This window comes from Camelus dromedarius, chromosome 5 (assembly GCF_036321535.1).
Source record: "Camelus dromedarius isolate mCamDro1 chromosome 5, mCamDro1.pat, whole genome shotgun sequence".
In the NCBI taxonomy this organism is placed as follows: domain Eukaryota; kingdom Metazoa; phylum Chordata; class Mammalia; order Artiodactyla; family Camelidae; genus Camelus; species Camelus dromedarius.
In genome coordinates this window covers 92,452,071-92,708,516 of record NC_087440.1, presented here as the reverse complement: position 1 = coordinate 92,708,516, position 256,446 = coordinate 92,452,071, and the positions used below count along the sequence as shown (strand labels likewise).

General features: G+C 49.9%; 7 protein-coding genes across 35 annotated transcripts in view; 3 read left to right on the top strand and 4 right to left on the bottom strand.

The window, feature by feature from the left end:
* Nucleotides 1–36,574: 36,574 nt before the first annotated feature.
* PPP1R13B (protein phosphatase 1 regulatory subunit 13B) lies at nucleotides 36,575–124,014 on the top strand. Of its 4 annotated transcripts, none has more exons than XM_064486315.1 (18): nucleotides 36,575–36,722; nucleotides 79,524–79,671; nucleotides 85,663–85,782; nucleotides 90,278–90,354; nucleotides 105,439–105,540; nucleotides 107,793–107,967; nucleotides 108,633–108,829; nucleotides 110,651–110,791; nucleotides 113,519–113,699; nucleotides 114,986–115,090; nucleotides 116,815–116,984; nucleotides 117,331–117,832; nucleotides 118,783–119,549; nucleotides 120,003–120,140; nucleotides 120,213–120,346; nucleotides 120,927–121,093; nucleotides 121,980–122,179; nucleotides 122,777–124,014. In XM_064486315.1, exons 2-18 carry the CDS (start codon nucleotides 79,524–79,526, stop codon nucleotides 122,816–122,818), a joined length of 3,366 nt encoding a protein of 1,121 aa, XP_064342385.1. In that variant the 5' UTR covers nucleotides 36,575–36,722; the 3' UTR covers nucleotides 122,819–124,014. The 4 variants fall into 4 exon arrangements, with proteins under 4 accessions (XP_064342385.1, XP_031310261.2, XP_031310262.2 ...); XM_031454401.2 differs by lacking the exon at nucleotides 36,575–36,722 and adding an exon at nucleotides 43,018–43,299; XM_064486314.1 differs by lacking the exon at nucleotides 36,575–36,722 and adding an exon at nucleotides 64,333–64,541.
* Nucleotides 124,015–124,105: 91 nt separating this feature from the next.
* On the bottom strand, nucleotides 124,106–135,079 carry ZFYVE21 (zinc finger FYVE-type containing 21). 2 transcript variants are annotated; one of them, XM_031454432.2, is made up of 8 exons: nucleotides 134,899–135,078; nucleotides 128,318–128,368; nucleotides 127,989–128,157; nucleotides 127,336–127,411; nucleotides 127,159–127,250; nucleotides 126,521–126,574; nucleotides 124,845–124,987; nucleotides 124,106–124,724 (listed from the first exon to the last, which is right to left on the bottom strand). In XM_031454432.2, exons 1-8 carry the CDS (start codon nucleotides 135,034–135,036, stop codon nucleotides 124,689–124,691), a joined length of 759 nt encoding a protein of 252 aa, XP_031310292.2. In that variant the 5' UTR covers nucleotides 135,037–135,078; the 3' UTR covers nucleotides 124,106–124,688. The 2 variants fall into 2 exon arrangements, with proteins under 2 accessions (XP_031310292.2, XP_064342386.1); XM_064486316.1 differs by lacking the exon at nucleotides 126,521–126,574 and having other exon boundaries at nucleotides 134,899–135,079.
* A 297-nt stretch (nucleotides 135,080–135,376) lies between these two features.
* Nucleotides 135,377–148,545, top strand: XRCC3 (X-ray repair cross complementing 3). Of its 6 annotated transcripts, XM_031454425.2 has the most exons (7): nucleotides 135,696–137,641; nucleotides 138,785–138,922; nucleotides 139,212–139,424; nucleotides 143,309–143,463; nucleotides 145,524–145,736; nucleotides 145,831–145,877; nucleotides 145,968–146,318. In XM_031454425.2, the coding sequence occupies exons 1-7, from the start codon at nucleotides 137,587–137,589 to the stop codon at nucleotides 146,185–146,187; spliced, it is 1,041 nt and encodes a 346-aa protein (XP_031310285.1). In that variant the 5' UTR covers nucleotides 135,696–137,586; the 3' UTR covers nucleotides 146,188–146,318. The 6 variants fall into 6 exon arrangements, with proteins under 6 accessions (XP_064342377.1, XP_064342376.1, XP_031310285.1 ...); XM_064486307.1 differs by adding an exon at nucleotides 135,377–135,457 and having other exon boundaries at nucleotides 137,409–137,641; nucleotides 145,524–148,545; XM_064486306.1 differs by adding an exon at nucleotides 135,439–135,457 and having other exon boundaries at nucleotides 137,369–137,641; nucleotides 145,524–148,545.
* Nucleotides 144,228–196,484, bottom strand: KLC1 (kinesin light chain 1). 17 transcript variants are annotated; one of them, XM_031454405.2, is made up of 16 exons: nucleotides 196,230–196,484; nucleotides 178,777–179,038; nucleotides 176,728–176,958; nucleotides 173,558–173,636; nucleotides 172,852–173,077; nucleotides 169,652–169,739; nucleotides 168,926–169,027; nucleotides 167,090–167,263; nucleotides 166,851–166,950; nucleotides 166,403–166,452; nucleotides 166,250–166,317; nucleotides 164,910–165,018; nucleotides 161,734–161,895; nucleotides 155,101–155,231; nucleotides 151,497–151,605; nucleotides 147,628–150,503 (listed from the first exon to the last, which is right to left on the bottom strand). In XM_031454405.2, exons 2-16 carry the CDS (start codon nucleotides 179,035–179,037, stop codon nucleotides 150,438–150,440), a joined length of 1,956 nt encoding a protein of 651 aa, XP_031310265.1. In that variant the 5' UTR covers nucleotide 179,038; nucleotides 196,230–196,484; the 3' UTR covers nucleotides 147,628–150,437. The 17 variants fall into 17 exon arrangements, with proteins under 17 accessions (XP_064342363.1, XP_064342366.1, XP_064342367.1 ...); XM_064486288.1 differs by lacking the exon at nucleotides 196,230–196,484 and adding an exon at nucleotides 195,523–195,594; XM_064486293.1 differs by lacking the exons at nucleotides 147,628–150,503; nucleotides 151,497–151,605; nucleotides 196,230–196,484 and adding exons at nucleotides 144,228–144,617; nucleotides 144,945–145,017.
* Nucleotides 196,485–208,903: 12,419 nt separating this feature from the next.
* Nucleotides 208,904–238,932, bottom strand: LOC105105988 (cytochrome c oxidase assembly factor 8). 3 transcript variants are annotated; one of them, XM_064486311.1, is made up of 6 exons: nucleotides 238,758–238,898; nucleotides 238,017–238,251; nucleotides 225,758–225,955; nucleotides 224,891–224,954; nucleotides 216,779–216,869; nucleotides 210,819–213,815 (listed from the first exon to the last, which is right to left on the bottom strand). In XM_064486311.1, exons 2-6 carry the CDS (start codon nucleotides 238,062–238,064, stop codon nucleotides 213,710–213,712), a joined length of 507 nt encoding a protein of 168 aa, XP_064342381.1. In that variant the 5' UTR covers nucleotides 238,065–238,251; nucleotides 238,758–238,898; the 3' UTR covers nucleotides 210,819–213,709. The 3 variants fall into 3 exon arrangements, with proteins under 3 accessions (XP_064342382.1, XP_031310293.1, XP_064342381.1); XM_064486312.1 differs by lacking the exons at nucleotides 210,819–213,815; nucleotides 238,017–238,251 and adding an exon at nucleotides 208,904–209,177 and having other exon boundaries at nucleotides 238,758–238,932; XM_031454433.2 differs by lacking the exon at nucleotides 238,017–238,251 and having other exon boundaries at nucleotides 210,818–213,815; nucleotides 238,758–238,896.
* Nucleotides 238,933–239,019: 87 nt separating this feature from the next.
* On the top strand, nucleotides 239,020–242,546 carry BAG5 (BAG cochaperone 5). Its single transcript, XM_031454427.2, has 2 exons — nucleotides 239,020–239,259; nucleotides 240,972–242,546. The coding sequence occupies exon 2, from the start codon at nucleotides 241,000–241,002 to the stop codon at nucleotides 242,341–242,343; it is 1,344 nt and encodes a 447-aa protein (XP_031310287.1). The 5' UTR covers nucleotides 239,020–239,259; nucleotides 240,972–240,999; the 3' UTR covers nucleotides 242,344–242,546.
* Nucleotides 242,547–255,202: 12,656 nt separating this feature from the next.
* Nucleotides 255,203–256,446, bottom strand: part of TRMT61A (tRNA methyltransferase 61A) — a 13,005-nt gene continuing 11,761 nt past the window's right edge. For both annotated transcript variants that reach the window (XM_010999824.3, XM_010999825.3), the window contains exon 4: nucleotides 255,203–256,446. This exon is cut by the window's right edge and continues 6,048 nt beyond it. The gene's annotated coding sequence lies outside the window, so the exon portion shown is untranslated.

The window sequence follows — 256,446 nt, the reverse complement described above, 5'->3', positions numbered from 1 at the left end:
CTGGAAAATGGAGCTGATAATATGTAAGTTCTAACTTAGAGTTACTGTGAAGCTCAGTCAGAGAAGATTTGGAAAAGCGTTATTTAAACTGTAAAATGCTTTAGAAATAAGGAAGTATTAGACCCCACAGTGGGTGGAATTCTAAGCTCCAGGAGATCTTATGGAGAAGCCACATGCAAGGCAAAGTGCGTAATACAAATAAATTAGTTTTTTATTTCTAGTTTGGCTAATATTAAATGAATGCTACATAATGTTTTTCTCCATCTAAGGTAATTACCAGGGGGCAGGGTATAGCTCAAGTGGTAGTGTGCATGCTTAGCGTGCATAGGGCCCTGGGTTCCATCCCCAGTACCTCCTCTTAAATAAATAAACAAACAAGCAAACCTGACCCCGATCAAAAAAAAACCTACTAAGGCAATTACCCAAACCCCTACAATTGCATTTTAAAAAATAGATTTTAAGGCAGTAAGTGTAGGGGTAGACATGAGTCCAGTTTGAAATCTGGTGTTTTGCAGGTGAGTAGGGGTCTGCCTGTGGGATAAAAATGTTGACCCTGGTCCTGGTTTCTTCTTTTAAGGGCGGGGACCATCCATGTTTTCCATTTGTGTCTCCAGCTTTAGTGTCAGGTCTGGCCCGTGGGTGGTGCCTGACAGATGACTGCCATTTACTGTGGGGTCTCTGAGCCTCAGTTTCTTCTGGTGTGAAATGGGGATTAAGCCCACTTGTCTACCTCACAGTTGTTGGTTCAACTGGGATTTGGCGGGAAAGTGTTACATAGCCCCAGTGAAGTTGGTCCTGCAGCCGGGAGATGGGCCAGGTTCTGGTCCAATGCAGGAAACATGTCTTTTCCGTTAAGGTCTTGTTCTGTTCTCCCTTCAGAGGGTGAATCAGCACTGCAGTTCAGAGAGATCTAATCTTAGAAGTTACTTATCTGGGCCATCTGTTCTCAAACTTGAGCTTGTATCAGAATTACCTGGGGGGCTATTAGCAAAGACTGGTGGGGCCTGGTATTTCTGTTACCACTGGTCTTGGAAGGAACCTGAGAACTTGTATTTCTCACAGGTTCCCAGGATGCGCTGATGGCTGGGGACCACACTTTGAGAACCACGAGTCTGTACAGAGAACGGCCCCCACCAGAGCCCTTGTAGCCCTGTCAGCGTTCCCCGTGGTGCTGCGTGTCTAAGTACATTTGGGCCTAAGAACTCAGTGCAGTGGAGCTACAGACCCATTTTACAAAGGAGGAAGCTGAGGCCATGACAGTCAGTGATGTGCCAAAGTTCACCTGGCTGGTGCTGGGACCAGGGATCCAGGAGTCTGAGCTCTTATCCAGGGAGGGAGAAGCTGACAGGAGCCGGCCCCGGAGTCTGTAGAAGAGCTGGTGTGCCGGCCCTGTGAGCACATTGCCCTCCACTGCCTATGGGTTCCTTCAGCTATAATCGTCAGTAAATAAAAATTATCCTGTAAGAGATGCTTCTTACCCATCATGGACCTGGTGCCCCTCGCACGCCTGTGCAGAAGCAGAACGGGGTGAGGGGCAGCAGGGACTGATTCTGTGAAGGGAGCTCTTGAGATTGAGGGTATCCCATGCAAGGTGGAGCCGGCTGGTGGGCTGCCTGCCCGTAGGCGGTCTGGAGGAGGTCTGCAGAGACCCGCCCCTGCCCCCTTTCCCACCACCACCCCCGGAGATATTGACAGGCGTCCGTCAGCTGTGCTTTTAAGAGTGGAACAAAATAATTTTTTTTTTGAGTAAAGGTAGTTTTATTCAGAGAGATCTATACTCCATGGGCAGAGTTCAGGCTGTCTCAGAAGGCAAGAGAAAAGCCACGAGGTGTGGGGGTTGGGTGCTCAGGTTGAAGTAGAAGTAGACACAGTCCATAGACAGTGCGGGCGTCTTAGAAGTGAAAGCGGCTCCCTGCCGCACCAAGTGCTTTCCTGCCCTGATTTCTAAGTGGGGACAGGTGTTGGTCACATAAAGCACTAGGCTTTCCTTGCTGCCACTTACTGGTCCAAAGTCCTCAGCGTGGGGCGCCTGCCGGCCGTGTCCCAAGGTGGCCTGTAGGTGGCGCCGGCGCGCGCCGCCAGCCGGTCCTCACGGCTTCCCTGGGCGCCCGGCGCAAAGACCGGAACCGGGTCCAGAGCAGCCCCGCGGGGCGGTGCCCGCGAACAAGGGGCTGCGGAGGCAGAGGGCCGCAGACCCACCTAGCGCAGGAGCAGCCAGCTTCCAGAGGGAACTCCAAGGAGGCTCTGCTGAGATCCGTGCGCACGTGCCTCCCATCCTTGCCCAGCGCGCGGCTTGTCCGAGAGCCCGGAGCCCCTTGAGGCCGGAGAGCGCGCGCCTCTGAAGCGGAGCCTCCGGGAGGAGGCGCGTGTTTCTTGCTGGTCCCTGTGTATCCCAGGGGGCGTGTGCCCCCATCGAAGCTGCGAATAACTGCAAGATGATAGACCATAAATTGCAGGTTTACCTAAAGGCCATCTTTACGCCTGGTGTCTAACACAGGGCCGGGCGTTAGTAGTAGGCGCTCAACGGAAGCGGAAGCCTGTTCTTTGAGAAGATCAGTAAGATGGGCTAACCACCTAGCCAGACTGGTGAAGAAAAAAATTAAGGGAGAAGAAAAAGTAACACCAGGCATGAGGGAGGTGTCGTTCCTACAGGTTCTACAGATATCCGAGGGTAATCCGGGAAGGTCAGGAAGAGCTTTAGACCAGAAAGTTCTGCGGGGTGTGTGAAGTGCACAAATTCCCCATAAGACACAAACCACCACTCAAGAACAAACAGCCAGCCTGAGTAGCCCTGTTCTTCCATAATCTGTAGTTAAAACCTGTCTCACAAAACTCCTCAGGCTCAGATGGCTTCTCTGAGGAGTTACACCAAAGGTTGAAGAATGAAATAATACCAACTGTACACAAGTTTTCCTGAAGAGAACGGGGGAGACACTCCCCAGCTCGGTCTGTGAGATCAGCACTGTCCTGATTCAAAAGGGAAGGGACGTTAAAGGAAGACTGTAGACCAGTATTCCTCTGGAACACAGATGCCAACCTCTCTAACAAAATTTTAGCCAATTGAATTTGATCAAAAGCAAACGTAATAATAAATTATGACCAAGGAGGGGTTGCTTAACATTCAAAAATCAGTGGGACATGGATTTCAGTCAATGGCAACATTCAATCAAAGAGAACGGAGAGAAATTAAGGAGATGTTTAAGAAACCCTGAATGAGATCAGGCTTAAGGTTATGTTGACAGGTTCCCCAAGAGAAAAATATGGCAAATGGCAAAGTACCTACTGATTCTGAGAACAGAGACTAAGTCATGACGTAATCATCAGCTGACTGGCTGATGGTCTGTCTGCAACATTGTTTTCTCCAGAGAGCAGGGATTGCTGACACTTTTTAATACATGCACTGAGCTACGTTTTTGAATACATGTGTTAATGCCTAAACTAAAATAGTAGTTGTTTCTTAGGGCAGGATGTTGTTCATGTGTAGCAGAAATAAGGTGCTTAAGAACAGCAGCAGCAAGTAGTTGACCGTGTTAACACAGTAACAAGGAAGAACACGGTCATCTCAGTACTCACCATCAAAAAAGCATTAGGCAGAATTAGGCATCCATTCATGTGGATGCCTAATTCATGTGTTTCTCAGCACAGTAGGAGTAGAAAGTAACTTCCACAATCTGATGTGCATCTATAAAAGATTTCAGCTAATGTACTCAGTGGTGAATGACTGAATGCTTCCCCTGTGTTTGGGAACAAGGTAAAGTTATCCACACTCATCAGTCCTATTCACTGTTGTACTGGAATTTCAAACCATTGCAGCAGAGCAAGAAAAATAGATAAAAGACATAGGGGATGGAACAAAGTAAAAAATTTTATGTGCAGGTGACGTGGTCATCTCTAGAAAATCTCAAGGAATCTTCTATAAAGCAACCAGCCTTCTTAAGTGTGTTTAGCAAGTTTGCAGGATCAAATGTCAATATACAAAGTCAGTTGCATTTCTATATAATAGCAGCAAAGAAGTGGAAGTGAAGCTTTTAAAAATGCCGTATATAGTACTATCATTGTGGAACTGCCGCATGTATGGATAAGTTTGATAAAAGATGTGCAAGACCTGGAAACTATAAAACATCACTGAGAAACGAAGACAAATGGAGAGAGAGAACAGACTCCTGGGTAAGAAGATTCAGTCTTGTTAAGCTGTCAGGCGTCTTCAAGCTGGCCTATGTAGACTGAGGCCAATTCCAGGCAAATTCCTGGTAGGTTTTCTCAGAGACTGCCAGGCAGACCCTAGGATGTGGGTGCGCTTGACTGCTCATAGGCTCTTCCTTCATGGTCACCAAAACCCGGGGGGAGATCAAATGTCCATGAACAGGTGAATGGGTGAAGAAGCCGTGCCCTGTGCACACCATGGAGTCTTACTGAGCAACGAGAACTTTTATTGATACACACCACGTGGGTGAATCTCAGAACCACCATGCTGAGTGACAGTAACTAGACAGAAAAGAATACGTACCATATGATTCCACTTACGAAAATTCTGGAACATGCACGCTGATCTGTGGTGACATAAAGGAGGTCGTGGCTGCCTGGAGTGGGAGGAGTGGACTCCAAAGGCAGGAGGAAGCCTGGCGTTGGTGCCTCTGTTCGTTTTCTTGATTATAGTTATGGTTTGATGAGCATATACGTATGTGAAAACTCAAATTGTACATTTAAAGCTTGGAGTTTATTGTACTTCCATTATATTTCAATAAAGCTGTAAAAACAAGGGTTTAAAATTTTTAGTCAGAGCCCATCAAAAAATAAAGACCTGGTTATTCAACTGAATGAACTGAAGAGGCTGGAGCAATAAATCTCGTCAGTTCAGCCTCCATTAATTTGCCCTTATTTGAGCAAATCATTTCTGAGTAGATGGAGAAATTGAGTTTTTTTAATGCAGGCATAATATTAAAATATTTGAGGGGTCCTGAAATGTAAGTACCCACTTGCACTTAGATGTGCACATTCAGAATAGCTGAGTGAGGGGCAGTTCTTCATCCTTCCCCAGGACCGCAAGCTCGAGATGCAGCGGGAACCTGCAAGCAGCCAGAACTGACAACGCTGCCTCCTTCCTGAAGCTGAGTATTAAATGAGCTAGAATAAGCCTTAATTTAAAAACATTTTGTCACTCTGTTTTTTATAACTAAAACTTCCTGTCTCTTCAGTTCAATGAATGAGATTTCATTAAATTCTCAGGTTGAATTCAAAACGGAATTCACTGAAGGTTGATTTGGAAACATAATATACTTAGAATGCAACAGAAAAGTCTACAGCTGTCACATGCAAATGTCTGGGGATCTCCCACCATGTGTTTGGGGACGTTCTCATCACCATGACTCGCAGGGGTCCGCAGAAGCTGCGCTGCGAATTGCGCCCCCTGCCTCTAATGGAAACAGTGTGAGTGCACAGGATCCGGGCAAAGGCTCTGTCCTCCCAGAGGAAAACACAGGTTTAACACAGTGCCCCAAATGCACGTGACCTTGAGGTCCCTTCTTCCTGGAACACGCGCATCGCCAGCTGTCATTCCTGAACCTCCCCATGTGGCACTGGCTCAGCACTCTCCAGCTCTTCCCCAGCCCGGGGTCAGCCTAGGGAGCCGCGAGGCCAGCTCCCACGCTCCACGTGTTTTGCATGCGCCCTTTTGGTGTCGCTAAGCTCTTTTAATCGTCACGCGTCTTCCTTGTTAAACGACAAGAATGTCTTGAAAGAATTATAAGGACGTTTTCTTTCCCAGCTTGAAGGGTCTAGAGAGGACTCAGATGGGGTAGACACTGTCGCTGCTCGCCCAGACCCCTGGGGTCAGCTCAGCCCGAGTGACCTCCCGGCTTTGCTGGCTTCCCCCACGGCCATCCCCACCTCCTGGGGACTGGCCCAAGGAGGAGCCAGGAGTACTGGGAGTCCCTGCCCCTCACAGTGGCCTGTGACCGCCACCTGCGGGGGCACCACTCCCTCCACGGGACCCCTGGAATGGCTTCTTCCACTTTCAGGGCTACAGTAAAGCCTGCTCCTCCCCACCCTCCCCATCTCCCCTGGGCTCACTTCCCCAGTAAGCCACCTGTACCTGAACCCCACCGGGGAGTCAGCTTCTGACAATGCACCCTGAGCCTCCGGACACCTTCCAGATGGATATGACGGAGTCACAGGGTGTCGGGACCCGGCACGCACTCGGCACCTCAGCAGGGCTGCCACGCTCCTGCACCCTCCCAGTCACAGCCCCTTCCTGTGGCTTGGGAGCATCACAAGGGACCTAACAGTGTCCTGAAGTACCCAGGAGACTGGCCAGGGGGCCACCACCTGCCCTGCCCCACAAAGGGGCTCCTGCGAGGAGCTGCAGTCCCGAGGGCTCAGGTTCTGCCCGCTGTGAACAATGTGGGGCTCAGCGTGCATGCTGCCAGGGAAGAGTGGGCTTCCTGCCTTGTGACAATAGGCCGGGAGGAGCCTTGTGTTCACATCGCCTCTCTGGCCTCCAAACACAGTGGGTTTTTTGGTGAAACCAGCACCGTGGCCTCCCGTGGCCCGACCCGGGAAGCCTGAGTGGCCCCAAAGCCCACCCCACGTGCCGAGGCAGCACTGGGCACAGAACCTTCGCCAGCCATTGAGGGGGGTCCCCCAACCCTGGCTCCCCCATCCATGCTGAGACCCCCCTCTTCCACAGATCAGCTCTGCCCTGAGGCGCCAGCACTGCCCAGGGGTCGCCCCACCCCCGCTTCAGGACGGGGGCGAGGGGCTCGGCCCTCACACTGTTGATCCCACCCCTGGAGCCCACACACTATAAAGCCACTTGCTCCCGAGAGGTGGTTCACTTGTACTTGATGAGGCTGTGGCTCCCTTTGAAAGGCGCTGCAGATGCAGCCAATGTTTGCAAATAAATCCTCTCCGAAATGGCCTCCAGCCCTAGGGGCAGCAGCCCCAGGAAATGCGAATGCTCAGGCCCCGCCCCAGACCTGCCGCATCACACGCTCTCGGCTGGCAGTGACCTGTGCTCTAAGGAGCCCTCCAGGGAAATCTGGTCCCACTGAGGTCAAGACCCAGTGACCTTGGGAGTGCCTGCCTCTAAGGGAAGCCTGGAGCCAAGGTTTCTGTGGGACCATGAGCCACCCACAGTGCTGCCAGCTCAGTGAGTCAGACGTGGGCATGGCATCTCTTCATAACGCAGGGCCCATGATCCTTCCCAGAGAAGCCCCTCCAGCCCAGCATCCAGATGTCACCGGGAAACAGCTGTATACCTGAACACTTGCCTCCCTCCCTCCCTCCCGCTCCTGCCCAGGGCTGGAGCCCCGCCCACCAGTGCCTGGGGGCTACCTTTAGCCTTGCGGCCTTAAGCTCAATTTGAGAGAGAGCTTGCCCAGTGTCATCTCCCCTGCAGCCCCTCTGGGCTTGTCCCCTGACTCTCAGCCCTGATTGCACTGTAAAGCACCTTCCTCCCGGTGCTGCCCCCTCTCTGCAGGAGACGGGCCCTCCTCTAACCCCCAGTTCGTGGTCAGACGCATCAACCACAAAGACGGAGTTAGTGTCACTACTGACCAGAGTCTCCCTGGTGCCCCTCCCACCGAGTTGTCCCTGTGTTCGCCAGGCCTCTTTCGTAGCTGGGCCACTCTCTTTCACAGCCAGGCTTCTCGTCACCCCTCCCCACCTGGACCTAATACCAACAGCCCAGTCCCAGCATCCCAGCATCCCAGTATGTGAACCAATGCGAGCTGACCTGCATTTACCAGCAGGTGGCCCTTGAAGCCACACTGGGCCATCACAGAGCCACCCTCACCTTGTGCAGGTGACAGCCCCAACTCCACTCCTGCCCCTGCTCATTTCCCAGCTCTGCCTGTAAACCGAGGCAGGACAGAAGGAGAGCAGACTCCGGTGTCCACAGATGTCTATCCTGGGTGTCCTCACTCTCCTGTAACTCACATCAGCCCAGGCAGGACCGAGGATCCCCCGGGAACCCAAGGAAAGCACTGGGCCTCCCTTTATCCCTCCACGGCCTCTGGCCTCACCCCTGCTAGCATTTCTTCTCCCTGGTGCCCACTCCTCCTCTCCCTCCTGGTCTTGGCCTGACGACAAGGTCAGAATGCCATGTGGGGCCCTCGTGGCCTCCGCGTGACAGCTCCTGTGTTGCCCAGTCCCACCTGAGGGGGACACCGACTGCGCTGGGCACCAGGGAGCTGCCTTCAGGTCAGGTGTCCACCCGATCCACTTGGTGTGACCAGGGGAGCGTGTGGAAGCCAATTTTCCTTCATGACAGCTCTGACCACCTCTCACTCTATCATTGAAATCCCCATCTGGGCTTTCTAAGTTTTGATTTATAAGACCCCTATGTTTGTGAAGTCATATTTAATGTTGTATGTCAACCCCACGACCCTGCCCTGGAAGTCCAGGTTTGGTGGCAGTTGCTATGGGTGTTCACTGGGCCCTGGTGCCCAGGGCCGGCCGGGCCCTGCATGCCCCCTTCTCCATCCAGGAGCCCAAACCGACTCATGTTCTCAAAAAGTGGGAACTGAACAGACAGGTTTCTCACCTCCCAGAGGAAAAGGAGCCTCTGCTCAGCCTGTAGTTCCGCTGCTCAGACAGTCAAGGGCTCACTGGTCACCTGCACTGTCCTTCAGAGGAGGCTAAGGGGCCCCCCAAGGACTGGGGTTCTCAGGACGAACTTGGGGTCCAGGTGATAGCCACACCCAGCTTCTCCTCGCCCATGTGGGCAGTGGTTCATAAACCCCTGGGCCAGGGGCGGAGGTAGGGAATGCCTTTCTTCCAGGAAATTAGTTCAGGGAAGCTTGGTGGCCCGGATCAAGTCTCCTGTTAAAGAGTAACTGACACCCCATATTACATTCAAGTCTGGGGAGTAACTATCCAGGGGAAGTGTTTATTTTAATGGGAGAACAAAGCATCCTTTGTGGGCCAGCTCTGCCAGTGCCAGGATCTCCCTTGACAGGAACTGGCTGGGGGGCCCCTGGGATTGTGCCGTCTTGTGGTTGACCAGCTAACCGCTTTCCTGGGTGGCTTTATCTGCTCTGGTCTTTGCCTTCTTGGAAGCACTGGGTTGACAGGGCTGTCAGCACCCCTCCCAGGCGGCCATGAGGGAACTGGCACCTCTCGCCTGGACCCCCCCAGGTCAGTGCGGGGTGGGATCTGTCTCCCCTCATCTGGAGTGAAGGTTGGCCCTCAGAGTGGGCCTTCCAAACCTGGACTTCCAGGTCAGGCTCGTTGGATTGACACCCTACCTGTGCCTTCTCTCTGGGGTCTCACAGTGTCTCCCGGAGGCAGCATCACAGGTCTGCCAGCTCTGAGCTCTCCCCACCAGCTGCACCTCCACGTCTCCTAGATGGAAACTTGGCTAAAATACACTCTTCCTGGGCCCCAGACTGGATGACCCAATTAAATCCCTGAGGGTGACAGTCTGACACTTGTACTCAAAAAGCAAACAAACAAAACCTCCTTGGCTTGATTCAAAACAATACAGGAAGAAGGGAACTGGGAGAGTCTAAATAAACAGATGAGCGTGAGCTGGTTATAGACACAGGGTTAGGAAAGCTCACACTAAGTCCCGTCTCCTGCTGTGAGAAGTCTCACGTGGAAAACATGAACAGTGGTTGACATAACGAAAGTTTTCATAAACACTCCCGAAGAGATTCCACCTTGCCCCCAGGCTGAGAACTCCACAAGCGAGCCCCGTGGGAGCTGATGGAACTACGGTCGCACAGACGAGACGCAAGCCCGGGGAGCCGGGGGGCCACCCCGCACCAGTGCAACAGCATGCAGTGGGCGCCGCTGCATCCCCTCTGAACACAGGGCGCCGTCTGGCCCAGGTGGGAGCGCATGAGACAGATCTGAGCAACTCCATCGTGGCTCAGGAAGGCCACAGGGCCAGAGGTATCTGGTCCAAGCCATAGAGCCAGCTGAGGAGGAGGGCCTGGGCTGCGCAGGACCCGCAGACCAAGCCCCAGGCCCCGTGGGCTGGGACGTTCTCCTGGAACTCTTGCGAAGCCCTGAGAGGGAGGCAGAGCCTGCTGGCAGCAGCGCCCTGAGCCGGGGACACAAGTGACCCTGTGAATAGCCGGTGGCCTCCAAGGAGATAGGCACAAGGTGGTCAGGTGGGGCACAGCCCTGGGGAAACTAGGCCAAGGACGCCGTATGGGTGCTGGCGCCGTGGACACACCCCGGCCGCACCCAGATGTCTCCCTGTCCCCACCCAGCCCACCCCAACCCTGGCCTCTTTCAGCCAAATGCCTGGGGAGTAGGTCAGTGGAGGCAGGCCCATCTGGGGAGAACGGGGCAAGGTCCATGAACTGGCAGGTGCCCCGGCAGGTGCCCCTACATTTGGGGAGGTTTGGTGACTCCTGGCTGGCGGGAGTCAGGAGGAAACAAAGCACTGAGGAGGCTGGAGGTCACTTCCCCAGGTTCTTCTGCCCTAATTAGCACCTTGGCTGGCTGGCCAGGCCTTCGTGGGAAGAACTGAAGGTCACCCTCAGTTCGTCCAGGTGGCTTGGCCTTTCTGGCACGTGCCTCACCCTGACCTAAGTCCTGAGCTGAGTTACTGCCAGAACCACCGAGATTCCCAGCGGCACCGATTGGTTTCCTCCCTCTGGGCTCTGGGCTCTGGGCTCCAGGCTGGCGGCCCCCAGCCTGCTCCCTTCTTTGTGCTCCACACTCACCAGCCACACCTGCCTCTCTCAGTCCCTGCTAGACCCTGACCCTCACACAGGCAGGAAGAGACCCTGGGCACATTGCACAACCTCTGTGAGCCTCAACTTCCTCCTCTGCGAAATGGGTGTGACAATTCCCGTGGCGGCCCATCTGCTGCCATGCCGGTCCTCCCCAGCAGGTGCAGGTCAGAAGGAAGATCTGTCTCTACATACTGACAACATCTCCCAGATCAGTCTGCTCAGAGGGAAAAGCAATTTGCAGGACAGTCAAGCGGAGCGACACTGTTTGAGTTTAAAGACACACACGGGCACAAAACTCAAATTATGTGTGTATGTGGGCAGGTGCTTGTATACAAGTGGAAATTCTGGCAAACATGCACCAAAACAAAACAGCCAATACACTGGGAGTCAGGGCACAATTAAAGGGGATTGATCAAGATGAACTTGGACTTTATTGGTAACACTTTGATTTTTACAAGACTGTGTTCAAGAATCACTGTATGATTTCAAATAAATAAAATTTTAAATTGCATCCTTACTCCTAGGGCGTGGGGAGAATTACACCCTAAGAGCCTAATGCAGCCCTGCCCTCCTGACCTTCTTGGCACCTCCATTCCAGGTCGTTTATTCACTCAACAAGCATGTGCTGCCACCTCGTCTATGCTGGCCTCAGGCTGGATTCGGGGTCAGAGGCAGTTCCAAGGTGAGCCTGGCCAGGAGAGGCTCCCTGCCCCACGGGACCCCGCAGCCAGGCGGGAGGACTTTACACCCAGACCAGCTTCAACACGTGTCTCCCAAATGTCCGGAAGTGCCAGGAAACCCAGCAATAGTATCTTTTCATGCCAGACAGCCATGAACAAACGTGTTCTTCAAAAGAGGAAATTTGTCAGACCAAAATGAACTAGCCAAATGGTAAAATACACAGCAAAGCTAAAGGGGCCAGTGAACCTGCTCCTCAGCACCAACCAAGTAACAAAACGGGTGACTTGGAGGACTTTTCCAAGCACCTGCAGCACCCCTGTAAGGTGTCCCACACTTGGGACTCTCCTAGGGGTGCCCTTAGGCAGCAGTGGTGATGGCAGCGCCCAGCAGAGCTCCACACTGGTCCTCCGCCCCCTCAGCACCCTGCCCCTTCCTGATACCCTCTTCCCAATCCCTTCTGTCAGCCCAAAGCAGGTCCAGGCATCGCTAAGCCAAGTGTGCCCACGACCCACCTGTCCCCGGGCACAGCTGGCAAACACAGCAGACCTGCCCTGAGCCAGACCCTGGGGGCACAGCATCCAGCCATAAGCCCAGGTTCCCAGATCACCCCAGGAGTTCTGGGGGTTCCCCAGACCTGGCCACCTACACCCCAAAGGTTCACACCTAGCCCTGGGAAAAATGTGTGTGTCAGGCTCAGTGGAATGCAGTCCCAAGGAGGGCACCAGGAGAAACAAGTTCCAAGGTTAGCCTCCCAGGAGATCACAGCCCCTGCCTGGTCACTGCTGGGGCCTGGGAGCCCCTGCTCCCCGAAGACGGGCAGCAGCCTCATGTCCACAGGGTCCAGGGCCTAGTGAGGGCAGGGAGCTGGGAGATGGGGGCGGGGGCTTGGAATGGTGCAAGTTAAACTCAGCCACTTAGTAGCTCTGGATACGTGAACTTCACCCCCAAGGGTCAGTTTCCTTACCTGTGTAAGGTCCACGACAGCAGCTCATGGTAAGACCACACAAAATGATCTCAGGTGTCTGCGTTCCTCAGGGCGCGATGGTCTGGGGGCAGGGAGGGGCGTGTCCCCAAAATCAGGACCGCAGAAACAGTCCCAGCACAGAGTACCTCCACAGGACCCCTACCTCCAGTGCTCTCCCCAGAGGAGCCTCATGCACGCAGCCCAGGTCCCTTCACTTAGAGGAAGGGGGCCACCCCCTGCCCACCAGCTCTCAGTGGCCTCCCCTAACCCTGGGAATCACCAGGGTCTCAGAGCAGCCCAGCCCCACCCCCAACCCCAGATCCAGCAACAGGAGAAACCGTGTGGGCCACAGCCACCAGCAGCCTGGGACTGTGCCAGCACCTGCTCTTAGACCCCTCCCCTGCCCCGACGTCCCCAGGACTGTGCAGAAAATACCCTTGTTCTCGGTCAACTTCAGGTTGGGAGGACCGGGGTGTAGACTCTGTCTGTCAGCAGCCCTACCTGGCTGTGTCCCGAGGGACATGGACTAAATCCTCTTTGTCGTCCTGCTGCTGGTACTGATGAATTGCCATAGGGTGCATCACCTCCCCTCCGCATGACCCCAGCTGATGGCACACCCACTGGTGCTCACAGGTCTTTGTCATGAGTGTGTATCACTTTGGTAATCAGAAAATAACAACGGTGCACTTTAAAAACAAAGAAATAATCCCCAGCCAAGCCGGGGGCGGGCATCCGTGAGATCGTGTGGGGAGGGCCTTCCCGAGCTCCCCATCGGTGGGTGTCAGACCTCTTGACGTGGGCGTTGGCATTTGACCACGACCATGGTGGCCGGGGCCTCGAGGAAGCCGCAGGATTACTCACCTCCCACTGCCCCGCCCTTTAGTTGGCAGCTGGGGCCGGTGCCTCAGTCCACGGCCTGAGCGTTTCTGCCCCTTTGTCCTGGCCGAGGCTGTGCAGTCAGCCTCCTGCCAGGAAGGAAAGACAGACCCTGCTTCCAGCACTGCCCTTGGTGGGGCCCTAAGGCAGCCCTTATGGTGGCACCCTACCGAGCCACACTCCTGACCCCCATCCCAGACCCCAGGCTGTGGCGGTGGCCTCAGTCTCCCCAAGTACACAGAGCAGCTTGCAGGTCCAGGACCGGGCTGCGGAGAGTGAGGCCCCCAGGCACGACGCTGAAGAGGTGCCCACTCTCAAGGCCACTGGCGCTGCCCGAGGCCACCCCAGCCCCTCCGGTGATGCTCCTCTGCCCTGTCCTGTCCCACCCTGACAGCATTATTGCGGTCAGGCTCCGGGAGCCTGGACCTTTGAAGTGGTTTTCCCTAAGGGCCTCAGGGGCTTCCATTGTATGAGGATTTGGGTAAGATTGTCAAATGCCAACCCTGACTTGCAAACACTGTGGTGTAGTTTAAAGTCTATATTTCACGGTGCAATCTCTCACTCGCCTGAACCCCCAGGAGAAACCGCCCGCAAACAGGTGCTGTAGGCTGACAGTTGCGGCCTCTGTGAGGGTGGCTCCAGGCATGGCCCCATCTCCGCCCCCGGGCCCTGTGCACCCGCTCTGTGCCCGCGCTCCGCAGCAGCCTGGGCACGGCCCCGTCCTGTCTTCTCAGTGCAGGGCCTGGCGCAGGCTGGGGGCACAGAGCTGGTGCGGAGCGCAGACAGAGGGACAGTGGAGCTCGGGCAGGGGCCTCCTGCAAGCGAGGCCACTCCGGCAGCAATGTCACACTCCCGCCCTCTCAGCCTCCGAGAGACAGTCCTGGTAATAACCCGCTTCCTCCTCCCGCTCCTGTGATTCACCTGCACTCGGTCTCGTCACACCTGACTCACTTTCGGCATCTGCTGAGCGTGGCCGGAAGATGACTGACTCTATGGGGACCCGAGGGCCAGAGGGAAACGCGGGGTGGCGGGGCGGGAGAGGGGCAGCCCAGCAGGAGATGCAGCTGCTTCTCTGCTGCTGCCTCGGAGAGGAACCCTGCTTCCTGCTTCCTTTGTGCCCTCACAGCACTCTACAGTTTATACAGCTGTCTCCCCAAAGAGGGCAGGAGCGGGATTTCCTTCTGGTGATGGGGAAACAGAGGCTGCAGGGGACCTTGACCGCCCAGGGAGGGAAGCACGGGATGGAAGGCCAGCCTCCGGACGGCACCTGGTGCCTTCCCGCGGCATTCCACAGAACCCAGGGGTCAGTCCGTTCCGCCCCCGTGCCAGGCTTCAACCCCAAGCCCAGGACAAGGGGGAGAGCACTTGGGGTGGGGGTGGGGAGAAGAAGGGCCAGAAGCGGGCACAGCAGGTGCTGGTCCTTGGAAAGATTTTCAAGAGCACCACCCCCCATCTCCTCCCAGGCCTCCGGTTTAACCTGCCTGGGAAAGGTTGGAGGTCAGAAGTAGCTGCAGAGGGGCAGCCGGTCCGGGCGGTGGGCTGGGCAGAGGTGAAAAAGGCATCACATCTCCAGCTGGTTCAGGGGGAGACTGGCACACCCACTGGGTGCTGTGCGTGGGGCTCCCCCCAGCCTCACAACAGCCCTGAAAGGAAGCCATTGCCAACAGGCGGAGGCTCAGGTGGACAAAAAGCCACGCTGGCCAGCCACCCCATGAACCACACGCCCCCACCAGAGTGCCCAGCCCAGAAGGCCTTGCGGCCCCATGTGTGTGTCTCCTGGGGGCCCAGGAGATGCCCAGGGAGCATGGGTGGGCGGGAGGCCCAGCGGGTGACCCTCTGTGCTGGGCGTGCCTGAGCCCAGCCTCGGGAAGACGGAAGACATGAGGCCAGCCAACTCCGGGCCTGCCCCGACTGGCGGGAGCTTCTATTTTTACATCCACACTTCCCGCTTCTTTTCCTGTTCTAGGAAAAAGCTGACAGAGCTTCACAGAGCCTGGGATTTCTCCCTGGAGCTGGAGGCAGCCAGGCAGCACCTCTGCCCTGATCTTGCTATCTGGAAAAAGCTGTCCCCAAAGGAGCTCTCCTCCTGCAGTGTAGCCTCAGGGACACCGCTCCTTGCCAGAGCCTTGCAGGGTCAGGGGATCCAGGGACACTGTAGGAACTGGCCTTGTGCCCAGAGGCGGTGGCCCCTGAGAGGGGTCTGAAGCCACTGCCCGCTTGTCTGGTCTGTCCTGCCCACGCCCTCCTCTCACCCCCAGACTCCCTCTCCCAGCCTAAGAGCAAACATAGGAAGAACCGGGGAAGAAGGAAGGCGTGGGCAGAAGAAACTGGGGAGGAATCTGCTTACCTTTCTTTAAAAAGGACACCCCGCAGCGGGAAGGGCAGAGCTCAGGGGCATAACACATGCTCAGCATGCACGAGGCTCTGGGTTCAATTCCCAGTCCCTCCATTAAAAAAAAAAAAGAGCCTGCAAACTAGCTCACTGTGACTTAAACAATGAAAAGATATGAACACCTGAGAAACTGGAGAGATGGCAGTGGGACGTTGTGACTTCTGTCACTCACAGCTTTGTCCTGCCCTAGGTGCTGTTGCCAGCAGCCTGCTTGTTTGCTCAGAAGTCCAGCACCTTGTTTGGAGCCTGAGAATGATTTAAGGAGAAAGGTGTAAGCCATATTTCTGCTCGGCTCCAGTCTGAAGAAAGAACAAAGCACACATAATGGAATCTAACTCTCAGAGGACATCAAAAATGGAATTTTCAAAACAGCAAGGTCCTGCTGCACAGGGAGCTGTGTTCAGCGCCTGGTGATGGCCTGAACTGAAAAATAATATGAAAAGGAATTTATGTATGTATAACTGAATCACTATGCTGTACACCAGAAATTATCACAACATTGTAAACTGACTCTACTTCAACAAAAAGGTTAAAAATTTAAAATTTAATATAATTTAAAAAATGGAATTTTCAAGTAATTTCTTATACAACTTGGCTGTTCAAATTAGCATGCAATCATTTCAGCCTTTCTAAAGAAAAGTTGTACTTTTTTAAACCTTCAAAAAAAATAAGTAAAAAGAACAGCCTGAACGTGAATTCTCAGAAGTGACTCAGGGCCCGAAGGGAAGGCAGCCAACCTTACCCCCCTCAGTGTCCTCACCTGAGAAGTGGGATCGGGGCTGCGGCTGTGGGGAGTGACACTCAGCTTTGCTTGGGGCACGGCCATGGCAGGAAGGCCATTATTCCTTCTGTGAGAACTAAGAAACCAGTTCTGGGAAGTCAGGCCACAAGGAGACGGACAGGAAGGAGATGAGGTTAACATAGGAGCTAGACCAGCGGGCCTGCAGTGCTGAGCTCAGGGGCCTCTTCTGGGCTGGCCACATCTCCACCAGGCAAAGCCGGCTCAGTGCCCCCGGAAATGTTCCCATTTCTTCTCAAATCAGGAGAAAAAAAATGACCTTTTCTGTTGAAGAAAATGTTTCCAAATATAATATGTATATACTCATCTTTCTGCCAGCACAGTTGTAAAATGCCATTTTTAACATTCTTCTCTGGAGGAGGAAGGGGTGGTGCCACCAGGTGGAGCCGCCAGGTCTCCTCGTGGGCCAATCCAGAGTCAGATTTCCAGGTGGGGGATTCTGATTGGTCTGCTCAAGTTAGAGGTCCAGACCGGGACTAACAACTGAGGCCAGTGGGCGGGGTGATCAGGCCCAGCCTTGGCCACTGGGCACCCTGTATAAGGGCCTCCCTGAGAATGGGCGGTGGCTGGGAGCCCCCACCATGGGGGTCTAACCTGATCATTACGGTCCCCTGTAGGGGTGAAGTCCTACCCTAGCAGAGACCACTGTGGACATGACTATGTTCAGGGTGAGTGTTGCCAGTCATGACCTTGGCCACGGGACACCTCAGGGACATGCCTGAGCACCTGAATGAGGAATCATCAGAATGAGGAATCCACCACAATGAGGCCTCCACCAGGTTCCCCTGATGGCTGGGGTGAGGAGGGACTCTGGGCTACAGAATCTGGGGTACAGTATAGGGTGGGCCATCCTTACTGACCATGGTGGCCTTTTTCCATCCCCTCCACGTCTCATTGAAAAAACAGATTTAGATTTAAAGCCGACTTGGCCTTGAACCAACAGTGGAACTCTGTGAGCTCTCTCCTCTCTGAGCCTTGTTTTCCTTTTCTGTAAAGAAACCCAATGCAAGGAGAGGACCTCACAGCATTGCAGGGGCCACAGGAACAGGAGAAGGGTCAGGAGAAACTCCAGAGACAGGGCCGATTCTCAGCTAACACTTCAAACCTTTACTATATGCACTTGCTTGGTCCTTCCAGGCACCTTGGGGACTTAAAACGAAAATGTTAGCCCAGCCCCCCAGCTGGCCAGCCTGCACTGCACTGTCCAGAGGCTCTGCCAGAAAGCACAGGGCAGGGGGCGCCCAGGAGGAAAGTTCCAGTAGGCCGCCCCCCTTGGCCTTCAGCCAGCCCCCAGCTGGGCTGGCCCCTCCCTGCCAGCCTTTGCTCAGCCCCTCCTCCATGTGCCTGGGCGAGCACCCAGGCGTCGTCCTGAGCACTGGCCACGTGCCAGGTGCCTGGACTATGCCCTCTGACCAACTCGGGGAAGTGCTGGTTCTTATTCCCATTTTACAGATGAGGAGATCGAGGCTCGAGGAACTGAGGTGCTTGTAGGTCTGTCTGCATCATCTCTGCAAATGCACCAACCTTATCACAGTATTTCATAAAAAGCAGCTTCCCTACTGGTCTCTTAAAGGGTCTGGAGCTGGGGCGGGTCTGGTTCATGTCGGCCACGTCTAGGAAGTGTCAGGTATGCAGGGAAGGGCTGACCGGGGGCCCCTGCCAGGCCCCCTGCTAACCCAGGCTGCCAGGCTGCCTCCCCACCCAGCCTGTCCCACTTGGCACTGAACCAGTGTAGGCTGCAGCTGTCCACCGTCCCCCATCTCAGTGGGGAGCACCCAACACCAGGTCAGGCCCCCAGTGCTGGTCCTCACAGGCTCACAGTGGCTGTTACTGGGGCAAGGGACCCCACCCAGGCCTGCAGCCTCCTGTGTTCCCTGCTGCCCCAGGGCCCAAGCGTTGGCATGCACACAAAGCATCCAGCCGAGCTGGCCTGGGCAGGGCCCAGAATAGGAGGTGGTTCCCCCAAACATCTGGAAAACATCGGCTCCCTCTCCCAGGCGGCGCTGGAGATAACAGCCTGTTCGGGGGAGTGCACATCCCTGGCCCTGCCTGAGGCCGGCGAGGGGGTGGGGTGGCACCACTACCTTCTTACCGGAGCCTGGCGGGGGTGGAGGGCGGGGAGTGCGGGGGGTAGCCGGCGGAAGCGCCCCTCTCCTGGGCAGAACACCCCTCCTCGGGCGGCCTCAGGCCTACAATTTCCCTGTAAAGAATCCAGAGCAGCCACTGCTGACGTTCAGCACTTTCATCCCCCCAGAACGTATCTGTCCGGGCAGCTACTGAACAAGCAGCCAGCTTCCCGCACACCCTGCTGACAGAGCTGTGCAGCCACCTCTCTGTGGGTCAAGTTCTTTAAGATTTTAAGTTTGTTCCGAAAAGCAACAGAGACTAGTAAACAAGTCTAAGCCAGGGAGTCAGGCCACAGCAAGCACGAAGCGGGGCGGGCGGCCAGGCGGCCCCCGCTCTGGCCCAGGGAGCTCGGTGGCAGCAGGACGCAAAGGAGAGGTCGGGCTCAGAAGGGGCTTGGAGAGTCTGCCCCAGCGAGGCTCCAGCTGGCCTCGCCTGTGAGCACCCCAGCTCTCGGGCACAGGGCTCTGGCTCTCCTGGCAGGGCCAAGAACAGGGTCGCAGGTTCTGCAGCAAGACAGAGGTGGGGCTGCTGGGGCCCAGGAGACTCCTGCTTGAGTCCTTCTTAATTTCCTGGATTCCAGGAAGGCTCCCCGGGAGCGGTGGGCAAGCCCCAAGCAGGGTGTGTCCATCCGGCAGCTCCCAACAGCCCTTCCAGTGCCTCGGCTGGCTGGAGTCTCGGGGAGTGTCTGATCATCTGGAGCTGGGGGCTGGTGGGCATCAAGGCCCCAAAGCCTCACAGAACAGCAGGGAGTGAAGCCCAGAGACCAGGGTCACAGAGCAGAGCCACAGGGGGAGGCCCGGGGCTATTTGTGAAAAACAGGCAGTGGCGGTGGCTGCACCCAGGCTCTGGCCCCCACCACCGGGGCACCCTGGCCCCCAAGGCCCTTCCCAGTCTGAGAGATATTGACTGACTGGCCCCCTAAGCCCCCTCCAGCTGACAAGTTGGGAGCATCCAGGGTTGTGCCCAGCTGGGTGCTGACTGTGTGGTCACCCCTGAGCAAGACCATGTGACCTGTCCCTTGGGACACCAGCACTGCAGTGGGGACACAGACACAGCACACTGTTTGCAGGGACAGGTTATGGGCCAGTTGGAAGGGAACGGCAGGGAAGGTGAAAGCGGGCAGATGTGAGGTTTCAGTCTCACGTTCCTGGGCTGAGCTGGGGCAGGACTCAGGGGGCAGAAGTGCAGGAAAGTGGCGGTGGGGCATCCAGACAGTTCTGGGTGGGGTGGGTTCCCAGGAGGGGAGGCCAGTGGGGTCCCTCTGCGGTGCTGACCACTGGGTAGTCGGCATTTCAGGCTGGACAATAGGCTACATCTGAACAGACAGGTCATGTTGGGAGTGAGCTAAGGCGGGGCAGGGGGTCCTGTGAAGGTCACGACGAGAGCCACCACCGCCATCTCAAGCAGGCCTCTCTCAATCTGCCACCCCTTCCAGCCAGCTGCTCCCAAAATGCCACAGCAGCAGAAACACAGTGAGGCCCCGAGCCTCCCTGGGCTGTTCTCGGGAGAGGGTCAGAGAATGGGGTCTGGGTGGGAGTCAGGCCAGCAGGAGTCAGGGAAAGTAGGAGGGTGGGGAGGCCGGGCTCGGGCACCTCTCGGTGACCTCCAGCAAGCTGGCTCAGGTCGCGGAGAGCCCTGACCGGACACCGCGAGTTGGAGTGCACATGTGGTGGGGAGCTCACTCCCGCACCCTGCCATAGCTGCTCCTCCCGGGAGTGGTTGAGAGGTGGGCATCGCTGCCCAGGCCACCGCCTGGGCTGGGAGGACAGGGCACCCACTTCTCCCATCGGCTTCTCACTCCAGGAGCCTAGAACCAACAGGCCAATTGGATAGACACCAACTATTCCCCAGCAGCCTCCAGTGGTTCTGCCCAGAGCAGGCGCATCTCGGGGCACTCTGCCGACCTCAGAGCCACGCCTGGGCGGATGCCACCTCACAGGCCACATTTTAAAGCCAATTTTCTAGAGACTATTTCACAGTCGCGCACAGGCGAGTCCCTTGGTTCCGTCCCACGGAGGCGCAGATGCCGAGAGGCCAGCACTGGTTAATGGCCCTTTCTTTATTCTAGCTCTGTCAGCTAATGGCAGCTAAAAGTGATTTTACACAAAATAATGTGTCAGAGATAATTGCTGCTGGGCACAGCTCCCAAATTCCAACCTGAAACCAAAGGCCAAACGTGCCGGTTAATGATTAAACCCCTGCAGTCGGTGCTGAGGGGCAGTGCGGCAGGGAGGGGTTGCTGGCCGGGGCCCAGCGCTGGCCCTGCCCAGCAGGAACCGGTTCCTGCTCTGTGGAGGAGGGGAGTGGCTTCACCACCAAGGGAAAGCTAAATACTGTCTAATCCCTGCACCCGGGACAGCAAACAGGCCTCCCATTGTCTGTCAGGAAGCAGGTCGCAGTCATGGTCACGGCCCAGCCTGCACCCACCAGAGGTCAGGATGAAGGCCCGGGGAGACTGGAGCATCCTGGCCTGGGCAGGTAAGATGGGGTGGGTCGGGAGTAGGGCGGGGCCTGCCTCTACCACCTCTCTCTGCACCAAGGGACAGTCTGAAAGAGGCCTTGCGTTGCACAGAGAGCTTCAGCCATGCGAAATGGACAGGTATAAATGAGCACAGAAAGCAAACGTGGGCTGTTCTGGGCGGTCAAGAGTTCTGGATGGCTACTCTGAGAGGCCTGGGCTCCAATCCCAGCTCTGCCACCTTTCAGCTGCCGTGTGAAGTGAAGCCTCAGTTGCCTCCTCTGTAAAATGGGAACATAGAACCCAACCTCAGGTCAGCCTGAGGCTTCGTGAGGTAACACCTGTAGAACACGGAGCGCCGTCGCCTTGGGCACGTGGTAAGCGTTCAATCGGCAGCAGTTATGTTTCTCATCACAACAGGATTTGGTTCCCTTGCAAGACTGTCTCCCAACCTCAGCGCCCTACTATCTGTTGGTGGGCATCTGCAGCTTGATGTCGGACAGTATTTAGGTTCTGGGGCTGACTGTGGTGGCATGGGGGAGGGGAAGGGAGGACCCCAGTAATCTTGCCTCCCCAAGACGGGGTCAGAAGTTAGTGTGAATAAATATATATTTTTTCATATAACAGCTTTATTGATATATAGTTCACCTAGCATAAAACATGCCCTTTCAGCATGTACGAGTCCGTGGGTTTTAGTATATTCGCAAGGCTGAGCAGCCATCACTACTACCCAATGCCATCATTTTCATCACCCCAAACAGAAACCCTGAAAGGGGGGGAGGGTGCAGCTCAGCAGTAGGGTGTGTGCCTTGCGTGCACAAGGTCCTAGGATCAATCTCCAGTACCTCCATTAAAAAAACAAACTTAATTACCCCCACCATAAAAAGAAACCCTGTGCAGCAGTCCAATTCTCCCATGTCTCCCTCCCCACCACCGCCGGCATCCACAACCCTACTGTCTCTCCCAGTGGATTTGCCTATTCCGGACATTTCATGCAAACAGAGCCAGACAATGTATGTTGTGTGTGTGTGTGTCTGCTTCTTTCATTTAGCGCAACATGCTCAGTGGCACAGCATGACTTGATACCTCATTCCTGTTTGCACCTGAGTAATATTCCACTGTACAGACAAATCACATCTTGTTTCTCCATTCATCAGCTGATGGACATTTGAGTTGTTCGCACCTTTGGGCTATTGTGAGTGATGCTGCTGTCAGTATCTGTGTACAGGTTTTTGTGTGGACATTATGTTTCACGTCTCCTGGGTATATACCTAGCGTTGGAATTCCCAGGTTATACGCTAGAAAGAATGTTCTTTAAAATCACCAAAAAAAGCAGTATAAGAATAGAAGTAATTATGTAAGTATGAAAGGTAGGAGGGTACTGTACAATTGACCCTTGAATAAGATGGGTTTGAACTGCATGAGTTCACGTCTACGCAGATTTTTTTCACTCAATACGTACTATTGTACCACACGATCTGCTGTTGGTTGAATCTTCGGATGTGGAATTTCAGATAGGAGGACCAACTGTAAAGTTACACTCAGATTTTCAACTGTGTAGGGAGTCAGTTGGTGCCCCTAATTCTTGAGTTGTTCAAAGGTCAACTGTAATGTACTTAAACTTCCATCTTTTGTATTGAGGAGTCCATAGTGTCTGAAATTTGGCAAATCAGGGACGAGAGACAGAGATACGGAGTGGAGCTGCAGGACCACTGTGAGTGGCACCAAGCACTCTGAGACAGAAGACCGGCCCTGGGGAGGGTGTGGGGGGGGGCACCATGTGACTTTGCGTCATGCTCACCTCTGTGTTGCTGTAATGCTTACGATAAAAAAGACACTTTGTTAAGTATAATGTTGGGAGTCACAGACCATTCTGGAATTGAAAACGTAACAGCAGGAAGACGGTGTTCCCTGCACCAGTTGTCAGGAGCACAGCAGAGAGGAGGCGAGCTCCGGCAATTGGCTTTGCCTCAAGAGACCATCTGCCTCCCTCCCACTTCCACCGCTAGTCCTCGGTCCACAGGGTCAGGGCGAGGCGTCCTTGCCTCCTCCCAGGGGGAGCCCTCCAAAGCCTCAAAGCCCTTGTCCTCTGCAGACTAAACATCACCCACCTGCTCAGCTGTTTTACAGCCTGCATGACTCCTTCCTGGCCAGGAGCCCTGGGGCACTTGGGTGTACAGGGAGGCGGCGGGGCCTGCTGGTCTCTGTTGGGAACATGCCATCTGCCCGCTCATCCAGCCATTCACCCATCCATCCATCCACCCACCCACTAAACCATCCACCCACCTACCTGTCCATCCATCCTTCCACGCATCCACCCACTCACCACCCATCCACTCGCCCCCTCACCCGTCCATCTACCCACCCATTACCCATCTACCCACCTACCTGTCTGTCCATCCATCCTTCCACCCCCTCACTCATCCAACCACCCATCCATCCACTCACATATTGATCCATCTCTCCATCCACTCATCCTTCCAACCATCACTTGCTGATGTCTCCTCAGAGCCAGCCCCTTGGGACCTATCCTCAGGGAGTTACCCAGTGAGAAGACCAGACTGACCTATAAGCCAGCAGTGACCATGCTGGCTGAGAAGTGCAGGGGCAGAGATCAGCCCTTGAAGCATCAAAGCAGACTTTCTCCTTGGGGGAAACAGTGAGGAAGATGCTTAAATAAACAGCCTCGGAGTCAAGGCAGCAGCGAGCTGGAGAAAGGGGGGGTGGTCTGATCAATCCAGGGGTCAGGTCAGAACGGGCACACTGGAGTCACTAGTCGTAATGATCTTACAGCTGTCCCCAGCTTCCTTCAGTGGACATTATTTTCAGGGACTCTGGAGGACTCCCCGGCTCCAGCATAGCACATGCACTGGTCAGCTGGGGCTTTGGACCCCCTCCCAGCTGGCGGAGGCCAGCTTCTCCAGTGGGGCATCCAGCGTAGGGCCATGACCTGAACTTCCCGGGCCTCTCTTATCCACCTGCATAACAGGAAACAATTACACCATGGAACGTTCTTGGGGGTTCACTTGACAAGAGCTCATGGAGCACCTGGTCCGTGTAAGACACAGGGGTAGGCTCTGGGGACACAGCTGTGAGCTGAAGTACTGCCTCCGGGCACTAGAAGCAGAGAGAGTGCCTGGACGGCTAGCAGGACATGGCCGTGCCTTCCCGCACATCACTACAGAGCCAGAAGAAGTGCCCACGACACACAGGGCATCCCTCTGAGGGGCGCTGGGTCCCCTCCATCCTTCTGGTGTGGGCAGACCCAAAGCCATCTGCGAGGAGAATGTGCTGGCGGACTCTGCCTGGTGGAGACATTCTGCTGACCCTCTGTGTCCATTTACCCTTAAGAAAACTCAGGTCTTGCTGGGTGGAGGGGTGGAATAGGAGCCAGAGGCCCTTCCTCCCACAGGTCCCACGTTGCTCAGCTTCCTGGCCCCTCAGCACCAGAAGTCACAAGCCGTAGGAAGACTCCATCCTGGGTCTTGTGGGAAAAGATCCTTGTAGCTGTGTTGGGCCATGTTGCTGGTGGCCATTGTGGAAGTGATCTACCGATGGCCTGCCTTGGGGATTGCGATGACACTGCTGGGAGGTCACAGGTTGTCAGGGAGGGGTGATGAGTGTGACTCTCGGAGGTGAGAGTCCCTCCTGGGAGAGGGTACTTCGGGGAGGGACGGGGGTGGGGTGGGGGGGTGGGCAGGCTTAGAGGGCTGAGCCAGGGCGGTCAGAGTGGGAGGGTCTGGGTAGAGGCGGAAGCCTTGAGGTTCTGGCCTGGGGCGGGATGTCTGCTGACTGAGGACCCTCCCCAGGCTGGGGCCTGGGAAAGGCGGAGGGTGTCGCCAAAGCTCTCTTAATGGTCCTCATTGTCATTGTCACCAGGCCTAAGACACAGGATGGAAGGAGAGAGGGTGGCTGTGGGTGGGGTGGGCCTGGCGCCGGGGGAAAGAATAGCAGGACCCCGCGCGGCGAGACACAAGCCCCCATCCGGAAGGAAGCGTGGCGGGCCAGTTGGTGGGGGACCCCCGTCCCCGCAAGTCTCTGAAAACAGGCTCCGCCCCAGCCCGTTTAGGCCTCGCCCCCAGCCGGAGTTGGCACACCCGCGTGCCTCTGCAGACCCCAGGGCGCACCCTCCTCCCCTGCGCGCCCGCAGTACCCTTCGTGGCGTTCCGCCCCCATCCTTTGCTGCCCATCCACACACAGGATCTGCACAGGGTGGTGCGGGAATGCTGCTGCCCCACGTCACAGTTCTCCCTGCCTGGGAGAGTCACAGGCACCTGAGGTCTGGATCTTGTCTGAGCTTGGGGTCAGGGTGTGACCTCCATGACAAGAGAAGGTCCAGAGATGAAGAGGGTGGTGGACCTGCCTCCTGCCAGCCCCAGTGAAGCACTTTCTTCCTGGGAGGAGGCCCTGCCGGATAGGGTGCCCCATCAGGGCAGCAGGACACAACCTGGGCAGGTGGGCTTCTCAGGGCCCTTTGTCCAGACCCCCTCTTTGGAACAGGAAGCACTGACCCCAGACATGGGGCAAGAGCACCAGCCATAGATATTTCAGTGGCCACCTCAGGCAGCCTGCACACACCTGTGGATTACTGCTCAGCTTGCTGGTGATTCCACCTGTCCAGAGCCCGTGCCCGGGGAGGATGGTCCCAGGGCGCACCTAGCAGGCCATCAGAGCCAGCGACAGGCATGGGATGCTGTGCTTGGTCCAGCTGGCAGCAAGACAGCGGGGGGGGGGGGGGGGGGTTGCATAGCCCGAGGAGGGCACCCAGAACAAGGCTGTAGTCCTGAGGGGCCCACGCAAGGCCTGGTGGGGTGGGTGGTAAGAAGGTTCTGCCCTCGAGGTACAACGCAGGGACTTAGCTATTTAAGTCCCCCCTGCCTCCGTCTGGCTTGGCCCCTGGGGCTGGACTGGAGCTGGGGGACTGGGGGATGGGCAGGCGGCAGGCAAAGAAGAAAAAGCATGTGTCTCCAGCAGTCTTGAGGCAGGAAGTTCGGCCAGACCTGAGACTCCACCTTCAGGGCTCAGAGGCCCGGCTCTGTGCCCTATGGGCTGTTCTGACCAAGGCCACACTGTTTCTGCTGACATCCCCTGAGGCCCAGGCCTGGGGTGGGCAGGGGTGAGGGTGAGCTGGGAGGTGGAGCCTCAGGAACTCTGGTTGCTAAGAGACTGCCGGAGAGAAGCAGGTCACAGGATGTGGCCCCAGCAGCTTCTGGGAATATCCCCCAGTGGCCTAACATTATCACTGGACACACCATCTCACACTCACCCACATTCACACATGCCCTCACGCATGCCCACCCAGGGTTGGGAAAGCTGTGCTCGGCCCAGCCGCTCAGTGCAGGGCGGTGGTTCACCTACATCTGGACAAGGCTCAGCGCCACCACCTCCTGCCTGGGGACCCCCTTACTTCTCTTGTCTTAAGGGCAGTCCAGGCACAGGAGGCAGAGATGCAGGGCCTTGAACTCTGGGTACAGGAGCAGGCAATTGGGAGCCAGAAGTCAGGGTGGCCTGTCAGATCTGGGTTTCAGCCGACAGCTGTGTGAACACTTGGGAAGAGTGAGGTTGGGGACAGGAAGCCCGGTGAGTGGCACTGTCTGTGAAGAGGCAGTGGGGGCCTGGCTGGGTGGAAACTGACAGGTTGCAGTGGTGGGCCTGGGGGCTGGAGAAATTCAAGGCCCCTGGCATTTGCCCCAGGATGCCTAGGGATGGCTCCCACCCCCATGCGTCTTTGGGTCCCTTGTCCCCTTCCCTGGAGACCCAGCAGAGCTGGTGCTGCTCCGCTCCCATCCCAGCTGCCCAGGCTGCTGTGGACATGCAGACAACCAAGCTCCGGTCAGGACAGGTGCGGGACAACACCCAGCAGTGTCCCCAGGATGCTCGCTGGCCTGAGACTGACCTGTAACTGCAGATCTTGGAGCCTTCCGGAACCCAGATCCCAACCTGAGATCAAGCTGAAGACCTGGTTTAAGGTCCCTTGTTTGGCTTGCAGCCTCCCAGCACTGACCCACTTCACAGTGTGTCCTTGGGCCAGCCTCTCCCGGCCCCCACAACCTCCCTTGGCCTTGGCTTTCCCAACTGCAAAACGAGAGGGGGCCGGAGATATCTGAGGTCCTTCCTCACTCACCCACACTCCTACCCTGTGCACTTCTGGGTGCCAGGCCCTTGCAGAGTGGTGGGGTCACGAAGGGTTGCAGACAGAGTGGAGGAACAGACATGTACCAGGAAGGTGACTCTCATGACAGTGGAACTGTAGAAGGTGGGGGAGGAGTTCAGGTGGGGACATCATAGTGCCCTAGAAGGTTGGATTGAGGCAGAGCCCCACCCCTCCCTCCCCACCGCAGCTCCCAGCACCCAGCACCCAGCACCCAACACCAGCTCTTGCGCATAGGCCTGGTTGATGAGCTGATAAGTTATCATTAGTAGCAGCTACCAGTTAACTACTAATAAGTGTGAAGCCTATTGAGTTACAAAGGCCTGACTCACTACAGCTTCGTTTGCCTTCCAGCAGTGCACGCCTGGGCCTTAAGGGAAGTCTAAGCTCTAATTCAAAACTAAGGAGACTGCGGGTCAGAGTGGTGCACATCACTGACTGTCAGCGAGTGGCCCTGTGGGGCAGCCCTGAGCCTCGCTGGGGTAGGGGTGCATCCCTGGGGACTAGAGTGGGCCGGGTGCTTAGGACCCCTTCCTGCAGCCCTGGGAAGCCCATCTGGAGAGCCTTCGGAGTGAAGCCCAGGGCAACCACCCCAAGGATTTGGGAGCCTGGGGCCCAGCCCACACCCTTCCTTCCGGCCTGCCCTGAGTGTGGGAGCAGGAAGTGGGGGCAAGGCTGAGCCTCCCCGAGGCTGTGTCTGGTTGCTGTAGGGATTAGTTGAGATAAAGCCTGCTGAGTGCTTAGCCCAATGTCAGGAGATAGGTGAGAAGAGAAGATGGGTGGACCAGGGACAGCTCCGAGGAGGAGGGAGTATCTGGGCTGAAGCTTGAAGAACAGGTAGGATTCTCACCAGAGAAGATGGAACCAAGGACATCCTGGGGTGCAATGACAGCAGGAGTAAAGGCAGGGGTGAGAGGGGAGGCAGATGAGGGAGTGACAAGGGGGAGGCTGGGGGGCAGCCCCCAGGGGAGGTGGAATGGAGAACCCAAGAGCCAGGCCTCCTTCAGCAACTGGGACCCATAGGTCACCGGCAGATCACTGCTGTGTTGAGCGCTGAAGGGGCCACCAGGGTGAGCATTACCCCCTCCCAGAACACTCACTATTGTTGTTTGCCTTCGAGGCCAGCAGCCCAGAGCAGCACACTGTTGCCAGGCTAGGATGAAACTTGGTCAGTGGCCCCCAGCCTGGAAGGCATGGGAGCAAGGAAGGCAAGGGTTGAGGGACCAGAGAGCCCAACTGGCTGGTGGAGGAGATGAGAAATTTGGGTCTGACAGGTAACCAGATGGACTGTTTTCCGGGCTAACTGGCCCTGAGCTGGTGCCTGCAGGCCCGGGCATGACTGCCATCCTCCAGAACCCCTACCACCTGGCAGGGGTGTTTGATGGCAGAACTGGAGGGACGGTTACTGCCACCCAAAGGCCTGGGAGCTCCTGGAACAGAGCCTGAGGGTCCAGGCCCATAGGCAGGTGTGACCGTGGGTGGCAAGTTAGCCAGCCTCAGTTTCCTCATCCATCAAATGGGGATGTGGTGGCAGGACTCACTTCCCAGGGACCGTGGTGAGGATAGAAGACTGTGTGAAAGCGCACTCGGGGAGCCAGCATAAGGCAGACTCACTACAAAACCATGTCGGAGTTACCTGACAAGTCCGCTCAACCTCAGAGGAGGTCAGAGGCAGCAGGAGGTGCTGGGAAGGCTTCTAACCGGCAGGGTTCTGGAACCCAGGCCAGTGCTTGAGCCCCTCTTAGTGTCCTTCCAGCACCACAGCTCCTTATCTCCTCCCCAGGGACAGCTCCCAGTCCCTCGTGGTGGGAGTCCCGGCCCCTCCTCCAAACCCAGCAGTGATAATCTGGGCCTTTGGGACCTGAATGGCTGGAGCTGCCCGCTGCAGGTGTGGCCTGTCACCCGCAGGGGAGAAGGCCACCTGTACTGTCCCCATCCCGGAGCCTGGGCTGCTTGTTGAGGTGCCCAGTGAGTCCCCCTGCCGCCCCTCCCCAGCTGGGAAGCACTGGGACACGCCTCTGTCCTTTCTTCGGTGCTGCCCCGCCCCCCGGCTGCTCCCTGCCGAGCTGAGGGAGGTGGGTATTGATTGCCCTGCCAAGGCTCTGGAAGCCTTGGGAAAGAGCAGCAAGGTCTGGCTCCAGACCCCCAGGCACCTGGCCCGGAGCGCAGCCCCGCCCCAGAGCCTAACCGTGGGTAACGCAGGCTCCCGCGGAGGGCTCGCGCGGCGGCGCTCCCCGCCCGCCGTCCGGGATCCGGACAGCGAGGCAGCTGGAGGCCTGTGACCTGGTAGAGCCCGGAGGCTCTGCCGTAGTTGGAGGCCCAGGTTCAAGTCCCCGCCCAGACACTCAGCAGCTGCGCGCCTCCGGCAAGTTGCTCCACCTGCCTACCGAGTAGCCCCCGGGAAGCCGCGCCCTTAGGACTAGAACTCTGAATTCCAGGGAAGCAGGGCCGAGAAGGAGGAAGGGGTCTGAATTCCAGGGAAGCAGGGCTGAGAAGGAGGAAGGGGTCTGAATTCCAGGGAAGCAGGGCTGAGAAGGAGGAAGGGGTCTGAATTCCAGGGAGGCAGGGCTGAGAAGGAGGAAGGGGTCTGAATTCCAGGGAAGCAGGGCTGAGAAGGAGGAAGGGGTCTGAATTCCAGGGAAGCAGGGCTGAGAAGGAGGAAGGGGTCTGAATTCCAGGGAAGCAGGGCTGAGAAGGAGGAAGGGGCTGGCGAGGAAGGCCTGCCGGGCGTGGGTGCGCTCCAGGACTCCACACCTCTGAGGGGCTGACGACAAGTCCACGAGGGCAGCAACAGGACACAGACGCGGAGCCCGAGTCCAGTGCTGGTTTTGAAGGTGGAAAGCAGCGGGAGGTGAGTTGACAAGGCTGAGAAGGCTGCAGAAGGATGAGAGTCACTCATTCATTCATTCCTTTATCTGTTTTTTCAGTTTGTTAGCTGAGCATCTCTGATGTGCTGGGCGCTTTTCTAGGTGCTGGTAGATTTCTCCCCCATGGGGCATGTTTCAGGGGTCCGGGACAGACTTTATTTTTTAATTTATTATTAATTCTTTTAGAGGCAGATTTTAAAAAATACTCCTACTGCTATCTAGAGTGCCAGGAAAGGGTGTGCCAGGTGTGGTGGGAGGGGCAGGGGTGGCCTCCCTGATGAGACAGGGAGAAAAGCCGGCACAAGGTCTGCTTCTTGGACCAGCACAGTCACCCAGGGTCCCGCCCTGTTGGTCCCACCCTCAGGGCTTGTGCTCTGTGCCCTCTTCTGGAAAGTCTTGATAATTTTACCCTTGAATGTGTGCTGTGTAAGTGGAGTCCAGCGGGATAACGGAGCATGCCTAAGGGGTTATCTTCCTTTCCGCTGTTCCCCTGCCTTGTGGCTGCCCGCTCCTCTGCTGGCTGGTGCCCTGGACCCCATCAGAGCCACACACACAAGTCCACCAACTGCTGTTACCTTCCACCCTCAATGGGAAACTGAGATGGGCACAGGGATGGTCAGGACCGTCACATGCGCCCCAGGGCATCTCAGGACATGGAGGTGGCTGTCCCTGCCCCAGGCTGGCAGCCATCCAGCATATTCTGTAAGTGATTTGGTAGGGGCAAGGTACTGAGTACTTCCTGCACAGAGGTTATAACCCCTTGGGTGTCACCCATGGGAAGGGGAGATTATTTTCTCTTCCCTGCTAATAAGGATTACTCAGCAGCCAGTGATTTGTGTGTGTACCAAGTGTGGGACCCTGGGTACCAGTCAGGGTCTGCAAGCTCTTGGCAAACATCCTTTTGCCCCAGGGAGTGCAACAATAAGTAACAAATTAAAAAGATTGGGACAGATCAAGAGAGAGAGACTTTGTCTTGGAAGAAAGGAAAACATTTTCTAGTTTGGTACATTTAATATGATACATTTTTCCCCTGCTCTTTGAATGAGGAATCCCCCATTTTCACTCTGCCCTGGGCCCCACAAATGATGTAGCCAGCCCTAGTCATATAGAATCTGGGAAGACTCCCCAGGTGGAGGGAAGAGAAAGTAAAAAGACCCTGAGGCATGAGTGGGGTTGGTATAATTGAGCCAGGCAGCCAGGAGGCTGGATTAGAGCAAACAAGGGGGAAGTTGCTGGGGATGGTGTGAGAGTGGGGACAGGAGGTGGCACTTGTGTTGACTTTGTGGGCTGTGGAGGGACTTTGGCATGTGCTGGGTGACATGGAGAGCCAGAGAGAGTTGTTGTTGTTTTTCTTTTTGGGGGGTGGGGGGGAGGTAATTAGATTTTTATTTATTTACTGGAGGTGCTGGGGATTGAACCCATGACCTTGTGGATGCTAGGCGTGCACTCTACCACTGAACTATACCCTCCTCCCTAGGGAGAGTTTTGAGAGAGGAGTAAAATGATCTTATTTATGTTAAAAGGATCATGCTGGGTGCTAGGTTGAGCATGGACTCAAGGGTGGGTGGTAGGTGGTGAGTGGGCAGCAAAGGCAGAAGCAGGGGCCGTTTTGGATGCTTTGCTAGTGATCCAAGTAAGCCATGGTGCTGCCTTGTCCTGGATGGATGCAGTGGAGGTGGCGAGTTCTGGTGAGGTTCTGAAGATGTTTTGAAGGTAGAACTGAAAGCATTTCCTGGTAGACTGGATTGGGTATGAGACCAAGAGGACTTCAAGGACCACTCTGCTTCAACAAAGGAGACAGGAAGATACAGTGGAGAAGACAGTCTCTTCAGCAAGTGATGCTGGGAAAGCTGGACAGCTACCTGTAAATCAATGAAATCAGAACACTCCCCAACACCATATACAGAAATAAGCTCAAATTGGTTTAAAGATCTTAAATATAAGACATGACACCATAAAACTAGAAGAGAACAGAGGCAAAACATCCTCAGACAGAAATCGTAACAATATTTTCTTAGATCAGTTTTCCACGGTAAAGAAATAAAAGCAAAAATAAACAAGTGGGACCTAATCAAACTAATAAGCTTTTGCACAACAAAGGAAACCATCAACAAAATGAAAAGACAGCTTAGGGACTGGGGGAAAATACTTGCAAACAATGTGACCGATAAGGGCTTAATGTCCAAAATATACAAACAGCTCATACAACTCAGTAACAAAAAAAACCCCAAACAACCCAATCAAAAAATGGGCAGAAGACCTAAATAGGTATTTCTCCAAGAAAGCATACAGATGACCAATGGGCACATGAAAAGATGCTCAACGTTGCTAATTATTAGAGAAATGCAAATCAAAACTACAGTGAGGTATTACCTCACACTGCTCAGAATGGCTATCATCAGAAGGTCTACAAATAAAAAATGCTGGAGAGGGTGTGGAGAAAAGGGAACCTTCCCACACTGTTGGTGGGAATGTAAATTGGTGCAGCCACTGTGGAAAACAATATGGAGTTTCCTTAAACTAAAAATAGAGCTACTGTATGATCCAGCAACCCCACTCCTGGGCGTATATCTGGAGAAGACTCTAATTCAAAAAGATATAGCACCCCAGTGTTCATAGCAGCACTATTTGCAATAGCCAAGACATGGAAACAATCCAAGTGCCCATCAACAGATGACTGGTTTAACAAAATACACCTGGAATATTATTACTCAGCCTTAAAAAAAAGAATGAAATATTTCCATTTGCAGCAACATGGATGGAACTAGAGAATATCATACTAAGTCACTAAGTGAAGTAAGTCTGATAAAGACAAATATTATCTGATATCACTTATACGTGGACCTTAAAAAATAATACAAATTAATCTATATACAAAACAGAAACAGATTCACAGATATAGAAAACAAACTTATGGTTACCAAAGGGGAAAGGCGGGGAAGGGATAAATTAGGAGTATGGGATTAAAAGATACAAAGTACTATACAAAAAAACCCAGATAAACAATAAGGGTTTGCTTACCACAATAAAGGTGTTAATAAAAAAAAAAATCAGGATTTACTATATAGCACAGTAACTATATTCAATGTCTTGTAATAACCTACAATGTAAAATACTCTGAAATATAAATATGTATATATATATATCTGAATCACTTTGCTGTACACCTGAAACTAGCACAATATTGTAACTCAATTCTACTTCATTTTCTTTTACTTCAATTTAAAAAAAAAAGAAAATGTTAAACTGTTTTCCAAAGAGGCTGAACCATTTTGCATTCCTAGCAGCCATGCATGAGAGTTCCAGGTGCTCTACCTCCTTGTCAGCACTTGATATCATCTGAGTCATTTAGCCTTCATAGCAAGTGTGTGATGGTATCTCATTGATGATGACCTTTTCATGTGCTTATGTGTCATCTATATCTCGGTTGAAGTGTCTCTTCAAAATCTTTGGCTCATTTTTTTTTTATTGGGTTGTTTGTCTTATGATTGAGTTATAAGAGTTCTTTATATCTTCTCTACACATCCTTTTTTACACCTTGGAACTTTGTAACCAGAGCCCTGATAAATAGTACTAATAAAGATCCTAACACAGTGATTTCTCCTCGGGTATTAGCACTTTAAATCACAGCTGGTCCCTTCTTTGTGGTCTTAGACTTCAGGCTATTGGTTCCTCTCTGGAGATGTTGACTCCTGGAGACGTTCACCTCTAAAAGAGACGAGTTTCATCAGCAATACTATCTAGAGGTAGCTTTCTTTAACCATCAAAAACAAAATGTTTTAATACAGGGCATGTCTTTGCAGCCTCTTCATCTGCACGCTCAGCTTCCCCAGACAGACTGAACACGGAAGGGAGGGATGGGGTCTTACATGACACCATTCTTGCACTCAGGGAAGGCTTTCCTGTGGGATTTTTCAGCTTACCTAAGTTTTTCAGGTCTTCATAGATGGCTAAGGCCCCCTTTTAATTGTTGGAATACTTGTCCCTGTTGACTTCAGAACATTAATACACTGGGGAAAATTGCATATGAAGTACCCAACACCTGGGTTCTACTGACGTCGTCCCTCTGCCTACCAATCACCTGTGAGCTAACGTGCATGAATGAAACACGTGTCATAGCAAAAGTTTGTACGCAACTTGGCTTAGCAGTGAACAGTATTTACAAGGGTACAGTAAGGGAGTCCTGAACATTGTTTAAACCAGAAATAGGATATAGCCGTGTTGTGAAAAGGGAAAAGATGTTTTGAGAGAGAGCAAATAAGATTGCTAAATTCTCATCTGCCATTGCAGGGAGCCAGGTGATAATATCTAGAATGGAAAACAAGAAACAGCGTAGACGTGCGGTATTTATAACTATGAAGATCACAAGCATGTACAATAAAAGAATTGAAGTGAGGCAGAGATGGGCCTGCTGTGTTCATCAGAAGCATTTTCATGCTATTTGCCTGGTTCCAAATCAAGTCCGTGGATTACCTGGATAAGAATATGAATTAATTTTAAACATAACATTAGGCATTTTGTCCAGATGGAACTGTCTTTGCATGTTTGGGCTTTTGAATTGGAATTTGAATCAGATGTTCTGACTCTAATCACTGTTACAAGTAGAGAGGGTTAGAAGTGGACTGCAGAGGTGACAAGCGGGTGATGGGCTGTGACCTATACCTGTGTACGTGTGTGTGTTGTGTTGTGTAAATACCCCTTCAGGCCCAGTGGACACATCTGTGTCAAGACCATGTTCTCCAGCAAGGCTCCCACACAGCCTTGATGTGCTTGTCACTCTTCATTCAGCTGAGCCGCCCTCCTTGCTCAGCCAGGCAGCCTAAGGGGTCCCTAGAAGGCACATCCAGTGTCCTGCTCATTCACTTGGAGGAGTTTCTGGAACGTGTCGAGCATCATCTCAGGCCCCTCAGTACAAATGGTAGCAGTCAGTCATGTCATCTCCACATCCCAAGAGGGCCAACCCTGCCACCAGCTGCCTTCTGAGTTGGCAGAAAGGACAGATCACCCTGTTCTGGCTTGTGTTCACATCTGTGTGGAGGAGGCTGAGGTGGGTGACTGAGTGAAGACACTGCCATTCAGCTGGTGGAGGCGTTTCAAGTTTAGGCTGCACCCCTGGGCACCCAGATCAGCAGACGAGTGCAGTGGCTCTGAGACCAGGGACCCTAGTCTGGCAACAAGTGTCTCACCCAGTACAGGGTAACAGCAAATGCCTGTTTGGCATTCATGGTGTGCCACCCTCATCATTTTATGCAATCCAGACAAAATCGTTGAGGAAGGCACTATCACCCCCATTTTAAAGAGGAGCAAACTGAGGCACAGGAATGTTGCATGACTTGCCCAAAATTATACAACCAGACCTGAAGAGCGAGTGGTCTAGCTCCGCAGTCCAAGCTCACAGGTACCATGTGAAAGCTCATTTTTTTGACTTCCTGCTACAAAATATCCAGTTATTGCAAAGTGGATTCTAAGCTTATAAAACAATGCAAAGTGTGTATGAAGTGCAGGATTTAGAGTCATAAGAACTGTGAATCTTGTGCCCACCTCCATGGTTTGCATCCACAGGTTCCTGACCCAGCGAACCCAGTGGGTTGGCCCAGTGAAGTGCCCTAGTGGGAGGTCAGGGAATCCAGCCCGCTCTTCCGGTGGAGACCTTGGACAGGCAGTGTCACTTGATGGAATGTCATTGCTCTCAAGGTCAGTCATCCCCTCGGTGACTCTTTTATTGTTTGCTGGTGACCTCCCCTCCTGCTTCCCTCCAGCTCTAGGGGTGGTAACTGTCCCCCCACCCCGTGCTGGCCCTGGAGGCTTGGACTCTCTCTCTGGTTCCCTTAACCCACTCTCCCCTTCTGTAAGCAGTACCCCCTCCTTTGTAAATAACCGTCCTGGATTTTCCTTACTTTGCGGAAGCCATCTGTTTTCCCACGGGATCCTGACTGATGTGACAGCATTATGAATAACGGGGGAAACTGGAAACACCTGAAGTGTGGGAGGCATGGAGGGGGTGCTGATGAGGGGACCTTGCGCGGCGGCTGGACGAGAGGAAAGGATGTTCAGCAGAAGCCGTTACGACCGAGCAGGGGTAGGAAAGCCTAGGGTGGGATGGTTGGGCAGGAACAAAAGACCCGAGACTAAAATGCCTAAATTGTGTCTGTCACGACCTCCAGCAAGCTTCCTGTCGGCAGGTACTCTAACCTCCCAGCCTCAAGTCTAGCACGGAGGACACAGTCAAGGTCAGAAACGAATCAATCAGGAAGGGAGGAATGTGTGTCTGGGTCCGACACTGGCCTCGCTCCCTCCCACAGGGGCCCGGGGAGGATCCTAGGAGGAGAGAATGCGGTTTAGGCGTGTTTGTGTATGTGTGGTGTGTGTGTCAGGACGAGTGTGTGTGCGTGTGTGTTTCCGTCCGTCCAGCTTAGACAAGGGGCCCCTGCGGACCCTCCTCAGGCGGGAGCCCCCGCCCACTCGGGAGGCCCCGCCCTCCCGGGGCGGAGTCGGCTGCGCACCGACCCTCTAGGCTCCGCCCGGCTGGAAGGGTGCGCCTGGCGCCGCGGCCCCGGGGCGGCCACCTGCTCCGCCCAGGTTCGAGCCCCAGCCGCTGCAGTCCCCGCTCCGTAGCCCTGCGCAAGTGGCGAAACCAGGCTTCAGAGAACACCTGCCTCACAGGGTCCCCGCAGGGATGAGCTGAGGCTTCGGTGTGTCGCGCACCGGCCGTGTCCTGGGTATGTGGACCCCTTCCCCCCTTCCAGGGCGGTGACCGCGCACCGCCGCACCCGCGGCTGCACCCGAGGCCTGTGTGGGAAGGAAAGCAGCTGCCCAGCCCCCGAGCCCCCGCCCTGAGGTCCCCGACTCCTAGCGTGTGGGAAGCCTTGCGGGAGCGCGGCGTCCGCGGCCTGGGGCGGCAGCTGCGGGGTCTGCGGTGAGTGCCCTTGGGGAGACGGCCGCGGAGACCGCGTCCACCACGCTGTTGGGCGCCGACCCCGTGCTGGGCGCTGGGGACCCGGTGGCGGACACACCCCCGCAGGGCCGCGCCCAGCAGAACAAAACACGGAAATCGCACGCAGAGCGCTGGCTGCGTGCATACCAAGTTCTTTGCTAACATTGATGACACCAAATATTACTATTTGAATGCCCCAGAGGAGCGAATGAAACCGTGACTGGTTCGCAGCCAACATTTGTGGAAACAGGTTTCCCCGGGAACTGTGGGGGCGGACCACGAGCCTCGGCTCCCACTGTCCACACCCCTACACGAGGGGCGGGGAGATGGAGGCACACTGGGATCGTGGAGGTGGGAGGCGGCCTTTGGGCGGAGTGGGAGGGGAAGGAGTTGTCCTGGGGCGGTGGAGGTGAGGGGGCTGTCTAGCAGGGGGAGACGACGCTGGGGAGGGACGGCCCAGGTCCTCAGGGGTTTAACTACCCTCTTCCCCTGGAAGGGAGCCACTGAAGGGTCCCACTGGGGCAGTGGCCAGATATGATTTTCACATTAGAAACACCCCTTTGGCGATAAGGAAGCAAATGGCATACAAGAGGTGAGGGTGGCTCCAGTGGGGGTGGGGCAGGGGGAGAAAACGGACAGGGTGGGCAGCAGTTAGAGGCAGTGGGCAGAGAAGGGGAAAGGCCTAGGCCATGCCTGATGTCTGTCTGGAGTGCCAGATGAAGCGCTGGGTGGGGTGCAGGCCCAGCCTGGCCAGAGGAAGGTAGTTCTGAAACATGGCCCTTGCCAGGGACCACAGAGCGTCAGCACTGGACCTGTGGGCTCCTGCTTGCTAAGGATGCTCTGAACCCCAGCACCCAGCACTGGGTAGAAGCCTGGTCCTTCCCATGCACCACCCTTAAAAGCACATTCCAAATGGGACCCTGTTCCTGTGTCTGCCATCTCCATCTCAGTCCTCTACTGTTGCCATGTGTCAGCCAGCCTCCCCATGGTGGCCACTGGGCACTGGAAAACATAAATCTGGTCTCTCTACTCCCCAGACTGAAATCCAGACTCAGGGCCCACAAGCCCAAACCTGACCTCACCTCCCTCCATTCTCCCCTGCTCTGCCTTCCCAGCCCCCCCGGGCTGCCCCGAGCTGCCCTTTCTTCTTTCATTCCTGTCTCACCTGCTCTTCCTTCTCCTTCACACACCCCTGCCCAGGAGCCCCAGAAGGCTGCCTCCTTAGTATTCAGGTCTCAACTCCAATGTCACCTTCTTTGGCAAAAGCAGTTGTCTCTGTCACATTCATCTGACTTTATTCTTATTTTTGATTATGCTTTCCAGCATTTGAAGTTATTTTATTTGCTCGTGTTCCTGTTTATCATCTTCTCCCTGACCAGACGTAAGCTCCATGAGGAAAGGGTCCTTGTGTGCCTTACTCAAGTTTGTGCTGCCAGGGCCTGGACCACTGCTGGACACATAGGAGAAACATCAACACTTACTAACTGAATGAGTCTGCTGACTCCTGGGGGAGACAGGTGTGTTTCCAGCCCTGAAGTAGCAGGTTTTGACCAGTGACCCAGGACTAAGCAGTCTGGGAGAAGGTGGTGGAGATGAGTTCTCCTGGGGGAAGCTGGAAAAACCTAGAAGAAGAGAAATAATTTGAATTGTGACGAGAACCGGTAGCACTTCTTGGGGAAATTGGCAGAAGGGCTTCTGCTCGCATAGGGAGGTGGATGAACAAGGATCTGGGGGAGGGGAAGGCCAGGCCTCTGGATGGCGAGGGTATCAGAGCTAGGTGTGTGGTGCTGGGGGCATTGGAGGGCAACCTGAAAATGTAGGTTGGGTAGATCCTACGAAGGGTCTTGTTAGGGATGAATTGAATCCCTCCAAGTTTCACATGTTGAAGTTCTAGTCCCTAGGACACTTTGGAATGTGATGATATTTGGAGATAAGTCCTTTTAAAAAGATTAATTTATGTTTTGTGTTTTTTAAGGGGGGTAATTAGGCTTATTTATTTTTAGAGAAGGTACTGGGGATTGAACCCAGGGCCTCCTGCATGCTGTGCATGCTAATCATACACTCTACCACTGAGGTAACCAAGGGGGGAGGGTGTAGGTCAAGTGGTAGCGTGCATTCTTAGCATGCATGAGGTCCTGGGTTCAATCTCCAATACCTCCTCTAAAAATAAATTAAATAAATAAACCTAATTACCACCCCCCCCACACAAAGAGTTAATCAAGATTAGATGGAGGTGGGAGGAGGGTATAGCTCAGTGGTAGTGTGTGCTCAGCGTGCACGAGTCCCCAGTACTTCTATTAAAAAAAATTACATGGAGGTCACAAAGGTGGGCCCTAATCCAATACGGCTGACGTCCTTATAGAAAGAGGGAAAGACCCCACAGATACATGCACAGAGAGGAAGGACTGTATGACAAGCTGACGAGAGGGCAGCTGTCTGCAGGCCGAGAAGAGGCCTCGAAAGAACCCAGCCTTGCTGACACTTTAATCTGGGACTTCCAGCCTCCAGAGCTGTGAGAAAGTAAATTTCTGTTGTTTAAGCCCTCCATGCTGTGAGCTTGTATTATGGAAGCCCCTGCAAACTAGCACAGGTCTTACGATTTAAGCCTTTTAATTTTACATAGTCCTCTATTCCCCTGGTTTAAAAATCAAACATGAAAAGTAATAGTGACCAGGTGGTCAAGTCCCCATCAGCAGCGCAGTATCGTGTTGCTAGCATTGCCTTTGACGTGATAGCGTGAAAATGCGGCTTTACCTCTGCCATACTTCTTCTGAGAAAAGCCAGAACCTCAGTCTAATCACGAGGAAAACGTCAGCTAAATCTCAAGTGAGAAATACTCTACAAAACACCTAACTGGTATTCCTCAAAACTGTCAGAGTCTCGAAAAACAAGGTAGGTCTGGGAAACGGTCACAGCCAAGAGGAGCTGGAAGTGACGTGATGACTAAATGTGACGTGGTGTCCTGGGTGGGGTCCTGGAACAAAGGACACTGGGTACACTGAGGGAATCTTAATAAAAATGTGTCGATATTGGTGCATTAAAGACTGGACCGTAGTAATGTGAGATGTTAATAATAGGGGAAACTGGGTGAGGAATACAGGAACTCTGTTATCTTTGCAATTTTTCTGTAACTCGAAAACTGCTCTAAATAAAATTTATTTTTAAAAAGTAATAGTGAACATTCTCACTCCGATTTCTTTACCTGATCCACCCAGTTCCCGTTCCCACCTACAGTCATCTTTTTATTAGTGTTCTTGATCCTTCAAGAATTCCTTTTTGGGGGGAGTGGGGAGGTAATTAGGTTTAATTTTTCACTTATTTATTTAATGGAGGTACTGGGATTGAACCCAAGACCTCATGCATTCTGAGCACGTGCTTTACCCCTGAGCTATATACCCTCCCCCCTCAAGAATTCCTTTATGCAAATATGAACGTATACTGATTTTTCTCCCACAGTGGACTTTTTATTTGCTCTGAAGATTTACTCACTTTTAACATAAAACAGTTGAAATATACAAAATAGGAAGAAAAACAATGCACCCCATATGCCCATCACTCATTCAACAATTAGCAAGAACTGGCTGAGTAGCTTCAGTTCTCTCCCTGCCTTGCCCTCTCTATCTTTTGCTGAACTGTTTTGCTAGTGTGTGTCTCTGAGCAACCTGGACATCTTACACCGCCCAAAAAACCATATTCCACCACCATCAGTGATCAATGAAGGCCTCTTGTGAACTTTATAATCTGAGCGATGGGAGACACAGAGGGCTTTGCAGGGTGGGGGTGTGTAGGTACTAGCTAATTATGTCCATGTGTGGGATGGTTTGGGCGTGGAGGAGGCTAGAGCAGGGAGGCCAATTATGAAACGCCTTTGGTCTAGATACCAAGGGTGATGGGTGATGGGGCCCGACACTTAGAGGTTGCAGCAGGATGAAGAGGGAGAGGAGGACCAGCTCCTCTGTGGTGGGCTACTGACCAGCCTGGCTGCATTTGGATGCCTGCTGGGAGGACAGAGGGGACCTGGCTGTGAGGGCAGGGCTGCTGCCACTGTCTGTGTCCACAGGTCCTGCAGGCAGGAGTGGGCCCATTAGCCAAGGCTCCCCTTCTCACGAGAGTGAGCTCATTTTGAACATCTCATCCGAGGTGGCACTTTTCCATTGTGCCCTAGTAAAGCCTGTCCCTTGCCTGGCTTAGTGGGCCAGTATCTACTCCTTCACGACTCATGAACATGGCATGTTGGAACTGAAAGGGCCTCAGAGATGGCAGAATCTAACCCTTCTCTGGTTAGAGATGGGGAAACCGAGGCCCAGAGTAGAGAAGTAAGATGTTTAGGGCCACGCAGGGAGTCAGGAGTGCTGGCATTGTCACCTTGGTCTCTTTCTTCCACCCTAGGATCTTCCCTTACCTAGGGCTTCATCTTCTCTCCAAACCCTGCTCCCAAAAGAGATATGTCATTAGCCATTGGTGCCCAGCATGTATAAATTTTTAAATCCCTGGGTAATCCCTCTCCCAGAGGATTACCTGGGATACATTTGTATCCTAAGCCTTCTTGCTAATGATAGTGTAACAGAAAACCACTATTCATTGAGCAGCTTCCGTTGGCCATGAACTGTGCTAGGAGATTTTCACAGACCATGTCTGAGTCTTCCCAAATCCCATGAGGCAGGTGTTATTATTTCTGTAATCTCCCATCATAGAGATGGGCAAATTGAGATACAGAGAGATGTAGCTTGTCTAACACCATCCAGGGAGGGTGTGACAGAGGCAGTGTCTGTCTAACTGGAAAGTCTACACTCTCAACCACTAACCCCTTGGCCTCTGAAGAACAGGGTGGATCCCCACCAAAAGGACGATGGTTGCTCCCTGGTCTCCTCCCTCTTGGTCCTCAACCCCATCCAGCAGCCTCAAGCCCTTCAGAGGAGCACACAGGCTGGAGACAGAGTCTGGCCACCACCTGCTGCCATCTCTAAGGAGCTGGGCCATTCCCAAGGTGGTTGATGGCTTTTGGTGTTTGGGGCTGTAAACAGACTTCTATGTTCCAGATGCTCAAGGAAATTTCAGTGCTGCCTGTTACTGTCTCATCTCTGTCAGGATTCAAGTGAACAGAACAGTGTGAAGGACACAGAAAGGTTGCCTGCCCATTGCGAGGCCTTTACTGAGGGTCTGCTTAGCCGAGGCACCCTGCTCTGGACACATGTATGTCCCTGCCCTGGCCTCTGTTACTCAGGTGCTCGGACCAGGCGGGGAGGTGTCACAGGAGACAGGGCTGTACGGAGAGACTCGAACTCTGGAGATAAGGACAGGGTGCTGTCTTGGGACGTTTGAGCATGGAAGGATGCTGGCACAGGTGCGCACAGGTGTTCTAGGCGGAGGGTGCCGCCTGTGTGAAGGGCAAGGCTGAAGAGTGGATACGTGCCCCGAAGGTCGGCTGGCCGCGGAGAAAGGGCACCGGGAGTGGTAGAAGATGCGCGGAGGCGGTGGTGGTGGGGAACAGGTGTCCAGAGGCCGAGAGCCAGGCCGGTTCGTGGGTTCACTCTGAGCAATGCGGAGCCGGGTCACATGGATGGTGTGGGGCGCACCCATAGCTTTCCGATCTGGCCCCTGGCCGGCAGCCCTGTGGGGCTCAGGGAGCCGGGGTTCAGGACGCGGTCAGAGGCGGGCGCGCGCGCCGTCGCCGCGGGATGCGCCCCGCCCCCGCCGGCCTCCCGGAGCCTGGGGTTCGAGTCTTGGCTCTGCCGTGACTCGCTGCGGTGCCCGCGCCAGGTCCTTGTCTCCTTGGGCCTCCGTTTTCTCATGCCCGAGGTCTCCGAGAGTCCGGAATGTCGGCCCCGCGCGGCCCCGATTCCGCAGGCCGTCACGGGGGGCGGGGCAGCGGCCCGGCTTCCGCAGCGCGCCCGCCCCTCCCCCGCCCGCTCGCGGGAGCGCGGACGCGCTCGGGCGCGCTCGTACCTGGCCGCCGCCGGGAGCGAGGTTGGGCGGGCGGGGCCGGAGTGCCCCGCCCCCGGCCCTGCCCCCACTCCAGCCGGGCCAATCGGAGGGGGCGGATGGCCCCGTGTGGGCTACGCGCTGGGGGCGGGGCCTGCGGGGGATGAGGAGGGAGTCCGCGGGCTGGTGGCGGGAGGCGGTCGGGCGGAGGCGGTGGCGGCGACGGCCGGTCCCGGGACAGCGACGCAGCGCACCGGCGGCCGCGACAGGGCCGATCAGGCTCCGCAGCCCGCCGCAGCCGCCGCCTCGCCGCTGAGGGCCCGAGAACACGGCGGCGGGCGCGCGGCCTGTGAGGGCGGCCGGAGCGGCGGGCGCGGCGCGGCGCCGAGCGTCCTGTCAGGCTGCCGAGGGCGCCGCGGACCCGCGCCGCGATGATGCCGGTGAGTGCGGGCGGCGGCGGTTTCCTACGCGGGCGGCGGGCCAAGCCTCCTTCCTCCCGCGGCTCCCGGCCCCCAGGTCTCGAGCCGGGCGGGCGGGGAAGGAAGTGGCCTGGAGGGTGCGCCCGGCCCCGGCTCCCCCCCGGGCGGGCAGGTGGGGGCGGCGCCGCTGTCAGCTCGGGGCCCTGCCGGGCCGGGGTCCGGGGGTCGGATCGGGGGTCCGGGGTCGAGGTCGGGATCCACGCGGGGATCCCTCGGCCGCCGCGCGGCCCTTCCTGCCGAGCCTCCTGGCTGGGGGCTGTCGGGGAGGGGAAGCCGGAGGTGAAATTGGAGCCGGTTTCCCCTCCGCCCTGGCGTGTGGTCGGACAGGGAGACGGGGGTGTCGTTTGGCGCTCGCCCCATTTCAGGGTCTCTCGGCGCCTCTGACCCCCGCCTGAAATTTGCTGGTGTCGTATTTGGAGTCGGCAGTGTGGGCACCCCCGTGTGGTGTTCCCACGCCGAAACCCACATTTCTCCGTGGTCCTTTCCTGATTCTGAAATCCTGCTGCATTCAGGAATTTACTTAGGGAATGGATTTTGAGAGCCATCTTGGGAATTCCCTTTTACCGTGCCTCGGGATTTGTGCATTTGGCTTTAGCGGGCCTGTTGTCGGTGTGTTCTGAAGGTTGCGCTAGGTTCATTGGTGGTGGTGCCGCCTTTGTCTTGCCCTCAAGGATACGTTCTACTGGAAAGAAGACAGCGGTCATTAAATTTGCCATTCTCCTACCCGACCTCTTCCTTACCTATAATCTGAATAGCAATGGGGGCTGAATTACAATTTTTCTAATCTGGTTTTTGTGAGGTGAATGTCATGACTTGTGGAAAAAATGTAGGACTGGTGGTACCCAGTTGGATGTATTGGTTTTCTGAGTGCCTATATGTTAAGTAAAATTCTCAAACACATTTATAGTAAAGTAACAACAAAATTGTTCTTTTAAACCCACTATTTCTACATTGAAAATCACATCCAGAAGGGAAGTTTCCTCTGCATTTGCTTCTTGAGTACTATTATTCTGCTGTGCTTCATCCAAGGACATATAGATTAGAAATTTTTTTCCCTTGATCTTTCAATTCGTTTCCTGTCTCTTGATAATCTCTTCTCCCCTTTTGAACTGATTCCAACACATCATGTTCACAGAGTCTTAAGGTTTGACCTAGTTGATCCGTAGATCCTTCTTTGGCATCAGGGCTTCTTGGGTTTCTAAATGTTTGAGTTTAAGTGAATGATTATCTTGTAATGGAAGGAGAATTGGATGAGCATCAGAAGATCCAAAGTCAAGTACTGGTTCTGCTACTTTTTAGCAGTGTGACCTTGAACAAGTCAAGGTCTCCAAGCCTGGAATTACCTCTAAAGTAGGGATAAAAACATACCAATATCTGAGGACTGTCTTGGGGATCAAAAAGGTTGATGTATCCAAAACTGCTTGTCAAGTAGAATGCTTTGCACATATTTATTATGGTTATATATAGCTCTGAATTGTTAATTTCTAATTTTAACCTCTGCAAGATAAGGCATTTGGAAACAGTTCCTTCCCTAATTCTCACTGGCTAGATTTAGAAAAGGCATTATGATCTTTTGGAATTTGAAAGCAGTTTTAGTTAAATCCTGTAATAGTTGATTGCTGTATTATACTATAGTAATACTGAAGGATATCTATGGAATTTTGACTGGTTTCATCATTGTGTAATGTTTAATTATAAATACACTGTTAAGAAATTTGGCTTACATTTTCCATGTGGTACAGACATTTTACCTCTATACTCCACATGGTTAGAATTTCTAGTCTCTACCTTACCAGGTTTCCTTTTTAAGAAGTTCATTTAACTGGCAATTGGGACATTTCTTCATGATACTCAAAATAATCAAATACTGTTTTTTAAAAACAGGCCTATTAACCATTTAAAACACACTGCTTTTGTTTCAGAATGCTTTCTAGAAAAAGATGGTGTTTCTCTTAGTTCTCTTCTTGTGTCCTTTACGTTTGTATTTCCTTCTTGTTCCCTAAAAATGCTACTTGTAGGATTGAGTCCTCCCTCTGTAAACATAGTTGGGGTTGGTTGTAAATTTAATAGAAGTTTTAAGAACATGCCATTCTTACTTGATACTATCTTAAACTACGCATCCAAGATATAAATAAGATTTTTCTTACTTCATTATATATTTGGTGTTCATCATTATCATGAATCATCAAAGGGAGATGATCATATTTTGCATAGTGTGTATAGAGTAGCACTATCCCGGAAGAATGGTAATGAGCCACACAAATGCCATTTAAAATTTTCTAGTACCTTCATACAAAAGATGGTGTTACTGGGGGGGGGGGATGGGGAGGTGATTAAGTAAGACGGTGTTATTTTTAATGTATCTTTTATTAACTCAGTATACCAAAAAGGTTATCATTTTAACATGTAATCAATATGATAAATTAACTAAGATGGTATTTTACTTTTTTTTTTTGGTACTAAGTCATTGAAATCCATTGTGAATTCAGTGTAAATCCTGTGAAGTTTTACATATAGAGCACACCTCAGTTCAGACTAGGACATTTCAAGTGCTCAGTAGCCACGTGTAGTTAGTGGCTACTATATTGAACAACACAGGTTTGGAAGATATTTTACTTGTTTGAAAATTGGCAATTAGTTTGTAGTACCTGTAATAGCTTTTAAGTGATCAGATGGCTTGCTGCAGCACCCAGTCTCTCAGCTGTTGGAAATAAATGGAAGAGTATCTGGCTATGTTCTCATCTGACACAATAAAATCTTTGTAGACATCTTCAATTTGCCTGTTCCACAAAATTTCATGACTGTCTACTTTTAAACAGAGTCATATTTTGGAATTTTCCCATGTTAGAATATCATTGCATTCTAGTATCTATAGTCATTCATCTTTTTGTCTTTTTAAAAATGTTTTCCCAGGTTAAAAAAGGGCTGTTCTTTAAAGATTACTCGTTGACTGCTCTCTAAGATCTAGATTTGAAATCATTTAGGCCATGCCTAAACAACTTTGATAGAAATAAGTATTTTTTTAAAAATAGCCTGGTCAGAGCATGAAAACTGTCTTGATCATAAGCATCATTCTTTTTGAAAGAGAGTGAGCACTGCTGCTGTAAAACTTCTTGTGCACAGGTGAAATGCATCTGGGGAGTGGTGCTAAGGATACTTTTTTCTCTTCCGAAGGAGTGTTGATTTGAGTAAAAGAAGTTTTATGGCTCTGAAGTATGTTTTATTCATAAAAAAGGCACTCTGGTTGTAGTGTTTTGGTGTTAGTGGTGGGACTCCAGTAGACACCCCACAGTCAACTCCACTCATTTCTGTCCTAGGAGCCCTTTCAGCATATTAACTACGGGCTGTGGGTTACATTAGTTTGTGCTTAATATTTAGCTCTCATTAAACAAACACTTATTTCAGGTGTTCACTTTCTCTCCAATGTGGTAGAAAACACTTTGAGGTACAGGAATAGGTCTTTCTCTTTTTTAAACCATCAGCCGTCATGTAATTGATAACACAACGAACTGGAAGTAGGGAGGCTTAGGTTCTGTCCCCAGTTGTTAGTAACTGTGTGGCCTTTGGACTTAATCTCTTTGGGCCTCAGTTTCTCATGTGTAAAAGGAGTTGGTCCTGGATTTCTGAATGTTTGTGGTTGGTCTAGTACTTGATACATAGCAGATACTTTCAAGAAGGTCAGTAGTAGTCCCATTGGCTACATCAAAGGGTGAGGCAACCTGACGCTTGTTTTGGCCGACTTCAGTAAACTCATTCCCGGCCCAGGTATCTTTGTCAGATAGAGCAGATAGGAGGGGCTCAGTAGATGTTCACTATTACTGTTAATTAATAATTAAGTCATTTGGTAGGCTTGAATTTGCAGCCTAATTCAGTAAACAAAACACTGAGGACTGCAGATTTTTGTAAAGCTCTAGTTTCTTTAAGACAAAACTTACAAACAATATTACCATTTAAAATAATAAAACTCTTTTTAGCCTTTGGACTGCTGAAAAGTTCACAAAAGGAAAAGCAAAGCTCCGATCATACTAAGATACGTGTATAAAACAGTTTATTTTTAATACAGTTTTATTGAATTGAAAAATAGTTTATATGGATGACTCTTCTAAAGTCTGCAGTTTTAAGTACAGCAGTAAAAGTTGTGCAGCTGTTTTAACTTCCTACAATTCAGTTTAGTAATAGTGAGTCCTCAATGAATGGTATTTGTCATTATGTGCTAAAGCACTGTGTCGTACGTTTTGTGGTGGGGTCTCCGTTTTTATGGAGAACTGAGGCTGAAGAGGTAAAGAAGCTTGGCTAAGGTCCCCCAGCTAGAATGTGGTAAGACAAAGTTTGAAAATAAACTTTCTGACTCACTGGATAAAGAAGTTGTGGTATATTTATACAATGATATACTACTCAGCCATAAAAAATAAAATAATGCCATTTGCAGCAACATGGATGGACCTAGAGATCGTCATTCTAAGTAAGCTAAAAAGAGAAAGAAAAATACCATATGCTATCACTCACATGTGGAATCTGAAAAAAAGAAAACACTAATGAACTCAACTACAAAACAGAAAAAGACTCACAGTAGTAGTAAACAGTCGTGCTTATGGGGGCGGGGTGGGGGCGGAAATGAGGTGGGAATGGATAAATTTGGGAGTTTGAGATTTGTAAATGTTAGCCACTATATATAAAAGTAGATTTAAAAAATTTCTTCAGTATAGCACAGAGAAGTATATTCAATAACTTGTAATAACCTTTAATTAAAAAGAATATGAAAATGAATGTATGTATGTATTTATATGTGTGACTGGGACTTTGTGCTGTACCCCAGAAATTGACATACTGTAACTGACTGTTCTTCAATTAGAAAAAAACCTTTCCGATTCAAAAGCCTTTGTTCCTAGCCTCTGTGCCAGTCACTTAGGGAAGTTTGGTATAGTCAAGGTATTTTGCTAGAGGTGCTAGTACATTGAATTGAGCTAAATATTTTCCCTTGATGCTTAGCTCAAATGGAACTTAATATTTAAAAGGATCTCAAGGTGAATTTTTTTGATAAAAGTAATAGTTTTTGCCATCTTGAGTTTGGGGACAACTGTGTTTTAATGTAAATGTGTTGAATGTATCTTTCCTTTCTTAGCATTCTACTTTGAAGAGTATGTGCTAGTATATATGCCTAAGAGTCACTTAGAAGTTTTAGCATGATAGGAACTTAAAATATCACCAGGTTATTGTATTGCAGTTATATAACTGGTTGTCAGCACTTTTTTTATGTGTGTTTGCACAGATGGGCAGTAATTTCTCTGGAAAACTTCAGTAGGACTTTGATGCCTTGAAGTGCTGTTGCCATAGTTATTTCACAAACTGATTCTAGGGCTGAACAGAGGAATGGTGGTAATCAGGTTCTGTTGTGACAGTTTCTTGGCTTGATTGCTCTGTTTTATTTCGCTACAAAGATAGCTGTATGACTGTTGTTTGTACTAATTGGTAAGCAAAAGCTGCTGTTACTGGATTTTGTACAATGAAAATCTTGCATGATGACATCATACAGAACAATAAAACACTAAAGAATTAGGTAATTTTGATTAAAATTAATAAATGACATTTGAAATATTAGTGTACAATTCAGAATAGGATCTTGTTAGCTTTATTTTTAGCATATCTAGAGAAAATGTTAACTGAAGTTTTGATAGAATCGTTATTGATAACGTATGTTGTGATTGTAATCATCATTGCTCAAGCAAATGCAAAGGCCCTGTGGTAGGAGCATGCCCAGCATTGTGGAGAAACAAGGAGGCCTGTGTGGCTGGAGCAGAGTATGTGAGGGGAGAGTGGAGGAGATGAAGTCAGAAAGGTGATGGTGGTGAGTGGCTGGGTTAGGATCTTGCAGGGTCTTAGAGGTTATTGTAGAGACAGAATGTGGAGAGAAATTTCTACCGGAAGAAATGAAACACAGTGGTTTACTTCCTGTATCGTAGGTAGGTCTGAATAGCAGACACAGCAGGTAAACACTCTGTAGCAAGTGACAGTAAGGGGCTCGTGTCGTCTGGTTTAAGTGTGGATTCTGGCGTCACCATTTATTGGGTCTCTAAACTTGGGTGAAGTTACTTGATCCCTCAGTTCTTTGTCTTTAAACTGAGGATGATAATAATAATAAAAGTAACAATATAGGGTTGTTAGGAGGATCAGATAGACTATTACAGTGAAAGATGCCTGTTGTGTAGTAAACACTCAGTAAATGTTAGTTGTGTATAGTAAGTTTCATTTCCTCTGGAAAGCTTTCCTGTCTTTGCCTTGGCCAAATACAGCGATAGAGGCGTTCAATCTGTTGTGTCTTTTTTTTTTAAGGTATAATTGAATGCCATCAGATTCACCTTTTAATGTGTACAATTTAGCAATTTAAAGTGTATTTATGGGATTGTGCAACCATCACCATTGTCTAATTTCAGAACATTTTGCCTGGTCTGCCTTTACGGTACTTGTCCTAGTTGCAGTCTTAAACATTTGTTTGTGTGACTGATTACTATTTCTTGTCCTAGACTGTAATTTTCATGACGTCAGGAGCTATCTCTCTTTATTTGCTGTTTACCACCAGTGCCTGTCCCAGTGACCAGCCACATAGTTGGTGTTCAGGACAGTTTGTTGAATGAAAGAAGGCACGATGTGAAGAGTAGTGTTGGTCCCCATTGTGAAGAGGTGTGTGTGTGTTGTAATGGGGTTTGCACTTGATTCTGTGGGTGATCAGAAACCATCAAACATTTTAAAAAGTGGAGTGATGCAGTCAGATTTGTATGGCAGATGGAGAATTCTGGAGCCAGGGAAGATGGACCTTGGAGTAAGGGATATTCAAAAGAACAGAAAGGAGAGTTGGGAGACCAGTTGCTGCAGGCCAGACTTGACCTGAAGGTGAAGGGACAGATCCGGTCAATACGAGGTAAAATAGATTGGATGCTGTGAGAGAGAGTGTGTGTGCGTACACGTGTGTGTGTGTGCACTGACGTGTAAGTTTGTGTGATTAAGAGAAAGGAAGGAAGTGCAGTGGCTGGAGTTGAGGATAACGGGTTTATTGCTCAACAGCCGGGCTTGTCTTTCCTGTAACTAAGATAGAAAACACGTGAGAAGGAATGGGTTTAAAGGGCTGTAAGGGGATGAATGAGGTTTACTTTGACTGTGTTGAGCTTGAGATGCCTGCTATATCCAGAGAGATGTCACTCTTAACTCTTAATGAAATGAATATATTTAATCATTTACCCTGTATTAAGTGGTTTTTAATGTTGTGTTTTGGTGTTCTAGATTACTGCCTGGGCATGTGTGGCATGCTGCACATGTATGTCATCCTTTTCACTTGTCTTTTTGCCTGATTAGTCCCCTGAGCCCCACTAGACCAAGCTTCGTGGGGCCGTGGCTGGCCTAGGCCTCCTCCATCTTTGTGCTCTCAGCACCTGGCAGAGCTTATGTGCACATTTTTTATAGCAGTGTAGTCTGTGTCTCTGCACTGATAGTTTGTGTTCTTCTTTTTGCTCTATTGCATGTTTATATTTCTATCTAATGGCAGTCTTGAAAATAATATCAGTAAATAGTAATTAAACTTACAGATGCTCAAAATATAGACAGATCTTTGTGTTAGAACTAGAAGTGAGCAGTAAGATTTTTGTCAAAATGTGATGAGAGATGAAGTAAAATTTGACAATTTTAGGATTAACAAAAAAAACCCCAACAACAATAGGAACCAAGTGTTTTTTGGTAGGAAACACAAATGTCAGCCAGCAGGGCGTCGGCTCAGGCTCTGGAGCTGAGACTGTCCAGTTTCAAATTCTAGCTTTGCCGCTTAATAGTTCTGTGACCTGGGACAAATTATTTAGCTTCTCTGTGCCTTATTTTCCCCTTTAAGATGGGTTTAATAACAGTATATTTCAAAAGGGGGCTGTGAGGATTGTTGAGGTCTTGGCGCATTTGTTCACGTGGGGCGCAGGCACTCAGTCGTCTCTGCCCCTCTGAGGTTTTCTCCCGCAGCTGTAAGGCCTCACAGCAGAGGCTTCAATAGCAAAAGATTGGTCCACGCACTTGGCCCCACCGGGCGGATGCTTACGTTCTTTCCACTGAGAGACTGGGGCGGTAGGTGCAAATCTGTCAGGTTGATAGCCCAGAGAGGGAGTGGAGGCTCCGTGAACACAGGGCTTCGTTTCCTTTTCCCAGGGCAGCGTCCCAGTGCTTAGGACCCGGGCTGCCTCTGGTTGGGGTTCAGCAAGTGCTTGTTTACTGACTGGCCTCAGCAGGCATTTGGGGCACATCCCTTATGTGCTGGGGCTGTGCCAGGGCTGGGCGCACCCCCTGCTGTCAGTGAGTTCACGGTGGGGAGCAACCATGTAAACAAAAAGTCCATCCTGAAACCTAAACATTGTAAGAGTGGCAGTGTGCAAGCTCCAGTGGGCACAGCGGTGAGTGGAGTCTCCTCAGCCTTGGGTGTCAGGGGAATTTTCACGAGCAGGTGACGTCTGAGTGGAGTTGAGAAGGCTGGGAAGCAGGGGAGATGGTGATGGCGGAGGTGTTGTGGGCAGAGGCTTTAACGCTTGCAGGCACTGGGATCTGGACTGGTGTGGTGTGTTGAGGGAGATAAATTGCTTGGAGCTCAAGGCCAAGTGAAGCAAGAAGGAGGCTAGAAAGGGAGGGAGAGGTCAGTTACTGAGAGCCGTGGATGACCTGCTCTTAGTTTGAACTGGATTCCAAGAAAGATATGAAACTGTTGAACGGTGGTGTTTTTTTTTAATTGTGGTAAAATATACATAACAAAATAAACCATTTTAACCATTTTTAAATGTGCAGTTCTGTGGCATTAAGTGCATTCCTGTTGTTCAGCAGCCGTCCCTACTATCCATCTCAGGAATTTCTTCATCTTCTCAAACTGAAACTACTGTCGCAGGATTTTAAGCAGAGTTGTAAGGTGTTCCAATTTCAGTGAAAGTTGGCATGAAGTGTCTGGAGTCAATGAGAAGTGTCTGTTGGGGTGGTCAAGGCAGAAGAGGGTCTCTGAGCAGCCAAAATAGTTGTTAGAGAATCATGCATTGAAGCCAGCGTGCAGGAGGCCCTCTCACTTAACCTTTGTTCTTACATGTTGTGCAATTCTAATTTACCTGGCTTCTACATCTTTAGGCACTGTCTCTGAGGTTGCTGGAGGGGTATAGCTGTGAGCAGACAGATGGCTGGAAACCATAGAAAGACACAGCTTTACGTACAACCTGAGGTTGTGGTCTGAGGATGTGCATCCTGACCTCAGTCAACACCAAAGATATCACGATGACAGATTACAGACTACACACAGGGTGGTGGTTAAAGTTCCTCATGATGACTGAGTCATCAGGAAAAGAGTAAATAATATCAGTGACATAGACAGCAGCCGGACACATTTTACATGAGCTCTGTCCAGCAGAAACATGTGAGCCACTAATGCCATTTTAAAATTTCTAGTAGCCACATAAAAAAATGAAAAGAAACAAGTGAAATTAATTTTAATATATTTTATATAACTTACTATCTCCAAATATTGTTAAACATGTAGTTAATATTAAAACATTATGAGTGAGGTATTTTACATTCTTTTTTTTTCATACTATGCTTCTCAAATTACAGAACATTTTTTAATATGTACAGCACATTTGAATTTGGACTAGCCACATTTCAGGTTCTCAATAGCCATGTGTGGCTAGTGGCCCTATTGAGTGGACAGCACAGTTTCAGATTTTGGCTCAGCTATTCAGAGGACTCTCATTTATAAGAATTAATTCCTCAAGGATTGTAGATGGCTGGTGTTTTATTATAGTAGTTTTCGTTTACTAATTTTTCCTTTTACATTTGAAAAACTATTGAGAGTCCATACAATGCAATAATTAAAGAGCACAGGTTTGAGGGCAGAGTGGGTTTGAATCTCACCTCTTTAATTGCCCGCTTATGTGAGTTACTTAATCTTGCTGTGTCTCAGTGTCCTCATTTGTAAAATGGGGGTCATAGTAGTGCCTACCTCCTTGGGTTTTGTGAGGATTAAATGAGTTGTTATATGTAAAGAATTTATAACAGTGTTTGGTATATAGTAAGCACTATACATGTGTGCTTTTATCTAAATATTTATTATCCCCAATATGTTAAATGATTTTGATTCAGTACATTTTAAAGATGTTCTTGCTTTGGAGACTGCTTAATTTTAGATAGGTAGTTAACAAGTTTTCACAGGTGAAAAAATGTTAAATTGTTATTTTGTGAGGATACTTTCTAATTGATATCTTTGGGTAACTAATTTTCTTGTTTGCTGCAACATTGAGGGTGCTTAACAACCACAGAAATAGTGTGATTACTAATTAAAGGATTTAGGATTATAATTAAAATTAGGAAAAATTTGAAAGGATGATTTTGTCAACATTTAATTACTAGTACTGTTATAATTAAACTATTCAATCTCAGAAATACTTTATCAGCCCTACTATGTCTGGGGAGACTACCTAGTTCTATTTTTTTTCCATTGGTATATTCTAACACTGAATTATTTTGAGATTTCACCTTCTATTATTATCTGTTGTTAGTGTAGGAAAGAATAGTGAAAGTAAAACCAAATATAAAAAGATCCCTGTTTGGCATGTGGAAGACATTTAAGAGAAGTTCCCTTATCACCTTCTAGAGTGAAGCATGGCTGGAAACGTAACCACATTAGGGTATGGTTATTTAAATGTCAAATTTTGGGCACAGAAGAAAGCAGTGCTTAATGAGGGGTTATTTAATCACGGCTGTGTTCATCTGTCGTTGATTGGCGGGCAGTGGAACAGGTAAGCAGACTCTATTTAGAATGTAATCAGCCCACTGCCGGCTCCCACACGCCCTCTCTCCTCCCCTTCCTGGCTAACTCCTGTAGTCTCAGCCCACAGGTTGCTTCCTCTGGGACTTTTTTCATGACACTGGCACCTGGATCAGGCTGTCCTTCTGTGGATCTCATAGCACTCTGCTGTCCCCACTGTAGTTACCTGGTACCTTCTCTGTCTCAGCTCCAAATTCAGTGAAGGGCGATGGTGACCGTGTGTGCCCCGAGCCTGTTCTAAGGCCACGTGGGGTGCAGTAAAATTACCCTAAATGAATGAATGAGCAAGTCTGTAAATGTGTCTGGTTTGATACATACAGTGTAACACTGCTTCACACTATGGGTTTTGGCTCTCCTGCCTGTTCTGCTGCAATGTCTTGTCAGAAAATAAACCCGAGAGCCTAATTTTAATCTCCTTTCTGTGGTTATTTGCCTCTAGACTTGAACAGATCTTCAAATGCCATTGTTAACAGAGAATATCTCATGGTCTAGTTGGTTTCTGGTAGGAGTCCTTTTGGAGAGTTGCTGATAATTAGACAGTAAGGCTTACGTGGGATAACTAGGAGGAAAATGGGTGTTTTTATAATAGTGGTAGTAGCTGCTTACACTTTTGGTAATCAGGTCAAGGTAGCTAAGTTCCATGACTAAATTTAATGGAAAAATGATCTTTTGTGTTTGTTTTGCCGGCTTTTTTTGCTATGCAAAACTGTTACTGAAGTCTCTTGATCTGAAGCTTTGTGGTTAGCGATACAGTAGAAGACCCCACTTGCCGCAGTTGATGAGAGATTGGCTGACAGTCACAGAAGTCTGGTGCTGAAGATCACTAAGATCAAAATTCTGCGCTGCCGTTGAGTCAGGCAGGACAAGACTATAAACATAGGGTTGGTGGGTTTTTTTGGAGGCTCAAATAGACATTTAGATTTTTGCAAAATTTCACTGCCTTCGTATCTTGCCACCCCCAGAACAATCTGCATTTAAGTGATCTATACTTTTGTTTTGAAATTTTCCATTTCTTGTGGGTGGAAGCCTTATTAGTTTGTTGTAAAACCATGGTTTATGATCTCTGTTACTACAAAGTGAGGAAAGGTCCATGTAAATAACTGCTGAAATCCTTTCTAGTGCTAACTGCTAATGATGTTGTGTTAGCAGAAGAGAGTAGTCTCCGTGGGAAAGTCCTCTGTTAAGGAGGCTCTTGGAGGAGCAGCATCTGAGTTTGCGTTGCATGTGAATTCTGAGATGGAGAGAGGCCAAGTGACCCAGGCCAAGAACGGAAGGCGGTTTTATTCTGGGTGTTAGATCCATACTTTTAACAGATATGTCTGTGCCTCCGTTATATGCCAGGCGTTGGGAAAGATACGAATGGCATAGGAGGGAGATAGATGTAGTACAAAAAAAGTGACATTCAGCGGATGTTTACACAACAAATATTTACTACCTTTTATTATATGCCAACATGGTGCTAGGCATTGGAGACCTAAAGACACTAATTTGCTGTCTTCAGGGGGTTTGTAGTCTAGTTGACAAAAACATACAAAACAGGTACCTTGTTGGGCCGAGAACACAGATTTTGGAATCAGGTAGGGCTGGATCAAGCCCTGGTCCTGCTGCTTACTAAATGTGTGACCCTAAGCAAGTTACATGACATGTTGGAACTTATCTCCTCATCCTAAAGTAACAGTGCCTCTCTCTCTAAATTATAGGGCGGCCATAGGGAGAAATAATATATAGCCTAAAAGAAAAGTGGTAGAATGGTGTGTATTCTCGTGGGAAAATGCCCCAAATGTAATGTTGGCCAAAAAGCTCATATTCTATTTATTGTAGTCTCACTGTAATAAAGAAGGAAAGGGCTTTGTGGTGGAGAAAAAAGTCTGAAAAGATATATACCAGCTGTTTAAAGTGTGGGTCATTAGGGGGGCGCTCTATTTTTTATTACATGTATTATTAGATTCTAAAAAAAATTGTACATATGTTACTTTGCTACCTAAAAGGTAATAAAGAAAAACAAAAAACCTCTTCGCAGGATTTCTGGCAGGATTGAACGATATTATGCATGGAGAATGCCCTGCATGAGGTCTAGCACATCGCGAGTGTCAGTCAGTAAATGGGTGCCCGAACTGTTACTGTTGGACTTGGCAGCTGAGGAGGAAGGCTGCTGGACTGCAGAACTCTTGAAGACTGAAGTTGGGTTCTGTGGTTTGAATTTCCAAGGTCAGTTATTTCTTCGGGCATAGGATAAAAACACATCTGCCTCATCTTGAAGGGAGGGTGAGGGGTAGCCTGCCAAGCTGTGATGCCTGTCCTAAAAGAGACTTGGGACCCTCATGCACCATGTGGCTTTTGGAGTCACTCTTGGGTTTAGATTCGGACCTTGAGCAAGGTATTAAGCCTCTCTTGACCCTGCTTCTTCATCTGTAAAATGGGGTGATGCTCCTGTCTCTTTGATTTGCATATCGTAAATGGTTCTGTTCCTTGTTTCTGTTGGATGAAGGGTAGAAAAGAGTCTTTTGGAGGTAGGATGAAGGGCTGTCTTTTAAGTGCAGTAAGTGCGAGTGAAGTAGGTAGTTGAAATGACTCTTAATGAAAACAAGATCTATTCTATGGTTTTTGTTTTCTCTGTGGTCTTGATTTTTAAAATATTTGTTGCTTTGTGGTACTCTTCTCTGGAGAGTGTTTTGTTGCAAATGAAACAGTGTAGTTTTTCATAGGCATGATTTATACTGGGTGCCTATCCATCCAGGTGTGCAAGAGAAGGTCTTGGTTTTTACCTGTTGTCCTGGTAGTCTATCTTTTCTTAGCTTTCTTTTCTTTTCTTTTCTTTTCTTTTCTTTTCTTTTCTTTTCTTTTCTTTTCTTTTCTTTTCTTTTCCTTTCCTTTCCTTTCCTTTCCTTTCCTTTCCTTTCCTTTCCTTTTCCTTTTCCTTTCCTTTTCCTTTCTTTTCTTTTCTCTTTTCTTTTCTTTTCTTTTCTTTTTTTCTTTTCTTCTCTTCTCTTCTTTTCACAAAAGAGACCATGTTGGGTTCTTAGTTATATGGTCACCTCAGTTATATCCCAGATGAATGCCTTGGACTTATTTTTAACAAATGCTGTCACTTAGCTTACCTTTTTCAGGGTCACACTGATAGTTAGGGAGCCCTCTTATAATATTTTAAAATATGGATGTGTCTTATGATCAGCTACCCTTTATAATTTGTACTTGATAAAGTGTTTCTGTGTCAATTTTGTTTCCTGGTTCTCTTTTGTGATTTAATCTCAGTTCGTTTCTATAATTTTTAAAGTTCTGGGGTCTTTCTAACTTTTGCCAGTGTCCAAAATTGTTGCCAGGTTTTTAAATAAATAAGAAAGGGAGGAAATTAGATTTGAGTGAATACTGTATGTCAGGCTTCTTGCTAGACATTTTACAGACCTTCTCATTTAGTATTGAGTAAACAGTGTAACTAAATAAACTGCTGAGAGGGAGGCATCCTGCTGGGCTGAGAATCAAGAAACCTGATTTCAGTCTTGGTTTTGTTACTAAGATTTATTAACCTTGACAAATTATTTCCTTCTCTGGGCTTCTGCTTCCTCATCTGTAAAATGGGGAAGGACTGGTGGTGAGATAAGGTTCCTTTCTGGCTCTAAGATTTGATGGCTGATCTTTATGATAGCTTAAATTTGAAACTCTCAGTTTATCCCTTTTAATTGCACTGAATGCTTTTTTGAAAGGATTAAGAAGCAAGTGGTCACTTATTCTAAAATAACTCAAATTACCAAAACAATTTTTTTAATCTTTTCTTTTTCCCCAAACAGCTTTAGTGACTGTTGAAAAAAAATTGAGGCACCTATGTACTGTCCTTGCAAATTTGCAGCTTAAAATGTTTGCTTTTAATAGGAACGGTATGAATGTTACCTTAGGGAGCACACTATTTTATTTGTGTGTTAAAATATGGATCCTTGTGAGAATATCCTGAGTGCTGAGCCAACGATAATAACACGTTGACTACTTTTGAGACCAGAGAGGAAAGAAAACTATTTTGTGGCAGTGTAGGGACGTGATAAGACTAAAGGAAAGATGATCTGCCAACCTGCGCCCCATTTCCTCCCCTCTTCTGGATGGAAACAGCTAGAGCTTTCAACTTGGTCCAGAGCTGGTACTTCCCTGTGTTTGCTGAATGGAGTTACTGAGGCTCTGGACCCTGTGGGGCGGCCTGGAAGGAGGGAGGTCCACATAGCAGGATAATCCCTGCTTCTCACACCTGGAAGGGCTCGCAGGAAGGAGCCTTTCTTGCTGACCTTTTCTCCCTGCTTCCCTCCCACTTTGTCTTTGCTTTGATTTTACGCTCTCTCTACCGGTTTGCAGGGAGAGGACCAGTCAGGGCCTGGGAGGCAGTGTGATGTGATGGAACAGGCACAGGCCGTGGAGCCAGGCAGACTTGTGCTCACATCTGCGCTCAGCTACCCAGGCGCTGCGGTGCCCTGGATGCGGGCTGAACCTTTTTATACTTCAGATCTCTCCTTTGTCAAATGGTAACAACTCGAGTTGGTTTTGGTGCGAGTGGCAGAAACTATCTCTTGCTTTCTAACACCTTAGAAAAGAGGGGGTTTATTGACTGGAAGGATTCTGGAGGGAGGGCAGAACAGCTGAATCTTCAGGTGGAGCAGGAACTGGGACAACGCTGGGACCCGGGCAGCGGTGGGGCGGCCTCCTCTCTGTGGCACGTGTTAGAGTCCGCGCCCTCTGCATCGGCAGATCTCGCTGGCGCTACCTTCGGTCTAGCCAGCTTCTGTTTGGCACTAGTGCCAGGATTCTCACTACCTCCTGGACTCCTGTGTTCGCCTCCTAAGGGCTCTTCCCGTTTCTGTGTTCCTTCTCCCTCAGTCTGTTCTCAGTAGAGCAGCCAGAGTGAGCCTGTAAAACACGCTGCTTCTGAGCCGAAAACCACCCCAGGGCTAACGATCTCCGTCTAAGCAAAAGCCTAATTAATGGTTTATTTCTTGTGTCCTACACTTGTCCCCTTAATTTCTCTGCTTCAGCCAGGCTGACTCCTCATTGATTCTGAATCGTACCAGATCCTTCTGCCTCAGGACCTTTGCACTTGGTGCTTCTTCCTGATGCTTCCTGGATGCTCTTCTGTCAAGTTGTCTGCAGGTTTACTCTCTCACCCTGTCCGGGAGGGCTTTTCTAACCACCTTACTTAAAATTACAATTGCCTGTTCCCAGTCTCCTTTGCTTGCTTTGCCTTTCTCCATAGTGTACGTCACCCCCCACCATACTGCATATGTCCTACCTACTTATTTTGTCTCTTTCCTCAAACTATAATTAAAACTCTCCAAAGACAGGAACTCTGTCTGCTTTGTCAGTGCTGAATCTCCAGTCAGCATCTGGCACACAGTAGGTAGTCAGTAAATACTTGTGGAATGAAGACATTTTTTTGTCAAGTGTCTTCCTTGGTTGAGTCATCAGTGGCAAGAGGGATGGGTGTGTAAAGTGAGCATGACCCTGAAAACCTGCCAAGTGTGAGTCCCAGAGAGGAGGGCAGAGAATTGTCATCTGAAAGCCATCCCAGTTGGGGTCACTGAGGTTGCCCTGGAACTAAATCAATCGGTGTATGATTCTCTAGCAGGGGCTGAGGAAATGTTCATTCTTTTCCCTTTCTGAAAGTGCCTAACTCACTGAAAATATTAATATTCAAAATTCAGTCAAATCCCCGTAATAGAGGTTGCTGTTTGGAAAGGTGAAATATGGGATGTGTAATAAGAAAACTTATATGTAGCCTAATGTTTTAATGAGTAATAGAATATATAATTCTCTTTTTAAAAGAAATGGTGTTAAAATTTTGCAAATTGTACACAGGTTTTTATAAAGGTCCTTCTGGTATCTGAGCAGATCCAAATCTCAGAACCCATGGGGCTCAAGCCAAGAAAGAGGTGACTTCATAAGAGTGAGAAGGCATCGCTTTTCATTTCAGTCTGTCTGAATAGGAACTTTTTGCCTGGAGGCAGTCTCTGTTGAGTACATTCATCTTTGGATTTCATAATGAGTCTCTACCAATTTACTCTTTTGTATTCACACTTAACAATGTTTTGCTTTTCCAAGGAACATGTATGTTTCCAAGGAACACGTTCAAAGTGAGTTCTTCCTTTATATAAAAAAAATAGTTTACTTTATGTATCTATCTGATAACTTTTAGACAGAGATTGTTTCTTACAGTTTCATAGGGATGAAGGACTTGAATAGTTGTGTTGTTTTTTTAGGTGTTCACTGTTTTGTTCCTGAGCTATTCAAGTAGAAACTTAAGCTTTGGAGTCAGACACTCTTGGGTCAGACACTCTGGCACTTCTTATTCACGTGACCTCGGGCAGTCCTTCAGTCTGTCTGTGGTGACAGGATCATCCTAGCAACCCAGCTCCATAGGCCTGTTGGGAGAGTTCAAGGGTAGAATAGGGGTAAATGAAGGGCCTGTTGGTGAATATGGTAAGCCCTGAAATAATAGCTGTTTTTTTTTATTAATAAGTTGTGAAAGTCCTTTGAAGTAAAGTAACTTGTTATGAACTTCATTTTTATTTTAAGCACCTAAGATATGTCAGTACTAGCAGACTTTGAAAAAAAGGAAAAAATTGTAGCTCTGTGTGCATCCTACCTCCAACAAGCAATTTTCCTAAGCATGAAGTATGGACAAGGCATTGATTATGAACCCTGTCTAAAAACTTGGAGGTTTTGCTTTTTAAAGTTGATGACAAAGCTTAGGCAAGTCTCTTTTTTTAAATAATAGGTTTTATATGGAGATGAGTAAATTAATGTTTAGTGTTCCTTTTCACAGTGATTTCTATATCCTGGTTACAGTTGTTATTGAACAGTACTAACACCCAACTTTTTCTTCCATGGAACTAACCTAATTAGGTGAAACTTAATCCACCACATCACTCTGCTGTCACAACAGTGGTCTGTCTTGTTTCGTTAGGACGTCTTATCATGGTTCATGTCATTAGTGCCTGAATTTAGATTCCACAAGGCCTAAGGGACATCTGTGGAACTATTTTCCCTTTGTAAATGGCATAGATAATGTCCAGACACCAGGACTTTTGTTTTCCATGCTTTAGTTTTGCTTTGTTTTCTAAAACTGAGAAATTTTGAGAATGGTAACTCAGAGCATTATAAGCAAATTAAAAATAGCATCATGGTTTTAAAGAGCTAACTCAAATCTGAAAGACAGACTGGACAGTCATTTGTAAAAAGACAGGAGTGCTATTGTATTCTGATTTGGTACAGATGAATAGTCTTTGCTGTGGTGTATCTATACACATGATTATATTAAGTGTTCTTCAGACACATTACTAATTATTCTTGTTTGAAGCTTTGTTTCCTGCTGGCACAAGGATTAGTAGTCCACTTTCAGTGTTAGCAGACATGAAAAAATAGGATTCGTATAATTATAAATCTTTATTGCTAGAGAAAAAAATATATACCAGGAAATTACATAGATATTCTTTAAGGTTGTTTCTATTGGGAAAAATACTTTACTGATTGTATAGGTTGAATAACTGGTACAGCTATTTTTAAATAACAGCTTCATTGATATTTAGTTCATATACCATAAAATTCACTCTTTCGAAGTAGACAATTCAGTGATTTTAATACATTCACAGATTCGTGTGATGGTCACCACTATCTAATTTTAGAACTTTTTCATCACCCCAAGAAGAAACCTGGTACCCATTAGCAGTCACTTCATATCCCTCCTTACCCTGGTCCCCCAGCAACCACTAATCTATTTTCTGACTCTGAATTTCCTATTCTGGACATCTTATGTAAATGGAATCATACAGTGTGTGACCTTTTGTGTCTGCCTGTTTTCGCTTGGCATGTTTCTCAGGTTAACCCATGTTGTAGCATTCACTTCATTCATTTTTATGACCAAGTAATATTCCGCTGTATAGATAGATACATAACATTTGTTTATCCATTCATCAGCTTGGGCTTTTTGGCTATTATGAATAATGCTACCTTAAACATTTTGTTCAAGTTTTTGTGTAAACATGTTTTTAATTCTCTTGGGTATATACCTAGGAGTAGATCAATATGTTTTAAAAAATACATATAGGAATATATTTTCTTGAATTTTACAAAGAAATATGTGGAAAGAAGTCTTTTTTTAACTGAAGTATAGTCAGTTACAATGTGTCGATTTCTGTGTACAGCATAATGGTTCAGTCATACATACACATGCATATATTTGTTTTTATACTCTTTTTCATTGTAGGTTACTACAAGATATTGAATATAGTTCCTGTGCTGTACAGAAGAAATTTGTTTTTTTATCTATTTTATATATAGTAGTTAGTATTTACACATCTTGAACTCCCAATTTATCTCTTCCCACCCCCTGAAAGAAGAAGTCTTATTCTGAGAATTGTTAATACACCTAATTTAAATTTTTGAAAGGTCAGGAAAATTTAATTAGAACGTCTATTAGTGAGATCATCTTTCTAATTGAATAATTAGAATAAATGCATGCTTCTTTGTTCTGATTCCCTTCTATGATTAACTTTGCATTTTAGATAGTTTGAACTATCAACACTAGATAAAATTGGTTAATTGAGATGTTGTTTCATAATGGGGGAGTATATTGTGAGTGGGAAGGTATTTATTAAAACTTTGCTGTCTTCATTTTTTATTTGGAAGCAGTTTAGAGTGGTGGTTCAGACCATAGCTTTGGAGTCAGACACATAGGGCTAAATCCTGACCTGGGACTTATTAGCTCAGTGACCTTGGACAAGTTGTTTAACCTCTCCAAGCCTCCTTTCCCTAATCTGTAAAATGACGGGTGGTATTTGTCTCACAGAGCTGGTGTGAGAATTCAGAACGTGTTAAGTGCAGCACGGTGCCTAGTAATCAGCGCTGATAAAAGGGGGTGGGAGTGCTCTTTCCCCAGTGCGGTGAGTTTTCATTTAATCCTGGTGGGTTACACGAGGCCCTAAGAGCAGTATCTTTCAAGTTTCTTGGACCAGAACCCACGTTAAGAAACAGCTTTTACCAGGTGATCTACTTTTACACACACACACTCACACTCATGTATCTCTATATATGGATATATGTAGTCAGAATTTCAGGAGACAGCACTTAACCTTCACCTGAATAGCATACTGTTTTATTTTTAATTTAAAATTAACAGACTCTTTTTTAGAGCAGTTTTAGGTTTACAGAAAAGTTGACCCCCAACAGTTTACCCTATTATTAATCTCTTGCTTTAGTGGGGTACTTTTGTTACAAATAATGAACTACTGTTCAGACATTATTACTAATTAAAGCCCTTAGTTTACGTGAGGGTTCACTCTTTGTGTTGTACAGGTCTGTGGGTTTTGACAAGTATAGAGTGTCATTATCTATGAGGACAGTGTCACACAGAGAGTGGTACTGTAAAATCCTTGTGTTTCACTTACATATCCTTCCTTCTACCCTCAGACCCCGGCACAGGCTGATCTTTTGACCATCTCCATAGTTTTTGCTTTTTCAGAATATAGTTGGAATCATACAGTATGTAGCCTTTTCAGACTGGTTTCTTTCACTTAGCCATATGCATTTATGTTTCTTCATGTCTTTTTGTGACTTGATAACTCATTTCTTTTTGTCACTGCATGATATTCCATTGTTTGGATGTACCACAGTGTATTTATCCATTCACCTACTGAAGGATATCTTGACTTCCAAGTTTTGGCAATTATAAACAAAGCTGCTTTAAACATTCATGTGTAGATTTTTGTGTAGATAAGTTTTCAACTCATTTGGGTAAATACCAAGGATCTTGATTGCTGGGTCATGTGGTAAGAGTATGTTTAGTTTTATAACAGACTGCCAGACTGTCCTCCGAAGTGGCTGTACCATTTCACATTTCTACCAGCAGGTTCCTGTTGCTCCACATCTTTGTCAGCAAATGGTACCGGCCATTCTGCTAGGTGTATAGCAGTATCTCATTGTTTTAATTTGCAGTTCCCTAAGGATCTGTGATGAGCATCTTTTCATATGCTTATTTGCCACCTGTATATCTTCTTTGATGAAGTGTTTGGAGCTTTTGTCCACTTCTTCCCTTTTTTGGGGTCCATTTTTTGGATAGGTTCTTTGTTTTCTTATTGAGTTTTTAGAGTTCTGTGTGTATTTAAGATACAAGTCTGTTATCAGATATGTGTTTTATAAATACTTTCTCCCAGACTCGAGCTTGTCTTTTCATTCTCTTAATACTGTTTTATGGGAGACAGAGAAGATGGCGGAGTAGAAGGACGCTCGCAGGTCACCCTCTCCCACAAATACACCAAGACCCACATCTACAGACCCACTCAGCCAACCAGAGCACCTGCGGAACTCCGACAGAACATCGCCCTCTTCAAAAGATAAAGACGCCAAAAATCTGGTAGGAGAAAAGGAAAAAAGAAAGAACAAAAGGCAAAGCAGCGCAGGACGGGTCCCGCGGGGAGGGAGCGGCAAAGGAGGACTGGCGCTCGCTCGCTGGGTCTCCCCTCTCCAACTGAGAGGCCAGCGGGACGGAGGGGGAGCCTCCGAGGCTCGGATCTGTACAGAGCAGCCATTGACTAACAGAGCTAAGTTAAACGGGCACAGAGCGTCCCCCCGACACCCAGCCTGAGACGCGGGCCGGCAGCAGCGGGCAGGGCCAGGCTGCACAAGCCAGGCGGAGGACGGGGGCGGCTGCACGGAGGCAGCCCCGGGGGAACGCAAGGGGCTGTGCGCCGTGGCTGTGGGTGCACAGGGCAGAACAACCTGGGCCCTCCATAAAACAGCAAGGTTGATGTGCTCTCAGGGGAAGGGCGCACACCCCCATCTCTGAAAACCCGCGGAAAGTTTTCAGGGGGAAGAGAGGCGGGGCTCAGGCACAGCCGCCATATCCTCCGGCGCTTAGCACCCAGGCGGGGCGGGGTGGCGAAACCTGCATCCGCACCGAAGGGCTCAGCAGCCTCAAAGGCCAGACTGAGACTGGCCTGCAGCCCGGGGCAGATAGGATCCTTCCATCCTGGTCCCTCAGAGAACTTGCTTCACAAAGACAAACAAGGAGCTGGGTTTTGGCTTGGAGCAGGGACAGGGCTGCCCCTGGGTCTTCCCCGAGCCCACCCGCGGAGCATCGCAGGGCGGGGCGCCGACCGGGGCGGAGCGCCGACCAGGGCGGAGCGCGCAGCCGCATAGAGCAGCGGAGCTACCAGCGGCGGCGCAGGTAGAGCGAGAGCGGCCCCCCACCTTTCGGGCAGGAACACAGCCCCTGACCCAGGTGCTGGGAGGGGGCACGACCCGCCCTCCTACCCGGCCAGTCTGCAACATCTGACTGCGGCATCCGGAGGGGCAGCGACCCGCCCGCCCACAGCAGAGAGCTGCACCTGACCCACTGTTAGGAGGAGGCGCGATCCGCTTGCGGACAGGTGCTGGGAGCAGCACAGAAGAGGGCGCCAACGGAGGGCCTCTGAAAACAGCAAACTGAGCTTCCAAAACAGGACGAAGACAGAAAGACTTCACATTAAAAACACACAGACTCCAGGAGAACACCGACAACCCCCCCCCCTTTTTTTTAATCTGTTTTTACTTGTTCTATTTTCTATTACTCTCTTAATTTTTACTTCTTAATTCATTTCTATTTCTCTTGGGTTTTGATGTCCTGCTATTGATTAGACACAGGTTTCAAATACATCTATTCATCTCCCCCCCCCCCTTTTTTTGTAAAGGTTTTAAAAGGACGTCTCAACCCGATTAATACTCTGCTTCAACTCACTCTTCTATTATTCATTATACACTGTTTTCAAACCCTCTTTCAGCCTTCTTTTAAAATTCTTTCTCTCTCTCTCATTTTTTTTCTTTTTTTCCTAAGTTCTATTCCTAAATAGGCATTAGATAGATAAAATCCTTAAGGACCAAAATAAACAACTGGTACTCCATAAACCACAGTGCCAAAGAGGTATGAGCAAGATGAAGAAGCAGAAAAACCTTTCCCAATTAAAAGAACAAGAGAAATCCCCTGAAAGAAAGATCAACGAAATAGACATCGATAGCCTACTAGATCAAGATTTCAAAAAAGGAGTGATCGAATTGCTGAAGGAATTAAAAGAGATAGTGTTTAGAGGTATAAAATATGTCAAAAATGAAATTGAAGCTATAAAGAAGAGCCAAGTAGAATGGTTAAACTCATTGACAGAGATGAGGAATGATCTAATAGCTGTGCAAAGCCGACTAGATAATGCAGAGGAACGAATTAGTGATCTAGAAGACAGGGCAATAGAAAGCACCCATTCAGAAGAACTACAAGATAAGCAAATAAAAAATAATGAAAATAGCATAAGGGACCTATGGGATAACATAAAGCGTCCCAATCTTCTCATAATAGGGGTCCCAGAAGGAGAAGAAAGATCAAAGGGGATTGAAAAGGTTTTTGAAGAAATCATGACTGAAAACTTCCCAAACTTAAAGAAGGAATCAGATATCCAAGTACAGGACGCTCAGAGGGTCCCAAACAGGAAGAACCCAAATAGACCCACACCAAGACATATCATAATCAAGATGGCCAGAGTCAGGGATAAAGAAATGATTCTAAAGGCAGCAAGAGAAAAGCAAAGAGTAAGTTACAAGGGAACCCCCATAAGGCTCTCAGCTGATTTCTCTACACAAACACTACAGGCCAGAAGGGAGTGGCAAGATATATTCAAAGCCCTGAACGAAAAAAAGATGCAGCCTAGGATCCTTTATCCAGCAAGGCTATCCTTGAGGATAGAAGGAGAAATAAAGAGTTTCACAGACAAAAAAAAAAAGCTGCAGGAGTTTAGCAACACTAAACCCATGCTAAAAGAAATATTGAAAGGGCTATTCTAAATAGAAAAGCAGCAGGATGCTACAGAAATGAGAAACACACAACTGGAAAGGTGATAACTCATGAATTACAAATAAAGTAAACATGAAATTATAAAAGAAGACATACAAATTACTGAGAGTGGGAGAGGGAGGCAGGGAAATATAGAATATTTTTTTCTTTCTTTTTTAAATTTTTTTTAACAGTAGGATGGGTTTGAGATTATGTTACTATCAGTTTAATAAAAACAGTTATAGTAACGGGTTGATAGATTTACAAAAAAGGGTAATAACCACAAGCCAAAAATTTACAAAGGAGTCACAAAAATTAAATAAAATCCATGATAATACAAAGGAAAATTACCAAACCACAAAAGGAAGAAGAAAGGAACAAAGAGGATATACCAATTCAACTGCAAAGATAAGTTCAAAATGGCAATAAACACACATCTATCATTAATTACTGTAAATGTTAATGGACTAAATGCTCCAGTCAAAAGACACAGAGTGGCAGACTGGATAATAAAGCAACAACCTTCAATATGCTGCATACAAGAGACCCACTTTAGGGAGAAGGACACATGTAGATTGAGAGTGAAAGGATGGAAAAGGATATTCCATGCAAATGGAAAAGCCAAAAAAGCAGGTGTTGCAGTACTGATTTCAGACAAAATAGACTTTAAAACAAAGGCCATAAAGAAAGATAAAGAAGGACATTTTATAATGATTAAAGGAGTTATACAAGATGAGGATATTACACTCGTTAATATATATGCACCCAATATAGGAGCACCTAAGTACATACAAGAATTACTAACAGAGATAAAGGGGGATATTGATGGGAATACAATCATAGTTGGAGATTTTAACACTGCATTAACATCACTAGACAGATCTTCCAGACAGAAAATAAACAAGGCAACAGAGAAATTAAATACTACAATAGAAAAACTAGATTTGGTGGATATTTTCAGAACATTACACCCCCCAAAAATAGGATATGCATTCTTTTCAAATGCACATGGAACATTTTCCAGGATCGATCATGTACTTGGGCACAAAAGAAACCTCAACAATTTTAAGAAGATAGAAATTATCTCAAGCATCTTTACTGACCACAATGCCATGAAACTGGAAATCAACAACAGAGAAACAAAGGAGAAAAAAAAGGAAAGCATGGAGATTAAACAATATGTTATTGAAAAAACAATGGATCAATGAGGAAATCAAAGCTGAAATTAAAAAATACCTTGAGACAAATGATAATGAAAGCACAACCACTCAAAACCTATGGGACACAGCAAAGGCAGTGCTAAGAGGGAAGTTTATAGCGATACAGGCCTTCCTCAAAAAAGAACAATCTCAAATAAACAATTTAACCCACCACCTGAATGAATTAGAAAAAGAAGAACAAAAAGCCCCAAAAAGCAGCAGAAGGAAGGAAATAATAAAGATCAGAGAGGAATTAAATACAATAGAGATTAACAAGACCATAGAAAAAATCAACCAAACCAAAAGCTGGTTTTTTGAAAAAGTAAATAAAATCGACAAACCCCTGGCCAAACTCACAAAGAAGAAAAAAGAGAGAGCACAAATTAGCAAAATAAGAAAGGAAAATGGAGAAATTACAACAAACAAAATAGAAATACAGAATATCATACGAGAATATTATGAAAAACTATATGGAACCAAACTGGATAACCTAGAGGAGATGGACAAGTTTCTGGAAACATACTGTCCATCAAAACTGAATCAAGAAGAATCTGAACACTTGAACAATCCAATCACTAGAAAGGAAGTAGAAATAGCAATTAAAAACCTCCCTACAAATAAAAGTCCAGGACCGGACGGCTTCACCAGGGAATTCTACCAAACATACAAAGAAGAACTCATACCAGTCCTTCTCAAACTCTTCCAGACGATTGAAAAGGAGGGAATACTCCCAAACTCATTCTATGAAGCCACCATCACCCTGATACCAAAACCAGGCAAAGACACTACAAAAAAAGAGAATTATAGGCCAGTATCACTGATGAACATAGACGCCAAAATCCTCACCAAAATTTTAGCAAATAGAATCCAACAACACATAAAAAAGATTATACATCATGACCAAGTGGGGTTCATCCCAGGGACACAAGGCTGGTTCAACATATGCAAATCAATCAGTGTAATACATCACATCAACAAGAGAAAGGACAAAAACCACATGATCATCTCAATCAATGCAGAAAAAGCATTTGATAAAATTCAACACCCATTTATGATAAAAACTCTCGCCAAAGTGGGTATAGAGGGAACGTATCTCAACATAATAAAAGCTATACATGACAAACCTACAGCCAGCATAGTACTCAACGGTGAAAAACTCAAAAGCTTCCCACTAAAATCTGGGACAAGACAAGGATGCCCACTATCACCACTCCTATTCAACATAGTCCTGGAAGTCCTAGTCACAGCAGTCAGGCAAGAGAAAGAAATAAAAGTGGTCCAAATTGGAAAAGAAGAGGTAAAAGTGTCATTATATGCTGATGACATGCTACTATATATAGAAAACCCTAAAAGGTCCACACAAAAGCTACTAGAGCTGATCAAAGAATTCAGCAAGGTAGCAGGTTACAAAATTAACGTTCAAAAATCAGTTGCATTTCTTTACACTAACGATAAATCAATAGAAGAAGAAAGTAAAGAAACAATCCCCTTTAAAATAGCACCCAAAGTAATAAAATATCTGGGAATAAATCTAACCAAGGAGGTGAAAGAATTATACACAGAAAACTATAAACCATTGATGAAGGAAATTAAAGAAGACTTTAAAAAATGGAAAGATATTCCATGCTCTTGGATTGGAAGAATCAATATTGTTAAAATGGTCACACTGCCCAAGGCAATCTACAGATTTAATGCAATCCCTATCCAATTACCCAGGACATATTTCACAGAACTAGAAAAAATCATAATAAAATTCATATGGAACCATCAAAGACCTAGAATTGCCAAAGCATTACTGAAGAGAAAGAAAGAGGCTGGAGGAATAACTCTCCCAGACTTCAGACAATACTATAGAGCTACAGTCATCAAGACAGCATGGTATTGGTACCAAAACAGACATATAGACCAATGGAACAGAATAGAGAGCCCAGAAATGAACCCACAAACTTTTGGTCAACTCATCTTCGACAAAGGAGGCAAGAATATACATTGGAATAAAGACAGTCTCTTCAGCAAATGGTGTTGGGAAAACTGGACAGCAGCATGTAAAACAATGAAGCTAGAACACTCCCTTACACCATATACAAAAATCAACTCAAAATGGATTAAAGACTTAAACATAAGACAAGATACAATAAACCTCCTAGAGGAAAACATAGGCAAAACATTATCTGACATACATTTCAAAAATTTTCTCCTAGAAGAAATAAAAGCAAGAATAAACAAATGGGACCTAATGAAACTTACAAGCTTCTGCACAGCAAAGGAAACCAGAAATAAAACAAGAAGAAAACCTACGGAATGGGAGAAAATTTTTGCAAGTGAAACCGACAAAGGCTTGATCTCCAGAATATATAAGCAGCTCATACGACTCAATAAGAAAAAAACAAACAACCCAATCCAAAAATGGGCAGAAGACCTAAACAAGCAATTCTCCAAGGAAGACATACAAATGATCAAAAAGCACATGAAAAAATGCTCAATATCACTAATTATCAGAGAAATGCAAATCAAAACTACAATGAGGTATCACCTCACACCAGTCAGAATGGCCGTCATTCAAAAATCCACAAATGACAAATGCTGGAGAGGCTGTGGAGAAAGGGGAACCCTCCTACACTGCTGGCGGGAATGCAGTTTGGTGCAGCCACTATGGAAAACAGTGTGGAGGTTCCTCAAAAGACTAGGAATAGACTTACCATATGACCCAGGAATCCCACTCCTGGGCTTGTATCCAGAAGGAAATCTACTTCAGGATGACACCTGCACCCCAATGTTCATAGCAGCACTATTTACAATAGCCAAAACATGGAAACAGCCTAAATGTCCATCAACAGGTGATTGGATAAAGAAGATGTGGTATATTTATACAATGGAATACTACTCAGCCATAAAAACCGACAACATAATGCCATTTGCAGCAACATGGATGCTCCTGGAGAATGTCATTCTAAGTGAAGTAAGCCAGAAAGAGAAAGAAAAATACCATATGAGATCACTCATATGTGGAATCTAAAAAAACAAAAACAAAAACAAACAAACAAAAACAAAGCGTAAATAAAGGACAGAAACAGACTCACAGACAGAGAATACAGACTTGTGGTTACCAGGGGGGTGGAGGGTGGGAAGGGATAGACTGGGATTTCAAAATTGTAGAATAGACTACACTGTATAGCACTGGGAAATACACACAAAATGTTATGATAACTCACAGAGAAAAAAATGTGACAATGAGTGTGTATGTCCATGAATAACTGAAAAATTGTGCTGAACACTGGAATTTGACACAACATTGTAAAATGATTATAAATCAATAAAAAATGTTAAAAAAATACTGTTTTATATTCTGTTCCATTAAAAAATGAAACTAGTCCTGAGGCACTGGTTTTATAGCACATTAGTAGGTCACAACATGTGGTTAAAAATCAGTGTTTGTTCTACTTCCATAATGTTCACATGGACAGTGTCAGTAAAGTGACCATCATTCTGGGCAGTGATTCCCAACACAGGTGAAGAGAGGTGTCCAAGTTGGTACTGCCCTTTTCCTGTTCTAGAGGATGCTGTACATTTTCGTGAGTAGACTGACTGTGGTCAGCTGCATCACCTCCACACGGTATGTAGTAAGGACACGTTTAGGCATTATGGGACGCTTCAAGCATTTTGCATTTCTGTACGGTTTTAGACAGGTTCCCTCAAAATGCATTTGCTTTTAAATACTGGAATGATCAAGTATGCAAGGGGAAGGAAAGTGAAGATGTGTTGTATTTGCAGGAGTAATGTACAACTGGATTTCACCAATGCAGGCTGATGAGATGAAGTTTTTGTATGATAGAATATATATATTTTTAAACGTAGATGCTACTCAGATATTTAAATGTATCTGTCCTCTCAAGAAGGTTAAATATGTACCCCTGCAGTATTACACATCTCATTTATTTAGAAAAAAACGTTCATTGCTCTTCAAAGGTCAGTTATATTTCTTTGCCAAAGGTATACAAATTCCAATTATGGAAATTGAACTTCATGTGATCTTACTAAACTACTCCTTAATTTTGTTTGGAGTTCATTCTTTTCCCCAAAATTTGCAGGAGTGGGGTTAGGGTTGGGGGTAAGACTCACCCCCTGATGCCCTGCAGTGCCACCTTGTGGAAAAAGGGAAAGCTTTAACAAGGGACGTCCATGGGTCTCTAGGTTTGAGTGAAACCTGCCAGATATCACAATGTGTACATATCACAATGTATTACACTAACATTTAAAAAATATTTTTTTTCCGTTTTCTCTCTAATGTGGACTATCTCAGTGATTAGGGGGGTAAAATATTGACCATCTTTTTCTATAGAGACCTTGAATATGAGAAGGTAGACACCTACCCTTTGTGACTCAACCCATTGTAAAAATTTTTTTATATAATTGAGAGAGTTTACTGAGTGCCTACTATGGGCCAGACACTACTCGAGGCACTGGTGATACAGTGGTGGACTAACTAAAATCCCTGCTCTCAGGGGGCTTATGTTCTAGTGGTAGGAGGCAGAGGATAAACAAATAAATAAATATACAACATAGATCAGGTGGTGGTGAATGCAAAGAGGAAGAAAATAAAGCAGGGTGAGAGGACAGAGCATGGTGGAGCAGTGATGTTTGGATAGGATGGTTAGGGAGAGCTTCCCTGATGAGGTGACATTTGAGAAGCAGTCTGAAAGAGTGAGTGATACAACCCTGGTAACAGCTGGGGGAAGTTTGGTCTAGGTAGAGAAGGGCAAGTGCAAAGGCCCTGAGGCGGGAGCTGGCTTGTTCTGTTTGAAGAACAGTGAAAATGCCAGTGCAGCCGGAGCAGGGGAGTGAAGGGAGGTCTGGTAAGAGGTAAGATCGCCTGGGGTGTGTGTGATGCAGGTCATGTGGGACCTTGTAGACAGTACCTAGGATTTTGGAATTTATCCTGAGAGAGGAAGAAGACTGCTAGAGGGCTTTGTGTGAAGTGATATATCTGAAGGGCAAGAGTGAAAATAGACCGATTAGGTTGCTCTTGAAAACGTCCAGTCCAGAGGCGGTGGCAGCGGAAACAAGTGGTCAGATTCTGGGTGTACTTTGCACTTAGGGGCAGCGGGATTGCTGCTATGCTGTTTGTGGGCTGTGAGGGTGAAGGCAGTCAAGGGTGCCTCACAGGCCTGTCTTATTTTACGCTCCTTGCCTGTGCAAGTGGGCAAGAGCTCCCCAGGGTTTATTTTTCAGTCTTTAAGAGGCTGGTACAGGGGACTGGGACGAGGCATTCAAGGTGATGATGTCTTAGGCTTATTTTTCCTTACAGCCCTAACGTTTCTGAGAGTCTAAATTTGTGAGCAGTGTCACAACATGTTAGGGCCAGAAGGGAGCTTAAGGTTAATTCTCATATTGGGACATGTGGCCCACTGGAGGGCCGAAAAGGTCCTCTTCTGGCCCCCTACCCCTGCCCCAGCTGATCCTTTCTGTGGCTTTTGTGAGCTGTTTACTCATAAGCTACTTGGTGAGTCATTACAAGTTACTAAAATTTAGTATAGCTTTTATTATCTTACTACTCCTCAATTATTTTTTGTCATCCCTGAGTTTCTTTTCCACTAAGAAGTAGAAGTAGGTTGGGTTGGTGAGCTGAGGGATCTGCTGCTTTACCTGAGTGGCCAGGGCCAGAAAATTCTGAGACCTTGTCCTAAAGGGTATCTCACCCATGTTACCCACTGGGCTCCTGATGAAAAGCCAAGACCCAGAGGTGAGCGAGGGATCAGCTTCTCCAGACAGTCCCAGCAGAGCCTGGGAGACAGCTTGAGCTCATATTCTAGGCTTCTTCGGCCTGCATAAGTCAAGTTCCTTTTTTCCTTTTCTGGAATTTTATAGTTTTTGCTTTTTAAAACAGCTTTCCTGAGGTGTAATTTATGTACCATGAAACTCGCCCACTTTAAGTGAACAATTCAATACTCTTTAGTAAATTTAGAGTTGTGCAACCATCACACCAATCTAATTTTAGAACTCTTACCCCCAAAAGAAATTTTGTTCCTATTTGTAGTTATTCCTCCTTTTATCTAGTTTCTGTGTCTATGGACTTGACTATTATGATCATTTCATATAAATGGAATCATGTAATTTATAGTCTTCTGTGTCTGGTCCCTTCGACCTAGTGTAGTGTTTTCAAGATCTAGTGTAGCCTTTATTAGCACTTTGTTCCTTTTTATGGCTTAATAATTTTCCATGTACAATATATTGCATTTTATTTATCCATTCATCAATTGATGGACATTTAGGTTGTTTCCACTTTTGGGCTATATTGTGATGGTGTTATGAACATTTGCATATGAAACTTTGTATTGGCATGTATTTTTATTCTCTTGGGTAGGTACCTAGGAATAGAGTTACTGGGTCATATAGTAAACATATTAAGAAACTGCTGAACAGTTTTTCAAAATGGCTATACCATTTTATATTTGCACCACCAATGTATGAGAGTTTCAGTTTCTCTATATCCTCATCAACCCTTGCTTTCGTCTGTTCCTTTTTTTTTTTTTTAAATGGGTGACTTTTTCCCTCCAGCTTCATTGAGATACAATGGACATATAGCATTGTATCATTGTATAATTGACATATAATGTTGCATAACACTGTGTACAGTGTGATGATTTGATATATATGTATATTGCAGATAGTTCTCATTTTTTAAGGGCTCATACATCCCTAATTTGTGCTTTGCTTTGATTTCCTTGGACCAGGAACCTCCTTAAAATACTGAATTTGTAAATGTTTTAAACACTCTATGTAGTTTACTTAGGGATTGATTCCAATCGATTTTCTTTACGTAGCTCAGATGTTCTTGGGCATGAAGATGAGGTGACTTGATATGGTTATGCAGTTGTCTGCCTGCCAGCCTGCCCCATCTTTCATTTGCTGAGCACCACTTACATTTTACTCAGGCACCGAGTTAGAGAACACAGGTCCTGCCCTCAGGGGCCTTATGGCTATTCTGTTTTTTTAAATAACTTTAAAAATATATATATGCAGCTTGAGACACACTTAGATGATTTCAATACCAGGTAATGGGTCATAACTCACTCTTGTGAGTCACAAACACTGTTCCAGTAGAGGATGTAATCATGAAAACCACTGATTATTTAGTGTAAGAATGCTGTGCTAGAAAGAGCCAGTCAGTTATAGGAGAGCAGAAGAAGAGGCTCTGACTCACATTGGGTCAGGATGGGTAGACAGTGGTGTCAGGAAGTACCTCCAAGAGGAGGTGGATGTTGGCACTTGGTGGAGAAGGAAGGACGGAGTGGCAGGGCCTGTTAGCATGGCCTGTCCGGGCAGAGGGGACCGTCTGCGGTAGGGCACGTACAGGGCATCTCATCGTCTCATGCTGTACTTGATACAGCACACAGTATAAATCTTTGTGTGTTTTTCTAACTGTAGTTAACCAAATCTTTTCTTTTAAACATACTTTAGGAAGGATAAACATTTGCTTCTTTTTTTCTTTGTTTTCTTTAGTCCCCGTAAGTTTTAACCCTAGAATTGGGTAGCATCTCTATTTTATACATACTAGTAAAAAAGAAAAGTATAATAATACCCATTTGATTGTGACCTGCTGCCAATTGTAAGGTGCACTATGATTTCCAATATGTTAAAATATTTTTTTAAAAGTTCATCTAGAATTAATACATACGATATTTGTGTTGGAGATTCTTCAGTTTCTTTTAGTCTGAGGAAACCTTGCTAGAATCATGGCAGCAGTCATGTGCCTCTTCAGCTCTCATTTTAAGGGATGCTTTAGGGAAATATGTACCATCCAGGTCAATGCCAGCTTAATTTATCTTGAAAGCTTAATTAATTAAATTTTAAACATTTTTTATTGAGTTATAGTCATTTTACAATGTTGTGTCAAATTCCAGTGTAGAGCACAATTTTTCAGTTATACCTGAACATACATATATTCATTGTCACATTTTTTTTTCACTGTGAGCTACCACAAGATCTTGCATATATTTCCCTGTGCTATACAGTATAATCTTGTTTATCTTTTCTACATTTTGAAATCCCAGTCTGTTCATTCCCACCCCCCCACCCCTTGAAAGCTTTTAAATCTGTCATGATTGTAATGAAATTAGGTTCGATTGAGTAGTAGAGATTAGGGGAAATGAATTTTGCTAAGATTAAGAAAGATAGGGCTTAAAGACTATAAAATGGAATTTAAAAAGTGAAGTAGTGTTTAGTGACTTTTGGATAAGTTATCTGAGAGTTTTTAGCTTTTCAGAATAAATGTTCAGACTCACAACTTCGCCGTTCTGCCTCTCCTCCATCATGTTGAACTTATTCGTGAGCTGAAAAGTCTTGGTAATTCAGTAAGTGCCCCCAAATAGTGTCATGCCATTGTTCATTCTGACAGCAGGTTCCTAAAGAACTCTGCTTTCTGAGCAGATAAGCACAAGTTGTGCCTTCTTGGGTGCTCCGGGAGCTGCTGTGCCCATGGTGGGTGTGAGCATGTGAGACGCTGGTTCTGGCCAGAGGCCTGACTTCCAGAAGCAAGTGGTTATGCAAACCTTCACTACCTCGTAGTGTGCAGAGCAGATCCTGGGATGTTGTGATAGGACAAGGCGTAAGAGAGGAGAGAGAGACTGGAGAACTGAGGGGAGGAGGTGCACTACTGATTATTAGTGAGTTGCAGTCATAGCACTTAAAGATGATTTTTTAAAAATATTTTTACTGTTTGAAATTTTGATTTATAAAAAGTGTGGTTTGGGGAAATATATTATTAGATCTTGAAAAGCATAGGCTATGAAATCACGTGGGAAAATATTTACCATTAGAAGTGTGTATGTGTAAACAGGAATAAAAGTATATTCCAGTTGTTTGGGTGAAGCTGTTACAGCATTAAGGCTGCTCAGTTCTGGACTTGTTTGCACTGGATCCAAGAATTACCTATTTCATTCCAAATTCTGTAGATTCCAGACACTTATGGAAAGTATTTAAAAGCCCCCATTAAAAAAAAATAAATTCCTCTGTGGGTTAGTAAGCAGAAATAATTTCTTGTAAAATAGAAATTTGTTTATAATATCCTAGAAGAATTGAAGGGAAAATGCTTGTTTATTGAACAGACTGGCTGTACCTTCCTTCGATCATGTGCAGTGTTTCCTTAGTTCTGCGGTACGGTGCAGGTTTTCTATTTCGTGTGTCATTCAGGGAGTCGACCAGATTTCAGTGTGCCTGCCATACTGCAGATACTGACTAGGCAACGGGAATGGAAGATTCAAAAATGAGTTACTGGGAGGAGCGCAGAGCCCAGCGAGGGTGGGAGGCATATTAATACTGTGATGTAATAAAGATCTGTGTGAAGAGTTACTGGATCACAAAGGAAGGAGCATGTAGCCTTCCTGGTGAGAGGAGGTGGTGAAGGGAGGTTTTGCAAAGGTGATAGCGTTATGAACTGAGCTTTGAAGGGTGAATAGGAGTTGACAGGCAGACAGGAAGGGCACTGTGGCAGAGGGACAGCTACCTGAGAGGACTTGACTGGAGTTGAGGGAGCAGGACTTGGTGTGGGAAAGCCCTAGGGCTGGAAGGCTTGGGAGGTGGTGAGGAATCAGGTTTGCCGTGCTAGGAGCCTGCAGTTTCTCCTGTAGTCCGGGCTTTCTCGGGGGTGTTCTGTGGGAATCCAAACCCCGTGAGACTCTCTGGGGGAAAAAAAATCAGGGATCACGCAGACATTACAGCGTTAGACTCTGCTCAATAAAAAAACCTGTTTCCTGTCTGTAAACCAGAAAAAGTGTTTTGGGAAGGACTGCTGTTAGGCAATGCAGAGCTCCTGAATGTTTCAAACAAGGGAGGGACTTCCCTTGGTTGACATTTAGGAGATGAAGTGGCCACAGTGAAGGGTAGGTTGAAGGGAGGGGAAGTGGTAGCGAGGAAACAGTGTATAGCAATTAGCAATTTTGGTAACAAGGTCTGGCCGTCAATATAAAGATGTTTAATCTCAAAATGTAAGAATTTAGGGCACTTCTAAGAAAAACATATTCTAACAATGAACTGAAATACTTGACAGCTGAGATTTTGAGAGGAAAATTTGGGGACAAGTGCAGGTTTTGTTTCTGATTTTGATTAAAGATGAAATACTTTATAACACTGTATGATAAAGAAAATCTTTGGTTTAGATTGTACTTTAGGAGTAATGTTTTTTAAAAATTCCTTCCAATAAGATCTCTTTAGGTCTTAGATCAAAGTGGTAGGGGTTTTTCAAAGATTTAAAAAAAAATAATGCTGGACAATTTTTATTTTTTAATTTTTCAAATACATTATAATGATTTTCACTTAAGGGCCACTTTTTTCTATTACTATGATATGTTATTTCTTCAGTCAGTTTTAAAAAATAAATTGAACTTTAGATCTTTCTGTTATCAACTTTTAGGTGCCCTTTATATATTAAGGAGATTAGCTTTTTATTTGTAATATGAATTGCCAGTATTTTCCCCCAGTTTGTCTTTTTTTGCTTTGTAAAAGATTCTTGATAGGTAAACAAGTTCTTACCATACAGCACAAGGAACTATATTCAGTATCTTGTAGTAATCTATAATGGAAAATAATCTGAAAAGGAATATATGTGTGTATATGTATAACTGAAACATTATGCTGTACACCAGAAATTGACATAACATTGTAAACTGACTATACTTCAATTTAAAAAAGGAGAAAAAAAAGAAACAAAAGAAAATGATGAAGGGAGGGAAAAAGATTCTTGAATTTAATTACTTGTATGTATCTTTTTTTATAGTGTCTGGTTTTTGAGTCATAGTTAGAAAAGGCTCTGTATGCCAAGGAAAGGAATTTACTCAGTTTTATCCTAGAATTTTTATAGTTTTGTGATTTATATTTAAGTATTTGATCTTTTAGGAGGGAGCTTATGCTTGTGTATGATGTGCAGTATGAATCCATTTTTTTCCCAGATGGGTATTTTAATTGCTCAGACATCATTCATCTTTTCCCTTCAGTTTTGGGATACCTCCAGCATTTACCATTTCTGTTTCTGGGCTTAATGATCTGTCCCATTGTTCTATTTTTGTGCTGGTGCCGTACTGTTTTGAGGCTTTATAATAGCTGGTAGTGCTAGTTCCCTTCTAATATTCTTCTCTTTTGGCGTTTTCCTGATTTTTCTTACATTTTAACTTTCCTACGTGAACTTTAGGATCAAATCACCTAATCCTGTATGCAGTTTGGTGGGTGGGTGTGAGTGGAGTCGGGGTGGGGGAGTGGGGAGGTGCAAGAATCACTTTCAGTTTACAGATGAATCTCTTTAATGTTAAGGACCCTAAGTTGAAGCTTTAATTTCATCTTTCTCTTACAGATGATATTAACCGTGTTCTTGAGCAACAATGAACAGATTTTAACAGAAGTTCCTATAACACCAGAGACAACATGTCGAGATGTCGTAGAATTTTGCAAAGAACCTGGAGAAGGCAGTTGCCATTTGGCGGAAGTGTGGAGGGGAAATGGTATGTATTAGGCTCTAAAAAGATGACTGAGTGCATAAAATCTAATGTTTATCGAGTGCAGAATAGTTTCTGATTCTTTGTTATCTGAGGTAATAAAGAATTGAGTAATTAAAATAAAAGCTGTTCTATTACACGGGGATAGGATGTTACAAATGCTGTTTGTAAAATAGTATGTTATGTGACTTGACCCTTTCCATAGCCGTCTGAAATAAGCTGGGAGGTGGATCCAGCTCCCATGTGAAGTCTCTCTCGGTATCACTACTCACCAAGCAAGTCCTCTGTCCATGGAGGCCTTGCAGTGTTTGTTCCATGTCAGGTTGTTCATCTGGTTTTCTTTTCCCTATGATAACTTCATGAAGACCAAAGATTATTGTGTTCCCCTTTATACAAAACCTTTTAAATAGTAGGACCTTCATACAGATTTGTTTATTAAATTGAGAAGAGTTAATACTGGCTCTTCCACCTCAGAATTTGTCAGCTAGCTGGGTGGAGAAGATCAGCATAGGTAATATGATTACTGAATACAGAAAACACTGCAGAATAATTTGGACTCTAAAGGAGGCGTTGGATTTAGATAGGGCAGGACATGCTAAGCAAGGGAAGTGGTGTGGAGGAAGGACAAGAGAAGAATCTGGACGTGCTGTGTTGTGCTCCCCAGGCAGTGTTCCTCCCAAGAAAAGGGGAACAGGGGTGGAGACCAGACAGCAAGGCCCCCTGCTCGGCAGAGGAGGGGCTCTAGTCAGCATTCAGCAGAGGTCCTGTGTGGACAGGGCTGTGTCAGCAAGAGCACAGTCAGCTGGAACACTGGGTGAGTTCGAGGTAGTGATGAGATGGGCATCCAGTGAGTGTTTAAAGGGCACTGAGGGATAGTCAGTGAATTCATACACTTTTTTTTTTTGATTCTTTAATTGAGGTATAATTGACATACGACATTAAATTAGTTTCAGGTCTACCACGTAATGATTTGATATTTGTATTTACTGTGAAACGATCACCACGATAAGTCTGGTTAACATCCATTGCCATACACAGTTACAAAATGTTTTTTTCTTGCGATGAGAACTTTTAAGATTTGCTCTCTTAACAATACGCAATACAGTATTATTAACTATAGTCACCATGCTGTACATTACACCCCCCAACAAAAGTTCTTGATATGTTCTAGACACAAGCCCTTTACCTGGTATGTGATTTGCAAATATTTTCTTCCAAAGTCTTATGCTTTTAATATTATCCTTAGAAGTCAGAGTAACGACTTTAAGGACATGTTGAGAGAAACTTGATTTTGATAAATGTTAGACTGTTACTAAACTAGAATTAAGAGGGCAGGTCCTCAGTTATCAGTCTGAGAAGAAATGGGAGGGGGTCAGGTAAGTAATGGTAGTTTTTCAGGGGCTTAATGTTCGAGCCTGATCCTTGCATCATGGTCTGTCCTTGCCAGCCTCTTAGCGCTCTTGCCCTTTGTTCCTTGTTGTCACTTCTGATTCCTTCTCTGCCTCTTATATTAGTCAGGGAGGGGGAATGATATTTTTGCATGAGTTTCGTAGCCCTAGATTGTCCCGGGCCACTTGAAATGTGAGTCACTCAGTACTGTCCTTGTATCCAAGCCCATTGGACATCATAACCTATGGCTTTATCTCATCAGGAATGAGAACAGCCTCCTCAGAGCACAGAGAGTCACAGTGTACTGTGTTTGTTATGGTTTCTGTGCATTGTCTGGAGCCATCCTAGCACCCACCTACCTTTCTTGGTTAGCTTCTGTTCACTCTTTGCCTATCATTCCTTCTTTGAATCTCAAAGGGTGTCCCTTTGAGATTTGCTCCAATACTATCATTGTTTTTCTCAAAATGTATAGTAGCTTTCTGGGGGAGAAGGGATAGACTAGGAGTTTTGGATTAGCAGATACACATTACTGTATGTAAAATAGATAAATAATAAGGACCTACTGCACAGGGAACTCTATTCAGTGTCTTGTAATAATCTGTAATGGAAAAGAATCTGAAAAAGAATGTGTGTGTGTGTGTGTGTGTGTGTGTGTGTGTGTGTGTGTGTGTGTGTGTGTAACTGAATCACTTTGCTATACACCTGAAACTAACACAGCATTGTAAATCAGCTATATTTGAATGAAAAAAATAAGCAAAGAAAACAATAGAGTAGCTTTCATGTCTGTCTGATTGGACTGAAATTCCTGAAGGCAGAGACTTGTTTGTTCACCATCATATTCCCAGCGCCCAGCCTTGTGCTCATACTGAGTCCTGAGTAAACTCTTTAATCAGTGAGCAAAATGGAGCAGCAAAGCGGGGATGGTGGATGGACTGAAAGGAAGGGGGAAAAGTACAGCCTTTCTCAATCTTTTTATCCTAGAAGAACTGTTAGTAATTTTCAGGTTTCAGAGAACTCTTTGCATAAAAATGATTGCATCTGTAACTCATGGTACATTCCTCTGATCAATATGTCATAAACACAGTACTGCAGTATAATTGTCAGTGCCTTTGAGAAGTGTATTTCTTTGTGGATCTGTGTATTAGTTCACTCAGGCTGCCGTAACAAAGTATCCCAGACTGAGCAGCTTAAACAAGAGAAATGCATCTTTTCACAGTTCTGGAGGCTGGAGCTCCAGAGATCAGGGTGTCAGCAAGGTTGGTTTCTCCTGAAGCCTCTCTCCTTGGCTTACAGATGGCTGTCCCCTCCCTGTGTCCTCACGTGTCATCCCTCTTCTTATAAGGACATCAGCCACACTGGATTAGGGCCCTCCATGAGGACCTTGTTTTAACTCACTACCTCTTTAAAGATTGTATCTCCAAATAAGGACCCATTCTGAGGTACTAGGGGTTAGGACTTCAACATATGAATTTATATGGGGGGGGGCCAGTTGAGGGGGCGGATCACACACAGCCCAGTTCATAACAGTCTGTTAATTTGGCTAGTTTATTTCCCCACTCCTTTTGTTTCCATTTCTCACACAGGGTGTCAGCTCTAATGCAAATCAGGAGTGTAGGTAGGACCTTCAGTTTTTCCTTTTGTGAATTTCTGCTTGATTTTCTTTCCACCTTATCCAAGAACGCCTGAAAGTCTTACCGTAGATGTCTCCCTTATATAAGGAGTTATATGTATAGTACATGATGTGTGTAGGATAGTTTTGTTTCCACTTTAAAACAAATAACGTTTTTGTTAACCTTTCTTATTTAAAAACAGTAGTGAAACTTACCTTGCTTTTTTTTAAAAATTGAAGCATAGTTGTTTTATAGTGTTGTGTTAATTTCAGGTGTACAGCAAAGTGGTTCAGATATATAGATATATAGATGCACATGCATACATACACATGTATGTATTCTTTTTTAGATTCTTTTCCATTATAGGTTATTACAAGATATTGAATACAGTTCCCTGTGCTGTACAGTAGGTCCTTGTTGTTTATCTGTTGTATATTTGGTAGTGTTTACATGTTAATCCCAAACCCCTAATTTAGCTCTCCATTCCCCCCTACCCTTTCTCCTTTGGTAACCATAAGTTTGTTTTCTACGTCTGTGAGTCTGTTTCTTTTTTGTAAGTTCATTTGTACCTTTTTTTTTTTTTTTAGATTCCATATATAAGTGATATCATATGATACTTGTCTTTCTTTGTCTGACTTCATTTAATATGATAATCTCTATGTCCATCCATGTTGCTGCAAATGGCATTATTTCACTTTTTTATGGCTGGCTAGTATTCCATTGTATATATACATACCACATCTTCTTTATCCAGTCGTCTGTCGATGGACATTTAGGTTGCTTACATGTCTTGGCTGTTGTAAATAGTGCTGCTGTGAATATTGGAGTGCATGTATCTTTTTGAATTAGAGTCTTCATCTTTTCAGAGTGTATGCCCAGGAGTGGGATTGCTGGATCATATGGTAACTCTGTTTTTAGTTTTTTAAGGACTTGCTTAGCTTGATTTTCTTGAAGTTAATCTTTTCTTAAAAGATTTTTTAGTTGTATAAATTTCTTCTAAATAACTGGCTTAAGGCAAAATGGGATTTAATTTTTATAAAGTTATGGTCAGATTTGGTAGATTTAAATAATGGTTGTAAATTGATTTTATTTAATGTAAAAATTTGTAAATTTTTTTTTTTTTTTTTGCTTTATGAGGGGGAGGTAATTAGGTTTATTTATTTATTTCTGTTTGGAGGAGGTACTGGGCATTGAACACGGACCTTGTGCATGCTAAACATGCGCTCTACCACTTGAGCTGTACCCTCCCCCTGTAAATTTTAGTTAATGTAAAAAAAATGAAAATTTATTGACAGTGTTGATTAGTAAAGTGACTTAACACTAAAGCTACTAACACCATAAACTAAGGCAATATAGATAAAAATATGGCCTAAGAGATAACTTTTTGCAAAACTGAGGGACATGATTAGGCTTAAACAGGGGCCTCACAGCTATAAAATTACAATACACATTTTAAAAGAATTTTTTATAGGAATGTATCCATAAAAAGTGCTACTTTCAAAACTAAAAATATGGAATGACTTTTACTTCTTTAGTGTTGAATTTGTGCTTGTTTTTAGCTGTAAAATAGTCAGTTCTAAGTTAAACTAAGCACACACAGATTTCATTTTCGACTGAGATGAGATGCTTTATGTCCTTGCCTTGATGTGCGTTGGGTGAGACAGAGCTTGCCTGCACATGTGGGAAGATGAAATGGCAGCAGTACTGTGTGTGTTGCATTTCTGTGAATGGTGGGATTTTCTTTGTTGAAGCCTGGAACTTATCTAGGGCAGAGCAATAAATCACACCTTGAATGTATGATTGGGCTGCAGCTCGAAAAGTTCTTTCTCTTGACTCAATGTCAAGTTCTCAAACTGAGCAGGAAAAGTCTCTCACACCCCCTCATACACTTGTGTTTACACATTTTTTAAAAAATTGAAGTATAGTCAGTTTACAATGCTGTGTCAATTTCTGGTGTACAGCATGGAGTTTCAGTCATGCATATGTACACATACATTCATTTTCATATTTTTTTTATTTACACATTTTTAAAAACAATTGTGTTAAAAGGAAAAATACTGTTCAGTTTTGTCCGGCGATTTTCCCAGTCAGGTTGTTTTCTATAAGCTTTGGGACTTGCTGATATCCTTTCTCACTTTCAAACATAAGTGGCCTTGGGAACATTTCAAGATTTCCTTTTTTTTTTTTTTTTTTTTCTTTCCCCTTTGATTGAGAGAAAATTCCGTGGTTTTAGGACATTCTCAGTGTTGTGCAACCATCTCCAAACTCTGTAGCTCCCCATTTCTTCCTTCCCAGCCCATGGCAACCACTGGACTACTTTCTGGCTCCGCGTATTTGACTGGTCTGGGTCCCTCGTAAAAATGGAGTCATACAACGTGACTGTTTGTACCTGGCTTCTTTCACTTAGTGTGTTTTTAAGATTCATCCATAATACAGCATGCATCAGTACTTAATTCTATTTTTTTTAGCTGAATAATATTCATTGTATGATATACCACACTTATCCATTCATCAGTTAATAGATATTTGTGTTGTTTCCACTTTGGGGCTACTGTGAATAATGCTGCTATGAATATTCATGTACAGGTGTCTGTGTCAGCTCGCTGAACTGGCCAGAAGTGCATTGTCAGTCCTTTGTATATCTGATTGCCATGTGTAACATTCTAGTGAATGACAAGGTTCGGCCAGTTTGTTAGTGTGTTTCTTTGAAAGAGTGGGAGGAACACTGCTTCATGATAAATACAATAAAGGGCATTTTTTTCAAAATGTTGCAAAATTGCTTTTATGTTTACTTCTTTGTGTTAGGTAAATTATTTCCCATTCATACTCCTGTTTTTACTTCAGTAAAGTTAAAATTTAGTGCTTGTAATATCCTTGAATTCTAATGTATATGTGTGCATTTATTTAAAATTATTTGTATTTTTTTTTTTTACTTTTGCTAGGAGTCATTTAGTTTGTTTCTGGGGAAAGTAAGATTTTTTAATTTGTTTTGTCCTAGAGCGTCCAATACCCTTTGATTATATGATGTATGAACATCTTCAGAAGTGGGGGCCACGAAGGGAAGAAGTGAAATTTTTTCTTCGACATGAAGATTCCCCAATGGAGAGCAGTGAGCAAGGTAGACAAGTGCTTTTCCCTCCATTTGCCAATTTTTACTATAAAAGTTAATTTAACAAAAGTAGGAATAAATATAGAATTATTTCCTCCCCCTTCACTCACACCGTGGTGAGAGGGAGAGCTGGTGTCTCGCCGTTTTGACCTCTGTTACTGCAGCTTATGATTATTTCACACTCTGAGCACCCAGCCCTTGCCTGCTCCTCGGGACCCTAAGTCAGATAATCCTTGCTGTTGGGAGGGATTGTTTTTGATAAATACCTCATGAATGAAGTATGTAGATTTTAAGAATATATAAAGCCACGAAAGGATTATGAAAATTCTGGGACATGTATGTGTGGAGAGAGAGAGAACAAGACCTTTCTAAGTGTAGCTCTAAACCATGGTAAGAAAGAAAACTGAATAGTTAAACAAATAAGAGACAGGAAAACTCTCTGCAAGGCGTTAACCACCCTAAAGCAAAGTCAAAAGACAAATTATAAACTGGGAAACAGCATTTAGAGCTCATATAGCAAAGGGCTAATTTTCTTTACATACTCTATGAGTTCCTAAAACTGATAAGAAAAAAACCCAGTAAAGAAAATGGGCAAAATATACAGACATGTAGTTCACAGAAGAGGGAATATACGCGGCCCAGAGATACATGAAAAGATGTTCAGCCTCACTCCTAATAAGAAATGCAGGGCGAACACTGAGTCTCTGTCTTTCACCTGTCACACTGGCAAAGATTAGAGCGCTTAATAACACAGCACTGGCAGGGACGCCGAGAAACAGGCATCCCCCCACGTCGCCGTGGGAGTGTCAGCCGGCAGCTTCTGTGGAGGGCAGTTTGGCAATACCCACGAAGCCTGAAAAAGCACACAGCCTCACCCGGCAGTCTCACTTCCGAGACCTTATCCCAAAGCTGTGCCTGCACACGCACAATAGACGCAGTGCTACTCCTGGAGCCCTGCTGGTAGGAGCAACCCTGAATGCCTCCAGGGGCGTTGGGCCGAAGAGACCGGCATACATCCATGCAGTGTCCTGCTGCGTGCCCTGTCCCAGGCCATCTCCTGGACTTGCTACCTGAACACGCACAGCGCAAAACAGTGTAGACGCATGCTGCCTTCTGTGTAACAGGTGAACGAGTCATCACGTGTGTGTGTATTGGCTTGTGCATGTATTGTGTATAAAGTATCTTTGGAAGGATAAGTAAGAAACTGGTAACACTGCTAGCCTGGGGGAAGGCTGCTGGGTAGCAGGAGGAGGGAAGAAAATATTTTAATTTATACCTTTTTGTTCCTTTTGAATTTTAAACCATGGGAATCTATTACCTGTTTTTGAATTAGAACTTAAACACAATAAGGGGATCTTTTTCCTGAAAGCACTTGCTGTACGGTTAAGAAAGAGACTCTTTAACTTTTTATTGAATAGTGATTGTGAATTACTTCTGGTATTTAAAAAATAAACAATAAAAGGATGTCTTTTTGTAAAAAGAAGATTCCTTTATTGCAGGTTACCCCTCTTTATTTGTATTATTAAAGGACATTGTGTCTCTAGGATGAGCTACTGTCTATTTTAAAATCATCTCCCCAGAGCTGTACATACTGTTACGGCCCACCACCACTCCAGGGTTTTCATTCCACTGGCTGCTGGTCATCTGGAGTCAAGAGACTAAGGCTCCGGGTCTAGCTCTTCGTCCACTTCTACCTTAGACGAGGGTCCTCCCTCTTTGGACAAACTCCTCCCGAGAAGGAGGGTTAGACTAGCTGGCAGTTAAAGTGCTGTTCTAGTGCTGGGAATTTACTTTAAATCTCTGCTTGAGCTCTCCAAATATTTATACCTTCCCTTACCTGGCTATACTTCAATTTAAAGCTTTATATTTTACTTTTATCAATATAATATGTGTACAGAACCCTTAATGTCCCAGGGTGGTCCAGGGGAAGGGGGAGGTCTTATTTGATTCTCACTTTACGAAGTTTTGAGGTGTTAGGGATACTTGAGGGAACTGTCTAGAGCCCTCAGGGAGGGGACCACACTGCCCTTCCAGTTGACCTCCATCGTCTTGCGCCGCTGCTCAGCCTGGTTGTGCTGATGCAGCAGGTACGCACGAGGTGAGCGGAAGGGCAGCACGGTGAGCTGGTGGTGGGAGGGAGACAGCCTCCCAGGGAGATGGGGCTTGAGGCGGGCCTTGAAGAGCCAGTAGGACTTGAAGGGGATACAGAGCCGCCGCCTTCTAGACAGGGGATCAGGATGAGGGAGGCGGGTGGTGGCAGGATACTCTTTTCTGACCTGGGCTGGTACCGAGGGTTGGTTGGGCTTGGAAGAACCAGATTCATCACACTGACTTTTATCACTTCTCAGCAAAGTCCCTGTTTCCCTATTTAACGCTCCTCCCTCACTCAGCTTTGGAGGTGCTTGTAACAGGACCCTACCCATCTCTTCAACATCGCTGGCTTGTCTTTCTCTCTTCCACCACACTCTTTCTTGCACGTCTGCTCCCTCTCACGCCCTGTCTTCCTCCAGCTGTGGTGCTCTCCCCTCTGCCTGTGCTGGGCACGTTCTCCCACTCAGAGCTCGAGGGAAGAGGGGCAGATAGGCTGGCTCCCATGGGTGCTTTGTTCCCTGACCTCCTCCCATGGCTATTCTGAGCAGCCGGAGTTAAAGATCCAAAATTTGTGTTTCCTCTCTGCTCCCCACAGAGCTGAGGTCAAGGCAGTTGTCACCGATACATATTATTTAAAAGGGATGACACTTGAGTGTTTCTGTCTATAGAGCTTCGGATATAACCTGCCCCACCTCAGAGTCAGAATTCTCCCTTTGGAAGCTAGAGGAGCTCACAGAGGACACTTACTTCAGTGCCCGTAAGGTGTAAACCTGGGGAAACGGAAGCTCAGAGTGCAGTAACTCGATAAAAGTCACGTGCAGAGAAGAGACCAGAATCCCGGACCTGGTGTGATGGAGCTTGGGGCGAGGCCGCTTGGGTTGGGCACTGGCCATGCTGCTTCCTCAGTGAGGACCTCGGGCAAGTGACTTCACGTCCCTATGCACCCATTTCCTTGTCTGCAGGGTGTGAGGTGTCCTCGCGAAGTGCTCAGAGGGCCTTGGTCACCACAGGTGCTCAATGAATGTCAGCTCTTGCGACTGTTTAACTCCAGAATGCAAAATTACCAAGTTTCTTTCGCCTCAAAGATTAAATGGCACTTGGTATAATTCCAGTGTGGCGTGTTTGGTAGTAGTCTAATTTCTTGATAGTTTGTTGTTTGGAAGAAGCAGCAATTATAGAATATTAAATTAACTCGAGTACCTTATCTCTTAAAAATACAGTAACTAAGAATTGAATTTACCCTGTAAACTGATGGGGGTGTGTGTGCGTGATTTCTGCTCAGAAGGTAGCTTTCATGGAACGGCTGTTGTATGTTACACGACTGTGTTCAGTTGCATGCTGTGTCACTCTCTTTTGTTTAACCTCTTTTTTTCATTATCGCCGCCCCCTCCTCCAGGACCCTTTTTTGAGTATTCTCTTCTTACTTGCCCCTGTCTGCCCCCCATCAGATGGACTCGATATCTGTTTATATAGTCAGTAGCTTTGCTTTATACATAAAAAGAATAAGATTTTTAAATTCTCCCAACAGTCAGTCTTTGCCCCCTTGAGGGTAATCTCACTCTCTTTGAGAATGCATGGTTTAAGGTGAAGCAGTACTTCTATAATGTAATTGTTCTTCAAATTTTTCAAAGTAATAGGGAATAAATGGAAGAAAAAAAATTTTTAAACATTGGCTTCATGATCCTTTGAGATTATGTATTCTGGGTGGTAAAGCAGGCTCAGGGTGTGATAATTCTCATAACAGCATCGAGTAAAAGCTGGAGAGAGGTGTGAGACAGGAGCAGGCATTCGGCACATCACAGACAGTAACTTGAATGACTTCAGATTCACCTGGCACAGAATTGTGCAGCACACTTTTGTTTAGAAAATATGACAGGACATAAGGGGAATTTTTCCACTTTAAATTTGAAGCCCTTAAAATTTAAAAGAAAAAATTGTGTAGAACAAAGGAGAATTCAGAAGACTGCCCAACTTGAGATGGTGTCCCATCTCAGTTTTAACCCTATTACTGAAGATCAGTTTTGTGCCTCAGTTTTCTTCATTACTCGATATTATAAGTTCTATTTTAGTCTCTTCCAAAATATAAAAACTTTAACTTTCAATAAAAATTAAATGTGGTTAAATACACATAACATAATATTTACCATTGTGACCATTTTTAGTATTAGAAACTTCTTTGATATAAATCAATTTCAAGATTCTGAAGTAGAATATTAGAAGAAAAAAATTGCATTTAAACAACTTTATATATACAGATTGATTGTAAAACATTTTTTCAGCTATACTAATTTTTGAGTTGTTCAGCCTAATATTTTATACTTGTATTCAATAAATATTTAAATAAGTTAAGAAATGATAGGATATTGTTTTTCTAGTATGTCTTTTAGTAAGTTTGGCCCCCTCTTTTCTCTAGGTGGCCGTCAGACCCAAGAGCAAAGAACTCAGAGAAATGTAATAAATGTACCTGGAGAAAAACGCACTGAAAATGGGGTAAGTAATAGTGAATTAAATTGAAATTAAAAAAATTTTTTATGGGTACTAATGAGTTTGGGTTATAATTTACTTCTAAAGAAATATTTTTTGGATGGTGTTAATCTGAAAAAAACAACCAATTATTTTACCAGTAAAACAGGTTTATTTGGGAACAGCAAAGAATTGCAATTCAGGATATGTAGCTATGGCCAGCCACATGCAACTCCACAAACACAAGAAGAAACTCTTTTATAGAGGAGAAGAAAGTTAAGAGGGGCTGTTGTAAATGAAAAGTCCATTGGAGGAAATTGGGAGTCTGATGTGTGGTGGCTTTTCATTGGCTGAGTTGCTGCCCAGCAAGGAGGAAATGGTTCTTCCTCTGGCAGTAAGGCAGCGTTACTTCCTGCTGGAGATGCAAAGTATGTCTCTTTCTCTTGGGATCTGCACCAGTGTCTGGTGGTGTGTGTGTGTGAGAGCTCCCCACTGTGGCCTCCATTTTAGTGAGGTTTTCTTTTATTTTCACCAGAGAAGTTGTCATTTCTGTTGAATATTTCAAACCTTTTTATGAAATTATAAAGGGGCAGTCACTGAGCGGTAGCGGTTTTACCAGTACGCACTGTGGCTGATGCACTGGGTGGTCTCACGCAGAGCAGGGCCTTCCATGCCCTTTATGTGTTGCCGCCCATGGCGTGTCCTGCAGCAGCACCTGCGTACTCTGTGCTGGTGACAGTGACCTGTCCCCAGGAAGCAGAGATGAGCAGGCAGACTTGCTTCGGATCTTCAGTGTTGATGTCTTGGTCCTTCTGTCAGGTTTTGAAAGACATGGTGGCTGGTGGGTTGAAGTCTTCATAGCTGTCTCCAGGGGAGAGAACTTCCTTTATCACGTGGTGTAGAGTCAGAGAGGAGGCCTAACACTGATAATAGGTGAGGAAGTTTGAGTGCAGGGTCCGTTTTAAGAAATGTTGGTGCATGTGAAAAGAATGAACACAAATGAATGAGAATGAGTGAATGAGAGAAGAGTGAAGAAGGAGAGAAATTTTCATTGTGGTCTTTTTTGGAAATTTTAGTAATAACTTTTCAGAATAATTTTAAAGCTAGAGAATTAGTTTCTTTTTCTGGCTCTGCCACTAACTAGGCATGTAGCCTTGGCCAAGTTACTTCTGAGGACAGTGCTTGGCACAGCCATATACCAGTTTGGGGGAAAAAAAACAAAAGGATCTGGAGCATAGAGGCCCATATTCAGACACTGGCTTCAGAATTTTGTAACTAGCTAAATTTGAGCAGGTTGCTTTGCCACTGTACTTTCCAACTTAATATCACTGATCTGTGATTTTATTTCTTTTATTGGCTACCATTTTGACTTTAAATGATATACTTAAATCTCTATTTCTTTGTACAGTCAACTTTAAACCATATCCCTAGCCCTCCCTCCTCCTAAGATGAGGCTGTCAGCACCCCTCCCTTTTTCTCCATCTGCCCTTCCCTCCTGACTTCCAGCTCGTTCAGCTGTGCTTCCACGTCCCGGTGCTGATAGGGCTTGTGTGCTTTCCTCTGAGTGTGCTTAAGCTTTTCATGCTTTGTTTACAGATTGGTCATCAAGCTGAAAATCATCTCGTAGTGTTTGTTATTTCAGACTTTGCAGGTATTATCCGCTGCAGAGCTAAGGGTATACTAGACTACATTTTCTTCTGTTTGGTTCCAGTGTCCTCATCCTTGTGCCACTCAGGGAGAACTGTTCCTAATGTCACAATTGTGGATTCTTCTTCCTTACCCTCCAGTTTCTAAAGATCATTCCATAGATTCTCTTCTTCCTGCCTGCTGATGCACTTGTCCACTCCACATCCAGAGCCTCTGTGGGCTTCTGCCGGGCCCGTGTGCTTCAGAAAGTCTTAAGAAATAAAGGCCCAGGCCCCACTGGCAGAACTTCTGATTCAGCAAGTCTAGGGTGGGCCTGGAAGACTGCCCATGACTCTGTTGCCCTGCCAGGTTTGGGAACCTGCGGGTTATATGCAAACTCTGTCAGGAGCAGTCAGAACTTACTTGTCCAACAGAATTTTGAAGATCTTTTTGAGTTCTCAGAGTTCCTGTGACCTGAACTTCAGGGAAGATGAAACAAATATATTGAGTAGGCTTTGTGTGTTGAGGGTGGAGATGGGTGTATATGATGAAGGAAAGGATTCCAATGATGTAATAAAGTGAGTTTTGATGTGATGGGTCTGTGGTCTTTTCCAGGATGAAGTTGTTTCTTGTTAACATGGAGATAATGTTTACATTTCAAGATCAACAAAACTGAAACCCAAAACCAAAATTAAAAATGTGTTTGGAGCCTTTATGTGAGCTTGTAGTTAGAGGAAGGTAGAGCTAGTCTAGAGGTATAACTGTGCTGGAAGCATCACATCGAAGGTGTTCCTATATTTTATGGCATGCACACCTGCCTTTTAAGCCTAATAATACATTACCTTTGTAAAGCACTTTATTGTCTACAAAGCACTTTTACATGCATTTTTAAAGTTAATAAGATGTTAAAAATATCTTTCTCCAAAAATGTTTTTGTGTGAACCCTGGATGTGGAATGATGACACACTGAACCCTCTGCCTGTGGGGACAGCTGGCAGGAGCAGCTCAAGCGGCGTGTGGGTTGGACGAAAGGACAGGAAGCAGAGTGGATGTGATTCACGCCCATCAGCGGCTGCCGAGGCAGGAGGCTGGGGGAGTTCTGTCCTCCCCAAATAGCAGGTCATGAGGTCAGGTTGTCTAAGAAATAAAGGCCCAGGCCCTACTGACAGAATTTATGATTCAGTATGTCTGGGTTGGCCTGGAAAATTCCCCATGTGGCTCTGTTGCCCTGCCAGCTTCAGGAACCGCCGGGTTACATGCACACTGTCAGGAGGATTCGGAACTTTCTTGTCCAACAGAGTTTTGAAGATCTGGTTTAACTTTACAGCATAAAGGCAGAACAAAAACATATTCTTGTTGCGTATGGTTGTGTCGGGGTTCTGGGACCACGCCTGGTGTCAGTGGTTTGCTAGGAGGACGCACAGGATGCAGCGTGTGGCTGTACTCACTGCAGCGAGGGCGAGAGGCACACGGGGTGGAGTCCCGGGAGACCGGCGCAGCTGGCACAAGCCTCCCAGGGCCTCTCCCAGCAGGTCGCACAGGATGCACTTGATCCTTCCAGCCACCAACTGTGACAGCGCGTGTGAAGCGCTGTCTGCCAGGGAAGCTCATGAGAGCCCTGGTGCCCGGGCTTTTATTTCGAGCCGCTCAAGTAGGCGGCTTCCATCCAGCAAGCACCACACCTCCAGACTCCCAGAAGGAAAGCAGGTACTTTACTTAGGTGTCCTGTTTTCTCAGCCCGTTGGGCTGAAATCCAAGTCAGTTTCTGCTTCAATGCTGAACACCCAGTAAGTTGCCAAGGCCAGTTGATCCTGCCCCCGCCGCCTGTGTTTTCCTCTGAGAGCTTTATAGTTTTAGCTCTTATATTTAGGTCTGTTGTCCATTTTGAGTTAATTTTTGTGTACGGTGTGAAGTAGGGGATTTACTCCTTTGCAAGTAAATATCCAGGTATCCCAGCACCATTTGGTGCAAAGACTGTTCTTTCCCAATTGAATTGTCCTGGCACCTTTGTGAAGTCAATTGACTGTGTATGTGAGTGTTTATGTCTGGAAGCATTTATTAGTAATGTGGTCACGTAGTCTCCTTGTTTTCCATGTGGTGCCCAGGACTCAGCTGGGACTGTCATCTCCCAGGCCAGGTAACATTTCAGTTGTCTAGAGAATAAACTTCCAGGTTCCAGCCGGGTAGGGGAGAGGCAGGTGCCCGGGTCCAGAGCTGGGAGGGGGTCGAGGGGCTTTACTGCTTTTTCTTTTTTCTTTCTTTTTTTTAAACTGCTTTTTAAATATCTTTCACTAAGTCCGCTTTATTTTAGGTGCCTTACATTTCGTCCACCTTTCCAGAATTACATGGTTTTGCCAATTCCTGAGCCTTTTGAAGGTTCTTTGATGTAACTGGGTTGTTTATCCAGTTTCAGCTCTTCTATCTTGAAGTTTGTCTCAGACCTACTAGGTCAGTTACTTCTCATCCATTCTCTCCAGCTTCCAAACTTTTTTTTTTGTCTCCATTCCTGTTAGCCTGCTTTGTGGTTTTATGTTATTTGATGTCAAAAATCCCTTTGCTCTCATTTAGTTGTTTTGAGAGTTAATGAAGTTAGGATTAAATAGTTCTGCATTCTGAGCGGAACTAGGTGTGCGCTCCTTCTGACTTCTGTTGGGGCTTGTTGTCCTTACTGACTGAGGGCTCTTGACTGTTCTCTCTACAGGTGCTTCTCCTTCCATGTTCTTGCCTTTTTTTCTTCTGGGAACTCTGATTAGACTTGTATCTTTCATTTTATTTTCAATTTCTCTGTCATATTTTCACTTTCTTTGTCTCTTTGTACTGTGTTCTGGATAATTTCTTATCTTTCAGTTAATGAGTTCTGTCTTCGGCTGTGTTTGATTGGGTGTTAGTACATATAATGTGCTTTTTTAACATTAGTCATTATGAAAATACAAGGCGCAGTCTGGGAGGGAATACTTGCAAACCGTATACCCGATAGAGGTCTGTATCCAGAACATAAGAAAGAACTCTCAAATCTCAGTAAGAAAATAAGTTACCCACTTTTAGAAGAAACAGGCAAAAGTTCTGAATAGATGCTTCACTAAAGAAAATAGATGAGTGTCAAGGAAGCACATGTGAACGTGTACAGCATCATCAGTTTTTAGGAAAATGCAAATTAAAACCACATGCACCTGCTAGACTGTCTAAAACTAAAGACCGTGGAGCGCCTGGGACTCTCATATGTGGCTGCTGAGAATGTAAAACGGTGTAATCGGAAACTGTCGGACACTGCCTTCAAAACTTGAACATAAATCTGTTATATGATCTGACAATGCTACTGCTGAGTATTTTTCCAAGAGAAAGGAAAGCAAATGTCCATATTAACTTGCACATGAATGTTCATGGCAGTTTGATTTGTGGTAGCCAAAATCTAGAAAAACCCTAATGTCTGTTAACAGGTGAATGGACCAAAAAAGTGATACATTCATACAATGAAATATTCCTGAGCAATAAGAAAAGGAGTGAATCGCTGATGCATGCTACAGCTCGGATGAACCGCAGAATCATTATGCTGAAAGAAGGCAGCCAGAAAAAAAGGGCACACACTGTATGATTTCATTTATGTAAAATTTTAGAAAATGTAAACTAATCTCAGTAACAAAAGGTAGATGAGCAGTTGCCTGTGGACCTGGGAGCTGGGGCTGGGTGTGAGGAGGAGGGAGGGGCTACAAAGGAACACCCAGGCATTTTGAGGTTTGGCCGTTTTCTGGATTGTGATGGTGGTTTCATGGTGTGCACGTGTGTCAAAAGGTGTCGGATTGTACACTTTAGAGTGCAGTTCATTATGTCAGCTGTGCTTCAGTAAAGTGGTTTTCAAAATTCATTAAAAAAATTTCAGTTCTAGAGGTTTTGGTTCTTTTTCACCTCTTGGTTACTCTTTGCTCATATTTTAGGCATCTCTTATTTCTTTAAATACACTAAACAGTTATTTTCTATTCTGCAGCTAATCATTTCAATATCTGCATATGTCGCTTCCACTGGCTTTAAGTCGTGGTGCTAGGATCTTTGTGTGCTTTAACTTTTGACAAGTAGCTGCTCATTTTCCCTGGAGCTTCATCTGTGAGTATTTTTGAGGCCTGGATGCAGGCGGGCTTTCCCGGGAGGTTTGCATCTGCCTTGGCGGGTAGCTGGGCATGCAGATGGGCTCAGTCTGTGACCTTCTTTGTGGGTCACGAAGCCTGTGTGAGGGCTGTCTAGTGTTTGTAGGTTCTTACCGTGATGGAGAAAGGCTGGTCTCCATGCTTCCCCCATCTGGGAGTTTGGGGGTGTGTTTCTCACTCGCTCTCACTCTGGGTGGGAGTCTTAGATGGGTGGATGTGGCATCTCCTGTTAGACTCCCCTCCCTGGGTTGGTCCTCACCTTTCCCTCTTAATGCCGGGCTTCAGCAGCTCCAGGGGGCAAACCTCCAGGTGGGCACGAGCCGTCAGGGTGCAAGCCAGTTTTGGTATTTCCTCAGTGCCCAGAGCTGCTGCTGTCCCTTTATTTTTGGCCCCATATCTTCCTTCCTGTTGTGTCAGCACAGTGATGCTTTTAAAAATAAGTTTTTATGTTTTATCTTGACTTTTAGGTGTTGCTGTCAGGAGTGTAGCTCAGTGTGTTTTGTGGGCCGCACGGTTAGAGGCAGAGCAGTTACCACGGGTGCAGCTGGTTGCGCTCCGGTGGTGCGCAGGTGGTTCCTCCTGGTGTTTGTGCTCTTTGTAGCCCTGTTCTCCTGCCAATCTTTCTAGCTCCAGCTCCTCCTAGCTACTTGCCTGGGTATAAGTGTGTGTTAAACCAAACTGAATTGGTATAGGTGAATTTTAATCATAAGAGTAAATCAAATTTATAGGATATAAAATTGGATATTGTAGCATTACTGCAGGGAGAGGGGAGCCAGTGTATGTTCTAGATGTCTAATTGACGCGTATTAATTTGTGAGACTTAGTAATTAATTGTTGGAAAATGAAATATGCCAGTTACAGAAATACAATGAGATGCTAGAGAGGTTTAATTTTATAGAATGTGTTGTGTGATAAAAATAAGCCTACACATTTGATACCATTCTCATCTACTTTTTTGCTTGCTAAACAGGCAAGTAAAAATACTCTTCAAACCTGAAACTCAACCTTGGAGAGGTAGGAAGAAAGAGGGATGATTTAGTGTTCTAGAATATTATGTGAGCATAAATAGATTTTATCCTAATTACTTTGTCAGTTTTGTTTTAAGGATGTTTGTCATCTTTGAAGTGACATCGTACTTGAGAATCTAATCATACTCTAAAAACATAGTTGTGATTTTTAAACCTGTATCTTGTGATGATTAAATTACAAGATAAGATACTGGCTGCTTGGTTGAATTCTTTATTTCCTACTTTTTTTTATTGAGAAATACACATACAGAAGAACGTGTAAAACATGTCCAGTGTAAAGAATTGCTAAGCAGACCCTCCTGACAGCAAGCTGGATGCTCTCTCCATGGCACAGGAGGTGTGGCTTGCTGTCAGGAGGTCTGGATTAAGATCCTGACATGGATACCCATCCAGCCGCAGGAACCTGGGACAGTTGGCCACCAGCTGCTCAGAGCCTCAGCCTTCTCATCTGTAAAATAAGCTTATTTTTCCTTATAGGGTTTCTGTAAACATCAAGATAACTATAAACTCAAGTGTACGTAAACGCCTGACACATCTGCTCATTGCATGTTGTTGAATCTCTAGAATTCAGAATTCACTGAGAAATAACTGAGTTCACTCCCATCTCTGGAAGTGACGTCAGATCCTGAGTTTCAGGACAGTTGTGTGAGAAGTTCCTTAGACAATCAGGAGAAACTTCAGGAAGCAGATGGCATTGCCACTCCATCTTCAAAGACAGGAAGAGTTTGGGGCGTAGAGGGACAGGCACTGTGGACAGAGGAGGAATGTGAGCAAAAATATGGAGGTGAGAGGGTGTAGGTTCTAGAATGGAGAAGCAAGCACAGCTGTGAGAGAGAAAGAGCTGAGTAACACACAGCTCCCGCTGGGGCAGGGTGGGCTCAAGTCAGAGATGATGCCAGAGGCATTAGTGAGAGAAGGGAGTTGAGGGAGGAGGCCTGGGTTGGAAGAGAAAGGGGAGGAGTGTGGTTTCAGACGGGGCAGCTGAGGGGCTGGCGGAGCTGGCAGGTGGAAGTGTGAATCTGGCTGGGGGACTCTGGCTCTGAGCTCCTTGGGAGGGAGGCCAGGGTGGACAGCCAGCCTCACCAGCGGGTAGGGTGTTCTCCATATAAACTACGGACAAGAAGAAATGAGTACGATCTGAAAGTGCAGGGAATTTACTGTTTTCCCGAATAACATTACAGTGGCATTCTTGTCTGTTATAACCACAGATGAACTTACTTGGTTGAGTATTAAAATCGTATCAGGATTAGAGCTGACAGCGGAAGTGACCCATTAGCTGGTAGGCGTTTAATTGCTGACCGAATCCACTAGTATTGCTGTTAACTGATTACCAAGAAACGTATGCTGGGCCTTGAGGAGGAAAGCAGCACTTACAGCTGGACCTCTGCTCATTGCCCCGCTGTCTGACTCTCTTAAACAGAGGCTCTCAAACATTGTGACCGTGCTGTCGAGAGCGGCAACCTGACTTCTCTAAGGAGTGAATGATAAGACGTATGCAGAGTCTTCATGAGCTTTTGCAGTAAATGGTTGTGGTGGCTTTCAATTCTGTCTGCAAATTCTTTAATGTGCCTCCCATCAAAGGTGGAGCCTGATTCCCCTCCTCTCCAAGACTTCGTGCCTGGCTCCTAACATACAGAATGTGGGGAGTGAGATGGTGTGACTTCTGAGGCTAGTTCCTAGAAAGATAGCTCCCCCAACTCTCTCTCTTGGATTGCTGGCTCTTGGGAACCCAGCCCCCAGGTCCTGAGGACCCTGGTGCACGCAGCTCTGAGAAGGGCCTACCTGGGGGGGACCTGAGGCCTCCCACCGGCAGCCAGCACGAACTTGGTAGCCGTGTGTAAGCCACCTTGGAACCCTGTCCTGCAACCTTAAAACCACCACAGCCTGGCTGACTTTTGACTCCATCTCCAGCCAGAACCGCCCAGCCACGCTGCTCATGAACCCTTCACCCCCAGAAACCACGCTGTAAGGAACGTGTGGTGGTGTTCTAAGCATGTACCAAGGTCGGGTGTGACTGTCACTCAGCCATAGAGAACTGTACGCGGCCTGTGAAATAAATAAAGGTGGACTGCTGATTCCCAGACTGTTTTCACAGTTGTAAAATATGTGAACGGAACGATGAAGTCATGCTTTTGTAAGTAATAAACAACACATGAACACAGTTGGGACCCGAAATGTCGCGCAGTGAAAGTCTGCTGTATTCGCGAGGAGCGGAGAGGGGGCTTCGCCGGGCGTGGCTGACGGGGAGGGGCTGTTCTCGGGGCGGCTTCGCAGTGTCAGTACTTCCTTTTATATAACTTTCTCCACCAATTTTTCAACTTTTAGGGAGAATGCACTCAAAGTGAGCTTAAATAAAGTTATAGGACAGGAAAGCTAAACAAGAGAACACTTGACAACAGATAGAGGGGAGGGTGCATCTCTGTGGTAGAGTGCATGCTTAGCAGGCCGGAGGTCGTGGGTTCAGCCCCAGCACCTCCACTAAAATAAATAAATAACCCTAATAACCCCCCTAAAAAAGGCAAAAATACTACAGGTAGAGGTGGCCTTGTGCACAGGAGACAGCCGCCCCCACCTTCTCCCCATGCTGTGGATGCACTCAGGGCACCACGCGGCTCACCCGGTCCTGCACACAGTTCCTGGTCCGGCCACCAGGTGAGGAGCAGCTGAGAGAGTAAATGGGTCACTGCTTGCTTGCTTGAGACTAATGTCCAAATATCACTTCTTACAGATCATTTATTTAATGTGTTTTTGGATGAGTCATTATACCAAAAGAAAAGTTGTCTGGAAAATGGCATAATTTTTTAGGAAGTGCGATAGTGAACTGGCGCTGTGCACCGAGAGGACCCTTTTGTTGAAGCTGCAGTCTTTGATATTTTGGGGCACGTATTGGAAAAATACATTTGGCACATGTTGGCAGAATGTTTTCAGTAGTGCCTTAGATGGGAGGTAAAACTAAGCCTTCTTACCACTATTGGAAAGACTAAAAGTCTACAAAAACATGTAATTAGTGGCTTAGGATGGGAGATGAGTGTGCGCATGATTGCCTACAGTGGTTTGTTTTGAGAACCTTTACTGCATGTTTTTAATACCTAAAATATGTTACCTCAGGAGATGAAAATACGTTTGATCAAAGCCATGTCATCAGCTGACTGGTGATCTGAAGCTTTTAACCATGATCAAGTGAGTTGTAGTTGTTTAATATCTCAAAAAATCCACTTCTGATAGCCTGTTTGTCAAACATATTTTATTTTGATAGCTTTATGAGCCATGATTCATACACATAATTAGTGCAAATGAGGCATTAGCCTGGGAAATCAGCCCCCCTTTTACATCTAACTTTTGGCAAGTCTAGCCAGCTTATTTATTGAAACTCTGGTCATTGTGTGTTTAGGGGTGATAGCTTAATTATGGTCATTTTAATGCTTGCTTTTTTCCATTATTTATCAAAATCCATTTATATGGAATTCTTTCTTCACCGATGGGTTAACATTTTATTTAAAAGGAGGACAATTAAAATTTAAACACTAGTCAAAAATGTTGGCTAGGATGTGGAGAAGCTAGAACTCTCATATATTGCTGGTGAAAGTGTAAAACGATGCTTCACTTTGGAAAACAATTGGGCAGTTTGTATAAGTTACACATACACTCACCATCCAGCCCACCATTTCCACTTCTTGACATCGATTACCCAAGGGAAGCCAGAATATTTGTCCACGTGAATACTGGTACACGAATGTTCAAGGTGGCTTTATTCCCCATGGCCAGAAAGGAAACAGCCCAAATGCTCATCAGCAGATGAATGGGAAAGCAAAATGGGTGATAGCACATGACTGAATGCTACGTGGGTGGAGGCCACACCCTTGCGGCGAGTGGAGAACCAAACACAAGGAAGTGCACACCATGTGGCCCGTCTGTGTGAGAGCCTCAAGGATACAGACCTGGGCTCCCGTGGACGACAACCACCCCTCAACAGATTGCTGGTTTGGCGAGGAGGAGTGGGGAGTGGAATTGACTGGGAAGCTCAGCAGGGAACTTTCTGGGATGATGGAAATGTTTTGTGTCCTGGCTGAGGTGGTGGTTACACTGTGATACGCAGTTGTCAAAACTCATTTAGCAGTACGCTTTAAATGGGCACGTGTTACTGTCTGTAAATTGTGCCTCAATAAAGTAAATTTGAAAAGGAAACATTGATTTCACTGTGTATTTCTTAAACTAGCCTGTTGTATTATTTAATTTTGTTAACTTATTACCAATATGGATATTTTTGAAGTTTTGTATCTGAACTAGACTAGAATATATCTTATCAATTTTTTAAAAGGTGCTAATCTTAAATTTAGGAACATAAAAATTAGAAAATCATGTTGTTTTTGTTTATTGTGAGTGTTGTGATTTATTTATACTCTTACACTGTCTCTAGGGGTCAGGAAGTCAAGGCTCGGCTGCGTGCTGTGGCGCGGGGTCTGTAGCGGCGGCGTGGTGGTCAGGATGTCAGCCAGGACAGCCATCGTCGGGAGACTCACTGGGCTGGAGGCTCTGCTTCCAAACCCATGAAACAGTATTTTTATTTGGAATTTCTGTAAAGTCAGGAATAATAATGTAAAGAGGGTTTAGCTTCCAATTTGGATTCACCGTTTTGGGGTAAGAGGTTTAAGAGGCACCTTTTATTTTCAGACCCGCAGTGCCCATGATGCCTGGACTCAGGGTGGCTGAAATGTCCTGAGTTTCTGAGCTGCTCGCGGGCTTCCCAGGAGGAGCGCCAGGCTGAACAGCGCACTTTTACAGCAGCGCATGTGACAGTCCATGTCCTTGCTGCTACTCTGGGAAAATGCTCTTATTTATAAATATAAGAACAAAGAAAAACTGAGCTCAGGTTCTGTTCCTCATAGTTGAATTTGCTGGGCAAACCTGATTGCTTCCCATGTGAGGTTTTTATCTCATCAGAAGAGCCCTCCGGTCTTTTATCTCATCAAAAGAAACTGCATTTTACTTTTCTGTTTCCTACAGTGTCTAGAATTGTACGTGGCATATCGAGGGTAAAGAATTATTACGGAATCAAACTTGTATAGTACTCCAAACCAACCAACCAGCCAGCCAGCACCTGACCACTTCACAGCCACCCTGGCCTGGAAGTCGGGACACCTGCTCACGCTGGGACCTCAAGCACATGGGTCGGTCTCTTCACTGAGGAAGCCCCACTGCTGCTGCTTATAGCCTTTCTGGGCAGATGGGAATGAGGGGACATGGTCAGAAGGGAGGGGAGAGGGGCCCGAGGAAACGTGGATTTCTGAGGTGTCAGGAATGATCTGCTGAGGCAAGTGAAGTGGTGAGGAGGGTATAGACTCTCCATGGGAAGACAGAATTTAAAAAGTCTGAGCTTTCAAGTTTGGAAAGATGCTGTCTGTGTAGGTGTGCGATCAGGGTATGGTGGAAGGATTGAGGAAGTACTGATTTCACGTATAAATCCATTAACCAAACGTTGATCATTGGTCGGGGGCTGTGGCCAGGCCTGGCCGGGGGCCGGGTGTCAGTGGTCTAGGCCCTGTGGAGTCTCTCCCAGGCTGGCGTGAGCTGGAGGGTCCCTGGTACAAGTTCTCTGTCTGGTGAGTATTTCATATATAAAAGTATTATAAGTTAGAGGAATGAAGTCTCCTAATTCACTGTCCCTGCAAGTAGATTTGTGGGCATCTGGAGAAAGAAGGGAAGGGGATGGTGTGCTCAGAGAAGTGGGGGGGGGGGGTTCTGTTTTCCTCTGCGCTTGTCAGGGGGTGGGGTGGGTGGGGGGTCGTTAGACCGAGGGACTGTGGGCCATGTTGTGGAAGATGGGTTAGAGGGCAAACTGCATTCGCTGGGCACATGAATACAGGAGAGTCTGGGTAGAATGCTGGTGGGAGAGGGGGCCCTGAGCCCCAGGGCCCGCGGCGGCCCCTGCTGGGAGGAAGGCCGTGGCGGCAGGCCGCAGGCTGGGGTGGGGGGTGCACTTGCTTTCCCTGGGCCTGCATTTATGGAAGCCTGCCGGGCTGTTCCTGAGAGAACTTCCGCGCCCATCTTACTGGTCCTGGAAGTGGCTGGCCCTATCTGTGACCTGGACTTGAACTCACTGGATAACTACCGTAATGAGGGACCTTGACGGGCCCAAGGGAACAGGATTTGATTTCTTCTTATTAGATGCAATGAAAAGAAATAAGCGAGGAATTAGGTCATAGGTTTGTCTGAGTAAATTGAGTTCGTATGGAGAATTTTAAATTGCTCCTATGGGGTTTGGTTTATGTGGAGAGAATGCATTCTGAAAGGCCTGTCATAACAGGGTGGAATTTGCATCAGAGGGTTTTTGCTTTCTTAAAAAACTCTGAAGAGGTGCTTTTTGCTAAATTTTCACGTTGAACAAATTAGAGAATAAATACTAAAGTGTAAAATGTTGCATATCTGTTGACTTACAGGTTTATGGTGGCTCATGTTTTTGTAACCCATTTAAAAAGCAATCAAATTACACATGTTCACTTTGAAATAATTCACTGAGCTGTGCACTATGATTTATACAGTTTTCTGTTTGTGATATCTACTTCAGTAAAATTTTATAAAATTACAATGTGTTAGTATACACATAAGGTGTACTGCCTGACTTACTTACGACAGCAGAGTATATCCTAGTTTTACAGCTAGAAACACACGTAGGACACAGCACGCACAGAAAGCCCCATCTTGCTCACAGGTGTGAACATCAGAATACCAAACGGTTGCATTTCTTTTCATTGTTACTCTAAGCCATTGGAGGGGAGAGGAGACCAAAGAGATAGGTTTTTATTTGTCTTTTCTTCAAGTTGTAAAGTTACAAAATTAATGTAAATTGAAAGTTTTGTTGAATGGGCATCATTTTTCTCTAGTGAAAAACATGTTTAAGGAGTAAAGTTCTGAAAGTTTTAAGAATACCTTTTTTGTGGCGACTAGGAAATCTCAGTAGGTGGAAATTAGAATCCTTTATTAGTGTTAAAACATATTTTGGGCATTATGACAGTTCTACCAGGCATTTTTGTAGAATGGACAAATTTCTTTTCAAATGGAAGTGTCTAGAACTTGGCAGTTCACATCTGGTATTGAGAGGGGCTTGCTCCATGTTGCTATCTAGGGATCTCAGATAAATAGAACAGGCTTCCAGTTAAGACTATGAACACATCCCAATTCCATTTTCCAAGAGTCCAGAATGTGCTTGGCACCGCAAGATTTGGGGAAGACTGGAGTCGGAAGAACAGGGGTTGGACCCCCTGTTAAGAATTACAAGAGGGTGTGAGGCTGGCAGAAGGTAAAGGGGCCCTGAGAGTACAGCTGAACCTAGAAGGAGGAGATGGAGGTCTGAGGAGGGCTCCGCGCCTCCCTGGTGGGCACAGAAGGGCTTGGAGGAAGCAGACTGGGCTGGCACTGGCGCTCAGCCCCTTAGGTCAGTTCTCGGCCCTTAGGTGTGTCCCTTCTCCTTTCTCCTGTGATTCCTCGCCCAGGGTGGGGCTCGTCCACCTGCCACCCAGATTTGTTATGAGGATTGTGTGTACAGTGCGTGTAACGTGCCTAGCGTAGCAGCCCACACCGAGGTGTGTGCCTGGTAGAGGGTGCCGTGTGAGGCGGCCAGGACCTCCACGTCCTGCTCTGTCCTTGTGGGGCGCCCGACCTGCAGCACAGGACATGAGCTGCCCCGCTTGTTTTGCCGTCTGCAGAAGCGGGGGTGGAGCAATGCCTGCCCGCCTGGGTCGTCGTGAGGCTTAGAGGAGTTCATAAATGGGAGGTGGTCGCTTCAGGGACAGGCTCACGGCAAACACAGCAGCAGTGCTTGGTGTTATTATTTCTCAGTAACAAGAGGATGGGGACGTGCTTCTGTCAGCTGCCACCCCTCAAGCTGCCACCTTTCTGTGCTCATCTCACGTAGATAATTTCCTGCCGCTGGTGGGTCAGCCTTTGCTGTGCGCCACGCCTGTGGTGTCTTCCATGGGGTGTTTGTACTTTAGAATCTTTCATATATTTTAGCTTCTTGAGACCAAGTGGTGGTGAGATGACATTTGTCCTGAGGTGCCACCTGCATACTTATTTTTTAAGTTGTGTACCCTTAAACATTTGACATCCCTATTTGCTCAAATAAATTTAATAAAAACAGCCAGCAGTTGGGAAACAGCCAACAAGGGGGAAAGCTCCTATGAGAAGATAAACTCGTTTGTGCTCTCCTAACTACTGGGGAGCCTGTTTAAAGTCTTGATGTGTGCGCGTTCTGACACTACAGCAGAATGACTGTGCAGAATGAACGTGCATTCCAGCCTGAGTGTGTCCTGTCTCTGTAGGTTGGGAACCCACGTGTCGAACTCACCCTCTCAGAACTCCAGGACATGGCAGCTAGGCAACAACAGCAAATTGAGAACCAGCAGCAAATGCTGGTCGCCAAGGTAAGTGGTAAAAGCAGAGGTGGGCAAGTGTCCAATGAGTGTGTTCTTCTGCCATTATTTTAGCTGGGGGGTCAGTGCATTCATGGGTAACCCTTGTAAGCAGGACCATACCGCCAAGTGTTAAACAGTGTCTTTCTCAATTCTCTCTCCTGTAACAGTAAATGCGTATGTAGCTTCTTGGAGGTGGGAAAGTACCCAGGCAAGTGCATCTGACCTTTGACATGCTCACGTGTTAGGACAGGAAACGATCGGCCTTACCCAGTTTACCCACTTATAGGTGAAATTTGGAAAGAAAGGAAGCTCCTTTTTCCTCTGGGTATGTTGTCCACTGGTGTAGTTGGCATTAGTGTTCCAGAGGAGGCGAGTGGCCCGTGACAATACACTGGTCATGGGCTCCAAAGATGGCTTGCCTTTGTCCTACCTGCAGGGAACTTGTTTGGTTTATTGAGGTGCAGGCGTCCTCAGCACTCATTACACACACTGGGTGCTAGATTTGTTGTTGAAACTCTGTAATGGTAGGATTTGAAACTGTTGCCAAATGCAAGTTTGTGTGCCTGACCCACAGTGAGGCCAAACACACCCAAATGTAAATGCCCAAGTTTGGAGCAGAGAAAGGTTTATTGCCAGGCCAAGCAAGGAGAATAGGTAGCTTGTGCTCAAAAAATCCAAACTCCCCAATGGGAAGGCATTTTTATAGGCAAAATTTGGGATGAGGGCTGCAGGGTGTGTGACTTTTTTCTGATTGGTCAGTGGTGAGGTAACGGGTGGTGTCCAGGAATCTTGGGTTTAACCAGTCCTTCCCATCCACCACTTAAGTAGGGGCCTTAGTTCCTGCAGAAGAACTCGAGGACACATTGTTATGTGTCTCCCTTGTGGCTGGAACCAGGACCCTGTTTTATTGCACTGTTGTTTCTTGACTCCTTTATTTCTGCATTCCCTCACTTCCCTGGTTAGGAACTGTTTGGACCTACCTTTTGGGACTCAGGGAAGGTCTAGGAGTCTGAAGCTTTTTTCCTGCAAGACACAGGGACAGAGGAAGGCTTTTGTATCCGGGAGGGCCCCATGGGGTCCTGCTTGGTTTTAAAACTTTTCTAAATAATGGTTTAGTCTTGGACTAAAAGATTAGACCTATCACCCATGCCTGTTGGAAACAATTCATGTTGTAATTATGGTAAATGTTCTGAAACTCAGAGAGAGAGAGAGAGAGAGAGAGAGAGAGAGAGAGAGAGAGAGAGAGAGAGAGAGAGAGAGAGAGAGAGAGAGAGAGAGAGAGAAGGAGAATATGTAAACAGCACCGCCTAGGGTCTTACTGCTTTCTCTGTAAAGAGAGTTTCTTAATACCTAGATGTCCAATTCAACTTTTTTCATTTATTGAATAACCGTATAATTCTCTTCGCTTTTATGTAAATAATAGTTTAAGTTGGACTTGTTTTTAAAAGTTGTCTTTCAAAGTTTATTGGATTTACAAGAATAAAAAACAAAAGTTAGGTAAATTGGAAAGTATTTTCATCCCGTTAATAGCATTTCTAAGATAAAATGTCCATGGTATTATGTAATTACAAACTTTTCTAATTCTACTTTTTATTTTGTTCCAACTATTGAGCCAAGAGTATTGCTATTAAAAAAATCTTTAATATTTTCTTTAATATTTTCAGCAGTGTAAATCACAAGTTAATGCTAATTTTTACATATTTCCGCACATATTCCCTTCCCTTAGAGCGCGTTGTGTAATGCCAGCATGATCACACTTAAATCTCTCCTTAAGTATATTTAATGCATACAAATAGGGCCATGAATATTTAAACATTGACAGTTACCCTTAAGGCATGTTTTCACGTTAGGGAAAAAACTGTTGAGTATTGCATATATTTTTACTTTAGGATTGTCCAGTTCTTGTTTGACTCTGAAATGTTTGATTACTTGTGAAGACAATCATCCTAAAGAAAACAAACATTTCCTATTTCATGTCACTTGGCAGATTAGCGGTTCATCCCCTTACTTATCTCCTTACGTATCTCCTTCCAGTAGAAAATCCCCTGCTGGTCTGTGCTCATGTCCTTTAGGAGGCTAAATAAGGGCCTTGGGAAGCCGCTTTGTAGCCCTGGCCACAGGAGACCTGGGCCGCTGGGGTGGAGGTGGGCTTGTGCTTGTTGTGATGGGTGAGCCTGTGGAATCTGCTTACCCTTTTTTCGGTGTATGAAAGTCAGCATCCATTTCAGTTTTCAAAGTTAGCCGTTTCCCTCTTTTGTTAGGAACAGCGTTTACATTTTCTGAAGCAACAGGAGCGCCGTCAGCAGCAATCTATTTCTGAAAATGAAAAGCTTCAGAAGTTGAAAGAACGAGTCGAAGCCCAGGAAAACAAGTTGAAGAAGATCCGAGCCATGAGAGGACAAGTGGACTACAGCAAAATGATGAACGGGAACCTGTGTACGTGCCCCACCCGCCCGCTGCGGGCCCACCCCGGACTCCGCTGCGTCTGCGCCTGCGCCTTCGCGGCTAGGTTCAGTGATCTGAGGACACTGCAGTGGAGGGGGGCCTCCTGCTGGGTAGCGGCCGCTCTTCAGATCTGGGCAGGGCCACTCCTAAGACTCCACTCATGATGAGGGTCTGTTTCAAGTGAACAGCTTAAATTTTATCTGTGTGTGAAGACACGGCATACACGTGCTCACTTTTTATATTTGTGCGCGTGAATTGTCACTTTATTCACCAGTTCCGTCAGTGCCTACTTTATGGCGCAGCAATAAGCAAGATAGATTTGGATGGGCCTGCCCTCAGGGAGGACTTGGTCTGTTTGGTGCACTGAGATTCTTAAGTGGCTTGACCATGGTAGCTTTTGGACTGGTTGCCCTAATTTAAAATTATTCAATAATTCATGCAAATATAACTTAGCCATATGAGCAGTCGCATCATGTGTTGAAATGTGCTTTGGATTACGTGCAGATTACAGTTTCCTCCCCAAGGTCTGGTGCTAGATGATGCGAGAGTTAAATGTGTAGAAATGAAACAGAACTTAATACACAACAAAACCAGGAAAATACCATGAAAAAATTAACTTCAGTGGTGTTTTTTTCTTTATTGGTGGGAAATTATAGCTGCAGAAATAGAACGGTTCAGTGCCATGTTCCAGGAAAAGAAGCAGGAAGTGCAGACTGCGATTTTAAGAGTTGATCAGCTCAGTCAACAACTGGAAGATTTAAAGAAAGGAAAACTGAACGGGTTCCAGTCTTACAATGGCAAGCTGACTGGGCCGGCTGCGGTGGAGTTGAAACGCCTGTACCAAGAACTACAGGTACCTCACCCGGGGCTGAGGGATGAGTCTATTAAGTCTATTTCCAGCATAGGCTGGAAATCCCAGGAACTGGAAACAAATGACTGGACTCTAATTGAATAACAGACACAAAATGCATTTGGTACAACATAATTTGTTTTAATGGCAGCACTGGGGAGTGAACCCAGGGCCTCATGCATGCGAAGCACGCGCTCTACCCGAGCTACACCCTCCCCCGACAAGAATTTTTAAAACAGCTTTGAGATGTAATTCACATAGCGTACAATTCACCTTTTAAGTTATACAATTAAGTGGTTTTTTGTATCTTCACGGAGTTCTATAGCTAGCACCACACTCGATTTTAGAACCTCACCTTCGAAAGAAGCCCCACACCTCTTAGCCATCAGCCCACAACCCCCGTCCCTCTGGAGCCAAGCAGCCACGACTCTAATTTTTGTCTCTAGGGATTTGCCTATTCTGGGAATTTCGTATGAATAGAGTCATATAGTTCTTTGTGACTGGCTTCTTTTATTGAGCATGTATGAATTTAATTGGCAGTATAATGAACTGGTAAAGAACTTGGCTTTAGCTGATACTTAAGGCCTCTGTGTTAACTGTGTTTTGACAAGATAGATGCCTACTGTTAAATCTTCATCGTAGCTTGGGTCGCTGTAACAGGATACCCCATACTGGGGGCTTACACAACAGACATTTGTGTCTCAGTCCTGGAGGCTGTGGTCCAAGATCCAGGTGATGGCAAACTTGGTTCGTGGGAGGGTCCACTTCTGGCTGGCACACGGCTGCCGCCTTGCTGTGTCCTCACACACTCTGGTCTCCCTCCTCTGAGAAGGCTACTTAACCCCATCGTGAAGGCCCCACCCTCATGACCTCATCATGGCCCAGTTACCTCCTGCAGGCCCATCTCCAAATACTGTCACACTGTGGATTAGGGCTTTGACATACAAAATTTGGGGAGGCCACAGTCCTAAAACCTTCAAGATTTTCATTTCTCAGAAGCTGTCATTTAGCAGGTGATTTTTCAAGCCAGAAACAAGCTTTGCAATTCTATTACACTTGTTAGAGAAAGTATTATATCATTTTACGAAATGGGAATTCTAATTACAGAGAGTTAACTCACTTGTTGCTGTTAAATTCTGTGACACAAAATGCGTGGAAATTGTTAGAAGACTTTATTCCTTTTTACATTTTAAGCAATTGTTAAAAATGCGGGGTTCCTAAGGATTTTTTTTGGTGAAGTGTGATGAATGTAATATATTTATTTATGTGTATATCCAACTTTTTGACTGCAATCTAGGTTAAAAAGTACATGTTCCCTCCTGTTTGGTACACATGTGCAGGTGTGTCAGTGCTAGTGTAAGCGTGCACATCTGAGATTTTCACGAGACCAGACTTAACCTTCATGCGCAGTGCCCTCTGACATTGTCTCTGTTTCATTTTGTCCAAGTGCTGGTTATGACTCATTAAAATGATACAGGAGCGTTCTATTTGGTGATTCGGCCAACCTTTGGATTTCCTGCTCCCTCGTTCGGTGGCCTGTGGGGCAGAACAGACACCTCTCCCACACTCATCGTTGGTGCTAGTCATTCCATACATTTTGAAGAAGACACATTTGCCGACATTTGCTCTTTTTTGTTCCATATGAAATATGTTCTGGCTTCATCTGTGCTGTACCTGTCAAATATTAGCACACAGGTGACAGTGAATGTATATAAATACACATGAGAACCAGATGTTGCTTTTTCTTCTTTTTTTAATCTCCCTCACGATGAGAAGTTGACCATTTAATTAATACAAATCGTAAACATATTTTCTATCTTGCAGATTCGTAACCAGCTGAACCAGGAACAGAATTCAAAACTCCAGCAGCAGAAGGAGCTCTTAAATAAGCGCAACATGGAGGTGGCCATGATGGACACGCGGATCAACGAGCTGCGTGAACGTCTTTACGGGAAAAAAATTCAGGCACGTGGAAAAGAAAATATTTCTGTGAGATAAACTGCTAAAAATGGTTCATCCCCAAATTGTCCATCTTCACTGTGATACCATCCTGCTCCCCAGCAGCCAGAGCTGATGAAATATAAATTGGCCACAAACCGTAAAAAACAACAGTAGGGGATGGTTCTTTTTCCCCAAGACACAGCTGGTTCCTGATGTGTGGCATCATCCCTCCCCGGCCGCGGGGCTTCTGCTTCCTCACCCTCCTCCCTGGGGCAGCTCTGTCTTCTCTCTGCTGGGCAGGCTTTGGCCCCCATCTGCAGTGCCCATTTTAAGCTGTGCCATTGGCACAGCTTCCTTGACCTTGTGTCGTCCTGTATTCTTGCCGTGAACTGATTTGCCTTTCCCGGCCCAGGAGTCATCATAAGATTCTTAGAAATAACCCACGTGGAAGGGCTTTGTAAACTCGAGCAGAGTGCTGTATAAGGGGTCTGTGCTTTTTAAAAATCTTGATTTGGTATTTTGAATTTCAAAGGTAATAAATACTCAAAAAAAGACACTTAAAACAAACATTTAAAGGAAAATGTGGAAGTCCCTCCCATTCTTCTCATTCTCCAGGGATGATAGTTGTTAATGGTTCCAGTCTTTTGCTTAAGACAGACAGGAAGGTATTCAGGTTTTAATCGAAATGTAATTGTAGGAATTACATCATCACACTGTTCTGCACCACACTGTTGTTTTTTGGGGGTTTTTTTTCCTTCTTTTTTTAAACCACAACATGAGTATCTTTCCAGGTCATGACCTCATTACTTTTGTAACTTCCGTATACTACTCCGTGTCCCAGGGCCTGTGGTCACTGTACCCAGCCACGTGGTCAGGCAGGGTGTCTCGGGACCTGCTGTTGTTCTTGGTGCTTCGGTGAACACGTGTATCGCTGAGGGCTCACGGGAGGAAAAGGGACCAGCGCTGCGTTGGTATATTTGGCTGGGTCTAGCACCTGACCTTCCTTCCACTCGGGGTGCTCAGGGTCTGATGGAAGTGGTGGCGGAGTGCAGAGTCGATTGGCCTGCCGTCCTCGGGCAGCTGGGACTCGCGCACCGTCCCCTCACCCACACTCCAACATGGGTGTTTTCACGATTGACGCATTCTCTTGTTGGCTTCTGTTGCTCTGAAGGTGGCTCTCAGGTGAGGGGCAGGCTCTAGGGGCTTGGCCTGGTGGGTGGGTGAGGAGGGCGCTGGAGGAGGAAGGCACTGCCTCTTCTGTGGGCATCGTGACTGGCAGTCTCAGGGAAAGCACCTCTGACTTACAGATATACACTTTTTTAAACCAGAGTGCTTCAGGGTCAGTGGTTAATCTGTACAACACTGTGACTGCAGACCGTGGTTTCCATTTTCTCTCAGTAACAGCGCAGAGACTGTGGGAGAGGGTGCGTGCGCACCTCCATGCTTGCTGACACTGCAGTCTTCAGTGACGGTGTATCAGTCAGGGTTCTCAGGGAAACAGAACCGGTTCTGGGTGTGCATGTGTGTAAAGACAGACCAGCTGACTGATTCTGAGGACTCGCTCCCACGCTTGTGGAGGCTGACATGTCCAAAACCTGCAGGGCTGGCCTGCAGGCCCAGGGAGCCGCAGGCGCTGCCGTGCGAGGCTGCAGCACCTGCCCACAGGATTCTCTCTTCCTGGGAGACCTTAATCTTTTCCTCGAAGGCCTTCAGCCTATTGGATGCAGCCCGTCCACGTTATGAAGGGCAGCCTGCCTTCCTCAGAGTCTGTTGATTCAAATGTTAGTCTCATCTTAAAAAATACTGTCCCAGCAACATCTGGACATGTCTGACCAAATATCCAAGTGTCACATCCTTGCCAGGTTGACACAGAAAATTAACCATCACAGATGCTAGATAAATGGTGCTTCTTACATTCCACCTGCTACTTCACGGGGTCCCCCTGAAGAATTTGGTACTTCTGCAGATGTGTGTCTCCACCCAAAGGTTTTAGGTACTTTGAGCAGTTGTCAGAATCATGGACCCTCTCTCCAGAATGACACATGCTTGTGCTCATGCATGCAGAATTTGGCATTCAGTTGTAGGAGGGGTAGGGACGTCTCACTCAGCCTATCCGGGGACCCCTAAGGAGCCAGCGTTTCTCTAGTTAGACCCTGTTCTGGGCCCTGCTATTGTTGGCATTGTCACATGACCAGCGTCCCTGCTGAGAACAGAAGAGCTGCCTTCAGGGAACTGGCCAGTCCTCACCTGCTTCCAGGCCCTGTCACCTTGCCCTGCATGGCTTATTACCCTTTATCGTGACTTTTGAATGTGGGCACAGAGATTCAGAGATGTTAAATCACCTGCGCAAGGCAGCACAGCAAGTCAGTGGCAGAGCAGGATTTGAAGCCAGGCTGAGAGCCCAGGCTTTGATGATGCCTCTGTGCCCACCCAGGGGAGGGATCGCATCCCCCCCGATGAGACGGTTATGTGCTTGGAGGGGTCCTAGGAGGCTGTCCAGTTACACCGTCAGCTCCTGGTTTTTCCAGCTCACATTCAGGTAGGTGTTATCGGAGCATTGGTCCTGTGGGACTGTGGGTTGAAGCCCTTTTTTGAAGTCTCACCCTTTCTAGATACTGGTCTTTCAGGGTGACCCCTTCCTAAGCAAAGGTTATTGGGCAAGGGGTTCAGCTCTGAGCAGTCTGTCATGCTCAGCTTACGGTTTCTTTTCACTGAGGAGACTCTTGACTCTCATTTCTCCCCATTTTATAGCTGAGCCGTGTGAATGGCACATCGTCGCCGCAGTCACCCCTGAGCACGCCAGGCAGGGTGGCTGCAGTGGGGCCTTACATCCAGGTTCCCAGCACCGGCAACTACCCTGTGCCCGGGGACCCCGTAAAGCCCCAGTCTCTCACCATTGCCTCAAGTGCTGCCCATGGAAGATCCAAACCTGGTGAGTGGCCGGGCCCTCTTCTTGGTGGGGAGCGTGAGCAGCAAGGGGAGCTGTGGGGGCACAGCAGCCTCAGAGGAGCCCCTGCCCACCCCCAGTGTCCCCCGAGGCACTCAGTCGTCCAGGGCAGCCATGGGGAGCTGCGTGCCACCACGCTGACACATGGACAGGTTCTCTGTATTGAACTCACCACCTTTACTGAGTGGCTTTTCAAAACACAGATTAATGAAGGCTGTACCCTCTCACGGCCCTGGGTTTGTGTACCTGTCAGGCACACGGCGGCCAGTGGTGGCCACTGCACTGCACGCCAGGCCTGCTGCTCGTCCTGGCACGGCCGGCACTGTGGCTGGCCTGCCTTTCCCCACCCAGCACAGTCTTCATCTCTTAGAAAGTCCGCAGACCCGTCCCTCTGAATTCCGTGTGGCCGGCCGCGGGGCTCCCCGCGCTGCACAGGTACACAGCCGAGTCCCTCAGCGCCCAGGCTGCCAGCCGAGCGCAGCCCTGATTCTCCGTGGTGAGTCCACTCTCCTGCCTCGGAGGAAGATGGCTGTTTTAAACTGATGCATAAGATGCCGGCACTGCTTTGCAGTGAGACTGTGTGACTGGGGCTGACCCACCGCCCCGTCAAAGTCACAGGGCGCAGGTGCACAGTGCAGCGATCCGTCACTGGTGACAGCAGGGCTGCGGGCCGGGGCGGGCCTGCACTGCGAGGACGTTCTCAGGGCTGGTGGTAGATGGGTGCTGCCCTTCTGTGTGTGTGCTCCGTGCTCTCGCTGGAGGGCCTGGTGCTTGCCGTGACCCAGGCAGGAGGGTGCGTCGCCAGCCTCAGATTTCTCTGTGGCTGTCTCGTAAGCCATGCGGAGTGTGTGGTGGGCAGGAAAGTCAAATTGCAGCTTTCTTCGATAAGCTGTTGTTTATAGTTCTAAGCACCAGATAGTGGGAGTGGCTGTTTCCAGTGGCAGATAATTAGCACAGCCAGTGGCCTGTCTCCCGACTTAATCATAAACGCTTCCCAAGCTGAGAATGGCTCCTGTTTCCCCTCCCCCCCAGGGGTCTGTGCGGGGCCACCTCACAGGTTGCAGGGAGAGGCCGCGCTCTCGGGGCTGGGGGAGGGGCCTTCAGAAGGAGCCTTGGTCTTTCTGCTGTGGTGGGAGGTGAGCAGACGCAGGACGCCTGTGCACCCCCGCCCTGGGGGCGGAATCTCAGCCCAGATGTGGGACTGGAGTGGGAAACCTCCCGGGGAGACTAACCCGCGGGGTCGGCCATCCTTCTGGTTCCGTGTCACACAGATGGCCATGGTCATCCCCGAGCAGCCAGCCCGTGGACAGTGTCAGACCTTGACGTGGGGCCTGACTGCGGTTCGTCTCGGCCCTCTGCGCACCGGTTTGTAAACCGTACGTTGGCTGGCGGGCCTGGTGGGAGGCTCTGGTCCTCAGCACTGCCAAGTCCACAGCGCTTCTCCTTCCAAACTGACAAAGGCTGCTCCTCGCAGTCAGCCGGGGAAGAGATGCCACACAGGCACGCCTGCCCTGCCCGCCACAGTCGGGCGGCGCCTGGGGCCGGCCACAGCAGCCAGCCCTCTTCAGGGAGGTGCTGGCCCAGGAAGCGTTTTGTGGTTTTGTTTGTACAAACTTAGGATGATTGTCTGAGTTCACTGTGAGGCTTTTAGTTTTATCTTCAGTATAGGAATCTCCCATCAAATTTAAAGACGATTGTCCCTTTATAATAAGAATATATTTCTTCTACACCTCCTCTCTCATCCTGAAGAAGGAAAATCCCTAGGCCCTTCCTTTCTAGTGCCTTTATGGCTGATTTCCATGAAAGTTCCTGCTGCTGTGAGATTTAGGAGCAGCTGGACGGCCACGTTTCCTGTGACACTGAGAGGGGGCCAGGAAACCCAGCTCCCACGGCCAGCCCCGCCCGCCCTCCTGAGTCAGCAGTGGGCTGGGTTTGTTTCCCATCGGCCAGAGTTTGTACCTCGGGGCACTCTTGGTGAACCTGCGCATTTCTGGCCCGCACCCGCCCCCAATCTGATACAATAGAGGGGGTGTGAAAGCACAGCAGCCAGAGCAAAGTGATGGTTTGGACTGAGGCCTTGGAAATGCCCCACCAGGGCCCTCGCTGCCCGGAGGAGGAGGGGTTAGCAGTGCAGCAGCGACTCAGCTGAGCTGCTGCACCGCGTAGACGTGGTCCAGGGGCGGCTGCTGACTGGCCTCCAGGGGCTCCGAGCTGGGGGGAGTCTCCTCTTCCTGTCTTAGCAGCCGCAGGTTTGGGCTGGAGCACTGCTGGTGGACGGAGGGACGGGGCTATGTCCCCTCGGATTTCTCTCCGCCTTGTGTGGCTGGTGGCTGGGCGTTCACCACTTCAGTCTGGCCCGCACCGGGCTGTGAGCTAATCCTACAGAGGCCGTGATGTATCATGTCACTGCGAGTGAGCCTGTCTTACCAGGGAATGCTCCTGCACCCTTTTTCAGTTTGGAAAATGCTGTTAAAAAACATACCTTTTCAATGGCTTTCCTGAAAACGCTGGGCTGATGGCTTTCTAATCACTGCAGCAGAGCAATAACCTGCTACTCCAATCAGTGGGAGCTTGTCCTGTCCTCCTGTGATCATGAGTTACTTTAAGAGGATAGGAATTTCTAAAAGGTTAAGTCAAATTTTTCTTTTAATACTAGAAGCAGTACAGGTCAAACCCGTTAAGAAGTCATAAGAGAAATCTTTTTGTATTGCTGTATGTAACTGTACTTGTAAATACTGTTTGAAAACTGAGTGCCAGCACTTATTTTATTCCCTAGTGTTGATGTAACGGGTTTGACCTGTATCTAAATGGGGGCCAAGAATGTGGCTTTGATCCCTTGGCCCCTGGCCCGGGTTGGCGCAGCCCCGTGCTTGGTCGTCGAGTCTCTGCCCGTGTGACAGCGCTGCCTGCCACGCCGGTGGAGGCCGCCCTCGGTCTTGCCTCGCGCGAGCACGTGTTCAGGGAGGGGGCTTGGCCGCTGGATGATGGAGCTCCAGCAAAGTGTGTGTCCCAATGGGGTTTTGTTCCTGGCAGGGAGTTAGTCTTATGTTGGTTCAACTAATTTCAAGCAAAGTTTTACTGATACTCTGTTCTTTTCCAGCCAACGATGGAAATTGGCCAACACTGAAACAGAATCCTAGCTCTTCAGTGAAAGCAATGCAGGTTGCCGGTGTGGACTGGAAGGACCCTGGTGTGGAGGGGCCTCTCAAGCAGGGGGCCGTCTCCAGCCAGCCTGTGCCCTTGTCAGCACTAGGAGCTGCGGAGAAGCTGGTAGGCCGTTTGTCTCTGTCACAGAACACAAACAAGCTCCTCACCACCTGCACCCATGTCTGGCTCTCATCTTCATCTTGAGGGTTGGGAGGTGTCCTGAGGCAGGTTCACGCTGCTTGTGCCCAGGCCACACCCATGTCTGAAGGGGCCGGGTGCACGGGTGCATGCCTTTGCTCAGGGTCCTTCGTCCCACTGTTTGGTCCCCGCAATGTGCCGTGTGCCTGGTCACAAGCTGATTTGAAGGATTACAAGTCCTGCTTTGTATTCTCTTGTGACTGTGGAGGGAAATGTGCTTATTAACTTTTCAAAGGGTGACTTTGTCTTTCTTTTTGACCTCTAAATTTAGGGCATTGAGATTGGTAAAGCGCCACCCCCCATGCCTGGTGTCAGCAAGCAGCTGCCCCCAAGCTACGGGACGTACCCAAGTCCTGCACCTGTGGGCCCAGGGTCCACAAACTCCCTGGAGAGGAGGAAGGAGGGCAGCTTGCCCAGGCCCAGCGCAGGCTTGCCCAGTCGGCAGAAACCCACCCCGCTGCCTCCTGCGGGCAGCCCTCACCAGCCAGGTTCCTCACAGCAGATTCAGCAGAGGATTTCCGTGCCGCCAAGTCCCACGTACCCGCCAACGGGGCTGCCTGCATTTCCAGCTGGAGACGGCAAACCTGAACTCCCACTGACAGTGGCCATTAGGCCCTTTCTGGCTGATAAAGGATCAAGGCCACAGTCCCCCAGGAAGGGACCCCAGACAGTGAATTCAAGTTCCATATACTCCGTGTACCTCCAGCAAGCCACACCGCCCAAGAATTACCAGCCAGCGGCGCACAGCGCCTTCAATAAGTCGGTTAAAGCAGGTACGGTGGGCTTGCTGCTCCTCTTGGGCTAGATCCTTTTACTGAAGAAAGTGCCAGTCCGTGTCCTTACTTTGGGACGACATGCTCTTTAGGATTCAACTTGATTTCTGTGTAAAGTGTGGCCTTAGGTACCTGTGTGAGGCAGGGGTAAAGGGTGAACTGCAGGCACAGTTGTGCAGGGCATCGCAGCTGACTTCCTGTCTGCAGCCAGGCCCTAGGGACAGTGATGTAAGGGGGTGTCTGCTGATCTGGGACCCTTTCCCAGAGCCCGCAGGGAGAGAAGCCTTGGTTTGGGTGAGGGGACACCAGCCCTGGGCCAAGGGAAGGCAAGTGAGAGAAGAGAGCCTAGGTCCGCACAGACAGAGACTAACGGAGAGCCTCATCTGTGCGGCCGGCCGGGCTGGGCCTCCCCACGTTCTCGGGCTTCCATACTCCCGTCCAGGACTCTTTAGGCGTGCGTGGCCCCCCGTGCCCAGGGACCCCCTGGCCCGCAGCAGGCTCCGCCCTGTGCTGGGAGAGGCCTGCCCCTTCCCTAGTGCCCCCAGGCCACCAGGTGAGACCTTCCTTCCTGAGGTGGCCTGTTCTATACCATTCAGCTTCGTCCGAGGGTCAGGTAAGTTCTCCTTGGCCAGGAAAGAGCAAGGGTCTGCTTGGGACAGGGCAGGAAGGCAGGTTTGTAACTTCTTTTTTCATTTTTTTCATTTGAAAAATCCCTAATTCTGGAAACCCAAATGTAAAAACTGATAAATTAGAGACACTTCACCTTCAGAAGGAGTTGGTGCTGTTCCGTGAACGGTAGGGTCCCTTTGGGATTTAAAACTAGGCATAGCATCCTCAGCAGCAGATGCCCATCTCTGTAGGAGCCCATCTCTGTGTCACTGATGGTGCTCAGGAGCCAGGCCCCAGAACCCACAGGCTGCTGAAGTCGCCCTGTCCTCTGTCTCCTCCAGTGTACGGGAAACCTGTCTTACCGTCCGGCTCCACATCCCCGTCCCCGTTACCATTTCTTCACGGGTCACTGGCCACAAGCGCCTCGCAGCCACAGCCTCCAGAAAGCACCGAGAAGGAGGCCGAGCAGGACGGCCCCGCCCCGCCTGGGGACGGCACGGGCGCCGTGGAGAGCCTGCCGCGGCCACTCAGCCCCACCAAGCTCACGCCCATCGTGCACTCGCCGCTGCGCTACCAGAGCGACGCCGACCTAGAGGCCCTGCGCAGGAAGCTGGCCAACGCGCCGCGGCCCCTGAAGAAGCGCAGCTCCATCACGGAGCCCGAGGGCCCCAGCGGGCCCAACATCCAGAAGCTGCTGTACCAGCGCTTCAACACCCTGGCCGGCGGCATGGAGGGCGCCCCTTTCTACCAGCCCAGCCCCTCGCAGGACTTCATGGGCACCTTAGCCGACGTGGACAATGGGAACACCAACGCCAACGGGAACCTGGGGGAGGCTGGCCCCGCCCCGCCCACGGCCCCGCTGCCCGCTGAGCCCACCCCCGCCTCCGATGCCAACGACAACAAGCTGCCTTCCCCCGAGCCAGGGGGGCCCCTTTGTCCCGTGAACACCCACCAGGCCCCCGAGCCCGCCGAGGACGACAACAACAATGTGGCCACGACCCCGTCCACAGACCAGCTCCCCAGCCCCGGGGCCGAGGCCCCCTCTCCAGGGCAGGAGCAGGTGGCCCTGCCACTGGCCCCCACCGTGCCCCCAACGGCGGCCTTGACGGTAGGTGTTGCCCTGGGCCAGGGCCACAGCTCCCTCGTCACCCTGCCAGCGCTTGCTGAAGATGCACCTGTGTTGGCGGTGGCACTGGGGTTGGTGGGCCCTGCAGGGCACAGCCCAAGGTGTCCCTGAGGAGGGGAGCCATGGCTGCACCCCAAAGGGCAGGCAATGAGGGGAAGGAGAGCCTTCTAGACAAGGTTCCAGGTGGGAGGGCGACACCGAGGGGGCCAGGCAGGTGGGCTCCCCTGCAGTGGGCGGAACTGAGCAGCTCACTCCCTAAGGAAGCAGCTGAGCTTGGCCATCACCCTCCTCACTGTCACTCACCTTGCTGTGGAGCCGTCCCTCCGGGCAGTGCCAGGCACTGCTCTGCTCAGGCTCTAGACCCTCGCCTTTGCCGCCCGGGCCTGGCTGGTTGGCAAACAGCTTTGAGTCAAAAGCCTGCTTCCTTCCCAATAGAACAAACGGACCAACCTGAAGAAGCCTAACTCGGAGCGGACAGGGCACGGGCTGAGGGTCCGGTTCAGCCCCCTGGCGCTGCTCCTGGATGCCTCTCTGGAAGGAGAGTTCGACCTGGTGCAGAGGGTCATCTACGAGGTGAGTGAGCGCGGCCACCGCGTCGGCTGCCCCGGGCCTGACCGGGGCTCACACAGGCGCCCTGTGTCCTAGGTGGAGGACCCCAGCCAGCCCAATGACGAGGGCATCACCCCACTGCACAACGCCGTCTGCGCCGGCCACCACCACATTGTCAAGTTCCTGCTGGACTTCGGGGTTAATGTGAATGCTGCTGACAGTGACGGCTGGTGAGGGCCCCTGGGGCGTGGGGTCCAGAATGGGGGTTGGGGGGGCAGGAAGGAAGGAGGATGCCAGCACTTGGTCCTGGGGTGTGCATCCTCCGGCCTTTGTTCACTGGGTTTTGTTAAAGGTTTGGCTGGGACGTATTCGCCATTGTAGGCTGAGCGGGAGTCAGTCTGTTTTTCAATGGCCAGAAAGTGCACAGGGAAGGGAGTCTCACAGGCCGGCCTCGTGAGTTGAGGCAGTGGTCTTGCTGCTGTGGGCAGGCCCCTGTGGCCCTGAAGTCGTCGTCACAGGCAGCTGTCTGTCCTGCCTCATTTGGTCATCTGTCAATTGTGGTAAAATACACAGAACAGTTACCACAGCAGCCATTTCTGGGGACATGCCAGTGGTGCGAGGGACACCCGGGTCGCCATTGTATAGGCATCTGTCTCCCAGCCCGCTGCCCACCCGCACTTTTCAGGAACGTGTGTGGTCCTAAACTGTCAGTAGAAATCAGGCCACTGGAAAGACAGCGGCCTGGAGGTGAGCGGGGCCCTGGGTGCACAGCCGCCAGGCCTGCTCAAATGGCCACGCTGTCGGTTCCAGGACCCCGCTGCACTGCGCCGCCTCCTGCAACAGCGTGCACCTCTGCAAGCAGCTGGTGGAGAGTGGCGCCGCCATTTTTGCCTCAACCATCAGTGACGTTGAGACAGCCGCGGACAAGTGCGAAGAGATGGAGGAAGGCTACATCCAGTGTTCCCAGTTTCTGTATGGTACGCGGGGTGGGCGGGCTGGTGCCTCCAGCCCTTCTCCTGGCCGCGTGGGGAGAAGCCCCGGGTTAACCTTGGGGGCAGCCCAGGAAGTCATCACGATGGAGGTCACACTGTCCGTTGGGCTCGTTCCTGAAGACGTGTTGGAAAATCCACATTGTTGCGAGCCCGTGCCAGGTTGCTAGAAACAAAACCACTTCTAGGTTTTGGCTAGATGGTGCCCTCTGGGCAGAGAAGTAGGGGTGGGTGGCTGGGCTGTCTGTGCACTTGGGCTGGGATGCACTGGGACCTGCCTCCGCCCAGAGAGAGGCCTGTGACGGCCGACGGTGTCCCAGTGTGGTGACCGTGGTGGGTGAGCACTGGTCTTCCGTCCCGCTTTTTAGGCAGAGGGGTTGGCAGGGCTGCAGCATCTCTGAGGCTGAAGTCAACAGGTCATCCGCCCCACATCTGTGGGTCCTGCCCACCTCAGACCCTGGGCCCTGGGGACAAAGTGATAAACAGGCAGGCTGAGCTCCCAGAACTGGGGGGGCCGCAGTCCCAGGACACCTGTGCCTTGGGGCCTGGCGGCCGGTCCTGGGCATGCACTCACTCCACTGGGGAGAGCTTCCTGCTATCGGAGCAGCAACGCAGCTGCTTTTGACATTGACTTTTGTATGTTCTCGGTGCGGGTTGAGCTTTACTTGAGAAATATCTTTCAGAACCACAGCCTTAGCTCTGGACTAAAATCCCCAGCAGCACTCCTCCCACCAGGATGTGAGAAGGACTGTGGGTGTTAAGCGGGGGTGGCAGCTGGCCGAGTTGGCAGCGTGGCCCTTCTGGCCCTGGAGCGAGCAGGGCTCTTTGCCGCCCACCCGCCACAGGGACCTGACGGTTTGCTCTCCCATCCCAGGGGTGCAGGAGAAGTTGGGTGTGATGAACAAAGGTGTGGTGTACGCCCTGTGGGCTTACGAGGCCCAGAACAGTGACGAGCTGTCCTTCCACGAAGGCGACGCGCTCACCATCCTGAGGCGCAAGGATGAGAGCGAGACCGAGTGGTGGTGGGCCCGCCTGGGGGACCGGGAGGGCTACGTGCCCAAAAACCTGCTGGGGGTGAGTGCTCGGAGCTGCTGGCTCACCCCTTTCTGCCTGCCCGGGGAGCACGGGGCGCTGGGCGAGGTGCGGCTTGCATCCCGTGGGTGACTCAGTGCAGGAGCTCCCCCCAAGCCCTGGTACCCCCACGGGTGGGTGAGTTTGCGGAGCTGGCGGGAGGGTTGGCAGGCCCTGGGGAGCTGTGGAGGTGTTTGCTCTTGGGGAGGCCCCGGGGCAGGCCAGCACCCTGGTGGCGGCTGCTCGCTGTGCTCTGCTCTTAAGGCGCCACCCAGCAGTGTCTTCAGTGGGGGTGGGTGGGGAGATGGGGCACCCGCGGGCTGCTCCCAAGTACTGCATTCACAACCGCATCAGACCTCTCGGCCTGCATGCCCGGCAGGTGCCACGTTCACCCCACCTTCACTGGAAGTCAGTGGCCTACCAGGCACCTTTGGGGGCCTTACAGCCAGTGACAGGGACTTTAGATGGTTTGAGCCCACGGGGATTGAGGGTGGACTCAGTAGGAGGTGACAGCCCAGGAGCTGAGGAGCTGGTGTGCAGCCTCGTGGGGAGCCCGGCTCCACGGCCGTCCCACCCTGACCCCTCTCCCTCGGCCCCCAGTTGTACCCACGGATCAAACCCCGACAGCGAACACTGGCCTGAATGTCCCTCCAGAGCACCGCCCAGACTTGCCGGCGAACAGGAGCCACCCAGGAGATTTCTCCACTTCCCTGGGAAAGCTGAAGCTAGGAGCGGTTTTACTGGTGCTCACTTTAGCAGACGGCGTCCACAATGTGAAACCCCGGCAGTTTCTAGGTGAGGCCCTTTCTCCAGCTCACCCACACCGGGAGGGGTACTTTCACCTCCGAAGAAGACTGAATTTTGCCAATTACTGTAAATCCAAATAAATACCCAGCTTTCTCAACCACCACCCTTGTTGCCAGAAAGCAGCCCTACAGTTAAGCGCTGGCTGGTGGCCAGTGAAGACCGATGCTCTGCTCGACTTGGGCGCACGGCTGCCCCTCAGTCCCATGTCACTCAGCCCACAGTGAACACTCCCAGCCACTGTGAGGTGTGTCCCCCTGCTGGAGCCCTGCCCACCTGTGGCCTGGAAACCACAGGAACCCAGTGTCCTTTTCTTCCTCACCTCGTGCGTTTCTTCCTAGCATCACCAGAGGGGCCCGTGTGTGGAAACTCCCGTCCCATGGTGGTGTCTGGTGTCCCGGCTCTGGGCCTCAATCTGGGTCACCCAGGCCGCTGGTGCCGGGCTGGACTTCATGCCATGGGCACGAGGACCCTGAGGACGAGGTGACACACAGTCAGGGGTCTCAACGCAGCACTGCCTTCTCTGCAACCTCTTGCTGCCCAGGTGTGGTTCTGACGCCCTCCCAGGGTGGACGGGCCCTGCTGAGTGCAGTCTTGCCCTCGAGCCGGGGGGGTGGGTGGGCGTCGGGAGGGTGGCCCTGGGACAGGAGGGCAGGGCCCAGCCTCCCTGTCCGGGCGGCCATGATGCAATAACATTTGCCCCAGTTCTAGACTTAAAGCAAGTAAGGCACTTCCCTGAGATCTGAACTGTACGTACAGGCTTTTATATACCAAGAGTATTTTTTGACTAGACCACTCGAAGCTATCAGAACCATGTTGGAAATGTTTTCTTCTCTCATTAAAATCCAGGCCCTTAGGCTTTATTTTCCATGTACGAGTCTTGTGTGTACTTTACGTACAAATGTGTAGAGCCTTGCTGTAGTCAACCAGTTTGAAGCACTGATTGTACCCAGCGGGGTGGTGAGGAACGGACACCCCACGGGCAGCCTCTGAGGAGCCGTGTCCACACGCACACAATAAACCGCTGTCTCCCATCGGCGGCTGCGAGTCTTGTGTTCCGGGGCCCGAGCGGAGCTGTGCAGGCAGCTCAGGTGGTCGGGACACAGCGAGGCGAGGCCTGACCCGTATTTTCAAAATAGGTTTTAATCATAAGCTTTATATACAAATTGTTGTACAGTTATTTTAATAAAGTGAAATAGTAAGTGAAAAGTACAAAACACAAAGCTTGCTCCTTCCCCCCGTGAAGTATCAGAGGCGTGTGCACAGCCCCAAATTAGTGACGCAGTGAACGGACAGCCTGTAAAACGGGTTCGGGCCAACTGTAAGCCGCGTACAGGAGACCAGGCAGGCAGCAGGGCCCACCAGGCCAGGTCTCCGCTGCCGGCCCACTTCTGAAGAACAACTAACAAAACGAGCAGCAAGGGGCCAGGACCCGCTCGCACGCTCGGGCCTGACAGCTTACGCTGCACAGTTAGCAGCTGTGCAGCTCAGCGGCTCCCACCCCCGGGTAAGTATCAACAGGGTAACAAATTCTGAAGCACAAGCTGTTGAGAGCGTTAATCAGCGGTGTACGTATTGCACTAGGTAAGCGGACACTTGGTTCTCCGAATACTTGAGTTGCGTTTCCAGTACGTGTCGGGCTGGTTGTGCCTGTGTCCGCAGGGAGCGGGCACCACGGTCCCACGTTGGCTGACTGGCCTGCGTGGAGTTACTGGTCCCGGGATTCGTAGAGGAGCTTGGCGGCCTGCAAGGTGACCCAAAATAAGCACGGAGCCTGGCAGGGGCGCCCCCGGTGGAGCGGGAGGCAGGTCTTCATCTGGGAAAGGTGGGCAGTGCCCTGGTGGCAGGGCCAGGGCCACGGTACCTTGTGCATGGCCGCCAACCATGCTGTCGCCTGCCTCCTGCTGCCATTTGCGTCCTCACCGGCAGTCAGCTTCAGCTGCGTCACGCCCTCTGCCCCTGGGGTTCTGTAGTGCAGGGACATGCCTGTGGCCCGTCCGTTGCCTCCTGGGGGCAGGAGACAAGGTAAGGCTGCCCCGAGGGGACTCTGAGCACCCAGGATGCTGCCAGCCCTGACGTGGTGGCCAGGTGGTGAAGCCTGTGCGAGGGGGGCGCCTTCTGGTGTATGACCCCAAGTAACAAGACTGGAGGTCCAGGACAAACACGGCCACATCACTGAGAGCCCAGGGAGAGAAGCAAGTGCCGCATCTCCCAGCCCCGGCGGGGCACCTGCGGGGGGCGGGGCCTGCACCACCCTGGCCAGCCTCCCACCCGCCCCACCACCGAGAACAGGGTCGAGCAGAGGGAGCCAGAGAAGTGCCACCACCTTGGTCACCAGCACCCCACCCTAGCACATGAGCTCCGGAAAAGATGCCCCGTGTAGGTCAGCCTGCTGGGACGTGGCCTGCCTGCCCCTGGGCTGGGACCAGCTGCTCCATGGACAATGACCCGATTCCTACACCTGTTCTGAGAACCCTTCTGTCCCAACCATGTCAGCAGTCACATGGAGACCAGCTCCTGGTGACGTTCACCTACAGCTCTTCTGCTGACTGTGGGAGGAAGACTCCAGCTCTCAGAAGAGTCCTTCAATCAGACACAGGTCTCCAAGTCAACATGCAGGCCAGTGGGGTCAGGACGCGAGCTGGTAGAGAGGGCGAACCACCACCAGAGAGCTGCCTCCGTGACCTCACATGAGCCACGGTCCTACCCTGCAAGTCAGTCCAGCTTGGCCCGGCGGGGCTCCCTGTGGGTGCCCCCAGCCGGCTCTGCCCACCACCTGCTCCGTAAGTGGTTTTACCGGCGCCCCGGCCACACTTCCATGTCTCCTATGCTGCCTCCAGCTCAGGGAGCTGCCCCAGTGCCCCCACTCCCATGAGAAGACAAGGTTCTGGGGATTCAAAGGTTCCAGGAAACTTTTGGCAGAGCAGGGTTCACTGTACTCCCAATGGGCATCATGAGCCCCAGCTGCTGGGACTTCGGAAAGGCTGGCAACTTCACTGGGCCAGCTGGATGGTGACCGCTCCCTGGCCTCTGGTGGGCCACGGCAAGGCCGTTCTGCGCGCACCCTCCAAGGCTGAGCCCAGCTCCTCCAGACCTGGACTTCCCACCAGGGCACCTGCAACTCAGCCTGCTTGCGCTCAGGGGACAGAGGGGGCCAAACACTGGCCAGGCCCTCCCACCCCAGCATTCCAGGAGTCGGACGTGCAGGAGGCGCCTCGAAGAACACAGTGAGCCCGGCTGTGAAGGACAGGACCATGTTGGGAGAAGGGCCGCCACCCGCCGGCGGACTGGGCCTGCTGAGGGCCAGCAGATGCTGACGTGAAAGCGTCACTGAGCCCTGCTTTCCCCCGGGACAGAATGAGCAAACTAGACAGAGCTCTTCTGCCAGGATACTGTCTTAGACCCGACCCTCTTCCAAATCAACCAAAAGTGAATGGGTGTTTCGCAGAGAACCCTGACGTGGACCCCTCGAGACAGCAGGATGCGAAGGAGGCGCAGGGCCCGGGCAGTCAGGGGAAAGGCGAGGAGCATGTGTCTGACCTTCAGAGGCGGGCTGGCTCCCCGGGAGGCTGGTGTGAGTGTGAGTGTCTTTTTCTACGTCAAGGAGGTAGGCAGGCAGGAGAGAAGACAAGCAAGAGCCAATCAGAACACAGAAAGCACGGTGGACACAGCCACACGGACTCCTCAGCACACTGTGTGCAGAGCGGAACACAGACTCCCCTTCGGGGGAAGGGCGGCCGCTGCGCACGGAGGTTTGGGTGGGAAGACCCAGACTGGGCTCCTCCCCGCGAGCCCACGAGGAGCCACAGAGCCTTGTCTCCACAGACGCCGACGGCAGGGAGTGCCAGGAGGGCCCTGCCCCAGACACTCGGGAATCTGGTGGTGCCAGCTGCATCTGGGCTTGATCCTGGGTCCGAGTCCAAAAATAAATGAAATGGCACAGGAGAGCGTTCAGACAACGTGTTTAGGCAAATTTTCCTTCGTTGTTTTTTTTACATGTTAAGCCCCTGTTCACTGGCGAGTTCCCGAGCCAGTTACTGGATACAGGCCCACAGGGGAGGACAGGCAGGAGCCTTGGAGACCCTGCCACAGGCTGAGTGGGATGGCCCAACAGACCCTGTCCGCGAGGCTGTGCTTGGCCCCAAAGGTCATCCCGGCTGGCCGCACGCGGCCTTTACCTCCAGGAGGGAAGCCTTCCGTGAGCATCTGCACGGTGGAAACGTGCGCGATCTCCACCTCGCGGCGGCTGTCCCCGTCCAGAAGCAAGTACCTACAGCAAACGAAATGTGTCCATGCCATGCCACTTCCCGGCTCGGTATGACAGCTGTCAGCGCCGGGCCACACCCTGCTCTTACCTCTGGTTGCTGGAAAGACGACAAACCATTGTTTCTGATTTCTCTGAGTTTCCAAAAGTCACGAGGAAGGTGGCTCCTTGGGATGCAAAGCCAAACGTGAGGACATGGCTGCTGCTTTGTTACGTGTGTTCCCGGCTGGCAGGCCAGCTCCCGTGTGACACGCACAGGGCCAGGGCGGGATGAAAGCAAGGCGAGCTCTGCCCCGCGGCCCCTGCCGAGGCCCACAAGAGGCACCGCCTCAGGGGAGGCTGTGCTCCAGGTGACCTTACCTCCCAAAGGCCTAGGTCACAGGGCATCACCCCCACCCCCATGCTCAGGAGCAATGGCCCAGAGCAGCAGCGAGAAGGCACAGAGACCCCCCCACCCCACCCCCCTGCTACCAGGAGTGGTACCGCGGGCTGGGGTGAGGGCTGCTCAGTCCTCAGAAGCTCTGGGGGGGCAGACCTGTGTCCCTGAGGCCCGGGTGAGACTCAGCCTGCTGCCGCCCCAGGGAAGTGCCGCCCGAGCCCAGGGTGGACGTCCCCAACCCGGGTCCCAGGCCCAGCAGGTCAGCCAATGTGTCAGGTGTGTCCGTCTCCACAGAGAAGGGCCGGGGCTGCACCCACTTCTCAGGTGCCCACGAGTGCCGGGCCGGGCCAGCCCCAGGCACTTACCACTCAGGAGCACCTTGAGCTGCCTGTCATAAAACTCGGCCTCCTTGTGGGACACCAGGGCGCACTGGGCGCACTGCCGCACAGGGTCCACGAAGCACATGCGCCGCAGTGGCACCTTCTGGCTGCAGCACTTGTCACAGAAGCACTTCCCACAGCGGCGACAGTGGTGCTGGGGACACGGGGCACTCAGTGAGGACGCGCAGGGGCCCCACAGGCAGGCGGCCCCTCACCCATCTCTCCGCAATGGGACCACCGACCAGGCTGCGACTGAGCCAGGGCTCTGACACAGGCCCACCGCCCGCCCCACCCACCCCACGGCCTCAGCTCACCTTCCGGGTGAGAAAGTCAAACTTGGTGTCACACTGCATACACCTTGGGCACTAGGAGAGAAGGTGGCAGAGCGTCAGGACCCGGAGCCCACGCCGCGCAGCCCAGCCCTGACGGCGCAGTCAGCTCCCTCTGAAACCAGCCAGGGAAGCACCCATGAGCCCTGCCTGGTACCGGGGGTGGAGGAAAGCGTGGCCAGGGGCTAGGCGGGGGGCAGTGTCCCGTCGGCAAAGTCAGCACCAGGTAAGTGCTTGAAACACACCTCGGGTCAGGGAACCAGACAGAACAGACCGGACCTGCGACCTGGGGCTCAGGAGGCTGGACCTGCTGGACAGCAAGTCCCATGCCCGCTGCCCCGAGATGCACAGATGATCAGGAGGTTGGGGACAGAGCACCAGAGGGACAGGCGAGGCCCAGGACCTGAAATGGCCACAGCATTGCCAAAGCAACCAACCACACAAAAGAGCTCAGACCCGCCACCCCACGCAAAGTGACAGTCACTTCCACAGACGGGCTGTCCCTGGTGGACACACCTGCCACCCCAGCCCAATGATGCAGTGACAGTGAAACACCACCTCCAGGCAGGGAGCCAGGAATGTAATCAGACACCCTGCCCATGTGACCCAAGGGTGACCCGTCCAACAGGGCGTGTCCCCCAGGGTCCTGCCCTTCTTCCTCACTGACCAGCTGCTCTGGGCGGCCGGAACCCATGCCACCCGGGCTCTGTTCCCCACCCTCCCTGACCCCCCAAAACACAGGGGCTTGGCCCCCCTGCTCTGCACATACCACCTCCAGGCCCAGCTGTGGGACCCAGCACTGCCTGGCCAGTCAGGCCTGTCACTCTGAGGAGATTCACAAGAGGTGCCAATGCCCACCATCCTCAGCTGGTCTAAAACAGCCCCGTGGTGCCGGGGCCCTGCAGATGCTTCTGGAAGGAGCCTGGCCTCCATGGCACAGTGTGCCCTTCTCCATGGAAGGACAGGCATCAGGCGAGCCTGCAGCAGGAAGGCGCCCTCGCCCCACCCAGCCCCACATGGCCGGGGCCCCGCACCGAGCTTCCTGAGATCCCATGACTAACCTCGTTTTCTCTGCTTGTAAGCTGCTTTCTGGACTTGGACCCAGGGCCTGGTCCGCCCTGGCCTTCCAGAACCATCTACAGCTCCCCGCCAACTTCAGGCTCCGGCTGGCTGATCACTGAGCTGCTGCTTCTGCCAGCCCCTGCCTTCCACAGTCAGTTCTGGAATGTTCCCTGTGTTTGGTGCTTGGGCCTCTCCACATGGCAGGGCCTCTGTGTCACGCTCCCTGGTGACCTCACACAACCACCAGCCACAGAATCCACTGGGTGTGGGTGTAGCCAGGGAGGCTGAGCCACTGGGAAAGCCAGCATCAGACCAGGCTTCAGCACACAGAGCTGTGCTCCCGGGGTGGGACGCGGCTCCCAGGGCCGCTCCCTGTATGCTGGGACGTTCACATCTGGACCACTGAGAAACCAATTTCTAAACTAAGACCAAATCCAAATTGAAAATTTGCTCCCTTAAAAATATTAGTGAACTAGAAGCTTTTTATTAATCTAAGTAAGCCAATGAGGTTATTTTTAAATATAGTAACTTTCTTGTTATTTACATAAAAGAAACTTTTCAAATGATCAAGAGAACAACTTGATATGAGAACAAAATTAAATAAGGAACTAAAGCAACGGGTGAGGGTATGAGAGTGAAACCCCACCAACGCACTCCTACCCCCAGCCTGATGGAAAGCTGCACCAAAGGCAAGGCACAGCGCCACCCGGCCCCCAGCCCCGCACCCCTGCACTGGGCCAGAGGCTCTGGGCTTCCGGGCACCTGCTCTCTGGGGAGACAGAACGTACCGAAGTCCAGAAATCAGGTGTGATCAACCCATTTCCGCCACGTGCAGCCAGAGGGGCCTGAGATGCCAGCCCCTCAGGCTGCGTGGCACCCAGACCTCCATGTGTTGCCGGGGGTGGCGCTCACACAGGCACAATCGCAGGAGAACAAGGACCCTCCAAAGGGACCCTAGGAGCTCAGGGAGGGCCCTGCCATGAGATGCACGCGCGCACACACACACCCCCCACCCCTGCCAGGACGGGCAGCAGGCCGGCTGTGGAGCGTCTCACTCCACGTGAAGCAGCACGAACAGGCGCGCCTCCAGCCCAGCTCGGGAGCCTGCGCTCACCTCCACAGGGCCCCGGCCCCGCAGATGGGGGAGGCCGGTGGGGAGGAGGGGCCTCACGAAACGTCAGCCCTAGTGAGACACCCCAACTCCAAGCCCGCTCCCGGCTGCGGGTCCCGGAGTCCGAGCCCGGCCGCCCACCGTCGGGCCCTCACTGGTCCAGCAAACCAGCAGGTGACTCGGGCTCCCTGCCAGCTAAGCTTTCCGGTGGGTAAGTGAGGAGACCATGAGCAGTAACAGGAGAAACCAGAAAGGGCCAGAGGACACTGGCCCGGACCAAAGACGTGAGCACAGAAGGGGCTTCTGGGACTTGGGGGTTCACCCTGCACAGCTGACAGCACAGGCCAGGCACAGAGCTCGGTGGAGGCGGGTCCTGGCCAACCTGCTGCCCAGATTCAGGCACCAAGAGCCCCTGGTGCCCGGGGCAACCCGTCAGAACTAGTCCCCACCCAAAAGGGTCTGTCCAAGGGCAACTCCCCCTCAGCGTGAAAATAACAAAGTTTTAGGACAGATGCCCACCCTCCCTCTAAGGCTAAGGTGACAAAGGATAGTCATGCCCTCCACACTGTCCTCTCTGAGGCACTGCTGGCGCCTGGCTCTCACACTAGACCAGGTCTTAGGTTCCTCAAAAATAAGCCATAAAAGTTAAGTTTTAAAATACACGTATTAATGTGTCTTCATTAAAAAAGCAGCTTTCTTAAAGAGTAAAAGCTTAACTCCTACAAATAAAGAACGACCCTGAGTTGAAGACTCAACTCTCTGCTGCATTAACAAAGGACCAGGCTCACGCAGCCCCATCTGCTGTGCAGCACAGAGTGGCCTGGAGCTCCGGGGGAAGGGAAGGGGTCCCCCCCGGGCCCAGGGAAGGAGGCCAGACCGCCAGCCTTCCTCAGGGCGCAGGGAGGCCCTGGTGGTGTTTCACAGTCACGCTTTCTCCCAACACCAGAAGCAGCGCCCAGCCAGCCTGAGGGGCCGTGGGCAGCTCTCCTGAGGGAGACAGTGCCCCTGGAGGTCCACTGGCTCCGCAGCCCCAACCCTGCACCACGATGGACTCGCCCAGGATCCTGGGGGCCAGAGATCTGGGAACCCCACTGGTAGTGTTCTAGGAACGCATCTCGCAAAGAACCCCCTCCCCATGTGACTTAGAGAAAACTCAGACACCCCTGCTCACCCACGACAAGCCAGACACAGACCCCAAATGTGACTGCTGACCAGTCTGTCCCCACTCATCCGTCAGAATAAAATGCCCACTGACCTGACAAAACTTTCATCAATCTTCTCTCCTTCCTTTAGGCCCCCAAACTCCGCTTAGCCTGGGGTGATGCCTCCCCTGATGTGCTGTCAGATCAGCACCTGCCCCTCCACCTCCACCGCTCACCCCCTCCCCTTCTAGCCTGGGTCACTCCTCCCACGAAGGAAACCCGTTGCTGCCTGGTCTTGGACAGTTTGCAGACCCCTTGGTTGGAGCTTCCCCTCCTACAATGACCATAAATCTCTCCCCACCTAAGTCTGACCTTGTTTTTTATCTGACATACCATGCTCTCCCCTCCCTGGTTCTGCATCTGCAGGGTATCTGAGCATCAAAATGACAGCACAGAGCCGTCATCATTGGTTACACCCAGTGCCGAGGATGGGAAAAAAAGGGGGTGAGCATGCAAAACTGCACGGATTTCAAGGAGAAAACTCAGTATTTTGGGCTACATGCCAAACAGCGCACCCCAAGCCCACTCCCCACACTCCCCCACTGCCTCCTGGCCTCACCAGCTCCCAGGGAGGCACGCACTGTGGAATCCTTGACGTTGACACTAGAAAAGAAATCCCCAGTTATTTCTGAGGCAGGAAACCCCCTGAGAAGCCGAGAGCCGCAGACGTTTCCCGCACTTGTAGGGGTGTCCCCCAGGGCCCAAGCTAACAACCTGGTTCAGGGTCACGCACCCAGTAACAGATGCAGAATGGGCTGGCCTCGGACCAGCGGGAGACAGCTGGAATGACAAGAGGGGAGGGCGTCTACAGACATGACAGCAACACTAACCCACACAAGGGCGAGAATGGGGGATGTCGGAGGAAGCCAAAGATGACATGTCACCTCCGGCCCTGCTCTACCTAATTCTTCCGCCTACTCCAGACCACCACAGGTAAACCTGCCCCTCCCAAAACACAGTGATTGTGATCATGACATTCTGGAAGCACCGACCAGGCAAGGAGCAGACTGACCCATCCCAGGCTCCATCCCAAACTTCCCAGCCCAAGCTGCCCCAGTCCAAGGTCCTTTTCCTCCAGAATGCTCCCTTTGGTAATTTCTCGACTCTGGGGCATGTCCCAGTAAATTTCAAGACAAACTTCCTCAGACTCAGAAAGTAGTCCACAGTCACTCAGAGGCCTCCTCCCGTCCTCCAAGCTCCCTCGGCCTCTCAGGCCTCCTCTGGCTGCTCAGACCACAAATAGGGGTTTGTGAGCTCAGATCAGTGTTTCTGAAGGGCACCCGCCACCCCGCCAGCACGGAGCGAAACGTCTGTTAAAGGATGGGGTGCCACGCTGATTCGAGTCTTTCAGCCCGACCCTGTCAGTCTCCTGAGTTCTCCAGTCGGCTGGGCAGAGCTCCAGGCGCACCTCACCGCGTGGCCCTGCAATACGAGGCCCACGCAGAAAGGCAACTTACGTGGGAAAACCTATGCAACGAGGATTTCAGGAAAAAGCGAGGGGCCCTGGACAGGAATGGCAGTGGGGATCCCAAGGTCGCACAGCAGCGGTGCCCCGGCTAGACCGTGTTTCCACGCACGTCCGCATGCTCCGAGCAGCGGGGCTCACATCCCTGTGCCAGCCATTCCCCAGGGGATCAACCGGACGGAAAACGTCTAAAGAGGGTCCTCAAGGGGCAGCAGTGGGCAAAGGCTGAGACACATCAGCCTGGCCTCGGTGACACCCTCGGGCGACCGCTCAGGGAGCTGCAGACACTGCAGACACCCGGCCCACCGGACGCTCGGGCGCCTGGGCTCCCCTCCCCCACGGGGAAGAGAACTTCTCCCTCACGTGCTCGTGCCTGCTCCTTGTCAGTTCGTGCTGCTTTGACTGGTCTTTGAACCATGATAATGTCCACCTGCTTCTCTCACGGATCCAGTTAGATGAAGTCTGACATGCGCTTATGTATGGGAACCAGACCCACGATAACACCTCCTTTTTCCTTTAATCATCTCTCACTGCACTAACCGAGGAGACCAAGTGAGGAAAGGTACGTTCTGTTAGTTCAAAGTGTACAAGGACCAAGAGAAAAATGCAGAAGAGAGCACAAACAGGTCAACAAAGAACAAGAGGGGAGGGGCGACGTGGCCCAGCTCAGTGACCCCGCCACCCACTCCCCAGCACGGCGCCCTCTCTGTGCCCTGACTGCAGGCACCTGGTGACTGCCAGCTCCCCTCAGGGCGCCAGGGCGGTGCCGCTTAAGTGGAAAGAGCAGCCCCGGCAGGACCAGGACGGAGGACTGAGCCCTTCCCCGGGGCTGGCCCCACGGCCCCTCCCCAGCTTCTGGGCAACTCACCACCAGAGTCTTAAAAAACACCTGATTGCATTCCAGTCTCTTAGAAACACCTGACTGCATTCCTCAGCAGAAAACCTGCCGCCTGATAGGTGATTCTCAGGGAAGGGAGGAAAAGTAGTCGATCACAATGCGTGAGGGAGCAGTAACTTATAGCCTTTTCAAAAATCGTGGAGCGCTGGTGTCTCAGACATTTGTGATTTACAGGAATGCACGAAGTTTTTCGCACGGCTTCACGTAGCTGAGAATTACTGGCTTACGGGATCCTGTCCAAACTCCTGGGCCGGCACAGAAGGGCCTTCAGAAGGTGCCGCACCCACTCTGCCGACGGGACAGCTCATGCCTGTCCGCCCCGCACCTCTCGGGAGCAGGTGCAGCTCGCCAGCCCGGACGCCCTCCATACTCGGTCCGGAGACGCCTACTCACACCCGAGACCTCCCTCAAACACCACCCGCCGCGCAGTGCAGACCCCGAGGGTCCTCCAGGGAGGATGCTGTTTGGTAAACAAACGCCGGACTCCTCGGCTGTCCCGCGGGGTTCCAGCTCAGCAGCTCAACCAATGGGCGCTGTGGGATTCGCAGACGCCCCGGGGGTGGCAAAGCCCGGGTCACATCGTGGGGAGGTCTGTGAGGGGCACAGAAACTTAGGGAGAGCCTGCGCGCCCCGAGGACGGGAGCCAGGCCGGGACAGAGCGCACGGGCAGCAGGGGCGCGGGGGCGCCACCAGAGCGCGGAGCGGGTGCCGCGGGCGGCCGAGGGGGACCCGGAGCGCGGGGGGCGAGCCGGCTGGGGAGGGGCGTCGGGGAGGCAGGGCGGGCCCGGATCGGGGTCCCGGGCCGGAGGGCGGGCGGGAGCAACCTACCTCCTTGTCCGGGACCCACTGCGGCTCCTCCAGGCCGAATGGGCTGCCGAAGGCGCGGTGCTCGGGCACCATGCGCAGGCCGCTGGGTGAGCGCACCAGCTTCTTCGAGTCGCGGCGCGCGGCCACCTCGGAAGACATGACGCCGCCTCAGCGCTCGCCCGCCGCGCGCGACCGGGTCCTCGCCCCGTCGGGAGCCCCGCCCCGCCCCGCCCCGCCCCGCCCCGCCAGCGCGGCTGACGGCGCCCGCGCCCAATAGTCTCGCCCGGCCCGGAGCGCGGGCCAATCGGCGCCCAGGATCCGCCCTGTCCCTGCGCTGTCCAATCGGAACGAGGGCACCTCCCCTGGCACCCTGCGGTCTGTCACCAATAGGCAGTGAGGGCCGGCCCGAGCACGCCCCGCCCCTCTCGGGGCAATTGAGACTTTGGATTGGCCAATTAGTCTGCTGCGTGGGCGCTGCTTCGTCTCTTATTGGCACATCGGTCGCAGGGCGCCCGGCGTTCATTGGAGGAGGAGGTTGCGAGGGGCGGGAAGGCGCTAGGAAGCGTGTGGAGCGCGCGAGGTGAGATCGCAGAGTGGTCGTTTGGACGGGGCGGGGGTGGGCTTTGAGGCGGCCTTGGGCTTCGTGAGACCCTGGGAGCGGACGGGGTCAAATTCGGCGCCTGTGTGGCCCTCTTGCGGGGCTCTCCAGGGGGCGGAGTCCTGCGTCATCGACGCCCCTGAGCCGCGGTTAGGACCCGCGGGCGCGCGGGAGGGAGGGCGGGAGAGAGGGCCCTCGCGGGGCCCTGGTGGTGGAAGGGAGCTCGGGGCCGGTGCAGCGCGGGATGGAGAGCCAGGGTGAGAAGGGAGCGGCCGGCCCTTAGGGCCGCCGGCTCGCAGGGTTTGGAGGAGGCCGCCCAGCTGCGGGGCCAGTTTGGGCCGTGGCAGCAGGCCAGGGGCCCTGGGGTGAACGGTGAACCGGGTTTTAGAGGAGGGAGAGGGTAGGGTCAAGGGTGGCAGGTGGACGACCACGGGGATGCAGCGCTGAGTGGGACGAGCAGGTGTGCGTGGGTGGCAGGTTGCATCTGCGGGACGCCCTGGTCCATGGGGACGGCCAAGTCAGGGGTCTGCTGGACACCCGGGTGTGGGGTAGGCACTGCGGAGTCGGGAGAGCTCAAAGCTACAGGGGCTGAAAAGAGAAGAGGTTCCCAGACGAATAAGAGGGTCCTGAGAAGGGAGGGGACCCAGTAGTCTAGGCTGGGCAGCTCTGGAGAAACCACAGTGGTTGCCCAGGTGTGAGAGGACCTGTGTGGCCACCCAAGGTCCGGGTGAAATCTTCCCCCAGCAGCCTAGGGTGAAGGAGTGCTCATTGCTGCCCTCTTCTGGGGGGGAGCCAGAAAACATGCCCAGTCGTGAGAGTGGGCTGCTCCCAATGCAGCTGGACACCCCCAGGCAGGTTAGCCTGTGGATAACTGAGTTCTCCAGAGGGTGGAGACCAAATGGTTTTGCTGGCTGGGCAAACCCACGGGCTGCAGGGCCCGGGAGCCTTGTGCTTGGGCAGGAGACCAGCCCCCAGGCGCCCAGCTCCTTCCACCCAGCAGCTGCCTCCAGGGTCCCACAAGCACATGGCAGTGGTCCCCTGCCCTGCTGCAGCTGATGCTGCAATTCGGCCTTTTCTGGGCATCTTGCCCATCGCCCCTGCCAGCCCTGTCTCCCTGACCAGACTGTGTGAAACAGAGAGTGCTGGTGGCCTGGCTCTGGAAGCCTCAAAAACAACCTGATAGTGTCTACGTCAGTACCGTATCCCAGGCACTGAAAGGCAAAGCCCACAGTGTGCCACCTCCTCTTGGCCTTGCGAGCCCCCGGGGCGCCAGGCCTTGCTGCTGGACACTGACCCCAGATCCGGCCTGAGTGACTGCCGGCCTGGGCATCCCCGCCCTGCTTCACTTCTTGGTGGGCCACGCTGGAACACTGGGTGACTTGCCGAGGTAGCCAGCAGCGTTGGGCTCCCACAGAATTGCGTGCTCAGGCCGTGGGAGGGGCCTTTCCACCAGGGGGCCGCCACAGGCTTGCCTGGTGAGGGTTGAGGGCTGCGGGCCACAGCCTCCATTGTTCTCTGCCTAAGCAGCCTAGTGGTCACAGACATTCCGGCTTCCTGTCCTTCAATATTCTCCACTCCCTTTTTCCACTCTTTCCAGATCCCCGTGGAGACACATTTCAGGGACTTTTAACTGAAGGATGTAAAACCCACTTCATTTGAGTGAGCCCAGTGCACACAGGTCCCCAGCGTCGCCCCAGAGCAGTGGGTCAGGGCAGGGTACTCACCTGGACCCCGGGCCTGGCAAGGGTGAGGCTGGGACAGGTGCTCCTTTCTTTTCTTTTGCAGAGGATGAAATGGGCTGACCGTCAGAATGCAGGGGGTTGGGGGATTTCTTCAAATGCATGTGTGTGTGTGGGCATTGAGTCCAAGGTTTCTGAGTTAATTGGCCTGCAGAAGGTTTGCCCTAGATTTATCAGCGGTGTTCCTGGTACAGTGAAGTCTCTCCAACCTCTGGGCCGATGGTGAACCCCAGTCACAGAAGGGACCGCACACCCAGGCCACGGACACTCCTTTGCACTCGGCTCCTGGGCGGCTCGGAGTGACAGCAAGTGTGTTGGAATCACTGTCCCTGGGAGGTGATATCTGTCTTTCTGGTCACCCTGCTGAAGATAATGGATTTAGATCAATTGGACCTGAATCCCAGAATTATTGCTGCAGTGAAGAAAGGTGTGTTTACTGATATTTATATAAAATGATGATGGAAAAGTATGAACGTGCCATGCTCCATACAGGACGTGTGTACAAGCTCGTGTATCCAGGCCTCGAGGACCCTCCCTTTGCTTACTCCTTCCCAAGACGATTGATCCCAGTCAGAGCATTGAGACTGGAACGTGCTGCAGGCTTTTCAGTGTGTGTGTGTGTGTGTGTGTGTGTGTGTGTGTGTGTGTTTAACTGAAAGAACTTTTTTAAAGTTAATGTTAACGTGAACTTCCAACATCCTGATGCTGGTTGAGCGCATGGTGGGAGCACTGAGTGCGCGTGGGGGCGAGTGCAGCAGTGAGGTGACGTCCTGCCCCTCCAGGCTTAGCTGTTGTTTCTTTAAGGGCATATCAGTAGTTTGGTTTAGTTCTTCCTTCTATCCAGTCTGACCATCCGTGTCTTTTAGCCAGAGTGTTCAGTGTGTATGGATTTAAGGTAGCTGCTGACAAATTGGGCTTAGCTCTCCCTTGTTATGCTGAGCTGTTTGTCCTATTTCTTTTTCGTGGTTGTGGTTCTCTTTTTTTGGCTGCTTCTGGATTGGTTGGATATATTTTTAGCATATTTTTTTTCTTTTTACTAGTTTGAAAGTAATAGTCTTATCTAAGCTCAAAATTAGTTTATTCACTCTCCTCCCAAAACACCAGCCCCTCGGGCGCATTACCCCGTCACCCTCCCTCCCAGATGCTTTAGCCCCTCTCTCCTCTTGTTGCCCCCCCGTCCCGCGTTCCCAGCCCCTTGGTTCAGTAGGCGTCGGATGGGTCCCTTCGCAGACCCTTCCCCCGGTGTGGCTCCCCTACACTCACCCGCGCCCCGGCCTCCGTCTCTGGCTTGTGTACACGCAGGCCTTTCTTGAGGGGTGTGTTCAGGGACAGACCCGGGCAGAGGCCCCTATGTGCTTGTCTTCTGCTGTAGCTGAGAGGGGGCTTCCCCCAGGCCCCTTCCCTTCTGTCCAGATGTCATCACATCCTGCCTGGGGTTCCTGCAACTTCAGGGAGCAGGCTGATCCGGCCCTCCGCCCACGGTGTCCCCAGAGCTGGGAGGCCCCTGTCGTCACTGCTGTGCTGCCGTGTGCTACTGTGCTTGTCCTATTACTTATTTGTATAATTTCAGCCAAACTGAAATCAGTAAAGGAGGTTCTGCGTTTTTCTGGGCCAGACCTGCAGAGAGTGACCAGCCTCTCGGGCCCTGATGTGCAGTACTTGCTGAGAACAGCCTCCTCACACCTACGGGGGAGCAGCGTGTCCACAGGTGCGGGTCCTGGGGTTTAGGGAGACCCCACGGCCGCTCTGCTGCTCCAGGCTGTGGGGCCGAGGTCACAGCGTCCAGAACAGGGGAGAGTGCAGGGCCGTGGGGGCCTCGCTCAAGGGGTGGTTCCTGAGCCAGGGGAGAGGGCTGAGGGGCGCGGGAGGCCGGGATGAGCCCAGAGCCCGCGGGCCTGCAGCACTGGAGCTCCGCAACTGGAGGGACCTGTCCCGGGCTCCCTGCAGGACTGGGGCCCCCGTCCTCCTGCCAACTCACACCCCCTCCCCGCCCCCAGCGCTCCACCTTTACCAGCAGAAGGAGCGGTTCCCCGAGCAGCACCAGCGCCTGAGCCTGGGCTGCCCCGTGCTGGACGGGCTCCTCCGCGGCGGGCTGCCCCTGGACGGCATCACCGAGCTGGCCGGCTGCAGCTCTGCCGGGAAGACCCAGCTGGCGCTGCAGCTCTGCCTGGCCGTGCAGTTCCCGCAGCGCCACGGAGGCCTGGAGGCCGGTGAGTGGCCGCTGGCTTGGGAGGGCAGGTGGGGGCTGGGGGCCCCTGCCTGGCGCTGCTCCATCCAGGTGCTCGGAGGCTCCCGGGGGGGGGGCGGTCCGCTACAATTCCCGTCTCTCTGCGTCTGCTTTGTGGTTCCTGCCTCAGAAGGGTCGGGGGGAGGGGTGCCCCCGAGGAGCCCCCGCCGGCTGAGCGCAGGGTCCTGGGGCCGTGGACCTGGCCGCACCCCAACCCGCAGGCTCCCCCACACACCCGCGGGGCCGGCACGCACCAGATGTCGCGTTTCTCTTCCCAGGAAGGAGCCGAGGGCGGGGGGGCTGGCCGAGCCAGGGTCTCAGGGGTCCCAGCATTTCCAAGGCGTCCTTAGATGTTAAAAACCATTTCATCGTGAGAACCAGAGTGGACATGAGGCTCCTCGGGCCCTGTGAAACTTACACACGTCCTCACTGTTCCCTGCCCGCCAGGCCATCTGTCCCCAGACCTGGTGCGCAGGGTTCAGTGTGGGTCTCCTGGCCGGAAGTGGAGGCGCTCACACCAGAGGCAGGCGTTGTGGAGGCCTGAGGGCAGGTACCCGGCACCTGGGTGGACCGATGTGACCTTGAAAGTGGGCATGCTGGGTTCACTCCCCAAAAGAGCTGCTGTGAAATGAGTCTTGCGCCTGCTCACAACTGGGATGGAGTCCCCCTGGATCGGTGTGTCCGGGGCTCCCGCCTCTGCCTTCTCAGGGGAGGCAGGTATGGTGGGACAGGCGGAGCCTCCATCCTGAAGCTCCTGGGCCTGGTCCTCTTACCCCACAGTGATCTGGGTGTGTCAGCCCAGTGGGGTCCCTGGGAACCCCAGTTTTCTCCTTGGACCGTGACTGGTGTAGTCACCCATTGGCGTCCGTGTTCTGTACACAGTGCGCCAGGCACACAGCAGGTGCTGACTCACCGGGAGAAAGGAAGGGGCACCGCAGGGCAGGTCCTCAGAGCTGCTTGGGGCCTGGGCCCCCCACCCGCCGATGCCAATGCCCTGATAACATCCCTTGGTAAAGCCTGGTCCCTCATGCCCCAGCTCGGGGCCCTGCCTGTGTGCTCTCCCGATTCCAGCGCATGTGGCTGCCTCGTCCACAGCTGGTCTGGAGGGCCTCCCCCAACCCCCATTACCACCATGCAACCCGGGGTCTCCCCTCTTGGTAACAGTCACCTCACATGGATTCCTGGCAACCCCTGCTGGTGACCTGGACTCCACCGGGAGACCGAGGCCATGCTCCCAGCTGTGCCTGCCTCCTCTGTGGACCTTCCCACGCCTGTCAGACATGGACAAGGACCCTGGGAACCCAGAGCCGGTGGACATGAGGCTGGGAGCCCCAGGTTCCCAAGTGACCAGTGAGGTCCTGGGCAGAAGAGCCAGCAGGGCGGGCAAGGACCAGTATCTGTTTGCAGAGATGCAGCTCTCGGCACGGGAGCGGGGCGTGAGGGAAGAGGAGAGCCAGGCCTGGGTGACGCCTTGCAGTGGCCTGGCGGGAGGGAGGCCCCACGGCCACCGTGACCACGTTAAACGTTGGGTCCAGTGCATGTTTTCTTGAGAAAGTGGCTTCCCTAAATCAGGTCTGAAAGCCCTAATTTTGACAATAATGGTCGAGTGGCTTCAGAGTTACTTTGAATCCTGCACTTAAGAAAATGTGGAGCTGGGCCAGGGCCACCTTCCTGCCAGCTTCTCAAAGCCATCTCAGCAACAGCGCAGGCCCTCTGCCGGGTGGGGGCAGCGTGGCGAGTGCCCCGCACACCTCCCCTAACGAGATGTGGGGGTGAGGATCGTCGAGCAGGCGGAGGGGCTTGGAGGACCACGCATGTGGAGGCAGGCTCAGTTCTGAACCTTCCGTCCAGCCCCCTCCCCCGGGATGTGGAGAACAGGGTGACTCAGGGCTGCCCTGGCGGCGTGACAAGGGGTGTTCCCCAGGCAGCACTGCCCCGAGGAAAGACCTGGAACACGCCAAGAAGGTTTAGGAAGGGCTGGGGGTCACAAGCTCACCACCGACAGGGTCAGGCGCGGTGGGGGGTGGTCTCGTCTCCTCATCTTCACCAAGGTTGAAATTGTGTTGAAACAGAATTAGATCAAAGTGAAAGGCCCACTCACAGCAGGACACGCAGACGCGGCGTGGGCGCTGCTGTCTCTTCGTGTCCCCCCCCTCCCAGGGCCGGGCAGTGACCGGAACAGGAGTTCAGCGTGGCCCTGCAAGTCCGGGGCTCAGCCAGATCACTGGCCTTTCTTCTTCTTTTAAAATTGAGACATAATTCACATACCATAAAATTCATTCTTCAAGTCTACGGTTCATCAGTTTTCAGTACATTCACAAAGCTTGCAGCCATCACTACGATCTAATTCTGGAACATTTTTTTCACCCAGAAAGGAAACTGTCCCCATTGAGCAGTCACTCCCCATTCTCCCTCCCCAGCCCCGGGCAGCCCCCATCTGCTCTGGTCTCTGCACATTCGCCTGTTCTGGGCTTTTCAAATAGACGGGATCACATGACTTTCTGTGTCTCAGTGTAACGTTTTCAGGGTTCGTCCACATTGGAACACATGTCACTACTTCATTCCTTTTTATGACTGAGCAACATTCCACTGTGTGTCTCGACCACAACTGAGTTACCCATTCCTCTGTTGACAGGCATCTGGGTCCTTCACACCTTTTGTTTACTAGTGGCTTTCGGTGACGGGACACCGAGTAGGATTGCTGGATCATATGGTAGCTGCGTGTTTAGCTCTTTGAGGAACTGCCGGGCTGTCTTTGGCAGCGGCGGCGCCATCTTACTTCCCGTCAACAAGTGTAGGAGGGCCTAGTCCCTCCCCATCCCCACGGGCACTTGGCTTTTTGATGCTGGCTGTCCTGGTGGGTGTGAGGCTGTGTTCCCCTCATGACTGATGTGTCAAGCATCTCTGTGTGCTGCTGGCCATTTGGAGAAATGTCTGTTCAGATCTTTTGCCCATTGAAAAGCTTGGGTCATCTTTTTGTGGTTGAGTTATAGGAGAGCTTTACACAATCTGGATGCTAGACTCTCATCAGATACATGATGTGCGGTGTTGCTTCCTTCTGAACGTTGTTTTTCGTCGTCTTGACGATGTTGTCCTCTGAAGCAGGAAGTTTTCGCTTTGCTGACGTCCTGTTCCCATCTCTCCTCACTTGTGCCTTTGCGCCCATGTCTGCAACTCTGCTGCCTCATCCAAGGTCATGAGATGTACCCCTGCGTTTCCTTCTGAGAGTTTTATGGTTGGGCTCCTGCATCCGATCCGTTGTGGCTTCATTTTCATACAAGGTGTGAGGTTAGGGTCTAAGTCATTCTCTCGCGTGTGGATGTCCAGTTGTCCCAGCACCATTTGCTGAAAAGACTGCTCTCCCCACTGAATGGTCCTGGGACCTTTGTTGACAATCAGCTGCTACGAACACTGCTTATTGCAGATGCCCCTGGTCCTTTTAAGCTGCAGGACTCCGGGTCCATCCCTGGTGGGGGTTCCAGGTTCCTGGTGACACGTCACCTGCTTTTTGTTTACTAGCTTTTCCAGGGGCAGCAGTTACCCTCGTAGCCCAGAATCACAGGAGGAGCTTTGACGGTGGAATCGAGGAAACATCTGCCCAACAGAGCCTTGGAGGGGCAGCTCCCTACGTCTGCGGGAGGGGCATTTCCAAAAGTCGGGAGAAGTTGGGAGGCCCTGATACTCCACTTCTTCCACCTGGGACAGCCCGGGGGCAGACCCACAGGGTGACACCCTGTTGGCGAGGGGGCTGTGGTGGGAGGCCCACACCAGCCGGCCTCCATCCTTGTCGGAGGGCAGGCCCCGCGAGGGGCGGCGTTAGAAAGGAAGGAGGCCTCACAGCTTGCTCACCGCACTCTGGCTTCGCAGGGGCCGTGTACGTCTGCACGGAGGACGCCTTCCCCAGCCGGCGTCTTCAGCAGCTCATCGCTCAGCAGCAGCGCCTGCGGGCAGATGTCCCCGGGAACGTGGTCGAGAAGATCAAGTTTGGCAACCAGATCTTCATTGAGCACGCAGCCGACGTGGTGAGTATCTGCGGAAAGTCGGCCCGGTGGGACACACGCACGCGCTCGCGCACATGCAGCTGGTCTGCGGGAATCACGTCCTGGTGGACATGAGCCCCCGTTCCGTCAGCAGTACTCCAACCTGAACCTCAGGTTGAACTGGGCAACCTGTATTTCTGTCAGCCTCCCCCAGAAGGAAACAGGAACGTGACACGCCACCTCCTGCCCCAACAAGCTCCTCCGTCCCCTAGAAAAGGCGGCAACAGGCAAGGGCTCACCCCGTCACAGAGGTGACCACTGCCCAGAGGAGGACAGGACCTGCTGTCCAGGTCACTGCCCAGAAGGAGGGGTCCTGTGGGTGTGACCTCTGCCTCTGGCGGGGGTGAAGTCTGTTGTCGAGGTGCCGGGGCCCCCACCTGGCCAGGCCCAGTGGGCACCCAGCCCAGACCAGCCCATCAGACAACAGCGCGACTGGCCTGGCTGAGCCTCTGGCGCGACACACCTGGAAGCTGCCCCCAAGTCGCATGCCCTCCCCGTGGACAGGTAGTGGGGGCAGCAGAGGGGGCAGTGGCCCTTGGGGAGGGGGAAGGAGGCAGGCAGGCACAGGGGAAGCGGTCAGCTGAGGTCGCTGTTGGGTGGGGGGCCAAGTAGGGAAGGCAGGGCCCTCAGAGGGGAGATGGGACACAGAGGACAGGCCAGTGCACCAAAAGTAAGTCTGTGAAGCTCCCCTCCCCGGGACCTGCCCCAGCTTAAGAACTGTTACAAAAAGAATTTCAAGTAAAGAATAAGATGTATAAACTTTTAATTTTAAAAAATTTTACAATAAAATACATGATCACACATAGCGCGCAGAATAACACGACGAGCAGTGGCCCGGGCAGCAGCCCCTCCAGGGAGGCAGGCACAGGCGGCCTGGGAGGCAGCAGCGCCGGCCCAGCCCGCCGCTAGGGGCCAGCATGGCCGTGGCTTTGCAAGCGAGTGCGTCCTGACAGCAGTGTGGCTCCTGGTATGACAGTGCGCAGGGTGCGGGGACACAGGAGGAGACGCTTCGTTAGGGGTGTGGGCTCCCCGCCCCAGGCCCTCCAGCCTCGGCGACCATTCCTGGCCGTCACAGGGCCGCTCTGGACGCAGTGAGCAGCTCTGCCCTGGGTCTTCCAGGGCAGGGCGCAGCTTCACTGCAAAGGAAGGCGGTGGGTCAGGGCCAGGCCTGCCAAGTCCCGGTAGTGCCATTTCCAAGTTTTGTTCTGGAAACGGCTTGTGGGGAGGTGGCCCCCACCCTCCCGCTGGTGTGGGCTGCTCGGGGAGGAGGGAGGTGCAGACCTCAGCCTGCTGCTTCTGCACAAACGGGCCCCCCAGGGCCTCGGTCCCCCTTCCACCTCCTGGGGCCCAGGGTCTCCGCACTGGACCCCTCTCGGAGTCCCAGCCCTGCAAGTGGGCGTGGCTACCACTGGCCTGGCCCCTGCTGTCCCTGGCTGCACACCTGCGTGGCTGGGGGCACTCACGTTAAGGCTGGCGTCCTCCAGGCCGCTGCTGCCGCTGTCGTTCTCCACAGAGAGAGGCTCCGCTGGAGACGCCCTGCAGATTTAAGCACAGAACTGAACTTTATTCCAGGTCAAGGAAGCAGACACTTGACAGCCCCTAAGAGTGCTGGGTGGGATGGCCAGTGTCTGGCCGCTGGGCACCTGAGGGCCCTCTGCCCTGCCCCCTGGGGAGCCCAGCCATTCTGCCCCCCAGCCAGGCCAGGGCTCCCCGAGCACAGCGCTTAGGGCGTTGGTAGATGGGCAGGGCTGGCCCAGGGATGCCTGCAGCCCCCACCCCGGACCCTGCTTGGTGTCCTAGGATACAGCCCAGGTCGTCTCAGTGGGCATGAACCTGGATGCAGGATGGACTCAGATCTCCCTGTGTCCCTCCGCTGGGTGGGGGTGACAGGCCAGCCCTGGCAATGCGGCTGAGTCCAGCTGGCCAGACGCAGTCTCTGATGGTCCCAAGGGGGGCGGGGTCAGACTGCCAGGGACTTGGGACATGAGGATGGGAGGGGCCCTCTGGCGCTGGCAGTGACAGCCACCTCCCCTGGCCTCCAGGACACCCTGCTGGGCTGCATGAGGAAGAGGGTGCCGGTGCTGCTGTCGCGGGGCATGGCCCGCCTGGTGGTCGTCGACTCTGTGGCAGCCCCGTTTCGCTGTGAGTTTGACGGTGCGGCTTCGGCCCACAGGGCCCAGTGTCTGCAGGTGCTGGGGGCAGAGCTGCGCCGGCTGAGCTGCGCCTTCCGGAGCCCCGTGCTGTGCATTAACCAGGTGGGCCGGCCAACACCCCCTCCACCCCGCCCCGTGCTCAGGATGGGGGTTTGGGGCAGAGCCAGCAGAGCTGACCCTGATCCGGCCCTTCCAGGTGACGGAGGCCACAGAGGAGCAGGGAGCGGCAGCCGGGCTGCCTGGGTGAGTGGGGCTGCCCACGGGCAGGAAGGAGGGCAGCATCGGGGCCTCCGTGGTCTCGAAGGTAACAGTGGGGCCTGTTTTCTGTCTCAGTGCCAGGGGAGAGCGGGTGTGTCCAGCCCTTGGGATAACCTGGTCCAACCAGCTCCTGATGCGGCTGATGGTCGACCGTCAGCGCCCCGAAGAGGCTGTCCTGGCCCCACCCAGCCGCACCTTGAGGGTGGTCTTCGCCCCCCACCTGCCGCCCTCGTCCTGTTCCTACACAGTCACCTCCGTGGGTGTGCAAGGGACACCTGGGACCAAGTCCTGCTGACGTGGGGACTACAGATGACCAGCCACATCCCAAGAAAACCTTCCAGCCCCGTAGTGCAGGGGACCAGCCCGCTCAGCATGCCCATCACCGCGTTAGGGTCTCCTCGTCCCATGCCACCCCACCTGGGGGCTGCTCCTCCCTCTGGTTTCGAGATGTGCCTGGCTCTTAGGCCACGAACCCATGCCCCCCACTGCTGCGCTGGCTGCTCTGGTGTCTCCACAATGAGTTCCTGGAACACCAGCCTCTCAATGAGCAGTTTTCTCCATCCTGTGCCTGGGATCGGGGCCCACAGCCTTCTCGGGCCCACATCCCTGCCCAACAAGCTCTCCACCTCGCCCCCACAGGCTCCTCCCTTCTTCCCGGCTGGTGCCTCTGTCCGAAAGCTCCCAACACCCACACCTTGGGCCACAGTGGGCCAAGGTCAGATGAGCCCCTACTGACATCCTCACCCCCTTGACGGGGTATAACTCCTGGCCCCCAGCACACATCCCATGGCCAAACCTTTGGTTTGGCACAGGGTGGAGAGAACACACCTGCAGGCTGCAGGGTCCAGGGGAGGAGATGGGGATGGGGTAAAGCTGTTACTTCTGCGTTGCCTCTGCCACCAGCCACAGCTGGAGGAAGGAGGAAGGTGGCTTGGCCCACCTGCTAGGAAACCCGTTCTGGGCGAACGAGAACTTTATTCTAAAAAGAGAGCACATCCCGGTGTCTCCTCAGTGCCTCCTCCAAGCCTGGCCTTAGTGGCTAAGATAGCCATCAGCCCTGGCCTGGGGGGGCGTCCACGCCAACAAGGCCACCTGCAGAGACCAGCACCCCTACCTGGCCAGGGGCTTACTGCATAGGAAGCCGGATCTCCTGTCGGCACAGGGTCCAGCCACATCTGGCTACAAACTCCAGAATCTGAAATGCTCTTGGAAACGTGAGGCTTAGAGATCACAGAGGGACATGACTGCCCAGGGCAGGCAGGGCTGCGTCCATTTTCACCCCGACCATCGCCACGTCTGCGCATCTCCACCTGTCGCCCGGCCCAGAGCAGGCCCTGGACAGACAAACATGTGAAGTGAAGGTGCTTGCTCTCTGCAGGCGCTGCCCCAAATACATCATCCAGGTGGACACCTGTCCTCGTCAACAGCCCTTGGAGACGGCACTGTTACTACAGCTCTCAGCAGTGACCTGGCCGTCCTCCCGCAGCCCATGAGCCGGTGATGACCCCAGATCACCCGAGGCCAGCGCTGGAGGTGGGGCTGTAAATCCCTGTCACCGGGCAGACTCTGCACATTTTTCTAGGGCACGATGATCCATTTACAACTTCCATCGTGTTTTCAGAGTAGTCTGTGGCCCTAAAAAAGATTGAGTGGCTAGTTCTTAAATAGGAAAAAGTTCTTTGAGGGTTGGAGTTTTACAAAGAGCCTTTCTGCAAAAGTACAGGGACATTACAACAAGAAATAAAACACTTTATTTTTGTAATTAAATACAAACAGTCCCGAATGATTTCCTAGGCAAGTCACACCAACGAGAAGAGAAAACTATGGCTCCCAGACAGAAGGTCCATTCAGCGGCCGACCCGCGCCCCAGCCCAGCAGGAGCCCGCCCGCACTCAGCCCGCGTCCCGCTGCTGGCGTTCCCGGGAGCCCACCCACCACAGGCCGCGGGACCCGGGCTGTGCGGCTTTCTGTGTCTCAGGAACACCAGCAACCCCCTCCACCAGGGCACCCCGGGGACAGTCCAGTGGGCCTCACAGACCTGTGACCAGCCCCCCAACACCCCGCAGCGCTGGGGAACCAACTCAAGATGGAGTTCGTATCTTTATGTAACGGCCCAGTTACACGGAGGCCACGTCCGCAGGACTACACTCACCCAGCTGGTCTGAACGTCACCTCTATTGGCGCTATCAAGTGTCACCTTAACAGTTTCCAGAAGCCCCATGAGTGTGTGGTACACTGCCCAAAAAAGTGCAAATATAAACAGAAGTCGCCTCATATCTATGTGACATGCCTTCTCCAAGAACATTCTAGAAAGCCGTGACAGCGAGAGGGCCAGTCCACTGCAGACCAACCCGCGCGTCCTTGGCAGCACCTGCACTTTATAACGTGACTTCTAATTCCATGACATTCTTAGCAGCAAGTAACAGTTTTTTAAGTTCCAGAAAATAACTCTGTACCTGTCCAACGTCGTAAACACAAAGCCCGAGTGCTCTGCCCCCCCGGGCCCTCTTGCTTGCGCTCGGGAAGGCGGGGCCTGCAGCTCTCCACCTCTGTCATCTTCCCAGGGGAGTCTGTCTAACCTGAGAGAAACAATGCAGACTCGGGCACTGGCTCCCTCACCACGAAAGGAAAACACAGAAGGGACGGCTGGACCCCCACCTCTCCCCAAAAACGTGAAAATCCTGACCACCAGACTTTGAAGCAGGTTACAGCCTGGCTTTTCTCTATTTTGAGTTCAAAAATCAAACTGCAGCTTCCCATGTAACACCCTCTCTGAACCGTGAAGGTTCTGCCGACCCGACTTCACTGGGTTTCTTCCCCCAAGCACCATCTGCACACAGCCATGCAAAGGCGACCGCCGCCCTCAGCAGGAACCGGGGCCAGCGGGGCTCAAGGCTGGGTCAGGTTCAACCAAGGCTCCTGCAGAGATGGTCTCTTTCCACCAACTGGGAGCTTAAAATGAAATTCTATTCTCACCCCTACATTTACTCTCTCTAAATGCCCTTTGTTTTTCCAGCAAGAACTGTCACCAAGGGAAACTGAGTGGGTTCCAAATGGACTGGGCCAGCTCTGGCTGGGGAGAAAACCTCAAATGGAGCGCGAGGAGGCGGGACAGCTCCCTGGCCCCCTCTCCTGGCTACAACGTGACACACAGACCTGGCGCCCTGCCCTGCACCCGGGCCACGCCACATGGCCCTGCTGCACCTCAGAGCAGACCTGAACGAACGAGCCAGTGCCCAGTCCACATGAGGACAGCTCCGCTTCCTTCCTTTCCCCAGTGGTTATCACAACCCATCGAATGTTTTTAAACACCTCCAGAGAGCATTTAGAAAGTAAGGCCCTGATCCGCCAGAGGCTGCCAAGCCTAAGTGGAGTCAGAGCGGAGGAAAAGGAGCACGGCCAGAGGAGACAGGCTGTGGGAGCCCCACATGCACCGGAGCCACCTGTGGGGGGCCCTGCACACGTCACAAACAAGCACATGTGACCTCTGCCACGAGGTGACCCAGCATTAAACAAGTCTCAGCCTCACTGTTAACAACAGCCTCAGCCCCAAGGACACAGGCAGTCCAAGGGCGCCCCCAGAGCGAGTCCCAGGGAGCACGCTCCCCAGCCCAGTGCGTTCGTGAGGGAAAGGTGGCCTTTGCGGTGACAGCACCTCTGCGCAAACATTAAAATAAGATCACCCTGGCAGCGTTTCACAAGGATACTCACAGCTTTCCAGACCCTCTTTCAAACCCAGAGAGAGTGAATGTGGCTTTTTCACGGTCAGCGTGGCTCTGCCCCGTGCACACACGTGACATCGGGAATTACACCTCGGCATCTGTCAGGTAATTTCCCAACCTGCCAGCGAATCTTACACGTTCCCTTAAGGAATAATGCCTAAGGGTTGATGAGAACAGTCCTGTCAGAACCCACCCTGTGTTACTTAGCCCTACAAAGAAAAGCTTTTTAAGAAGCAAGCATGCATCTCCGTGTGCTCCCCCCAACCCTGCAGTGTGCAGGGGCCAGGTGGGCGCCCAGAGTGTGTGGGGCGGGGGCGGCGGGAGCCCCACAAGCCCCGCACCGCAGCGCTGGGCTGAGCAGCAGACCCGGGAGGGATGAAGGCCTTCCCGCCAGCCTCTCGTGTCTCCCATGTTCCTCTAAATCCCAGGCATCACTGCCAAGGGCTGTTAGATTCTTATTCTCAAAGGATGCAGTTTAAAGCTCCAATCTTAATGTACAGTCTTAATACAGTATCACAATTTAAAGCAGATTTTGGTGCTGTGGCAAGTGTCCGTGAGCAGCGGCCGAATTCCTAACGTGCTGCAGCCGGCTGCCGCGCCTGGCCAGGGTCACCGTCATGTTTCGGCAGCTCTCCGTCACTACAACTGCAGGCCACTGAACACAGTTCGGGGCAGACATCCTGAGGCTGGTGGAGGTCAGTCACCACCCAGGAAAAGAAGCGCCCCTGGGGCCTTCCGTGCAGAGAGGGGAGGGGACTGGCAAGCTGGGAGGGTCTGTCTGCTCCGTGAGCCCCAGGGGTTCAATCTAGCTCTGCCTCAGCCCTCAGTGGGCCAGGTCAGTGCGGCTGGCACTCAGAGCTCGCCAGTCTGCCACACAATGATTTCGTTCCTGTGTGAAAAAACAAATGGAAAAATTATTGTCAACCAGTACTAAACATGCCAGCTTCCAGTGGTCTCAGCGCTAAGAACCATGGCTGCAGACTCAAGTCAGCACGAGAGTCCTGATGCTCAGATGTGCATGTGCAAGGACCGAGAGATGGGGTCAGAGGACCATGGCAACGCCAGACCTTTCAAAAACAAAACAGCTTCTTTCACCCGCATTAGCAAATAAACTTAAAGCTAACTACCCAGCACCTCGTAACCTCTAACTGGAGGCCCCGGGGACAGTCACATCCCAAGGGGGCCAAGGGGGGAGGGGAGGTCAGCACAAGTGCCAGGCCCGCTCCAGTCCGCGAACCCCAACACCGCACCAGTGGGACTGGGGCACCTGGGAAAGCTGCAGGCTCGAGGGTGAGTGAGCAGGAAGCCCAGGCACACGGACCAGCAGACATGTCAGGTCACAGGAGGCTCCTTCTCATCAGCTCGGGCAGCCTGGTCTGCCCAGCCTAGTTGAGAAGCGGGGCCAGGTTCTTGAGTCTGGAAGCCTGGCTAAACCCCAAGTCACACGGACAAAATAAAAAGGCCATTTTTGATGGGGAAGTGAATGCCACCAGTTTTAAATGCGAAGATGCGAGACTTGGACAGGTGACAAAGTGCTAAAGATTGCCGTCACACTGACAGCATGTCTGGCCTTTTGTCAGTAAAGTTCCGAATGGCTTTAAAGCACCTGAACAACAGCCCAGCTAGCCATTGTATTAGTTATAAACTTATTAGAAGCTAAAATCATATAAACTAATAACACAAATTAATAACTGGTCAGGTTCTGATATTATCAGAACACTTCATTTTTAATAAAGTATTTTTAAAGACCATTATTAGTATACTAAGAATGTTCATGGTGCGAACATTCGCATAATTCAGACAGTTAATGGAGAATACAGAAGTGTCATCATGACGTGGCTCTAGTGAAGTGGCCGTGGTGCCAAGGAAGGGCCCAGCTGACCTGCTCCCGGCAGCGAGGGTGTGGGCGGGGCCGGCTCCTTACTTGGAAATGGTCTTCGGCTGCCTTGCCACCCACGTTAAGGACACTCAGAGAGCTGGCGCGCTTCATGCTGCAACCAGACGGTGGACATGCAAGGACAAGCCGTCAGCATACAGTCAACCAGGAGTGGGAAGCAGAGCAAAGCCGTCCCTCAAAGGCCTGTCACCACAGGGGGCCTGAGTGTCCCTGGCGGAGCGCGGGCCTTATCTCCCTCGGGCTAGGCTGTCCACCCAGTTCTCAACACGGACACCCAGGTCCAACTGTATTTAGCACCCAGTAGAAAAAGGTGCAGTTTCTCTGCGTCTTCCTCAGCAAAATGTTTGTCCTAAAGAACCACATGTAAACCCCAAGTGTTATTACAGCTTCACTTTGTACAGCCTGGCTGCTCTAGGAGCCGAGAGGCTCTGCGGACGCAGCCCACTGACTCAGCCTCGCGAGGGGCTCCAGGAAGGAACTGGACCAGCCAGGTGTCTCATCACCTCCGTGACTGCACTGCACGGTGACCCTAGGCTCACAATTAAGGGCAAATCATAGATATAGTCTATATTTTATGTTTTTGTATATTAAAACTAGGGAGACATTTTTTATTTGTAAAATAAACTGAGGCTAATATTTCTCTGCTTAGAAACCAAAATTTAAAACAAATTTCATGGTTTTAAAGAAATATTGTGATCCATACACATATTTATTTTTTTCTCCCATTTGACACCTTTAAAATAATGAAATAAGCTACAGATTACCTATAACCTAAACTTGAATTATGCATATCCTAAAATTACCTTACTGCCACCACAGATGCCCTCCAACACAAGTCACCTTAGCTTTTAAGGCTAAAAATAACCGATGTGAAGGATTATTTTTAAATGTTTACAGCAGAATCTGTGATTCTGAACTTGAACTACTAGGGCACAAGCAGGGACCACTGTTACTCATTCTACCAGCTGGGCCCGGCTGCAAGGCCGGGGCCCTGGTCAGAGACACACACAAGGCACTCTGGCCGCAGGGATGGAAGGCCTGGCTCAAGCCCGCACGTCGGCCAGCACCATGGGCACAGCACCAGGCAAGGGGTGGACACCTACTGAGCTCCCCCTGAGCGACCGGCCCCCAAAACAAAGATCTTGATCTACTTACTCCCTTCCCCAACCAGGGCGAAACGAGAGCGCCCCGTGCACCCCATACAGCGCACTGGGCCCCAGCAGGCTCCTCCCGATCCGGAACCCCTCAGGAACAGAGGACAAAATTGAACCAAATCGCAGGTGAAGTACAGTCTGGCATATTTAATTATTCAATTAATTGGCCAGGTAACTTCTTCTAAGGAAGCTACACAACCCTTGTCCTCAAACTCCCTTTTCCCTACAAGATGAAAGAACAATCTGCCCTGTCAACACTGCTTCCAAATCATATCCACACTTTTCCACTTACACCTGTGGTGGAGCCCACTGACTCCACGGAGTCTGGGAGCTGCTGGCAGCTCTGATCTTACAACGTGGTCCCTGCCAGCCGCACTGCTGGCCTTGCTAGAACTTGCTAGAAAGGCAAACTCACCCCCGCAGACCCCAGCACCAGAGACTCTGGGTGGGGCCACACAGTCTGTCACAAACCCTCTGGCAGGTGCTGAAGAATGCCCAAGTTTGAGAGCGATTTTTAATTTTAAAAATGTTACTCTTACCTGGAAAGATGACTCTGTTTATGCGTTGTATGAGATACAATTTCTAAATTATTTAGTTTTCCAAAAAGTTCAGTAGGGTATCATCCAAATACCGTCCATGAAGAACGTTAGTATATGCAAGCGCGGGTCTGTTTTACACCAGGTCTGGCCAGCAAAGTCTTAGTGCTGTGAACGTGCCACACTGGGGAGTGTTCACACAGTTACATCACGTACAGACAGGAAGACATGGAAGAAACAGAAACTGCGAGCTCTGTCACATGGGAAGGCAGGTCCCGCGTCATGGGGCTCAGTGCCAGAATCGGAGTTTGCATTCGAAAAGCAAAGCTTTCCAACACCCGGAACCTCGAATGAGCAGCGCACGTCTGCCTCAGAGGGGTGAGTGATGGCCAGTACAGACTGACCACACGCCCTGTTCAGATGCCCAGAATGCTGAGAGAAGGTTTGCTCTTTCCAAACTCAGAGCGCCAGACAGTACACTATCATTTTAGTCCTGGGAACTTGTAAACACTTTAAAGCCGGAGTCACCTGAGAGCCTCCTTCCCTCAGGACGGGTTCACCTGTCTCTCAGGCAGGACAGCACCCTGTGCTGGGCCTCATGTGCTGCAAATGCAGCGTCTTCCAGGGCCTCACGGCCAATAGCTACAGAGCTTACAAAGCACCTTCTGCACAAACGGGGCTGGAGACACCCCTGAGAAGGAGGGCAGTGGCCACCCATAAAAATTAAGTCGTTCCTCTTGCCTGAGAAGCCATCAATCAGGAAACATGTTCATCCAACACAGAGAGCCACCCAGGGCACAGAGTTGGGAGCAGGCCTGGCCTCTGCCCCTGCAAGGAGCTGGCCCAGGGGCGCCGGCTAACACCGCAGGGCTCAGGGGCCAGACCCTACCTGACATCAAGAGGGCTAGGACTGGACATGCCTTGAGAACAGCAGAGGAAACAACTGAAAAGGCACACAGCTTTAATGCTACCGAAGTGCCACCCAGAGCTCAGTCTCACAGTCCTCAGACGTTAGACATTAGAATTCTTCCAGAACTTAGAGTGAGATAGCTTTTAAAGTAGAGTTATACCAGGAATCAATCTTTACAAAGGAGGTGCTGTTTCAGGGAGGTAGAGCTTCACAGAACAGCTGACAAAGCAGTGCTTCTGTGAGAAGTGCATCCAAAAACAGGAAGCCATTTTCACCAGAAACAACTCAGAAACCAGAGCAGTTTGTTAGCACCCTAACAGAAAAGCAGTGAGCCCTTCCTCTGATGCAGCTTAGAAAAAACAGAGTATCTCAGAACCAAATTCCTTTAACAGCCTAAATGTTACTGTTCAAAAGACCCTAAAAGACTCATGACTGAAACCTGTTTAACACATGCTAAAGCTAAGGTCTTTTAGAATCTCCTGAAGAAACCTGTTATAATAGAAGTCTCGACGTTGTAATCCTTCTATTTAGGATCATTTTTCTTCCTGTAGTTAATACCTATGTGATAAGATTTAGTATAACCATAGCTAGCACTTGATTTTAAAAGAACAAAATTTTAAAGGATTTAAACGAACGCTAACTTAGAAAATAAATAATGCCTGTTTAGAGTAAACACGTTAATATGCCCAGTGTTTTAATATTAAGCTTCGACTTTTCGCTGCTAAGGCTTTCTCTGCAACGTAATGGAATCAAAGAGCTCCGCAAGCTTCTTTCAAAGGCATTGGCCCTTCTTGCCTCTAAGAGGAAGTTTCACAATTGTTTCTCAACCTGTCCTGGGAAAAGACTGGACTGAAACTACTAAACCTTTCCATTGCTAAAATACGGGCAGCGGGCTGGCGTGTTTTTTCTGAAGCTCTGGAGCAGAGGTGGCCGTCAGGCGGGGCGGCGGGGCGGCGGGGCAGCGGCGGGGCGGGGCTGGAGATAGTTACCCGGGGTTCTTTGGCTCACTCTCTCGGGAACTTCCTCCCTTCAGCTTCCTAACCAGCTTCTCGCTGCTGCGTTTAATTGAAGCCCGGAGTTTGCTAAAGGAACCACTGCGTTTTAAAGATCCAGTGCCGTCCTGAAAAAAACGTGAACAAATGTGAAGCTACAGATGCTCCCCCCCCAGCCCCCAAGGGGCAAAGCTGAGCGCAAACAAGGTTCCACACTGCGGCTTATCTGCTAGTCTGTGACTTGCTGGTAATGTGCAGTCCCTGTCAAATTAGCCGTGACATTTTTGACATAACTAGAACAAATAATCCTAAAATTTGCTGGTAATATGATTTCTATGGAAATTACCAATTTGCCGTTATATAAATACACTTCAAAAAGAAATCTATCCATTTTAAATTTCATTCAAGACAATCCAATGATCATGAAAACTTTTGAACATGAAGCTCATTCAAACAAAAGTAATAAGATCCCCAAAGGAAAATTAACCATATTATTATTGTTTTGAAAGAAAAGATACCCAAAAAGTCTCAAGAAAACTAAAGCAGTTTCTAGGAATATCACCAAAATCAAATTCCATGTTTAATAAATGCAGGAGCATCTGATGGTCCATATAGCTGTACAGGACCCAAAACATTTACATCTGACACAGGCAACTTCCTCTTAATAACTTCCTCTAAATGCAACAGATGTACAGTTTCTTCAGTAAGTTTTAGAGGACAGTTTTATTAAATGTGGATTATAAATGTGGTTGGAAGTTTAAATAAAATGCTCATTCTATACCAATAACCAAAACCCCTCAGACATCTTGTAGGAAGCACAAGGAGTGCCCAGCTTTCATTACAGCTGATTCAGACATAAGTGAGACACTCAGCAGTATCTGGATGTGAAAATCAAAACACAGAGTGAAAAAATGTGTACACAGCAACTTTTATTCTCAGAATGAATCTTAGTAAGATTAACAGGAGCCCCATTCCTTCTAGAAGCCAGAGCAATGCTGCATTCCATGGAAAGAGTGAGGAGTTCTACCAAGCAGACAGACACCGAGACACAGGTCAGTTGGAGTGAGTTTATTAGAAGTTAGAAAGACACAAATACACAAATCACTGAACACTTAAAAGATTAGTAGAGAAAAGCAGAGTTGCCAAAATTCCACACAGACTACACAGCCAGTTCTACTTGAGCATGATCCGAAGGGGCCAGGCCTGGAGCCGGGCCAGGTCCCCAGGACGGGAGCAGCACATGCCCTGGGCTCACAGCCGAGCGGGCGTCACGTCACCATCATGCCACTGCAGTAACACCGGGGGAGACCTCTAACTACCTTCTATCAAAGTGAACAGCTATCCTCTTAAGTTTTAAACTCATGTAGTACACAGTAAATGGATTTTATTAATACAGTTTATATTACTAAGTACATATCTGGCAAAGCTACATGTATACAGAGATAAGGAACCCCCCAAAAAGAACAGCAGCACCGAAAGGAGCAGCCAGTCACAGAGGTGCAGCTCTGACAAGAATCCTAGGGGACTGCTAGACACAGCGGTCAGCACTGGAGAGAGGAGAGAAGCTGGAGGAGGTGCCGCCCTCATGCAGGAGACAGTGAGTGTCACACAAGGCAGCTAGGCCTGTTAGACAGAAACGGAGAGAGAGAGCCCAGGTGAGACTTGGGAGGCAAGAGTCAGTTTCCCACTTAGCACAGCTCAGCTTACAGTATTTCTAGGTCACAAAACCTCAGCAGCATTGTGAATTCTTTAGTATTTGGAACTACCTTCTGCTTGCTTCTGTCAGCCCAGGATAAAACAGGGACTGGGCCTCGTGTTACCTTTTACACTGTCTAGACTAACCACTCCTCACCACCCTCAAGATAAAATGCAGCGTGTTTGGAGCACGGACTAGCACTGTGCCGGAAGCCTCCTCAATGCGAGGACAAAAGGGCTTCAAGTGACTGTATGTAAAGGAGATTCTGCAACGAGAACCAGCCCTAGTGACCAACAGACAGACTGCCGTGCACGGGAGGCGTGCGCTCACTCAAGCTGTCACTGAATCAGAGGCCCTTCTAGACCCCTGAACTATCAGCTTCTCTCTGAAAAGCGCTGACGTGGTAGACGTTTCAGAAATTGTAGAAACCGCTGACTGTAAAAGTCTACAGCACATTTTTAACATGCAGTTGATAATCCAAAGCAAAATTAACTAGAAAAGGCATCCACAGCAGCAGCGCATCTGGGTCCTGGCAGACGGGAAAGCCGACGGCCTCGCCCAGAAGCCCCGCGCGGCGGGGACCTTAGCCGCCCGCGCTGACTCACCATGCGACGCTGAGCAAGTCATTTAACCAGCCCGAGCTTCATCTTTCTCATCTTTAAAATGGAAAAATAAAACTTGTTACCAACTCCCCACGAGTGCCGGGAGGACAAGAAAACACAAGTTCTTGCTGCTCTTCAGAAAAGAATGTCAAAATGTTTAACATAATTCTACAAATAGTACTACTCCTGCTGTTCAGTTCAAAATCCAGTGCTGCACTACCACAGCGCTCCTTGTGATATTCCTGCACTAGACGCTCAGCAGAATACAGAAGAGCAGTTTCACTCAGATTCTAAACGTTATTTCTTGTTTTTTGCACACACGCACGCGCACACGCACACACGCACACTCTCTCTCTCTCCCCCCCACCCCTCTCCCCACCCCCCACCCCCAACAACGGGCTTGGGAGCAGCACGTGGTCCCGGGGACACTGGATCAGGTCTGCCCACCCTCCCTGCTCTCGCCAGCTGGGACCCTCGCCTGTGAGAACCAGCAGGAAGGACAGGACAAACCCACCAAACCAGGGGGATTTCTACTCAGTACAGGCTTTAGAGGCGGGGAGTTTCACTCCATTTCAACACATCTTCATACTGTCATGAATTATTTACATCAAAACAGTGGGCTTCTGAACAGAAGCTAAGAGTATGATGTATTAGTTAAGAGCTACACAGCGGTAATTAGCATCTACGGATTGCAGGTGATTTGGTGGTTTTTAATTTTTTTCTTTGGTATATTCTAGTTGGCTTCCTAATACAATTTTTTAAAAATAAAAATTAAGCTATTTATAATTAACAGTATTATTTTATTCCCCAGTAATCCAGGAAGAGTTCAGTGTATTAAAAGCTTTTAGGGAAAAAACTAGCACAGGAAACAAAAGGAAAAGAATGGGGACATGGGGGTGGGCCTACTTCCAAAGGACCCCAGTAGATACTGGCACCCCGAAACAAAAAGTCTAGTGTAGATGAAGGCTGACTTTGGGACCTTGGGTTCTACTCAGAATGTGAGGGGAGTCTTGTGTCCTGGTGTCCTGGTGGGACCACTGCAAATACAACTCCCTCAAAACAGGGCAGCCCCGAGGCCCCACAGGCCCCAGTGAGGACCCGGCTGCCAGGGACCGACACGGTGGACCGCACAGTTAACACGAAGCCTCGTGGACACAGGGTAAACGGAACCCGGTTTTTCCAGAAAGGATTCCTATGCACAGAGCATCTGTGTTTTTAGAGGCAGGATCATAAAAGAGAACCAATTCAGACTTTTTTTTTAAATTCAGACTTAACTTGACAGTGACCTGTACACCTGCACAATTTATACAAAAACAAGTTCGATGAAGTTATATTTTCAAGTACTTTAATCACAATCTTTATGGTCATAAAGGGAAGGAACAGAATTGTACTTCCCTAAACAAATTACCTACCATGTCAAGAATCTGATCCAAGAACTTCATATGAATTATTAGAATATGTGCAGTAACCTTATTTTTATTTTAACAGCATACAACTCACTTCTGTGCTGACCCAGACTTACGGCAATCTGCAGGGAGCAGTCATTATAACCCAGCTTGCCTTACCTTAGACCACACCGCCCTCTGTTGAAAATGCCACTTCCGGATGTTGAGAGGGCCTAGGCCTAGTCCGTGTGGATGGCTGCAAGAACCCCAGGGAGAGGGCCTGCCCCCCAGTTCCAGTCCTCCCCACAGAGCAGCTCAGCGCTCTCCCTACGGCAGAAGTTCCCAAACTTCTTAAAGAGTGCTGAAATATTTTAAACCTTTTAAAAAAGTTAAAATCCAATGCAGAACCCCAATAAGAAAATAAAATCTAAACGGCATTTTCTCAACACACAGGTGTAAAAAGTTCTTAGGACAATGAAGTTAAACAGAACAACGAAGCTGCCCTGCAGAACCCGCAATCCAAAGCATTAAGTTACAGGCGACAGGTCTGGCCTCAACTCCCAATTTATTTCTATCTTTTCTCTTGACTGCATAACACTGAGAAAATCCTGACACAGAGATAAGCAGCTGCAAACAGCAACAACTCTTAAACTGTCTGCCTTGTACTGCCAGGGCAACTTGCACTCACACGGGAACAGCACAGACACTCTATTCTCACACCTGGGCAGAGACTGACGTGGGGCTGCAGTGTGTTAACATCTAAACCGAAGATGCTGGAAATGGGCCCCTTTGGTTGCATACAATTATAGCTCAATAAAGTTGATTTTAAAAACATCTAAATGTGCATACTGCCTTTATGGCCTCTTAAAACATAAATGTCTTTACAATTTAAAAAAATCCTTGAAATTAAAAAATGCAGGTACACTGAGCTCTAAAATTGTACCTAAGGGAATCTTTTCTATAGATATACAGGGACACGAAATAAGATAGGGTACAAATTTTATTCTTTGAAACTACTGCAATGGAAAAATATTAAATAATCTTGAGTATCAATTTTTAAAAAAACAAAAAACCACAAATGCTTTGAAAATAAAATTCAAATCAAAGGTGGGAGTGAGCAGCACTACTGCCTCTGAGCCTTCAAGCTTCCAAAGGAAACCAGCCTGAGCGCCACGGCCTCCGGAAGGAGGGCCCAGCTCGCGGCTGTCCCGCTCTGATAACCTGACCAGCGCTCTACCCGCTGCGTCAGGTGAGACTCCATTTAAAGAAAGGGTTCCTCTCGCTGCTCAAAGTGCTGGATGACCCAAGATCTCGATTCTTCCAGTCAATCGAACCCGGGGCCAAGTAAAGCGCCCTGGGATGGATTCTGTCAGGCTGTGAACTGCTAGTATCCAGAAGTCAAGGAGAAAGATACCCCACGCCAAGCGGGTGAGCATCCCGAATGGCAGCACGTCCCCAGGGAGAGGGACGTGGAATCACAGGGGAGCAAGCAGGCTCTTGAGGGGACAGCTTCTACCTGCTGCACTAGTGATTCTAGCCGCAGTCCCGGCAGGAAGCCACCCGCCAACCCCTCCCCAAGAGGGGAGGGCAGCACTCCCTCAGCCCGAGCCTCCGCCTTGAAGACGGTAACAGGATGCTGAGGTGTCAATAACGTGGTCATCACATGATTTGAAAGGTTGACCTAGAAATACTGTCTCAAGAGAAAGCTCCTCTAGACCCTCACGAGAGAATCAGCGCCTGCTCCCTGGCTCCTGAGGGCCAGAGGCCGGCCGGGCCTCTGCACAAAGCATGCGGACGACGCGGCGGGGTGGGGAGCACAGTCCACGGCATGGCTGGACGTGGGCAGGGCAGGCCAGCCGTCCTCGCGTGCGCCTGGCTGCTGCCCCACGGGGCCAAGGGGTCAAAGCGGATGCTGATTGGTTGTCTTGGCACAGGAGAAACCAAAGCAAGGAAGCTGCCAGATAAAGACAGTCAAAAAAGATGTTCCCCCCTGAGATTCTGGCCAACAACCTCCTGTACGAGATGTCTGTCTAGAATGCTGACCCCTACCAAACTGCTACAGCTACAGAAAACCCCAAGAGTACGTAGATTCAAAAAGACAGATTATAAGAAAGCCCCAAATTCCTATTTGGTAAAACATCTGTACAATTACAACTAGTCAAACTGCATTACGTGACTTCAGAAAAAATCAACAGTGCACCTGAATGCATTAGAGCTAATCCTGCATTCAACCCTCCCTGATAACAGCAAACTCCAAAGACATCAGTTCCACGTGCAAAAAAAACTATCCACGTGTTACAAAAATTCACTAGAAAGAAAATGTCCAGAAGGCCACATGCTCTTTGGCAACCACTGGAGAAACAGCGGTGCAAGAATCTCCGCAGAGGCAGAGGCTGGCCATGGAGGGGACGCTTCCAACACGGCACACGCTCGGGAGACACCTGCAGCAGGCACGTCACTGTGAAGTGTGGTGAACCACCAGGCCCCTCAGGGGACGGAGCTGGGGCGCAAAGAGCAGCTGCCCTAACATCTTTGCTCCTGAACTGCTCTTTTCTATAGTCAAGTTCTGTCTGAAACGTCATTTTCCTTTAAAGTATTTAAACTAATTCTAACAGAATCTATAGCAGCCTCGTCAGTGAAATTAGGAGCACTGAAGTTAGCGATGAAAATGGGTAAGTTAAAAAAGCGAGTTAGTTATCTGCCACACTAATCCTAACATTAAAATAAAACCAGATTATGGATTATGCTTTAAATAACCAGGACACTCAATCAGCATTTAAGTGCTCAAAGTTAAGCCAAACAGCTTTCATGGACTCCTAAAAGGAAGAATATTACCGCTTCCAACAAGTGACAGCCTTGGGCACTGGCGGAAGGCGACCTACAAGGGCCTAGCTGGGACTGACTGAGGAAGGAGGCCGGCGAGGCTCCTGCCGTGCGCTGTACTTACCCCGCTCCACTCTACGCTCATACTCACTTCCTCCCCTCCGTCAGGGCCGCTCTCGTACTTGACCGCGTCCGAGCTGAGGCTCTCCCGGCTTCTCCGCTTCTCCGTGTTCTCAGGGTCATTCAGCACCTCAGCGACTCTCTGTTTGTGAACATTGTCAAGACCCTGGGAGCCAGATAGGGAAAAGGGTTTGATCCATTAGCACTCGAGTTTCCAGAGGGTTTCTAAGATCACTAAACGCGTACTAGGAGAAAACACTGGGGGGGGGCGGGGGGGAGATCAGAACAGTTGACTCTCAGGAAGGCACACTCAAGACATGTGCATTTCACTGTATGTAAATCTCACCTCAAATCTTAAAAAACTACGAACATATGTTAAGCTCCACTTAATGACCTGTACATTCAAGTATTTAGAAGGCAGTGCAGTGAGGTACACAATTTTGAAATGCATCAAAAAAAAAAAAAAAAAAAAAAAAAAAGATTGAAGGACAGATGAAGGGAGAGGTATAAATCAAGTATCATAAACTGCTCTTGACGGAGCCCAGGTGGCAGGTGCTGTTTTGTAAGCATCTGTAAAGTCTGATGATGAGAGGCCCAGCTTTCAGGACCACGTGCCTGCTGTTTCCCGCCTCCAAACCCAGTCCGTGGTTGGACAGCCCTGGACGGTTGTGATGTCTCTGACAGTCAGCGACGGCTGCCTGCAGAAGGCGCTCCAAAAGCAGACTCTTACTCCGGGAAAGGGGTGACCAGCAGCAAGCAGTCGCCGACTTTCTCAGTCTCGCTCCAGCACGTCCCAGTTCAAACGCAACTGGATTAACGCCCAGCAGCAAACACTCTCCATGTTGTTTCAGTGCCGACTGACATCCACGCTCTAAATGGGATTCCAACCCCACAGCTCAGGCAAAACACCCACACCTTCGCTGAACCGCACGGTCTCCCTCTCAGGAGGCACGGTGCTGCTATGACTTCCACAGGGAAACGACTGTGGCAGGAGGGGTGTGGTCAGTGAGGCCCAGGCAGCCTCTTCTCTTAAACTTCTGCAGCTCCTGACTCTGACTCCGACTCTGCGGGTTGGGTGAACACTACGTGCACTGGTTTACAACAAGGCCTGAGGCGCCCCCAGACCACCTGAGCCAGAACCCCACGCAGCACGCACCCAGGCCCAGAGGACCCGGGAAGGATGACGGGGACAAGGAAGGGCTCCTGCAGGGACAGCGACTGGGGGAGTCCCTGATGGTGTCCCTGCCGGGCCTTCTCTGGTCACACAATTTCTTCAAAGAAAAAAATTATCAGGTATATATGGGTGACTTTAATCCCAGCTGAAAAGTGGCCACAAACTAACAACTATACAACAGTCTACATACACATCATTCGGGGGAGGAACCCAGACCTGCACCTCCAGCTCTAAAAACAGGAAACAAAACCTGCTGTCTTTACATGCACGCACACACTCAGCAATACACTAACTGCTCACTGCACACCAGTAATCACAGGGCAGGAGCTCAGCCCTTCTCCTGTATTTTCTTTGCAAGCTAACTCCAGCAGAACTGAAACCTCTCAGGTGATGAAGGAAGTGCTTCAGCAGCTCACTAGCTGTTCTTCGCTGACTGACACTGCACTGCATGGCTGGAGCACGCTGTGCAGCTGGTCACCCGTCGATGGGTACATGGTGCTTCCATGCTTAGCCTCCTGGGAGTAACGCTGCCGTGAACGCATGGGGGAGACAGATTCAATCCTCACTATTTACAGAGGCCACAGTCGAGAACTCAGCCACGTGCCAACACGTATTTCTAATCCCCAGTCAACGCTCGGAGTGCTTTCGTGGTCCTTCACAGACACATACAGAGTGGAGGAAAGCTCAGGTCATACAGCACATGTCCCCAGCTAAGACCCAGCAAGGTAGCATTCTGCTTTCTTTTTCCTCCTAAAGCTTTATTTATTTTTTTAAATTGTGTTTGTTTGTTTCTTTGGGGGGGGGGGGTAATAGGTTTGTTTATTTAGTGGAGGCACTGGGGACCGAAGCCAAGACCCTGAGCATGGTGGGCACTGAGCTGCACCTCCCTCCCCCTGCTTTCCTGTTTCGTCTTGTACTGTCAACAACTGTCCCCTCCCAGTCTGAATTACTCGGTGCCCAGGCTCTCTGCATTTCTGTCAGGGACCTCACTGTTTAAAATGGCCCCTAAGAGTGTGCTAAAGTGTCATCTAGTGTCCTAAGCACAAGAAGGCTGGGGTGTGCCCTGCAGAGAGAGGCATGAGTTTCAGAGCTGCTGGCCATGAATTCCTTGTTTCACCGATTCATTAACCAACACCACACACTACACAAGGTGTCTTTAAACAGAAACACACGTTAACACAAGGTTAGGCCTTGAGTTGGCGTGAATGCGACCAGAGGCTCACACGACCCCACCCTGCACTTCCCTCCCCTGGGAGTAGAGGCCTGGCAGTGTCGACTGCGTGTTCAGAGCAACTGCAGACACAATGACTGCGCAGCGGGACTCCGCTGTGCCCGTGTGTGCACCGCTGCTCGGTCTGGGCGCGGACGCCAGGAGTGGACCTGAAGGCCACCTGGCAATCCTCTGCCTGACTCTCTGATGCACCTCCAACCTGTCTTCTATGGCAACCGCGCCACCAGCCCGAGGGGCCAGTTCCCACACCTCCCCAACACCGCTGTTTTGTTTGGTTTTGCTCTAGCCATCCTCACGGGTGCAAAGCAGAGTCTCACCGCAGTTTGGCTCCACCCTCCCTGCTGACTGATGATATGCAGCACCTTTCCACGTGCTTGCTGGCCTCTGTGTCTCACCTCCAGAGCAATGTCTATTCAGGTCATGCGCCGCTTTCTAATGCAGTGGTCCCTCTGCCTTCACACACTCTGGATAGCAGACCTCGCCAGGCGTGTGGGTTACCGGTGCTTCCACCGTGCTGTGCAAGTGCCCACTCCCCTGACAGCGCCCTGGGGCGCAGGTGTCCCCGGTGCTGGCGGCTCTGACTGACTTGTGCTTTTGCTGCTTGTGCTTTTGGTGCCATATTTACCGTCGCTTAAACAATGTAAGTTCTTTATACAAACTAAGATAGTAAACATTTCCTATTCCTAAATCAAGGTTTCAATAAGCCTAGTAAAAGAGAATCATTAAACTCAAAAGTTCTGAAACCTAAGTTAAAAACAGAAGGTTTCTGACTGACCTGTTTACGTGACCTCATGGCCGCTTCTTCCAATGTTTCTGCAGCTTCAAATTTGCCTTGACGTCTGTAAAGTGCCCCAAGGTTTTTTAAAGTAGTTGTAACAGTTGGACTGTAAGAAAGCATACGGCATACAGAACTATTAAATGTAAGTTTTAGAGTGACCACTAGCAACAGCACATGATCTAAAACTCACAGACATGTCAGGCTAACATTCTTCAAACGTCTGTGGTACTTTCTTAACTGAAATTCTAAAGGGCTCTTCTGTCTCAAGCATCCCTGCCAACCGCACCGAGCCCGGTGGCTGACCGACCGCACCCCTGCTCTCCCCATGCTGTGACTGTTCCCACAGACCCCTGGACAGTCTCCACATCTGTGCAGTGACCCCCAGGCCTCCCCTGGGGGCAGAGCACACTCAGTGTCAGGCAGCAAGGAGGACACACGTTTCAGTGTTGCTCTCCACCTCCCCCTTCTCCCTCCAGGCAAAGGGGAAGCAGCCTAAACCCCGAACTCCTCACCAGTGGAAGGAGTCAGGGAATGACAGCTGCGTGTGCGGGAAGAACAGTGTGGACACAGAGGGGGCGTCTCTGTGCTCCTGACAGATAGTCTCACGAAAAAATGAGAAATAAATCTAGTTCATTTCAGCATAGACATATATAACCTCCAAGAGGCTTTGTTCCTTAGGGATGATAGGTGCTTTAGGCACAGAAATAGAGAAGCTATACTCCATGTCTTTGAGGGCACATAAAATTCAGAAATTATGGTTAAGTGCTAGCCCAGAAGAGGTATCTACTCCAAACCAGGGGTTCAGAGAGTTTTCCTGAAACAGACGACTGGTAAACTGAGTCTTAAGGAAGACTGAAAGTTAAAGGAGGAAAAAGACTGTGGAAGGCGTTCAAGTCAGAAGAGGCCCCCAGGGCTGTGCTGGAGAAGCTCACACTACCCTCTGTGGACCGCCCCTGCCCTCCCAGGGTGGCGTGGGGAGGCGGGCGTGCGGCCCAGGCACGTCTGCGAAGTGCTGGCTTCCGCGGGTCTGCTGGGCTGTTTCCCAGGAGGTTGCTCCATGGCCACCTTCAACGCTGGGTCCCCATTTAGCCATCTCCTGCAATGCGGCCGCAAGCCTTGGACAGAGTGCTACTGGACAGGACCCATACTGCAAGGGGCTTTGTGTGTGGAAGTTACCTCATTCATAAAGTTACGGGGCTTCCTACTGGAATCTGGGGGAACCACCGGACTGTGCAGCCACAGCGCCCTCAGGGGCGTTCATACGGGCTATTCACGAACTCTGAGGCACTAGCTCTTGCACAGCCGTTTCTCTGTTTCTCTCAGTGAAGCAGACATACCTATCAACTTTGCAGGCTTTGTACCAGCCTCCATACTCTCCAAAAGCTGCCCCATCCTTCTGCTTTCCCTAAATTGTAACAAATAATTTCAGATGAGTAATTATCTTAAGCAGTATATCCAACTTAGAAAACTCAAAATAGTTATGTTCTTACTTTGCATTCTTCTCTTTCCTCAGCATGCATCCAAATGGGTTTATTTTCATCTAGGGAAGAAAAAATAACATCCTATAAATTACAGCATAAAAGAGCCCTTAGACTAAGTAGAACTTGTCGAGTTTCACTGACTGCAACGTCTGTTTCGTTTTTCACGCGACCCTTCTCCGGTATTGCTTCTCACAACCTGGACAGGTGTCACAATGGAGAAGACCAGACCGTAAAGACAGAACCGGGCCACAAGAAACAAGCAGGGAATGGCCATTCACGTGCAGCTCTGCGAACTGTCCTCTCCGCTCAGCGCTGCCTGGAAAGTCATTTCTAAAGTTCAAGTTGAATTCTGTCTTGAAGATACTGCGATGGCTTGGGCACCACCAAGGTCAGGCTGGAAATCGCTATTTGCAACGCAGCGACGCTGCACCCGCACAGAGAGGAGTGCACCTCTTACCGTCAACGGAGCCAAACTCCCTTTCATGCGCACGGGTGAGGATCTCTTTGTACAGGGTCTCTGCCTGCTTGAACTTGCCTTGCTTCAGGTAGCAGGACGCCTTAAATGAGACAAGCGCCTATTACTCTTCACGCGCAATGGAGCACAGCTCCTATCGACAAGTGAAGCTGCAACAGAGCCCAGACAGACGCCAAGAGGGCCGTCTGGCTCTGTCTGCAGCCACGCCTCTGCCCACGCACCAGGTTATTTTTCGTCTTGGCCACGTTGGGGTCGTCAGGCCCCAGCCTCGTCTGGTAGATCTCCAGGGCTCTCTGATAGTAGTACTCCACCTCCTCGTACTTGCCCTGGTTCTGGCACAGTAAGGCCAAGTTATTCAACTGCTTGGCAACATCAGGGTGATCCTTTCCCAAAACCTGGGGATAAAAAAGAGCACATCAGAAACACTCATCACTTGTTTCCCTACCATCCAATCCACTCTCCACCCATCCTGGGGGAGTCTCTCTACACAGAAATACGACTGTGCCTCACTTCCAGGCTTACAGCCTTGGAACGGCTCCCACGCCATGCGATGAGGAAAATAATAGTTTACTGCACTCTCATTCTTGGGGGAAGAAGGGGCTGTGCTGAGCTCCTTCAGATGCTCTAGCGTCTCTCATTCTTCTAACAATCCTACAATGGAGGTGATACGCATGTTCTGAAGATGAGGAAACTGGATTTTATAAAGGCTATGTAACATAACGGCCAAGTTCTGAAGAGCCCAAACTTAAACCCAGCCCCTTCCGACTCTCAAGTCACTGAGTTACACTCATTCCTATGCGTAACAGCCCTCAAAGGAGACTGCCAACTGTTCAACTCGTGTCCTACACACCCTTTCACATTCAGACCCAGAGGCCCTCTGCTATCACCCCAAACTACTTTCCTCAGATTTCAAGCTCCACCTTCAGGGGTCGTCGAACGTGCTGTCCCAGATGCCGTGCTCATCTTCCAGCACCACTCTAGCCCCACCCCTCTCCACCGGCTCATCTTCCAGGCCTCCCCAGAGGGGACTTCCCTATATCCAATTTAAGGGAGCCCTCAGCCCATCCCCACCCACTTAACTCACAAGCACATCACCTGCTTCTCTCTCTCTTTGCAAGTATCACTACCCAAAACTATCTTGTAGGCGGAAGGAAAGAGCAAATACACATGAATGAATTTGGCAGATCATTATATACAGCTCATAATCTGTAATTTGATACACCTGTGGTTCTCCTCGATTTTTAACCCAGTCCACTCAAAATCTGAGTGGATAAATAAATAAAATAAAAACCACTGTATTTTGTAAATATCAGACAGATGGCAGCCTGACAAAACTTCATCTGCGTAATTTGATAATGAGCCTTTTTCATTTTCGCTTTTCCAATTCCTTGCCATAGGTCTCAAAATTAAATGATTAATCTCTCAGTATCAGTGGTAAATACTCACACAAAATCAAATTAAAATATCACGGCAAAGACCTGACATCCAATTCTCTATAACATTTGAATACACAGCCATACAGAGTACTGCTGAAATTACCAAGTCACATTTTTTTAATGCCTAATTACCATAAACTGTAGTAGCAGGTATTAAATACCCATGACACTGACTTAATCTATAGCTCTAAGTTATTCTTCTGTTCTCAAAAATAGTTACTCCATTTTTAAGCTTTATAAGCATATTTGGGTGACCTTATATTTAATATTATTGTTTTTCTTATTGACAGACACATGCCCCATGGTCAAATGAACTGCCCCCACGCCATCCACCTACAAGCCCTCAGAAATTCCTTCTTCAACAGTCGCTTCTTGGCCTCCTCAGGCTGGGGCAGCATGCAGACTCAAGGCTCCACCCTCGGAACACCCACTCCTCCTAAACTCTGATGTAAATGGGTCAGTCTGGCTGCGTTCTGAGCTGCCCATCTGACTGAAAGACTTATTTTCAGTAAATGGCAGTGACGACAGATCACAGCAGTCATTTCTCAAAACTTAAACCCAGAATGTTTAAACAGCACAGGACACTGCCTCTTCAGCAGAGACCCCCGCCCCCGGCCGCACCTTCTCCCGGATCTCCAGGGCTCTCTTGCACAGCGGCTCGGCTTCTTTGTACTTTCCTCTCTTGCCATAAAGCACTGCGAGGTTATTCAGAGTTGCTGCCACCTGCCGACAGAGGGAAGCACGAAGGACAGTAAGGGACCACAGCGGAGAGGACTCAGACGGCGCACATCATTTATACCCGGTGTGCACAGTGAAGTGCTCTTAGTGGGATGAGGGAATATGACCTCCCTTAAACCCAGAAGAGCAAGTTCATCATATATAAGTACAGCTGTGCAAAGTAACACTGCAGAACATTAAAGTTAAACCAATCAACATCCACATGATTGTGATTTTTTTCCTTTAATTTCACTGGAAGCCACAAAGCCAACCAAAATAGATCTATACGCAAATCTGATCAGATTTTAATAAAAAGACAATACAAAATCTTCAGAAAAAAAATTTACAGGAGTACATGCAATTTGATTTAGGATCAAAAAACTTAGTCCGTGATCCATCTGAGGTGGTGGTGATGATAAGCAAGCTAAGTGCACACTGACAGCTGCCGAACATCAGCGACCCCAGCACGGACGCCCCCACTGCTGCGGAGCGCGTGAGGTCCCACCTGCACCGTCCAGGGAAAGGCCGTTCTTAAATCTTCCCTGTTGAGTTTAATGTTAAAATGAGTTGGGTAAAAAAAAATTAGGAAAAATAAAATATAAAAAGGATGAAAGAACCAGATATACAAACCGCAGGATGATCTTTGCCCAAAGTTTTTTCACGGATGGCCAAGGCATCATTCAGTAGATTAGCTGCGTCTTTGTATTTATTCTGGTCTCTAAAGTTAAAAACATACATTAAGTGTTTTAGATAAAGCTTACTGAATCTTTTTAAAATGTAATTTTGGAACTAAAGAAATAAAAGTCAAGCTTCAACTATTAAAAAATGAAAGTTACCTACTAGAACTATTAAAACACCCCTAATGTAGGAGAAAAAGACCCTGTCCACAAATGCACTGGCAAGGTGAGCTTGGAGCCAGGCCTGACCAGCCTTTGAACCTGGCCCTCCACCTAGACTGTCCCCTGGGACACCACTGCCCCACACTGCTGTGCTCGCCTGCACGTGCCAGATGCCCAGCGGAGGGAGGAAGCCCAGGACCGTGGACGGAGCTTCACTTAGTATCAAACTGAACTCATTCCAGGGTCGGAGTCCAGCTCTGCCAGTTAACGGTTGCGTGGCTTTGGTACATTACGTGGCCTCTGCAGGGGTGGTCGGCCCATCTATAAGGTAGGGATGTGACTCTCAGAGCTGCTCTAAGAAGCTAATGACATGCCACTGCACTAGAAAAGCCTGGGAAACACAAGCATAGGCTGCACACTGCAGTGTCATGATGCAGTCCACAGTTGCCACCGTCTGCGGGAGCAAGGAGGGAGGAAGGGTCTTTCTGACTGTGGTGAGACAGAAACACATCCAGCCCCTATGGTTTAAGAGCTAAATGATGCTGCGGCTGCAAACGAGTTAGTTACTTTGTGAGACTTACTACACATACCTCTCAGCTGAGTCAGAACAACTGCTCAGCAAGGCTTTGCCATGCAGAAACCAGTCCGCCCTCCAGAACACTGGAAGGGTTGACAAGGCTTCCAGATCCTCCAAAGTACACCAATTCCAGCCAAGAATATAGATTTATTTTTCTTCAATCATTCTATTACACTTAAAAACTAGCTCGAACTTTTTGTGAAAGTCAGCCAATATGAAGTAAGGTTTCAAAAACTAGCAGACACAGTTAACAACAAAAAAACCTAGTAGACACAGCTCTCTGAGAGTGCCGAGAGCTGGGCAGGACGCGGCATCTGAGCACTTCTGTCAACAGTGACGTGACATGAAGGTCAGAGACAGTAACAAGCCAACAGGAAGGCCATACCAGGAGCGAAAGCACTGGTTCTCAGAGGCGGCTCCAAACCACACCTGCAGCCTGTTAGAAACCTGGTCCTCTGCCAGACCTGCTGAATCAGATGCTCTGGGAGCGGGGCCCAGCACTTACTCAAGAAGCCCACCCAGAAATTCACATTTGAAAAGAAAACAAAAGTATACCCTGCAAGCATTAAAATCCTAATAGGAAAGAGGGCCAGATAACAGAACATTCACGAAAGGACACAAATGACTAAAAATATATAATCCGAGAATGCAAATTAAAACACAATGCTACACTTCTCCACTGACAAAGAGTTGGTGACAGTGCACAGGAGCGTAGACCGGCACCATCTTCCTGAAAAGCAGCTGGGCAAAGTACTCTGACAGGTGTAAAAGCTCTATATGCGAGCCTGTTTTAGGAACTGGTATTTTTTTAAAAATCCAGAATCTTGAACAAAACCTAAAAATGTTCATCAGTATAATATTAATGGCCCCCCAAAAGGCTTAAAATTAAATGTTCCTTAATACAAGAACACTAAAATCATGAGTTACGGGGTACAGCTCTAGGATGCAATTTTGAATATGAATGTGGATAAATTTATGTAGCTACTAATTTTTTTCCAAACTTCTTGCTGACATGAGTAAAACCTTCATGCGTTAAGGAAAAACACAAGACTGAGAGAGGCCATCAAATTCCCAGTACTACCACGATGACAACTGTGAAACCAGGCTGCCTACAGACAACAAATCCCAGTTACGTTCTATGTGCATTATTTACAGTAGCAATATCCAGTGTTGGCCAGAAACTCTCATGTTCTTAATAGGCATGTAAATTTAAAAAAAAACTCCTCTGGAATGAAATTTAGCATTATCTACCAAGATTTTAAATGCAAATACCCATGACTATAACATACTGTATAACAGTAAAAATTTGCAGACTTAAAAGTCCATCAACAGGAAGCCTGTCAAAAAATTCCAGGACTATTTGTAAAACAGAGCACCACACAGCCATGAAAAAGACTGTGCTGCTATCCAAGTACAGAGTTGCCATGGTGCTACTGCAGTGCTAACTTTCCCTCCCATGTTTTTTTGGGTTTTTAGGGTTTTTTTGGTTTTTTTATTTTATTTTTTAACTTTTTTTTTATTGAGTTATAGTCACTTTACAATGTTGTATCAAATTCCAGTGTAGAGCACAATTTTTCAGTTATACATGAACATACATACATTCATTGTCACTTTTCGCTGTGAGCTACCGTAAGTCCCACCTGTGTTTTTTAAAGCAACCACCTTTTTGATGGTTACACTCCTCTCTGTGGAGCCCTCCCTCCCTCCTCACCCTCTACACTATCCCCATGCCTGCTCAGGTCCCCAGCTCCATCCCCAGAAGACCCCACCTCCAGGCAACCTACTTAATCCCATTCAATTCCTTTACCAAGAGCTTTTGAGTCAGGAAACATGCCCAAGTAACATGAGGTGGAGGGACAAAGGCAACCTGGTTCTCAACTTCAAGGAATCACGATTCCGGGAGAAGAGATGACAAAATTCAAACAACCCGATGCCAAGTATCACAAGCAAGTGCTGTGAGAGGGGTCGGGCAAGGGTTATGGGGCACAACGGGGCCAAGAGGCACATGGAACCCTAGATTCATGAAGGACAGAGAGCTGGACAGGGCCTCAGAAAGATGGGGAGGGGACTGGGAGGCAGAGTGGGAAGGCTATTCTGGACAAAAGAACACTCTGGTACATGGAGTCCTATGGGGAAAAAAATCTTAAAAGATTCAGTTTGGCCAAAACAAAGGGTGCGTGTGAGCTATTCTAGGAAGGCTGGACTGGGTGTAGCCAAGCAGTGTCTGTGCCACAGGGTGACATCCTGCTAGAGAGCTTGCCAAATATTCTGAATTTAACTCTCGGCTGTTTGAAGAGAAATGGATAGTAAGGCTGGAAAAGGAGCTTATACCAGTTTATAAAAATATATTTCAGGGCATTTTCATTAAAAATACTGTTTCTATGTAAAATTAAGATAAAAGGAAAACTACTAGCCTGTAGACCAAGGCCAGGATATTCAGCATGGTGGCCACGTCTGGGTGGTCGTGGCCGGAGGTCTTCTCCAGGTCCTCCAGGGCCTGCTTGCAGAGGGGCACGGCAACCTCGTAGCGCCCCTGCGAGGCGTACTGGATGACCAGGTTGTGGAGGGTGCGCAGCCGCGCTGGGATCTCGTAGCCACCCTGCTGGGCAGCTGCCGCCGCACTGCTGTGCTGCTGCTGGACTACACAGAGAGAGTTCACTTCTGGTGAGTTCGAAGAAAACCAGGCAGATCACACCCATTCATTCAGACTCTCTTCTCTAGCTTTGGTCTTGGTCAGCACGTGGCCCCCAGGCTATGGAAGCCCCTCACCAGGACTGGGTAAGAACAGTAACTTGTCAGCGGTGGTGCGTGCCCGACCACAGTGCAGTGAGGCTGCTGCTCTCGACACCAGGAAAACTCATTCTGCCTTTTTCACTCCGTAAGAACCCACAGATCACATCTGAACTGGTTGCACACGCCCTTGTTAGCTAGGGGCCAGTTTAACATGTTACTATATCCCAACAAGAAAATGGCTTGAAATTGTTCTGGAAAACACAAGCATTCCGAGTGCGCACGTGCTCCTGGGAGGCAGGCTGCGGGCACACCGATTATGGCAACTACGCTCAACAGGACAAGCCACCTTCTGGCTGATGCCGCCATTTAAGCATCCCTTCCACTTACTTCCTTGACCGGGGTCATCATCATCATTTGGGAAAAGGTCGTCCAGAGGTTCTTTGGTGGAATCGGTGTCTTTGTCCTCCTGCAGAACCAACCCAGGACAATCTTAGTCTTACAGCTGCTATAAATCCTGCACTGGAAATCTGGCATGAATTTCAGTTTAATTAAGAATAGAAAATATGGTTCATTTTCAGATCACATATAGGATTATCCACAATTGGGCTTATCCAGCGGGTTAGTGAAGAGTAGTAAAAAGCTTGCTAGACTAAACTCAGGTGCTCAGTGCGAGCAGCGGCAGACCATGATGGCATCTGTGCCTTAGGGTCCTCCCATGTCCTAAGGACGTTCAACGGAGCAAGAAGACCCTTACTTGGAATAAATTTTATCTGGAAATCACATGATTAAGATGGAAAATCTCTGAACATAGAACTGTTGGGCTAGACCCTCCCTCTCCCCGCCCTCTGCCCTCCACCTCCACCACAGGACCCCTACGGGCAATCTGACAGCCTGTGACTGGTGTCTCCCACTGACTGCTGGTGAGGACAGGTTAAAATACACATGGAGACAACTGACCACAGCCTGACCGGGTGAGAAGTGAGCATCGTCCTGGGGCAGACGAACACCAACCACCCCTCCCCTGGAAGGGGTAGTCTGAGAGGGACTTGCAGGCACTTTTGTAACAGTCCCATTTGTGATGCGTAATACAAATGAACTCATGAAGATCATTAGACCAACCCAAGCTGAGGGACCATCTACGATGCAACTGGCCTGTATTCTTCAAAAGCGTCAATGTCATAAAAGACAAAGACTTCTTCCTTTCTTTGGGAGGACCAGCTCCGGACGACAGCTGACTAAAAAGACGCGACAGCTCCGCGCAGCGTGCGGGCCTGAGCCAGATCCTGGAATGGGGTGGGAAGACCAGCAAGGCCTCCGCTGAGATGATCAACAAGCGAAGACTCCACGCTGCGGAGGAGATGAAGCGCTGTGCCTGGGTTCAGCCTCCTCAACCTGACCGGCCCCCCGGGGTCCACGGAGAACGCCCTTGAGCTAGGGAAGCGCATCAGCAGAGGGAGGAGGAAGTGGCAGAAACAATCGCTCGGCCCTGCCCCTGACGGGGGAGCTCACTGCACCCAGCTCTTCTCCACGCTAGACATTTCTTCAAAATAAAATGTTCTGAACGTCCCGGACTCTATGACACCATCTTTCCCAGCTTGATATTGCCCAGTTTTCCAGGTGACTCCCTGGCGGACACCAACATCGCCACATATTCTTATTCCCACAGCAGCCTACAGGAGTACATCTTTTAAATTAAAACATTAGTTGCTCCTGACCTCAAGGTGCAAGGGAGAAATACAGCCTAATAAACAAGCCTAATATAGAAGGAGGCTATGGACTGTGTCCCCCTCAAAATCATATGTTGAAGCCCTACCCTCCCCACAACATGATGGTATTTGGAGACAGGGTCTTTGAGAGGGAACAGGTTAGATGAAATGACGGGGTGAGGCCCTCACGATGGGATTAGTGCCCTAATAAGAAGAGACACTGGGGAGCTGGCGCTCTCTCCCTGCACTGCCAACCCACCATGTGAGGACACAGTAAGAAGGCAGCTGTTTGTAAGCCAGGAAGAGGGTCCTCACCAGAATTCAGCCATGCTGGCACCCAGCCTCCAGAGCTTGTCTATGGTATTTTGCGATGGTAGCCCGAGCTAAGGCACAGGCTAAGTGTAGGTTTGCTGGTGTAATGCACAAACCATTCCAACAGTCTTAGGATGAGGGTTCGGACTGGAAACACAAGTATGGAACTCAACGGTAGACAGACTATGTAGTGAACAAGCCTAGCACCATGTAGGCATTAAAAAAAAAATGTTAGCTAAAATGCAATGTGAAGTCCTGGACTGGCTCCTGGAACAGAAAAGGGACACATTTTAATGGAAGGACTGGTGAAGTCCAAATAAAAGCTGCAGTTCCGTTACCAGTAACGTAACAACATTAATTTCTTACTTTTAACAAAGGTACTCCTATGGACTCAATGTTCATGTCCTCCTACCAAAAATTCCTATGTGGAAGTTCCAGTGCTCAGCATGGTGACATCTGGAGGCTGGGCATTTAGGAGGTAATGTGGACTAGAGGTCACAAGGGTGGGGCTATCATGACGACATCAGTGTCCTCATACAACTCAGAGGAAGACACACTCACTCTCTCTGCACGCAAGCACCAAGGAAGGCCAGGTGGGACACGCCGGGAAGAGATCCTGACCAAGAGCTCGACCAAGCTGATCTCAGACCACAGGCTCCAGAACCGGGCAGAAGGAACGTCCCTGTTTTAAGCCATGCAGCCCTCAGTACTCTGGAGACCACAGTGTCCCAAGTTAACTAAGACATGTACTCAGGTGATGTAAGACGTGACTTCAGAAGAAACTGGGTGAAGGGTACATGGGAATTCTCTTAACAAAATCATCTCAACTTTTCTATGAATCTAAAATTCTTCCAAAATAAAAAAGGTTACTTACAAAAAAGAAAAGTTAACTGAATCAGAGATAAATAGTAGACAAAAAACAGTAACTGAGACTGGGATGAACATTCAGATGGCCAACGGAAAAAGGAAAAAAGCAAGACCCTTGGGGAGCCCTAACGTTCCAGGAACTATAAGATGAGCTGGCAAGGGAGACGGAGGAGGCATGAGCGAGGGAGCAGGAGTGCCAGGTGGTGTCCTTGGCAGGGTGGAAGGGACGTTCAAAGAAAAAGTCAAGATCCACAGCGCCATAAAGCAGAGGGAGCCCTGGGTCTGGATCGCAGCTGGCTGGGCCGGGTCACGGCTGAAGGGAAAGTGCTCTGGCAGCGTGATGGGTGTGGGAGCCAGACTGCAGGGGGCTGGGATGCTCAGGACACCTCAAGCTGAGACAGACCTCATGGAAGGTCATGGCGCCTCTCTGCACTGTACCTTGTACTTACACAGTATTTTCACATTTTCTGACCACTGTTCAAAAAAACACATATGAAAAAAAATACTCCAAGGAGAACTCACGTGACTTGCCAGGGACTCAGTCCCGAGACCCATAATCCTCGGTCTTGCTCAGTGGAACCACTCGAGGGGAGCGGAAACCTGCGGCCTTGCTGAGACCCCCACCGCGGCAGCGGGGACACCACGCTGCCTCCCTCCCTCAGGGCCACTTACGGACGGGGAGACGTCATCGTCGTACTTCTTCAGCTGGTTCATGAATTCCAGGTGCTTCTTTTCTTCCTCCAGCTGAGCCACAGACTGCTCACTCTTCTGCAGTTTCTGCTGCGTGTTGGCCAATTCATCCCGCAGCCACTGATTCTCCTGGCATAGACGGCGGACCTGCGCACGCAGTTTCTGCTTCTCTGACTCAACGGCATTCAGGTGATTGGACAGAGCCATCATAACCTGGGCAGAAAGAGAAGGTGACGGCACCGCACCACTCAGTCCAACAAACCCCACCTGCCATCTCCAGCAGCACCCGGGCTGCAGCTCTAGCTTACACCGCAGATGTGTGCTCCAAGTACACGCAGGGAGTGAGTCATTTACCTCTACCCTCACCCTGCAGTCACAGGCTACATTCAGGACATGATCAAGAATACTGCATGTTCAGAACATCTACAAAAATACTTATTTTTTTCTGTCTGAGAGCATCGCAAATGGACCAGCAATGGACAGGCAGCTACTCTTCTGATGAAGCTGTATTTTTTTTACTTTCTATCTAGACAGCTCCAACAGAATTTCTCAGAGACCTTTTCCACCAGTGAGAGCACGTGCACATGCCTGCATATGTGTGCAGAGTATGCAGGTCTCTGTGAGGGCTGGTGGTGGAGCTGAGGTGGGGCAGGCTGACAAGCCTTCCATGTTCCACGGTTAAAGGAGGAAAGCTTGGTGGCTAGCACAGAGAGTCAGAATGCCCCAACGCATTCACAAGCTGAGATCACATCAGGCTCTACCTGTGGTGCACTGACGAGGCTCAGGGACACCTGCCTGAGGCCGTGCCCAGTTCCTGGGAGGACAAGAGCTGAAAGGGTTGGGGAGAAAAGCTGGCTTCAGTCTGTTCCCTCTGCAGACCACGCACATGTGCTTCCCTCTTTACTATCCTCCTAGGTTTAAAAACTGAAACTCCAGAGGGTGGGGCTGCTTCTTCCTTCTTTTAACCCCAGTATCTGCCAAACTGAAAAAGGAAGTTCACATTCCTATCGCTTTTCAACACAGAACTTGCAAAATAATAGATCACAAGAACTAAACAAAGTTCTACAGTTAGCATCTGTAACATGGTTAGGATGAAGAACTCTAAAATTAGGGTATGGAGAGTCACTTCGGTCTAGGAAAGCAGAAACTGGTAACCTAGCACCCCATTTCTGCTTCATTCATTCACTATATGAGAAGAAAACTAAAAAAGAAAGAAGCCAATTTTTAGTATATTTAATTTTACCTAAAATACGCTGGCAGAGCCACATGTTGGGGGTGGAGGCTCACACCCAGGTGTCTCTAATTTTTTGATCTCTCTGTCTAGTTTGACAGAAACAAAGGTTCAGTCAAATATATAAAGCAACCCTGTCTTGGGGTATCAGAGGCTATTAACTGTTGGCCAATATTCACTCTCCCTTCTTCCTCAGGCTTAAGAGCCTGGAACTTTAAGTGAGCAAGACAACATTCCCCAGGGTCTCTCACAACTAGGTGTGGCCATGGAACCAAATTCTGGCCAATGAAATGCAGGCAGAGTGCTGTGCACAGTTCAAGGAAGTGAAACAAGGAGGCACGCCCTTCCGGTCCCTTCCCCGTCTCAGCACAGGGTCACGTGGCTGCAGCTTGAACTCTCAGCCCGCGAGACAGGCTGTCTGCAGTGCAGTGACTGCAGCAGGTGGCAAGGGCCTGGGTACCCCTGACAACCACGCAGCTATACAACCTGTCTGGGACAGCTTACCTGGGTGCCTGTTTTACACACAACTATGACGCTTAAGCCACCATTTTTGTTTTTTGATATGTGCAGCCAAATCAAATCCTAATTGACACACAGGGTTCTCTGTTTTGACTCTACTTTTTAAAATTTAGACATGCCCAAATCAACCATCATTCGTATAACAAACATAACCCACATACAAGTTGACCTATCTATTACTCTATAAGCATCTTCCCTTCAGTTTAGTTACACTGTGTATTTCAGATGAAGTCTCCACTTTTCCAGACTGCTAAGGTCATGTCCATGCCTGAGACTTGTACCTGTGCCTCACTCAGGCCAAGCTCCAACATCTCCAGTGACTTCCGGATCATGTTTGATTTCTCCTCCACCAGATTACTTTCGTCATCTTTCTTCAAACACTTCAGTGTCTCCAGCAAACTTTGTAAAATGGAATTGTGCTCATTCTTCAGAGCTTCTAGCCCCTGAATTACTTGCTTTGTCTTAGAAATAATTTCGTCCTGCGTGAGCTTCTCCAACTTATCTTCCTTTATGTACACCATTGTGGACATGCTGTCGTACATTCTAGGATGGAAAAAGAGAAAACACACATCTCATTACAGGCTTAATTTCTGTTACCCCTTTAATAAAATACTTTTGAAGACTTTTTTTTTATAGGTGAATAATAAATATGTGTATATTTGTACCTTGAAATACTGTATTATGTACTCTTTCTGTTTTTCCTTTGCAAACCAATTTAACTACTTTTCTGGCTTATGTCTGAATTCTTTTTTATGGAAGAAATGACAACAACTGAAATTAATGCCCAAGATTAAAAGCAGCAAAATATCCAAATGGTATTTCCAAAACACACAGCCTCAGTGAACAAAATTCTCCCTGAATGTTTGCAACCTTTTCTTTCCGTATGAAATGCAGAAGGGACAGTAAATTCTTGGTAACACATTTACCAGACAAGGCCTTGAGAAGTGGTCATACCTGGAAAAAGAAAAGGCAGCAAAGGAACCTGGGGACGACAGAGAGGTGAGCGGAGGGCCGCACGGGTGCAAGGCAGGGTGGGTAAGAGAGGGACACAGGCAGGACGGCCAGTGCTGCAGAGGCTCCGGGAGGAGGAGGGCCCAGCGTGCCCCCAGACCAGACTAGCCAAGAGGTCACGGGGTGAACCATGTGGTGTCTGGGATTGGCTTTAAAATATTCCAGTGAGAAGGAAAAGGAAAGGGGGAAAGGGGCACATAAAACAATGTCACCAAGTGGTGGTGACAGCTAAAATTAAGCAAGAGTTCTTCTTACTATCCTATGTCCTCTCTAGTTGTGTGTATGTTTTAAAATCCCCTAATTTAGCTTTTTTTAAAAAGGCCACAGTGATCATTAGGAAAGCCTGTTCAGGAGTGACAGAGATGGAAGTCAGATTGTATGTCAGAGCGATTTCCTTCAGAGCACTTACCACTGTCTTCACAAAGCATTCAGCCCCCTGAACATGAGCTCTATCTAAAAGGCAGTGACTTTATCGTGTACCCCACTGACTGCATGGTACCTCGGACAGCTCCTGACCCCTACAGTCCGTCTGGTGAGTGGATGAGCTGGTAGATGCTGGCTGAAGGGAAGCAGTGTTGCAGCAGCAGATACAGGCTACACACGCCAGGATTTGGGCATGAAGGCTACACGCAGCTGATGACAGGGTCACATCTGTCCCTGCACCCCCAGTTTCATATTGGAAAACTGATTTTTTTTGCATAATATTAATTAAGACTTTTAAATCCTCTGGAAATTCAGAAGTTGCCTATAGGACTATTCAGAAACTCACCTCCATACCACGAAGAGCCCAGAAAACAACAAAAGAACACAGGCAACTCCTCCATCTGACAGCCTATAGTATCATTAGATTTGTTATATATTTATTCAGCTTGTGGCTCTCCAACTCCAGGAGAGCAGGGACCTCATTTGTCTTATTCAGAAGTATACTCTGAGCCTGTCACACAGTAAATGCTAAATACGTATTTGCTGAATGATGAATGAAACATTCTAGGACTAGCTTCCAATAAACGGGATTCATACCCCTAGGTTAAAGTGCTGATCTGAGCACTGCCTAAGGTTTGCTTTCCAGAACTCGTGTCCCTACAGAAAGGAAAAAAATAAAAATGAAAGCCTCCTTCACCTTTGGCAGTCATGTATTCATGTACTATTTCCTAATAATGCAACATTTATTCTTTTCTTTCCCAAACTAGATGATACAAGCATTTACTAAAATGTACTCTGCGCTAGGCCCTGGCATACACAGGACGAGGGCCTCACCCTCTGGGACATGCAGATGAGGAGAAGACAGGTGACAGGAACTTACAGTGGGAGCATGGTGGGGACAAGGGGGCAGCGGCACTTCCACTGGAGAGGGGAGGCCAGCCATATGGAAGAAGTGACCCCCAACCCCAAGGTGAGCCGCTCTTATCAAATGAGCACATCCTCTCCAGACGAAGTTGAAGTGTGGAGGGCACTGCCAGCTGCAGAGCATCAGGGCCACAGCAGAGATATGAAAGTGCCTGCAGGTGGCTGCGAGCAAGGCACACAGTGACAAGACTAGAAAGCCAGAGGGGAGCGAGGTCACAGGACACCTGCATTCTACAGGCAGGAGCTGGGGGCAAGGGGGAAGGAAGGGGGCTGCAGCAGGGACAGGAGCGAGAGGAAGGTTCTGGTGACGACACCACAGAACAACCAGTCAGACACACTGTACTCATTTCCCCAGCCCTCTGCCAGCTTAAGGTTCGCTGCCTCTCTTCAGAGAGCCAAGGGCCTAGCCAGCAACTTCCCAGTCTTTTCCAACAACATTAAACCCAAGGGACGCAAAGGAGAGTCCCTAGAACTAATAAGAAACGACAGCAACTTCATTACTCAGACCAGCTCTGGAAAGTAAGCGCTCTCAGGGTGTGAGTGGGCAGCAGTCACACCTACACAAGAGCAAATCCTGTCCAATCATAAAACAGTCTATGTCAGCACCGCCACAGGTTATAGTGGTGGCAGAAGAGGGAAGAGGGGGCAGTTATTGTTTACGTAAAAGAGAAAAGGGGAAAAGAGTGTTTATACAAAAGTAAAAAACCATAAAAGGTTAAGACTTACTACAGGAAAAAAGTCAAAACAAAGTAAGGAAGACATCACCTTAATTGAGGGGATGCATCTAAAGAAACCCAATTTTAATTCCTTAAGCAATAGGTAGCAAAACTGGTGGCAGGGCACTGCACGCTCACACACCCTTGTACAGGCTTTAACCACACACACGAGCAACCGAATACAAATGTTATCTGCCTGCACACGCGCGCACGCGCACGCACGCACACACACACACACACACACACACACAAACACGAGTTGCTTAAGCCAGTTTTTTTTAATTACCCTTAAAAGAAAATTAATGAGAATCTAATTGCCCTTGGAGGGTACTTAGCTCTCCTGGGCAATGAGATGACAGGTGCTGTGGACAGCCTGGGGCCTGGCAGAGGTCCCCAGACCTCCTCGGGTCTCAGTGGGCAGCAGAGCTCCCTCACCAGGCTTTCAGGAACATGGAAAGGTACAGGTGAGGCACTAAGCACAGCAGCCGACAGTCACACAGGAACCACTCAGTGATCAGTGCACCCTCTGAGCCCAGAGCCAAGGAACAGGGAACAGCCCTGATAAAGGACCGCTCAAGGTCTGCGGACACACTCCCTGTAACACAGGCCTCACTACTTCGCAAGATAGTTGGTTCTTGTTAGACTGCTCTAATATTTAGTTAGAAAGTTATTCCTTTTACTGAGTTGATATCTCCCTCCTTGTAACTTCTACCCATTGAGCCAAATTCTTCCCCCTAAAACAAACACAAAATATATTTACTATCTCATCCACAAGATAACATTTCAAATATACTGTGTTACAGGCATACAGTTCTCCGAATCGTCCATCGTCCAAACTCACGCCTCATGCCACTTCCCAGGCATGCCTCAGTCACAGCAGTTTCCTCGTCTCCCACCTGAGTCAGCAGTGCATGGACAGAACAAGGGAAGCACACCATGGCATGCATACCTTTACTGCTTGATACCTTCCTTATTTCTAAGCTAAGCCACTATAACCAAAGGTGGGTTATATAACAACAGTGCTAAGACAACTGGCTATTTGGTGGGGGTGGGAGGGAGACACATTCCTACCCTTACTATACACTAAAGTAAGTTCCATATTGATTAAAGAACTAGAGGTTAGCTCACGGTGAAAAAGAATATGAAAATGAATGTATGTATGTTCATGTATGACTGAGGGACTGTGCTGTACACCAGAAACTGACACAACACTGTAAACTGACTATAGCTCAAAAACAAAATTTTAGAGGTTAAAAAACCTCTAGAAGCTAGAATAAAATTTAGCCACAGGTCTCTATGCATATGGGTGAAGGTAAAGAACATTCTATGAATAAAACGTACAAGAATTAAGACTGATAAAGAGTTTGCTTAAAATAAAGTTCCTGAAGTGTGGTCTAGAGACTGCACGCCTTTCTGAGGGGGCACTGCTTTGCAGCCCACGCCGAAGAGCTCAAGAGGTCAAGAGAGAGGTTACCCTGGTTTCTTTTTTTTTCTCTTCTTCAACATGCAGAGTTGTATTTTTTTAATTGAAGTACAGTTACAGTGTGCCAATTTCTGGCGTACAGCACAATGTCCCAGTCATGCATATACATACATATATTCATTCATTTCCATATTTTTTCATTAAAGTTTATTGTAAGATACTGAATAAAGTTCCCTGTTTGTTTTTTATCTATTTCTATGTACAGTGGCTAACATTTTCAAATCTCAAAACTCCCCAGTTTATCCCTTCCCACCTCCTTTCCCCTAGCAGTAAGGCTGTTTGCTAGTCTGCTTCTGTTTTGCAGGTGAGTTCAGATTTTTTTTTTTCCAGATTCCACACATGAGCGATTATCATATGTCATTTCTCTTTCAAGGTTACACTGATTTCCAAAAGGTAAAAATACTGAGTGTCTAGGTTGACTGAGACATCATATTTTGTCAGCCTATAAATCACACTCCCTAAGACGTCTTCCAACTCTAATGCTGTGAATGCCTTGAGGTGACTCAGTGGAACAATGAATCAGCCGGCACAGAGCCTGGCGCTCGCAGGCACCAATAAGTATGTGCGCAATAATGAACTAAGCAGCTTTAGAGGCAGTGCATCTGAGTCCAATACCCTTTCCTCCTCTCACCTGCTGTGTGAACACCTGGAGCCTCAATCTCACCACGCACCAAGTGGCATGGACACACACCTGCCCTGCAACGTGGTAAAGGTTCAGAAACATTCCCTTCCCTCTGCCCCTCTGACACACTGGCCTCAGGTTGTCTTAATTACCCATGGGAAATTACTTATTGTGCTTTTTTTTCCTCAAGAAAGAGAGAATTCTTTAAAGTCCCATTATTTGCTCTGTGAAAGCAAAAGAACTAAATTCTTAATGCATAATTTCCAAGGTAGAACCTGACAAATCTAACATCCGAGATGAGTTCCTAAAAGGAGAGAAGCCTTCCTAGGATCACACCTCTTCAATCCACGGTTCAACAGGCAAACCTGTCATGGCCTCCGAAGTTCCAAGTCTCAGGACTCAAGCCCCCAACAAATCCTGTACTGCGTCTTCTGATGGTAAGTGTCACTAACTAAAATAGTGAAGACAAAAATAATCCTAAAGCTTAAGTCTTATTTTTATTTAGTTTTAGAACTATTTTTGTCTCAGTTATTTTAGACAGTGACTCAATCTTTATGATTTTTATTGGGTAATATAACAGTTTTGATAGGTATTTTTAATATGGTCATAAAGACACAAACAATCATGACTGACCTAACCAAAATTAAACTGAGTCTATTGGGAGGCTGTGAAGGTGCGAAGAGTGCACCTGTGTGGTAAGGAGATGCAAGGAAAGGGGAATCCTACACACCTAGAGCAGGAAGTCAAATACTGAAAAGTCATCAGGGAGCAATACAGACACGTTATTTAGAAATGGTGGTGGTTATGGAAAATCTTAATTTCACTTAAAAGAAGTGAAAAGTTATTTCTGTGGATAGGGAAGAAGAGAGCAAGCGAGTGGCAAAAACCCAATCTTACAAAATGACATGCCTCTAAAACTGCACGTGCACTGCTCTGGTAAGATACAGCAGGAGGCTGCTCGCCCCTAACCAGACCTTTATCTGGCGGGCCGGTCCTGGTCCTCTGGCTGAGGGGGTGAGTGCCGGTCTCCCTGCACTCCCACCCACACGCCACCCTGAGGAAGCAAGTCACTAAGTGCAGCCACACTCGGAGGGTGGGGAGAGGTAAGCGCCCCAGGAGGGAGCGAGTCCATGGACTCCCCCTCAGCGCCCGTCTCTGCCTCTCCCCTCACTTATCGCTGACCTCAGCGCCGGCTGTGGAGCTCTGTGTTAATACTCTGAGCTACACCTAAGAACACTAACCATTAAAAGTAGCAATTATGTTGCTCAAACTGTTCCAGCCCTGACCATGAGAGCTCTTTCGATTACTTCTGTGTCCCCTGCCATGCCCCACCCTTTTGTTTTTCAGGCCCATTTTGTACTCACCCCGCCCCAGCCGTAGAATCAGTCATTAATCCAAGGAGCCTGGTTGGTTTGGGTGAATGGTTTAGAAACCAAAACTGGGCCCAGTGGGTCTTCCTCCCCAAAATTTGTAAACCCAATCTAACCACGAGAAAAACATCAAATACAAATTGAGAATTCTACAAAACTCTGACCAGTACTTCTCAAAACTGTCAAGGTCATCAAAAATAAGGAAAATCTAAGAAACTGTCACAGATCAGGAAAAATGGCAGCTAAAAGCCATGTGACGTGGTGTCCTGGATGGGGTCCTGGACTGAACAAGGACATTAGGGGAAAACTAGTAAAATCCAAATAAAATGTGGAGTCTGGTTAATAATTATGTGCCAGTGCTTGTTTCTACTTGTCACAAATGTCGCACAGCAGCACAGGATATTAATGTTAGGGGCAGCTGAGTGCAGGTGTGCAGGAGCTCTATGCTATCTCTGCAACCTCCATGTAAACCTGTAACTATTCTAAAATAAAAAATTTATTTTTCAAAATCAACAAAGAAATCAAAAAGATACATGTATAACTTTGATAAAAACAAAACCAAAAATATATTAAGAATTGACATCAGCCAAGCATTTTACTTTCTGAGCATTTTCATATGTGTATTGTTTTATAAGAACAAAAAAAGTCTATAAGTAGTTTGGTCAGCTATCACTGTAATTCCTTTTCACAGTGGAGGAGACAGACAGCTGAAGGGATTTAAGCTCACGTTTCCCAGAGAAGGAACAGAATCCAGCTCTCTCCACTCTGCTCAGATGCACCTCTGACTCAGTGACCATGCTGCTGCGCACACGCACACGCACACGCACATGCACACGCACACACACCCTGTGCTTCTGATAGTTCACTAACAAGAAAGCAGAATAATGCCTAAATGGACGGTCTAGGGTTGCAGGCAATGGAACTTCTACAACACTCAAATATAGAAAGAATTTGGCATTTCTGCCACAATAAAAATAGGCCAACCTAACACTGAGGCAAGAATAGAAACACTGAATACAATGAATATTTTATAAGACCAAAAAATTAAAGCAGAACTAGTTAGATTCTAAAGACAAAGATTCAAAGATTACTCTAGATCATACAGACTGAGTTTTTGTCAAGATTATTAATTTTCATGTAATGATCTTGTTTCTCTCTCCACCACCTGATCATTTCATATGTTTATACTCCCTTTGGACCACAGACAATGAGATTACACACACACACAAAATCAAACATCCTACTAATTAGCAAGGAATACAATTTTCAATAACTTGACAAATTTTACCACAAACTTCCCCTTCTCTCAAAAATTTTTAACAAAAGCCAGAGAAGGAAAGAGCATCGTCATCTTGGTCACTTTGCCTCCCCTGGTTTTATTATGTGAGATTCTGCCATGAGGGAGTAAAAAACTCACAGTAAAGAAAGTTTAAAAACAAACAAATAAACAAGCCACGCACTCAAAAGGGAATGTGTGGAATCTGATTAGTGGTGGTGGTGGTTGCCCAACATAGAGAATATACTAAGAAAAAAAAAATCACTCAATTGTACCCTTTAAAATGGCAAATTTTATGTTACATGAATTTCTGTTAGAGCAGGCAGACAGCTAGATATGAGCAGAGAAAGGGGTACACAGACCAAACGGCAGGAACTGGGCAGAAAGGAGGGGCACGGGCCAAATGCAGGGAACCACACATCACGTGAGCAGCAGGGGTCCCTGGGCAGAGAAGGAAAAGCAGGAGCCTTTGGGCTGATAAGGGATCATGCTTTTTGGGGTGACAAGTGGCCTGGAGAAGAACAAAGAAAGATGAGAAAAGGCAGGAATCTCCAGTGTCGGAATGTGACCTTTTGCTCATTATGCCCTCATTTCAATAAAATTAGCCTTGGGGATCAGAAGTAGCCATCAAGCACAGACGCTGTGACACTTCTGATCCAGGCTAAATAAGGACAAAAATCCCTCCTCCCTTTGGGAAGGTGGAGTTGGGATGATAATCAGGGAATACGACCCCAAACCCTTCCCTCCTCAATGAATATTCCGCCCATTCATTATTACACCCTATGTAGCTAAGTTGCCAAAGAAACTCAGGGCAGCTGCTCCCCTGAGCCTGCCCGCTCTCCCCTTGAGAGTATACAATCCACCCTTTAATCAATCTTCACTTTACTTTTTTTAACCACTCTGTCTTGTCTCTGAATTCTTTCTGGGATGGGACAAGAACCTTGAACACTGGTTGTATCTATCGGCAACACATATATCAATTTTTTAAAACAGAAATGTTGGTAGGGGGAAGCATCAGGCCTCCATGCACAGAGTGAGTAATGACCAAGAAAGAAATGTGAGTTATTCTGACATTTCTGGATGTGGAATGAAGTTCCTACAAACAGCGAAGAGTAGCACAGGAAAACGGTAAGATGGAGGGAGAGCACAGAGGTCTTTACCTCGCAAAGAATGGTAGCAGAAAATCACATTTGAGATGTTCTTCCAAGAGCTACCTGAGCTGATCCAGTGGGAAACCCTGGCAGCTGCCCAGGCCACACAGCCCATCCATCTCTGCTCAGACATAAGCTCTGATGAGCACTAGGCATGGGGGTGGAGGGGGTCCTGAAGTGGAGGGAGGGGCAAGGAGAAGCAGACAGGGAGCCTCACTTAGTCTAGAAAACCCAAGCTGTATTCAGAGAAATAAATATTTGGTCTGAAAGTTGGTACCCCTGACCCTGAATTCACATGTTGAAACCTAGCCCCTAAGGTGATGGTACCTGGAGGTGGGGCTTTTGGGAGGTGCTTGAGGGTGGAACCTTGTGAATGGGATTAGTGCTCTTATAAAAGAAACCCCAGGGAGCTCCATAGCCCCTTCCACCAGTGAGGACACAGCAGGGAGACACCACCTATGAAACCACAGCAGGCCCTCGCCAGACACTGAATCTGCCGGCACCATGACCCTGGACTTCCCAGTCTCCAGAACTGTGAGAAATACATTCCTGCTGTTTATAAGTCACCTAGTTTATGGCATTTTATTACAGCAGTCTGAACGAACTAAGACATCCAGTATCTTGGAACTCAAGATTAGTGTGTTGTGGGTTAAATGATACAGGTATTAAACTTTAAAAATTAAATTCCACTCCTGGGTATGTATGTATGTACATATGTATATATGTACATGTATGTGTATGTATGTGTGTGTATATATATATATATATGTATATATATATATATACACACACCCCAAAAAACTGAAAACATGTTTATGTAAAAACTTATATACGAATGGTCCAAAAAAGTAAAATGCTAGACAAAGGTAAACCTTGTACACAAATATTTTGGCACTATTCGTAAGAGTCAAAATGCAGAAATAACCCAAATGTCCACTGACTAAACAATGGGTAAACAAAATGTAGTATATCCATATAGCGGAATATTATTTGGTGATAAAAAGGAACAAAATGTCACCACATGCTACAACACAGACAACACTACTAACTGAACGAAGTCAGACACGAAAGGCCACATGTTGCATAATTCTATTTATACAAAAAGTCCATGGAGACAGAATACTTTCTGTTAGTGTTAGTAGTTGCCAAAGGCTGGAGGGAAGGATGGGGAATGACTGCTAATGGATACAGGGTTTCTTTTGGGGGTGATGAAAATGTTCTGAATCAGATAGTTGCACAACCCTGTAAATTTTCTCATACATGAATCATGTTGCAATAAAATATAACCAGAAATTTTAAAATTAAATGATACAGATCAAAGAAAAACAAAACACAAAACCCCTTTAGCTTTGTTAAGGAGTCAAAGAAAGCTTCATTTCTCAATCTTTTTATCCTATGCTCCCCTTTTGATAAACAACAAAAAAACTCAAACCCTTTTCAATATATTTAGAAATTTCCAAATATACATTATCTACTGCAAAGTAATACAAAGTAACCAATAGTAATATTAGAAATAAAATGTACATACTCTTTGGTTCTGAAATTTCAGAACAAAAATTATACACTGTAGAATCAAAGGGGAGATTACAACTTACTTAAAAAGAGGTGACACAAAACAAAAATTCTTGAATTTCCAGGGATGGTTGGTTTTTGTTTTGGTGGGGACAAGAGAAGGCAAGCAGAGAGGAGGCATGTCACTCCCCAGCTCATATAACAAAGTTAAGGTTCATATTTGAGCAAAATCCAAAAAGCTCTCCTGAAGGGTCTCAATATTTTTCAAACCATGATCTCTTTGGATAAAAGCACAAATGTCACACCCCTACATCGTCTGTATTACAACAGTGAGCGAGTTTGTTTTCTATATGTAACACCATACATTCCAACACATCTGTTCTGTCCAGCTGTCCGTGGCCTACCTTCTCCCCCTTAAGAAGCACTCTATTCTCCTCGGGGAGACATGCTGTGTCAGGAACCTCCCGACCAGAAACACCATCTCAGGGCCATGAGCTGACATAGGCGGCTGGGAGACCCGATGCCAGAGCCTGTCACAGCTACAGAGTGGAAATTTTATTGACTCATCACTTACTACTAGATCCAGGGTATCTCCTCTGATCTAATCTTCATCTAATCTGATCTAACCTTGTCTAATCCTTTTATCTCCTCTTCTAAACTTCGATCACTAGAATAAACTGAATGAATCGATTCTGCTGGCCTAAAAATCAGAAAAATCTATAAAGTGAAATATTTTAAAAATAAAGACTCCATAGTTACAGTATCTATTCTGAATTTGTTTCCATCCCAAAACTGTATAAATCACTGGATAAAACAAAAGCCTGAACCTGCCTCTTGAGTGAGTCTATGGTAGACACCTTGCAGAATTAGAGAAATGAAGGCAATCGCTTGGGTACTTTTCCCCACAGCCCTGCTCAGGAAGTTGACTGAGTGTGGATCTGTTTTAAAATCGGTCACCTCTACGTACAGAGATCCTCTGACTCTGCAATAACCTACCCACTCTACCTGTGGGAAGAATTTTGTAAGAGGGCCCTGATCCCCACCAGCTGGTGAAGTGCCTACCCTGCCCCTGGGCAGGGCTCCAGGCCAGGGCCAGGGAGTGGACTGAGGTCATTTAATTGGCAGTGGGACTGCAGGTCCATCCCTTTGGATGCAAGCTGCAAGCATGAGAAACTACAGGGAAGGGTACTACATGAAAATATAGGTGAATATGCTTTTTCCTAAAACAAGGATGAGCAAGCCCAAATGAGCAGATGTCTCCATTACTAGTCCTCAGCTGAGCAAGAAGAAAGGAAAAACAGCTTTGTGGGACAGTGTGACTAAGAGTACGTAACAGGTGCTGTGGGCGACTGGGGCAAAAGAGTACATACATGGAGAGTATTTCTGTGGTTTAAAAAAACGCATTTTACTTCAAAATGAAAAATGTCAGCAGACTAACATAATACCATAAGACTAAATATATCTGTTTAAGTGCTAATCAGTAATATGTATATGGAATAATTTTCTTTCCTAACTAAGGAAAAGCAAATAAAACATTTTAAAAAATCAATTCTCTTTGGAGAGAAGAAATGGGGAAAGAGACAACTCACTTACACTTTTACATCTTTCTGTATCATGAGTTTTCTGAACAGAGTATACATTTTTAATGATTTAAAAACAGAGAAGACAACAGATAGCAGGAATCATTCAAAAAAACTGATAAAGTGGACTTCAAAATTTTAAACTACTGATTATTAAAAGGCACAGCCAAAAAAAAAAAATTTAAGCCCCAGATTGGGAAACAATATTCCCAACATATGACAGAAGACATGAACTCAAATACATAAAGAACTCCTACAATCAATAATAAAGAGACAATCCAATTTTTTAAGTGGGCAGAAGACTTAACAGACACTTCAGAAGAGGCCAATAAGCACATAAGCTCTCCTCACCATTAGCCATCAGGGAAATGCTCACTGAACCCACAACAAGAGGCCCCTACACAGCAGCAGCGACGATGCAGACAGACAACACCGGAAGCTGGAGAGGGTATGAGCAACTGAACACTGGTAGCAGTGTAGAACGCACAGCCACTTTGGAAAACTGGCAGTGTCTTTAACAGTCAATCCTACAACTACCCTACGAGCGATTCCACTCCTAGGTGTTTACACAGAAGAAATGAAAATGTACGTCCACACAGCCTCGTACAAGAATGAGTGTCCCCCACCCCAGATGTGCATCAGGAGAATGACTAGATGGTGGTGGAGTCACACAAGAACACTACTCAAGAATAGAAAGGAACAAACCACTGACACACACTGTTTGCATGTGCTGAATTTTAAATGGTTATGCCGAGTTAAAGAAGCTGGATGCAAAAAAAAAATTATTTTATATTTAAAATAATCTCATTTATATGAAATTCTACAACAGACAGAAAGAAGTAACCCATAGTTATAGAAATCAGTATTGCTGGTGGGGAGAGTACATGCCACCTCTGGGAGCTAAGAGAGCCCCCAGCTGACAGCCAGCCAGCAAAAAAAACAGGACATCAGTCCTAAAACCAAAAGAACTGAATTCTGCCACAACCACACAAGCTTGCAAGAGCACCCAGAGCTCTGGAAGAGAACTACAGCCCAACACACAACTGCAGCCTCCAGCCCTGAGCAGAGGACCCAGCCAGGCCATGCCTGCATCCCTCACCCACGGAAACTGTGAAGTAACAACTGGTATTGTTTTAAGCCACTAGATTTGCAGTAATTTATTATACGGTAAATAGAAAACTAACATAAATGTCACACAAAAAAAGCTTTGGAACGTAATGATACTTTAGTAAAAAAAATAGAAATTATGGATGAATCCTGAGGACATTATGCCAAGTGAAATAAGCCAGCCACAAAAAGACAAATGCTGTATGATTCCAGTTACACGAGGTATCTACAGAAGTTAAATTCATAGAAACAGTGACAGAGGGTACAGCTCAAGTGGTAGAGCGCATGTTTAGCATGCACAAGGTCCTGGGTTCATTTCCCAGTACCTCCTCCAAACATAAATAAATAAACCCAACCCCCCCCCAATAAATAAATAAATTCACAGAAAACAGGAAACAGAATGGGGCTTGCCAGGGGCCAAGGGGAGGGTGGGAACTGAAGAGTTATTTAATAGGTACAGTGTTTTAGTTTTGGAAGATGAAAAACTTCTAGAGATCTATTGCACAACAATGTAAATATATTTGAAACTATTGAATTGTACATTTAAAAATGGTTAAGATGGTAAATTTGGGGCTTTTTTAACCACAATTTAAAAAGAATAGAAATTAACATATTTCCCCTCTGTTTGGTCGATAATACAAATCATTTTTTTTTAAATTTATGTGGGGAGAGGGAGGTAATCACATCATTTATTCATTCATTAAATGGAGGCACTGGGGATTGAACACAGGACCTCATGCATGCTAAGCATGTGCTCTACCCCTGAGCTATACCCTCCCCCAATAATACAAATCGTGTTTAAATGGACAGAATAAGTGAATTTAAAACACACCACCTACTCACCCTAAGAACAAAGAATCAACTTTCCCCATGTAGCCTATGCCAGCCTCTGTGAAGAACACAAATGCCACAAACCAATATGGTGACTGAGACACTACACACTAGAACAACCCCAAGGAGTGACCATGACCGTCCTGCAGCACGTGGGCTTTTGAGATAGAAGAGTCTGGCAAGGGTTTCCCAGGTGAAGGCAGCTGGAGAACTGAGCTTGGCATTAACGTGATTCATGACAGCAAGGTGGTTCAAAGCTAGAAACATGCAAGCAAAAAGACGAGTTAGAAGCCTGACTCCACAGCCATATTCTTCTGGTACAGAGCTTGCCCTCCTAATTCTCAATTTCCTCAGCAGTAGAATGGCGGTGATTACCGCACCAATTTTATCTGGTACAGTGCTAAATTCACCATTATAATTCATTTTTGATGTAAGAGTATATTAACCAGGAGGCTACAGGGCAGAATGACACAAGGATGACGTGGGAGAAAAAATGCAGGTCATCTCTGAATTAGCCCTCCTGCCTTAGAAGGTAATATTTTCAAGAAAAGCTTAAAAGGTCACTAATGACCTGCCAGAAGCCAAATTCAACAGATTTTTCTGTCCCAATCTTCCTTCAGCTCTCAGCCAACTTGATACTGCCCTCCTCCTATTCCTTGTGTCCCAGGGCACTCCTCCCACCCTGAGGGCCACTCCCCAGGCCTCCACCAAAGTGTCAGAAGCTCTCTTGGAGAGGTCATTATGAACAAGGCCACTGGCTTTCCACACAGGCTGAGGTCTCTCAAATCTTTATCTCCAGCCCAAGTCTTTGTCTTGAGCTCCAGGCCTGAATCTCCAACTGCCCACTAATCCACTTGACCACCACACAAGCATTTTGGACTTAATCTAACCAAACCCAAGCTCACCATCTTCTCCCATTTCCCCATCTTGGTGGGTGTCACCTGCCAGTGAGTCACCCAAGTTAGAGACAAGGAAGCAATTCCAGATGCATTCCTTCAGTAAACATTGAAGTGCTTATTATGTGCCAAGCACTGACACTGAACACAACAGACAGAAAATCTCCGCCCTGCCCTTGCGGAGACCCTGAATGCAACTACATAAGAAAGTAATTAAGTAATGCAGTATTGCAGGTAGTGAGAAGTGTTAAGGAGCGCCAGGGGCAGCAAGGACACACTGATACCCAGGAAAGCAGGCTCAGGATCTACTTGGGTGTACCTGAATGAGGGCGTGAGTAGGAAGAGGGGAAAGATGGGGTAGGGGTGCTCACAGGACATGGGCAAAAACTTTAGCAGAGGAGTGACAGGATCCAACTTAACACTGCAGTAGTTGGCGCAGATTTTGAACGCTGCCTACAGCCTCCGCCTGCAGCCCCACCTTCCCCCAGTCTATTCAGTCCCAAGTCAGGGCCATACTAACCCTTCCATCCCTCTCCAATTCACCTGTTCCTCTGGCAACTGCCCTGACTCAGCTCTCAGTCCTCACTTGGGGTTAATGGCTTCCTAACCAGTCTCTCTCAGCTCAAAGCACCTGCCACACTAGGCATCTATGCTCTTCCTAAGATGCCACCTCACTTCTTAGAATCCTCCTGTCCCCCTTCCTACCTTTAGGGTGAAAGCAAACCCCTGGACGCGCTGTACAAAGCCTTTCCACGTCTCCCCTTCCCAACTCCACAGCACCACCTCAGGGCTTCTGTCCTCTAGAACCACCACTCCCAGTCCCACCCCAAGTCTTCAAGTCTCACAGCCAGAATAATCTCCTCAGAGCACTCAGCACAGTATTTAACCTGACCAGTGGTCCTTGAGGAAAGTGACTACCCGGCATCCACAGCACCTGCCATTCAGCTGGTTCTCAGCAGACATTTAAGACCTTGCTTTCCTGTTCTAAACAGGCTAATCATTTTTATTCCATGCCCTGAAATTAACACTTCAAGCTTTCCTGTACTTCTGCTTAGGATGTTACTGATCACTTCTTTGTTATACAAAGTTCTAGTTTCTTATCATATTCCATTATGTTTCCAGGTTATACAAATCCTATGTTTTATTCAACTTTTGACTTTTCTGTTTCTAGTTTTCTTTTCATACAATTATGTTTTAAGACAGTTTATAACCCCATACGGAAAGCTACACACTGACATCTGTTTTTCAACATTATGAAACATATTTAAGAAGGTCTAACTTTTTTAAAAGAATATGTGATTTAAGGTAACAGCAGATGAGTTTTTACTTACCATAAAGTATTTAGAATACTGTGTGCCCCTCCCCAGCAGCACATCCTTGCTCCTTGCTGGCAATAATCACTGTACTGATTCCCATCCACGTCTTTCTTCCTTTATTACACTGTTTACAGTATTTTTAGAAGACACTGCCAAGCGAGGTGAAGGAGCCAGGCTGCAGTGAGGTTACCACCCTAGGCTGTCCACACCCCTCAGTAACACCACAGGGCTGCCAGGCTCCACTGCAACATGAGGTTGCATTCTTTGACGACTTGGAGAAACTGGCTCTTAAGAGACCTTACCCTCCCACATATAATCCCACACAATCTGAGATTTTTAATATTTAGTATCATTGTACTCTTAGATATACTTAGGAAACAGAACAATGAATCAAATTTCCCACCTTAGCTAAGGCTTGCTGCCATTCCCTAAAATAAATACATCCAGAACTGTAATAAGATTATGAGATTTAAGGAGGTTGCTCCAATTTCTAACAGGTTTTTCACTGAGTTATTATAATATATTCTGAGCTAAGGATTCTGATCAATGGCTTAGTCATGCTGTACAAAAAAAAAAAAAGCCTTGAAATTTAATGCAAAGAATCAGAGAAACCAACTGCTCTTCCACATAACAGTTTAAGTGGTGTGTCAGAAATTTTGCTATTCTCACACTTTTTTAAAAAACATTTTTTTCAAGTCCTCCTTATTAAACGCTCGTGTTAAACTCTAAATATGCTGTTTAAATAACGAAACAGTACAAGGCAGCAACAATACAAAAACTGTAACACAAAATTATCTAGATCTACAAACCTTAAATTATAAAACCATCCAATCCACCAGGCATTAATTTAACTTCTTTAATGCTGTATTTTAATTCTGGGGGGAAAGAGGTGCACCAAATTTGACAACCGAGTGAGTATTCCAGAACGGGGATGCTGCAAGTTCAGCGAGAGCACCTCCGGCCTCGGTGAACACTGTCGAGGAGACAGGGTTCCGCGTCTGGCTATGAAAAGAAAGGGGCCGCGAAGCAGGCGAGGAGAGCCGGCCTGTGGCAGGGACCCCGCACGCCTCCCACCCGCCTAGCCGCCGGTCGCCCGCGAGCATGACAGGCGCGTCCGCCCAGGGCGGTGCCGCCGGAGAGGGCGGGGGCCGGAAGGAAGAGGGAGGATTCGGACAAAGCGAGCCGGGCCGGCCGCCCCCTCCCCGCGCGACGCGCTCCCGGGGGCGGACACGTCCCCCGGCTGGCGGCTCCGGGGCCACAGCTGTTCCCGGGAGCGGCCGCCCCCGCCCGCAGCAGGGCCGGGCCGGGGGTGCGGGGCGGCGGTGAGATGGAGACGCGAAGGGGGCCCGAGCCTGGAGCGGACGTGATGGGGAGGGCGCCAGGGACGGAAGGAACAGACCCGGCTAAAGCCCGAGGACCGCGTCCCTGGAAGGGGCCCTGCGGGGCTCGGGAGGGACCCGGGGGCGGGAAGGGGACGCGGGTGAGGCCGGAGGACCCGGGCCCGCAGCGGACTCACCGTGCTGCTCCCGTGGGGCCGCGCGCTCGCGCTGTCAGCACCGGAGGCCGCGGGCGCGTGCGCGGAGCAGGACCACCGGGGCCGCCGCTTCGGCCGCCTCAGGCGCGGCGCCGCAGTCACGAGCGAGGAGCGCCGGCGCGGCCGCCCTGCAGCATCCTCGGTCGCCCGCGCGCGCTGTCCCCCGCGGCTCCTCCTAGCAGCCGCCGCCCCGCGCCCTGCCGGCTCCGGCTCTGCCGCTCCCGCCGCCGAAAATGGCGTCTCCGCGTCCCTCCCCCGACTCGGCGCTCCCGCCCCACAATGCCGCGCGCTGCCGTGACGTCACCCGGCCCCACCGCCGGGGGCGGGGCGGCCCGGGACAGCCAGGAGCCTGGGAACGCCGCCCCGCGGAGCCTTCGCGCGCTGGGCGAGCTGCGGACGGCCGAGCCGGCCTCCCAGACGGGGACGTGGCCCCGTGCCGGCCGCCGCGGGCCATGCTGGGGGCGGGGTGAGGCCCCTCTGAAGGCGGCCGCGGCGACCACCGAGCGCCTGGCGGCTGCCCTTCCCCACAGGCAGGGCCAGAAAGTGGCCTGAGGGTCAGCACCGCGTCCCCGGCCCGGGTCGCGGCCGTCTCCTGCTCTCGCATCAGGAATAATGTCTACAGTGTGCAAACCCTGTCTTCATGTGTTTTATGTGCTCGTTTAAATCTTTCCAGAAACCGCGAGGGGGCTTTCACCAGCCCTTCCAAAGGAAAGGGTCCGGAGGGGCTAGGCTAAGCCGGGAGGCCTCTCCTTTCTCCAGGAAGAATCTGCAGGCTTTGGTCCAGGCCTTGGTCCGCGAACGTCCGCGCTCCTGGACATTGGCTCCCCAAGAATCAGAGCTAAGGGGACCTTCCGAGCCCTCCCCTCAGCCACAAAGACCTCACAGGAGCTGCGCCCCAGACTCATGGGAGGGATGGGGATGCATAACCCCTTCTGCCTGCCAAGAGCAGAGGTGCCACCCACGCTGTCGCACCCCACCACCGGCAGCCATCACCAGTGCAGGCCCCTGGCTGCAGTGCCACGACCTCCAGCCCCAGCCTGAAGGGCAGTCCTTCCAGGTCAGAGAGCGCTGCTGGGCCTCACCCTGCCGCATCGCCAGCTCTGCAGGCCTGACTCAGCAGCCAGCCCGAAGGATGCATGCTGATTCAGTGGGCCAGGCTCAGCTTTCTTTGCCTGCCACCAGCTTGCAAGAACAAGCCCCTCATCCCACCTTCCCCCCAGATGCCTGCAGATGTTCCAAGTGGCGTTATGAACCGGGAGGGGTTCCGGTGCCAGCCCCCCACCCCCACTTGCCTTCTAACTGCTGTGCTTTTCAGATGTTATCACCCCAGCACCAGCAGCCCTTTTAACCCTTCAATTACTGTCAACAGGAAGTAAATGCTCCTAGATTTTCACAGAGGTCCAGTTACTTTGCGTTCATTTATAAATCCAAACGAGCTAAAAGTGAGGGAGCTCCTGCGGTGACACAGCAGTCACTGGGCCCAGAGGGAGACTATTTATCAGATTCAAACAACCCTCTACACTCCCTTAGTGATTCAGCCCCAGTGCAGCTTGGACATCAACCACCTTGGGGCTGGGCACCTGGGCGCAGCAGGGCAGCTGTAACCAAAATGTGCTGGAGAGCGGAGTGGGGTGAGTGAGGCTCCCTTCTCTGTCCTTGACTCGGCTCAGTGACTGTTCCTTCCACTCACCCATCACACAAGCAAGTGTAAAACCTCAGATGCTTATGCTCCCCCGACGGGCGGTCAAGATTCTACTACTTTAATAGTGCTGTCGTCCATCCCCTCTGCACCCCCACTCTGCCACTCTGCTCAGACCCTATTATTTCGTTCTTTTATTCTCTCAACAAATAGTTGTGGAGCTGCCGCGGTCACCACGATAGGAGCGGGGATTTGTAGGCAAAAAGGATAGACAGGACCCCAGATCTCGCTCTCGTGCAGCTAGCCAGAGAATCAGAGTAAGATGACGCGACCAGCAGAGGCAGGCAAGTGAGCTGAGCCGGAAACAATAGGAGGGAGCCAACAGCGCAAAGCCCAGGGAGGAGGGGGGCTGTGGGGGCGGTGTCTGGGGAGGGGCGGCTGGCGAGGGGCGGGGGCACTCCAGGCAAAAGACCAAAGTCCTCAGGCAGGAATGAATCTGAAGTGTTGAGGAGAGGAGAGAAAAGGCCATCAGTCACCCGCTGCATCCGCGGACCCTCCAGAATTTGACCCGGCCCTTCCCTCCTGGACACACTGTCGCTCTCAGGGCGGTGCCCGTCCTCGACAGGGTCTCCCACTGAGGCCAACAAGCGTCTGTTCTCTCTGAGAAGCCCTGAGCTCCCTTGGTCTCTTCAGTCCTCTGATTCCCACAGTAACTCCCGAGAGAAGCATGGCCATTCCCGTTTGACAGATGTTGCTGCTGAGGCTCCACAAGGTCTCAGGTTTGCTGTCTGCTTCCCGGAAAGAGATTAACAGCTTTAGGAAACCCTCAGTCTCCCAGTGCAGGCACTAGCAGAGCCAGGAGTTGATGCCTTTGTGTGCAGAAGCCTCAGCACGGCTACTTAGGGGCAGCAAACCCATTATCTGTCCTTCCCCACAAACCTAGAGGACAGGGCCCCAGGTGGCAAACGTGTGTTCGCACAGGACCCGGTGCCCTCGAGGGTCCCTTTGGCCAATGGCCTGCTGGGCCAGCCAGGGGCCTGGAGGGGCCTGAGGGGCAGCACCTTGGGTCCTTTGGCTAGGGCTGGTCCTGCACCCCACCCCATAGGGCAGGACTAGAGGTTCCTCCAGCAGACATGAGAAAAGCGAGCCTCCTTCTTTGCTCCCTTCTCAGTGCTCCTCTGTTCTGGAAAGGCAGCCTGTGCAGCGTGACCCACATCCTCCTTCTCTCTGCCTGCCTCTGTCTCTCCATCTGCCTGCTTTTCCCAAATGTAGGTGCTGTGTACTCTCCTCTGCCCTCATCCATGTCTGTCACCTTCCCACCTCCAACCCTTTCTCTCCCCTGCCCCAAAGCCTAAGAGATCACCAGGCAGCCTCTAGATGGAAACAGGCTGGGGCCAGGGTGCAGATTTGAAGGCAGCACTCAAGGCCCGCGTGCAGCTGTGGCTGAGGTCCCTGGTCAAGGAGGAATGGAAACACCACAGGCCATGCCGACCTCCTGCAGTTTCCAGGCACCTGGGCATCGGAGATAAGCCAGGAGCTTGGTCCATGTTCATTCCACTCCCAGTGTTTGTTAAGAACCCCTAGTGTCGGGTGGAGGCTGGGCTGGAGGACAAGGAGCCTCAGCTCTGGTGAGCCGACAACATGCGGAGCTGAGACAGGAGGCTGGGTCAGGTGCTGAGGAGGATCCTCAGGGAACAGGGGACTCCATGGAAGAGAGACTTTGATGTGGCAGATGGGTAGGATCCAGCGGATGATGGTCCAAGAGGAGGAAATGCAGGAAGAAAAAGCTCAGTGCCCAACAAGACACACAGTCATCTGTCTCAGATGGAGGATGGGGCTGGGGCCGGACTTTATCACAGTTTTAAAGCAGTCACCTTTTTATTACAAATGTCTGTGGATGTCTGTGTCCAGGGGCAGCCCTTTGCAGGGGACTGAGATACTGGGATTTCCCTTTGATCCTGAGGGGTCTGCTGTCCAGCGAGTGGGCAGCCCTGGTCCATGAGTGCCTTAAGACGGAGGGAGGGAGGGAGGGAGGGCCAGAGGAGGAATGGGAGGAGGCCTCCCCCTGGTAGCAGGGAGGGGCCGGAAAGAGATGCTTTGGTGGGCGTCCTCGGCTCGGAAGGGGCGACCTGTTCCGGTCCGCCGGGCCAGACAGGGGCCCGCGCACCCGCAGAGGGACAGGGACAGGGGAGGGTAAACACAAGCCCTGTGGCCAGTACCCCCAACTCCCCGCCGGCCCCCTCTGCGCGCCGCCCACCTCGTCCCGTGACCGACCGCAGCCCAGGCTCGCACCCCTCCGCAGCCCATCTCCACCCCATCTCCACCCCACCCAATCCCCTAGCCTGGGCGTCTAGCCCAGGCTGCGCACCGCCCCGGAGTCTGGGACCTAGGAGCCTGGGCACCGCCCCCCCGACCCCCGCCCGCCCAGCTAGTGCACCACCCTCCAGCCGCCCCTACGCCAGTCTAGGCCCCGCCCCCACTCTGGGCCCCGCCCCCCAGTTTGGGTACCGCCCCCTAGTCTGGGATGGAGGAGCCAGGGCACCATCAGGTCCGCGACAGGCTTGGGAACGAGTGGCCAGGGCACCCACCAGGAGGGGTAGCTCAGCATCCAGACCGGAGCGGGAACGACTCGGCCTCCTGCCTTGCTCTCCGCGGCAGGTCACACCCTCTTTGGTGTCTAGCTTCAATTTTGAAAATGGTATTTATCAGATTTCCAGGTGCTTTTCCTTTAACGAGCTCGAGGTCCTGGCATTAAGCTCCAGGAACTGCTTTCTCTGACAAAAGGGGAAAAAGCGCAGCACTTGGTGGTGGGAGGAGTGGGCAAGAAGGGAGCGCGGGTGGCTGGACGGAGAAGCCCAGCCCGCCACCCTAAGCCTCTCTCTCCCATCTTTCTCTGATGAAGAGGAATTGAAGCCCGGGTCCTGCGGGGGGAAGTCTGACTCCCGCAAGAGTGCCAGGGCCCCCAGCATTCCTGAATGCTGAGTGCAGTGCATTGTTTTTAGGGCAAACTCACACAACATAAAATACACACATCTTAAGGAGACCATTTGATGCGTTCTGATAAATGCTCAAATCTGCATAACTGAAAAGCCCCATCAGCACACAGAATGTTCCCATCACCCCACGAAATTCCATGTGTCCCTTTGTCAGAGCAGACGGACAGACATGAGAAGGAAGGCATCGGCCACGTGGCAAGAAACTGCACATCTTGAGATGACAAGGGGGCCTAGGGGCCAACAAAACCAGGAAAAACAAGCCCAAACCTCTCCCTCCTCAATGAATATTCCGCCCAGTCATTTTCACACCCCATATAACCAGCTTGCCAAAGGAGCTCTGGGCAGCTGCTCACCTGAGCCTGCCTGCCCTCCCTCCTGATCTCAAGCAACCCTAAAGCCACTGCTGTTTCCTTTTGTTTTTTTCTTTTTTTAATTGAAGTATAGTCAATTTACAATGTGTCCATTTCTGGTGTACAGCATAATGTTTCACTCACACAAATACATACACATATTCCTTTTCATATTCTTTTTCATTATAGGTTACTACAAGATACTGAATTTAGCCCCCTGTGTTACACAGTAGGACCTTATTGTTTATCTGTTTTACACATACTAGTTAATATTTGCAAATCTCAAACGTCCAGTTTATCCCTTCCCACCCCTTTCCCTGGGTTGCCATCAGGCTACCCCATTTCCCTCGTCCCCAAGGCCACATGTGGATTCAAGGCCTGCACTGATCACTCGTGTTCTCTCGCCTCCCTGCCCCATCCACCTGTCTCCACGTTTTATGGCCTAGCACACACTGGCCTCCTCCAGGCAGTCCTCCCTGTCCTTCCCTCTCCCAGGGCCTCTGCTACTTCAGCTCTGCACTCAGAGGTAGGTCGCCAGGCCCTTCCAGAGAGAGATTCTCTTGAATCTTCCCATAAGGCTCTGCTTGTGCAGAATTCGAAAGGCCCAGACACCCACACATTTTGGCTGCCCCCACTCTTTTCACCTGTGATCCCAGGGTAGGTGGACTTACTCAAGGACACAAATATGGGGGCTCCTCAGATGGGCAGATGGGTAGCTTATTCCACTTTTCAGACAAAAGTAGCCACATAGGTGCCAGGTCTGTCCCAGACAAGGTACAGTGTCTCCCACTCCTCCGCCCATGAACAGACAGTTTGGGGCCTTTAACCTCTGGAGGCCTGACAGCGGCTGACTTGAAGCTCCCAGATGCTCCTCCAGACTCAGCCTCCTCCCTACTCTCTCCACGGTGACCAGCCTCATCCAGTAAGACCAGACCATCTCCCCACTGTTAAGAGTGTTCTGGGAGCACAGACCCCACCTTAATCGCTCTGGTCTCTCCTGCCCTACTCCTTCTCACACACCCCAGGCCTAACTCAGATTCTTCAACATAGTGGTTCTCAGTCAATGGGCATGAACGAATGAATGAACAAATGGACATATGAACAAGGGAGCAATCAACACCCCAGGTACTAGATTTCTCGTGTCGCAGATGGGATTCCTAGTCTGCCTCACCCCTCCCCAGCTCTGCTGGGCCCCACCATCAGGCAGGGGGCTGTGTCCTGTGGCTTTCCTGCCTCTGCCTCCTTCCAGGGTGTGATCCAGCTTCAGCCTGGCTCCCTTCGTAGAAGCAGAAATGGCTGCAACAGTTCTAGATATCACGTCTTTGCACCTCACTGTCCAGAAGGAAAGAGCCTCTCACCTCCCACCCATCAATAATGCCCTGGGCTTCGCTGGGATTCCACCTCCCAGGTCATAATACACCCAGTCCCTACCGGGACCCCACCCCTGGCCACTGCTGGGCTTAGCCAATGGGGGCCTATCCTGGGAACAAGTTGCTGCAGGATAGGGGCTGGGGTGGAGGCTGGGGGCAGCCAGACCTCTCTACAGGAGGCCCTCTGAGCTCACAAAGTCCTGTTTCCCCTGGGGGCGGAGGGGTGGGTACCTCCAAGCAGACCATTTGCACACACCTGCTCTGTCTCACCCAATTGGGCTTGTTAAACCGTTGGGGCCCCATGTCCCACCCTCTGAACTGGCTTTCCTCTTTCCTCCCCCAGAACCGGTTACCAGACCTGCCTGTCTATGTATGGAGTGCCATGTAGGCACTAGTCAGGCTGGATTTTTCTCTCTGAGTGGATTTCTTGGTCCCCACGTGATCTCGTGGCTTCACAATCATGTTTGGGAGAAAAAGGTCAATTATCTCCGGCCACCAGAATCACCTGCATTTTGGCCCAGCTGAGACCACATGACTTGAGAAACACCCAGGAGAAAGAGGGGTGGGGAGTGAGGCCGGCTGAAGGTGGGCTTAGAGGGTCACTGCAGGCGTGGCACACTCCCACGCCCCAGGACACCCGCTGCGCTGGCCGCCTGTGCAGAGGGAAAGGCCAGGCCTGAGGAACACTGCGGGCAGGGCAGATCCACGCTGCCCTTGTGCAGGGAGGGTCTCAGCCCTGCCAGTGTTCAGTGCCCTGGGACGGGCTTCTGATTGTATCAGGCCCTGCTCAGCTCTGCAGGATGGGGTGGGGAGGGGGCAACGGGCTATAAAGGAAAACAGCCAGCCTTCAGAAGATCTTGGCTGGGCTGAGCTGGACCATCATGCTGCCCCCTTGGCCTCTACCCTGGTCCAGCACCGGTGATCACTGTCCGCACCAAAACTCAGTAACCACAGACGACCCTCTGGACACTTATTACCCACGAGCACCAGCCAAGGCAGGGAGCACGATTCCACTTTACAGATGGAGAAGTGGAGGCTGGGGAGGGGACACGGGCTGCAAGCTGTAGTCCTTGGACCACATCGAGTGCCCACTTCACTGCTGCAGTAAGGAAGACAAGCCTTTACCCACGTGCCGCCTCTGGAGATGAGATTCAGGAAGAGGCTTTGAGCAGGGCCTCTGGAAACGTTCATCTGTGGATTCATTCCAGGAGCTGCTGAGCCATCAGACATACATCCCGTTCCCCTTTTCCAGGGCTGCACATTGACCCAACCTCATCCAAAACACCATGAGTCTCTCCCGCCGTTCTCCGCACTAAGCCTCAAGACTGTCAGAGTAGTGTTCCCGTGGCCGCTGGAACAAGTGACCACAACCTGGGGGGCTTACAACAATACAAATATATTCTCTGGAGGCCAGAAGTTAGTTCCCTCCGGAAGCTGAGGGAGAACCTATCACAGGCCTCTCTCCGGCTTCTGGTGTCTCCTGAGGTCCCTAGCTTGAAGACACAGCCCACCAACCCCTACCTTCGTCTGCATGTGGCCTTTCCTCTTGAGTGTCTGTGTCTCAAATCTCCCTCTCCTTTCTAAGGACACTTGTCGTGGGATTTAAGGCCCACCCCACACCCAGGATGATCACATCCTAGCATCCTTATCTTATCTTCCTCTGCCAAGTCCCTGTTTCCAAATGTGGTCAGGATCCCAGATATGAAGGGTTAGGGCAGGGACATCTTTGGGGGCCACCAAGACCATTGGTCTCTTCACAGAACCAGGAAACTAACATAAGCCACAGTCTTATTTAAGATTGTCCCCAGAAGCCACAGTAAAAAAGATGAAAAGAAGCAGATGAAATTAACTTTGATTTTATATATATATATATACACACACATAAATTGTTTTTCCAGCAAATTTTATCAGAAATTATTTTTTAATTGTGGCAAAATATACATAACATAAAATTTACCATTTTAACCACGTTAAATGTACAGTTCAGGGACATTAACACATTCACACTGTTGTACAACCATCACAGAAAGTTTTCATCCCAAACTGAAATTCTATACCCATCAGGCAACCTCTCCTCCTCCAGCCCATGGCAACCACCATTCTACCTCCTGCCTCTATGGGTTTGACTACTCCGGGTACCTCCTGGAACTGGAATCACACAGAATGCGTCCTCTTGTATCTGGCTTATTTCATTTTATGCAATGTCCTCGAAGGTTGTCCATTTACAGCATGTCAGAATTTCCTTTCTTTTTAAGACTCTTAATATATCTCACTGAACCCAACACATCTAAGTACTACTTCAGCATGTAATCTACATAACATTTATGAGGTGGTTGCATTCCTTTCCTTGTACTAAGTCTTCGGAATCTGGGGTGCAGAGCTCTGTAAGCACAGATCAGTTCAGACCGGCCACAGCTCAGGTGCTCGCCAGCATGTGGCCATGGCTGCAGTACGGACAGTGGAGTGCTTTCTCATCAGATGTCCTGGGAAAAGCCCAGTGGCCGTGCCTGGCTCAGGAACATCTTCTGGATCCTCTCCGCACTCAGTCAGGTACCGACTCAGCTGGATGGCCCACCTGTCCACCTGGGGACACAGCCTCTTGCATCCCCTCCTCAATTCTCAGCTCTGTCCCGCCCCACCTGCTACCCAGGTCACACTCACACATTCTGAGTTAGCCATGTGTGGCCTCTGGGACCCAAGAAGGAAGAACATGCCCATGGCAACTCCTAGCCCAGAGCCAACTGAACTTTCTGTGATGATGAAAATGTTCCACACCTGTGATGTCCAATACGTAGCCACAAGCCACATGTGGCTGCTGAGCATTTGACAGGGGTTAGTGCAACCGATGGACTGAGGGTTTTTTAAATTGAAATCTAGTTGATTTACAATGTAGTGTTATTTTCTGATGTACAGCATAGTGATTCAATTATACATATATATTCTTTTTCATTTTAGGTTATTATTGAATTATTGAATATAGTTCCCAAGGGACTGAGTTTTTAATGTCACTTTACTGAAATGTAAATAGCCACACATGGCTAGTGGCTCCGGAACTGGACAGGCCACTTCTCACCCCGGCCACGCCCTGGTTGGAGCCACCTGAGTCCTGCCAGTGGTCTAGATGGGGCTGCCCCCCTGCCCTGGCCCCCTGGCAGAGTGATCAGGCGGTGGCCTCCCTGGCTCAGCGCCCTCAGGGGCTCCCAGCACACCCAGGGGAAAAGCCAGGTCTGTGTGGTGGCCTGCGGGGCCCTGGCCCGTCTCCTTCCAGCCTCCTCCTCCCTGGCTCCCGCTGCCCCAGCACCCTGGCGGTCCTGCTGCTCTCGCCCGGCAGGCACACCGCAGCCCCGGGCCTTAGTCACTTGCCCAGACCGGGATCAGGCGCCCGCGCCATCTGCTCCTTCCCAAACTCCCTAGCCCGCTTGCTATTTTCCCACAGCACTGAGCATCTAGTAACCTTCTGCATACTCACTTCTTTATTGCATACGTTGTCTTCCCCCTCTAGGATTTCTGCCTGTTTTGGTCACTGACGCCCCCAGCACCGCAGCAGCGGCCGAGAGCCGCCCACCTCGGTGCATTTGCTTGACTGAACATGACACCTGCAAACGGGCTGCACGGCAGCGGTCCTCCCTGCCGGCGTCTGATAGGCCAGGGGGCGGGCCCACGAGCCGGCGGGACCAATCAGGGCAGAGCCTGATTCCAACCCGCCCCTGGATGGACGGGCCTGCGCTGGCCCGGCCCCGCGCTCCGAAAAGCCCCAGATTTGGGGCTGTTTGAGGATGCCAGGCATCTGCCCAAATAAAGCTCTTAGGCCAGTGCCTGGCAGGTAATAACACTTGCTGCTCCTCCTCCTCCTCCTTCTTCGGTGAAGCAGACCACGGCCTTCAGCTGCACTAATTTAGCACATCGCTGCGCTAGGAAGCTTGGGGAGCATTGCGTGGGGTTGGGGGCGGGGGCGCGACGTCAAGGACAAAGGCTGTGTCCGCTGGCCTGGGCAGGGATGTCCCTTGGTGATCTCTGGGCCTTGTGTCTCCAGGACCAGATGTTCAGATTCTGGAGTTTGTAGCCAGATGCAGCAAAACCCTGGCTAATGGGAGGTCCCGCTTTCTATGCAGAAGGCCCCCGGCCACCGTGGGGGAGCTGGGTCTGTGCAGGTGGCCCTGCCAGGTGTCCTGCCACGTCCCTGCCAGAGTGGACGCCCACAGGGCCAGGGCTGTTCTTGACACCTGACCACTGTGCCCAGGCTTGGGGAGGCACCAAGGACACACTAGGATGCTCCTTTCATTTTAAAATAAAAATCTTGTTTGCGCGCTGGTTTTACCAGCAGATGGGCCGAACTTTCACAAGCCGGACCCCACAGCTGTTTGCTCCTTCGTCCAGCAGTGGCTGACGGACCCCGTATGTGTGTGTGTGTGTGCCAATGCAGAGATAAACAAGCAGCTCTTCTCGAGGGGCTCTCTGCCACCCTGCACCACGCTGGGGATGTCTGGATGGCAAACAAGTCTTAGGGTGTGAGTGTGCTGAGGTAGAGGGAAGAGAGGTGGGCCTAGGTGAATCTAGAACCCCAAGATACCTGGATGGAAACCACCTTGTGACACCTACCAGCCTCGCCCATCCATCTCAGCCCCTCCTCCAGCACAGCTCTTCCTGTACTTTTCCACCAGGTCCTGAGGACTGACTCAGGACAAAGCAAAGACAATCATCACTGAGAATCAATAGTCAAGTAGCTCCAAATGCAGCCTGAGCATTTTTGGAAGATTGATCAATTGATTCTCGATGGCATGAGAAGAAAGAAATGACTTTCCTGGAAGATCAGTGAGGTGAGCAGAATGTCTGAGCAGGGGCACTGCCCAGCAAGAAGGGTGGCCACCCCCACCACGTGGACACACAGCAGAGGGGCACAAGATGGGCAGGGCGGCCCATGAGGGCTGTCCATGTGCTGCTCCACTCCCAGTGTCCAGAGCAGGGCCTGGCATGCAGTAGGTGCTCCAGGGCATTTGTTGAATGAATGAACGAATAAGCAACGACCCCAGAAGGAACGCCATCTCGCCCTTTGCCGTGAGGGCTTATCGTTCTCGGTCTGAAGTGCGTGTGAGGCACAGAGGGCTTAGTTGCCACAGCTGAGAGGGGGACCCAGTTTCTCTGCAAACAAACCCATCTTCGCTACAACATGAATGAGCCTTGAGGACATCACACCAAGGGAAATAAGCCAATCACAAAAGATACTGTATGAAGTCCAAGAGCAGTCAGATTCACAGACAGGAGACTGGTGGGTGCCAGGGGCTGGGGAGGGGGAACGGGGAGTTAGTGTTTAATGGAGACAGAGTTTCAGATGATAAAGTTCTACAGACGGATGGATTGTGGTGATGTGATGTACTTTATGCCACTGAACTGTTCACTTAAAAATGGTAAATTTAATGTTATGTGTATTTTACCACACACACACTTAGTCTTCATCCTAGTTGGCCTCTGGGCCTCATGGCATCTCTGAGGTGAGGCTCATGCACTCCGAGAGGAGGGTGCCCTGCACAGGCTTCAGGCTTCCTAAGCAGGATGTCACAGAGATGGGCCTTCCGGCAAGAGGTGGCCAGCCGTCCAGCTGTCCACCAGCACCCCCGGCTGACCCAGCTCGCCTAGGCTCAGGTTCAAGGGTGCTTCCAGGGAAGGTGAGCGAGTGACAGGCCAGCTCCAGGACTGGCCTGTAAACCCTCTGCTGCTCCTGCAGGCTGAGGGCAATGTCCTGAACAAAGGCGAGGGCCGGGTCCCCCTGGAGTGCTCCAAGTTCCTTAGGTCACGAGTTGTGGGCCTCTTTTTGGAGGATGGTGCTCCAGAAGGCCAGAGACCCTGGGACGTTTCCCTGGGGAGCCAAGCCTTCTAGCATGAGCAAGTCTGCCAGCTGACCGGGGGTAAGGGCGCTGCAGGCTGCACCTGAGGCCTGGAGAGGTCAGGATGGGGACGGGGCACGGGAGGCGCCTTCTGTAGCGAGCAGAAGGAAGATGCGTGGGGCAGTGCCCTGAGAAGGACCCGTGTGTTGTCTGCACACCCCAACCTGAAGCTCCTGCTGTGAAACATGGCTCTCAGTTTTATGGTGCTGCTTCCTTTCTTTGTGATACTAGCAAGAAAATACTTTAATTAACCAGCACTTAGATGTAACTGCTGTACATTTGAAGGAGACGCTTCTGCAGTTGAAAGAATATAATTAAAATCTACGACTAACCTGGAATATAAACATGAAAATCAGATCAGTTGACTCCATAAAATAGTCTGGTGGGTTCTTCATCATGTGACTCATTTTTTCTCTTACCTTGAATCCTGCTCATCTGTAAGCCCTGCAGGGGCAGCAACAGTAAATCCTCAGTCTCCTAGCCCGGTGCCTGGCACAGACAGGCACTCAGTATTTGTCGGATGAATGAATGTGGATGACGATCTGTTCCCACTCACCCGCCCGCCGGTTCAGGTGCGTGCGGGCAGCGTACAGCTGGAACAGCAGGTGGCCCGGGGCCGGGGCCCACAAGATGCATTGGGCTTCTCCAGCTGTACGGGATGAGACGGTGCACTCAGTACCACGAGGCTAACACCTGGGGAAGAGAGGGAGGAGCTTGAGCACAGATTCAGACAGCATGGAAGGTGCTAAGAGCAATTACTTTGAAATAAAATAATACAGGCCTGATGGAGTCGGAGAGGGAATCTAACAGAACTGAAGTTGAAGTCTCCCGGATGGGTTTGGCCAAGCGGCTCAGAGGAGGAAAACGTGCTGACGATGCCAAAATCCCAGCTCCCGCTGGCTTCCCAGTCAGGTGGGCTTTCTGGGCAAGAAGGCCCAGCCTCTCCTTTGGGAAAACTGATTCCCCATAAAGGAAGGCTGCTCCTTCGCTGTCTACTCCTTCCTGTTTCACTTTTCTGACCAGAGGCATTGTTAAATTTTTAACTTAAAAAATGATAATAGAATTTGGATATTTGTTTTATTTTTGTTTTTAGAAGCAGAAAAAGAAAACAATGCTAGTCGGGAAAAAACACACACACACACACACTTTATCAGTTTCCCAGGAGTTCCGTGACCTCCCCATTAATCAGAAGCGTAAAGCAGTCTTTGCAAACGTGCAGAACCAGAGGGCTGCTGTGCGGGGGCCTCTGTGGCTGCCCGCCCTCCTCTGGTGCAGAAGCATGGCCAGCCACCACCCAGAGCGGAGGAAGGGGCCCAGAGGGCTGGCCAGGAGAAGGGCCGGTGGGACCTGTGCCCTCGGAGGGACGAAGGGCCAGGACACATGAAGCTGGGCGGCACCCAGAGCACGAGGCTTCTCTGTAGCGCCTGCTGCCATGTTTTGTCTAAGGAGCTGCTGTGAGGTTGCCAGGCTAGTGAGGGTGGGCGTGGGCTCACTCGGGAGGGGTAACCCCTGAAGACACCGGCCTCCCCGCCTGCAGGAACACTCACCTGGCAGAGGCCCTGGGTGCACGCCAACTGCTTGACAGCTTCGGGCCTTCGAAGAGCCCACAGGCATTTCCTGCTCAGACTCTGGCTGGCACGCCAGGGCACTGCTCCCACTCTCCCAGGGACTGGCCTCAGTCCACTCTCCCCAGGGAGACCTTTAGGTGACCGGGAGCCGGCCCCTCTGGATGTTACACATCACTGTAATCCCAGCATCCATGGGGGGCCTGTTGAAAGCCGGACACCATTCCCAACACGCCACATGGAGCGCACCCAGGGCCTCTGCCAGGTGAGTGTTACTACCAACAGGGAGGCTGGGGCCTGGAGATGGGCTCAGGCAGACCACCCTGCTCGGAAATTCCCAGGCAATCGTGTTCTGAGGCCGCTTCACTGGACCTCCCAGAGGCAGACCTTCATATTATTATGAAAGATGTTTCGGTCAGGTGCACTGTCAGTGACCTGAGCTGGATGAGCCAAGTCCTCGCACTTCTCCTGGCCATACTGGTTCCTTTTTGGGGGGGGGGGGTGAATATGAGCAATTAAAAAACCAACACCTACAAACAGCACCCAACACACAGAAGGGGGAAGAGACTCAACTTTATTTTACTTTTTAATTCAGAAACAGAAGCATTAAATTTCATCAGAGATGTTTTTTAGGAAAAGCAGTATACAATACATCACTGACATCATCTTTATTCTGTAATTTTTTTAAAGTCTACAAAAATACTTTATTTGAATGACTGTGACAGAATCATCTTAAAACAACCTAATTTTTTGACTAAGCATACAAATTTAGGATCAAAATAACCTTAGCTTAAATTTATTTGGATTTGTTATGATCTGAAGTAACATTTACCATAGTCATTTAATGGTAAATGTTTAAGAATTCAAGAAAGAGGAAAACAGCATTGTTATATCTTCCTTAATTTACTCAGCATTTAAGAACCTAGAAACTCACTAACACCATGAGCTGAGTAACCATTTTGACACTGAATTGTTAAAAAAGATGACACACGGTTACCGTGTTTCAACTACACTAAGTCTTGAGTTGCTAAAACTCTCCCGCCAGGCCTCAGTGTCTGACTACCATGGAACCGACGCCGAGCAGAGAGTCTGAGGAGAAGCACTCTGACTCCGGACACGGGCCTTGGGGGTGCCCTCCACTGTGGCCTCTGCCGCCCGCCCGCCCCAGGGCGGCGAGATACCTGCCACTCCCACCGCACCTCCCAGCCCAGGACGCTGCCACTGCCGGGCGCTGCTCCTTCTGACCATTTTCAAGGGAAACTTTCCTTTCACAGTTTTTACTTTACAAAGTCTAAGGAGCACTTGTGCTTCCTTTGTCTGAACACAGAACACGTTTGCCTTCCATCTTGGAGTCGCTCTTCCCTGGAACTGTGACAGCAGCACCTCTGGGCCTCAGACGTGAGGGGCCTTGGGGTGGGGTAAGAGCCTCGAGTCTCTGTTCGGCGCTGCGTTACCTCAGTCACACTGTGGACCCCATGCCCACCCACTGAACAGGGACCTGCCCCAGGCCCAGCCTGTGGTCCGAAGGCCGTCCCTGCCGGACACCGGGGACATACTGTTCCCCAGCTGTAGACCTTTCCCGAATGCAGAGGCCCAGGTGGTCTGTGTCCGGAGCTCTCTGGCTTCCACCAGTTACCTGCCCCCAACCCTTGATCAGCACTCGCTTAATTAAGTTTCTGTTCCTTGAAACCTCAAGAGGCTTGGTTCTAGGAGCCCTGAGGATCTTGAGGTAAATTATGAAACGTGCAGGGAAGAGCTACAGCGGGTAACAGCTCCGTACGTGGTCATACCGGTAGTGGGTCACTGAGCCACCAGCTAAAGGGCAGAATCCACTTGCTCAGTGATTCCGTAAATAAGCTATCTGGAGCAGCTGGCTAACAGCTCGGGGACAACAAGACCTTAACATCTCAGAGGGCGACTCAGGACACCTGTGTCTGCGTGGTTGTTCAGCAGTCCCACCGGTTACAAACACACACCCCCTTTCCATAGTCTCCCTCTGCCTCCAGAGTTGGGAACATGTAACTCAGTGTATCTTTAACAGTTTGCAATTGGTTACTATGGAAAGTCACCCTCGAAATCTCCAAGAATAGAGGTGCAAAAATAATTAGAAACGACACTGCTGGAAGTTGTCAGAAGAACTTTAAATGACATGGAAGCCACTCAATGAAACTGGTGGGACAGGAGAAGGAATCAAAAGCTAGAAAGCACTTCACGCCTCCGGGCTGGCTCACAAGGACCCCAGCGCCCCTCCCGGTCCCAACCCTGCTGGTTATCACTTTCCCCTGGTTTCTTGGCAGATGCACACAGTGTCACATGGGCTGGTGACAGGCTGTGTTCAGCAGAGGCAGCGGCATTATTTCTGTGAAGCCTCGTGTTCCACGCTGCGTGCTGCACGTGCCCCGCTCTCTGGGGCCCTCTGCCCCAACCTGGGTTAGCAGGCCGCGGGGCTGACTGCCCCAGCGCAGCGCTCCCCGGGAACTATGGCGTTCGGCGATGTTCGGCACACGGGCTTTCCTCTCCGGACTCTCCCTCGCTCCTCCTCGTGGACCTTAACAGCCCGGGGTCGGGGTGGGGAACAACGTGCTCCCTGTCTCTGGAACTCTGTCTTGGAAACCATCCTCAGTGGCAGCAATTTATAAGCCACAGAAGAAACAGTCTTAATGACTGTGCTGTCACACCTCATTTTGGAATAAAACCTGTTTGCCAGTGTCTTCGGGTAAATTCCAGATGCCTCATCTGTGCTCAGAGGACAGGCTCTGAAGGCCACTGCCACTGAGGCAGGTGTCCCTCCTGCAAGCTGCACCCCCCCCCCCACGGCTCCAGGATGCAGTACAAACAAAGCCTCATCTTTTTTTTTTCATTTTTTCTTCAGGTTTTATTAGGATGTAATTGACACACAGCCTGTGTAAGTTTAAGATGTGCAGCATAATGATCTGACTTACAGACATCGTCAAATTACTAGCACAGTAAGTTTAGTGAACATGCGTCATCTCATACAGATGCAAGATCTCTTCATCATGAGCCTCACCATTCTATAACCACATAATTCTATTTTAAACAATGCTGACCTCACAAAAAGTTAAACAGAGGGGCATGGTCCACAGCAAGCTGTCCAGGAAAACTTTGGAAACAGGCTCGGCCTCACTGGAGTGAGTGGGAAAAGTTCTCTGAGGCACCTCCACATCCTGAGGTCTGACACACGCTGCACTTGCCTCCGGGCCTGCACGTGTAAGCCTCCCAGGACGGCTGCGCTTCCACAGGGCCTGGACCCGAGGCCTCCGATAACCAGGGCCCATCGGTCGCGTGAGGGCGTGATAACACTGCAGGAGGCTTACAGGCCACTCGGCAGCCAGTGTCCAAATCAGTCCCATCAGTGGAGTCAAATTTTTCGGTGAAATTTTATTAATATTTTTATATTGTTCTCTTTCAAACTGGTATAATTCAAAAACACAGAAAACAGTACACTGTGCTTGGGTTTTATTTACCATCACTTCTGTGACTGACAGCCAGCCTGGCATCCATGGTCAGGACGGAGCCACGTGGGCCATGCACGGCACAGCAGGACCCGCACCCTCCCAGCCTGCCCTGCGCGGGAACCTGTGTGAAATGAGTTCTTCTACGCGGCTGCTTCTCGTGGAAACTCGGATGCCAGGTGGGCTCCTAACTGCTGGTCTTCTTTTGTTTCAGTCTAAGCTTGTTCCAAATCCTCTCCAGGGCCACTTTTCCCATGAAGAAGGTGATGGCAATATTACGTTTGTACCAGTCCCTGCAGAGGAACAGGACAAGCACGTGTGACCCACTCCAGGACCTAAGGACCAGCACCCGGGCACTGGGGGTGGGTGCCCAGCCTGACTCCTCATCCCCCTTCCTCAACTCTTCCTTTCCCACCCTCATTAAAGCTAAACTGTCCACAAAAGCCTCCTTCCTTCCTTCCTTCCTTCCTCCTGGACATTCACCAGGCTGAGAACAAGGCTCAGGAGGGATGTGCCCAGTGCACCCCAACCCTGCTTTCCCCATTCCTGGAGGCCACTACAGCCTTCCTCTGGTTTTGTTAGAAGTCTCCAAAAGAGCCCTTGGAAGCAGCATCCTTGGAGAGACACAGCTGTTGAGTGATGGGGGGTGACCACTGAGTCAAAGGACTGGAGGCTCTGCAGGGACCCGGGGGGACCTTCCCGGCTCCGGCACTTTATTCGCATGAGCAGCACATGACAAAAGTCCTCCATCTGGAGAAGCTGACTTATCACAAGTGCCAACATCACAAAGTTCCACATCCTCTTTTCTAGATGATCTGAACTCTTGGGTAATTTGCGTCTCTAACGAGATCATTCTGACGCTTCCCATACAAACACTGGGGTGGGGTCACACACAGTCACAGGCTCCCTCGCCCGCTCGACAGGACATGTCGAAACTTGCAAATTCACCACATTGTCAACCATTGAATGGGCAAAGCTTGGCAAGCTTCCACAACCGAATGCACGCATTCCAGGCTCAGTGCTAAGCCCTTGAAAGCTGAAACGCCAACAAGTGCCAGTGCTTTTTGGGCAGAGGAGCTAACGAGGGGACGCGGAACTGCTCTTCCAGACTGGACTCACGGGACGTGCTGGGTCTCAGTGTGGAGGAAAGGGGACTATCCGAGGGCTTCGGGAGCAACAGCGAGAGGTGAAAATGCTGGTCTTCCGGGCCTTTGCGCGGCCAGACAGAAAGCCCTCCTCCACATGAGAACAAGCTTTCATTTCTGTCCACTTAGGTGAGGCTATGGACGAGGAGCAAAGCCCCAAACAAGAAAGGCTTCCAAGCAAAGAAACCAGAATCCCGTCAGGACTGCAGTCCTTACGTTATTAAGGAAAAGCCAGATTCCACTGCACAGACAGCTTGATTTGATAAAATGTAGTGGGAAAGACAAACTAAGCTTTTCCTGTTCCCACAGAGGGGCGTTCAGGACCCACCGCTGCCGGGATGTGTCTCTGCTCTGAGCGCCCCGCAGAGCGCACCCAGCTCTGCAGGGTGCAAATGTGCTGCGTCCACACCAGAAATCAAAGGTCCAGAGAAATGCACTGAACACTGGCTGACCGAATAACTTACCTAGTTCAGAGTTCATCAGCAACAGACTGCGGGTGTTGGGGAACCAGCCTTTATACCCGAGTGCGCGCTCACGAGCCCCTCCAGCCTCAAACTCTGCCCCGCTCTCTTGACCCTGCCCCTCCTGCCCCACCCGACACTGTCACGCTCTGTGTTAAAGCAGACCTCAAACACCATGCCGCTCACTTCACCTGGACGTATGCACCATGAAGCAGCATCCAAACCTTTTTTAGAAACACACAACCACAGCACCGTCACTGCATGTGAGAAAATGAATGATAACTTATCAACAGTCACTGTTTAGTCTCCTCCGATTGTCAAAAATAAATGTCTTTTTACAGGTGGTTTGTCTGAATCAGGATCCAAACAAGGTCTACATACTGCATCAAGTCTCTTTTACTCTCTACCAGTTCCCCCTCCTTTTTTTTAAATCCTAGTTACTCATTGAAACTGGATCATTTGTCTTGTAGAATTTCCAACATTTGGGACCATAACTCAGGTTATTATTTACACGTGGTCTGTGAACCCCCTCTCAACCCCACAGACACGCTTTGACCTCTTTCCTGTACACTGGCTTTAGGCTTGGAGGCCTCACTAGACCCCAGTCCACTTGTTTGGGTGGGAGCTCCTCGCAGCAGCGCTTCCTCCCAGTCTCAGAGGCACGCAGGCAGCACCCCATGAGTCAGGAGTGGTCGGCCTGGTCCATCCGTTACGAAGCCCCCTTCAGCCTCCCCACCCACTGGTTCCAGTGGCTGTGGGTGACCATGCCCGGGTCGATTATTTCACTAGGAAAGTGGTAATGTTCTAGCTCCATCACTCCTGCTGCCTCAGCTGTCAGTCTGCTACAGGAAAAATGCCCCTCCACTTAGCTACCCTGAAATACCGTCGCCACAGGGAAGGCAGGAGAGGTGAGCATTCTTTGGAATGTCTCCTTCACTTATCGATTTTCAGGGTAGCGAGCTGGCTGCCCAGCCACATCCCGAGGTGACTCCAAGCCTGTCAGTATCATCATGATCCCAAAGATGTTTGTACACGTGATACATTTTTAACCCACAGCAGTCATTTTGTGTGGCTGAAATGGCTTCGTCTGTGACCCACGGGAGCACCTCGAGTTGCCTCCTGTACTGCTCTCACGTGACACCACCCCACCCGGTCTCTGAGCCTCTTTGCTTTTGTACCCCTTGTGCTGTTCCTACCCCAGACCATGCTTCTCAGAGGAGCCCATGTTCCATTAGTGGGAAGTGCTGTTTAGAATCTCCGGTCCATGCAATAGGGAAGCAAACTGCTATGGGGCTGCCATGCAAACAGATTGAAACGCAGTTTCGTTTAAAAGTGCAAAACCAGTGGGGAGGGCATAGCTCAAGTGGTAGAGCACATGCTTAGCATGCATAAAGTCCTGGGTTCAATTCCCAGCATCTCCACCAAAAAGTAAATAAACCCAACTGCCACCTGCCGCTAAAATAAAATAAGTAATACAGTAATAAAAAATAAGATATTAAAAAAAGAATTGGAGCTAAAAGTGCAAAAACTAAGTTGATAGCAACTTCTACTTTTAACATAAGCATGAATGTTGTTAAATTCAGGCAGGGAAATAATCCTACCCAGTATGGATGTGATATTCAAATTTTCAGGAAGAAAGTAAACACCTACCTGTTATAATACATGTGCTTCCGAAAATTTTTACTTAAAAATTCCTTGTAAAAGTCAGCCATTTCTTCTGCATTCAGTGTTGCTTTTTGACCTGAAAATTAATTTCAATTAATCAAACTTGTTTAATTGGTTCTAAAGAAATTATTAAAGGTAATAAAGGAGTTCAGCACGGTTGCAGGACACAAGATCAATATTCAAGTATCAACCGTATTTCTATACATTTGCAAGAAACAATCTGAAAATGAAATTAAGAAAACAATTCCATTTACAATAACATCAAAAAGAATAAAAGACTTAGGGATAAATTTAAGAAGGGAAGCGTAAGGCTTACACATGGAAACACCACGAAACATAGTCGAAAGAAGTGAAAGACCTGAGCAAATGGAAAGACCTCCCACATCTATGGTTTCAAAGACATAACGCTGTTAGGGTGACACACCCCCGAAAATGGCCCACAAGTTCAGCACAAACCCTATCAAACCTCGGCTGCCTGGCTGGCTGGCTGGCTGGCTTTCTTTCTTTCTTTCCTTTTCTGCAGAAATTGGTAAGTGGATCCTAAAATTCATATGAAAATGTAAGGAAACCCAGTGGCCAAAACAATCTTGAAAAGGAAGAACATTGGTGGAGGACTCACACTTGTCATATTCAAAACGTACTACAAAGCGACAGTTATCAAGACAGTGTGGTACTGGCAGAAGGACGGACATACAGATCAGCACAACAGCACTTAGATTCCAGAAGTAAACCCCGACATTTGTGGGAAGTGATTTTCCACAAGGGTGCCAAGACAATGCAACGGGGATGGACAGTCTTCTCGACAAACGATGCCTAGGACAACCAGATATCTACATGCAAAAAAAAAAAAAAAAAGGGCGGGGGAGAAGGTACAGGTCAGTGGCAGAGCACATGCTTAACATGCACAAGGTCCTGGGCTCCATCCCCAGAGCCTGCATTAAAAAAATAATAATAAATTTTTTTTAAAAAGGATCAATCCCTATCTCACCACGATCAAAATGGCTCAAAGGTCTAAATTTAAGAGCTAAAACTATAAAATTCTCAGAGGAAAACGTGCAAATCTTTATCACCTTGAATTAAGCAATGCATTTTAGTTAAACATGACACCTAAAGCACAGGCAAACAGAGAAAATAGATAAACTGGACCTCATCAAAATGTAGAACTTTTCTGCTTCAAAGAGCACTACTGAGAAAGTGAAAAGATAGCTTATGGAATGTGATAAAATATTTGCAAATCATCCTTCTAATACAGGTTCTAAAACCCAGAGCATGTAAAGTACTCTTACAGTTAGTCAACAATAAAGAGAGAAATAACCCAATCTTAAAATGGGCAAAGGATCTGAATAGACATCTCTCTAAAGGAGACATAGAAATGGCCAAGAAGAACATGAAAAGATATTCAACATCATTAGTCCTTAAGGAAATTCAACTCGAAAAGAGTGAGATACCACTTCACACCCACAAGGATGACTACAATCAAAACCCCGACAATCACAAGTGCTGATGAGGACGTGGAGATTCTGGGACCCTCATACACTACTGGTGGGAATGAAAAACGACTTTGGAAAAACAGCTCAGCAGTTCCTCAAAAAGTTAAACACAGAGTTATCAGTTGACCCCACAATTCCATATACATGATTGTTCATAGCAGCATTATTCATAATAGTCAAAAAATAAAAACAAGCCAAATGTTTGTCCGTCAACTGACAGATAAACAAAATGAGGTATATCCATATAATGGAATATTATTCAGCCATAAAAAAAGAATCTTCGAAGTACTGACACATGCTTCTGAACTGGATGGACCTTGAACACACTCTTTAGTGAAAGAAGGTACACACTGAAGACTGCACGTTACAGGCAGACCTTGGAGATGTTGTGGGTTCCGCTCCAGATCACCACAATGAAGGAAATACTGCAGTAAAGCGAGTCACACAGATTTTCTGGTTTCTCAGTACATATAAAAGTTATGTTTACATTCTACTGTAGTCTATTAAGTTTGCAACTGCATGTCTAAAAAAATACATTCCTTAATTACAAAATACTACTGTTGGAAAAATTGCACCAATGGATACACTCTATGCAGGCTTACCACAAACATTCAATTTATAAAAAACAGTCTCTTCAAAGCACAACAAAGCAGAGCCCAATGAAACGAGGTATGCCTGTATACGATGCCATTTATCTGGGAATGTCCAGAACAAGCAAATCCACAGAAACAAAGTAGATACGTGGCTGTCAGGGGCATGTGGGAGGAGGGACTGCGACTGCCTGCCAGTGGATATGGAGTTTCTTTTTGGGGTGATGAAAATGTTCTGGAATTAGTGGTGATGGTTGTACAATCTTGTGAACACCAAAACCACAGAACTGTACACTTTAAAAGTGTGAGCTTTACGGTGTGTGAATTGTATCTCAGTAAAGGAAAAAAGACTTGAGGGGGGAAACACCTTCTTTACCACTAGACCCTAATGGTTATAGGGTAACTAATTTTCCTCACAACTGACACATCCATAGGCGTGGACCTATCCGTGTGTGGTGGGTTTCCTCACTTAGAGACCAATGCTTCCTGAGCTCCTAAGGACCGTGAACTACCGGTGTAGGGATGTCAGATGTTGCCGAACTTGGTTGCATCCTGGGGTGGACAGCAGCCTAACCGTTCCACCTCCGAGTCAGTGAGCACACGCTGAACCAGGTGACACACTAGGTGCTGGTGGGGACTGATGACACAGGGACAGACCCAGTCACCTCTGTGGCAGGAGATGCCAACTGCAGTGCCCACTCTCAGGGCTCCCCCCGCCCCACACTCACACGACTTGAAAGGCCACATAGGACAGGAACCACAGCCTGCCAGTGTCGGGGGCGGGCAGGACCGCACAGCAGCCCAGGGGCCAGTCTCTAGACACCCAGCAATGGCTCAGGGGAAAAGGAATGAGACCACATGGGAGGGGGCACTCTGGCTTGGAAGCCCTAAGCCCCGAACAGGCACCACACCCAGGCTCCTGTACTTCAGAGCAGCCCCACATAGAGATGCCCCCCTTGGGTTCCTCCCAGGGTTTAACCCACTCGCCCCCAACAGGTGTTGTCTCCAAGCAGACGCCATGCTTCCTGGCCGCACAGCCGATGCCAATGCTTCAGCCCCATCTGGGATTCGTGGAGACAGAGGGAGAGCTGGGAGGGGTACCCCAGGGCATGTTTTCACAGAAATGGGAGGGAAAGCAGCCAGCCCAGGACTCACACAGCAGGGAGGCAGATGCTCAGACTGCAGGGCACAAGCAGGTATCCCTCATACAAAGACTGGCGCCACCCCACCAGCCTGGCCATGGGCCTATATGTCGCCTGGACTCCCAATGCCTGAGCAAATGGCCGTTTATTCCAAGTGTCCTGGCTCCTCTGACCCAGCCTCCTGCCACTCCTCAAAACCTCCATGTAGAAGATTCTCTCCCGGACCTCCCTCCAGCTGCCTCCCCTTCAGAGAGGCCTTCTCTGAGGCCTCCGTTTAAACTCCCGCTCCTCCTCACTTCCCTGCTTTTCTCTGCCAGTGGTCAACACACCCAGGAGTGCAGAGTGTATTTACTGAGCTGTTTGTCTGCTGGTCACGCGGGGAGGTCAGCTCTGCAAAGGCAAGACCATGGTTCTGTCTCATCCACACTAGTCCCAGGGACTAGCCCGGAGATGGCAAGTATTCGGAAGTACCTTAATCAATGAACAGATGGCTGCGAAGTGGGGTGAGGGGGGAACAACCAGCTGCCTGAGGGCTTCCAGGGGAGGTGACAGTCAAGCTGGGTCTTGAAGGATGAATACGATCCCACAGGGCAGAGACAGGGGAGGGGCACAGACAGAGGAGAGGCACAGATGTGGCTAAACGCTGAGTGGTGGGGGGCAGGCAGGGCTGGCGCGCCATGAGGGGCCGCAGATCGGAGACCCCGGCTTCGGGCAGTGAGCGAGCACGCTGGCCCCCGAGCACCAGTGTTTTCTGAGCCAGGAGCGGGTTTCCGCCAGTCTGTTCCCTCCAGCCAGCCTCCCGGCCCATCTCTCCCTGGCCTTCCGCACACAGGAGGATCTGAAGATGGGGGACAGGTCCGCCCGGCAGTGGCGGTTAGGGCGGCTCCACGGGGAAGGCGTTCTGTCCCTCCCCGGCTGTACGGTTGAACAGTGGCTCTCAGCCAGAGGCCGCGGTCACCACGGCACCCCTCACAGGCTGCTCTGAGGTGAACTGAGTTGCAGCCTGTGCGGCAGGGGTGGGGGGTGAACGGGGCCCCAAGAGCACACTTGATACCCCGCTGGCAGAACGGCAGGGGTGCCAGGGTCCCGAGGACAGGCCGGGGCCACGGTCAGCGGGTGGTCTAGGCTGGTGTGTCACTCAAACGGTCCCAGGCTGACGCCCAGCAAAAAGCAAAAGCGCCGTAAACGTCTGCTGAGGAATTCAGGTTGCACACCTGTCAGCCCTGCAGCGATGAATCTGAGCAAAACTAAGTAAAGAAAGAGCTAAAACGACCCAGCTCACTGCACTCTCGCTGAAAACCCACCACCAGCCGCGTCGACCCACCCGTGGCGCCCGCCCCACCCCGCCCGCATGAACACCTCAGCAGTGAGGGAGCCAGGCGCAGGAGTCCTCCCACGGCACCGCGAGACCTCATCCGGGACGGGCAGGGTTGAAGCCATGGGCCCTGCCCTCTGCACTTGAAGTCGGCAGCTGTCCTGCACTGCTGCAGAAGCTTCCAGGGAACCTCCAGTGAGCAGGCGGGCCGTGCAGCCTTGTCCAATGTGAAGTGACTGAATATTCAGATTCTTCCCATTTTGAGGCAAAGAAGGGTGATGCTGCATGGGACACAGAGTGAGGTCTTCTCCCGTTTTCCTCTAGGACGCTCCGTGGTCATATTTCTCTGCTTCTTGGCATATGTGTACTTCATGTAACTAAGCCCTTCTGGGAAGGGAGCTGGGCATTTTCTACGCCACCAGCAATCGATGAGCAGTGCCCTGTCAACGTGACTCCCGCAGTGCCGAGTCCAGTCACTGAAAACATCCTCACCTTGAGCTCAGTAAGCATAAAATGATGCCTAGGTGCTGTTTTAAAGTGCACTACTAAATTTAGAGTTTGAGCAAATTCTTTTCTTATAGTCACATTATGCATCTGTATGTGTCTTATTATTTCTACAAACTTGTTAAGGCTTTTCATAAAGTCCACACTGTCTCTTCCACTGTGCCACAAATGCCCCCTAGTCTGCTGTTCATGTCTGACTGGTTTCCTGGACGCTGACTCCTTTGTCTGCCTGGCCCTCCAGTTTGCTGGGCAGTCTGAGCGCTTCCTGCATCTCGTCTCCATGGGGAAGCCTCGCTCCTTCAACACAACCCCCGCCCCTCAGCCTCTGCCAGTCCTGGGGCACTCAACTCCCTGCTGGCTGGCCCCGGCCTGGGAAAAGCCTCAGGCTGGCTACTTCCATGAACTAGGGAGGTATAAACTGGGAGGTGGAGGAAGCCTGTCTACAGTAAGACAAGGCTGAAGCAGTGGGGTAGAGAGGGGATTAAATGGGAGGAGGGAGGACGTCCCAGGTCCCTCTGGTGCCAGCGTCCAAGCGCAGGCCGTGCGTGAGCCCAGCTCTGCCCTGGTCCTGGTCCTGGCCCTGAGCCACATCCGTGTCCCCTCAGCAAACGCTCCTTTCCAGAAGGATACATCACGGGGAGTCTTAACCCATCCCGATGCGGCCAGTTTTCATACTCTTAAATCTTCCCACCTTTACTTTCAAGCAGGGAATCATCACCCCTCCAGATAATGGAGGGTCACTATTATTTTGTTAGACTGTCTATAACCAGGAACGATGTATTTAACTTTTTAATCCACAAAAAATTGATTTTTAATAATTAACTTTTTGATCCATTGGAATACGTGAGTCTAAGTTTATCCTTTCAAGCCGAAAGTAATTAGTTTCTTCAACATCATTCAGTAAACAAAACTCTTCTTCCCTGGGCTCCGTGGGCCCCTGTACTCAGCTGTCAAACTGCACACTCGGGCCCCCGGGGGTGGTGCGCCATCTACCCCCCACTCCTCCCACTGCGGCAGTGAGCGTTTGAACAGCTGGCAGAGCAGGCACCTCCCTTCACGTGTCCTTTCCTCAATCCATTCTTTCCATTTTCTGAAATCTAATAAAGGCCTGTCTTTCAAAAGGAATCTCAATGTTATTAAAATAATAAGACCCAAAACAACCTGATGACACGCTGACCGACATGTCTGTGGCCCACACAGCCCAAAGCCTCGCCGGCCAGGGTGGCCAGGACAGCGCGGGGCGAGCTGAGGGCCACTGTGCGAGGGGAGGTCGGGCAGGCCCCTGGAACCCGACTCCCCAGGTCAGGACCCAGGCCGCTCCACGCACTCGCTGTGCAATTTTGGTCAAATACCCTGCCCTCAGGCTCCTCATCTGTAAAATGGTAAAAGTAACAGCACTTACTTCACTAGGTCATTGCAGGGAATAAAACAGAATGTTTAGGCAAGGACTTGGCACAGCACCAGCACAGCCCAGCCCAGAGCTGTGTGTAGACACAAGAGCCCGGCCTCGTGACAGTGCTGCCTGAGAAAGCCTTCCCGCCACCCAGCACCTGCCTGGCCAGGGCTCAGTGAGCTGGAGGAGGGTCTGATGCGAGTGTGTAAATGTGAGATAGAATGCCTTGGTTGCACCTGTTTGCGGCTTAGCTTTGTATTTGAAAAAAAAAAAAAGGAAATAAACTTTAAAATTATTTGTCACCATAAAAATGAAACAAAAATGTAAAAATGTATTGCCCAGCAAAAACCCAAACAACCTGCTAGGACACAGCACCCTTTCCTGCTCGCTCCTGCCCTCCCAGACCCTGGATGCGGCCCGCGCCGCGGACAGCAAGGGGCTACTGCGTCTTCCCCAGCCTTGCACTCCAAACGCACCCAGGCCAGACCAAGTCGGCAGGGAGACAGGTGACACCTTAGCCCAACAAAGATCTGGCTTTTGGAGTCAGTGGCCTCCGACTGTTCATCAGAATGTTTCATCAGCAGACACCTGTTTAGCAAACAGTACGATGTGTCACCAAGGTCTAACACCAACCCCAAGAAAAAATTATTCAAGTGCACTAGACTTTCCATCCAGAAAGGAAGGACGGCATGGTAGGCAGGGGGAACAGAGTGAAGGCACATCAAGCACAAAGCACGGGAACCAGACGTGACAGGTGAGATGGGCAGGGGCCGGCAGCCCTCGGTCTAGATGGAGGAGCATGGCTGCCACTCTGCAGTCAAAGGAAATCTAAAAACCTAAGCCAGTGGCCAATGTCACATCTGCATTTTGGGTAGAACATCTGCCCACAGCACAAAGAATGGATTTAAGGCAGGAGCTGATAAACTACAGCCTGTAGGCCAAAACTGGCCTACCACCTGTTTTTGTAAATAAAGTTTTATCGAGACACATTCATGCCCATTAATTCATATATTTTCTATGGCTACTTTCACAGGACAACAGCAGAGTTGAGTCACCGAAGCAGAGAACTAACATGGTTCAGAAAGACCAAATTATTTACTACCTAGCCCTTCACAGAAAGTTTGTTGACCCCTGATTTAGAGACTGGGGGCAAGGGAACCAATTAGGAAGTTACTGTAGTAGGCAGAGAATTAACAAGGGCCTGAATTAAAGCAACATTTAAAGGACAAGGAGTAGAGGGAGTGCTGAGAAATGTCTAAGAGATGAAGGGGGAGTCGGGGGAGGCTCCCAGGATGACTCCCAGTTTCCAGCTCTTGGGTGGTGGGACCATGAACTGCCATCAGGAATCCAGGAGCAGGAGCCAGGGTGGGAGAGACAGAGGCTGCAAAAGCCATAGGACCTCAGGATGTAAGTCCAAAGGTCGGAAAGAGTTATCCATGAAGACCAAAAATAATGAGGAGGCTGACCTCACCCAGAGAGAGAGGAGGGAGCAGGAGGGGGACAGACGTCCACCTTGCTGAAGACACCCTCAGGGCACCTGCCCCAGGGGGCCGGGACTTGCCCCTGAACTTGGTCTACTTCACTCAACATCTTTTCTTTTTATCTTCTCATGTAGCTACTCAAACAAAAACAGTGCTGGCAGACAAAGAGCAAATGAACTGACCTGATTCAGCTCTCAGTCCCAGGCCTTTAGCTTTTAGTCTTGAGTGAATAAATTCTTCTTTTTCCTGAAAGAAAACAGCTATCAGAATCCCTTTCTAGGTGGGGAGGGTGTGGCTCAAAGAGGTAGAGCACATGCTTAGCATGCACAAGGTCCCAGGTTCGATCCTCAGTATCTCCTCTAAAAAAAAGCAAATAAATGAGTAAACTTAACTACCTCCCTCTCCACCTCTTTCTCTGTCCCTCCATCTCTTCTGGAGGGTCTGGATGTGGGTTTCCCAAGAAGTGGCCCATCTCACAGCCTGTTTGAAACCATCTGAACTTGGTTAGAAGTTTCATGCTTGAAACAGGATTTGAAAATGAGATGTTTAATGAACTTTCGGAGGTACTGCATGTTTGTAAATCCACAGAATAAGATAAACACACTCCATTTGACTTAGCCCGCAGAAATGGATAAACACATATTGCCTCGAAGTCTTTCTTCTGGAATTAGAATATTTATGCTTCTTTCTCATATACTTTATCGATGAGTAGGCTCTTAAGGATTCTGAATTCTCAGAAGAATAACAGCACATCCCAGAAGCACACAAGACACGCACATGTGAAAGACAGAGTTGTAGTTCTGGCTCTGCTACGTCCTGCATTTCCCTGAAGGTCTCAAGATCTGTGATTCTACTAATGACCAATATTTCTTCTGTACAGTTACATGTTGATTCTAAAATTACATACATATGAACATATACCCGTACATGTACACAGGGGAGAGAGACAGACGCTATCAAACTGTAAGGCAAAGCATATACTAAGGATGTAGCGCCCCCAAGTGGCCAACTGTATCATTTTCCCATTCTAACATGAAACCTAGACTTACCTTATGAAAAGTCAAATTCTGGTTTGCCCAGAACTGTTGGTTCCATTCTTGTGTTTCTTGTCTTAATTCTCTCAGCTTTTGTTCTAATGGTGATTCATTTTCAGGGATGTAAAAGTGAACAGGTCGAAGGTTTGAATATTTATCTGGGGGTCCTATCCAATCATGGCAAGATTTTCTCGGAGGGCAGAATCTTGAGATCTTTAACAAAATACATGGGATTAATATACAACTAAGAAAAACCCCAGTATTATAAGATGAACACTCGGGGTTTATTAAAGACCCACGTTAGCTTCCTCTTTTGAAGACTATGTGCCAGGGAATATCAAAATTAAAAGAACTGTAATGAATATCATTAACACTATATCAAACTCGTTCAACAGCGGTGCTGGACTAAGTTAACATCCTACGGCAGAAAAACAATGTCAACCTGTACTTTGCATCACAGACAAAACTTAACTCAAAAAGAATCAAAGGCCTAAAATGTAAAACTATAAAACCTCTAAAACACAATAAAAATTTTACAACCTCACATTAGGCAAAGATTTCTCAGATACAACACCAAAAGCACAATCCACAACACAAGAAACAGATGAACTGGACTTCACCAAAGTTAAAATCTTCTGCTCTCCTAAAGACACTACAAAGAAAATGAAAACACCAACCACGGACTGGGAGAAAATATATGTAAAGCTGTAAAAAGGACTTGTTTCCAGAACATATGAAGATTTCTCTAAACTCCATAATAAGAAAACAAACACCCGAATTATAAAACGGGCAAAATATCTAAATAAAAGTTTCTCTGAAGAAGTTATACAGACGGCAAATAAGCACATAAAAAATGCCCAACCTCATTAGTCATTAGGGAAATGCAAATCAAAACCATGATGAGATACCACCACATGCTTATTAATATGGCTAAAAAAAAGCCACAAAAAAATCTGCCAAAATGAGTGCTGTCAAGGATGTAAAACAATCGAGCTCTTAAACGTTGCTTGTGGGAATGCAAAACGGCACAACCACTTTGGAAAAAAGGTTGGCAGTCCACCATGAAAAATTAAACACACACTCAACATAAACCCAGCCACCCCTCCCTCCCCAGGTTATTAATCCAAGACACATGGATATGTATGTTCACACAAAACCCTGGATGTGACTGTTTAAAGTGGCTTTTTTTATAGCTGCCCAAATCTGGAAACAGCCCAAGAGCCCTCCCCCTGCTGCATGGTGAGGCCATGTGGTGGGCACTCCTCCACCAGAGGGACCAAAGGCAACGCGGTGAACCTCCCATCACCGTGAGGCCACACCCTGGATGGTTCTGGTCACAAAGCATCCGGGGAAGCCAGGTGCGTGTGGAGGAAGGGGCTGACCATAAAGGGATTCTCCGGGGCAGTAAACGTGTTCTGTGTCCTGAATTGTGGTGTACATGTTTGTCAGGAGTGAATTTTCCTGGCTGCGGACTGGACTTCCATAAACCTGACACTAAACTAAAAAGATGAGCTGAGTAATCAAAGATTAGCTCTCCATTTGCTTGCCAGGAGACCAATGTAACCACAGTTCACGAGGGGAAATAACATTCAATCTGGAAGTTTCTTGTATCTTACTTGTGAAAAAGCAAGCTCTATTGAACCCGCCTCCCACATCCAGAGCAAGGGTACCCCCACCTGCCCTGCCTCTGTGAACAACCAGAAAACTACTCAGCAACAGGAGTGGGCCACCGACAGGTGCAACGCAGAGGACCTCAAAATAATACACGGAGTGGAAGAGCCCGGCACCAAAGACGACGTGATTGCACATGTGTGACATTCTAGAAAAAGTAATCAGGTCAAGGCGGAGCGCATGGCTCAAGTGGTGGAGCACGAGCTGAACAGGCATGAGGTCCTGGATTCAATTCCCGGTACCTCCTGTAAAAAAGTAAATAAACCTAATTACCTCCCTCCTCCCACCAAAATAAAATAATTAAATTAATACAATAATGAATAAATAAAATATTTTTTAAAAGTAATCAGATCAGTGGTTGCCTGGAGTGAGGGGTGGAGTGATGTTACACATCTTACTGGAGTGGTGACTGCAAGGATTTACACGTTTGTCAAAACTCATCAAATGTACACTCAAAACGGGTGCACTAATTTTAGTATATATAAATTACAACTCAATAAAGTCAATTAAAATTATAAAGACAAAAAATTACCACATCGAACAGTTCTTTTGCATTTAGAGGGCACTTCATTCAGGGTATTTCAGTACTTCACTACCACCATTATAAGCTGCCACTTCCAAGGAACTAAAAACAGAGATGCAGGTTTGCAAAATTTAAGATAAGACAGTTCTTATCTTAGACTTGGCTGCTTACTGACAACTTGAAAAATGTAGAAATAATAGCTAATAATTTCACAAATTAATGCAGCTAACCTGGTACAGCTGTGCATTTTGCAATGTCTCACGTGGTGGGAGCATCACAGAGTGAAGGAGGGACCAAGGAGAAGCTCTACTCTGCCTGTAGCCTGAGCCTTCCTGTCCCCAGTGTGGGTCTGACCCTCTCATAGGTCCCTGGACTAAACCCTTAACAACTAGGGTAAAGAACCAAGTGTAGACTGATAGGGGAAACCAAGTCACTCTTGAGGAAACACAGCTTGTGCGTTTTCACTTTGACAGCCACCACTAATCACCACCAACGCACACCGAGCAGCCTAAGAACTTGGCGTTAACTGAAGGAGAGTGCTAATTGCAGACCTGCCCGGCGGCACTCCTTGTCTCGGATGCTAGGAGCCTCCTAAGTCTTCTAAATTCCCAAGCAGCCTAAAAACAGAAAGAATGTAAACAGGACAAGGGTAGCAGTGGGTCTGGTTGGGGGCAGGTTACAGGGCTCAGAGCCCACAGAGAACACTTCGGGATGCTGCGTCAGCTCTGGTCACTCCTGAGTTCAGCAGGTCGTTAGGTTACAAAATATGCAGGGGCACCCACTCATGCAAAAAGCTTGAACCCACACCTGAGAACACAGCTTCCTTTTTTTACCTTTTTTTTTTTTTTTTTTTTGCAGAAATCAGTACACTTTCCCTAAACTCAATATTGTTTAGTTTTTTTTTTTAAGGTAAAATTTGCACACAATGAAACAGACAAATCTTTAGATAGCTTCTGAGTTGTAACACATTACAGCTCTCCCTTCAGGACAACACTGGCACGTATTTTATTACAAATCTGTCATGTTTAGCTCAGCATCAGAATGCTTACTATTTAGAAAATTATTTTGAGTCTAGAATAAGCGAATGGGCAGGAAATGTTGAAAAGTATATATGATTCCTACAGACTTTCGAGATATTTTTAGAAAACTATCTTTTAAAATAAATTCAAAAATTTAAGGATCCTTGACAGATTAAGTAAAATACAGCGTTTGAATGGGGGAAAAATGGATAGAAAACGTTCAATCACTGAAAAGAAGCTGTATAGTAATAAGTTAAAATTCTGGTGACAATTGTCACTAAGTGGAGTGCTCCCTAAAATTCACCCAAATTTACAGAGCACTGATGGAGCTTAGGCTGGAGGAGGCCCCGGGGACATGAGGAAGGGTCCTGCAGGCCTTCTCGGGAGCAGACCTGGGGAACCTACACTCGGAGAGGGCGGAGAGGACAGAAGTCGTCCTCAGCGGCTGGTGGGGGTGGCATGGGGGGAGAGTAGGGGCTGCAGGGACAGAAGAATGAGGAGAAGGCAGGGGACGGTGGTGAGGAGCCAGACAGAGCTGCCCTCTGGGCAGTAGCCGCTGGAAAACGTTTAATATGGCTGATGAGCAGCACACACTTTACAAGTAATGATAAAATACATGACACTCCTTCTTGTGAATCCCACGCAGCTAAGCAAGTCTCACAAAGCTTTCGTTAACTTTTAACAATAGCTTTAGTGAGAGATAATTCACATACTATAAAATTAACCCTTTTAAAGTAGAGCTGTGCAACCATCACCATTAATTCCAGAACGTTCCATCCCTCCAAAAAGAAACCCGGTGCCCAAGGGCCTGGCGGCCATGACTCTGCCTGGGGCTCTGTGGGTCTGCTTGTTCTGTAAGTTTCACGTAAACGGGATCACACAAGTATGTGCTTTCTGGGACTGACGTCTTTCACTTAACGTGATTTCAAGGTTCGACCGGTTGCAGCATGCGTCAGCCCATTTCTTTTTATGGCTGGATGACAGTCCATAGGATGGATATAAACACTTTTTATTTACCTGTTTATCAGCTGAGAACATTCGGGTTGTTTCCACTTTGGGGCTATTTTAAACAATGCTGTCATGAACATTCGCATATTGATTTTTGTGTAGACATCTGTCTTCATCTCTCTTGGGTGTAAATATAGGCGTTTCCAAAGTGTCTGCACTATTTTACATTGCCCCCAGCAACGTAACCAGCTTCTCCACATCCTCGCCAACACTTGCTGCTGTCCGTTGTCTAACTCATGGCCACCCTAGTGGGGATCAAGCGGCATCTTGCTGCAGCTCTTTCGCTGATTTTTGCTAAGTTTGGTGCAAATAGCCAAAACCTGGCTGCAGGTGACTAACTAATAGGTGTACTTGGGACACAAAGGTGATTTCATACTAAGTAGGGTGAACAAGACCCACGTCAGACTCACCCATTGCCAACACACAGCGATTTCTTTGATAAACATGGATAGCAGTTTTGGAGACTAGAAGATTATTCCCTCAGTTCTGGTCTGTTCACAACGTGATGTCAACAGACAAGGTATCCCTCTTAATTTACTCCATGTGACAGCTGACCCTTGAACAATGTGGTGATCAGGGGTGAGGACCCTCCATGTACTTGAAAACCCATGTACAACTCTACAGCCAGCCCTCCAGATCCCAGGTCCCACACCTGCAGATTCAACCAACCTGGGGGTGTGTGGTTCTATAGAAAAACTCTGAGCATAAGCAGACCCGTGCAGTTCAAACTCATGTTGTTCCAGGGTCACCTGCAACAACATTTCTCCTTCACTTTCCTAAGTCTAGACAATTAACAAACCAATAAATCAAACCCTGACTGGGAGCATTTGCCCATTTGCATGGTGCAATTACTTACACCACGGATAATTTCAAGCCAGCAAAATGATGTTACTGAACAAGGAGTTGGAAAGAGATGCACAGAAATACCATTGTATGCTCTCTCTACCATACAGGGTAATAGATGCAAATAACCTCAAAAGCAGAGATAATTATAATTTAATTTTTAGTAAAGGAGGCAAAACTTCCCCTCTACCCTCTTAGAATCCCCAAATGGGCCTAAGAGTTAAATTAACACAAGACAGATTAACAAAAGAAAAACATAGATTTTTCACATACATATGGGAATCCCCATAGGAAAATGAGGACCCCCAAAAAGCAGATAGGCCCAAGTGCCCATATACTAGGCTGAACAAGAAGTCGCCATTGTGGAAAAGTGACTAAAATGTACGGTGAGACTAACCGTAAGTGTTACTTTAAACAATCTGTTTTCACAGACTTCTTTCAGTCTCTGGTGGTGAGAATGCTTCTTTCCTCCTGATTTAGGGAAGGCAGCTTTCACACAGGAGTTTTACCTTCTGCTTTAGGAAGAAAAGAGCAGGCCGGAGCACCCTCTTTGCACCTGCTGCTCTTCCAGTGCCTTTAGCTCAAAACAATCTTTTTGCCAAAGAGGACTATTTTAGGGTGGCTGGTTCTGTCCTTCAGCACTCTAGAAAGCTAAACCTTATCCCATTATTTAAAGTGCCTGGAAGTGTTTTAATTTTCCTAAAGATATTTATGAGGACATAGATGAAACTTAACAGAATATCCAAAATCATCAACATAATTTTAAAAAGTTTAATTATGTTTCCTATAGTTAATGTCTTGTAGGAGCAAACAAATATAAGTGTGTGTATATTAGAAAAACAGTAAGGAAATCTTTTCTTAAAGAAAACATTTCTAAAATTCTCTGCAGTTTTTACCATAAGAATTCTGTCCAATTAGCCTCATTTCCATGCAATAAACATTAGCAAGCTCTGCTGCTTCTGATACTTTTTTTTAATATCATCTTCAGACTTCTGGAGGATGAAGCTGCTAGAATTAAGATCTTCTACCCATTTTACGTTAGTTTATTTCATGACTGATGCAAATATTTTTACTCAGGTGATTTTCTCGCAGCTGCAGAAGTTGCTAGAGCCTACAGCTGATGACCAAGGGAGTCAAACACTGTCTTTTGAGAAGCCTTCTTCTCTGGCCGAGGGAATAAGTCCACGGAATTCCAGGCCCAAGCAACACTGAAGCCTGGCACCCCCACCCCTGGCCCTTTACAGGTAGCTGTTCCCAGGTCTGGAGCGGGAGCTAAGGGCTCCAGCTCTGTAATCAGCTGGTGTAAGCAGCTCCAGCTGCCTCCAGGATGCCCCCACTCCCACTCCTCCAGCCTGCAGCCAAAGTAATCTCCCCAAAACAGTCACTCTCATGGCGATACTCCTCCCCTTAAAAACCACCAGTGACTACTCATTACCCTCAGGATAGTCTAAAATCCTCACTGTGGTCTCGCAGACCAGCCGCCCCACCTCTCCTTCCTTCTCCACCCACACAACTTCCTCTAATGACTGGGGACAGCTGGCCTCTGCCCGGCCTCCGCCCTTCCTCGGGAGGAAACACGGCTTCCTCCACTTCCTTGGCTTCCTTGCTCTGAATCCCGCTCCTCAGTGGTGTCTCCAGGGTGTCCTGAGCCCCCAGCAGACTGCAGGCCCATGGGAGCAGGTGGTGACAAGCACTTGTTAGAGGAATATTCTTCGTAATTCTTAAAAATCTTTCCGGTTCACCTCCTCTATGTCTATGCAAAGAAATCCACTTCATCTTCAGAAACTCTGACTTATAGGAATGACTTGGTGGAGAGACACCTAACAAAGTTTAACTGGGATACTGCAATTACTGATAGTAACATAAGAATGTCGAGAAGTTCTGAGCGAGACAGAAGCCATTGCTGCCAAGTGTTCTTTACATAACTGCTTGCTGTTGAGTTTCTAGGTCTTCCAGGAGACTTTCAAAGGCGCTGCGTGTTCTGGAGTGTGACGTGCACATGGTGGAAGAACAGGGAGGCACTGGTGCAGGTGGACGGGTCAGAGCTGCAGGGGACTTGGGGAGCCAGGCTGACCGGTTGCCAGAGGGGCACCAAAGCGGGGGAGAAGTTGAGACACAGCTGTCACCTCTTCGTGGCCGCTGCTGCTGCAGGTCATAGAGGACACAGTTCACACCCCACACCAGCCTACTGCACCTGACCAACCAGTTCAGCATGGCTAATTCTTCTGCATTCATTTCTTCTTGCAGATCTTTGATCATTTTTACTTTTGACTCGTACTTCCAAAGAGTGTCCCTCACGGGGTCACTGGGAAGCAGGGTTGAGCCTTAAGAGGCTCAGCCAAAGTGGAAACATCCCAGATGAAAGGCCAGCAAGTCCCCCGGAAAGGACTGAGTTCATCCCTCGTGTGTGAAAGTGGCAGGGCCCTGCTGGTTGGGAGACATCCTGGCCTGCTACCTAAGCCCTGAGACCACGCTTCTCAGCATCAGGACTGAAACATATTGACCTGATACAGGCTGACTTAAGAATCCTTTTTAGAAAGCACAGGCAGGACTGTCACACAAAGATCTTTAACGTTTTACCCACCATTCTAAGAACAATACACGATAACCATGTTTCCCTTTAAAAAAAAAAAAAAACCTTACTTTTCTGCAAGTATTTTTGGACTTCTCCCCCAAAGCCTGTGCATCTGCGATGTTTAGATATTCTTAGAAACTGAAGGAGATTCACACAAAGGGACCCAGTGAGTGGAGACAGAAACAGAGCCAGCCTGGGCCCACTGCTGTGAACATTCGCTGCAAGACAGGGCTCCTTCCCCTGCTCTAAGCAGGCTGAGGGGGCTGCAGAGCTGCCGGGGGTCAGCCCTGCCAGCAGCAAGGGGACAGGGCGGCAGCCTTCACCCTAGCTGCACATGTTTACCTGTTTTACCACCTTCCAGAACAGCACCCCACCTCTTCTTACAGGAAATTCTGAGGAAGTCATAACACACATAACAAAGCAAGCTCAAAGAGGAGCCAGGGCTGTCCACTTACTTTTCCATATTTATCTCTGAGTTATTACTTATAAACTGCTTTATAGTTGACACGTGAACTTTGCGACCCAACTCTCAGAGTCCCCTCCATTTCCCACTATAATTCGAGAGACTTTATCTTCAATGATGGCAGAGGTAGTTTCTCTGCTCTCCCCTATAAGCATATATTCTGTCTTTGTTCCCCCAACAACTGCTATTTAAAAGGGAGGAGAAGGGGCCTGGGGGAGGAAGTCCTTCTGTAAAAGGACAAATCCCTCTGAGGTTTGAATAAGCACCATAATTTATTCTTACAGCAAAAGCACGGAGCGCGCAGTCTCCTGGGCTCGCAGTGGCCGGGATGCGGTGGGGAAAGCACACAGACCTAACAGTTCCGCTGAGGACAACAGTTCCTACTTGTCAGACGGAGTTACCATTACTGGGGGGGGGGGGGGGTGAACCTTCCAGCTCTTTCTCTTTAACTGTGAACTGCCAGGCTGGGCAGCCCGAGCCCGGGCCTGTCCCCTGCAGGCCCAGCCCGGCTCTCCCTCCCTCCCCCTCCCTTTAGGGCAGGCTCCTGAGCTCCCCTGACATGCGCCCACCCTGGGGCCTCTCCTAGGAGGAGAAGCGGGGATTGGGAGTGGGAGATCTTGCTCCCTGGCCCCTCTCCCAGAAGTGCGGGTATGTAGCACAAAGGTCCTCTCTGAGGGCAGGCTTCACTGCCCGCCGCTGGGAAACCACCGGCAACAAGGACAGGAACGACAATGCTGCCGGGAGCTGCTGTTCTCGGCGCTTCCTGGTCTAGAGCCCTGACTCTTCTGGAGTGGGAACTGAGAGCCTTTCCCTGCTGGAGGGCTGGAGGCCCCAGCCTCCCATCCTAGACGGATGCAGACAAATCAATCGGCACACCAAATCCAGCAGAACATAAGAGGACCAGTGTGTCAGGACCAAGCTGGGTTTATACTAGGAGGGTAAGGTGGGTTTAACATCAGAAAAGCAATCACCAATGAAGAAGCCTTCTCAAAAACAAAAAAGGCAAATCTGAATGTAGTCAAGGCTCTAGAAGGAACATGTTAAACTGCACCACGGGAATGGAATCAGTAGAATCAGGCTGAGGGAAACTAAAGCACACACACCCTCAGCGCCCACAGATAAACTGCTGTAAGTAAAGGAAGGGACAGAGGTAAAACCTAAGAAACCTGGAAGCCCATCAGCCAACCACCACGTGCAGACCTTACGTGGGTCCTGACAGACGCAGACTGTGAAAGAAAGCACCTCTGACATTTGTACGACAGTGGAAGACATTTACATCGGAAATTTGCTGGAATTAAGAATTGTTATAATTCTTTATAGATGTGACAATGGCATTATGTCTATACATTATATATATCTCTGTATATCCATATCTTTTAAAGATACACACTGAAATACTTAAGAGATGCCACCACATTATCTGGGAAGGGGGACTGGATGGGGGTAAGGATGAAACAGACAGCCATGAGTGGGTAACTGTGGAAGCAGGGTACTGGATACATCGTAATTCTTTACATTCTTCTATCTTTGTACGTTTTAAATTCCCCATAAATAATAACAACAAAAAAAACAATAAATCAGTGTAATTCTCCATATTAACAGAACATACAACAAAAAAAACAATAAATCAGTGTAATTCGCCATATTAACAGAACAGAGGGAAATCATGTAATCATTTAAGTAGATGAAGAAAAAGCACTCAGTAATCTTGGAACACTGGACTGAGAGAGTGAAAACCCTGATTTTAGTCCTGACCCTGTTCTGTGATACCAGGCAGGTCACTTTTCCTCTCTGGGCCTCAATTTCCTCATCTTTATAATACAGTTAAATGACATGGTTTTTAAAATCCTCCCACCTCTGCTTTAATTTGTTTTCCTACTAATTATTGAAAACCTTTTAAATACTAGATATATCCACATTAACCTTAAAATCCTATGACTAGATCTCTCACCAGTTTCTCATTTATCTTGAGTTTCAACTTCTTCCTATGAGATTTATTCCAAACCTAAACTTGGGGATTTTGGAGGTCATGCTCCTTAATGAAAATGTAAGCAAAATATGACACCAGTAGTTCCATTATGTGTTATTTGTAAATATTACCTCTCCATGCTGAGGGCCTGTTTCTTTTTTTTTTTAATACAAAAATTACTAGAAGAAAATTTTCAGTTCATCATCCTTTGGATAAAGGAACTATATCATGTATATTCCTCATGTGTAAGCCTTAGGATCTTGAAGAAATTATTCAATCTTACTGTGTTTAAGTTTCCTCATCTGTAAAAATGGGATGAAAAAAGTGCCTAATTGACAGAATTTTGAGGCTTAAATAAATTGAAATGTATAAAGCTCTCAGAACAGTGTATGCAAGTGCTTGATAAATGTTAACTATGACTGTAAATGTCAATGAAAGTCACGGCTACAAATATTCATGCATGTACTGTAACTGTGTCCCTAACTTGTGAGCTTATTAGACCTGCCCTTAAGGGTCCTGATGTTATATCTCAAGAAAGCTGGGGGGAGAAAAAACAACTAGACAAACCAAGAAAATAAGTAAATGTCCTGATGTCCAGACTGCATCTGGACCAATTCCATCAGAATCTCTGGGGGTGGGCCCCAGTATTTTTTAGTCTTCCAGATGATTCCAAATGTGCAGATGGTATAAACCAATGATATAAAGACACAGGTAGAATAAGCAGGTATGAAGTAGCTAGAGAACACCTGCTTTGACAGCTGAGTTTAAGTTGCATTTGGAAGGAAAAGTGATGCTTAACTCTAAGGTCTACACTGTTTCTCTATTAAAAACTGGTATCCATGAGAGAGGGTAGAGCTCAGTGGTAGAGCACGTGCTTAGCATGAAGGAGGTCCTGGATTCAGTCCCCAGGACCACCATCAAAAAAAATAAATAAACCTAATTACCCCCCACCGAAAAGTTTTAAAACTGGTACCCAGAGATTAGAGGGGGAAATAAACAGCAGGCCCTAAAGCCGGCCTCCTTAACGCAAGTGGAAAACAAGGAAGTAATGGAAAATATGAGGGTGAACTAGAAATACAGGAATAAAATAGCTCTCTTTAGATAAAGAAAACCAAAGGTTTACAACCTGTTACTTTTAAGACCTAATACTTAAAATCAAAGTCTGAAAGACAACAATCTCTCTGTGCTGCAGGAATTTAATTACCTGGAGAACTGGCTGTGTGCTTAAGAAGCACACACAGATGGGGCCAAACACATAGGAAACACAAACTGCCTTGAGGTGAGAACGATTCTTTAATGTTCCATCCAATATCTAGCCTAATGGGAAACACATCCTAAAAAGAAAACAAAAACAAAAAGAGCACAAGTCATGAGGCTAGGATTGGGCAGGGTCTGACTCATGAGTCAGCTGCTCCACTTTCAGCGTCATCACAATCATCGCCCGCATGGACCTCAGGCGGTCCAAAGGCGAGCAGCACCGGCTTCCTTGACACTTGGACTGCAAAAGGCTGAGAAGTCTCATCCTGAGGATCAGACCCAAGGTAAGACTTCCTTTAATAAAAGGCTATATGTCAATAGAAAAGGCCTCGTCTAGGTGCTGTTCACAAAATAAGTTGGGGTAAGTCCTCCCCCTGGGGCAGTTGTTGGTTGATGTTAAGTTTGCCCTCCCAGAACATTTTCAGATACTTGTTGAGTATCCTTCTACCCAAAGTCTGAGATGCTGAGTGGGTTTATATGTTCTAGGAACAGAAGTCAGGACTGTGGCCACTGTATCAGGGAACTAAGTCAGAGGCTTGGGGTATAGGTGACAGGTTACTCCCTATTTAAACTGTAAACGAGACAGAATTTCAAAGCTGCGTTTATAAAAGCATGCTAATAGCAACAGACCAAAATAAACAAAAATTTACAGGCAGGCTCATTTTGGAATTTTTTTTTTTAAATACTAAGTGTTGTCTTTTTTTCCCCCAATACTTTTCTTTCTTTCTTTCTTTCTTTCTTTCTTTTTTTTTTTTTTTTAATGTAGGTACTGGGGATTGAACTCAGGACCTCCTGCATGATAAGCATGTGTTCTACCCCTGAGCTATTTCCCACCCTCTTGGAATTCTTAATAGACACTTCTTTACCCTTCTTTAATTATCGTTTAAAGTATGCTTGCTAGCCTGCCTCTTTAGCCTGTTGGCAAACGAAGTGTTAGTACTTGTACCTTTATTTCATCTGCAGCCCATTCCACACCGTTAGTCAACATTTTCATGTGACAGCTGGAATCAAGGTCCAGGACTCCCTAAAACAAATCATCGTCCTTCTCCAAAGCAGTGCAGTTTTTAAAAACTGCTTGCCACTTGTTGCTGCTGCAGACAGTAATCTCTGCGTATCTTTGGTCAGTGACATGTATACAGGCACGCTTTTTCCAAACCAGAAAAACTATTCAACGTGAAGACCTACAAAACACGATGATAAAATTTGCCACCACTTGAAGAAAAGCACTAATAATTTTAACGAAGCCAAAACACACACGTGAGCTGTGCACACCAGGAGCTCTTAAAAAATAAAAACTAACCATACTAGACGAGAAACAGGTACGTATAAACTTGCTAGCTGACTCTGCTATACTTCACAGAAGTTCTGCCAACAGACCCGGGAGTGGCGGCGGCACCGTCAGTTCCACCGACCAAGGAAACTTGGGGGCTCCGGGGCCAGGAGGTCTGCCCGCCCCTCGAGCCAGGGCCTCCCCACTCTCCATCCGCCGGGACCCCCAGGCCGCGTACGCTGCTCCGTGCCAGGCCCGGGCCGGCTCGGGGACGCTGCTCCCGGGGGGCTTAGCCGACGCCGCCAGCGGGCGACACAGGGGAGCGGGACCCACAGGTGTCCCTGAGGGACGCGGCCCGGGTCTGCCGCCCCTTGCGGCCACCCCTCCCGGCCCAACCTCTCCGGGAACCCCGCTTACCCGGCTGGGCGCCGCATCCCTGCGCTCGGTGCCGCGCTCGGGGGCGAGCTGACAGCCGCGGCCTGTGAAGGCGCGGCAGAGAACAGGGAGAAGGGTCTTCCTCCCAGGCCGTAAAGCCGCCATGGCTGTCACCCGCCCGCTCCCGCGGCGCACGGCAGAGTCGCGACGGCGCGAGGGGCTGCCTTACGGCAAGGTCGCGAAGCCAGTGGGCGGGGACGATACGGCCGACCGTGCGCTTTCCCCGCGTATGACAGGCTGCGGAGGCGGGCGGACGGCGTGGGGGCGTCTGGCGGCGGCTCCTCGGCTCCTGCCATTCTAGGCAGCTGCGCGAGGCAGCTCGCGGCAGGCTCGGCGAGGGTTAAGGTACGGCGCGGTTTACGAAGGACGTTTTTCCCAGGGCAGGGGCTGTTTGGCCCGGAGGCGGGGCTGCTGGGCCCTGGCGACGGCGGGAGCGGAGTGGCGAACGTCGGCGGCGGAGCGCGCGATGGCGCGGGCGGCACAGGTGAGCGAGGCGCGGCGGCGGCGCAGGCCTTCTCCCTCCGCGGGAGCGCGCGGCCTCCCCTGGATCCGGCTCGCGGGCGGACGATCCCTGTGCCGGCGCTCTCACCCGGCTGCGGCCCGGCCCGAGTGGGTGCAGCCCAGCCCTGGGTCCCACGCGGGCCAGGCCTGGTTTCGTCGCTGGGCTCCCCGCAGCCGGCCCGGCCCCGGCCCCTGCGCCGTCCCCTGCTCCGTTCCCTCCCTCCTCGCCGGCGCCCCCAGCCCGGCCGAGCGCGGCCGTTCCCTCCCCTCACGGGCCATTGTGAGGTCAGGGCCCGCGGGCGCGTCGTGGGGTCCGGGCGAGACGCTCGGAGCGGCCGCTGCGGCCAGTAGCTGCCGCCGCCACCGCCGGCCCCTTCACCGGCTGCCCCGTTCAGACCTAGCCGGGAGGGGTGAGAGGGATGCAGCTTGGAGCCCACCTGCCGCGCCGCACCCCGTAAAGGGCTGATCTTCCACCTCGCCACTTCACCCACGGGAAGCCAAGACCAAACCCGCTTAGACCTCTTCTGGGTAAAGTGCTGGGAGGCAAGGGCGAGAAGGGGAGGGGAGAATCGAGGCAGCCTGCCCTTCCTGGGCCTCCAGCGGCGTGTTCTGGGCTCGGACACCCACAAGGGATTGGTTTCAGTGGATTATCCATCCTCCTCCCGTGAGCTGTTTGTGGAAACCCAAGCCCTTGGGGAAAAAAATCCTTTTATTCTGTTTAACAGACAGCCCCAGGGGGAGGGTGGAGGAGGGGAAATGAGGCCTCAGCCCCACCAACCTTCCCAACCCACCCATCTCTACCTTACGTATTTGTAATCTATATACACACCCCAGTGGGTCGGGAGAAGGGGGTACACCCTCAGCGGGGTAAGTCATTCTGGACTTTTAATGGGAGGCTAGTGAATGAATTATTCATAATTGTCACATTCTTGCGGGATGTATTCTGGAGGGGAGGGGAGCATGGTAGGGCACAGGAAGGTATTAGGCCTCCAAAGCCCAAGATGGTGCCTTTAGCACAATCCCATTCGCTTTTCTTGTGGAAGTGTTTATGTGTGCAGAGAAGACTTGTTAGGTACTAAAAGAGTGGAGCAAGAAACAGGGCAGCTTTATAGAAGTGCTTGAAGGGTGGAGAAGCGTGTAGGAGCTGGGGCTTTGGTGGCTGTTTGTGAACCACTGGTGTGTTGGTGGCTCTGTTCCTTTTGCTTAGTTACTTTTTCTGGAAACTAGGCATAGCTCTTTGGCCTGGTGGGGGAGCTTAGATGTACTGATAACGTCTGGAGGGTTAGAAGAGCTACTGTTCACATTGCACAGAGGTGCCCTGCTCCTGCCAGTGTCAAGACCTAAGATACTTGTGCTTTTTCCAAGCTGATAGTTCAACGTAATGCCATGCTTTGAAGGCATATGCTGCTTTCTGTTACAACTGAAGAAACTTGAGATTCACAGGCCCAGAGCCCCACCTCATATTCCACTCCGCAGTAACCCCAGTCTTAATCACAGCGGTGTTTAGGTTATTTTCAGAAGGAGTTGATTAGTCACTCTAATTTCTACTTGAGTATGACTGTCCTTCGGAATGCAATAATGACAAGCCCTTTTTCTTAAGCATATCTCTTTAAAATGAGAATTTTAGAAAGAATATATGATTACCATTCTGCAGGCTTTGTGGTGTAATAAGTTACGATTTTTGTCATCTTTTAGTGCTTGTGAAACTGAACACAACAAAAGCATGGAGATGGGAAACCAACACCCTTCTATTAGTAGGCTTCAGGAAATCCAAAAGGAAGTAAAAAGTATAGAACAGCAAGTAATTGGTTTCAGTGGTCTGTCAGACGACAAGAATTACAAGAAACTGGAGAGGATTCTAACAAAACAACTTTTTGAAATAGACTCTGTAGACACTGAAGGAAAAGGAGACATTCAGCAAGCTAGGAAGAGGGCAGCACGAGAGACAGAGCGGCTGCTCAAAGAGCTGGAGCAGAACGCGAACCACCCGCACCGGCTCGAGATACAGAGCATATTTAAAGAAGCCCAGTCCCTGGTGAAGGAGAAGATCGTGCCATTTTATAGTGGAGGCAACTGTGTAACTGATGAATTTGAAGAAGGCATCCAGGATATCATTTTGCGGTTGACACATGTTAAAACTGGAGGCAAGATCTCCTTGCGGAAAGCTCGGTATCACACTTTAACCAAAATCTGTGCGGTGCAAGAGATTATCGAGGACTGCATGAAGAAGCAGCCTTCCCTGCCACTGTCCGAGGACGCACACCCTTCCGTTGCCAAGATTAACTCTGTGATGTGTGAGGTGAACAAGGCCAGAGGCACTCTGATCGCTCTCCTCATGGGAGTGAACAGTAACGAAACCTGCAGGCACTTGTCCTGTGTGCTCTCGGGGCTGATCGCGGCCCTGGATGCCCTGGATGTGTGCGGGCGCACTGAGATCAGAAACTACCGGAAGGAGGTCGTGGAAGATATCAACAAGTTATTGAAATATTTGGATTTAGAAGAGGAAGCAGATACCACTTACGCGTTTGACCTGGGACAGAATCATTCCATTTTAAAAATAGAGAAAGTCCTCAAGAGAATGCGAGAGATAAAAAACGAACTGCTTCAAGCCCAGAATCCTCCTGAGTTGTACCTAAGTTCCAAAACAGAATTGCAGGGCTTGATTGGACAGCTGGATGAGGTCAGTCTCGAAAAGAACCCCTGTATCCGGGAGGCCAGGAGGAGAGCAGTGATCGAAGTGCAGACCCTCATCACGTACATCGACTTGAAGGAAGCCCTGGAGAAGAGAAAGGCGTTTGTGTGTGAGGAGCACCCCTCACACAAGGCCATCTGGGACGTCCTTGGAAACCTGTCGGAGATCCAGGGAGAAGTCCTCTCATTTGACGGCAACCGGACTGATAAGAACTACATGCGGCTGGAAGAGCTGCTCACCAAGCAGCTGCTGGCCCTGGATGCGGTCGACCCGCAGGGAGAGGAGAAGTGTAAGGCTGCCCGGAAGCAGGCGGTGAAGCTCGCCCAGAACATCCTCAGCTATCTCGACCTGAAATCTGATGAGTGGGAGTACTGAAGCACCCAGCCCGGGCCTGAGCCCTCTTGTTTTGCACTTTATACATACGTCTTTGTATTTATAGAGAGCTTGCAGTTCCTTGAGCCTAAATGTGATTTTTACATGCATATTTCAATCTCCGTATTTATGGTTTTAGCAAATTATATTCAGTATCTCTGCTGCTTTTGATGTTGCAAAACAAATATTACAGCTTATTAACTTTTCCATTTGGATCGTTATCTGTATGTTGTGTGATTTTTTGGTTTTTTTTTTTTTTAATCAGAAAATGGAATAGGGGCAGCTTTTTCATTTTTTTTAATAGGTTGTCCAAGCATTCAAATGCAGGTATTTCAGAATCTAGGAATAGTCATAACCTTACATAGTAATTTCTAGGACAATTATGAGAAAGGGGGAAGTTTTTGGTTAAACAGAAGTAAGGTCCAATACTAAAGCAGTACAATTACATATTTCATTATACTAAGTAAAGCAGAAGGATTTTTTTCATTTATAAAACCCGATTAGTCCCACCCAGTTTAACAGGGTGGGAGTTTTTTGTTTTTACAAACAGTCTGTTCTTTCATAAACATTTTTTGTTTGAAGAACGGTGTCTGTGTTTCCCCCCATACTCTGCATTTAGAGGGGGATTCTTATTTTTGTGTGTGACATAGGAAAATTGTGAAAATTAATAGCAAAAAAGTATTTGAGACTACCTTGAAGAAAGAACACCAGCTAATATTTTCAAGTTGCTCTTGTTTATAAAATGTGAACTTCCAGTTTCCCTTAGAAATTAGTAATGGACATTAAAAAAAAAAAAAAGGAAACACCCGTATCCAGAGTAGGATAATGAAAACGAGATTAGTTACCTATTACCAGGTTGTATCAGAGTAAGCAAAAATGAATCTATCATGTCCTGGGCTTCTCCTGTTGTTCAAGGCTGCATGATGAACACACCTGTTAAGCATTCCCCATGCTGCTGTGTGGTGTGTGAGAGCAGAAACTGTCCGCAGCCCTGCGGGACCAGATCCTTGTCGCTTGTTCAGATGAAGTTAGCTGTCAACGCCTGGCACCCGGAAACATCGCACTCTGGGCCCCTGCTGCGCCTCTGAGTTCCTGTCACTGGCACGTGGATGTTTGTCTAGTGCCTAAGAGGACCAGTAAATATCAGTGCATGAAATGTTTTTTCTTCTTCTAAAGGTTATACGTATTTCTGTACCTACGAATTCATGATCCAGTTTTACGGTTGCCTGTTAACGTGAACAAGAGACTTCCCCAGAGTTCTGAAGCACCTAGGCAAGACGCTGCCCCAGCATCGCAGCTAACAGACCGCTCCCTGTAGTCACTCTCAGAGTAACCCTATTAGAGCGCACCCTTTGAGCTCTGTAGTAATTTGTGATATTCTTTCAGAGATATTTGATAACTTTGTAAACAGCTAAAAATAAGATAAAGGAGTAGCCCTGGATACCTGAAAGATTATAAAAAGTGCAGCCCTAGGAGATTTTCACGCTATGTCAGTACTGCCTGCTAATTAAAAGCCCTTGATATGGCCTGCCTACTAGGAATGTTCTAGATTCATTGGATAGTGGGGTCAAAGGGCAGTCAGAGGTCTTGGGGCAAGAGCCCCTCCCGTCTGCACATCCATCAGGCTCTCGAGTGCAGCTTCATTGGTAGTTCATTTTGACCAAAGCTGTTTTAGGATTGCTACTCAGTATAATTTTAGGGTACTCTTAAAATCCTGAAGAGCACTGTTTGAGTTAGCCCACTGGGAAATCGAGGCCGTCCTGACTCACTTCGGACATAACCCGCATACTGCGCCAGGGCCTACTACTTCATGTTAATTTTGGATTTGAAAGTTCAGTGTCCGCCTTTCCTTTCAGAGCAGCCACTGTCACATGAGAGCAGGTCCTCCCCCATCATTCATTTGCAGCGATGTTTCCTGCAACTTCCATGGAGCCAGCTCAGACTGCTCTCCTCAGCCTGTGTGTGTGTGCGCGTGTGCGTCGTGCGTGTCAGCCTGCTCTACTTCCTTGGACCTGATTATTCTGTCCCCGTAGGGAGCCCTGGTGACACCAGATGTAGCTGCCCTCGTCCCCCGCTGGGAGCCTCTGCTCAGGGGCGCTGCTGCGTGTATGTTTTCGCTTCACTGTGCTTTTATACTCCTCCGCGGAGAGAATCTGCACTGGAAGTAGAACCTGCCCCAACATGTCTGGCCTTGGGTCTGCATTGAACTGTGTGATCCACGTGCGTGCAAAAAATGGCTGCGAACGTTTGCTTTCCTCACGTCGGTCAGCACTGCGGTCAGATCGTTCTTTATGCAGGTAGATTGAAGTCAATCCTCCTACAGTGAAGCGGTCGTGAAAGTAAGTGCAGCGAGCATCTGCTAGGTACAGGTCACTGCTGTATTTTGCTAAAATGCCTCGATATATTTAACATAATTTTCAGTACGTTTGAAAAGTTTAACCAGTTTTTCTTACTTGTTTTACTTTGCTAGTTTTTAATCTGGTTTTTGAGGGTCTAAGCTTATCCTGTACACACGAGTTTTTTTAAGCAAAGCTTTTTAGCCTTTAACTCACCCAGTGTTTTTCTCAAAAATGATTGGAGAAATATTCGCCATTGATTTGATGTGTTGTAAGGCGTGTTAGTCCAGCGTGAGTTCTTGTCCTCTCCCCGTTAACTAACCGTATGACTGTTGTAATACTGTGTCTTAAATAGTTCAGTGTGATTTTGAGATACACAAACTAGTATACCCTTAATTATTGATGAAATAAAAAAATCTCTTAGCTTATCTCTGCAGTGGAGAAGGGCTGTGAGTCTGAGGTGTGAGTTCTGTTATGTTTTCACCCTCGTGTACTGTCTGCCGTGGGTGTTTCCAGAGCGGGCCAGGCGCTGGGCAGGTGGGCTCCTTGGGTCCTGCTGGTGGCAGAGATGCAAGGAGGCTGTAGCGCTGAACACAGACCAGGATCCAGTCTAGGGTGAGGGGGTAACTTCCCGTAGAAACCACCCAGGAAGTGCGGGGCTGGATAGCGGGGCCTCCCACTCTGCCGGTAGGGGGCGGGGTGCTAACCTTACGTGGAGGAGAAGGGGAAACTGGCAACACCCTCTCCCCAAGGAAAGGTCTGAGTTAAGGTGTGCTGCTGAAACTCCTCCTCTCATTAACAGAGGTGTATTGCTGACCATTCAGTCCTTCCAGTGCTTCCGAAATGCTCTGACTGCAGGCTCCCTCCCCAGCCAGTCCTGCCTCCCGGGGAGGTCACCCTCACTCCTCACTCCGGGGCTGCCGGCCTCGCCCCAGCCTCTTCCTGCGGGCGCCTCTCTGCTGTCCCCCCCTCTGCCTGTGCACACCTCCTGGGTGATCCGGATGGAGACCCCGCGGCAGCCCCCTCAGCAGACACGTGTGATGTGTGATAGGCCAGGAGCGAAAAGAAACAGGTTGTACAGCTTTAAAGACTGACTTGGGGGAAGTTTGACATTTTTAATAAACCCTCTGCCATGCGCCAAGATGCGACCTACTGCATTAGGCCTCGGCTGCTCACACCCGCCCGACAGGAACTCCTCAAGCCTCAGCACTGCCTCGGCGGGACGGGGACCGACGCTGAGGTGGCAAAGGGGAGGGCGAGGCGAATCATGCTCAGAATGGCCGTCTGAGGGGCAGGGCGGGCGCTCAGGCCTGGGAGGCCGAGGGAGGAGGCCCAGGGGCCCCCAAGGCTGATGGGAACCAGATGGGAGAAACCCTGGAGCAGGCTGGGCAGCTCAGCTCTGGCTCCCGGGGCGCTAAAGCGCTACCTGGAGGGCCAGCTAGGCCCAAACCGGAGGCAGGGGGCAGGCCTGAGGGTGCCTGTCTGACGGGGGGTCTGATGGGGCGTCTTACTTACACTTTATTTTTCAAGCTATCATCATTGATTGAACCTTTTCTATGTGCCAGGCCACAGGCAAAACATCTTAGGTGCATCCGTTCAGAGCAGGTTTTGGTGTTACATCTGTTTCACAGATTCGGACACTGCAGTGATCACGTGCCCAAGGAACTGCCCGAGGCCACGCGGTAACGAGGAGGGCAGGACAGTCCCGCCTGGGGCAGTGCCAGCTCAGCGCAAGCTCACCTGTGGCAGGTTTACCTGGAGGGTCCCCCCCGCAGGAGCTCTGATTTCTTCGCTGTGGGTGCAGTCAGGATTTATAAAAGCTCCCGTGTTGGCGACGCTGGCCAAGAGCGTGGAGAGCTCAGGTGGCCTCTGACACTGGTCCAGAGCACTGGGGGTGAAGGGCTCAGCGAGGTTGCTATTTCCCTTCTTAGGATTCTTCGACCTTCCGAGCAGCCAGGAGCCCGTGACACCCAGCTTACAAGATGCTGACTGCCCCCTGCTGCCTCCACCTTGCCCTGCCCTCACTCCATGAGCACTGCAAACAGCTGATTTCATTTGTATGATCATCCTTTCAACTCTTAAACCATTTCCCTGTAGCCTCCTGTCCCCCAGACCAACACTGCCAGTCCTCCCACTCACTGTCCCAGCTCGTCCTCCAGGGAACTCTGGGCGAGCGTGTCTTGGTGGCCTCACCCCTATCCCTCTGAGACTGCAGACGTGGCCTGCGTACCTGCTCCTCTGCCCCTGGCCGCTGGGGGCCTGCTGGTCACCCCCCGCCAGGCTGCAGGCTGCAGGCCAAGGTGCCTCCTGTGGTGGGCATCTCCTCGTCCCTGCGGCCACACCCTGGCAGTGGCAGGCCCTCGGAGTGCCCTCGGATGAGCTCTTCTCTGGGAGTGGTGTCCTTGGGTCCTGGCACACAATCCTATTCCAAAAACAACTTGCTGAATAAATAAATGGAAAACCTTAGCTCTTTAGATAGCATCACAGAATTTAAAATCAGCTGCCTTTGTGCTCACTGGGATTCAAAAAACCTTGGTCTACTGTCCCTGCAGCCAGGATCCTGGTGTCACCACCAGGACCTCCCCCTGTGCCCAGCTTGTCTGTTTGGTGGGGTCAGCAGTGCTGGGTCCCAGGTCCGTGTGGTGGGAAGGCTGGCCGGGCTGGAGGGTTGCCACCCTCACCTCTGACCAACTGCCCTTGGCTAAGCACCCAGCTGGGTGAGAAGCCAAAGGGACAGAGCAGCCTCCACGCAAGGGGTGCCCCAGGGGTGCACACCTCGGTCACCTCACCTTCCTGGCCAGGCCCAGGGCTGGCAGATGACAGTCATGAACCACACCGTCCAGGCGCGAGTGCTGTGCCAGGGGACAGGGCATGCACAGACCCGGATGTGTGCCCCTGGGAGGGGGCACCTGTGCTGGGGAATCCAAACGCTCCGGGGGCACGCCCTTTACCCTGAGACCCCCAGGTGGGAGGGTCTCCCAGTGTGAGGGAGAACCTTGGCAGGAAGCAGGGGATGGAGCAGGGGTACCAGGGGCTGGATGGTGGGGCCCTGGTGAGCCACGGGAGGATTTGGGTCTTTGAGGATGGGGTGCTTTGTTGAATGCTCACCCAGCAGAGATGAGGTGGCAGAGATGGGGGCCGAACTGGGAGCAATGGGGTCAGGGCAGGGGGCCAGGAGGGAGGCTGGGGCAAGAGAAGTAGGCAGAGTGAGTGACCCTGGGAGATGATTTTTGGGGGTGCTGAGGGTGGCACCAGGGGATGGGGGCTCCCAGCAGGAAGGGCTAGTCATGTGGACAGGGTCACAGAAGCAGTGCAAGGATGTAACGACACAGAAGCCAGGTGTACCCCATGGGCCTGGGGCAGCCAGGTGCCCGGCTTCTAGTTCTTGAACCTGAGGTCTTGTCTCAGCACCTTTTCTCCCCTCAGGCGGGTTAGGGAAGCCCAGGGCACTCTCAGGGGCGCTCAGCTCCTGGGTCCATATGCCTTACTTTCTCTGGGAGGCCCAGGTTCCATCTTCCCAGAAAAAGGCATCTTCTGGCCTTCACCCTAGACCCAGCCACTCAAAAGAAAGGCACGTGTCCTAGGATCAATGCGGCTGCTGGCATGGCCTGGTGGTAGGAACTATGCAAGGGTCTGGGGAAGAGTGTGAGGGCTGACCAACAGCTAGTGCAAAGGCCCTGTGGTACAGCAGCTCCTGTGGTTGGAGCCAGGGGAGAGCTCAGGTAAGAGTCTGCAAGGCTGGATCCCCTGGGGCCTTGCTGGCTGTGGGGGAACCATGGTCACATAGCAGGGCAGGATTACATCCTGGACCAGAGGCTCCCCAGAACAGCCAGGTACAGATGGCCCTCTGGGACTGGGCACTTCATGGGGAGGGCCTCCCAGGCACAGCCCACAGCAGTGCCACCAAGCTTGGCCCGGTGACATTTGCCATGGATGACTGTCCAGGTGCTGGGCCTGGGCCTGGGCCAGCCTGGGAGTGCGCCCTCAGGGGTCGCCAGATGCGACCCCTAGAGGCTTGTATGAGCCCCCTGCGTGCGGGGCCTGCCACTCCGGGTGGGCAGGGATGACCCAGACAGACCTGCCCCACTGCCCAGCCCTCCGCACAGCTGGGCCGGCACCGTCGCTCACCTGCTCACCCGCTCGCAGGCGGGGCCCTTGACCTTAGAGGTCGGTCTCCTGAGCCCCGCGCACCTCCTCTCCGAGCCTCGCCCGCACGGTTTGTTTTCAATGCGGCCGCCAGGGGGCGCTCGCGGCCGGGTTTCGCGGAGCCCAGGACCCTCCCGCAAGGAGGGAGCAGCCGGAAACGGGCAGGAGCAGACGGCCGCGCAGCTGTCGCGCCTGGGCCACCACCGGGCCCACCTGCCCTCGAGATCCTGGACAGGTGGCCGTGGCGCCGCTTGGCTGCGGCTTCTACCCGCGAGCTGTGCGGGTTGCGTGACCCGTCTCCGCGACCACACACCCAGAGCGAGGGTCCGCCTGGAGGCCTGTGGATCTCATAGCTTCTGAGTCGCCCCTCGGAGCTGGGGAACCAAGAGGACCGTCTGAGGCCCGGATCGGCGCGCGCACAGCAGCTCACGCGGCATTACACCAGCAGGGTGGAGCCTCGGTGGCCTGGCAGGCAAGGCAGCCTGCTGTGGGCCCACATCTCCGAGCAGTCTGGTCCCTCCCTCCTGGTTTAACTCAGCTCAGCCTTCATGCCCAAGCAAAGTGCTACTTCCTGCAAATGCCGCCTTCCTGCCCCCACCCCACGTGCTGGTCCCATCAGGGCTCCAAGACTCTCTGGCCTTGGACTGACAGCCCCCGGAGCTGGGGGATCCTGGACCCATTCTCTGTTCTCTAGCCCCACTGGGGCTCCTGTGTTTCAGGGTCAAGGGCAGGAAGGCCAAGGAAATTGGTGGGAGCCAAGGAGAAGGAACAGGACGGTCAGCAGCACATGAGTGAGCCTGGGCCGGGGTCTGCGCCCTGCTGTGGGCTGTGGGGAGGAAGGGCTGGTCCTACAAAGCCTAGGCCTCCCGTGGTGCTCCCGGGGCTCCAGGGGCCGAATCAGGCCCTGTCCTTCTCCAGACCGCAGTTACCCCCAGCAGGCCTCCCAGGGCCTGTATCGGCAGCAACCGGGACAGCTCAGGTGACGGTGCCCTGGGCAAAGGTCTCCTGTCACTGTGTAAGGCAGGCCTCTGTCTCCAGGCTACCCACAGCAGCCTGGTGGGGCAGGTATGGGGACCGTGGCACTAGCCCCAGCAGCCTAGCCTACCCCCCCCAGGGCCTGGCGGGTGGCCCAGGGTGTGGCGGGGGTCCTTACCTCCTTGCCCTCCCAGCCTGGCCCCATTAGTGGCACTGTGCCTGTGCCCAAGGCAAGCCTCAGGGCCACTGTCACTTCACCGCCAGGAGCAAGGCCCTCTCCCCGGCCCACACCCCTGATGTTGGGTTGCCTCCTGCCTCGCCCTTCCTCCCCGATGACCCCAGACAGGCCCCCAGCTCCAGCCCACACCACCCCTCCTTGAAGGCCCTCTCCCTCTGCTGCCCCCTACCGTGCCCCTGCCCAGAAAGCTTTCTGAGGCCTCCCAGGACCCACCTCCCCAGATCTGAGCCCAGCCCAGCCCAGCCTTCTCAGAGCCCCCTGAGCACACCTCACACAGCTCTGTGGCTCTGAGAGAGGCCGCGCACCGCCCCGGCGCTGGGCTGGGGGGCTGTGGGGGACTCAGCGGTAAGTTGCACACAGTAGGACCCCCACCAGTAAGCCCTGGCCTCTCTGGCCCTCAGGCCTTTGTGCTGAGAGCTCAGGGCCTCTCTCAGGGGCCTTGGGAGCTGACAGCCAGTAGCCCTTTCCCCGAAGGACAGAAGTGCTCCCTGGGGTCACTGCCCCTGCAGCTGGCAGGTCAGAATCACGCAGGCCCAGCTGTTGGTAAGGAGGCCATCTCTCCCACTCCCCTCCTGCCCCTCAGGAGCCAGCATCCGCACAGGCAGGTGGGCGTGGGGACCCCTGTGTTGTCAGACCTGGAGGCTGAGGCAGGGGCCCACGGGGCCCAGCTGTGACCCTCAAAGGGGGGCTGAGAGCTCTCCCCCAGGAAGCGGCCCAGACCCACCTTGTCCCTCCCCAGGGCATCTCCCCCGGAGACTCATCTCCTGTGCCCCACTCCACACCACCCCAGGCTGGGGTCCTTGCCAATGGGGCCACAGGGACCCTGGGGTCAGCTCCACACCGATGCCCAGACTCCACCCTTTGACGTCAGCTGGCAACCCAAGGGAGTTGTGCTGGACCCCTGGGTGCCCAAGGCCCCTCTGCGCCAGAGGCCCAGAGACTGCAGGCGGCCTTGGCCAAGGCAGCTGCCCACCAGGGCCTCCTTGGGCCTCTGTGTGTGAAATGGGCAGTGAAGCCCACTTTGTTGTGGGATCGAGAGTACAGCGAGGCCCAGCGGGGCCCGGGGAGGCCCGTGTGGACTGCTGCTCTGGTCTTGTCTTTAGGCAGCAGAGCCCCCTCCCCTCCCGGTCTCCTTCAGCAAGTCTGCAGGACCATGAGGTGAGGCAGCCCCTGGCCGAGGCCGCTGAGGCCCGGCTCTGGGCTTAGCAGCCCTTCGGAGCCCGGGACGGGTCTTGGAGCTGAAGCTCTGCACTGCAGCCCACCTCCCGCTCCTCCTGGGGGTGAGGCAGAGGCTCCTGCAGCTTCAGGGAGGGCCTGGTGTGGCTGTGCACGTGTGCTGTGTGCACGCACACGTGTGCTGTGTGACGAGGTGGCACACTCTGCCACGGCCCCCCAGCAGCCTGTAGGTGGGCAAGGGGCCTGGGGGCAGGGGAGGGCCGGGAGACTGCGAGCAGCCCCAGACTATGGATGGGGCCTGGGCAGGGCTGGGGAGGGATGCCTGGCAGCCAGCTCGAGGTGTCCTGGGAACAGGGCCCAGAAGGAAGCCTGCGCAGTGGCAACGGCGGCGCCATGGCAACACGGCACAAAGCACTGGCCTACTTACACCCCGCCCCCGCCCCACCAGCTCTCCGCTCCAAGGAGGGGGTGCAGGGCTCCTGCGGTCTGCATGTGCCCCAGCCTTTGCGCTCAGTGCCCTGGAAGCCTCGGGCCTCCTCCTGGTCTCCTCCCTAGCCATGATGCTGGGCCAGGGCGGAGGAGACTCAGGTTCCCCATCCATAAATGGGAGTGAAAGAAGGCGGCACAGAAATGCCCCACAGCTAGCGGGTGCTCAGTTGTGTAAGGTCTCTCCCTGTCTCCTGCTGGCAAAAAGGCTTCAGAATTTCCCAGCACAGAAATCTCAGAGCTCTCTGTGCTGCTGTGGTGACTGCAAGCCCAAAGGTCTCCGACCCCAATCAAAGGCCTCAGGCCCAGGCCCCCAAGTCTGGACAGTGTCTGGGTGGGAAGGGCAGCACTGGGGACAGGGCCCTGAGCTGGTGCCCTCCACATGTTCAGACATCCTCTCTGCCTCTGTCCTCAGCGTGGAGAGGACATGGGTCTCCCATGCCTGCCTCCAGGGCCCAGCATGACATTCAGGGCCAGCTCCGCACCTACTGCCTCTGCCTGCAGGAAGCTGGCCTGGCCTGGGGCCTTGGTGCACTCAGAGCCTCAGGGATGGGGGCAAGGGTCTCCAGTGTTGCAGAGGAGACCCGGGGCCTTCACGAGGCAGCCCAAGGGACTCTCTGGGTGCCCCGTGCCAGCTGCACTCTGTGATGTCCACGTGGCCCTGCTGCCACCGGCCACCCTGGGCTCCCTGGCCCAGCAAGGTCTCACACAGTCGTCTCTGGTGCAGGAGCAGGGCCCTGAAGAGGGAGGGCCATGGGCCAGTAAGGCAGTGAGGACGCTTTGTGTAGCACCCAGGTCCTGGGGACGGGAAGCCCTTGGTCCTACAGCGAGTAGATCACCCGACACCACTTATCTCATTGAAAATCAAGTTTCCTTGGCCTCACCTGGGAGCTGGCCGGGCCGGGCGCCTGCTGCGTGGCCTCAGGCCCCCACAGGGACAGATGTGCAGCCATAGGCGTCCAGGTGTCTGCTTGGATGGAGTAGCTCCCTGCCCAGCACTGCAGCTCGGGGGCCACTGTGACTATCTGTCTTGATTCCCTCTCCAGACTGGGAGCCCTGCCCATCACCCGTCCATTCACTCCTTCATCCACCAGATGCTCTTCTGCGTCCCAAGGGCCAGTGCCCAGTGACCATCTGTGGAATGAATGAAGGAGTAGGGGTGAATGAATGAATGAGGCTTGGAGGGGAGCAGCCCCATCCCCCGTGTGTGAATGGGGGTCGGATGTGTCTGCCTGCCTCCAGGCACCAGCTGCAGCTGCCCTCCCCTCCCCTACCCAGCCCCCACTAATTTATGCCGCAAAGGGGGCCGGCCACTCACTGGTCCCCCACCTGGCAGCAGCTTTGTCCCCAGGCAGATTCCCAACGGCCGCCTTGGGGAAGAAAGGGCCCTTCTCTGGCTGGCGGTGAGGTCACCAGGAGGGCCCGTGCTCACAAAGGCCGCGGCCCCCCAGCCCGCTCTGCCAGCAGCTGCCTCTTTGTCTCCAGCTCAAGGCATAGGAGAGACCCTGAGGGGCCCCTGCGTGGCTGTGGAGAGGCCCAGGCTGCCTCCCTGGGAAGTGGACAGAAGAGGGGAGGGGACATGAGCAGCCTCCTCCCCTGGCTTTGCTCCTGATAAGTGACAGCACCTGTTGAGACGCAGACCCTTCCCCAGATGCCTTGCTGGGCCCGGGCAGCAGTGGGGCCTCGGCCTGGACAGGATCGGTATCCAGCTGTCTGTCTGGGTCCCCGTGGCGCACAGGCAAGCTTCAGGGATGAGGGCTGCTTGCTATGTGTCAGGTCGGGGCCAGGGAGCTTGGACATGTTCGTGGCCTACAAGGACTATGCGTTTAGCTGGGACCCCAGCACCACCGTTAGACAGAAGACAGGCCTGGGTGGGGACCTGGGACATCGTCTCTCAGGGCTGTGGGGGGACATCGGGGTTTGGCCACCCTGGCGGAGGTGGCCCTGGGCCTCTGTACGTGGGGACTGGGAGGGCAAAGGCCTGGCGGCCAGACCAGGAGCTCGGTAACCAGCTACTGTGCCCCCTCCCCTGCCCTCCAGCTGACGGCACTGGGCCCAGAGCTCTTTAGCAGTCTCTCCACGGAGGCAGGACGTGGAGCCTGAAGGGAGCAAAACAAAACCCCTTGTCTGGTTCCAGACAAACAGAGGCTGCGCTGGACACCAGGGCCGGCTGACAGGGGCCCAGGGCCCGGCCAGGCGTGGCTGCAAACAGAGCCAGCCCCGGGCTAGGCTGGGCCCCAAGTGGGGCCGCCAAGCCTAAGGGCTGGGGACTGTGTGGAACAGAGGACTGGGGTCCCAGGGCGCTGGGAGAACCCCGCACTTGAGGCCTGGGGGCCTGGCCAGGGAGCATGATCAGAGGAGGCAATGGGCAGGGAAGGCTGGGTCAGCCTGGGTGCCCAGCTAGCGGGCCTGGGCGTCAGAGGCCCTGAGGGGCTGGGCAGCCATGTGCCTTCATGTCCTGGGGGCACAGCAGAGCAGGGGGTGGGGGGGTGCCTGGTCCTACTGAGAGAAAGTTCTCCTTCCCCGTTGCCTGGCGCCTGGAATGTCCATTGTGTGGGTGGCTTAGCAACAGGCCTCTGTCGCCCCCGCCCCCAAGCCAGCCACCCGCATTCCTCCGCAGGGCCCTCGCCTCCACGGCCTGGCCTTGCTCACCCGAGTGTGTTCAGAGGCTCAGAGGCTCAGATCCTTCGCGTCCGGCCTGTCCAGCGGCCTGGGTGACTGAGCCGTGGGCCCGCTGCCAGCCCTGCTGGAAAGAAGCCCGTGTTCAGACCTCACCTCATCCCCAGGTTCACGCCGCAGTTTAGACTCACTTTCTCGGCAAACGTGTCGGTAGTGACAGAAGCAGCCGAGTGGCTGGCTGGGGCGGGCAGGCGGACAGACCAGGAAGGGGCTGGAGGGTCCGGGGCTCCTGGAGCCGGACCCTTAAATAGGCCGATCCACCGTCTGTCAATTACACCGCCTTAGGATGGATTCCTGAGCCACTCTCTGGGGGCGTGGGATAAGCTCAGGCTTGAGGAGGGTACAGGACAGTGGGGACGGTGTGGAAAGGGGAGGTAGGGTGGTCATTGGGAGCTGGAGAGGCCAGAAGGGGGCTGCCACCTAGACCTGGGGCCACAGCCCCTTGGTGGCGAGAGTGAAGGGACTGGCAGCCCTGGCCCTGACTCCTCTCCAGCCCTCCAGTGCTGTGGGCTGCTCCTGAGGCCCATCCTCCGCCATAGCGAAGTGGCTCCTGGGTCTGTGGTCCCCAGGTCCACGCTGCGAGGAGTGAAGAATGGATGGCTAACTGCTGCCCCTGCCGGGGACCAGCCACCTGTGTCTCTCACCTGCCCTACAGCACCCCCAATGCTGGAGACTGGGAGAGACACATGGCGGGGGTCAATGTTGCGGAGACTGGTGGTCCTGGGAGGGGGAACTGGGACAAGTGACCCTGGGGTATGTATCTGCTGGCTTCTCCCCACTGCTAAGGAGCCTGGGGCAATAAATGGTTAAGTGGTCTGGACATTGCTTGTTTAAAAAGTTTTTTTTTTTTAATGGAAAATGTCAAAGAAATGCAAAAACAGAGACAATCACAAGGGATTCCAAGTCCCAGGTTTCGCCCCTGCTCCCCCACCCCAGGTTATTTTGAGGCAGGTCACAGCCACCCTACCATTTCACAGTGTCATTAGCGTGTCCAAAAATTTCATTCTTTTTTTCTTCCCCATCATTCTTAAACCCATGAAACATCCACTCTGGCTTCAAATGTTCCAATTTTCTCGTCTTGTAAAATAAAACATTTGGTTTGTTCCAGTCAGAACCAAAAGAGGTCCCCACATGGCGTTCCCTACTGCTCTCACTCTGGGAGCCCCGGCCTTTGCCAGATGAAGCCCCTGGGAGACACAGAAACCCCAGGTGGGTCTGAGGACACGGCAGAAACACTCCAAACAAACGGAGGCAAAACTGAACTCTGACTGACAGCAGCACAGCCTCGAAAGAGCAAGGTTGATGGTGCTGGAAGCTTCCATAGCAGGACATGCCACTTAAGTTAATCAAGGTGTTCTGTCTGTTTTAAGAAATAAAAGAAAGGAGAGGACAGTTTGAGAGAGTCCAATTCCTCTGGCAGTGATTGCTAAGCCCTCCACCCCCAGAGCTCCAGATGTAGTAGGTCTGGAGTGGGGCTGGGAATTTGCACTTCCACCCAGGTCCCAGGTGATGCCGAGAAAACTGGTCCAGGGACCGCATCAGGAGAGCCTCAGCTCCACAGATGTTTCATGAACGTTTCCGTGGCCAAAGTTTGGGAATGGTTCTGCCACCCGAAACGTGAGAGCTGCCCTGTGGGTTTGTAAAGATTAAAAAACCAAAAACAGTGTCTGGCATGCCCATCGTAGAAAGATCTATCTATCTGGGTAAGAGGTACTTACTAAATCATTACAAAGATGAGTTTGGCATCCTAGTGTACCACGTAGTGATAGAATGCCCAGGTGACAACATGAACATGGGCTCTGAGGACCTGTGACATCACCCCCCCTCAGTTCTCTTAAGGCCACTCTAAGGGGAGGAGAGTGAGACATCAGGGAAGTAAATTTGGCTCTGAGTTTCCTGGTGGCTGAGGCAAAAAGGGAACAAAGATTAGCCAAACTACTGCTTCTCAAACTTTCAGACTGATTGAATCACCCGGGGAATTGGTCTAACACACCTGATTAGGAGTTCTGAGTGGGGCCTGAAAGTCTTAACAAGGGCCACCTGGAGATGTAGGTGCTGCTGCCCCTGGAC

What these genes read in the sequence shown, in the direction of transcription:
- XRCC3 (XM_064486307.1), top strand. Translation starts at nt 137,587, where the DNA reads ATGGATTTAGATCAATTGGACCTGAATCCCAGAATTATTGCTGCAGTG. An exon ending in GGGGAGCAGCGTGTCCACAG is followed by an intron (nt 138,923 to 139,211) that starts GTGCGGGTCCTG and finishes CCCCGCCCCCAG; the next exon opens with CGCTCCACCTTTACCAGCAG. An exon ending in TTGAGCACGCAGCCGACGTG is followed by an intron (nt 143,464 to 145,523) that starts GTGAGTATCTGC and finishes CCTGGCCTCCAG; the next exon opens with GACACCCTGCTGGGCTGCAT.
- ZFYVE21 (XM_031454432.2), bottom strand. Translation starts at nt 135,036, where the DNA reads ATGTCTTCCGAGGTGGCCGCGCGCCGCGACTCGAAGAAGCTGGTGCGC. An exon ending in TTGACTTTCTCACCCGGAAG is followed by an intron (nt 128,158 to 128,317) that starts GTGAGCTGAGGC and finishes CCGTGTCCCCAG; the next exon opens with CACCACTGTCGCCGCTGTGG. An exon ending in GGAAGGCTTCCCTCCTGGAG is followed by an intron (nt 126,575 to 127,158) that starts GTAAAGGCCGCG and finishes TCCTTGACGTAG; the next exon opens with AAAAAGACACTCACACTCAC.
- KLC1 (XM_031454405.2), bottom strand. Translation starts at nt 179,037, where the DNA reads ATGTACGACAGCATGTCCACAATGGTGTACATAAAGGAAGATAAGTTG. An exon ending in TGATGACCCCGGTCAAGGAA is followed by an intron (nt 173,078 to 173,557) that starts GTAAGTGGAAGG and finishes CTCTCTGTGTAG; the next exon opens with TCCAGCAGCAGCACAGCAGT. An exon ending in AGGAAAGAGAAGAATGCAAA is followed by an intron (nt 166,318 to 166,402) that starts GTAAGAACATAA and finishes GTTACAATTTAG; the next exon opens with GGAAAGCAGAAGGATGGGGC.
- BAG5 (XM_031454427.2), top strand. Translation starts at nt 241,000, where the DNA reads ATGGAGATGGGAAACCAACACCCTTCTATTAGTAGGCTTCAGGAAATC.
- PPP1R13B (XM_031454401.2), top strand. An exon ending in GGAAGTGTGGAGGGGAAATG is followed by an intron (nt 79,672 to 85,662) that starts GTATGTATTAGG and finishes GTTTTGTCCTAG; the next exon opens with AGCGTCCAATACCCTTTGAT. An exon ending in TAGGAGCTGCGGAGAAGCTG is followed by an intron (nt 116,985 to 117,330) that starts GTAGGCCGTTTG and finishes CTCTAAATTTAG; the next exon opens with GGCATTGAGATTGGTAAAGC.
- LOC105105988 (XM_031454433.2), bottom strand. Translation starts at nt 238,880, where the DNA reads ATGGCGGCTTTACGGCCTGGGAGGAAGACCCTTCTCCCTGTTCTCTGC. An exon ending in AGAATTTGACTTTTCATAAG is followed by an intron (nt 224,955 to 225,757) that starts GTAAGTCTAGGT and finishes GTTTTCTTTCAG; the next exon opens with GAAAAAGAAGAATTTATTCA. An exon ending in GGGACTGAGAGCTGAATCAG is followed by an intron (nt 216,870 to 224,890) that starts GTCAGTTCATTT and finishes ATTAATTTTCAG; the next exon opens with GTCAAAAAGCAACACTGAAT.